This window comes from Hemitrygon akajei, chromosome 24 (genome assembly GCF_048418815.1).
Source record: "Hemitrygon akajei chromosome 24, sHemAka1.3, whole genome shotgun sequence".
In the NCBI taxonomy this organism is placed as follows: Eukaryota; Metazoa; Chordata; class Chondrichthyes; order Myliobatiformes; family Dasyatidae; genus Hemitrygon; species Hemitrygon akajei.
Window position 1 is genome coordinate 8,190,812 of NC_133147.1, and position 273,483 is coordinate 8,464,294.

General features: G+C 45.2%; 6 protein-coding genes across 7 annotated transcripts; 2 read left to right on the forward strand and 4 right to left on the reverse strand.

Moving 5' to 3' along the window:
- The first annotated feature begins 25,220 nt into the window (after positions 1 to 25,220).
- Positions 25,221 to 35,311, forward strand: LOC140715846 (gap junction beta-2 protein-like). Its single transcript, XM_073028289.1, has 2 exons — positions 25,221 to 25,350; positions 31,759 to 35,311. Exon 2 carries the CDS (start codon positions 31,770 to 31,772, stop codon positions 32,508 to 32,510), a length of 741 nt encoding a protein of 246 aa, XP_072884390.1. The 5' UTR covers positions 25,221 to 25,350; positions 31,759 to 31,769; the 3' UTR covers positions 32,511 to 35,311.
- Positions 25,246 to 44,529, forward strand: LOC140715847 (gap junction beta-2 protein-like). The gene is made up of 2 exons (XM_073028290.1): positions 25,246 to 25,350; positions 43,563 to 44,529. Exon 2 carries the CDS (start codon positions 43,574 to 43,576, stop codon positions 44,234 to 44,236), a length of 663 nt encoding a protein of 220 aa, XP_072884391.1. The 5' UTR covers positions 25,246 to 25,350; positions 43,563 to 43,573; the 3' UTR covers positions 44,237 to 44,529.
- A 1,424-nt stretch (positions 44,530 to 45,953) lies between these two features.
- On the reverse strand, positions 45,954 to 56,476 carry fabp10a (fatty acid binding protein 10a, liver basic). The gene is made up of 4 exons (XM_073028291.1): positions 56,319 to 56,476; positions 50,688 to 50,860; positions 47,999 to 48,088; positions 45,954 to 46,061 (listed from the first exon to the last, which is right to left on the reverse strand). The coding sequence occupies exons 1-4, from the start codon at positions 56,383 to 56,385 to the stop codon at positions 46,011 to 46,013; spliced, it is 381 nt and encodes a 126-aa protein (XP_072884392.1). The 5' UTR covers positions 56,386 to 56,476; the 3' UTR covers positions 45,954 to 46,010.
- A 2,564-nt stretch (positions 56,477 to 59,040) lies between these two features.
- On the reverse strand, positions 59,041 to 182,555 carry myom3 (myomesin 3). Its single transcript, XM_073028296.1, has 36 exons — positions 182,436 to 182,555; positions 173,723 to 173,873; positions 170,957 to 171,107; positions 166,167 to 166,324; positions 165,214 to 165,306; positions 160,787 to 160,875; positions 153,729 to 153,773; positions 150,489 to 150,629; positions 148,958 to 149,119; positions 141,991 to 142,132; positions 138,307 to 138,506; positions 136,730 to 136,780; positions 134,268 to 134,395; positions 127,826 to 128,009; positions 126,563 to 126,737; positions 121,807 to 121,928; positions 119,646 to 119,833; positions 116,621 to 116,747; positions 102,778 to 102,956; positions 95,820 to 95,934; positions 95,555 to 95,711; positions 94,692 to 94,798; positions 94,568 to 94,612; positions 87,587 to 87,723; positions 82,778 to 82,922; positions 80,640 to 80,699; positions 76,732 to 76,799; positions 76,511 to 76,621; positions 74,266 to 74,353; positions 72,508 to 72,546; positions 70,316 to 70,421; positions 68,840 to 69,003; positions 66,668 to 66,704; positions 64,668 to 64,690; positions 63,791 to 63,846; positions 59,041 to 61,115 (listed from the first exon to the last, which is right to left on the reverse strand). The coding sequence occupies exons 2-36, from the start codon at positions 173,839 to 173,841 to the stop codon at positions 60,861 to 60,863; spliced, it is 4,167 nt and encodes a 1,388-aa protein (XP_072884397.1). The 5' UTR covers positions 173,842 to 173,873; positions 182,436 to 182,555; the 3' UTR covers positions 59,041 to 60,860.
- Positions 182,556 to 192,087: 9,532 nt separating this feature from the next.
- Positions 192,088 to 220,282, reverse strand: LOC140715849 (interleukin-22 receptor subunit alpha-2-like). Of its 2 annotated transcripts, none has more exons than XM_073028292.1 (7): positions 219,986 to 220,280; positions 217,704 to 217,830; positions 209,868 to 210,040; positions 204,589 to 204,758; positions 202,463 to 202,613; positions 200,029 to 200,153; positions 192,088 to 194,042 (listed from the first exon to the last, which is right to left on the reverse strand). In XM_073028292.1, the coding sequence occupies exons 1-7, from the start codon at positions 220,026 to 220,028 to the stop codon at positions 192,999 to 193,001; spliced, it is 1,833 nt and encodes a 610-aa protein (XP_072884393.1). In that variant the 5' UTR covers positions 220,029 to 220,280; the 3' UTR covers positions 192,088 to 192,998. The 2 variants fall into 2 exon arrangements, with proteins under 2 accessions (XP_072884393.1, XP_072884395.1); XM_073028294.1 differs by lacking the exon at positions 192,088 to 194,042 and adding an exon at positions 197,048 to 197,266 and having other exon boundaries at positions 219,986 to 220,282.
- A 21,144-nt stretch (positions 220,283 to 241,426) lies between these two features.
- On the reverse strand, positions 241,427 to 270,627 carry LOC140715850 (interferon lambda receptor 1-like). Its single transcript, XM_073028295.1, has 7 exons — positions 270,485 to 270,627; positions 263,746 to 263,857; positions 257,463 to 257,638; positions 251,475 to 251,638; positions 247,568 to 247,724; positions 243,585 to 243,718; positions 241,427 to 242,651 (listed from the first exon to the last, which is right to left on the reverse strand). The coding sequence occupies exons 1-7, from the start codon at positions 270,567 to 270,569 to the stop codon at positions 242,112 to 242,114; spliced, it is 1,368 nt and encodes a 455-aa protein (XP_072884396.1). The 5' UTR covers positions 270,570 to 270,627; the 3' UTR covers positions 241,427 to 242,111.
- Between the last annotated feature and the right edge of the window lie 2,856 nt (positions 270,628 to 273,483).

Genomic DNA, 273,483 nt, shown 5'->3' on the forward strand with positions numbered 1-273,483 from the left:
AGCATAGCCTGGGGATCTCTAATGATGGCAGCTGCTTTCCTACGACAGCGTACCATGTATATGTTCTCAATGGTTGGGAGGGTTTTATCCATGATGGGCTGGGCCATATCCTCTACCATTTGTAGGACCTTCAATTCAAAGGCACTGGTATTTCCTTACCAGGCCATGAGGAACATAATACTCTCAAAGCTCCAGCTACAGGAAGGTGCTGGTGGCATGCTGGGGAGTGCGGGCGGGGGTGGGGGTGGGGGTTTATCAGTGCTCTGCCATCACTGAACAAATACAAGATCCTAACAGCAGGACACAAGAATTGTCAGTCTCTTCGGAGTTATTGATTTTTTTCAGCTTCTTATTATCACCCGCTCCCTCTTTGTTTTTCCTTCCCTACACTCTCCATTTGCCCATTATCTACGCATTCCTCCTCCGCGTTCTGCTCCTCACCACCTCTCTTCACCACCACCCTGCCCACTTATCCCATGGTCCCCCATCCTTACACATCTTTAGGAGATTTCTTATGTCACCAAAGACACTAGTAAATTTCTACAGATGTGCCGTGGAGAGCATTCTAACAGGCTGTGTCACTGTCTGGTATGGGGGGATGTGGAGGCTACTGCACAGGATCGAAATAAGCTGCAGAGAGTTGTAAACTTAGTCAGCTCCATCATGGGCACAAGATTCCGTAGTATCCAGGGCATCTTCAAGGAGCGATGCCTCAAAAAGTCAGCATACATCATTAAGGACCCTCCACCACCCAGGACATGCCCTGTTCTTATTGCTACCATCAGGGAGGAGATACAGGAACCTGAAGGTTCACACTTAACAATTCAGGAACAGTTCCTTCCTCTTCATTATCAGATTTTTGAATGGACATTGAACCCATGAACACCACCTCACTACTTTATAATTTCCATTTTTGCACTGCTTATTTGTTATATACTGTAATTCATATATTTTCTATCATTATGGTTTGCATTTATTGCTGCTGCAAAGACAACAAATTTCATGACATATGCCAGTGATATTAAACTTGATTCTGATTTTGGTTCTTCGGCACTTGATCACTTACACCTATCTCTTCTCAGCTTCTTATAGCATTCCCATTCTTTCCACCTGCCCTGCCCATCTTCCCCTCAACTGGATCACCTATCACCCACCAACTCCAGCTCCACATCCTCTCTGCTCCCAATCCTTTTTTATACTGGCTATCCAGTCTTGAGAGAGGATCTTTACCCAAAACATCGACTGTCCATTTCCTTCCATAGTTGCTGCTTCACATCCTGGGTTCCTGCAGCATTCTTCTGTTGCCGAGATCCAAAAGCAGCTTGGTAGGGTGGATGTTGAAGGCTCCTCACCAGAGGACAGCCACATAGGCGATATGGTTTCAAAGTAAGGAGTCAATCACTTCAGCTGAGATGAGCGATCTTTGCAACTTTCCCCTTTTCTGTAATAATTGCCACAGTAAATTAAAAGGACTGGAAAATATTACAGAAAAAGAAAAAAAAACCTAAATCAGTGATAATAAACAAGGTCAGCAGAACATTGTGGGGCAAAGAGCCTGTAGTGTTCTAAGTCTGATTCTCGATATTTTTTTACAACTCTGACTTCTTTCACCCTGTTATTATCAGCCATGCAATTAGTCATCTATGGCCCCATCTCTTAACCCTCACTAAGGTGTTTCCAAAACCTACATTGATCTGTCTGAAGTTCAGAGCCAGCCTGGTAATGTTTCTGTGAAACTTCTTTAGTACTCTAGCTGCATCAAGACAGATCACAGAGCACTCCACCGGGGAGTCATTGTCATAGTCATTGCTATTAGGATGACTCAGCACATCATTGGGACTTAACTACCAGACCTACAGATAATCTTCAACTCTTGATGCCTACGGTGTGCTCGTAACATTAAAGGCCCATCCTACCCTAGACACTTCAATCGCCTGTCATCGGGTGGGACGGGCTGCATCATGATCTGGTATGGAAACACCAATGCTTTGAACGGAAAATCCTACAAGAGTTAGTGGATTCGATCTAGTACATCATGGGCAAAGCCCTCCTAACCACTGAGCACATCTACATGAAATGCTGTCATAGGAAAGCAGCATCCATCATCAGAGATTACCACTACTCAGACCATGTTGTCTTCTCACTGCTGCCATCAGGTAGAAGGTACAGGAGCCTCAGGATTCGCACCACCACGTTCAGGAACAGTTACTACCCCTCAACCATCAGGCTCTTGAACAAAAGGAGATAACTACACTCACTTGCCCATCATTGAAATGTTCCCACAGCCAGAGATCTCATTTCAAGGAATATTTATCTCATCATCTCATGTTCTTATTGTTTATTGCTATTTATTTATATTTGTATTTACACAGTTTGCTGACTTCTGCACTCTGGTTGATCTTTCATTAATCCTGTCATAGTTAACATTCTATAGATTTGCAAAATATGCCCACAGGAAAATGAATCTCAAGGTTGTATATGGTGATATATATGTGTGGTGAACTACATATACCTGTCTGGACTGCTCCTGTGGCTCCTCCCACAGACCCCTGTATAAAGGCGATTGAGGCCTGTGCCCGGTCTCATTCTCCAGGATGTAGTGTTGTTCATTCTTCCAGTCAATAAAAGCCGATATCTCGTTTCTTACGTCTCAGAGTGAGTTATTGATGGTGCATCAATATGTACTTTGATAATAAAATTTACTTTGCACTTTGAGATACAGAGACATCTTAGCCAAGACAGTGAGACTGAAAACAAGCTGCTTCCTGAGAGCTGTTGTGTAGCTGAATAATGCTACACCCCGGCTTACCAATGGCCTTTGAGTGGTATGGACTGTCAAAGTCACTGTTGCATTTAAGTATGGGATTTTAAAAAAATTAAGCTGTACCACATACATTGTAAATACGTAGCACCGTAATCTCATTGTTTTGAGCAATGACAATAAAGCTATTTTCTATTCTAATGTTAAAGGTACTGCTTCATGCTTTTCATCCATGCTCTTTAATCCCATACTTTAGAATTCGTCAAGAACTTCTCACTGAACAAGGTATATTATAATTTAACTTGGAAATTGCAGTATGTGGTAACTACAGTGTATTTTGTTCTGTCTCATGGCAAGATTGAAGTGTTTTATGCAAAAAGCACCAGTGGATAGCGTGTCAGAGTTCATGCCAAATTATTTCACTTGAAGCAAAGAAAGCCTTTCTCTTCCATGCCAGCTTTCCATGATCTCTCCATTTCCCTGAGTACTTTACAGCCAAATGAGTTTATGAAATGTAATTTGGAAAAATGATAACCACTAATTGCCTTTGGCAACTCCCAATTCATTGTGTCTAATTAGCCCATTTACTTTTAGTTTTACTTCTGTAATCCGTGAAAAGGACAAATTTCAGGTTATCTACTGTATCCACACTCTAATATTAAATGTACCTTTGAACCTATGAATCACTCTTGTAACTATAAGATTTTCACACTAAGGCACCCTGAAATAAAATTATTTCTCCTTATAATATTCCTTTAATGAAGTGTGCAAGACTTGAGCCATCTGTACTGCCAAACCCCATTATTTGGCAGCATGACTGGAAGGCTAAATAAATTATTTCAGATGGAATCTCTTTTTGCCCTACTTAATTTTATAGATAAATTAATATGTCTTATTGTAATTTATAGTTATTATTATGTATTGCAAACTACTGTTGCCACAAAACAACAAATTTCATGATATATGCCAGTGACGTTAAGCCTGACGCTGATGCAGCCTCTTGGTGGGACCTCATTCACCCTGCCAGAGAATCTGTGTACCTTATTTCACAAGCAGTGCTGATGAAGGGCCTTAGCCCAAAACATTGACTGTTCATACCCCTCCATAGATGCTGCCTGACCTGCTTAGTTCCTCCAGCATTATGTGTTTTTCTTTTTGATTTTCTTTCACCAACCCTCTGTGAGTTAAAATTAAAATGCATCATTTTTTTGGCTTATCACAACTGTTAAGTATCAGAGTTTTAGAGATTATAGATTTTGAAAATTACGGTTTAAGTTACTATCTATCCACAAGAAAATAGCAAATGATTTCGCTGACTGTTCACTGCCTCATTTCTTATCAGCGTTTTATGTGTTGCTTATCAGCAAATGGAAGTGCTATTAATGTGACTTTGTAATTTGTAGAAAATCTCAGGGGCAACAACACGATGAATTTAAAAACACTTTGCATTAAGGATGAGGTCATATTTGCCTGACAATTAACAAATTTACAGCACAAAAGTGCTGGGAATGATGATTCTAATGTGATTTTTATTTGGCAAGATACTGTTCCAAGTGTTTTTCTTTCACTGATAATAAGACCTCCTTTGGTTTGGGAACTCCATGGACGTTGCATCCTAGTTGTCTGGATAGGCTAGCCTGGACAGTACAATATGGAGAGCAAGCTGTCATCCATGTAGCAAGCAGGCTGCCCCTCTCCACAAATCTGATGTGCACCAGAGGTCCCGACACACTAGACCACTGCTACACTACGATAAGGAATGTTTATCGTTCCTTCCCGAGACTGCATTTTGGCAAGTTGGATCATTTGGCTGTACTCCTACTTTCTGCATACAGACAGAGCCTAAAAAGCAAGGCTGCAGTGATTAACTAGGAGCTTGTCACGGGAGGCTGAGGAACGGTTACAGGATTACGTTGAGTCAGTGGACTGGGCTGTATCCAAGAACTCATCTAAGGACCTGAATAACTACACCAGGGTCATTACAGACTTTATTAAAACAGCTGTGGATGAGTGTGTCCCCACAAAATTGTTCAGGGTTTCTCCCAATCAGAAGCCCTGGATGAACAATGAAATCCAGAAATTGCTGAGAGCCAGATTAGAGGGTGTCAAGTCTGGAGATCAAGAATGGTACAAAAGATGCAGGTGTGATCTCCAGAAAGCCATTTCTTGGGTGAAGTGGAGATTCCAGATTAGACTGAAATCAACGAGGGACAATCGACAGCTGTGACAGGCTTTGAATGCCGTAGCCTCCTTCAAAGCTAATCTTGCAATAGAGCTTCACTTCCAGATGAGCTCAATGCCTTCTTTGCTCGCTTCGACCACCAGAACAGGGATGAACCATCTCCCGATGATCCTTCGTCTCAGTATCTGAGGATGACGTGCGGGCTGCCTTCAAGAGAGTGAAATCAAGGAATCCAGTCTGGCCGAATACTGAAGTCCTGTGTCATCTAGCTGGCTGGTGTATTTATAGTTATCTTCAATCTCTGACTCTGGCAGTGTTTGTTACCCCCCCCCCCCCCCACCAAACCTGCTTCAAGCAGGCTTCAAATATACCGGTACCAGCCCAAGAAGAGTGTGGTAACCTGTCTAGATGACTATCACCCAGTGGTACTTACATCCACAGTGATGAAGTGTTTTGAGAGGCTGGTGTTGAAGCATATCAGCTCCTGTTTGAATGGTGACTTGGATCCGCTCCAATTTGCCTACAAAAGCAATGCGTTTACAGCAGGCGCCATCTCATTGGCTCTTCACACAACCCTGGAACATCTGGACAACAAAGATGCATACATCGGGAATTGTTTTATCAATTACAGTCAGCATTTCACACCATCATCCCCTCAGAAGTAATCAGTAAACTCGAAGACCAGGGCCTCAATACGCCCTTGTGCAATTGGAACCTGGATTTCCTCACTTGTAGACCCCAGTTAGTCCGGATTGGCAAAAACATCTCCTCCACAGCACAGGAGCACCACAGGGATGTGTATCTAGCCCTCGCTCTACTCGCTTTACACCTGTGACTGTGTGGCTAAGTACAGCTCCAACATCATATACAAGGGGGTGATGAATCAGCATACAGGAGGGAGATTGAAAACTTGGCTGAGTTGTGTCATAACAACAATCTCTCACTTGATGTCAATAAGACCAATAAACTGATTGTAGACTTCAGGAGAGGGAAACCAGAGGTCCACGAGCCAGTAATCATCGGATATTCAGACGTGAAGAGAGTTAGTAACTTTAAATTCCTGGGTGTCTCTATCTCAGAGGACCTGCCCTGTAGTCATCATATAAATATTATTGCAAAGAAAGCACAACAACTCCTCTACTTCCTCAGGAGTCTGTGGAGGTTTGGCATGTCATCGAAAACCTTGGCAAACTTCTATTGATGTGTGGTGAAAAGTGCGCTGAGTGGCTGCATCACGGCCTGGAATGGGAACGCTAATGCCTTTGAGCGGAAAATCCTACAAAAAGTAATGGATTTGGTGGGGGGGGGGGGGGGGGGCGGGGAATACCAGAAGTTCAAGAAATTGATGTTCATGCCATCAGGTTGGAGGCCACCCAGACAGAAACATCGATTTCTCGAACTTCCGGTAATGCCCTCTTCACCTTTCCCCATCCCCTTTTCCCTCTGTCACCTTATCTCCTTGCCCACCCATCACCTCCCTCTGGTGCTCGCTCTCTCTCCCCCCACCCTTAAAATCTACTCTTCAGCTTTTTCTCCCCAGTCCTGCTGAAGGGTCTCGGCCCAAAATGTTGACTAAATGTTTTTATCAATGATGCACACTCATGACATTTTGATGAGCATATCTGCCCCATTCAATGTACCACCTCACATTCTGTCACTGGAATGTCTGACGCCCAACTATTTGACTCATCAAAGATGGATCACTGATAGAGAATGTTTTTGGAGCTTCTCAGCATGTAAAATTAGTTGATAAATGTTTCCACTAGTAATTGCAAAATCTGCAAGGACAGCCTTAGCCACATTGCAGTCATCTTGTCATTTCTGCAAATCACTTGTTACATTTTCACGTTATAAACATCCTGGTGAACGTGAGTCCTTTCAGTGAACAATTTCTTACCCAGATTCCAGTCTGTTTCGAAGGTTCATCTTTGACACCAGGCCCCGGTGATAGGATTTTCAAAGTTCAGAATAAATTTATTATCAAAGTACGCGTATGTCACCACATACAGCCCTGAGAATCATTTTCTTGCAGGTGTTCACAGTAAGTACAAAGAAACACAATAGAATCAGTGAAAAACTGCACACAACAATACGGACAAGTAACCAGTATGAAAAAGACAACAAACTGTGCAATATCAAAACGGAAACAAAAACAAACAAATTCTACTAACTGCATAAGCAATAGGGTCAGCAGCTTTAAACACCTCAGTGTTGTCATTTCAGAGGATCTGCCCTGGGTCCAGCACGTAGGTGCCATTATGAAGAAAATTCAGCAACCCCTCGCGTTCCTGAGAAGTTTGCGAACACTTGGCATGCCATCTAAAACTCTGCCAAACTTCCATAGATGTGTGGTGGAGAGTATATGGACAGGTTGCATCACAGCCTGGTATGGACACACCAAAGCCCTTGTACGGGAAATCCTACAAAAAGTAATGTAAACAGCCCAGCTCATCACGGGTAACGCCCTCTCTGCCATTGAGCCCATCTACATGGGGCACTGTCGCAGGAAAGCAGCATCCATCATCAAGGACCCCCATCATACAATCCATGCTCTCTTCTCTCTATTGCTATCAGGAAGATGGTACAGGAACTTAGCACTCACACCACCAGGTTTAGGAACAGTTATTACCCCTTAGCCATCAGGTTCTTGAACCGGAGGTGATAACTTCACTCACCCCATCACTGAACTGGACTCACTTTCAAGGACTCTTTATCTGATGTTCTCGATATTTATTACTTATTTATATATTATTATTTCTCTTTTCTCTTTCTTTTTGTATTTGCATAGTTTGTTGTTTTTTTAACGGCGACTCCTTTGCTGACATCTTTGGAAACAGCGCTATTTCTGTCTTTAATTTCTCTATTTTCCCCTTTCAGGGTTCTTTTGCGACCCTGACCTGGAGTTACACGCTGACTTTGGTTCTTTGCAGGAATGGGACCCGCTCTCGGGGTCTCACGACTGGCGGTTATTCAAGATACCAGGTCAGGTATCGCTAGAAGATTAGCGCGCCTTTGGATTTCCGGAATTTCGTGGCTCTGGAGGTGGGTGGACTCAAGGTCGGTGCCTCTGCCGGGAATCGGTGTGTTGTGGGAGATGGAAGATCGAAAGCAGGCAAGCTGGCTGCTGGCTGTGTGCCCAGAGACTCGAGTTCTTTGGGCACAGAGCTCAGAAAGCGATGCAACGGAATTTTAAAATTATAAATCAGCAAGTTGTTTGTTATGTCTCCCCTCTCGCTGTGAAACAGGGACACATCTTTTTCCCTTATTAGGGAGAGAGAGAGCCTGTGATATGTTGAATATTGGGTGAACGAGTAGTCTTTGGGATACTGCAAGTCTGTGTCTTTGTTGATGCTTTGCTGCACGCTTGAGTGCTCAGTGGGGGGTGCTGGTGCTTTTTTGCTGGTGGGGGAGGGGGGTGTTGCTTTGCTGCTGTTTATGCATGGGAGGGGGGAGCTGGGAGGGGCTTTGGGGTTCTAACATTTAACTGTCATTCATTCTTTGGGGCACTCCTCTGTTTTCGTGGATGGTTGCGAAGAAAAAGTATTTCAGGACGTATCCAACATCAAATGTACCTTTGAAACATTTGAAAGAGGATTTCAGGGTTGTAAGTGGTTTCAGCATGGACTACAGACACAAAATGCTGGTGGAACACAGCAGGCCAGGCAGCATCTATAAGGAGAAGCACTGTCGACGTTTCGGGCCGAGACCCTTCATCAGGACTAGATGGGTCGAGGGGCCTGTTTCTGTGATGACTCTATGAACGTGAGTCCATAGTTTGTGGGAACAGATCAGTGTTGGGGTGAGAGAAGGTATCCTCTTTGGTTCAAGAGCCTGATGGTTGAGGGGTACTACCTGTTCCTAAACATGGTGGCTCCTGTGCAATGTTTTCATCGGTTTTCATTCACCACCCGTTATGCATTCTCACTGCAGGCATTAATTGCACTGGAGCGTGTGAATGGAAAGATAACAAACTATTAAAATGGTCATGAGGGCAACCTTGTGGCAGATCATGAGTTCACAAGAAAGAATCTTTTAAAACTTCTTCTCTGCCCCCTTCCTTTGACTTGGTGCTGATCTTTGTAATTACTCTTGTGTTCTGTCATGTGATGTTTTCCTATGTTAAGGGATTATTTAAAATTAGGCTGTTTTGTCAGAAATTGAGGAACAGGGCTCGTCTTCTGAGGCAGATGTGGAAAGCACAGTATCATGAATAAGCAAACTTTAAAATATTTGACGCTGAGGTTTTTGTTTCACTCTGCCAGAAAGTGGTGGATACAGTCCAGTCAATCCATCTTTCTGAAACCCTTTCCACCTTTGAGCACATTTACGTGGAACGCTGCTACAAGAAAGCAGCATCCATCATCAAGGACCCCCACCATCCAGGCCGTGCTCTCTCCTCACTGTTGCCATCTGGAAAGATGTACAGGTGCCTCAGATCCTACACCACCAGGAGCTTTAGATAACAGTTATTATCCAATAACCATCAGGCTCCTGAACCAACATGGATAACTTCACTCACCACAACTCTGAACTGACTCCACAACCTATGGACTCACTTTCAAGGACTCTACAACTCAAGTTGTCAGTATTATTTATTTTTTTATTTGCACAATTTGTCTTCTTTTGCAGATTGGTCATCAGTCTTTATTTATGAATAGTTTTTCATAAATTCTATTGTATTTCTCTATTTTCCTGTGAATGTCTGCAAGAAATTAAATCTCAGAGTGGTATATGGTAACATATACATACTTTGATAATAAATTTACTTTTTAAATTTGACTTTGAGGAGGAAGTATTGCCATCATCTTCAAGGGCAAGGGACATCTTGAGAAGGTCAGTGTGCCAAGTCAGGGTCCTTAATGATGGATCCTTCCTTCTTGAGGCACCGACTTTTGAAGATGTTCTCAGTGGTGGGAGCATTGTCCCTGCGATGGAACTGACTGAGTTTACAATGCTGAGCAGCCTCCCGCGAGCCTTCCTACTAGGTGGCGATTCAGCCAGCCAGAGTGCTCTTCACCACCCATCTGTAGAAATTTGCTTTGAGTCTTTGGTGACATACTAGATCTCTTCAAACTCATAATGAAGTATAGTCACTGACATGCCTTTTCTGTGATTGCATCAGTGTGTTAGACCTAGGCTAGATTCTCTGAGATGTTGATGTCAAGGAACTTGAAGCTGTTCACCCTTTCCGCTGCTGGCCCTTCAGTGAGGACTGGTTTGTTTTTCTCCCCTTCCCGAAGTCAACAATCAATTCTTTAGTTTGCCGATGTTGAACACGATTGTTTTGGTAACACTCAATCAGCTGATCTATCTCACCCCTGTATGTCTCCCCATTGCCATCTGAAATCTTACCAACAACAATGGTGTCATCAGCAGACTTACAGATGAAGCAACACACACAAAATGCTGCTGGAATGCAGCAGGCCAGGAAGCATCTATAGGAAGAAGTACAGTTGACATTTTGGGCCGAGACTCTTCATCAGGAATTTCCAGCATCTGCAGATTTCCTCATGTTTGCGAGACTTATTGATGATGTTTGTGCTGAGTCTGGCCACATTGTCATGCATTTGCAGAGACTAGAGCAGGCTAAGCACTCGTGCTTGAGGTGTGCCTGTGCCGATTGTCAGCAAGATACGTACTATCTTTGGTCTCGTGTTGGAGAAGTCAAGGATCCAGTTGCAGTGGGATGCTCTGAGGTTTGTTACGTAACCCCGTAACCAGGTAACTTACCAGCAAAGATAGCGGGATCAGCTGAGTCGGATGCTACTATTTTCAAACGTTTTATTTAAAAAGGGGCACAAGCGTATGGTTAATACAAAACATTCAGATCATATACATTGTCAAAACTCAATCTAAAACACCGGTGTAACAATAATCAATCAGAAATAAGCTCTACAGTTGTCTAGGGGTAATACTGAGTCCAATTGAAATATAAAGAGTCACTCAGAAGTTTGCAGGCTTTTCCCTTTTGGGAACCGCTGGGGTTTTCACGTTGTAGAGAGAGAGAGATGATTTAGAAAAGATAAACACTTGCCCGTTGTCTTTACAGAGCAAATCCTTGGAATCAGGGGAGTAGACTTCCCCGTTGTTATTTACAAGCAGTCTTCCGTTGGTTCTAGCCACAGATTCAACATTTGGAATCTAACGCACGTGGCTTCCTTCAAAATGGCTTCCCGCTCCCACGGGAATCGGTACCGTGCTTCCTTGGTGTCTCCTTGGTGCGTCTGAGGGTTTCCCCCCCTCAGACCCTCCTTTATACTTCTTCACGGGATCGCAGGTGTCAATCAAGTTGCAGGTAATGCGATCTCTCTCTCAACCAGCCCACTTTGCCCGAGGGCTTTTCACGTGGTCTCCATGAGACAATAGTCAATGTCGCCTTTATTCTGCTTCTTGGGAGAACGTGGTTTTCCACACGTCTCTCTCTCTCTCTCCCATTTTCCTGTGTCTATTCAGCACGTCTCTTTCTCTCTTGGGTCAGTTGACCCCCCCTCGACTAGGGCTCTTGCGATTCTCACAAAGGAGGGGGCCGAGGGCATAACAGGTTCAACTTTAGAAGCTCGTTGATTAGTACATTGAAACTTTTGATCTTTTATTGCAAACAAAAATCAAGAAATGGAGGAGGCTGGAATTCTTTCCTGAACCATGGTTTCTCCTTTACTGTCAGAGTGATTTCCCAACTGAATCTCACATCTCTGATCTCAGCCCTTTTCCTCATGGATAGAGCAAGCATAAGTGTCCGACTGGCCTTTACCCACAACCCCACCAGCAGGTCATCTTAGAAACTTCTGCCAGCTCCAAACAGATTCCACTAGCAAACACCCTCCTTTGCGATATTTCACAGGGAATACTCCCGTTGCATCTTCCTTGTCGGCTCCTCCAGCCCTGTCAACCTTCTGGCACTTCCCAAACTGTCCTCACCATGCAGAAAAGTCCAGGGACTCAAAACAGTTATTCCGAGTAAAGCAATGGTGTAGTGCATTTGCTGTTCACACTGAGACATCCTTTACTCTGGAGGGACCAAACGCATAATGGACGACCACTTCATAGAACTTAGAAGATAGTCAGTGCAACTCAGAACAGACCCTTCAGTTCATGATGCTGTATAAGACATTAGTGAGGCCTGATTTGGAGTATTGTGATCACCTACCTACAGGAAAGATGTAAATAAGATTGAAAGAAAATCTACAAGGACAGTACGGCCTCAAACAGTTCTAACCACGTCACCAAGTTTGCTGACGTTGCAACAGTGTTTGGCCATGCCAGCGGCAATGATGAAACAACAAACAACACAGCAGCTTGTGGACTGGTGTAAACACAATACTTGAGTCTCACTGTTGACAAGACTGAAGAGATGACTGTGGACTTCAGGAAGGTATAGGCTGCCCACTCCTTACTTCCTATCAATGGTTTCTTCGTGAAAAGAACTAGGACATCGAGCTTACTTGGCATCCACATTTTCGATGATCTCGCCTGGTCCCTTAACACCACAGCAGTGCCTCCACTTCCTGAGGAAACTGAAGTAAGAGAGGCTCCCCACTCCTCCCCACCCCCCATTCTCACCAGATCTTCCAGGAGCACTACCGAGTGTCCTGCCCAGCTACATCACCATCTGGTACGCAAATTGTATCAGATTGTAAAGCCCTGCAACAAATAGAGTGTACTGCTGAAAACATCATTGGGGTCTCTCTTCTAAACTCACTAATTACCACAGTTATATCAACTTGTCACTGTGCTTCCTGTAAAAATGCTGTTCCCTTTTCTCGAACAAGAGAAAATCTGCAGATGGTGGAAATCCGAGCAACACATGCAAAATGCTGGAGGAACTCAGCAGGCCAGGCAGCATCTATGGAAAAAAGCACAGTTGAAGTTTTGGGCCGAAACCTTTTGGCAGGATCCTTTGTCTCCACCACATCCATTCCCAGGAAGAGGCTTTCCTCAAAGGATAGGGTTTCCCTTCATCTGCTCCGATCTGCATCACTTCATTTCCCAGACATTCACACTTGTGACACCTTCCTGCCACCTTAACAGGGACAGAGCTCTTCGTGTCCTTACCCACCACCCCATCAGTCTCCACATTCAACATATCATTCTCCGCAACTTCCACCATCTCCAATGGGATCTACCACATTTTACTTTCCTCCCCAATCTCTGCTTCCTGCAGGGAGTGCATCCCCTCCCGTCCCCTCACTCCTTTGTCCATCCGTCCCTCCCCACTAATCTCCCTCCTGGCACACATTCCTTCAAGCACCAGAAATGCTACTCCTGCCCATTCACCTCCCCTCCCACCTCCATTCATGGCCCCTAATAGTCCTTCTAGGTGAGGCAACACTTCACCTGCAAATCTGTTGGGGTTGTCTATGGTATCCGTCGTTCCTGATGTGGCCTCTTCTGTATAGGTGAGACCTGACGTAAACTGGGGGATCTGTTTGTAAAGCACCTCCACTGCATATGCTAAAATTGGAATTTACAGGTGGCCATTCCTATCCCCTTTCCTGTTTTGATAAGTCAACTAATGGTCTCCTCTTGTGCCACTCTGAGGTAGCCTCCAACCTGAAGGCATGAACATTGATTTTTCCTTCCAGTAATCTTTTCTCATGTCCTTAGCTTTTCTTCTGTTTCCCACTCAGGCCTCTTACCATTTCTCTTCACCTGCTAATCACCTCCCTTGTGCCCCTCCTTCTTCCCTTTCTCCCATGGTCCACTCTCCTCTCCTGTCAGATTCCTTCTTCTCCAGTCCTTTACCTTTCCGACCCATCTGGCTTCACTTATCACCTTCCAGGAAGCCTTCTCCTCCCCCGACCTTTTTATTTTGGCATCTTCCCCCTTCCTTTCCAGTTCTGATGAAGGGTCTTGGCCAGAAACAGCGGCTGTTTAGTCATTTCCATAGATGCTGCCTGACCTGCTGAGTTCCTCCGGCTATTTTTTTTGTGTGTGGCTCTGGATTACAGCATCTTTTGTGTTTATGATTAGTGTCTCTCCTACCCCCCTGCCATTCAGAATCAGAATCAGGTTTAATACAACTGGAGTATGTCAAGGTATATGTTGTTTTGTGGCAACAGTACATTGCAATACATAATAAAAAAATCTAGAAATTACAACAAGAAATTTATATAAAATATTAAGTAAGTAATGCAAAAAGATAGCAAAAAAAGAAAAAAATAGAGGTAATGTACATGGGTTCATTGTCCATTCAGAAATCTATTGGAGGAGGGGAAGATGATATTCCTGAATTGTTGGGTGTGTGTCTTCAACACTTGTACCTCCTCCCTGATGGTGCAGTGGGAAAAGAGCACGTCCCGGGTGATGGTATTCCTTAATGATGGATGCCATCTTTTTGAGACATTGTCTTTTGAAAGTGTCCTTGATGCTTGTAAGACTAGTACGGGTTTCTGCAGATCCAGGACGTGTATCAGAAGGGCTACATATGCCACGTCTCCAGCACATCAAAGACTCCTCTCATCCTTCTCACAATCTCTCCGACCCCCCCCCCCCCCCCCCGCTGTCAGGCAGAAGCTACTGCAGCATTACAACCAGAAATGTCAGGCTGGGCAACCCGCCAACTCATCCCGTACTGGTATCTTTTCATCTTCTGTCGCTGCTGTATCAATAGAACAATACAGCACAGGGACAGGCCATTCTGCCCATGATGATGATATTATACTGTCTTACATAGACATGCACCTTGCACTTTATGTCAACCTGTCAATCTTCAGGCCATTCCACTCAAGGACATGACATCATCATCTTGATGTCATATGGCGACGTGGGTGATCACGGTCTCATGACCATGATTGTTCTTGGCAAATGTTTACTCAGAAGTGGTTCGCCATTGCTGCCTTCTGGGCAGTGTCTTTACAAGACGGGTGACCCCAGCCATTATCAATACTCTTCAGAGATCGTCAGTGGTTGCAAAACCAGCGGCTCATACGACCATCCACCACCTGCCCCCACGGCTTCATGTGACCCTGCTCAAGGGGCTAAGCAGGTTCAGGAGCTGTTATTACCCTTCAGCCATCAGGCTTTTGAGCAAAAAGAATAACTTCACTCAACTTCATTCACCCTCCCCCCCCCCCACCCAACTGAACTGTTCCCACAAGCTATGGACTCACTGTCAAGGATTCAATCTCATATTCTCAATTTTTATTGCTTATTTATTAATTAATGTTATTATTTTGTTGCACAGTTCATTGTCCTTTGCGCATTGGTTGTTTGTCCATCTTGTGTGTGGTTTTACATTGATTCTGTGGTGTTTCTTTGTGTTTATTGTGAATGCCTGCAAGAAGGTAAATCTCAGGGTTGTATATGTTAACATATATGTACTTTGATAATAAATTTACTTTGAACTTTGAACTTTTATTGGTATTCAGGTCATGTTTTTTCTACTTCAGTTTTCTTCATCCCCGATTTTTTGAATTTGTACAAAAATGTTCCCTGTTCTCCCAGGTCAAGGTTTCTGTGCCAAAAGGGGTGTAAGAAATACCTTCCATGTCTGAAATAGCTGAAAATTATTCTTGGTTGTATAGATGAGATACTTTTTCTAAATGCTTTATTGAACCTTATGAATATCTACAGTATATGTCATTTTCTTGTTTAGCAAGTCATGCAGGTCTTATTTGAGTGCAAACCCAGATGGAATGACAGATATTCGGATCAAAGTGTGTCGATGCCATTAATCACAACACATTGCTGGAGGAACTCAGCAGGCCAGGCAGCATCTATGGAAAAAGAGTAAACAGTCGACGTTTCGGGAAGAAAACTTCACCGGTCCTGCCGAAGGATCTCGGCCCGAAACGTCGACTGTACTCTTTCCTGTAGACACTGTCTGGCCTGCTGAGTTCCTACAGCATTGTGTGTGTGTTGCTAGGATTTCCAGTACGTGCAGATTTTCTCTGTTTTGTGATGCAATTCATCCATCCTTTTCATTCATGTGCTCTAAACACATTATCTGCCCACAGCTAGCTTTTATCCGATTTACTTTGATTTTTTATGTATATTATTTAGTTTTTGCCCTCTCTTTCCTGAAAAATAGAACCCCTAACTTATTGGGAGAATTTACTGTGGCTTTTGTTTTTCTGATCATTAAACAAGTTGCTTTTGCTAATTAAATTGACCCTTTTGTGAGGCATTCACCCGAATCATTGGTTAACATAGTGACGCCAGTAAATACTCTGACTTTAAGCAACATAATAACTGTGGGTGTATTGGAATTCAATTGCTATTTACCATCCCCTCTCCAGAATTACACCTTTGTTTAAATCAAAATTGGAGGAGCTTTAACCGTATTTACTGATCTTTGCCATGGCAGCTATAATTCCTAAAAAAATTTAATTTTCCTGGACAGCCGCAATGATGTTCTTTTTCCCCATCAGCATCGATAATTCAAGGATGAGATTTTGGGCTGTGTTTCCTATCTTCTTAAAGATCTCTGTCATGAATCAGAAATCAGTTATCGCAGGTCTGGAGGATATGGATCTAAAAATAGGAGTGGGAGTGGACAACTTCACCCATATTTTTTCTGCCCCATTGACTGGTGTCTCTGTTTCTGCTGAGTTCCTCCAGCACTTTGTGTTTATTGCTCTGGACTTTTTCATGCCTAGGTTTTACTTCTCCACTGCGAAGTCTCTTCGAGGGATGCCTACCCTGAAGAAGGTTAAATCTTCTCTTCGACAGGAGTTCAGTGACACCCCTCTCACTGCTACCCCTCTGTGATCTCTGCTGCCCTTAGACTCTTCAACCTTGTACTCACCCAGACCCACTGCTGCAACCACATATCCTTCGCCGCCATCTTGTTCCGCATGGCTTCCTCTCCAGACCTTGGCTTTTCCACCCACCTGACTTCACTATCACCTTCTAGTTACCCTCCTTCCCCTCTCCCTTTTTATCCTGGCATCTTTCCCCCCTTTTACTGTGCTGAAGAAGTGTCTCAGCCCAAAATGTCAACGGTTTATTCATTTCCACGGATGCTGCCTGGCCTGCTGAGTTCCTCCAGCACGTTGTGGTTGCTGCTTTGGATTTCCAGCATCTGGAGAATTTCCTGTGATCATAATCTTATTTCAACCTCAGCTGCTCTTTCCTGCCTGCTGCCTAAAGCCACAGATGATCTTACAGAAAAAAAACAACCTTATAAGCGTGAAGTAATGTGAAGTGCACCACTTACACCTGCAATGTAAAGCTTGTTTGCACCAGTATCACTTGCATGTAGTAGCAAATAGGTAGCATTCGCTTGCAGGTTGAGACAGTGGTACGGAGGGTAAATGTTACCATTCATTTTGAAGAAGTCTAGCATGTAAAAACAAGGATGTAAAAGCTGAGGCTTTATAAGATATTGGTCAAACCACACTTGGACTACAGTGAGGAGTTCTGAGCTTATCTAAGAAAGGATGTGCTGGCATTGGAGAGGGTTTAGAGGAGGTTCATAAGAATGATTCTGGGAATAAATGGGTTTGATGGTTTTGGGTGTGTTCTCCAGAAGACCATAAGAACTAGGCCATTTGGCCCATTGCATCTGCACCATTTCATCATGGCTGATCCCCAATCCCCCACCTTCTCCCTGTATCCCTTCCTGCCCTGACTAATCGAGAATTTATCAGCCTCTGCCATAAATACACCCAGTGGCTTGACCTCCACAGTCGTCTGTGGCAACCAGCTCCACAGATTCACCACCCTCTGGCTAAAGAAATTCCCCCTCATCTCCATTATAAATGGACGTTCCTCTATTCTGAAGCTGTATCCTCTGGTCTTAGACTCCCCCAGCATAGGAAACATCCTCTCCAAATCTACTGTCAAGACCTTTCAACATTCGATAGATTTCAATGAGATCCCCCCTCATCCTAGTAGGTCTAGGCTCAAAGCTCCTCATGTGATAAGTCTTTCCATCTTGGAATCATTTGAACCTGTGGACCCTCTCCAATGTCAGCACATCCTTTCTTAGATAAGGGGCCCAAAACTTCTCACAATACTCCAAGTGAGACTGCACCAGTAAAAGCCTTAACGTTACATCCTCGCTGTTACAGTATATTCTAGTCCTCTTGAAATGAATGTGAACATTGCATTTGCCTTTCTCACCACCGACTCAATCTGCAAATGAACCTTTAGGGAATCCTGCTCCTCACTGGGGTTTAGAAGAATAAAGGAGGTTCTTATTGAAACTTATCGAATATCGATAGAGTGGATGTGAAGAGGAAGTTTCCTAGAGTGGATGATCTAAGACCAGAGGGCACTACCTCAGTATAGAAGGACGTCCATAGTCTGTGTTCAGAATCAGTTCAGATTTGAGGTGAGTTATAGTTGGTTGTAAAGTCAAAGCAATGCTTGAATGACATATGAAGACATATGAAAATGATTCCTTACGGGATAACTGGCAGCAAGAACTGCAGAGACTGATGGCAGAAGTGAATCCCTAGTCCCTGAGTCAGAGAAGAACTTGCTTTATCGATCTCTGCCAGAGTCACTTCAGTGGGTAATGTCAAGATGTTTGGAAGTTGTGAAATTAACTAAAGAATCTTTTGAAGCTATGAGTGAATCTTTGAGATAATTATGATTAATAAAGTGTAGCTATCATGCAAATTCATGTAAAACCATGGACTTTTGCGCTATCTTTGCGTGCAGTTTTTCATTGATTCTTTCTATCTTCTGTGAATGCCTGCAAGAAAATGGATCTCAGGGTGGTACATGGTGACATATACTGTACATACTTTGACAACAAATTATTTTGACCTTTGAGATTCACTGTTTGGTGTGGTTTATCAGTTGTTTGACGTTAATTGGCACCACCATCAAAATGCAGTAATTCTCTGCATCATTAGTGCACAGAGGCTGCAGAGCTGCACTCGTCCAGCTTCCTCCGAGAGCAGCTGCCAAACCCTCGGAGTGCTGGAAGAACTCAACAGGTCCTGCAGCATCTGTGTGTGGGGGTGTAGGGGAGGGGTTGTAATGGATAGGCAACATTTCAGGTCAAGAACCTTCCTCTGCATTGAAGGATCGTGGACAATTTCATGAAGAGGTAGAGAGGAAGGGGTGGAACAAGAGCTGAAGGTGATAGGCAGACGCGGTATGGGAGACTGGGAATAACGATGGGGAGTGTGGGGTGATAGGTGGAGGCTGAAGATGATGGAACTCCCAAACGTGTGGACAGCAAGTGGAAGTATACGGTGATTAATGGAAAGCATAGGGGGATGTTTGAGCTATGTTTTTTACACAGAGAGTGGTGGGTGTATGGAACTTGTTGCTACATGTTGTGGTAGAGGAAGATACTTTTGAGGCATTTAAGCAACCCTTAGATAGACATATGGATGATGGAAAAATGGAACGCTAAAAAGGAGGGACGGGTTGGATTGGTCTTAGAGTGGTTTAAAAGGTCAACATCATATTGTGGGCAGAATGGCCTGTACTCTGCTGTAGTGTTCTGTGTTTTATATCACCAGATTTTCATCAGCCTAAGTTCTGGACTTCCCTCACAAACAACACTGTGGCAACACTCCTGCCAAAAGACCACAAAGCTTAAAAAAAAGGCTCGCCTCCACCTGTCAGGGAACAATAAATACTATTGACTTGGTAGAGGAGGCTCCAAACAGGTAGGGGTGGGCAGTTTAAAAGTAACACTCGCGGGCTTTCGGCTTCTTCTGGTGGCCCAATTATATTGCGATTGATTAGCAAAGGCAAAATAAAAATAAGGTAGGGACAAGCAGAGTTGTTGGAGTGGGCCGGTGTTGGAGTGGGGAGACCTTGGCTCAATAGGCTTGAGCGAGGTAAGTTTCTAGTAAGTTTCTTCTTCATTCTTCATCTGTTAGTGCATACTCAGCATGGCTCCAGGGGCCATTTCTTTGGGGGTTTTTTTTGTGTGAGACGTGGGAGTTCTGGGAGACCTCCAGCCTCCTGGGTTACCACAGCTGCACAACGTGCACCGAGCTGCAGCTCCTCGGAGAACATCTTAAGGAACTGGAGCTGTAGCTCGATGACCTTCGGCTCATAGGGGAGACTGAGAAAGTTATAGATAGGAGTTACAGGGATGTAGTCAGCCTTGGGCTGCAGGAAGCAGGTAACTGCCAGAAGGGGGAAAGGAAATATACAGCTAGTGCAGAGTACCCATGTGGCTGCCCCCTCTATAATAAGTATAACACTTTGGATACTGCTGAGGAGGAATGGCCTACCAGGGGACAGCTGCAGCACCAAGTCGGACGCTGTGGCTCAGAGGGGAAACGGGGAAAAGAGGACTACAGTGTGAGGAATAACGAGAGATTCTGCAGACATGACAGAGACTTTTGGACGGTATGTTGCCTCGCGGGTGCCAGGGTCAGGGACATCCCAGATTAGGTCCATGGCATTCTAAAGGGGAAGGGGGAGCAGCCAGAAATCTTGGTACGTATTGCAGGAACATCACAGGTAGGAAAATGAAGGAGGTCCTGAAGAGGTCATTTAGGGAGTTAGGTAGAAAGCTGAAAAGCGGAACTCCAGGGTAGTAATCTCTGGATAGCTGCTTGCACCATGCATCAGTGAGAGAAGGTGGGCCAAAAGGCCTAATTCTGTTCCTGTATCTGATAGTGTTATGATCTTACTCGGCAGATGAATGCCCGTGTGAGCAACTGGTTCAGGGGGCAGGGCTTCAGATTTATGGATCATTTGGATCTCTTCTGGGGAAGGTGACAGGTTACACCTGAACCTAAGGGCGTTCAATATCCTTATGGGAAGGTTTTCTAGAGCAGTTTAAACCAATTTGGCAGGGGTATGGGAACCAGAGTGATAGGGCTGTTGATATACAAGCAGATGCAGTGTGTAGTGATGAAACTACAGTCAGTGGGATGAGTTGCAGTGTAACATGGGGCCAAAATTCAAAAGGGTAATGAATGCAGAACTAAAGTGTTATATTTGAATGAGCGCAGTATGCAGAATAAGGCAGTTGATCTTGTAGTGCAGTTAGAGACCGGTGGGTATGACATTGTGGGCATCGCTGACCCATGGCTGAGAGAAGGTCATATTTGGAAGCATAACAGCCAAGCATACACATTGAGGCAGATAGGCAGAGGGGTGGCATGGCTCTGATGGTAAAAAATGAAATCAAATCCTTAAAAGATGTGACATGGGATCGGAAGATATAGAATCCTTGTGGGTAGAGTTAAGAAACTGAAAAGGTAAAAAGACCCGGATGGGAGTTAAACACAGACCTCTGAACAGAAGCTAGGATGTGGGCTACAAATTACGGTGGGAGATAGAAACGTCAAAAGGGCAATGTTACAATAGTCATGGCGGATTTCAATATGCAAGTAGATTGGGAAAATCAGGTTGGTGCTGGATCCCAAGAGCGAGGATATGTAGAATGCCTACGAGATGGCTTTTCAGAGCAGCTTGTGGTTGAGTCCACAAGGGAAAGGCAATTCTGGATTGGGTGTAGTGTAATGAACCAGATTTGATTAGGGAGCTTAAGGTTAAGGAACCTTTAGGAGAGAGTGACCATAATACGAGAGAATTCACCCTGCAATTGGAGAGGGAGAAGCTAAAGTCAGATGTATCAGTGTGTAGTAGGCAGTGTCAATCCCAGGGGATCGTGGGTTTGTGCCCCTGGTGGATTATGTCCTCTCCAGGGAGCAAGCCTGGGAGGGGATTGGAAGAACAGGCTGTTGCCCATGCAACGGGTTCCCCCTTTCTTCGTCACTGATGTCATCCAAGCACCAATACTACTTGGCACCAGTGTCGTCGCAGAGGTTGCCAGAGTGAAGTTGTAAACAGCATCAAGCTGCCTTAGGGACCCCGGCTCCGGATTTCTTCCTCAGGGTTTACTCCCGAAGCCTTTCCCATGGGTGGGTATGGTCGCAAGGCAGTGGAGGTTTAAAAATCAGTTTTCCTTCTCCCAAGTGGGCTGCCATCCAAGGCCAATGAGCCCCACCTGCCCGATATGATAGTGAAGTAAAGGACATTATAGAGGTAAGGGAGAGGAGATGGCCAAAGTTGATTGGAAGGGGACACTAGCAGGGATGATGGCAGAAAAGCAATGGCCAGGGTCTCTGGGAGCAGTTCGGAAGGTGCAGGATAGATACATCCCAAAGAAGAAGAAGCATTCTAAAGGCAGGATGACACAACCGTGGCTGACAAGGGAAGTCAAAGCCAGCGTAAAAGCAAAAGAGAGAGCATATAATAGAGGGGTGTTAGAGAACTGGGAAGGTAACTAAAAAGCCATAAGGAAGGAAAAGATGAAATGTGATGGCAAGCCAGTCAAAAAGAATACCAAATGTTGTTCTCAGATCTACAAAGAGTGAGTAAAAGAGAGGTGAGAGCAGATATCAGACCACTGGCAAATGACATTGGAGAGGTAGTAATGGGGACGAGGATATGGAGGACATACTGAATAAGTACTTTGCATTAGTCTTCACTGTGGAAGACACTAACAATATGCCGGAAGTTCAAGAGTGTCAGGGGGCAGAAATGAGTGTTACTAGGTGTTTGGGAAGCTGAAAGGTCTGAAGGTAGATAAGTCAGCATGATTTCTTAAAGGAAAAATGTGCCTGACAAATCTGTTGGAATTTTTTTTGAACAAGTAACAAGCAGGATAGACAATGAATGTTGTGTACCAGATTTTCAGAAAGCCTTTAACAAGGTGCCACAGATGAGGCTGCTTAACAAGATAAGAGCCCATGATATTATAGGAAAGATACTAGCATGGATAGAAGACTGGCTGATTGGCAGGCGGCAAAGTGTGGGGAAAAAAGGGAGCCTTTTGGGGCTAGTTGCCGGTGACTAGTGGTGTTTCACAGGGGTCTGTGCTGGGGCCAATTGTTTTTATGTTATATGTCAATGATTTGGATGATGGAATTGATGGCTTTGTACCCAAGGTTGCAGATGATAGGTGGAGGGGCAGGTAGTTCTGAGGAAGTAGTGAGGTTACAGGAGGACTTAGACAGATTAGGAGAATGGGCAAAGAAGAAGCAGATGTAATACAATGTTGGGAAATGTACGGTCATGTACTTTGGTAGAAGAAATGAAAGAGTTAACTATTTTCTAAATAGGGTGAAAATTTAAACATCAAGGTGCAAAGGGACTTGGGTTTCCTTGTGCAGAATTCCTTGGTGGCAAGGAAGGCAAATGCAATGTTAACATTTATTTTAAGAGGACTAGAATATAAAAGCAAAGATATAATGCTAAGCCTTTAGAAAACACTGGTGAGGCTTCACATGGAATATTAAGGGCAGTCTTGTGACCCTTGACATTGGAAAGGGTTCAGAGGAGATTCACTAAAATGATACCCAGAATGGAAGGGTTATTGTACCAGCAGCATTTAGGGGCTCTTTGAATTGACTTTATTACTTACATCCTTCATATGCATGAGGAGTAAAAATCTTTACGTTATTTCTCTGTCTAAATGTGCAATGTGCAATTTATAGTAAATTATAATAAATAGTATGTACAACAGGACAGTCAATATAACATAGAATTTAGAAGAATGAGGAGGGAATCTCTTTGAAACCTGTTGAGTGTTGATAGGTCTCAAAAGAGGGGATGTGGAGAGGATGTTTCCTATAGTGAGGGAGTCTAGGACCAGAGGACACAAATAGAGTGGATGTGGAGAGGATGTTTCCTGTAGTAAGGGAGTCTGGGACCAGAGGACACAGGTAGAGTGGATGTGGAGAGGATGTTTCCTGTAGTGAGGGAGTCTAGGACCAGAGGACACAAATAGAGTGGATGTGGAGAGGATGTTTCCTGTAGTAAGGGAGTCTGGGACCAGAGGACACAGACAGAGTGGATGTGGAGAGGATGTTTCCTGTACTGAGGGAGTCTAGGACCAGAGGACACAGACAGAGTGGATGTGGAGAGGATGTTTCCTGTAGTAAGGGAGTATAGGACCAGAGGACACAGACAGAGTGGATGTGGAGAGGATGTTTCCTGTAGTAAGGGAGTCTAGGACCAGAGGACACAGACAGAGTGGATGTGGAGAGGATGTTTCCTGTAGTAAGGGAGTCTGGGACCAGAGGACACAAATAGAGTGGATGTGGAGAGGATGTTTCCTGTAGTAAGGGAGTCTGGGACCAGAGGACACAGACAGAGTGGATGTGGAGAGGATGTTTCCTGTACTGAGGGAGTCTAGGACCAGAGGACACAGACAGAGTGGATGTGGAGAGGATGTTTCCTGTAGTAAGAGAGTCTAGGATCAAGAGTGCACAGCCTCAGAATAGAGGGACGACCATTTAGAATGGAGATAAGGAGGAATTTCTTTATCTGGTTGGAGGGTGGTAAATTTGAGGAGCTTGATGCCACAGGCTATTGCGAATGCCTGGTCATTGGATTTATTTAAGTCGGAAGTTGATAGATTCTAAATTTAGAAGCATAGAAACATAGAAAACCTACTGTACAATTCAGGCCCTTCGGCCCACAAAGTTGTGGCGAACACGTCCCTACCTACCCATAGCCCTCTATTTTACTAAGCTCCATGTACCCATCTAAAAGACCCTATCGTATCCCCCTCCACCACCGTTGCCGGCAGCGCATTCGATGCACTCACCACTCTTTGGGTGAGTGCGTGCGGTTTATGTTGGGTTTATGGGGAGAAGGCAGGAGAATGGGGTTGAGAGGGAAAATGGATCAGCCATGATGAAATAGTGGAGCAGATTTGATCGGTTGAATGGCTAATCCTGCTCCTATGAGAGGGAATCTTATAGAAACATACAAAATTATGGAAGGGATAGATAAGATAGAAATAGAAAAGTTGTTTTCACTGGTAGGTGAGACTAGAACTAGGGTACATTGCCTCAAGATTCAGGGGAGAAGATTTAAGATGGAGATGAGGAGAAACTGTTTCTCCCAGAGAGTGGTGAATCTGTGGAATTCTCTGCCCAGGGAAGCAGTTGAGGCTTCTTCACTAAATATATTTAAGATTCAGTTAGATAGATTTTTACATAGTAGGGGAGTTAAGGGATATGGGAAAAGGTAGGTTTACAGGCAGACCAGCCATGATCTTATTGAATGGCAGGGCAGGCTCGGTGGGCTGGATGGCCTATTCCTGCTCCTATTTCTTATGTTCTTATGGTCTAACCTTGCCTTTGATGCCTAGCTCCCATAGACAACAAAAAAACATTCTTTCAACATTTGTAGTATTGTTTGTGATTGAAAGCCACTCAAAAACTGTTTTCACTACAATTACTATACCCAACCATTATTGCAAACTTAAACTACTAAATGTAAAACGGATTGGTCTCCTTTACATAGTCTGTATGGAACATGTTATAAATGTTTTAAATGTCTTTCTGTACAGCCAGTTTATCCACATTCTTCAGTTTTAGATCTTTGTTTGGTAGCCGCTTCTGTAGCCATGCGTTATACACTGGACAAAGCAGCGGAGACGAGAAACCAGCCTGGGATATTTCCGACAGAGTATCACCTAACGCTGTCTGGAGTACAAAAATTATTCCACATTTTACCGAAGGTAAGCTGAGGTCTCCTTTCCTGCTGTTCGTACTTCGAAATAAATAAAGAGTAGATACATTCGGGGAAGGTGCACTTGGTGACAATGGATTGGCTGTTCAGAATTTAAACAGCCCGGGTTTGTGTCTGCTTTAGTTTAGAAGAGGAAGAAGGGAATTTAAGATCCTGAAGGTTTTAATGGGATGAATGTGTGTTGTTTATTGCTTCCTACAAGATAATCTAGAAGTCACTGTTTAAACACTTGAACACAGCTTAAGGGAATTCTATGAGTATTTGGAACTCTTTGCCTCAAAGTGTGTTGGAAGCAGAGCTTTTGAATAATTGTTAAGCTAGAGGCAGATAACTTCTTGATTAGCAAGGGGGTAAATACTTAAGCAGATGGGGGCAGAGAGTTGAGTTCCACTCAGATTACTATGATGTGGCAGAAAAGGCTTCACAAAAGGAATAGACTGCCCCTGCTTAACTCTATATTTTCATAAGATCATCTGATTACAGAAGGAAATATCCTTCGACCCTCACGACCCTTCTTTAACTGATATCACTAAGGGCATTGTTTCTCTAAAGTCCACACTGTCCCCCACCCCCCCAAAGCTCAAAAACCACAGACATTAACCTCTATTTCCTGCATTCTCACAAAACATTTGGTTGTCCATGTTGACTGTTTATTCCTCTCCATAGATGTTGCCTGACCCGCTGAGTTCCTCCAACGTTTTGTGTGTGTTCCTCTGGATTTCCATCATCTGCAGAATCTCTTGTGTATACAGTTCTTTACTGATTTTTTCTTTGCTTTAATCATCTTTTTAAATGGAGAGGCTATAATTGTTGAGCAGATTGGACAATCGGTGTAAATGTAGGGCAGATTGAGATATAGAAGATTCTGAACAGATAGTCAGAATCAGAATCAGGTCTGTTTTCAGGGACAAATATTGTGAAACTTATTGTTTTGTGGCACTAGTACTGTCAACATTTTTTGTAAATTAAGAACATATTTAAAAATAAGTAAATAATGCAAGAACAGAGCAAAATATTGAGCCAGTGTTCATGGATTCATGGTCCATTTAGAAATCTGATGACAGAGGGGAGGAAACTGCTTGTTCAACATTGAATCTGGATCGTCAGGCTCCTGTACCTCCTGTACCTCCACCCTGATTATAGTAATGCGGAAAGAGCATTTTCCAAATGGAGAGGGTCCTTAATAATGGGTAATTGTGAATATGTGTGTTCAGTATGTAGGATGGATTCAAATAAGCAATTCAGGGGAGAACCCTTTAACAGTTCAGGCTTGAGATGGTACATGCATACTATTGTAATGATGAAGGAAGAAACAAATGTCTTTGGGGGTATAGCTAGTAAAAATAACCATTGTTTCTCAGCTGTTTGATTCATATACTTGAGAAGTCTTCGCAAAGCATTAATCCTTAGTAAGTATTTTGCATCAGTCTTCACAGTGGACAACACTAGCCGTATGCCAGAAATTCAAGATTGTCAGGAGGCAGTAGTGAGTGTAGTTGTTCTTACTAAGGAGAAAGTGCTTGGGAAGCTGAAAGGTCTGAAAGTAAATAAATCACCAGGACGTGAGGAAGGGAAAATTGCAAATACCTCTCTACTCTTCAAGAAGCGAGGGAAGTAGAAGAAAGGAAATTATAGACCAGTTAGCCTGATGTCAGAGGTTGAGAATATGTTGTCCATTATTAAGGATGAGGTTTTGGGGTACTTGGAGGTGTGTGATAAAGCAGGCTAAACTCAGCATGGCTTCCTTAAGGGGACATCTACCTGACAAATCTGTTGGAATTCTTTGAGGAAATAGCAGGCCGGATAGACAAAGGTGAGTCAATGGATGTTGTTTACTTGGATTTTCAGAAGACCTTTGTCAAGGTGCTGTATATGAGGCTGCTTAACAAGAGAAGAGCCCATGGTATTACAGAAAAAAGAATACTAGCATGGATAGATGATTGGCTAATTGGCAGGAGGCAAAGAGTTGGAATAAAAGGGGGCCTATTCAGGTTGGCTGCCGGTGGCAATCGACAGTGGCTGGTACTGAGACCACTTCCCTTCACTTCATATGTCAACAATTTGGATGGTTTTGTGGCCATCTTTGCAGATGATACAAAGATTGGTAAAGGGGAGGTAGTGCTGAGGAAGCAGGGAGTTTGTAGAAGGACAGATTAGGAGAATAGCCAAAGAAGTGGCAGACGGAATACATCGTCAGGAAGTGTATGGTCATGCATTTTGATAGAAGGAAAAAGGAATAGACTATTTTTTAAACGGGGAGAAAGTACAAAAATCAGAGGTACAAAGGGACTTGGGAGTCCTCATGCAGGATCCCTTAAAAGTTAACTTGCAAGTTGAGTCGGTGGTGAGGAAGGCAAATGTAATGTTAGCATTCATTTTGAGAGGGCTAGATTAGAAGAAGGATGCGATACTGAGGCTTTGTAAGGCATTGGTCAGACCACAATTGGAGTATTGTGAGCAGTTTTGGGCCCCTTATCTAAGAACGATGTGCTAGCATCCGGGGGGGTTCATGAGAATAATTCAGAGAATGGAAGGTTTAACGTATGAGGAGAATTTGATGGGTCCATCTGTTCCAAAATCCTCTGAGCACAAACTCCAGACCCTCAAAATATGCCCATTTAGGTTCAGTGTTGAAAGAGGTCTGCATGAATAATCAGAAGGTTAAATGACAAAGCAGTTTTGTCCTGAACTATGCCTTAAGTTACAAGGATACACCTTTAACAATGAGCTTATAGCAGGAACAATTCATCTACGGTCTGCCCCTATATAGTTTCAATGAGGCAGAATCAGAATGGTGCACGCCCATTGAGTGCTTTCATACGCTACAAAGGATCAGTTGGAAATTACATTGTGAGCAGGTTTTATCTTTTGAAAACTGGTTCGCATTTTAATTAATTCTTAATTATGCTGTCTATGTTGTCAGAACCCAGAATGATCCTTAACTTCGCGAGGACATTCTTTAAAATAGAATGCATTGAGACTGAATGGTGTTAGGCTGAAAATCTAAAACAAATCTAAACAAATCAAATTCAAGTTCTATTACCATTCAACCATACAGCCGAACACAGCAGCATTCCTCTGGTGCCAAGGTGCAAAGCATACACAGCACATGAATCAAAATAGTGAGCAACAAAATAACATGGTTACGCAAAAATAAAAAATAAAACGTACATGTATATATCCCAAGTTCCTGAGCGACTCGTCCTGCAGATTGATGGTGCAGTTTTTGGCAACCTAGCCCATCATTCCACCGATTGCACTGGAGAGCAGCACCGACAGGCGAGGCCAGCCCCCAGCCAAGCACCGATGCCACGCTGCACCACCTCTGGTGTCTCCTCTCCTGGAAGCAGTTGCAGGCAAGCTGCTAGCTTGAGGCATATTCCTCGCTACAACCGAGGCAATGCAGCTTTCCCACCATCAGCCGTTCCACCAAACAAGGGTAAGATGGCGGCAGCTTCTTGAAGGCTAACCAAAGGTATTTTTTTCTTTATTAAATGTCTTTTTAATGATTACAAGACAATACTGGACTCTAGGGACTCCAGATACTGCAGGTCTACCCCATCAGTTGATTGGAGTAACTGGACAGGGTGTCGGAGAAGCTGGTCTAGGTGTCAGAGGTGCTGGACTGGGTGCAGACCTTGTGGCTTAAGATAAAGTTAAAGATTAAGCAATGCACACAAAATGGTGGAGGAACTCCGCAAGTCAGGCACCATCTATGGAACTGAATAAACAATTGACATTTCGGGCTGAGACCCTTCTTCAGGAGAAATAAAAGTTATTGCTTTCTTTGTCACATGTGCATCCAAACATACAGTGACAAGCATCGTTTGCAACAACCAATGTGCTGAACGCCAGGCTTCTGTAGCATGCCCACAAGTTACTAACTTGTACATCTTTGGCATACGGGAGGAAACCAGAGCACCCGGAGGAAACACACACAGTCACAGAGAGAACGCTCAAACTCCTTACAGGCAGCAGCAGAAATTGAACCCTGATCTTGCCTCTTAAATTCGATGTGAAGTTGGCAGCTTACTGAACTGTAGCTGTCTGACTGCACAAATGACATTCGTGCACATGCGATGCAGGCTCACACACGGAGATAATTCATTTCGCTAAGGATTTGGGATTTCCTTTAGACTTTTTCTAGCAAAACCCATCATTTTCAGGAACAAAGGACAAGATATTTCATATATAAAAACTAAAACAATTACAGTTTCCCAAAAGCATAGAAGTTAACATTAACTGCAATCTGGCAAATAAGTGACAGAGGTCAAAATTCAAATTATATTTATAATCAAATTACGTATATGCCACTGTATACAACGCTGAGATTCATTTTCTTGCAGGCATTCACAGTAGAACAAAGAAGTACAATAGAATCAATGAAAAATTACATACTAAGACGGACACATAATCAATATGCACCAGAAGTGAACATGAGTAAATACAATAAATAAATAAATAATCCTGAGAACAGGAGTTGTAAAGTCCTTGAAAATGAGTCCATGGGTTGTGGAATCGGTTCAGAGCAAGGAATGCATTAGTTTTGCTTGTAGTTTAACTAACACATTATTACGATATTACTGTATATCACCTTGTATTTTATACGACTTACTTGATGCATATGCAATGTCTCACCAGGACAGTGGGATGTGGTTTGCTTCCCGCTCCCTGTGCCGTTACACTGTATAAAGAGAGAGAGAGAATTTTCATTTTGTTATTTTAGAAAGCATCTTCACTTTACAGAATTTTATTACCGAATGTGCCGAAGACTTTTGCACAGTACTGTACATAAGTGGTGCAAAAAAGAAAGCAAAAATAGTGAGCTAGTGTTGATGGCTTCATCAGAAGCAACGTAACGATCTAATCCATGGATGAGAGGTTTCATCGTCATCATTATGTGCCGTGTCATATGACGTGGCCGATTGTGGCCTTCCCTTGACCATTATTGTTCTTGCCAAGTTTTTCTACAGAAGTGGTTTGCCATTGGCTTCTTCTGGCCAGTGTCTTTACAAGTCGGGTGACCTCAGCCAATATCAATACTCTTCATAGATTGTCTGCTTGGCGTCAGTGGTCACATAACCAGGACTTGTGATGTGCACCAGCTGCTCATACGACCATCCACCACTTCCCCTCATGGCTTCACATGACCCTGAACGGGGGGGCTAAGCAGGTGCTACACCTCGCCCAAGGGTGACCTGCGGGCTAACAGAGAGAAGGAGCTCCTTTGATAGAGATGTATCTTCACCTCCCCACCTAAAAGTTATAACATTGAAAACTACATGCACGTCATAAGTAATACATACAGTACTTACTTATTGTCCGCTATGCCACTGATGTTTAAGGCAGCAGTGAAGGCCCTCCATCTCTGGCAGTGGTCAGGGCTTCCTTCATAGCGTCCTCTCAGTTTTCAATGCTGTCAGTTATACAAGTCCCGGGTGGAGACTCAGGAATACCGTCACACTCAGATGTAGAAGGATTCTTCATTGATGTTTCCGTAAATATTTTGTTTGACCAGTCAGGGTTGTTAGCCCTGAGCTGAACCCCTGACCTGGAGGACCGGTGGATCACTCTTAGTCCGACCTTTAACCTTTGACCTGTCTTGTCTGGGTGACCCTACCAAGAGCCAAAGCATAAAGCCCTGACTCCAGCCAACATTGCTCTCTGGGTCATTGAGGCACGCAAGCCTCCAAACCCTACGTCAAGCTTGTGGTTCTCTTGGAGGATGAGTAATACATGATTCAACAAAACAGCCTGGAGTGTTTTGGAACCATTAAAAACTGCTCCTTTGTCCCAGCTATTGTGCTGCAGTATTGTTACAGCAGTTTTGTTCAGGCAGAATTTTTGAAATGTTTGAGATGTTTGGTTAGTGGCTAAAAGCAATTTCAGGTGGGTGAATGGGAGAAACATGCCTCTTGAAGAACTGATCATTTGTTCTACGGCCTTATTATTGTTATATGCACTGAGGTACGGTGAAAACCTCGGCCTGCATACCATTCACTCAGATCAATCCATTAAACAGTGCTGTGAGGTCGGACTGAGGTAAACCAGTACCAGAGTTCAGAATAATGTGAAACAGTTACAGAGGATTGCAGTGCAGGTCAACAATAAAGTGCAAGTTTGTAACGAGGCAGATCATGAGTCAAGAGTCCATCTTGTTGTACAAGATGTCTGTTTAAGAGTCTGATAACAGTGGGATAGACCCTACCCTTGAGCCTGTAAGTACTTGCTTCCTGGCTTTTGTGTCCTCTACCCAATGGGAGAGAGGAGGAGAGAGAATGTCTGGGGTAGATGGGGTCTTTGATTGTACTGTCTGCTTTAGCGAGGCAGTGAGAAGTGTTGACAGAGTCATTTCTGCATTTGCTGTGATGAAGTAACTGATGCTGTTTAATCCTAGAGTGATCCACAATGGGATGGCATTTCCTCCATTCTCTGCTAAATGGGGTCAACAAGTATTCCACGTCACTGGGGAAGGTGTGGCTCTCGGTCATTTTCATCTTCCGTCTGCTGGTGCTGGTGGTGGCGGCCGAGACCGTGTGGGGAGATGAGCAGAGTGACTTTGTCTGCAACACACAGCAGCCCGGTTGCAGGAACGTGTGCTACGACCGCTTCTTCCCCATCTCCCACATCCGGCTGTGGGTTTTCCAGCTCCTGGCTGTGACCGTCCCGTCATGTCTCATCGGGATGCATGTTTCCCAACGGAGGAAAAACAAGAAAAACATCAAAATCTTTAATCGGAATGCCGATCGGCAAAAAATAAAGATCGATACCTCTCTCCTTTGGACATACCTGGTGAGCCTCGTGTTCAAGATGTTATTTGAAGGCAGCTTTATGTATTTATTCTACTGGATCTACGAAGGATACCAGATGGTTCGACTAGTGAAGTGTAGCGAATATCCGTGCCCTAATACAGTTGACTGCTTCATTTCCAGACCAACCGAGAAAACCATTTTTACCGTGTTTATGCTGGTGACCTCAGCTCTGTGCGTCACGCTGAACGTGGCAGAACTCTTATTTCTGATTGTTCGTTATTGCTTCATGCAATGGAAGCAACAGTGGTTTTCCTCTAAAGAAAGCAAAGAAAAGGATAGGTTATCAGCCACCGTTACTTCCGGTGATAACATCATTATGAACTTGGATATTGATTAGGAGAGCCTCTAGGAACAATCCTCTACGTGTTAGAAAAACGCTTGATTAATGAATTAAGATCTTGTACCACACACATTGTTCCCAAGATGTTATTACGAGAGGAGGGGAGTGTGCAATATAGTGGTTAACCTCTATCTTACACACATCCTATTTATTTTTGCATTGTGTTCCACCCATAACTAATGTAATTTGCTTGTTGTCTCTCAGAATCTGATTATTGTCTTTTGTTAACCTTTTATAGGTCTACAGATATGTCACCAACTATGAAATATATTTCAAAATGGTGATATGTAGAAGTTATTCATATATACATGATAGGATATATGATATATGATCCACTAGCTTCCGCATCCGGCACATAATTTTCCATAACTTCTGCCATCTCCAACGGGATCCCACCACCAAGCAAAACTTTCCCTCACCTGCACCCCCCACTGTCTGCTTTCTGCAGCGATTGCCCCCTACACGACTCCCTTGTCCATTTGCCCCTCCCCACTGATCTGGTGCTTACGGTACTTATCCTCGCAAGTGGAACAAGTGCCACACCTGCCCCTACACCTCCTCCCTCACTACCATTCAGGACCCCAAGCAGTGAGGCGACTCTTCACCTGTGAGTCTGTTAGGGTCATCTACTGTATTCAGTGGCCTCCTGTAAATCGGTGAGACCCGACGTAGACTGGAAGACCACTCCGCTGAGCACTTCTGCTCTGATTACCCGAAAAAGTGAGATCTCCTGGTGGCCACCCATCTCAATTCTATTTTCCATTTCCATTCCGACTTGTCAGTCCATGGACTCCTCTACTGCCGCGATGGGGCCACACTCAGGTTGGAGGGACAACTTTTTATATTCCGTCTGGGGAGCCTCGAACCTGATGGCATGTCTGTTGCGTGCACTATTCCTGATTTGGTCTCTGCATTGGTGAGACATGAAGTAAAACAGGGGAGCTGATTTTCCAAGAACCACTGCTCCATCTGCCACAAGCTGAACTCCTAATAGCCAAACATTTTAATTCCCATTCCCTTTCCAGTTCCATCACGTTGGTCTATGACTGCCTCTTGTGTCAAGAAGAGACCACCCTGATGGTGGAGGAGCAACACCTTATATTCCATCTAAATAGCCTCAGAGCTGTTGACATGAATATCAATTTCTCCTTCCGATAATTAAAAAAAGAGGTCTTTTCCCCTCCCCACTCATTCGCCACTCTGGCCTCCTACCTCTTCGCACCTGCCTGTCACCCCCGCCCCCCCGGGCCCCGTCCTCCTTCCCTTTCTCTTGTGGTCCGCTCTCCTCTCCAGTCAGATTCCTTCCTCTCCAGCCCTTGACCTTTCCCACCCACCTGGCCTCACCCCTCACCTTCCAGCCATCCCCCCATTTAATTCTGGCAACCTTCCCCTTCCTTTCCCATCCTGAAATGTCGACTGTTTACTATTTGCTGTAGATGCTGCCTGGCCCTCTGAGTTCCTCCAGCATTTTGTGTGTGTTGTTCTGGACTTCCAGCACCTGCAGAATCTCTCGTGTCACTAACTAAACGTTGAACTTGTTAATATGTTAAGGTGAGGACAAGTGCAATTTATCCCACTGCATCCCTAGAGCATAAGGAAACAGCTTTTATACACCACAACCACTGGGTTATCACATCCCTTAGAGTTCAAAGTTCAAAGTAAATTTATTATTGAAATACATTTCTGACACCATGTACGATTTTGTTGCCTCCACCGAGGTTCATGACAGTTTCCACAGCTGACGATGACATCAGTGCCTGGAAATCATTGACATGCACCCCCCACCCCCAGATCAGGTCCTATGTGTGTGCACTGTTGTCCACCAGCGAGTTCAGTGTACTGGAATGTGAAAAGCCTATTGTATGCGATGTGATCCCATCTCAGACTGTGCCAGACGGCTCCTGGGAAAAGACATGGCAGCAACAGCCCATGGAGTTTGCTCCGCCATTCCATCATGGCTGATTCATTATCCCTCTCAACCCCATTCTCCCTGTACCCTTTGAAGCCCTGACTAATCAAGAACCTATCAGTCTCCGGCTAAAGCAATTCCTCCTCAGCTTTGCTCTAAATGGACGTCCTTCTGTTCTGAAGCTGTCTTCTGGTCTTAGATTTCCCCACTCCAGGAAACATCCTCTCCACATGCACACTATCCAGGCCTTTCAATATTTTATAGCTTTCAATGAGATCCTTCCTCGTTCTTCTAAACTTGTTGAGCCATCAAACACTGTACACAGCAGCTGTGATCTGTACACACCAGCTGTGTGGTGAAAAAGGCACAACAGCGCCTCTTTCGCCTCAGATGGTTGAGGAAGTTTGGTATGGGCCCCCAAATGCTAAGAATTTTCTACAAGGGCACAATTGAGAGCATCCTGACTGGCTGCATCACTGCCTGGTATGGGCACTGTACCTCCCTTAATCGCAGGACTCTGCAGAGAGTGGTGCGGACAGCCCAGTGCATCTGTAGATGTGAACTTTCCATGATTCAGAACATTTACAAGGACAGGTGTGTAAAAAGGGCCTGTAGGATCATTGGGGACCCAAGCTATCCCAACCACAAACTGTTCCAGTTGCTACCATCCGGGAAATGGTACCGCAGCATAAAAGCCAGGACCAACAGGCTCCGGGACAACTTCTTCCACCAGGCCATCAGACTGATGAACTCACGCTGATTTCAGTGTACTCTGTATTACATTGACTGTTCTATTTATTATAAATTGTTATAAATTACTATGATTGTTCATTGCACATTTAGACGGAGACCTAACATAAAGATTTTTACTTCTCATGTATGTAGAGGATGTAAGAAATAAAGTCAATTCAATTCACTCCTCACTCATTAACCGTTTCATTCCCATGACCATCCTTGTGAAACTCCACTGGACCCTCTCCAGCGCCAGCACACTCTTTCTTAGATAAGGGGCCCAAAGTGCTCTCATTGCTCCAGGAAAGGTCTGACCAATGCCTTATAAAACAGCAGTAACGAAGCCAGCATCTGCCGCGTGGAGTTTGGGGATTGCTCAAGCTCTCTGTATGTTCAGAGATTAATGTTCATAAGTTCATTTCCCATTGGTATTGCTACCATAAGACAATAAAACATAGGAACAGAATTAGGCCATTCAGCCCATCGAGTCTGCTCCACCGTTCCATCATGGCTGACTTCAAGTCAAGTCAAGTCACTTTTATTGTCATTTCGACCATAACTGCTATGTACAGTACATAGTAAAAATGAGACAATGTTTTTCAGGACCATGGTGTTACACGACACAGTACAAAAACTAGACTGAACTATGTAAAAAACAATACAGAGAAAAAAAACAGCTGCACTAGACTACAGACCTACCCAGGACTGCATAAAGTGCACAAAACAGTGCAGGCATTACAATAAATAATAAACAAGACAATAGGGCAGTGAGGTGTCAGTCCAGACTCTGGGTATTGAGGAGTCTGATAGCTTGGGGGAAGAAACTGTTACATAGTCTGGTCGTGAGAGCCCGAATCTTATTATCCTTCTCAACCTCATTCTCCCTGTAACCTTTTGACACCCTTACTAATCAAGAACTTACCAACCTCCACTTTAAATACATTCAATGACTCAGCTTCCATAGCCATCTGTAGCAATGAATTCCACAGATTCACCACTTTCTGGCTAAAGAAATTCCTCATTTCTATTCTAAAAGGATGTCCTTCTGTTCTTAGCTGTGACCTCTGGTCTAGATTCCTTCTCTATGACAAACATACTGGCTGTAAGATTGACAGTTGAGCTACAAAATATACAAGACTTTGGTGGGCAGGCAGGGCTTTGGTGGGAAGACAAGGCTTTGGTGGGAAGACAAGGCTTTGATGGGCAGGCAGGGCTTTGGTGGGAAGACAAGGCTTTGATGGACAGACAGGGCTTTGATGGGCAGACAGGGCTTTGGTGGGAAGACAAGGCTTTGATGGACAGACAGGGCTTTGGTGGGAAGACAAGGCTTTGTTGGGAAGACAAGGCTTTGGTGGGCAGACAAGGCTTTGGTGAGGCTTTGGTGGGAAGACAAGGCTTTGATGGGCAGGCAGGGCTTTGGTGGGAAGACAAGGCTTTGGTGGGAAGACAAGGCTTTGATGGGCAGGCAGGGCTTTGGTGGGAAGACAAGGCTTTGGTGGGAAGACAAGGCTTTAGTGGGAAGACAAGGCTTTGGTGGGAAGACAAGGCTTTGGTGGGAAGACAAGGCTTTGGTGAGAAGACAAGGCTTTGGTGGGCAGACAAGGCTTTGGTGAGAAGACAAGGCTTTGGTGGGAAGACAAGGCTTTGGTGAGAAGACAAGGCTTTGGTGGGAAGACAAGGCTTTGGTGGGAAGACAAGGCTTTGGTGAGAAGACAAGAATTTGGTGGGCAGACAAGGCTTTGGTGAGAAGACAAGGCTTTGGTGGGAAGACAAGGCTTTAGTGAGAAGACAAGGCTTTGGTGGGAAGACAAGGCTTTGGTGGGAAGACAAGGCTTTGATGGACAGATAGGGCTTTGGTGGGAAGACAAGGCTTTGGTGAGAAGACAAGGCTTTGGTGGGAAGACAAGGCTTTGGTGAGAAGACAAGGCTTTGGTGGGAAGACAAGGCTTTGGTGGGAAGACAAGGCTTTGATGGACAGATAGGGCTTTGGTGGGAAGACAAGGCTTTGGTGAGAAGACAAGGCTTTGGTGGGAAGACAAGGCTTTGGTGAGAAGACAAGGCTTTGGTGGGAAGACAAGGCTTTGGTGGGCAGACAAGGCTTTGGTGAGAAGACAAGGCTTTGGTGGGAAGACAAGGCTTTGGTGGGCAGACAAGGCTTTGGTGGGCAGCCAAGGCTTTGGTGGGAAGACAAGGCTTTAGTGGGAAGACAAGGCTTTGGTGAGAAGACAAGGCTTTGGTGGGCAGACAAGGCTTTGGTGAGAAGACAAGGCTTTGGTGGGAAGACAAGGCTTTGGTGAGAAGACAAGGCTTTGGTGGGCAGACAAGGCTTTGGTGAGAAGACAAGGCTTTGGTGGGAAGACAAGGCTTTGGTGGGCAGACAAGGCTTTGATGGGCAGACAAGGCTTTGGTGAGAAGACAAGGCTTTGGTGGAAAGACAAGGCTTTGATGGACAGACAAGACTTTGGAGAGAAGACAAGGCTTTGGTGGGAAGACAAGGCTTTGGTGGGCAGACAAGGCTTTGATGGGCAGACAAGGCTTTGGTGAGAAGACAAGGCTTTGGTGGGAAGACAAGGCTTTGATGGACAGACAGAGCTTTGGTGGGAAGACAAGGCTTTGGTGGGAAGACAAGGCTTTGATGGACAGACAGAGCTTTGGTGAGAAGACAAGGCTTTGGTGGGAAGACAAGGCTTTGGTGAGAAGACAAGGCTTTGGTGGGCAGCCAAGGCTTTGGTGGGCAGACAAGGCTTTGGTGAGAAGACAAGGCTTTGGTGGGAAGACAAGGCTTTGATGGGCAGGCAGGGCTTTGGTGGGAAGACAAGGATTTGATGGGCAGACAAGGCTTTGGTGGGAAGACAAGGCTTTGGTGGGCAGACAAGGCTTTGGTGGGAAGACAAGGCTTTGATGGACAGACAGGGCTTTGGTGGGAAGACAAGGCTTTGATGGACAGACAGGGCTTTGGTGGGAAGACAAGGCTTTGGTGGGAAGACAAGGCTTTGATGGGCAGGCAGGGCTTTGGTGGGAAGACGAGGCTTTGGTGGGCAGACAAGGCTTTGGTGGGAAGACAAGGCTTTGATGGACAGACAGGGCTTTGGTGGGAAGACAAGGCTTTGATGGGAAGACAAGGCTTTGGTGGGCAGGCAGGGCTTTGGTGGGAAGACAAGGCTTTAGTGGGCAGACAGGGCTTTGGTGGGAAGACAAGGCTTTGGTGGGAAGACAAGGCTTTGGTGGGAAGACAAGGCTTTGGTGGACAGACAGGGCTTTGGTGGGAAGACAAGGCTTTGGTGGGAAGACAAGGCTTTGATGGACAGACAAGGCTTTGGTGGGCAGACAAGGCTTTGATGGACAGACAGGGCTTTGGTGGGAAGACAAGGCTTTGGTGGGAAGACAAGGCTTTGATGGACAGACAGGGCTTTGGTGGGAAGACAAGGCTTTGATGGACAGACAGGGCTTTGGTGGGAAGACAAGGTTTTGGTGGGCAGACAAGGCTTTGGTGGGAAGACAAGGCTTTGATGGGCAGACAGGGCTTTGGTGGGAAGACAAGGCTTTGATGGACAGACAGGGCTTTGGTGGGAAGACAAGGCTTTGTTGGGAAGACAAGGCTTTGATGGGCAGGCAGGGCTTTGGTGGGAAGACAAGGCTTTGGTGGGCAGACAAGGCTTTGGTGGGAAGACAAGTCTTTGGTGGGAAGACAAGGCTTTGATGGACAGACAGGGCTTTGGTGGGAAGACAAGGCTTTGATGGACAGACAGGGCTTTGATGGGCAGACAGGGCTTTGGTGGGAAGACAAGGCTTTGATGGACAGACAGGGCTTTGGTGGGAAGACAAGGCTTTGTTGGGAAGACAAGGCTTTGATGGGCAGGCAGGGCTTTGGTGGGAAGACAAGGCTTTGTTGGGAAGACAAGGCTTTGATGGGCAGGCAGGGCTTTGGTGGGAAGACAAGGTTTTGGTGGGCAGACAAGGCTTTGGTGGGAAGACAAGGCTTTGGTGGGAAGACAAGGCTTTGATGGACAGACAGGGCTTTGGTGGGAAGACAAGGCTTTGATGGACAGACAGGGCTTTGGTGGGAAGACAAGGCTTTGGTGGGAAGACAAGGCTTTGATGGGCAGACAAGGCTTTGGTGGGAAGACAATGCTTTGGTGGGCAGACAAGGCTTTGGTGGGAAGACAAGGCTTTGATGGGCAGACAGGGCTTTGGTGGGAAGACAAGGCTTTGATGGACAGACAGGGCTTTGGTGGGAAGACAAGGCTTTGTTGGGAAGACAAGGCTTTGATGGGCAGGCAGGGCTTTGGTGGGAAGACAAGGCTTTGGTGGGCAGACAAGGCTTTGGTGGGAAGACAAGGCTTTGGTGGGAAGACAAGGCTTGGATGGACAGACAGGGCTTTGGTGGGAAGACAAAGCTTTGATGGGAAGACAAGGCTTTGGTGGGCAGACAGGGCTTTGGTGGGAAGACAAGGCTTTAATGGGAAGATAAGGCTTTGGTGGGCAGGCAGGGCTTTGGTGAGAAGACAAGGCTTTGGTGGGAAGACAGGGCTTTGGTGGGAAGACAAGGCTTTGGTGGGCAGACAAGGCTTTGGTGGGAAGTCAAGGCTTTGATGGACAGACAGGGCTTTGGTGGGAAGACAAGGCTTTGATGGACAGACAGGGCTGGTGGGAAGACAGACAAGCTCATGGAATTACAACTTCCATGTGCAGTCAAGACTTCTACACAAGTGAATGTGATCCATTTTCTTCAGCTCCTGAGGTGGTTCTGATTCCTGGATGTCAAGTCCAGAAACTGGTCAACTGGACGGTATGTTAGATGAATGCACAACCATTTTGTCATGCCTGTTTGGTAGGTGGGAGTTTGGTGACTCATTCCACAGGATGTGATCTTATCTCAGACTTCTGTCCATTAAAACAATTACAATATAATCTTGGATTACAATATTGTGTCCGCTGGACTAAACTCTAATAAACTGACTTTACTGGAATTAAACTTCTGCTAATGACCTTGTCTGATCCTGGCAGCTGGAAAACTACAGGAAAGATTGAGAACCTGGTGAGCAAAACCTCTGGTGCGATATCCTGAAAACGGTTTACTGTCTGGCAATATTTGGAACATATTTCTTTCTTTCCTTTCGAATCTTTTTATTATTATTATCCAAAATAACAAGATTACATCGAAGTAGGTGACACAATGTCTCAAAGGAAAAAACATCATCTTAAAGATTGAAAAATATGGTGACACAGATAAAAGAAAAGAAAAAAACCCCTACTAAAGCAAAGCAAAGTGAGAAAAAAAACCCATTCGGTGTTCAACCCCGGAGCCGTGCGTCATACAAAAAGCTTCTAATGATAAACATCAAACCGCCAGCAAAAAAAAATTTACAATTAGATCATGGAGGAAATCTATTAATTAACTCAAATGGTATTAACGAGCAAATGAACCCCACCTTTTCTCAAAATCAAACATAGGTTCAAAGGTTCGACTTCTAATTTTCTCCGAACTAAGACATAACATCACTTGAGAGAACCATTGTGACAGAGTGGGAGCCGACATATCCTTCCACTTCAACAGAATGGCCCGCCTAGCTATCAACATGACAAACGCAATAACATGTTGGTCAGACAACGAAATACCACGGATATTTTGAGGAATTATTCCAGCAACATTTTTCATGTCTCATGATAAAAGCGTTGGTCATTTTGGACTGATATGAGGAGAAATAGTTTTATGCAGAGGGATGAGTTTGAGGCCTAGTGATTGGGGTCCCATCATTGACGAGTCTGGAGTCAAGACCTGGAGTTCAAAGTTTAAAGGAAATTTATTAACTGACTGAATTTATTAAATTTATCATTGAACCATATACAACTCTGAGATACATGTTCTTGCAGGCGTTCACAGTAAATACAAGAAAAACATTAGAATCAATTAAAGACCACACTCAACAGGCCAATGTACAAAAGACAACGAACTGTGCAAATACAAAAAGAAGAAAAAAATGAAATAATAGTAATAAATAAATAAGTAATAAATATTGGGAAGATGAGATGAAGAATCCTTGAAAGTGAGTCCATAGGTTGTGGGCAACACGAGTGAATCTACAGACGCTGGAAATAAATAAAAACACAAAATGCTGGCAGAACTCAGCAGGCCAGACAGCATCTATGGGAGGAGGTAATAACGACGTTTTGGGCCATAGGTTGTGGGAATAGTTTAGTGGTGAGTGAAGTTATCCCCTCTGGTTCAGGAGCCTGACGGATGAGAGGTAATAACTGAACCTGGTGCTGTGGGTCCTGTGGCTCCTGTCTCTCCTTCCCATTGGCAGCAGCGAGAATAGAGAACGTCCAGGATAGAGTGAGTTCTCATTCATCATTATCAGAGAACCCTGAGGTCAATAGAATCCTGCCGGTCAACTGGAAGTCTGGAACTCGAGGCCTGATGTGCAGAGCCCTGAGTCAAAGACTAATGTCTGTGAATCCGTGAGACTGCTGGAGCTGGAGGCCAAAGAACACAGCCTATCCTGGGGATGCAGTCCTGTGTGTGTGGGTGGGTAGGTGGGTGCGAGGAACGGGGCTTGTTTTGCTGTGGTTGTGTTCTGTGTTGATCTACCAAGCATTGTGGGCATGCTACGTTGGCGCCGGAGTGTGTGGTGATATTTGTGGGCTGCTCCCAGGCTGTGGAGGTTGTTAATACAAACACCGCATTTCACTGTATGTTTCAATGAACACGTGGTAAGTAAATGAACCTGCATCTGAATCAGAATCGGAATTTTCTACCAATGGGTACTCAGTATTGTTGATGATATTCAGGAATGGGATTGGTGGAGATTTAGACTCTACACTAATCATAGAGATTGGGTGGGCAAGTGGATCAGTTTGAATATTAGGAATGATCATATTAGATCTTGGGGTTTACAAGGATGTTGCTGGGTCTGGAGGACCTGAGTAATAAAGGAAAGATTAAATAGGTTAGGACTTTATTCCTTGGAACACAGAAGATTGAGAAGAGATGTGACTGAGGTATACAAAATTATGAGGGGTGTGGATAGGGTAAATGCAAGCAGGCTTTTCCCACTGAGCTTGGGCGGAACTACAACCAGAGGTCATGGGTTAAGGGTGAAAGATGAAAAGTTTAGGGGGACATGAGGGGGAGCTTCTTCACTCAGAGGGTGGTGAGAGTATGGGAGGAGCTGCCAGCGCAAGTGGTGCATGTGAGCTCGATTTCAACATTTAAGAGAAGTTTGCATAGGCACATGGATGGTAGTGGTATGGAGGGCTATGGTTTGGATGCAGGTTGATGGGAGTAGGCAGTTTAAATTGTTTGGCATTGACTAGATGGACTGAAGGGCCTGTACTTTCCTATGACAGGCTGAAGGGTTCTTATGATAGCTTCCTGCTCCCACTATATTCATTTCTTCTGATGAAAAGTCTTTGACAAGAAACGTTAACCCTTTTCATTTCCCACAGTTGCTGCCTGACCTGCTCAGTATTTCCAGCCATAATTGATTTTATTTTAGATCTCTAGCTTCTACAGTTTTCTGATTTTCATTTTTATGTCTTTAAAAGTTTAAAAAGATGGGGTGGCATGGCAGTGCAGTGGTTGGTGTAACACTATTACAGTGCCAGCAACCTGGATTCGATACCAACACTGTCTGTAAGGAGTTTGTACATTCTCCCCGTGACCGCGTGGGTTTCCTCCCACAGTCCACAGACGTTCTGGTTATGTGGTTGTAATTGGGTGGCATAGGTTTATTGAACTGGGATTGCCTGTTACCCTGTTGTATCTCTGAAAAAGTTTCTGAACATTAATTTCAACAGAACAAGTGATCTTACAGAAGTATTTTTAATGCCTCTACCTAAACCAATCAAATTACATGAAAAAGCACATCTACGTGAAATACTGTTGTAGGAAATCAGCATCCATCATCAGAGATCCTCACCACCCAGGCCGTGCTCTCTTCTCACTGCTGCCATCAGGTAGAAGGTACAAGAGCCTCAGGACTCACACCACCAGGTTCAAGAACAGTTACTACCCCTCAATCATCAGGCTTCTGAATAAAAGGGGATAGTTACACTCATTCCCCCCATTATTGAAATGTTCCCACAAACAACAATCTCATTTTAAGGACTCATTACCTCATGTTCTCATTATTTACTGCTATTTATTTTTATTTGCGTTTGCACAGTTTGCTGTCTTCTGCACTCTGGTTGATCTTTCACTGATCCTGTGATTGTTATTATGCTATAGATTTATTGACTATGCCCGCAGGAAAAGAAACTCAGGGTTGTATATGGTGATATATATGTAGGTTGATAATAAAATTTACATTGAACTTTGAACTTTTAAATGTCTTCTTCAAATAGTAATTACTATTTCAGTACTAATTGTTATCTGTTATAAAGTGACTGATGCTGTTTATTCCTAGGATAATCCAAAATGGATTGGGACACCCTTCAAAGTTTGCTGGATGAAATGAACAAGTATTCCACGTCACTGGGGAAGGTGTGGCTCTCGGTCATTTTCATCTTCCGTCTGCTGGTGCTGGTGGTGGCGGCCGAGACCGTGTGGGGAGATGAGCAGAGTGACTTTGTCTGCAACACACAGCAGCCCGGTTGCAGGAACGTGTGCTACGACCGCTTCTTCCCCATCTCCCACATCCGGCTGTGGGTTTTCCAGCTCCTGGCTGTGACCATCCCGTCATGTCTCATCGGGATGCATGTTTCCCAATGGAGGAAAAACAAGAAAAACATCAAAATCTTTAATCGGAATGCCGATCGGCAAAAAATAAAGATCGATACCTCTCTCCTTTGGACATACCTGGTGAGCCTCGTGTTCAAGATGTTACTTGAAGGCAGCTTTATGTATTTATTCTACTGGATCTACGAAGGATACCAGATGGTTCGACTAGTGAAGTGTAGCGAATATCCGTGCCCTAATACCGTTGACTGCTTCATTTCCAGACCAACCGAGAAAACCATTTTTACCGTGTTTATGCTGGTGACCTCAGCTCTGTGCGTCGCACTGAACGTGGCAGAACTCTGCTACCTAATTGTAAAATATTGCTTTGTTCAGCTAGAAAATCTTGTTTCCCTGCACTAGAGAACTGTACAAAGGCCTAAAGGTCAAAGAACTACCATTCCTTCCTCAAGCAAAAGGTGATGTTGACTGCTGAGATAGAACTACCGTTTTCCCCATAAAATTTAGCATTTTCTTCAGTGAGATTGTTACATAAAATATGTTTCCCTCATATTTTGATGAATTGAGATTAGATCCAAAATCTGAATTGCTGGTAGACATTTTGCAGCAGCTCGTCATTGGACCCAAGCAAAGTATTTTGCTGTATGTTTTGATGTAGGTATATGTGACAGATAAAGCTAATCTTTAAATCTTCATCTAGTTACTGATGCAGACTCTTTAATTCTAGGTTTATTTATTTTCTTGAACGTCCCCTGATGCCAGTTCAGTGGGATTTAAACTCAAGCCCCTGGACTACTGATGTTGAACTGTGGATGCCAACTGTCTTCTGAAAACTTTGAGACGTTGTTGGCATTAACAATCGATACAACCTAAGGGTGAGCTGCAGGCAGCCCGTAAGTGTCGCCACACATTCCAGCGCCAACGTGGCACATTCACAATGCTTGGCAGGGGAACACAGAAGGCAACAAGCAACAAGCCATCTGCAGTAACAAAAGCCCCGTTCCTCCCTCCCATGCACACGTTCTCCAGTCTCCAGGCTTCAGCCATCAGACTTTAAATACATTGTTTTCATATAAACTTTATAGTTTTGTATAACTTTGGTTAGGTCACCCCTGGGGTTCCGGTCACCCCATTACAGGAATGATGTGGAGGCTGTTGGAGTGGGTGCAGAAGAGGTTTATCAGGATGCTAACTAGGTCAGAGGGCATGAACTATCAGGAAAGTGTGAACAATCTGGAATATCGGAGGCTGAGGGGTGACCTGACAGAGTCATAAGAGGCAGGGATAAGGTAGAAAATCAGAAACTCTGTCCCAGGGATCGTTATGTGTCATGTTGTATGATGTGGGCAGTCATTGTCTTTCCATGACCATGATTGTTCTTGGCAAATTTTTCTACAGAAGTGGCTTGCCATTGCCTTCTTCCGGGCAGTGTCTTTACAAGATGGGTGACCCCAGCCATGATCAATACTCTTCAGAGATTGTCTGCCTGGTGTCAGTGGTCGCATAACCAGGACTTGTGATGTGCACCAGCTGCTCATACGACTGTCCACCACCTGCTCCTGTGGCTTCACGTGACCCTGATCGGGGGCTAAGCGGGTGCTACACCTTGCCCAAGGGTGACCTGCAGGTTAGCAGAAGGAAGGGGCACCTTACACCTTCTTTGGTAGAGACGTATCTCCACCCCATCACTCCAGGTTAGAAGTGTCAAAATCTAGAGAGATTAGCTTAACGGTGAGAGGGGGGCAAGTTTAAAGGGTATGTGTGGGGCAAGTTTTTTTACTGAAGAGTGCTGATTGCTCAAACACACTTCAGGGTTAGTGGTAACAGTGTAAACAAATGCAGTACTGGTCTTTCAGAAGCTTTTAGACAGGCACATGATTATCTGGGGAACGGAGGAAAATGGATTACTGTATGTGCAATCAACAGGGATTAGTTTTTTTGGCATCATCCTCGACACAACATTGTGGGCCAGAGGGTTCTGGGCTGTGGTATGTTATATGTTTAGAGTATCTAACCTTCACTATTGTTCATGAGTCCCATTATTGTCCAGCTTTGTTTCACTTTGTCCAGCCCATTACCGATGTTCTGGGAGCTAAATTATAAACACGTGCACCCAAACTGCAGGATTGGTACTCCTTTTATTTCAGTACATCACAAGTGGCTGCTTCTGCTGTGCTTAAATCCGGTGACTTTTCCTGATCATGGTGACTGTCCCTGCGGTAAGCTTCTGTAAGAGATGTAGGAGCTTAAATGAGTCAAAGTAATGGCAACGCGCCATCTATCAAATAGAACAAAGCCAGAAGGTGACAACAGAAACTGGTTTGAACAAGAAACTGGTTGAAACTGGGCATGACAAGGCACAGAAGACATCATGGTCATCCACTGCGACCGAGGAAGACCCCAATCTTCATACCACTGGACCCAATCTTCAAAGTGAATTGGGAATGTAGTGAATGAGATTATAATCAGATCTAACTTGGAAATTCTCTGACTGGACCACAACCTTGTCATTCACCCCCGCCAACCCCCCCCCCCCCCCCACCCCAATCAGGGTTATGTGAAGCCATAGGGGCAGGTGGTGGATGGTCATATGGTACACATCACAAGTCCTGGTTATGTGACCACTGACACCAGGCAAACAATCTCTGAAGAGAATTGCTAACGGCTGGGGTCACCCATCTTGTAAAGACACTGCCCAGAAGAAGGCAATGACAAACCAGTTCAGCAAAAAAACTTTGCCAAGAACAATCATGATTATGGAAGACCATGATTGCCCACGTCATACAAATATGACATGGCACAAAAAATGATGATGTCATATGACACGGCACATAATGATAATGATGACTGCCAGAGTAGTGTAGATGGCTGGTTGATAGTTGGCATGGATTTAGTAGGCAGACGCTGTCAAACCCATGATCAGCGAGTCCTGGGGCGGAAATACCCAGATGTCTGTGAAGCCTAATGTCTGAATGGAGAGAGTCTGGGACCAAGGAATAGAGGCCGAGCAACTGCCTGTCCTGGGGTAGGAGGCCTGGCTGTGTGTGTGAGTGGGTGGAAAAGAGGCTTCTTTTGCCGTTGTTGTTGGTCATGTTGATCTGCTGAGCACTGTGGACATGCCAGTGTAAGCAGCAACATTGCAAACTGTCCTCAGCACCTCAGTCTGCTCCTCCATTTCATCACGGCTGGTCCGTTTTCCCTCTCAGCCCCAATCTCCTGCCTTCTCTCCATATCCCTTCACACTCTGACTAATAAAGAATCTATCAACCTTAAATATACCCGATAACTTGACCTCCACAGGTATCTGTGGAAACAAATTCCACAGATTCATCACCCTCTGGCCAAAGAAATTCCTCCACATCTCCATTTGACATGGACGTCCCTCTGCCCTGACGCTGTGCCTTCTGTACTAGACTCCCTCACCAAGGGAAACACCCTCTCCACATCCAGTCTATCGAGGCCTTTCAACATTCCTCCCTCAATCTTCTGAACGTCCTTGGGTTGTGTTGGTTGTTAACACAAACAACACATTTCACTCTATGTTTTGATGTGCATGTCATAAATAAATAAATCTGAAGTCATAGAGTCATAGAAAATTTCAGTGCCCTTCAGCCCATCTAGTCCGTGCCAAACCATTTAAACTGCATACTCCCACCAAGGTGCACCTGGACCATAACCCTCCATACCCCTCCCATCCACGTACCTATGCAACCTTCTCTTAAACGTTGAAACTGCGCTCGCATGCACTGCTTGTGCAGGCAGCTCGTTCCACACTCTCTTCAGCACCTTCTGAATGAAGAAGTTTCCCCTCATGTTCCCCTAAACTTTTCACCTTTTGCCCTTGACCCATGACCTCTAGTTGTGGCCCCATCCAATCTCAGTGGAAAAAGCCTACTTGCATTTACCCTCATGATTCTGTGCACCTCTGTCAAATCTGCTCTCAATCTTCTACATTTCAAGGAGTTTTGCTTCTATGCTGTGTTATTCTATGACTATATCTCACATAAGAAGTTTATCCATTGGTCTACTTTAGTGAGAAAGTTCACGTTGTACTGAGCAGAGTGTCAGGGGAAACCCTATGTCCTGCCATGGAGGGGATGCACTCTATGATCTTCGGTGCCATGAACCTCCGCGGTTCTACAATCCCCTGAATTTTGAACTCACCTCAATCATTTCGGATCCCTGCACCTCCTGTATGTGCTGAAAGTTTGGCAGTTTGCACACTAGCTTCCCACCTTCCATCAGAACTGTGCACTGTGCAAGAAAAATCATTGTAAGTGTGTGCAATGCACGCGGTAAGTCCTAACTTGCAGTCAGGAAAGAGCTGAGAGGTGAATGTGTTGTGCCATTTGCAGGTTAGCACAAATCTGTGTTTGTAAACAACATGGGACATCGACAGACCCTCAAGTCTGACCCACTGTTGTTCAGTTAATTCCCCACATACTCTTCAGAGTCTAAACATCTACCGATCCAGGCCTTGAAGAAGTCTAACAATGGAACATTCTTGCCGAGGAGAGTTTGGAAGTTCATAACCCTCTGAACAAAGAAATTTGCCCTGGCTGTTTTAAGCAGCTCACTCCTCATCCTGAACCTGTGACCCTTTGTCACGTTCCTGGAAACCCTTATTCTGGATGGTCCAGAGTGGGGAAACTACCTGTCAGCATCAGATCCTCGCAGAATACATTTCTGTTTGAGGAGAGTGTTGAGTAGGTTACAGTGGGACATCGACAGGATGCAGAGCTGGGCTGAGAAATGACAGAGTTCAACCCAGAAAAGGGTGAAATGATGCGCTTTAAAGGGTTGAATACCAGATTAATGGCAGGATTCTTAGCAGTGTGGAGGGACAGAGAGTCTTAGGCTGCATGTCCATAGATCCCTCAAAGTTGCCGCTCAAGTTGATAGGGTGGTTAAGAAGGTGTATGGTGTGTAGGCCTTCGTTAGTTGAGGAACTGAGTTAAAGAGTTGTGAGGTAATGTTGCAGCTCCTTAAAACACTGTTTACACGAAGGCGAATGCAACGTTGGCATTCATTTCTAGAGGTATAGAATATAAGAGCAGGATGTGATGTTGAGGCTCTGTAAGGCACCTGTGAGCCACACTTGGAGTATTCTGGGCAGTTTTGGTCTCCTTATTTTATATACTGACATTGGAGAGGGTTCAGAGAAGATTCATGAGAATGATTCCAGGAATGAAAGAGTTACTGTATGGAATGTCTGGCAGCTCTTGGGCTGTATTCCCTGGAGTTCAGGAGAATGAGAGGGGATCTCATAGAAACATTCTGAATGTTAAAAGGCCTGAACAGATTAAATACGGTAAAGTTATTTCCCATGGTAGGGGAGTCTAGGACAAAAGGGCACAACTTCAGGATTGCAGGATGTCCATTTAGAAAAGAGATGCAGAGAAATTACTTTAGTCAGAGGGTGGTAAACCTTTGGAACTTGTTGCCATGAGCAGCTGTGGAGGCCAAGTCATTGGGTGTATTTAAGGCAGAGATAGATAGGTTCTTGATTAGCGAGGGTATGGGGAGAAGGCAGGGGAGTGGGGATGACTGGAAGAACTGGATCAGCCCATGATTGAATGGTGGAGCAGACTCGATGGGCTGAATGGCCTACTTCTGCTCCTATATCTTGTGGTCTTATTTTGTGTATGTTTTGCTTGGATTTCCAGCATCTGCTTGGAATATTGTGTTCAGCTCTGGTTGTCACTTTGTTATGCAAAGGATAAGGAAACTTTAGAGAGGAGTTTACAGAGGAGATTTACCAGGATGTTGTCTGGATTAGAGAGCATGTTTTAAGAGGATACGTTGAGTGAGCTAGAGCCTTTCTCTGTGGAGTGAAGGAGGGTGAGAGGTGACATGATAGAGGTCTGTAAGAAGATTAGAGGCATTGGTGGAATGAGCTACCATCACCTTTGTCCCAGGACAGAGTGGCTAATATTTGAAGATGTAGTTTTAAGGTGATTAGAGGAGAGATGAGAGGTAGTTTTTCTACAGAGTGGCGGGTGTATGGAATGCACTGCTATGGGAAATGTTACAGGTAGAAACATTATAGAGTTATAAGAGACTCTTAGATAGACATGTGGATGAAAGAACATGGAGGGGCACGTAGGAAGGAAGAGTTAGAGTGATCTTGGAGTAGATTTAAAGGTCAGCACAACTTTGTGGGCTGAAGGGCCTGCATAGAGGGCAAGCTGGAGCACAGGCAGAGGTTGGTTATGGGGGGCAATGGTGGAAGTAGATGAAATAGCGGTGCTTAAGATGCTGTTACATGGACACAAGAATATGCAGAGATTAGAGCAGGGGTTCCACTGACTCCTTGGTTACTGATGAGGCTCCTCGGGATATGGGTCATGGACAGACAGAATAGAATTTGTTTTGTTTGGTATCATGGTTAGCATAGACATTGAGGGCTGAGCAGCCTGTTCTTGTGCTGTATGGTTCTTCATCCTCCGAGTGAGGAAGCTGAGGTGAAATTACTGGTGCCTGGAAGCTGAGGGTCAGGTTTTCAGAGGCAAGACGTATTCCAGGAAGCAGTCACCCAACTTGCATTTAATAATGTTCTTGATGCACAAATTCCTTGCTTTGTCCACAGATCCCTCAAAACTGCTCCCCAGGTTGAGAGTGTGGTGTGTTGGCTTTCATTAGTCAGAGGATCGAGTTCAAGGGAAGAGAGGTAACTTTGCAGATCTATAAAACCTTGATTAGACCACGCTTGTGTTCAGGTCTGGTCGCCTCATTATAGGAAGGATGTGGAAGCTTTAAAGAGGTTGGAGAGAGGATGCTGCCTAGATTAGAGAGCACATTCCATGAGGATCAGTTACCCATGATAGAACAACTAGGAATCAGATGAAAATACCTTTATCTTTTTGCCATCCATGCTGGTGATATCAGCCTCTTTGCCAATGGTAAACTCATTGGTGACCGACTGATGGGGGGTTTTGGTTGTCACGACAAAGCTGTCCCCAGTTTGTTTGATTTCAATGGTAGGTTTGATATCTTTTCCAATCTTAATCGTGTCTTCTGAAATAGCTGTAAAAATGTACAAGTCAAACTGGAGTGAGATATCGTCGTTACAATCGTAGGTTAAATGTTGATTACGGAATTGAGGGGGTTGGTAGGATGGTGCTGAGGGAAGGGGCTTCAGACCATTCAATCATGATTTTGGAGGAGAAACACCTCATATTTCATCTGGGTAGCCTCCAGCATCGATGGCAGGAACTTCGATCTCTCTAATTTTAAGTAATTTCTCTCCCCCTTTCTCTCTTTTTCCATTCCTCATTCTGGCTTCCCTCTCACCCATTTTCTTCACCTGCTCATCACCTCCTTCTTATGCCAATCTCCTCCCCTTTCTCCCATGGTCCACTGTCTTCTATCGATTTCTTTTTGTTCAACCCTTTATCTTTTCCACCTCTCACCTGCCAGCTTGTTCTTCCCCTTCCACCTCCACCAACTTATTCTGGCTTCTTCCCCTGTCCTTTCCAGTCCTGATGAAGAGCTGGCCCGAAACGTCGACTGTTTGTTCCTGCCCAACCCGCTGAGGTCCCCTCCAGGATGTTGCGTCTGTCGCTTGGATCAGGCAACACTCATTTGTCAAGTGACGCCCGATGTTTACCTACCTTGTTACTTTCTGTTGGGCATCTGTGGAAGGAGCAGATGTGTGCGATAATTAAGAGTTAGGATCAGGCACAGAGCAGTGATAATGGTTCATTGGTGCCCCATCACCACAGTACCCGCCACGTACAAACTGCATTATAGCAATTCACCATGTCTTCCCCATCACCTCTTCCACCAAGGACAAGGGCAGGAGGTGCATAGGACCACCATTAGCATGGACAAGAGGCACAGAAGGTTGGGTCCCACACCACCAGCTTCAGGAACAGTTATTTCCTCCTGAACCAGCATGGATAACATCACTCACTTCAACACTGAACTGATTCTGCAACCTACAGACTCATTTTCAAGGACTCTACAACTCATCTTCTCAGGACTTTCTTATTTGCACAGTTTGTCTCCTTTTGCACATTGTCGCTTGTCAGGCTTTGCCTGCTTATGTAAGGTTTTTCGTAAAATTCTACAGTATTTCATTTTTCCTGTGAATGCCTACAAGAAAATGAATCTCAATGGTACTTCAATAGTAAATTTACTTTGAACTTTGAACCTACAGCCGGTTCCCCACTAGCACTCACATCGTTCTGACTTAGAGATTTGTCACCAGTTCCAAATCCTGGGTTTAAATCTGGGAACTGTGTCCATAAAGTGACTGTGGGAGCACCTTCACCAGTGGTTCAAGGGGAGGCTCGATATCAGATATCAAGGGTAATAAATATATGTTCAGACTGCTTATCCAATCTGTAGCTGGTTCACAAACCGTCTCAGTGAATATTTGATCAGTTCTGTCTGGGGTGTAAGATCATAAGATAATGGAGCAGAATTAGGCCATTTGGCCCATTGAGTCTGCTCCACCATTTTATCAAGGGTAATCCATTTTTTCTCTCAGCCCCAATCTCCTGTCTTCTCCACATGTCCCTTCATGGCCTGACTAATCAAGAATCTATCAACTGGACTTAAATATGCTCAAAGATTTGTCCTCCACAGCTGCCTGTGGCAAGGAATTCCACAGATTCACCACTCTCTGGCTAAAGACTTTACTCCTGATCTCCGTTCTAGATGGATGCCTCTCTGTTCTGAGGCTATGTCCTCTAGTCTTAGACTCCCCCATCATAGGAAGCATCCTCTCCACCTCCACTCTGTTGAGGCCTTTCAACATTTGATAGGTTTCAATGCTTCCCCCCTTATTCTTCTGGATTCCAGTGAGAAGAGGCCCAGAGCCATCAAACGTTCCTCATAAGACAAGCCTTTCGATCCTGGAATCATTTTTGTAAACTCCCTTTGAACCCTCCCCAATGTCAGCACATTCTTTCTTAGATAAGGGGCCCAAAACTGCTCACAATACTCCAAGTGAGGCCTCACCAGTGCCTTATAAAGTCTCAACATTACATCCTTGCTTTGTACTCTAGTCCTAGTATTCAGCTAGTGAACGGTTTGTGTGACATTATTACGGCACAAGCAAACCTGGTTCAATCTCTGTCACTGTCTGTAAAGGGTTTCTACGTTCTCTCTCTGACTGTGTGGGTTTCTTCTGGGAGCTTCAGTTCCCTCCCAAATTCCAAAGATATTATGTATTTAATATTTAAGTAATGGTTTGAATAAATCCCTCCTACCTACATCATGTCCATATCCCTCCATCTTCCTCACATTCATGTGCCTATCCAATAAAGTATTTGCCTCTACCACCGTATCAGGCAGCACATTCCAGGTATCTACGACTTTCTGGGTAAAAAACTTACCCCTCACATCCCCTTTGAACCTACCCCCTCTCACCTTCAATGCATGCCCTCTGGTATTAGATGTTTCAACCCTGGGAAACAGATGCTGTCTGTCCACTCTATCTGTGCCTCTCATAATCTTATAAACCTCTATCAGATCTCCCCTCAGCCTTTGCCGCTCCAGGGAAAATGACACAAGTTTATCCAGCCTCTCGTGATAGCACATCCCCTCTAAACCAGGCAGCGTCCTGGTAAACCTCTTCTGCGCCCTCTCCAAAGACTCAAAAACCTGCCTATAGTGAGGCAACCAGAACTGTATGCAATACTCCAGATGTGGCCTAACCAGAGTTCTGTAAAGTTGCAACATAACCTCTTGACTTTTGAAGTTAATGCCCGACTAATAAAATCAAGCTTTGCATAAGCCTTCTTAGTCACCATAAAGAGCCTACCACGTGGTAAGTGTGCCCCTCACTAAAAGTAAACTCAAAGTTAGACCAGCATTTTGGACTCTGAATCATTATGCAGCCTCCTCTACATTTGCAAGACTTGTTATAAAATGGGGGACTGATCTGTTGAGTGTCTCCGCACCATCTGCCACAAGTGGGACTTCCAGTGTCAAACATTCCACTCCCATTCCAACGTGTTGGTCCACGGTCTCCTCTTTATGCCGAGATGAGGCCACCCTCAGGGTGCAGGAGCAACATCTGGGTAGCCACCAACCTGATGGCATGAACATCGATTTCTCCTTCTGGTAAAATAATTACCCCTTTACCCCCCACTTCCTCTATTCTCTACTCTGACCTCTTCTCACCTGCCTATCACCACCCCTGGGTCCCCACCTCTTTCCCTTTCTCCTATGGTCCACTCTCCTCTCCTATCAAGTTCCTTCCTCTCCAGCCCTTTACCTTTCCCACCCAGCCTGGCTTCACCTATCACCTTCGAGCTATCCTTCTTCCCCTCCTCCCAACCATTTTATTCTGGCGCCTTCCCCCTTCCTTCTCAGTCCTGTTGAAGGGTCTCGGCCCAAAATGTCAACTGTTTATTGATGCTGCCTGAGACTGTTTATCGTCTCCATAGATGCTGTCTGACCTGCTGAGCTCCTCCAGCATTTTGCGTGTGTAAACTTATGTCTCTGACATTCTACCTGAGTGTGGTTCCAAAAGTTCAATACAATCTGACATGCCGTTCACTGCTCAAGATGTTTAGTCTGTCCACCCCCAGTGCCTCATTACAGGGCACGCCATCTAAACAAGCAATGCAAGTACTGAACCTGCTTACTCGCAAACTCCCACTCCAGATATTCCCTCTTCTCTCCCTCCCACTGGGCAGGAGGTACAAAAATCTGAAAGCACGAACCACCAGCTTCTATCCCAGTGTTATCAGACAATTGAATGCTCCCCCAGTACAATAAACTCGACTCTTCACCTCACAATCTACCTTGTTATGGCCTAGCTGCACTGCCCCTTCCCTGTAACTGAAACACTTGACTCTGCATTCTGTTATTGTTTTCCCGTGTACTGCCCCCATGTATCGACGTGGTGAAACGATCGAGGTGGCTGGCGTGCAAAGCAAAGTTTTTCACTGTACTTCGGTATGTACGACAACAATAACCCAATTTACCCGTGAGCTCTTCAGCCAACAGAACAGGAGGCACCATCTATATACCGTATTTTCGTTCCTCATCGATGGGTCAGCAGTGGAAAGGGAGAGCAGGTTCAAGTCCTGGTTGCCAACATCTCTGAAGATCTATCCAGAGCCCAAAGTATTGTAATTACAAAGAAGGCACGCCAGTGGCTATATTTCATTAGGGTTTTGGAGAGATTTGAGACTCTAGCATTATTTCCTCAGGTGTACCACCTAGAACATTCTGTGGAGGCACTGATGCACAGGGTTGGGAAAAGCTACAGAGGGTTTTAAGCTCAGCCAGCTCCATCGTGGGTACCACCGTCTGCACCATCGAGGACTCATCGAAAGACGATGCCTCAGGAAGACAGCATCCATCCTGAAGGACCTCACCAACCGGGACATTCCCTCTTCTCATTACTACCATCAGGAGGAGGTACAGGAGCCTGAAGACCCCTCTTCTCATCCCTACCATCAGGGAGGAGGTACAGGAGCCTGAAGACCTCTCTTCTCGTTACTACCATCAGAGAGGAGGTACAAGAGCCTGAAGACCCCACTTCTCGTTACCACCATCAGGGAGGAGGTACAGGAGCCTGAAGACCCCTCTTCTCATTACTACCATCAGGGAGGAGGGACAGGAGCCTGAAGACCCCTCTTCTCATCCCTACCATCAGGGAGGAGGTACAGGAGCCTGAAGACCTCTCTTCTCGTTACTACCATCAGAGAGGAGGTACAAGAGCCTGAAGACCCCACTTCTCGTTACCACCATCAGGGAGGAGGTACAGGAGCCTGAAGACCCCTCTTCTCATTACTACCATCAGGGAGGAGGGACAGGAGCCTGAAGACCCCTCTTCTCATTACTACCATCAGGGAGGAGGTACAGAAGCCTGAAGACCCTTCTTCTCATTACTACCATCAGGGAGGAGGTACAGGAGCCTGAAGACCCCTCTTCTCATTACTACCATCAGGGAGGAGGTACAGAAGCCTGAAGACCCTTCTTCTCATTATTACCATCAGGGAGGAGGGACAGGAGCCTGAAGACCCCTCTTCCCACTGCTACCATCAGGAAGGAGGGACAGGAGCCTGAAGACCCCTCTTCCCATTACTACCATCAGGGAGGAGGTACAGGAGCCTGAAGACACACACTCATGTTTTCAGGACAGCTTCTTCCCTTCTGCCATCATCAGATTTCTGGACAATGAACCCAGGAACATTACCTCACTATTTTTGTTTTCTATCTTTTGAAAACTTTTTAATTTCTTATTGTAGGTGACGGCATATTTTTGTTTTGCAACGTACTGCTGCCACAAAGCCACAGATGTCAGTGATAATAAACCTGATTCTGCCAAGACACTATAAATCTGGCTTAGCACCACTCTGGACCACCGGCTCAAGGCTCATTAGTGTCAGATAACAATGTCCACGACCATCCCACACACTGCTAGTTAACAGAAGAAATTGACCGAAAGATGCGTCCAGGTTGCTGACTGTACCCAGAATGGAAATCCTTGCTCCTTTCAGTGGTGATTGTCACTTACAGAGAGCTCGCATGAAGTTCTCGATGTTCTCCTGAGAGTAGACCTTCCAAGTTCCAGAAAATGCCATTCTCCCTGCCTCAGCTCACTTGCTACACGTTAGTCAGGAGAGTGTTTCACAACGTAGAGACTGGAGGGTACTGACCAGAATTTATACCCGGCCGTGTGTACGTGCATTCACATTTATTAATAATTTGACCACAGAAATGGTCTGAAGGTTCAAGTCTAATGATTAACTGAAACGTGATCAAAGTCTGTTCTCTGAACAAACATGAGTAGTTCTGGATGTAGTTAACCTAGTATTCAGTCGTATTAATTTAGAGCTGTAAGCTGGCTAACCAGCATCAGAATCTGAGATGTTATCATTGGCGCACGTTGTGAAAGTTGTGCTTTGTGGCAGCAGTGCAGTGTGATATATAACATATTTACTACAAATTACAAAGACAAATATATAAAGAATTAATAAATAGTGCAAAGGAGATTGTGTTTATGTGTTAAATTCAATCCAATTCAAATTTAATTGTCATTCAACCATACATGGATACCCATGAATACAGCCAAACGAGACAGCGTTACTGCGGGGTCAGGGAGCAAAACACAGTACCAACAGTCACACACAGCACAAAGCGCACAACATCACAATCACAGAATAAACGCGCCCCCCCCGAGCACCGCGGCCTGATGCCCAGTCGTCGCACATACAGGATCACAAACCCATACAGGATATCAGTAAAATATAATGATGCAGATTAAGCATGTATATAGTCCAGACTCCTAGCCCCCCTGAGTTCATCTCTCAACCAGTCCCAACGCCCATTTGGTGACACCGCGGCTTCGAGGCCCAGTCCTTATGTATACAAACACAGTGATGCACGGACCGTTCAGAAATCTGCTGGCAGAAGCTGTTCCTAAAACATTGAGTATGTGTCTTCAGGCTCCTGTACCTCCTCCAGGGTCTCAGTCTCTGAAGCTGACGAGCGGGCTGCCCTCAGGAGGGTGAATCCTTGGAAAGCGTCTGGATGGGGCGGGGCACCTGGTCGCGTACTACCAGCTGACCAACTGGCCGGTGTGTTCACCGAGATCTTTAACCTCTCGCTTCGGCAGTGTGTGGACCCACCTGCTTCAAGCACAGCTCCAGAGCCATGTTGAAGCTTGCTCACTGTCATGAGCCAAATCAGAGATGGTGATGAATCGTCATACAGGAGGGAGATTGAAAATCTGGCTGACAGGTGTCATAACAACAACCTCTCGGGCAACGATAGCAAGACAAGGAACTGATTATAGACTTCAGGGGAGGGAAACCAGAGGTCTATGACCCAGTCCTCATCAGAGGACCAGGGGTGGAGAAGGTTAGAAACTTTAAATTCCTGGACGTTACTATTTCAGAGGACCTGTCCTGGAGCCAGCACGCAAGTGCAATTGGGAAGAAGGCACTACACTGCTTCTACTTCCTGAGGAGTCTGTGGAGATTCGGCATGACATCTAAAACCTTGACAAATTTCTACAGGTGTGTGGTGAAGAGTGTACTGACTGGCTGTATCACAGGCTGCTGTGGAAACACCAAAGCCTTTGATTGGAAAACCCCACAAAAAGTAATGGATTCAGCCCAGTACATCATGGAAAAAACCCTCCCATTCACTGAGCATATCTGCAGGAAACACTGTCGTAGGAAAGCAGCATCCATCATCAGAGATCCCCACCACCCAGGACATACTCTCCCCTCAGGTAGAAGGTACAGCAGCCTCAGGACTCGCACCACCACATTCAAGAACAGTTACTACCCCTCAACCATCAGGCTCTTGAACAAAAGGGGATAACTACACTCAACTTCACTTTACCCCATCATTGAACTGTTCCCACAATCAATGATCTCACTTTAAGGACTCTTTATCTCATTATCTCATGTTCTCATTATTTATTGCTATTTATTTATATTTGCATTTGCACAGTTTGTTGTCTTCTGCACTCTGGTTGGTCTTTCACTGATCCTGTAATAGTTACTATTCTATAGATTTGCTGAGTACATCCACAGGAAAATGGATCACAGGGTTGTATATGGTGACATATACGTACTTTGATAATAAATTTACTTTGATTTGCCCTTGATGGCAGTAAGAGGTGGTGGGAGTCCTTAATGATGGATGCCTCCCTTTTGAGGTAGCGCCTTGTGAAGATATCCTGGATGGTGGGGAGGCTAGTGCCCACAATGGAGCTGACTGGTTTTACAACTTTCTGCAGCTTTTTCTGACCCGGTGCAGAGTCCCCATGCCTCCATACCAGACGGTGATACAATTAGTCAGAGTGCTCTCCACCTAAACTTTACTACTCCTGCAAGGTCAATGTCCTAATCCTAGTTATCGGAATTACTGGCCACTGCTTAAAGGATTTGTGGTTCACAGAAATACAAAATTCCCAGTGTCCTTAACTTTTTTAATGGATAGGAGGGAAAGTGGGATTAAAGAATTAGGTGAGAATTTTGTGCTTCATTGTTGAATTTACAGGCTGAGGCAAGAGGTAATTCACCTGGAGCCAGAGCCAAGTTTGCTGTCTGCTGCCAGTATCTCTGCTTGTTTAATCCTAGCTGCACTATCGGTGAATAACTTTAGGAGTCAAATTCCTACTGGTCAGTCACAAAACATTGAAAGGGAAGGTCACTTTCAGCACAGTGAAAGAGTGAACCGGACAGTGGAATATTGTTCTTACTAACATAGAAACAAAAGGAAAATCTTTGCCTTCATATTTAATGTTTCCTTTCATTTTTATCGGCTCTTTAATGATTCAGACTTCCATTAGTTGTGAACCAGGAACAATATAGACAAAGCTCCAGTCAATTGCTCTTCACATCTCTCCATCAGCTCCTGATATTGTGGGAAACTCTTGAAGTGTCAGATAGACCATGCAGTATGAAAGAGAAGCAGATTGTTTGTCTCAGCACTCTAACAGTTTATGCTAACCTCTACATTACTACATTTCAAAATAGCTTAGTATTAAATGTAGCAGATCATGAATTTCCATTTTGAAACAGACAGATTTATTTGATAGAAGTTACTGATTGTTAAAGCAGCCTCTAGAGCAGCTGGTGTAGGTCTAGGGAGTGAACCTTGGTGAGTTTTCACGTCTCGGCAGAGTTATTTTGTACACCTACACATGTCTCTTCCAAACACAGCAGAACCTGTCTCCCATCCTTCCTCAGGGCTGGAATTCCGGTGCAGGTCTGTGTATCCATCCCTTTCTCGACTGCAACCTCTTTCTTCCAACGTCACTTCACTTTCCCGACATCCCAGAGAACAGAGGTGGGGCAGCTGAATGGGCAGTGGATGCAGGGGCTCCCGAGGAGGTAGATATTCTGGCCTCCATTTCCAGGAAGAGTTGACTAGTTGTAACTAGGGGAAGGCAGGTCGTACCACCTGAACACTCAACAGGAGTTTGCCAACAGAACTTCCGTTAGGTGCATTCCCAACAATCCTTAAGATCATAAGATACAGGAGTAGAGTTAGGCCATTTGGCCCATCGAGCCTGATCTGCCATTTCATCATGGTTAATCCAGTTTTCTCTCAGCCCCAATCTCCTTTTTTCCTTGTATTCCTTCATGACCTGACTAATCAAAAACCTGTGAACCTTTGTAACTTGTAGGCCACATCCTTACTTCTGTTTAGGGTCTGTACACAACCCCCATCAGGGTCTTTTTACCCTTGCAGTTCCTTAGCTCTACCCACAAAGATTCAACACCTTCTGATCCTATGTCACCTCTTCCTAATGATTTGATTTCATTTTTTACCAACAGAGCCATGCCACCCCCTCTGCCTTCCTGCCTGTCCTTTTGATATAGCCGGGATATTGAACTCCCGGCTATAATCTTCTTTCAGCCATGATTCAGTGATGCCAACAACATTACATATGCCAATCTCTAACTATGCTACAAGATTATCTACTAAATTCCATATTCTGCGCTTTCAGACCTGTATTCCCCCTTTTTGATTTCGTCCGCCTTGTACATTGCAGCTCATCTTGCAAACTGCAATTTTGCCCTTTCGTCAGGCTCTCCTTGCTAGCAGTCTCACTAACACAGCCTCTGTTTGTACACTAACTGCCCCATCCTCAGCACAATCACTTCATTTCGTATCCCTTCCCCCCCCGCCAAATTAATTTAAACCCTCCCGAACAGCACTAGCATCACCCCACTTCAGGAAGGTATGTAATTAAAGCCAAGTCCATTCAATTACTTTCACTGGTAACAAGTTCCAGATGTTTAGTTTATGCAAGACTCCCTCTCACTCACTACTAATTCTGAAAGCTGACTTCTGCCATCTTAACACATTCTAAAATTTCTTCAAATTAGCTCCTATTCCACTCAAAGCTCTAAGCTATAACTTCTACATTAACTCTACAGTTAAAACATCAACAGCACTACAAACTAAAATATCATCTCCCGGAATTCAAGGCATTTCACAAAACTGGGTCTGAGCTAGAGATTCCTTGCGGTTTCAATGTCCCGCCGTTGCTAATCCTGAAAGCCTGACCTATTTTTCTAACAAACGGCAGCTGCTATTTCTTCTCAGCCTCTCCGCCACATTTGTACACTCCGACCGTGACGGCCGCTGTCTCGGAGCCATGTTTGTTCCTCACTAACAGGCAGTATCTCCCGGAGTCTTGAGAGGTGACCTGCTGGATACTGAAGGTGACGGCAGTCTTTTGGACTGAGATCTGACAGTGTTCACCGGACACCACTTCTTTGTCGTTTTTCAGCCAGGTCACCTCAGGGATAGGGTCTCCCGAAATGGTACAGGACAGGTACAGGGTCTGTAGAACACAACAAGTATTACTTTAGGGTAGTATTGAGCACAATGAGACTATAAACAATCCGAGTAGCTGCACTTTATTGTGTCAATGCAAAAGACTATTACCATCACTATTACTATTTACTATTCACTCAGTGGCCACGTCATTAGATTCCTCTTGTACCTAGTAAAGTGGCCACTGAGTGAATGTTCATGGTCTTCTGCTTCTCCAGCCTATCCACTTCAAGGTTCACCGTGATGTGCGCTCAGAGAAGCTCTTCTGCACACCATTGTCGTAAGGTGGAGTTACTTGTAATACTATCATCTTCCAGTCTGGCCATTCTACTCTGAACTCTCTCATTAACACCCACAGAACTGCCACTCACTGGATATTCTTATTTTGATTTTCACACCATTCTCTGTAAACTCTACAGACGGTTGTGCATGAAAATCCCAGGAGATCAGCAGTTTCTGAAATACTCAAACCACCCCGTCTGGCACCAACAAACATTTCACAGTGAAAGCCACTGAGATCACATTTCTTCCCCATTCTGATGTTTGGTCTGAACAACAGTTGAACCTCTTGACCATGTCTGCATGCTTTTATGCATTGAGTTGCTGCCATGTGATTGGCTGATGAAATATTTGCATTAATGAGCAGGTGTACCTAATAGAGTGGCCACTGAGTGTAAGGGGTTCTGCCATTAATAACTGTACTATTGTACTGCAGGGTGGTGGGGTGGAGACACATTTCTACCAAAGGAGGTGTAAGTTGCTCCTTCCCTCTGCTAGCCTGCAGGTCACCCTTGGACAAGGTGTAGCACCTGCTTAGCCTCCGAGCAGGGTCATGTGAAGCCATGGGAGCAGGTGGTGGATGGTTGTATGAGCTGCTGGTGCAGATCACAAGTCCTGGTTATGTGACCACTGACACCAGGCAGACAATCTCCGAAGAGTATTGATAATGGCTGTGGTCACCCATCTTGTAAAGACACTGGCAGGAGAAGGCAATAGCAAACCACTTCTGTAGAAAATCTTGCCAGAACAACCATGGTCATGGAAAGACCATGATCCCCCACACCATGCAGCATGGCACATAATGATGATGGCATACGACATGGCCCATAATGATGATGATGTCTGAGTGTAAGACTCTTTACTATTGGCAGGATCCCCGCCATTGTTATAAAACTGTTATTATTTTAGTCAGATTATTTCAGCTGTCAGACTTGTGAAGGATTCAGTTGCCACATGTTAAAAATACAATTCAAGTTGAGCAAACACGAAATCAAACACTAAAAGAATGCTCTTCAGTTTCCCTTGTAATTTGGATCAATTCAGATCTCTGAGAATTCCTACACTGCAGCCAATCAAGTAGGGGGCGGGGTGGGGTGGGGGGGGGGGGTGGAACAAGTAAATTAGAACAAGAATGAAATTGATTTGCAATTTAATTTGTATTCAAGTGATTCCTTTTCAAGGTGGCCGGGGGTTCTGTCCGAGTCTGTGATCTTCAACTCTACTCAAACTGTGGTTCTTCACAGCGGCGAGTTCCCATTCTTGGAGCTCATCAGTTGGCTGTGTTTTTGATATCTCCAGAAGCGGCCTGGAAGATGGCACCTTCGGGGTGCGGCCTAGTGTGGCCCTGTGGACCCGGTTTCTCGCCAGTGTCGTGAATCAAAGCGTTGCAGCTGTCAGAGGCCTCTGCACTTGAGTGATCACTCTCTCTCTCTCTCGAAGGCGAGTGAGAGTCTGCTGCCGATCCTCGAGTCAGGGAACTCGGAATAAACACGGCACTACAGACTGCAACATTGAAACAGTGACTGCTTGTCTCCCCTCTCGCTGAGGAGGGGGTGATATCTCTCTCTCCCTTGTTAATGAGAGATCCTGAGGGATGTCGAACTGTTGGGATGAACAGGAGTTTCTGTTGGACTGTAGGCCATGGTCTCTCTCTGGGGCTTTGCTGTTGCTGGCATGGTGGGTGGTGGGAGTGCTAGAATCAGTGGGAAGAGGGGGAGGGTTGATGATGCTTTACTGCTGCTTGTGCATGGGAGGTGGGGAGCTTTGGTGTTCCCAAGTCATTTTTCCTGTCACTCACTCTTTGGGGGTTTTCTTCTGTTTCGTGGATGTCACTGAAGAGTAAGAATTTCAGGTTGCATAGTGTTGACCTGTGGCCAAGTGGATAAGGTGTCGGTCTTGTGATCTGAAGGTCGCTAGTTCGAGCCTTGGCTGAGGCTGCGTGTTGTGTCCTTGAGCAAGGCTCTTAACCACGCATTGCTCTGTGATGTCACCGGTGCCAAGCTGTATGGGTCCTAATGCCCTTCCCTTGGACAACATCGGTGGTGTGGTCTCCCATACAACCCTGCCCAGGCCTGCAACCTGGAGACCTTCCGAGGTGCAAATCCATGGTCTCACGAGATTAACGGATGCCTATTATACTATTATTATACTGTATACATTCTCTGACATTCAATGGACCCACTGAACCATTATTACTGAATAATAAAGCATCAAAATTATGTTTTAATTTATAACTGACATTAGTATTCACAGTCACAAAGCAGGTTTCTGACAGAAAATTAAATCAGTAATGCAACAGGCAGCAGAAAGATAAAGGACAGGAGTGCAGTGTATTTCATGAAAGATTAGCTTTAGCTGTGATAATGCTGATGTTGTCATGTTGATATTTTTTTCATTTTTTACCTTGTTCTCCATGACGTTAACAACATCAGGAAGACCGTGCGACACTTTCGCTCTGTCTGAAGGAAGAAGAATGACACTGTATTTGGGTGTCCAACAGAGTTGCTGAAACAACACGTTGCAACTGATTCATTGCCGGAGTGACATGTTGGGCAGATGGAGAACTGCAACGTACACAGAATGCAGGAGGAACTCAGCAGGTCAGGCAGTGACTATGGAAATGTGTAGATAGTCAATGCTTTTGGTGAGACCCTTTATCAGGACTGGAAAGGGAGGGGGAGCCTGTCTTTGACTATCTGCATGGAAGAATGGTCACCTCACTACAGGAAGAATGTGGCAACTATAGTAAGGGTGCAGAGGAGATTTACAAGGATGTTGCCTGGATTGGAGAGTGCGCCTCATGAGAATAGGTTGAGTGAACTCGGCCTTCTCTCTTTGGAGTGACGGAGGATGAGAGGTGACCTGATAGAGGTGTATAAGATGATGAGAAGCATTGAACGTGTGGATAGCCAGAGGCTTTTTCCCAGGGCTGAAATGGCTAGCATGAGAGGGCACAGTTTTAAGGTGCTTGGAAATAGATACCGAGGAGATGTCAGGGATAAGTTTTTTATGCAGAGTGTGGTGAGTGTGTGGAATGGGCTGCCGACAACGGTGGTGGAGGCGGATACAATAGGGTCTTTTAAGAGACTCCTGGATGGGTACATGGAGCTTGGAAAAATAGAGGGCTATGGGTAACCTGAGGTAATTTCTAAAGTGTACATGTTCGGCCCAGCATTGCGCTGTAGGTTTTCTGTGTTTCTAAGAACAAGTTGTGAATGCAGAGGAAAAGATTACAAACTAACACATCCAGCCCTTTACAATTTACAATTGATTAACTTACTTTTCTCTGCAAATGCTGCTTGTCTGAAAGGCAAATAGAACAACATTAGGACATTCACAGTCATTCTACATTTTAAACTTTCGGGATTAGCTTTTTTTTCAGAAGAATATATCAGTAACATGAGACCACACACACTTTACATTTGCCACAGTTCAGTATCTGATATTCCTTCCTATGGACAACACACACAAAACTCTGGAGGAAATCAGCAGGTCAGGCAGCTTCTGTGGAGGAGATGTTCTGGGCTGAGACCCTTCTGATGTCAACTCAGGTCCTACTCCATAGAGTCACAGCAAAGAAAAAGGACATTTGGCCCATCTAATCCATGCTGAACTATTATTCTGCATAGTACCATCGACCTGCACCTGAGCTATAGCTGTTAATACTATTTTCTAAATGAAGAGAAAATTCAAAAATTCAAGGTGCAAAGTGACTTGGAAGTCTTTGTGCAGGATTCGTAAGGTTAATTTGCAGGTTGAGTCAGTGGTGAGGAAGGGAAATTCGATGTTCGGATTCATATCAAGAGAACTAGATTATAAAAGCAAGGATGTAATGTTGAGGCTTTATAAAGCACTGGTAAGGCTTTACTTGGAGCATCGTGAGCCCCTTATGCAGACGAGGTTCACGAGAATGATTCTGGGAAAGAAAGGGTTACTATATGAGGACCGATGGATGGCTCTGGGACTGTACTTGGTAGAATTCAGAAGAATGAGAGATCTCATTGAAACCCATCGAATGTTGAAAGGGTTCGATAGAGTGGATGCAGATCAGCTGTTTTCTATAGTGGGGGAGTCTAGGACCGGGGGGGGGGGGGGGGCACAGACTCAGAATAGAGGAACATGCATTTAGAATAGAGATGAGGAGGAATTTCTTTAGCCAGAGGATGGTGAATCTGTGGAATTCATTGCCAATTCACTGGCTATATAACAGGCAGAGGTTAATAGGTTCTTGATTAGACCGGGCACGAAGGGATTCGGAGAGAAGGCAGGAGGTTGGGGCTGAGAGGGAAATGGGTCAGACATGATGAAATGGTGGAGCAGACTCGATGGGCCAAATGGCCTAATTCTGTTCCTATATCTTATTGCCTTATAGTCCTCCCATCAGTTAGACATCATAGCTGGCATGGGCAAAGTCAGCTGATAAAACTGGTTTCTTTCTATTTATTTATTGAGATACAGTGTGGAATAGACCTTCTGTCCTTTCGAGACATGCCGCCCAGCAACCCGATTCAATCCTAACGTAATCATGGGACAATTTACAATGACCAATTAACCCACCAACCGATACATGATAACCGATGAGGCATTGATCATGTGGATAGTCGGAGGCTTTTTCCCAGGGCTGAAATGGTTAACACGAGAGGGCACAGTTTTAAGGTACAGGGCGTAGGTACAGAGGAGATGTCAGGGGTAATTTTTTTTACTCAGAGAACAGTGAGTGCGTGGAATGGGCTGCCGACGGATACGATACGGTCTTTTAAGGATCTCCTGGATAAGTACACGGAGCTTGGAAATATAGCTGGCTATTTATAACCTTAGGTAACTTCTAAAGTACGTACATGTTCGGCACAGCATTGTGGGCCGAAGGGCCTGCATTGTTCTGTAGGTTTTCTATGTTTCTACATCTTTGGACTGTGGAAGAAACTGGAGCACCTGGAGGAAACCTGTGTAGTTACAGGGAGAACGTACAAACCCTTTACAGACTGCAGTGGGAATTGAACCCTTGTGGCTGGTAACTGTACCATCCTTGACTTTGAAGAATGAGTCCATGATTCTATGAGTTTTCCAATAAACTATATTCTATCAAATCTCCTTTGTACTTTTATTGCCAAATGGAACACATTAGAACTGCACAAGGTGTATATATTGGCTGGATCTGATTTTACTCGGGTTGGAGGCCTCTGCACAGTTAAGGGGTGTCGGAGACAGTGACTCAGCTGCTCTCAGGCCAATAACCTTGCAGTTCAAATGCATCAGGTAAGCTAGTGAACAGAAACTTACTTCAGTGTTTGGTATTCTGTGATAGCTTCATTTAAAACTGTAAAGAAGAACAACAAAGGGAATGAGAAGACTTGTATTGAACAATAACGGGGCATCAGAATTGGAAGATGACATTCAGCTCCTGAAAGTAGTTCTGGCATTGACCACATCAGATTGAGATTCTGTTATCGATCACATGTACATCCTAACATTCAGCGAAATGTATCGTTAGTGTTAAGAACCAACACAACCAAAGGGTGCGCTGGGGGCAGCCTGCAAGAGTTATCACACATCCCAGAATCAGGTTTACTATCACCAGCGTATGTCATGAAATTTGTTGTCTTTGTGGCAGCAGTACTATACAGTACTTAATAATAGGAACAGAAGCAAGAATTACTGGAAGAATATATATATAAAATAGTAAAATTAAATAAGTAGTGCAAAAACAGAAATAAAAAAGTAGTGAGGTAGTGTTTATGGGTTTAATGTCCATTCTAAAATCAGATAGCAGAGGGGAAGAAGCTGTTCCTGAATTGTTGAGTGTGTGTCTTCAGGCTCCTGTACCTCCTCCCTGATGGTAGCAATGAGAAGAGGGAATGTTCTGGGTGATGGAGGCCCTTAATGATGGATGCCACCTTTCTGAGGCATCGCTCCTTGAAGATGTCCTGGATACTACGGAGGCTAGTGCCCATGATGGAGCTGACTGAGTTTACAATGTTCTGCAGCTTATTTCAATCCTATGCAGTGCCCCTCGCGTCCCCCCATACCAGACAGGTAGAATGCTGTCGATGGATCATCTGTAGAAATTTATTAGTGTTTTAGGTCACATACCAAATCTTCTCAAACCCCTAATGAAATATCGCCACTGTTGTGCCTTCTTTGTATCTGCATTGATACGTTGGGCCCAGGATAAACCCTCAAAGGTATTGCCACACAGGAACTTGAAATTGCTCACACTCTCCGCTTCTGGTCTATGAGGACTGGTGTGTGTTCCCTCGTCCTACCCTTTCTGAAGTCCACAATCAGCTCTTTGGTCTTACTTTCCAGTTCCAACACAGCATGCCCACAATGCTCAGCAGACAGCACAGAAGATAATGGACCCATTCAAACCAGGCACATTTGTGCGCCAGTGAGAGGAATCTCCTCCACCACTTTTTACTTATTCATTGTTGGGTCGATTTATCACACTGCGGAGTTTCATCTTTCATCCTTGGGTGCAACCCTGATGGAATACAAGGTGTTGCTCCACCACCGTGCGGCTGGCCTCATTGTGGCACAAGAGGAGGCCCTGGACCAACACACACAAAATGGGAATGGGATTCGGAATTTAAATATTTGGCCACCTGGTAACCAGATTCAGATTAATTTATTTATCAGATGTACATCGAAACACACAGTGTAATGCATCGTTAGTGTCAACAACCAACACAACCTAGCGGTGTGCTGGGCGCAGCCCACAAGTTCCGCCACACCTTCGGACCTGTCGCCTGGCACCACCAGCTGCTTTCTGCTCCTGTCCCTCAACGTGTCCAATCAGCCAGTCCTCATCGGCAGATCGGAGGTGGAGAGGGTCAGAAACTTTAAATTCCCTGGCGTTATTTTGAAGGACCTGGCCTCGGCCCAGCAGCAAGTGCAATTACGAAGAAAGCATAGCAGTGTCTCCACTTGGTTGGGAGTTTTGTGGAGATTTGGCATTACATCTAAAACTTTAACAGACTTCTATATCTGTGTAGTGGAGAGTTTATTGACTGGCTGCATCACAGCCTGGTATAGAAACACCAATGCCTTGAACGGGAAATCCTACGGTCCAGTCCATCACAGGTAAGGGCCTCCACACCACTGAGCACATCTATATGAAATGTTGTCACAGGAAAGGAGCATCCATCATCAGGGACCCCCACCAGCCAGGACACAGGAGGAGGTAAGGAAACTTCAGGACTCACACCATCAGGTTCAGGAAAAGTTGTTACCCCTCAACCATTAGGTTCTTGAGCCAAAGAGGATAACTTCACCCAACTTCACTTGCCACATCTTTGAAATGTTCCCACAACCAATGGACTCACTTTCAAGGACACTTCAACTCATGTTCTCAGTATTTATTGCTTATCTATTTATTTATTATTATTCCTTTCTTTTTGTTTTGAATATTTGTAGAATGTCCGTATATCAGAGGATACTTGGAAGCACATTTACCTTTCTGTGTTACGTTCAGTTCTCGGATGTGTTTCTGTTTTCCGTCAAATAACTCCAGGGTGTATTTACCCTTATCTGCCTCTGTTGGATTGTAGATCTGTAACCAGACCTGGTGATCATCAGATCCAATCCTCCTCCGGTCTTGAGACTCCAGGCTCTTGTTGCTAAAGAAATGACAGCACTCGAGTCATTTCAGCAGAATATTACTGTCATTGAAATGAAATATTATGGGAAATGGACAGAGCGATCAACCAGCGCCTTTTTCCCAGAGTGGGACGTGATGTGAGAAGCTGGGGGGGGGGGGATAGGTGGAAGAGTTAAAGGGTCAGAGAATGGATCTCAGAGGAGAGGACAATGGACCATGGAAGAACAGGAAGGAGAGGGAGATAATGGGAAGATTATGAGGGCAGTAGAGAAGGCATGAGAGGGCCAAAGAGATTTGGGGGGGGGGTGAAAGCTGAGGGGAGAGGTTACCAGAAGTTAGAGAAATTGATGCTCACTCCATGGGGTTTGAGAGTACCCAAATAGAGGTGTTGCTCCTCCAACCGTAGTTTGGCCTTATCGTGATGTTAGGGGAAGCTATTGACCAACATGTTGGAATGAGAATGGGCAATCAAATTGAAGTGGATGGCCATCAGAAGATTTGGCCTTTTGCAGCAGATACACTGAAGGTGCTTGATGAAGCGGTTCTCCCAAACTATGCTGGGTCTCACCAATGTAGAGGAGACCGCACTGGAAACAGCAGATATGATAGATAACCCCAACAGACCTGCAGGTGAAAGGTCACCTCACCCGGAAGGACTGCTGAGGGCCCCAGATGGTGGTGAGGGAAGAGGTGTAGTTCACGTGCTGATTGCTGGGATAAGTGACAGGAGGGATATCTGTGGGGAGGGACTAGTGGACAAGGGAGACTTGGAGAGTGATGGGAGGGAAGACATGCCTGGTGGTGGGATCCCACTGGAGACGGTGGAGGCTGTAGGGCATGATGTGCTGGACGGGAGGCCCATGGAGTGGTAGGTAACGACAAGGGAACCCTATCCCTGTCATAATGTGGGAGAGTGGTATGAGGGCAGATGTGCAAGAAATGGAGTGATGTGGGTGAGGGCAGCACCGATGGTGGTGGAAGAGATTAAACCATTTTCTGAAAAATATACAGCACCTCAGGTGCTCTGGAATGGGAAGCCTCATCCTGAGAAGGGGTGGGGTGGAGGCAAAGGAAATGAGAGAAGGGAATGGCAGTTTTCCGAGTGATAGGTCAGGAAGAGGTATAGTTGGGACAACTGTGGAAGTAAATGGGTTTGCAAAAGGTATCAGTAGACAGACTGTCTCTGGAGATGGAGACAGAGGGATCAAGAATGGGGAGAGAGGATTCAGAAATGGATCAGGTAAAGTTGAGGATCTGCAGAATCGCTTGTGTATCGGAAGAGGGACATGGACAGTCAAATTGGATGAAATTCACAGAACGTTTTTACTTACTTTAAGTACCAGCTTTTCTTCAGGCAGTCCGCATTCCACGTTAGTAAGGAATAAATCTTTATTCCCTCAGCTGTTGGTTGTATTTTCAATTCTGAAGCTGAATTAGCTGTGGGAGAAAGCAGCGATGATAGAAAGTACTTTTGTCTAAAATTTTCACATCAAAGTGATGCTTCGTGAGGGAACGCCAGCGGCTCAGCTGCACTGGGTCCTAACAGGGACCTCACCGGCAATTATCTAAAGGTGCACCTTGTCCAGCTGGTGGGGATGCTACCTCACAACTCCAGCAACCCTGGTTCAATTCCGACCTCCAGCACTCTCGGTATGGAGTTTGCACGTTCCCCGTTCTCCCCGTCACTGCATGGGAATTTCACCCGGATGTGCCGGATCTCCTCCTCATCCCAAAGTCACGAGGGTTCGTAAGTTAACCGGCTGTTGCAAATTACCTCTCATATAGGTGGGTGGGGGGGCAGGGGAGAACAGATGAAATCTGATCGAGTTTAATATTGCTGGTGCCCATGAAGGAACTGACTACGTTTACAGCTGTCAATCCAGTACAGTAGTTCCCCTCCCCCTACCACCGTACCAGACGGTGATGCAGCCGGATAATGTGAATGGGTGATTGATGGCTAGCATGGAATGAATGGGCCGATGGACCTCCTTTTGTGCCATATGACTCTCTCTATAAAGAAAACCAAACCCATTCTCTGGGGCGTGGGGTAATTGTGGAGCAGAGGTACCAAGCAGCACTAAGCCGATGTTTCTCCAACATCCTTGAAACATATTTGCATTTAATTGTGGGATCTATTGCATATTGATCTACTACATATCGATCTATTGCTTATTAATCTATTGCATGTCGATCTATTTAATATTGATCTATTGGATATTGATCGATTGGATATCGATCGATTGTATATTGATCAATTGGATATCGATCGATTGGATATCGATCGATTGGCATGTCACCAAAGGCTGACAAGTGTCATAGAGGGCATTCTGACTGGTTGCATTACTACCTGTTATGAAGACTCCAATGCATAGGATCGGAAAAAGTTGCAGAGCATTGTAAACTCAGCCAGCTCTAGCATGGGCACTAGCCTCCTCACCATTGAGGACATTTCAAAAGGCAATGCCTCAAAAAGGTGGCATCCATCATGCAAAACGCTCATCACCCAGGACATGGCCTCTTCTCCTTACTACCGTTGGGGAGGAGGTACAGGAACCTGCAGACTCACAGTCAACTTTTTAAGAACAGTTTCCTCCCCTCTGCCACCAGATTTCTGAGCAGTCCATGAACTGGATCCTGAATAATCGTCACTTGCACACCCCAGTCAAGTCAAGTCAAGTCAAGTCACTTTTTATTGTCATTTCGGCCATAACTGCTGGTACAGTACACAGTAGAAACAAAACGTTTATCAGGACTGTGGTGCTACATGAAACAATACAAAAGCTAGACTGAACTACGTAAAACAACACAAGAACTACACTAGACTACAGACCTACCCAGGACTGCATAAAGTGCACAAAACAGTGCAGGTATTACAATAAATAATAAACAAGACAATAGGCACAGTAGAGGGTAGTAAGTTGCTGTCAGTCCAGACTCTGGGTATTGAGGAGTCTGATGGCTTGGGGGAAGAAACTACTGTATTACATAGTCTGGTCATGAGAGCCTGAATGCTTCAGTGCCTTTTCCCAGATGGCAGGAGGGAGAAGAGTTTGCATGAGGGGTGCACGGGGTCCTTCATAATGCTATTTCCTTTGCGGATGCAGCGTGTAGTGTAAATGTCCATGATGGTGGGAAGAGAGACCCCAATGATCTTCTCAGTTTCTCAGTCAGTTCGGATTGGCAACAATATCTCCTCACAATCTCCATCAGCACAGGTCCACCACACTGCAGTATGAAAATCTAGTTGAGAGGTGCCACAACAACCTCTCACTCAATGTCAGCAGGACCAAGGAGTTTCAGAACTCCATCACCTGTTTGTTTCAGTAATCCACAGGGAAGTCTCGGGGAGACCTCCAGGCCCCGATCCTGGTGGAAGATGTCAATCACCGCCACCGGGTGTAGTTAAGGTGAACATTGCAAAACAGAAAGACGAAGATGACATTCTTCATTAATTGTAAACTTCACAATATGATAAAAGGCGCTACTAAAATGCAAGTTTATTTTTTTGTTTCAAATTACTCACCGCTGATTCTGCAGACTTCCCGGAGAACGTTGTCAAGCACTGAAATACATTATTGGCAGAGTTAAAGCAATGATAAACACAAAGTACATTGCAGATGCTGTGGTCAAATCAAGGCGTAGAAACAAGCTGGATGAACTCAGCAGGTCGGGCAGCATCCGTTGAAATGAGCTTGTTTGTACGTCTTAAAGCAATGATGTTGTCGGCACACACGTTAGAATTCAGAAAACTAATCTTATTTATTTGTTTATTTAGAGACACAGCACACTGACAGGCCATTCTGGCTTAACAAGTCTGTGCTGTCTAACTGCACCCATGTGACCTATTAACCTACTAACCCGAATGTCTTTGGAATGTGGGAGGAAACCGGAGCACGTGGAGAAACCCCACTCTGTCGCACTCAGAATGTACATACTCCGTGTGGCATTTTAGCTTACCACACCCAGTGGCCACTTTATTAAGAGCCTCTTGGCTTTTCTGGCTGTCTGCTGGTGACTAGTGGTGTTCCACAAAGTTCTGTGCTGGGGCTGATTCTTTAGACATCAATGATTTGGATGATGGAATTAATGGCTTTGTTGCAAAGTTTGCAGCCAATATGAAGATAGATTGAAGGGCAGGTAGTTTTGAGGAAGCAGAGAGGCTACTGAAAGAGTTAGACAGATTGGGAGAGTGGGCAAAGAAATGGCAGATGGAATACAGTGTTGGGAATTGTAGGATCATGCACTTCGGTAGAAGAAATGAAAGGGTTGACTATCTTCTAAATGGAGAAAAAATACAAAAACTGAGGTGCAAAGGGACTTGGGAGTCCTTGTGCAGGATTCTCTAAACATTAGTTTGCAGGTCTATGGCGAGGAAGGCAAATGCAATGTTAGCATTCATTTCAAGAGGGCTCGAATATAAAAGCAAGGGTGTAATTTTGAGGCTTTATAAAGCACTGGTGAGGCTTCACTTGGAGTATTGGGAGCAGTTTTGCGTTCCTTTATCACAGAAAGGATGTGCTGACATTGGAGAGGGTTCAAAGGAGATTCAAGAAAATGATTCTAGGTTTGAATGGATTGTCATATGAGGAGCGTTTGATGGCTCTAGACCTGTATTCACTAGAATTCAGAAGAATGAGAGGCGACCTAATTGAAACCTGCTGAATGGTGAAAGGCCTTGACAGAGTGGATGTGGAGAGGATGTTTCCTGACGTGGGAGAATCTAAGACCAGAGGACACCGTGTCAGAATAGAGGAGTGTCCTTTTAGAATGGAGATGAGGGATTTCTTTAGCCAGAGAGTGGTGACTCTGTGGAATACTTTGCCACAAGCAACTGTGGAGGCCAAATCTTCGTGTATATTTAAGGCAGAGGTTGATAGATTTTTGATTAGTCAAGGCATGAAGGAATACATGGAGAAGGCAGGAGATTGGGGCTGAGAGGAAAATTGGATCAGCCATGATAAAATGGCGCAGCAGACTCAATGGGCCAAATGGCCTAATTCTGCTCCTATATCTTATGGTCTTAACAGTCTCCTGTCCCAATGGAGTGACATAGTGACTCAAATAGATGAAGGAAATCCTAGAAATTTTCTCAATTAGTTTTTGTTCTTTAAGAGATGTCCCAAATGAAAGTGTCAGGCCTGACTAACCACCGGCCCAATTAAACTGTACATAAAAGCTGCACCACCTCAGCATTAAAAGAATCACAACCTCGGTCTTTACTACCCTCCCTGCAATGAGATATACGTCTCCAAACACATCAGGGCTTTAATTAGAAACGTACCTTGATCGCGCATCTCCAAAACGCTTGAATCCTCTCCCCTGTCATCGGCTACGGTCACTTTGTAAACTCCTTCGTTATTTTGCGTGATCTGGAAAAGAAAGAGCTTTATAAACTGAGGAAGGAAATGCAATGTGGACATCGGAGGGGATTTTCCTCCTCGTGTTCTCTTCATCCGAGGGAGGCTGTACCCCTAATCGAGGGTGTCCAGCCCTGGGGTGGGTGGCACGTTAGTGTAATAGTTGGTGCATGGGTTTGCAGCACCAACAATCACGGTTCAATTCCTGCCACTGTCTTTATGAAGTTTGTACATCCTCCCCGTGGGTCCATCTGTTTCCTCCAGCTTTCAGTGGCTGGTAATGGATTGTATAAAATCCCATCTTCCAGCTACACTGGACACTTTCCAGGTCACGTATTGCTCAAACCAATCCTCTGATGATGCCATAGGATCGGTCCTCCACTCAGTCTTGTCCCACCTGGAAAATGATGCATCATACGCCGGGATGGTCTTCATCGATTTCAGCTGAGTGTTAAACATGATTAGTCCCCAGAGGCTGGCAGGTGAACTGTCCTCGTTGGGACTCAACACCCCTCTCTATACCTGGATCTTGGACTTCTTGATGGAAAGATGCTGGTCAGCCTGAGTTGGCAGCAACATCTCAAGCTCCGTAACGCTGAGCACTGGTGCCCCCCCCCCCCCCCCCAGGGATGTGTGCTCGGCCCACTGCTACTCACGACTGCACGGTCAGATCCAGCTGAAACTGTGGCTGGTCTCGTCGGCAACAAGGAGAGGAGGCGGAGAGGCTTGTCAAATTGTGAGAGAACAATAGGTGGACAAGACTAAAGAGATGATTGTGGACTTTGGGAAGGCACAGGTTGATCACCCTCCACTGCACAACAATCGCTCTGCTGCGGAGAAGTGAAGAGTAAAAGTTCCTTGGTGTGCACATCATGGATGATCTAACCTGGACTCATAACGCTTGACTCTTCCTGACCCTAATCAAGAAGGCACAGCAGCATCTACACGATCTGAGGAGAGTGCATCATGTAAGGCTCCCCACTCCCATTTTAACAACTTTCTACAGGAGCACCGTCAAGAATGTCCTTTCTGGCTCCCTCATTGTGTGGAACGGAAGCTGCAAAGTATCGGAACGCAAGACCCTATGGAGGGCAGGAAATCATCGGGGTCTCCCTCCCCCCTATTTGTGACATTTACCGGAAATGTTGCAGAAAAAGGGCCCAAAGCTTTGTTGAGGATCCCTGCCACCCATCCCATAATCTTGTTCACCCACTACCATCAGGAAGGGGGTACAGGAGCATCAGGACTAGGAGTGTCTGACTGGGTAACAGCTTCTTCCCTCAGGCCCTGTCGCCTCTGAGATCTTGCCACTAGGAGAGCCAGCATTTTATCGACTTCTTCATGGTGATACTTTGATTTACGTGTGGTGTGTAATAGAAGTTTTGTGGGTGCATCCTGGTCCTGAGGAACATTGTTTCATTTGTTTCTACTCAGTACTATGCAAAAGTCTTAGGCACATAAATGTAACCAGGGTGCCCAAGACTTTTGCACACTGCTGTAGTAATTTTATGTACTGCATTGTACTGTTGCCACAAAAAAAAAACAAATTTCATGCTGCGTGTGAATGATGATAAACCTGATTCTGATATGGGTCTCTATTGTGGTCTGAGAGTGGGAAGGGGGCAGGGAGAGGGAAATCATGGTTGGGAAAGGGGGAAGTGAGAGGGGAGGGAGCGGGAAGCACCAGAGAGACATTCTGTAATGATTTATAAACCAATTGTTCAGAATCAAATGACCTTGCCTGGTGTCTCAGGGCTGGGTGTGTCTGCACCCGCACCATCCACCCTCCCCCTGACACTCCTTCTCTGCCACCTGCCCCACACCCCTCTCGTGCACTTCACCTTCACCATTCCCAACATCCTTCGCTCCTGCTAGATTTACAAACTCCCGTTCAGCTCCACGTTGACAAGTGCAGTACCGTGCAAAAGTCTTTGGCACCCTGGCTATAAGCACGTCTCGAAAACTTTCGCACAGTTCTGCGTACGTACAGTCAGATGACAATAAACTTGAACTTGAAGTTAGAGAAATCGACGTTCCTGCTGTCGGTATGTGTACTGTAAATTGAACCAAGTCTAGACACTTCAGGGCAGCGAGTATGGTATACGTTGTTGTAGTGTGTAGACCACAAGCAGAACCAAGGTCTAAAACGCAAGGTTATCTTTTCATTACCTGTGAAATCGAGAGGGAGCTGAGGCCTGTCTTGGGATCGTAAGTGGAACCTGTGAGCGGCTTCCCATCTTTACTCCACTGAATGCCGGTCTGGGTCTTTGTGTTCGTCACCTGTTTAACGTCCAAATCAAACAGAAAGTTTCTCTGAACATCATACCAATCCCTGTTTGATTGTGGTATTTCACCTTCACGCAATTAACTTTTGCAAAGCTGGTTACTACCTTGCAGGTGAAGAGGATGCTGCAGTCTTCTGTCACCTTCCATTCCAAGAATTTTTCAAAGTAAGGTCCTGGAATTTTGGATGAATACTTTTTAAAATTTAAAAGCAATAAAAACAGAATGATGAGACAATTGAGGTGTTGACAATTTTCTGCAGCTGGAGAAAGAGGTGAGGGCAAGAGGCAGGGGAATGGGAGTGGTGTTGAGAGGCAGGGATTCGGCAAAGGGTGGGAGCTGGGGTGGTGTGAGAGGTGGGATATGGTCGATGGGACTAAACAGATCATGGAAGACTACATCACAGAAGCAGACGCTTCTGCCCATCTAGTCCATGCTGAACCAATATTCTGCCTGGTCTTATCAGCCCACACCTAGACCATAGCCCACAATACTCCTCCCATCCACCTACTTAATCAAACAAGCCTTAAGTGTTGAAATGGAACCCACAGCCCTCATTTGTGCTGGCATCTCATCCCACTCTCTCACCTCCCTCTGAGTGAAGAAACTCCCCCTCAGGCAACAGTTCAATAGAACTACCTCACTGGCCAAAGCACGCTTTGGGATATTTCAGAATATGTTTGTGTAGATATCAGGGCCAAAGTGCTTGCACCCCCATTTTCAGAATGATACGGTATATTCTGTTTGGATAAGCATCTCTGAAGGTCAGGATTAAAGTCCTGAGTTCTAGGGAAAGGTTGAATAGTTTAGAATTTTATCCCCTGCAGTGTAGGAGGTTGAGGGGAGATTTGATAGAGGTATACAAAATTATGAGGGGTATAGATTGGGTAAATGCAAGCAGGCTTTTTTCCACTGAGGTTGGAAGATACCATAACTACAGAGGTTATAGGTTAAGGGTGAAAGGTGAAACATGTAAGGGAATCCTGATGAGGAACATCTTCACTCGGAGGGTGACGAGTGTGTGGAATGAGCTGCCAGTGGAAGTGGGGGAAGAGGGCTTGATTTCAACATTTAAGAAAAGTCTGGACAAGTGCATGGATGGGAGGGGTATAGAGGGCTATGGTCCCATTGTGGGTTGATGGGAGTAGGTAGAATAATAGTTCAACACAGACTAGATGGGCTGAAGGGACTGTTTCTGTGCTGTACTGTTCCATGACTCTATGACTCTACAGAGGTCTGTCAAACTCTACCATGACCACAAGGGAAAGTAAAACTTCACCAATTAAATTAATCCAGAATTTTAAAACAATCGGTAATGAAGGCCATGAAAATGATCATCAAACAAACTGCAGGCGCAAGTAATCTAAACATCTCTCTCTCCCCATCCTCTCTCCCCATCTCTCTCTCCCCATCCTCTCTCCCCATTCTTTCTCCTCATCCTCTCTCCCCATCTCTCTCTCCCCATCCTCTCTCCCCATCCTCTCTCCCCATCTCTCTCTCCCCATCCTCTCTCCCCATTCTTTCTCCTCATCCTCTCTCCCCATCCTCTCTCCCCATCTCTCTCTCCCCATCTCTCCCCATCTCTCTCTCCCCATCCTCTCTCCCCATCTCTCTCCCCATCCTCTCTCCCCATCCTCTCTCCCCATCTCTCTCTCCCCATCCTCTCTCCCCATCCTCTCTCCCCATCTCTCTCTCCCCACCCTCTCTCCCCTCTCTCTGCAGGATGGGCGATACGCTTGTCTCTGACAATTTTCCTGACCCTCCCGACCGTCTGCAGATTTTCGAGCCTCTTTCTGAGCTCTGACCTGAAACATTACCTGTGCTCCTCTGCCTACAGATGCTGTGCTGACCTGCTGGTTTCCTACATTATAAACCCCATGGGGTCCAATCCTGTCTGTAGGAAGGGAACCAGTTGATGTCTCTTCATGGGACCCCAGACCCACAATGAGTGTTGGAAGCTCAACTGGCTTTTGACTGGTATAAAGTGGTGACTGTGTGTAACACCCTGCCAGGGTTGGTGGTAGACGCAGATCCACTTGGGGTATTTAAGAGAACCCTTAGATAGGCACACACAGTACTGTGCAAAACGCTGAGCGATATATATATATAGCTAGGGTGCCTAAGACAGTACTGTAGTAATTTTATGTATTGCTCTGTATTACAGTCACAAAAAAAAACAAATTTCATGACATGTGTGAGTGATGACAAACCTGATTCTGATATGTGTCTCTGTTGTGGGCTGAGAGTGGGAAGGGGGCAGGGAGAGGGGAATCAAGACATACAAAAATGCCGGATGAACTCAGCAGGTCGGGCAGCATCCGTTGAAAGAAGCAGTCAACGTTTCGGGTCGAGACCCTTTGTCAGGACTAAAGAAGGACAGGGCAGGGGCCCTATAAAGAAGGTGGGGGGAGGGTGGAAAACCAATCAGAGGAAAGATCAAGGGGTGGGGGAGGGGAAGCAGGGAGGGGATAGGCAGGAGAGGTGAAGAAGGAATCTAAGGGGAAAGCACTATGGGTAGTAGAAGAAGGCAGAGTCATGAGAGGTGATAGGCAGCTAGAAGAGGAGACAGAGTGATGGTGGGATGGGGGAAGGGAGAGGGAGGGAATTACCGGAAGTTGGAGAATTCGATGTTCATACCAAGGGGCTGGAGACTACCCAGATGGTAGATGAGATGTTGTTCCTCCAACCGAAGTTTGGCCTCATCATGGCAGTAGAGGAGGCCATGTATGGACATATCCGAATGGGAATGTGAAGGAGAGTTGAAGTGAGTGGCAACCGGGAGATCCTGTCTGTTTTGGCAGATGGAGTGTAGCTGCTCGACGAAGTGGTCCCCCAATCTGCGTCGTGTCTCGCTGATGTAGAGGAGGCCGCACCGGGAACACCAGATGCAATAGATTACCCCAACAGACTCACAAGTGAAGTGTTGCCTCACCTGGAGGGACTGTTTAGGGCCCTGAATGGTGGTAAGAGATGAGGTGTAGGGACAGGTGTAGCACTTGGGAATCATGGCTGGGAGAAGGGCAAGAGAGAAAGCAGGGAGTAGGAAGCACCAGAGACATTCTGTGATGATCAATAAACCAATTGTTTGGAATCAATTGACCTTGCCTGGTGTCTCAGGGCTGGGGATGTATCTGCACCCTCTCCACCCAACCTCACCCCTGGCACTCCTTCTCTGCCACCGATCCCACACCCTTCCCATGGTACTCCATCCTCGCTATTCCCAACATCCTTGGCTCCTGCCAGATTTACAAACTCGCTCCACGCTCCACATTGACAAATAGAGTACTATGCCCATGTCTTAAGTGCCCTAGCTCTATACATGGTGCCTAAGACTTTTGTACAGTACTATCAATGAGAGACAAATGGAGGGTTATGTAGGAGGGAAGAGTTAAATTGATCTTAGAGTAGGTTAAAAGGTCAGCATAACATCATGGGCTGAGGGGCCTGCACTGTTCTATGCTCCCTTCGCCTCCACCCACTGCCCCAAACAACTCACCGTCCTAGTCACCTCCAAACAAACTCTCTGGGGACTAAGAGAGGGAGAATAAATTCTGACTTTACCAACAGTGCTTCCCGACGCCACTTTCCAGACCCATTACAGACGTTGGCGGAGAAAAGCTGGGTGGAATTCATTGCCATTTCTCAGATCTCCTTGGTGGGAGATCAGAGAGAAGCTGATGTAAAAGGTCTTTTTTCCTAAAGTAAACATCTAGAGTTTGTAAAAAAAATTAGGCTCTGAGGCCAAAGAGCAATTTTGTAAGTCTCTGTTTGTTATTTCTACTGCTTCATTGCCAAGCTAGGCTCGGACTAGAACCATTTAATGAACAATATCCTTCCTTCAGGCACTTGTCTCGGTTAAAGTAGATACAAAATTCTTTTTCGGCACCTCCCACTACGTGAGCTGTAACACACCGCTGCAAATCCGTGACCACACGTCCGCTGGCCTTGCCCAGGTTCTTCACCCTCAGTGTGACCACATACAGATAACATCGGTGGCCTCTGTGGACCTTGTTACCTTGCTTTCTCTTCCACTCATATCTTTGGAAATCACAATGAGATAGGATCTCTCGGAACTCTGAAAGGAAATTGAACAAGACACCCTGATGAATTTTTAAAAGAAGAACTCATGGTATCCGGGTGTTTCAGGAGCAGTTAACGCGGCACTATTACATCGGAGTTTGGAGTTCAATTCTCGTGTTCTCTGTGAGAACTCCTGTACGCTCCTTCCCACGTGTGTGTGGGCTTCCTCCCATGGTCCAAAGACGTACTGGTTAGTAGGTTAATGGGTCATTGTAAATTGTCCTGTGATCAGGTGAGGGTTAAATGGGGGATTGCTGGGAGGCGAGACTCACTGGGCCTGAAGGGCTTATTCCCCTCTGTAACGCCATAAATAAACATTAAAATTAAAATCTTACTTGGATTCAATTGGTTGAGAAGCCGATAATACTCCCCAACACTGGGACCTGAGTATCTGATATACAGGGAAAGATTGAATAGGTTAGGATTTTATTCCCTAGAGTTTCGAGAATGAGGGGAGATTTGATGGAGGGATACAAAACTTCAAGGGGTATAGTCAATTAAATGCAAGCAGGTTGGGTTAGAACTGGAGGTCATGGGCTAAGGTTGAAAGGTGAGATGTTTGAGAGTGTGGAACGAGCTGCAAGCGGAGGTGACGGATGTGGGTTTGATTGCAACATTTAGGAGAAGTATGTGGATGAGAGGGGTATGGAGGCCTGTGGCCCAGGTGCAGGTCAATGGGACTAGGCAGAATGATAGTTCAACATGGACTAGATGGGCTGAAGGACCTGGTTCTGCGTTATGGTGTTCTGTGACTCTGTGATGTCTACCCGTGCATGACACGTACAAGAATGAGGTAGAAATATTCACTTGTTGAGCAGCAGAAAATGAGGTCTGGAAGTTTGTGACCAGTGGTGTTCTGCAGGAATCGATGGTGAGAGCATATGACCTGAATGAAAATGTAGTTAGTAAGTCTGCAGACAACATGAAAATTGGTGCTGCTATGGACAGTGAAGAAGGTCGTCCAATGATACGACAAGATCATTAGATGTTGGAGCAGAATTAGGCCACTCGGCCCGTCATGTCTGCTCCTCCATTTTATCATGGCTGCTTTATAGTGTAGGATATAGATCTGTTGTAGATAATCTGGACGACGAAATTTGGAGAAGTACATTGATTGGAGGATGTTATATTTGGTGTTTTCAAAGCTAATTCAAAGGAAAACAAGAGAGTTGGGAGATAAGTTGTGTACTTCATTTTCCTCATTACCAATGTTATATTTTCTAACTTTAAAACATTGAACTAATTCAGAGGAAGACACAGGAGTCCAGGAATACAGGTCTAACTTTTTGTTTAAGCGAGGCACACACATATCACGTGGTAGCGTCCTGATATATATAATTTATGTACTTCTATACGTAATTATGAATTATTTAAATGAAGAAGAATGTTTATCAACCTGTGTGTGTGTGTGTGTGTGTGTGTGTGTGTGTTTATATATATATCGATCAGGGTCATGTGAAACAATGGGAGCAGGTGGTGGATGGTCATATGAGCAGCTGGTGCACATCACAAGTCCTGGTTATGTGACCACTGATGTCAGGCAGACAATCTCTGAAGAGTATTGATAATGGCTGGGGTCACCCGTCTTGTAAAGACACTGCCCAGAAGAAGGCAATGGCAAACCACTTCTGTAGAAAAATTTGCCAAGGACAATCATGGTCATGGAAAGACCGTGATCGCCCACATCAGTTGACATGGCACATAACAAATGAACGAATGTACCAGAACAGAAGATATAGGAGCTGAATTAGGCCATTCAGCCCATTGTATCTGCTCAGCCATTCCATCATGGCTGATTTATTATCCCTCTTAACCCCATTCTCCTGCCTTCTCCCCATAACCCAGAAGAAGATATCATGGCTGGAAGGACCTGTTTCTGTGTTAGTCTGTTTTATGTTCCTTAAGCCCAGCACGAAGGGGTGGGGAATGGGGATGACAATGAATTGAGCATATGGGACCCAAGGGGAGGAGAGATTATTTCTCTGAGCTAGGGTCACAGCACTGAGTTTTGGTGAATGTGAAGGGACCGTACAGGTAACTGGATGCATGCAATACACGAGTGTTAAAACTTACTGTCTTCAATCAGCACCAGGGTGAACTGGCCTGTGGCTTTCCCATCCCGGAGCTGGGCTGTATAAGAGCCTTGGTCTTTTTCAGTGAAGTTTTGAATGATCATTTCTATAAGGCCGCTGGCTTTATCGAAATTGATTTTGTGAGTCTGTGTGGAAAAGAACTAATTTTACAGGGTGGTATTTTAGCATAGAGGTTAGTGTAACACCATCACAGTGCTGGAGATCAAGGTTTAATTCCCGCCGCTGTCTGTAAGGAGTTTGCACGTTCTCTCTGTATGACTGCGTGGGTTTCCTCTGGGTATTCTGGTTTCCTCCCACCTTCCAAAAGACATCTGGGTTAGCATCAGTGAGTTGTGGGCATGCTATTTTAGTGCCAGAAGCACAGCAACACTTTTCAGAATTCAGAATCATGTTAATATCATCAGCGTATCTTGTGGTTTGTTGTCTTTGTGGCAGCAGTTCATTGCAATACACAGTAACAGAGAAAAGCATGAATTACAGTAAGTATTAAATACCTAAATAAGTAGTGCAAAAATAAAAATAAAAAAGCAGTTTAGTTGTCATTCAACCCTACACTTAAAGGCAGCCAAATGAAATGGCATTCCTCCAGGGCCAAGGTGCGAAACGTAGTTCCAACAGCGCACAGCACAGACAGCATATATAGTTACAATAGCAGAAACAAATACAGTCACAAAACAACATAGCTCTGGCCCATGATGTGCATAGCCTGTAGACTGATGGTGCGTGGATGTTCCTGTTTATTTATACAGTAGGCCTCTCTGGCCCTTTGAGCCCCACCACCCAGTAAACCCCCCCATTTAACCCTAGCCTGATCACAGGTCAATTTACACTGACCAATTAACCTACTAATCCGTACGTCTTTGGACTGTGGGAGGAAACCGGAGAACGACTAATAAAGCCAATCTTTAATTTGATTTATTTTTATTTAGCAATAGAGCACAGAGTTGGCCCTTTTGGTCCTTCGAGCCAAGCTGCACAGCAACCCCCGACAAACCTGATTAACCCTAACCTAATCACAGGACAGTTTACACTGTCCAATTAACCTACCCGGTGCATATTTGGACTGTGGGAGGAAACTGGAGCAGTCAGGGAAAAGCCCCGTATGTCCTACGGAGGACGTACAGATTCCTTACAGATTGTAATCTGAACTCTGAATGCCCCGAGCTGTATGCCCATAATGGGCTGTCAGGGAGGTGGTAGAAGATGAGACAAACCCATGTTCAGTCAGGGAATGGAGTGATTTGGACCATGTGCAGGCTGATTGTGGGAGTTAGATTGGACAAATCTAATGGCCTTTGTCAGGACATCCGGATGAAGAGTCTCAGCCCGAAGCATTGACTGTTTATTCATTTCCACAGATGCTGCCTGACCTGCTGAGTTCCTCCAGCATTTTGCTTGTGTTGCTTATATTTACTGTGTTGTGAACCTTGGTCCAGAGGAATATTGTTTTAGAACATAGAATAGTACAACACAGTACAGGCCCTTCGGCCCACAATGTTGTGCCAACCCTTAAACTCTGCCTCCCATATATCCCCTCACCTTAAATTCCTCCCTATACCTGTCTAATAGTCTCTAAAATTTCACTAGTGTATCTGCCTCCACCACTGACTCAGGCAGTGCATTCCACGCACCAACCACTCTCTGAGTGAAAAACCTTCCTCTAATATCCCCCTTGAACTCCATGTCCTCTTGTATTCAGCAGTGGTGCCCTGGGAAAGAGGCGCTGGCTGTGCACTCTGTCTATTCCTCTTAATATCTTGTTTTATTTAGTGGTGTATGTGTGCATGGCTGAATGATAATAAACTGAACTTTGAACTTAAACTCTTGTAACTGTTGAAATGTTTTGAGCATTTCACCCTCTCTTTCTTTCCCTCTACCTTTCATTCCTCTGGTTGTGCCCAAATTCACCTGGTCAAGTTTAAATGTGCTTGCCTGTCTGTGTGCAGTTACTTTCACAACTCATCCAAGTGATTGCTGAAGGAAGAACCTCCTTGTTTCCCTGCTCCATTCAGGTCCTGAACCACCTCCACCTCTTACTGCCTACCGAAATACTTAAAACCTTCAATGTGCAAGAAGATTAACTGACGGAGGGTATCATTCTCCCCAGAACTGTAGATCTGACAGTGATGGCAGCAGCAGCTCTCAGAATTCACTGTAGATGAACAAAGTAGACAAAGGCTTATTTAGCTAGATGCCTGGTTTAGTGTTTCAGTGTTTATTTTAAAATAATAGTTAATGTGCCCATTCACAATCTGCATCTGATCCTTGAATCTGCCTCTACATTAAAGCCCACCATAGGAAACATCCTCTTAACTCTATGGAGGCCTATGATCTACCATGTTCTCATCTTCTGATACATTTCTGCATGAATTAATACAGTTGTGTCTCGCACCAACCTCTTGATCAAAGGCTTGTAGTCTGTCCTATTCACAACTTCCCCTCAAACTCTCAGGCCAGTTCTGTTTGTAATCAGTTCTGGGTTTTTTTGTGCTGATCTCTTCCCCGTCGCTCCTGTAGCTGCCAGCACACCTGTTAAACACATTACCACCTACCGTGGTATCTGGAGATTCCTTGTATACCACAATCTAATGAGTGAGTGTTGGGTATCTCCCCCACCCACAGCTGAGGACAGTCCCCTACTCACTATCTGTGCTGAACCATACTAGCTAGTAATACATGCTGAGAAACAACCCTGGTTAATTTTCCCTTGCCACCTAGAATATTGTCCTATCGGTAGGTTGTCCTGCCACCTGTTCAAAGTGCAAAGTTTATCAAAGTACATATACTATATACAACCCTGAGATTCAGCCACAGAGCAAAGGAACAATAGAATCCATTAAAACAAATGAAGACCGTCAACAGCAGCGAGACAGGCACAAATCGTGCAAACAATAAAAGTAAGCAGACAGCAAAGTTCGCAAAGCTGATTGCACAGAAGCCTGTCAGTTGCAGGCCACGGCCTCCGTTGGGTGCAGAGATGAGTAAACCTTGCAGAGCGGCAAGCTGAAGTTCAGTACAGAGACGATATGTGCGTTTGATTACACCACCCCCTCCCCAACCTCGATAAACTGGACTGGAGGGATTAGTTACTTGCAGAAACTGTCTCGTGGTGTGAAGGTAACCCATCGTTAGTCTCGAGCTCACCTCCCTGTGAGGAGGATAGAGACTAAAATTCTCACTGCTCTTAAAGGGATCTGGGATGAACAGTTACAGGTTCCAGACTAAATGGAGGGACAAGACCGATAACTTCATATCAGCCATCAATAGATCAGTCACTTTATTCTATATCATAAATTTCTAAATCGAAAGCTCTACGATGCTAATTCAGTGAAATTAAATACAAAATGTCATCAAAGACTCCTGCACGTTCCTACAGATGTACTGTGGAAGCATTCTAAGTTGTTGCATCACCGTCTAGTATTGAGGGGCCACTGCACAGGATTGGGAAAAGAGGGGTGGAAAGGGTTTGCAAACTCAACCAGCTCCAACATGGGGACGAACCTCCCATCACCAAGGACATCTTCAAATGGCAATTCCTCAGAAAGGCAGTTTCTGTTATGAAGAACTCCCATCACCCAGGACATGCCTTCTTCTCATTACTACCATCAGGGAGGAGGTACAGGAGCCTGAAGACCCCACTTCTCATTACTACCATCAGGGAGGAGGTACAGGAGCCTGAAGACCCCTCTTCTCATTACTGCCATCAGGGAGGGGGTACAGGAGCCTGAAGACACACACTCAAAACATTTTAGGAACAGTTTCTTTCTCTCTGCCATCAGATTTCTGAGTGGACAATGAACCCATGAACACTACCTCACTAATTTTGCTCTTTGGTTTGCACTATCTATTTTATTACATAGGGTTATATTGACAGCAGCCACACTCCCGTAAATGCTTTGACAGGCAGGCTAAACCAAGTGAGGGTAGCCCATGGTTTTGTACCCCAGTGAGACAGGGACATGTCTGTCCTAGCATATGAAGTCAGCGCTGCCGGACTGGGTGAAGGGGATTGACAGTGAGATCCAATGGCCAGGAAGGCAGTTCTGAAATGCTCCATGGGGAGCGAAGGGAGTGACAAGGCAGAGAAGACGTCATGGCCATCCACTACAAACAAGGGAGACCCCAGTTTGTGATGCTGGACTTCTGGAACTGCCCCAGTGCAACAGCTTTTCCATTTTAAAAACACAGGTCACCTGTCATCGTCGGACATGATGGGCAACCACCATAGAGTTACATAATATAGACCACACACACAGAGTGTATATTTGTATTGTGAATTGTCATCTATTTTATATATTGCACTGTACTGCTGTCACAAAACAACAAATTTCACAACATACTGCATGTCAGTGATAATTGGGGAGGCATGGTAGCATAGTGGTTAGCACAACACTTTACAATACAGGCAACCCAGGTTCAATTCCCATCACTGCCTGTAAGGAACTTGTACATTCTCCCCCTGACCTTGTCCGATTCCTCCGGATGCTCTGGTTTCCTCCCACAGTCAAAGACGTACTTGTAAATAGGTTAATTGGTTTCATTGTAAATTGTGATTAGTCTTGGGTTAAATAGGTGGCTTGTTGGACGGTGTAGCTTGAAAGGCCTATTCCACACTGTATCTCAATAAATAATAGAAAAATGTGAGTATATAAGTAAACAGACAGAAGGATAGACAGGTAGATAGATAGACAGGTAGACAGACAGACATTTATGCAGGTCTCATTCTGATTCAGGCTCCAACACACTCTGAATGAATTAGAAGAAGGATTTCTGAACAGTAAAGGGTTACCGGTGTACTTGAAACTTCCTTTTCATTGAAGATGAATCGTAACTGTGCGGCAGGAGTCAAACTCTCCACCTGCAGCCAAAGTCGTACAGTTCCCTTCTCAAGCGGTTCCACGACCCAGTCAGTCTTCACATTAATTACTGAAAATAACCCAGCATGTTATGTCAATAATACTTAGTGTGTAATAACTATTTCAGATGACAAGAAGCACCCAAAGACTCCAATTCAGTTACATTACCATTATTTGCATGGGTATATTTACAATCTGTTGGCTACCTGTAATTAGTAGTCAGCTGGTTGTCAGGAAATGGTGGCTGTAATTTCTGGGACATGAACTGAGGAAAGGGAAGCTCGAACATCTTGCATTGACGGGAAAAATTGATGGAAGAAAAAGTCACAGTCGACAGCACAAGGGATGGACAGGCAAAAGTTTTGAAGAGTTTATAGAACGTCTCAGATTAAAGACATGATCACCCACGTCATACAACACGGCACATAACGATGACGGTTGCCTGTAATGTAACTCACAATGTAGGTTTGCAAGTATTTTGGATTTGTATTCAGCACTGAGTCACAGGGAATAATTTCTATAGGTGGACAGAACTCGAGGGAACGCGAACATGGTTGGCTATTGATGACAATTTTCAGATGTAAATTAAAAGTTTAATTTCAAAGTTCTAAGTGCATTTACTATCAAAGTATGATTACATTATTCAAGCTTGAGATTCGTCTCCTAACAGGCAGCCACAAACAAGAAACCCAAAAGAACCCTTTAAAAAAAGATTGACATACACCCAACGCGCAGAGAGAGAGAAAAAACAAAATATGCAAACAATAAAAGTAAGCAAGTAGCATTTAGAACAAAAGTGAGTCCTTGGACACAAAGCCAGGAGCAGCTGCGGCAGGTCACAGTTTCAGATCAGAGAAAAAGCATCAGATCTGAATATTGTTCCTCTTTCCTGTGATACTTGAAAGGAGAAGATCTTAATATTGAGATATAATTAATATCTCTTTCAACTGAATGATGAAAGGGGGACAAAAGTCCCTTGGCTACCCACATTATTTATGGAGAACTGCAAAGTCACATTGGGGGCACTCTGCTAATGTTCTGCACAGGAAACGGCAACATTCAGGAGGTGTAATTTAGTTTGTAGGAATATCACACAAATGGTAGACATTGGGGTATATGGGGTGTCCAGGTGAGGGTAGCCGGTGGGCTTCATACCCTGGTGAGACGAGGGCTCCTAACGTGTGAAGTCAGCTCCGGAGGAATGGACAGATGAGATCAACAGTGAGATTCAACGTCCAACGCTCCGTGAAGATCCAAAGGCATGACGAGGCACAGAAGATGTCATGGTCATCCACTGCGACCAAGGAAGAGCCCAGCTTGTGACACATGCTCGTACCAATGGATTTGAACTCCTGAGGAAGATCGACAGAGTGGAACTGCCCCAGTGGAACTTAAAAACTCTCCTGCACAGGTTTCCTGTCATTGATGGACATGATGGACAACCACCATAAAGTCACAGAGTCACAGAACATTACACAGAAACAGGCCCTTCAGCCCATTTAATCCATGACAAGCAATCAATCTACCTATATCTCAATGTGACAATTTACTATTCACACCTAATAAGGTTAATTAAATCTTCATAATAGACAAAAGTGACCTATTAAATGCATCTTAACAGCTTTTACGAAAATTACCAGGTTAGGAATTAAGATATCTAGGCTACTAGTAGAGAACACTCTCTAATCTTGTATTATGCTCTGTTGCATAACAAAGTAATTACTTAAATAAGGACAGTTTTGGAAGGGAACTGAGATGGTTAGGGTGCTCTTGTATAACTGTCATGGACCATGATTGAGGGTTACACCTGGGTCTGTGGTGCTTTAAGTATGCACAGATCTCAGTAATAAAGATCAAGGAAGTAGTGGTTTATTTACATAGACTGAGTGTGGTAGTGTAACAGCTGGTGTAATGCTCTACAGTGGCACTGATCATCATCGGGATACAGGCCCTGCCGGTGTACATCCTCCAGCATGGGTTTCCCCGAAGTGCTCCGATCTCCTCTTGTTGTAACGTGAACAAAGTCACCAGAGAGACCCTGAAGCTGGTGGAGTTTTATCAACAAAATGAGTCACTCTCAGAGGACAAGACTTGCCTGACTCAATATCGCATGACATTTTATACGCTGAAGATCTCGTTACAAAGGAGTTACTAAGCTTCCTTTGAATTAAATATAATTCCTCACCTCCTTCAGACACCCAAAATGAATTTATCAGCCTCGTCTGGTTTTCAATTAACTGATGTCCACAGCTCTAGGAAAACTATTCACCAGAAATGCATTTTAAATTTAATCTACAATCCACATTCAGGTCTAAAGATTGTTTGCTGAAGTTAATATTTTGCTCTACACGCTAACTCCAGGATACTCTATGACACTTTGCACATTCCAAAGAGGAACAGGCCGTGGGTGTGTTATGTTGGCGCTGGAAGTGTGGTGACACTTGTGGGCTGCCCCCAGTACAGTTTAATGCTGTGTTGGTCATTGACAAAAGCAACGTAATTCATTGTAGGCTTTACTGATCTGATGTTCGTGTGAAAACTAAAGTTAATATTTAAACACAATTCTGTATACATATGGAAATCTACAAGTCTGGGGGTGGGGGGGGATTACACAGGAAGTCCACACTCTCTACAGAATTCTGTATATACATCACACAGCCGTCATCCAATCGAATGCTTCTTGCCCATGTTTGGAAACACTCCGACTCTCCGCTACTGACATCCATGGGGTTAGAGTATGCTCCCACTATGGAAATACAGCCCGGCGTCTCAGGATGGCTTGTTGCCTGGTAGACGCGGACTTCAGAGACCGGAGTGTGAGAGACACTCTTCATCGCTGTCTCAAGAGAACCAGTCTTGCATCGGGGCGCCCACAATGGACCTCTGTCCTTCATTTGCAAATGCAAGCGGGTTGGCATCTGTTTCAGGGGCTGGCTTGACACAGTTTCCACAAGACCAGAAGACACAGGAGCAGAATTAGGCCATTTGGCCCATCGAGTCTGCTCTGTCATTCCATCATGGCTGATTCATTTTCCTCTCAGCCCCAATCTCCTGCCTTACCCTGTATCCCTTCATGTCCTAACTAATCAAGAATCTATCGACCTCTGCATTAAATATATCCAATGACTTGGCCTCCACAGCTGCCTGTGGCAATAAATTTCACAGATTCACCACTCTCTGTCTACAGAAACTCCTCTTCATCTCCATTCTAAATGGATGCCCTTCAATGAGATCCCACCTCATTCTTCTGAATTTCTGAGAGTAGAGGCCTGGAGCCATCAAACACTCTTCATGTGACAAGCCTTTCATTGCCGGAATCACTATCGCGATCCTCCTTTAAACCTTCCCCAACATCAGCACATCCTTTCTTAGATAAGGAGTCTGAAACTGCTCACTGTACTCAGAGTGAGGCCTCACCAGTGCTTTATAAAGCTTTAACATTGCGACCTTGGTTTTATATACAGTTTCAATAAGCCAGTAACAAAATTCCCAGAAGATAATAACAACTCGCAAGCTTGTTGGGAGAAACACCATCGCTTCCTGGCCGAAGTTCTAGGCTGTGACATTTAGTAATGTTGCATTGATAAAGGACAAAATACAGTAAACAGAATGAACTGGCGTGTCTGCAGTTGGAGGTTACTCTGTTTGTGAAACACCCAGAAAGATGATTCGTGATCAGTTCTGGTAATGCTATACTCTGTGAGGTAAAACTCAACTGGCTGACCAGCTATCAGGATCACTGGGATTTAACGTTCCAATTGGCCTAATGGTATATATTAGATCAACACACACAAAATGCTGGAGGAACTCAACATGCCAGGTAGCACCTTTGGAAAAGATTAAACAGTCGACAATTTGTGCAAAGGCACTTCTTCAGGACCCAGTCCTGTTGAAGGATCTCGGCCCAAAACGTCGACAACTTAATCTTTTCCATAGATGCTGCCTGGCATGCTCAATCTCTCCAGCATTTTGTGTGTGTTGTTTGGATTTCCAGCGTCTACAGATTTTCTTGTGTTGTGTTGCTGGCTGGTTGTAGCAGAGCCTGGTACAGAAACACCAATACCCAACAGAAAAGTTTACAGAAAGTGCTGGATACAGCCCAGTCCATCAGAGGGAAAACCCTCCCCACCACTGGGCACATCTACAAGGAGTGTTACCATAAGAAAGCAGCATCCATCATCAAGGACACCCTCCATCCAGGCCAGGCGGTCTTCTCACTACTGCCAACAGGAAGGAAGTACAGGAGCCTTGGGCCCCACACCACCAGGTTCAGAACAGTTACTACCCTACAACCATCAGGCTCCTGAACCAATGTGGATAACTTCACTCACCACAATGAGCCTTAGGCCCCACACCACCAGGTTCAGGAACAGTTATTACCCCACAACCATCGGGCAGGAGGTAGAGGAGCCTTAGGCCCCACACCACCAGGTTCAGAACAGTTATTACCCTATAATCATCAGGCTCCTGAACCATTGTGGATAACTTCACTCATCTCAGTGCTGAACTATCGTCTCACGTTCAAGGACACTGAGACCCATGTTCTCAGTATTATTTATTTGTTTATTTGCACAATTTATCTTCTTTTGCCCATTGGTTGTTTGTCAGTCTTTGTTTATCTATAGTTTTTCATAAATCCTATTGTATTTCTTTATTTTCCTGTAAATGTCTGCAAGAAAATGAATTTCAGGGATCAATATGGTGACATACATTATATATACTTTGATAATACAATTACTTTGAACTTTGGCATTCCTTATCAACACTAGAGTCACTCAGTAAGTTCCAAGTGGTGCCAATAGGTCAACAATTCCATACTTGACCTTCATGCCTACAGGTACCTAACACCCTCAAGTGTCCCTCCTCTGCTCCTGGGGCATTGTTCTATTTCAGGATGAGATATTTTTGACACCTTGTCAGTCAGGCTGGACTGGAAAGGCAACTCTGCCAACATTACCTAGAATGGCTTTGGGCTTCTGACATTTCTGCGAATGGCTCAAGGGTGCACATGCCACCGCACCCACTGAAATTTGCCAATTCCTATTCTGAACATTCCCTAGGATGGCTTTGGGCTTCTGACGTTCCTGGCAAAGTTCAAAGGGCAAAGTTACATCTACGTCACCACATACAACCCTGAGTCTCATTTTCCCGCATTTCCCTGCGGGCATACTCTGCATTCACCGTTGTCTGTCTTCCTCAGTTCTGGGCCTGCACTGAGCTGGGATCATGGATCATCTTGACAACATGGAGGAGCCTGACAGACAGCTGAACACTGAGCTTCCTGTGCTTTTCCTAAAAAGCTTTCTTTATGACCCTATCTACCCATGACTCCACTTCCTATGAATTATGGACCTGTATACCCAGATCCCTTTGTCCTACCACACTCCTCAGTGCCCTACTGTTCACTGTGTAAGACCTACCCTGGTTGGTCCTACCGAAATGCAATGCCTCACACTTGTCTGTATTAAATTCCAATTGCTGTTTTTCAGCCCATTTTTCCAGCCGGTTCAGATCCTGCTGGACAGTTTGATAGCCTTCCTCCCTGTTCAGGACACTCCCAATCTTAGTGTCATTGGAAAATTTGCTGATCCAGGTCACTGCATTTCCATGCACAGGGTAATCCCAGGCAACAGGTCCCCAGCAGGGACAATGTTGGTGAAGACTTTTGTTAAACCTGGTATGCCAATGCACAGAGCCTTCTACAGCCTTTGGCACCATGGGACATTTCATGCCCAGCATGTTGTTTGTGGGAACACACTTACTGGCAAGTAGTTCCCATGGAGACTGCACCCAGAACCACCAACCATAGAACATTACAGCACAGAAACAGGCCTTTTGGCCCTTCTTGGCTGTGCCCAACCATTTTTCTGCCTAGTCCCACTGACCTGCACCTGGGCCATATCCCTCCAAACCCCTCTCATCCATACAGCTGTCCAAGTTTTTCTTAAATGTCAAAAGTGAGCCCACATTCACCACTTCATCTGGCAGCTCATTCCACACTCCCACCACTCTCTGCGTGAAGAAGCCCCCCTAATGTTCCCTTTAAACTTTTCCCCCTTCACCCTTAACCCATGACCTCTGTTTTTTTTCTCCCCTGGCCTCAGTGGAAAAAGCCTGCTTGCATTCACTCTATCTATACTCATCATAATTTTATACACCTCTATCAAATCACCCCTCATTCTCCTACGCTCCAGGGAATAAAGTCCTAACCTATTCAACCTTTCACTGTAACTCGGTTTCTCAAGTCCCGGCAACATCCTTGTAAACTTTCTCTGCACTCTTTCAACCTTATTAATATCCTTCCTGTAATTAGGTGACCAAAACTGCACACAATACTCCAAATTCAGTCTCACCAATGTCTTATACAACCTCACCATTACATTCCAACTCTTATACTCAATACTTTGATTTATAAAGGCCAATGCACCAAAAGCTCTCTTTACAACCCTATCCACTTGTGACGCCACTCTTAGGGAATTATGTATCTGTATTCCCAGATCCCTCTGTTCTACTGCATTCCTCAGTGTCCTACCATTTACCTTGTATGTTTTACCTTGGTTTGACCTTCTCTCCCACCCCCTCTCTCTCCCCTTCTCTCTCTACCCAACCTTTCCTCCTTCCCCCTCTCCCCCTCTCCCTCCTGTCTCTGTGGGAACATTTGGGACAGAAATAGAAACTTTAACACCGTGCATTAGGTGGGTACACAGGTCTGGAAAAACGCACCAGTCTTCCACGGCCTGGTTAACCTGTCCCGGCTGTGGGAGAGGCTGTGGCTCCTACACTGTATGCATCTGCCACTGCAGACCTACAGAAATAGAACGGGAGTTGGTCTTCCTCGAGCTGAGGATGAAAGGAGCACCATTTTGCACTTCAGACCAGATCAGATCGGAAACATTTCAATAATGAAGACTCACGTGGGTGCTTTTTTCGGTGGCTCAGTTCCTTCAGTTTTTGCAGCTCTGAAAGATAATGGTTAGAATTTAAATTCCAATCGGAAATGTTCGGTTTTGTATTTGACGGGGTTGGAGATAGATTTACCTTCATCGGTTAATGTATGACTGGAGGAAGCCCCATCGGTACCAGTTACCACCACAGAGTATGTTCCCAGGTCCTGAGCAGATGGGTCAAGTAGGATGAGTTTAGACCTGGAGGGGGGAGAGAGAGGGGGAGGGGAGGGGGAAGGGAGAAAGGTTGGGTAGAGAGAGAAGGGGAGTGAGAGAGGGGGGGGGTGCGAGAGAGTGGGTGGGAGAGAGGAGTTGGGAGAGAAGGGTTGGTAGAGAGGGGAAGAAGATGGGAGAGAGAGGGAGGGGGAGAGGGGGAGAGAGAGGAGAAAGACAGAAAGAGAGAGAAAGAGGGAGAAAAAATAGAGACGAGGAGAGAGGAGAGGTAGAGAGAGAGAAAAAGACAGGGAGAAAGAAAGAGAGAGGTGAGAGAGAGAGGTTAGAGAGAGGAAGAGATGAGAGGACCTCAGCAGGCCTGACCTGCTGAATTTAATTATGATGGTGTTTACCTTGTTCCAAATATAAGAATCATTTATTTATCACATGTATATCAAAATGTACAGTGAAACGAGTCATTTGCGTTACCAACCATCACAAACTGAAGCTGTGATGGGGGCAGCCCACAAGTGTTGCCACACATTCCAACACAGCATGCCCATGGGCTTCATCACAACAGCAGCAAAACAAGCCCCATTCACCCCCCCACCCATCGCTCACATACACAGACAGGCCTGCAATCCAGGACAGGCTGTCTCCAGGCTTCCAGGCCGACAAACGTCAGGCCTACGACTCTGAGACACGCCGCCCAGGCACCTCAGCTGCTAGAATCACTGACTACGGTCTTTGATCTTCCATCTTACTACTTACTGCCGACAGTTGTAGAATTTGCCGGATGCTTACTTGTCCTCCGAAGTCTCAATCTGCACTCTCTCAGGAGTTTCAATTTCCTGGTAATCTTTGGACCAAATAAACTTTGATGCATCGGCAATTTCTGGGTTCTGGAAAACCAGGAATATATTCCCATCATCGTCCACGCCCGTCTTCATCTCTGTGGTACCTGTGGAAAACAACAGATGCGCCTCAGGCCATGTTTCTTGCCCCGGTGAGAGCAGGGACATCTGGAAATCAGAGGGAATGTTGCAGGTAGTGAGAGAAATCACCAAACCTGGTCTGGTTTCTGCACGGACGGGATCCGACGGCAAAGACGGGGCCCCGGCTCCCATGGAGTTCAGTGCTGACACACGGAAAACGTAAGTTTTGCCTTCTACCAGCTGAGAAATCTTAATGAGATTGAAGAACCACAATTAATTTAAACCTTGGAAACTTTTCTTTCTTTTCCTGCCTCTTCATCTGTTAACTGCTTGGCAGTCACCTGATAACAGGCAGATGGCACAGGTTCAAAGTTCAAAGTTCAAAGTACATTTATTATCGAAGTAAGTATACACCATGAAATACCTATGGTATTTAATTATTTATTGAGATACCGCGTGGAATATCTCCTCGAGCCTTATCACCCAGCAACCCTGATTTAGCCAACCTAGTTACGGACAATTTACCCACCAATCGGTACGTCTGTGGACTGTGGGAGGAAGCCAGATTACCCAAAGGAAACCCACGTGGTGATGGGGAGAGCGTACAAACTCCTTACGGAGAGTGGCGGGAAAGTGGGTGCTATGGCCGCGTAGGGGTTAGCGTGACATTATTACAGTTCGGGGTGCTCTGGAGCTCGGAGTCCAATTCCGATGCCGTTCTGTAAGGAGTGCCTGTACGTCCCTCCCCATGGAGTGCGCGAATTTCCTCGCACAGACATACCGGGTCCGTAATTGGTCATTGTAAGTTGTCCCGTGATTCGGTTAGGGTCCGTTGTGGGGTTCCTGGGGTGGTGTGTCTCGAAGGATCAGAAAGGCCTGCTCCACACTGTATTGCCAAATCTATAAACTACAACCTTGAGATTCAACTTCTTACAGGCAGCCACAAAACAAGGAAACACAATAGAGTCCACGAGATAAAAAACCCCACAGCAAAGACCCAATGAGCAAAGAGAAGAACAAATAGCTCAAACAGTAAACAAAGTAAACAAGTAACATGGAGAACATGGACCACAGAGTCCCTGGACGAGAGAAGTAGGCAGTGCCAGGTCAGGATGAAATTAAAGAAGCTAAAGAAAAGAGACCGCCTGGCCTGAAATTCAGTCTCTTGGCTTCCTGAATATAAGCCAGGTTCTTATGGTCTATGTACATGATAAAAGGGTTCTTGGCCCCCTCGAGCCAGCGATTCGTCTAGAGACAACGCGACCGTGACCACAATCATCTCTCTATTTCATAGTTCACCTCTGCCAGGGATAGCTGACTGGAAAAGAACGCACACAGGTGCAGTTTGTTGTCTGAAGGTGTCCGTTGAGACAACACTGCACCCACTCCGACATCCGAGGCGTTCACCTCCATGATGAAGGGAAGGTCCAGGTTAGTCGCAACCAAAATGGGAGCTGTTGTGAACCGCCGTTTGAGCTCTGTGAAGGTCGCCTCCGCTTCGGTTGTCCGAACAAAAGGACCCGTGGGTCTCTTGGTTAGTGTTGTTAGAGATGCCACTGAGCTGAAGTTTCTGATGAACTTTCGGTAAAAGTTGGCAAATCCCTGGAAGTGTTGAACTTGCTTCACACTGGATGGTTGCGGCCAATCTCCGCCTGCCTGAGTCTTACTAGGGTCCATTTTGAGACTGCAATTAGAGATGATGAAACCCAAAACTGAAATGGCGGTTACATGAAATCCAGACTTCTGCAGCTTGACGAAAAGTCCATGGTTACGAAGCTCCTTTAGGATATTTCTGACGTGAGTGACGTGCTCCTCCGTGGACTTCAGGATGCTGTCCACGTAGACAAAGGCGTGCTTCTGGAGAGCAGCCCAGAGCACATCGTTTACAAAGGCCTGGAAATCTGTTCGCAAGGCCGAAGGGCACTCATAGTGCCCTGTCGGTGCAATGAATGTCATCTTCCACTCATCACCCTCCTTCATGCAAACCGGGTTGTATGCACTGCGAGAACACTCTTGCCCTTTGGGGAATCTTGATGGCAGTGTTTGAGTGGAAAAGGTAATGATTCTTGACTCTACTGCGATTCAGCACTCTATAATCAATGCAAGGCCTCAGGCCTCCATCCTATTTCTGTATGGAAAAACAGCCTGCACTGGCAGGAGAAAGAGGGCCAAATGAACCCATAGCAACAGCCTCCTTTATGTAGTCCTCCGTAGCACGTCTTTCCGGGCCTGAAGGTGCATATAATCGGCCTCATAGAGGACAAGTACTAAGCAGTAAATCCACAACACAGTCGTACGGTCTGTGCGGTGGAGGAGTCGAGGCCTTTCCCTTACTGAAGACCTCTTCCAAATCCTTGTAGATGGAAGGGATTTCTACCGGGTTGAGTGCTGAAATTACCCCCAAACATTCCTCCAAGGATGGCTCCTTAGGTAATTTGGCAGACCCCAGAGTCTGCTGCATAGGTTCACAGAGTCTTCAGTGAAAACAGAGGCAAAATCATAGTCCAAATCCTCATCTGTATCCTCAGACATTGGCAGCGAGTCCTTGTGTTCCTGGGATTAGGCTCCAAGGGTCTCCATTTTGGAGCCTTCCCCTTAGACGGGATCTGGCAACTGGAGCCCTTTGGCTCAGCTGCTAGTTCCAGACTGCTTGGTCACGTCCTTGGTTTGCTCCAGAAAGAGAGATTTAGTTCCAGGGCACCCCTGACTGGACTGGGTCAGGACTCACAAGGGCCTGTTGGCTGGAGCTGGCTTGCCTGGGAGTCTGACCTGAAGGCTCCAGGTCACCCCAAAGAGAAGTCAGCCCTCTCATCAGCTGCTGGTCTTGGGAGAGTCTGGGGGTCGTAACTCCAAGCTGAAAACACAGCTTCTTCCAGCGACTGGACCATGCAGTGATCCTCCCTTCCTTCCCGTTTATGGAAAGGTTATGCTGGGACAGCCGGAGGGTCGGGGTGTGTGAGGAGATTCAGTGAGGTAGAGACTAACGTACTCTGCATGATCCTCGATCCTCATCTACAAGATCAATGTCTGCCCAGAACCAAGCGGACAGCCGTCCGGGACAGTTGCGGGCATGGACTGGCCCAGCTCCTGCAGCGGTACGTTGAGCTGATGGGAGGTCGCCAAGTCCGTGAAATTTCCAGCTGCCCCAGGATCTAAAAAACACATTCACTTCTTGGTGGTTCATACCCGATTAGTCCTCCCAACAGCGGATGGCTTGAAAAGTCTTCCCAACTCCGGACGGTCGGAACTGTTCTCCCGACACCGGACAGTCTGGACAGTCCCCCAACAACGGACAGTCAGAACAGTCTTCCCAACTCCGGACGGTCGGAACTGTCCTCCCGACACCGGACGGTCTGGACAGTCCCCCAACAACGGACAGTCAGAACAGTCTTCCCAACTCCGGACGGTCGGAACTGTCCTCCCGACACCGGACGGTCTGGACAGTCCCCCAACAACGGACAGTCAGAACAGTCTTCCCAACTCCGGACGGTCGGAACTGTCCTCCCGACACCGGACGGTCTGGACAGTCCCCCAACAACGGACAGTCAGAACAGTCTTCCCAACTCCGGACGGTCGGAACTGTCCTCCCGACACCGGACGGTCTGGACAGTCCCCCAACAACGGACAGTCAGAACAGTCTTCCCAACTCCGGACGGTCGGAACTGTCCTCCCGACACCGGACGGTCTGGACAGTCCCCCAACAACGGACAGTCAGAACAGTTCTCCAAACAGCTGCAGCTTTGGCCATTCTACTTCCCCAAAGTAATAGCAGTAACTTCCACACAAACTCTGGATCCTCTCATCCGCAGAGGTTCTTACGCGGCCGATTTGCACGGGCCCAACAGGATCCTGGGCAGGAGGTAGACAGGTCACGGTCTGAGATCAGGGAGTGGGACCGTGAGACACTGAGGCCAGGCTCGGTCTAGCCCTCTTCGATGTCATGATATCGTCCCACTTACACTCTGCAGAGAATTATTGAGACAAATGGATTGGTTGATCAGAACCTTCCAGACCTCTGCTGACTGTCCCAAGGCAAGGGCATGCTTCAGTTCATCTCAGAGTCTGTGACAGTACAGAGTGGCCAAGGCCTCCTTGTTCCAACCACTCTCTTGGGCCAAGGTCCGAAACTTGATAGCAAAGTCAGCTGCTGCCTGCTTGCCCTGTCAAATCTTCATCAGATGGTCCAAGGCTCGTCTGGCTCTGGCAGGGTGATGGAACACCTTCCTCATGGTGGCCGTGAATTCCTCCGAATCCGAGCAAACGTCTAACCTTCTTTCCCAATGCACGGTGGCCCAAGCCAGGGCTCTTCCAGTCAGAAGAGAGATATTGAAAGCCACCTTTCTGCACTGCGAAGGCAACCGGGATGGCTGGAGTTTCAACACTAATAAGCATTGAATGAGGAGGCCACAGCGTGAACGTGGGTCACTCTGGGGTAGGAGGATGTACTGGCTCCACAGAGCAACCGACTGACTCTCCCAAGCGACTCTGGCTTCCCTCAGGGGAAAGCTGACAAACGGCTACCTGGAGGCGCTGTATCTCCAGGCTCCATCTCGAAATCCTCCCACTGTCGCAGGTCACAGCCGGCGAAAGACTCCGATACCCCGCTGGTCCATACTGGCTCGGTCATACTGAGATGAGAGTCCTTGACGAGGATGGTTTGGACCCAGTGACACAGATCCAAACTGGATCGAGAACTGAGCACAGAACAAATGCTAAACGATATCTCTAGCAGGGCTTACAATTGAGCACTGAGTGTCCGTTCTTTAAATACTCAATTCTCAGTGCACAAAACATGATCACCAACCAGTGGGATGGTCCTGAATGTTCCGAAGAGTTGGAACGTCTAAAGCCTGGAAGCAGATGCGGTCAGCTGCGTGTCGTAACAGTGCTCCTTGAGGCTGCTGAACAAATTAAGATCCCATGGTATTCCAGAAAAGATACTGACATGGACAGAGATTGGCTGAATGGCAGGGGACAAAGAGTGGGAATAAAGGGAACCTTTTCTGGTTGGCTGCTGGTGACTAGTGATGTTCCACCGCGATCTGTTTTGAGACCACTTCTTTTCGCATTATATGTCGATGGTTTGGATGACGGAGTTGCTGGCTTTGTGGCCAAGTTTGCAGATGATATGAAGGTAGGTGCAGGGGCAGGTAGTGTTGAGGAAGCAGAGAGCCTACAGAAGGACTTAGACAGATTAGGAGAATGGGCAAAGAAGTGGCAGATGGAATACAGCATTGGGAAGTGTATTATCATGCACTTTGGTAGAAAAAATAAAAGTGTAGACTATTTTCTAAATGGAGAGAAAATTCAAAATCTGAGATGCAAAGGGACTTGGGAGTCATTGTGCAGGATTCCCTAAAGGGTAACTTGCAGGCTGTGTCTGTGGTGAGGAAGGCAAATGTGATGTTTAGCATTCAGCTCAACAAGACAAAAATATAAAAGCAAGGATGTAATGTTGAGACTTTATGAAGCACTGGTTAAGCCTCACTTGGAGTATTGTAATCCTGAAAAAGGATTTGCTGAAACTGGAGAGTTCAAAGGAGGTACACGAAAATTATTCCAGGATTGAAAGGGTTATCATATGAGGAGTGTTTGATGGCTCTGGGCCTCTACTCACTGGAATTCAGAAGAATGAGGGGGGATCTCATTGAAACCTATCGAATGTTGAAAGGCTTCGAGTGGATGTGGAGAGGATGTTTCCGACGGTGGGGGAGCTTAGGACCAGAGGACACAGCCTTAGAATAGAACAGAGGGGTGTCCTTTTAGAATGGAGATGAGGAGGAATTTCTTTATCCAGAGTGAGGAGAATCTGTGGAATTCATTGCCACAGGCAGCCGTGGAGGCCCAGTCATTGGGTATATTTAAGGCAGAGATTGATAGATTCTTGATTAGTCATGGCATGAAGGGTTATGGGGAGAAGGCAGGAGATTGGGGCTGAGAGGGAAATGGATCAGCCATGATGAAAAGTTGGAGCAGACTCGATGGACTAAATGGCCGGATCCCGTTCCTGTATTTTATGGTTTTAACACTTGTGTACTGGGACTGACATTAAACAATCTGGAATCTCCCTCTGTTTTTTCTGTCCTTGCCACCACTGTTCACGTACACAGAGTAACGGAAGGAGACTTTGGAATATACAGGGTTTTTAGAGAACAGCTCTTCTGGAAGTGAGGTGTGGTTAACACCAAAGGGATCAGAAAGTATGATCAAAAGCCAGAGACGGTTGGGAGCCACAGCGGGAAGTTACTGTTTAACTGCCAGTGCAGCGTGGAGCCTCAGCATCTGGCTGAGGGGGGAGACTGGCTTCCTCAGATACCAAAGATACTGTTCTCACCAGGGTGTTGTGGGATCTGAGTTACCCTCCTCTCCCATGAGAAACCGCCCGGACTCAGTCTCCTCTCTCTCGCACACATTGGCTTTTTTATGCCAGTCTTAATAAATTCTATTGTATTTAATTTCCTGTAAATCCCTGCGAAAAAAATAATCTCGAGGTAGAATATGGTAACGTATACAGAATTCGATAATAAATTTCCTTTGAGTTTAAATTCATCTGTACTGGGGTCTGGAGGAGCCATAGAAAAGTACAGTGCAGAAGCAGGCCCTTCGGCCCATCTAATCTATGCTGAAAATGTAATCTGCCTACTCCCATCGACCTGCACTGGAACCATAGCCCTCCATACCCCTACCATCCATGTACCTATCCAAACTTCTCTTAAATGTTGAAATTGAGTTCACATGCACCACTTGTGCTAGCAGCTCGTTCCACACTCTCACCACCCACTGAGTGCAGAAGATTCCCCTCATGTTCCCTTGAAACATTTCACCTTTCACCCTTAACCCATGACTTCTGGTTGTAGTCTCATCCAGCCTCAGTGGAAAATGCTTGCATTTACCCTATCTATACCCCTTATAACTTTGGATACCTCTATCAAATCTCCTCTCAATCTTCTATGTTCCAGGGAATAAAGTTGGACATGAACTCATGCCCCGGTGATGCAGGGAAGCCTACAGAGAGAGTGCAATTCATACTTTTCTCTGACTGAAAATCCATTGCTTGTCATTTTTGTCAGAACTTGCAGAACATTTACAAACCCTCATGTGCGTGTGAGGCGTTGGCATTTTACTTAGGAGTGTCCACTCTTCTCCGTCTGTCTCACACATCTCAACGAGATAGCCCGTTACGCAGTCCTTCCCTGTGTAGAGTGGAGGCTGCCATTTTAGTAACAGGGAGTTGCTGCGAACCTCGAAGAACATCACGTCAAACGGTGGCCCTGCCAGAGGAAACGGGAAACGCTCTGTAAACCTTTGGAGCAACAAATCAGCAGAGCAGAAACAGACAAGTTATGAGGCATGCCATCAGAAAGTCTGCTTGTTACCAACATCGCATGGCCAAAATTACTTCACAAGAATAGTAGGAGAGTCTAGGACCAGAGACACATTCTCAGAACACAAGAATACGCCAGCAGAGGAGAAGGTCCAGAGGATGTTTACTAGAATTATCCTAGGAATGAAAGGGTTAACATGTGAGGAACGTTTGATGGCCTGGGCCTGTAGGCACTCGTTTAGAAGACTAAGGGGAGGAACTCATTGAAACCTACCAAATATTGAAAGGCCTCGATGGTGTGGATGTGGAGAGGATGGTTCCTGTAGTGGGGCAGCCTAGGACAAGAGGGCAGTGTCAGAAAACAAGGATGTCCCTTTAGAACGAAGATAAGGAGGAATTTCTTTGGCCAGAGGGTGGTGAACCTGTGGAACTCACTGCTACAGATGGCTGTGGAGGCCAAGTCTTTGGGTATATTTAAAATGGAGGTTGATAGGCTCTTGATTAGTAGTGGTGCCAAAGATTACAGGAGGAAGGTGGGAGAATAGTGTTGAGGGTTAATAAATCAGCCATGATTGAACGGTGGAGTAGACTGGAAAATGGTCTAATTCTGCTCCGATGTCTCATGGTCTCATTTTCTAAAAATGCAAATAAAAATAAATTATCATCAAGATACATAATGAGATTTAGGGCTGATGGCAAAGGGCTTGGTCCAGGGGTAGATGTTAAGTAACAAATAGAAAGAGAGGGTCAGGGAGGGAGTTCCTGCATTTAGAGCTTTTTAGTATCCAGGACCAAGGCCAACAGCAGCAGAGTGATTATATTTGTTGATAAGCAGGAGTCCAGAATTAGCACGGATTCTTGTTACATCCCAAGCATGACACCTCAGCTCAGTTGATCCTTCAGATCAGAGACGAGTGTGTGTTGTAGTCAGCAGAGTTTGAAATAGATCAGAGTGTTAAAGTGAAATCTGAGCACAAGCTTCATCATGTTGGCCAAAAAGAGCAAAAAACTGTGAACAGGAAAGGAGACAGCCATTTTGTGAGACTGCCCTTGCACACTCCATTTTATGAACTGTTTGATGAACTGATTCTTGCTTTAGGATAACTTTATCAGAGCAATTGGATCTGGACATGATGAGTTTCAGCTAATGACCGCCTAGAACTGAGACCATTCTCAGATGAGTAGCTATTTATTCTGTAAAGTGGCAGGCTTGCCAGAGAGGGAATCTGTAATCTCATTAGACCCATTGTCTGGGTCACCTGGTTTGAACCTGAGCCAAAGAGATGGAATTGCATCATTTGAACTGATGAGGAACACTATCAGAGCTAGGAGCTTCGAATGCAAAGCACAGGCAACTCTCCAGAGACCTGCATCATGGATGTGGGGGACCTCATGGACACGTGGTGATTCAAAGATTGAGAACACATTTATTTTCAAAGAATGTATAAATGATACACCTCGAAATTTGTCTGCTTAGAGGCAACCACAAAGCAAGAAACTTGAACAACCCAATTAAATAAACGACCATAAAACCACTGCTAGAGAATGAGAGAGAACAAAAAAACACACACACACATCGTGCATCCACTCCTCCAAATTGCTCACTCCATCTCCTGCAGTGATATGAATTGTAAATCTGTCTGCAAACCCGGCGGTTCGAACACGCTGTGCCTCACAAAGTCCCAGCAGGGTTCATCTACCGAACCAGCCTCTCTTCCGCCTGCCTCCTCACTGTCTGTGGTAGGAGGTCACCACAATTTGCTTCACGAAAGATGTCGTAAGTAACAATTTTAGTCAATTCTTTTGCCGTATGATTCACCAGTAAGCTGTCCCACATAATTGATAGCACCATCAGAAATCGGGGACCATGAGCGGGAACACAGGGCCAGCATAGATTCCTTTCCCAGGTATTAAATTTCTATTCTTTGACTGTTCGTGGAGGGTCAGCAAAACTTAGCAGGTATTCAGCTGTGTAAATTCACATGTTCTTCCATAGAGACAGAAAGATACTTGTTGGTAATTACAGAGTCTCTTTGTGCCTCCCTGATCATTATTAGTATCAGGTAGATCCTTCTAACAGATAGAACAAGTTTGTTCTCCCTTTCGTATCTGCCCGCATTTCATCAAGAGGATCAAGTACTGAGAGGTGATGAATTTAGTCAAGAAAAGGGAAAATATGTAAAGCTTAGGAAGCTTGAATTAAACAGAGTACTTGAGGATTGTAAAGAAGGGAAAAGCCAGGAGGGGCCATGAAAAGTCCTTGGCAAGTAGAGTTAAAGAGAATCCCAAGGCATTCTACAGATACGTCATTGGTGAATCAGAATGAGAATCGAGTATCTAACATTGTTCCATTATTCAAGAAGGGAGCCAGAGATATTCCTGGAAACTATAGGGAAGCTGCAGGGGAGAATACTTAGGGACAAGATTTATGGGCATTTGGAAAACCATGGCCTAATTAGGGAGCGCCAGCATAGCACTGCGCGGGACAAGTCATGTCTTTCTAACGAGAGATATTTTGATGAGGTTATGAGGGTGATTGCTGGATGGATGTTGTCTACATGGATCTTAGTAAGGACTTTGACAAGGTCCCTTATGGGAGGCTCACCTGGAAGATTAAGATGCATGGGATCTTTGGTGAATTGGCTGTTTGGATTCAGAACTGGCTTGCCTATAGAAGACAGAGGGTAGAGGTGGAAGGGACTTCTTCGAGCTGGAGCTCTGTGGTTAGTGGAGTTCTGTAGGGATCTCTACTGAGACCTCTGCTGTTTGTGATGTATATAAGTGACCTGGATGAAAATGGAGATGGGTGGGTTAGTAAGTTTGCAGATAACAAGTTTGCAAGGTTGGTGGAATTGTGGATAGTGTGGAAGACTGGCAAAGAACAAGCATGATATAGATCAGTTGCAGATCTGGGCAGAGAAATGGCAAATGGAGTTTAACCCAGATAAATGTGAGGTGTTGCACCTTGCTAGGGCAAATGCAAGGAGAAAGTACCCTGTTAAGGGCAAGACCCTTAATAGTGTTGCTGAGCAGAAAGATCTGGGGGTCCAAGTTTACAGATCCTTGAAAGCGGCTACGCAGGTTAATAGGCTGTTTAAGAAGGCTTATGGAATCCTTACCTTTATTAGTTGAAGCATTGAGTTTGAAGGACAGTAAGTTATATTGTATCTGTATAAAACTAGTTAGGCCACATCTGGAGTATTGCGTACATTTCTGGTTGCCCTACTATAGGAGGGATTTTGAGGCATTGGAGAGGGTGCAGAAGAGGTTTACCAGGATGCCCCCAGGTTAGTGGACATGTGCTGTATTGAGAGGTTTGGATAAACTTGGGCTGTTTTCTCTGGAGCACCGGAGGCTGACGGGTGATCTGATCGAGGTTCATAAGATTATGAGAGGCATAGATAGATTAGACAGAGAGTATCTGTTTCCCAGGGTAGAAATGTCTACCACCAGAGGCATGCATTTAAGGTGAGAGGCAGGGCCAGACTAACCTAGTAGCAAAAGTAGCATATGCTACGGGCCCCGCATTTTTGAGGGCCCCACCCGCACTAAATGCTTGCAAGCTGCAGTCCGGTGAAATCGGCATTCTCACCGTATTCTTGTTTAGACAATTCATTTGCACTTAAATAAATGACTTCAGTCATCAGTCTTCTGTTTGACAAAGTACTGTGGATTGAGTTCATAACAATGCATTTCCTAAAGGCTGTGAACCCAGTTTCATTTGTAACAGTGCATCTCTGGGCACCTCTGAGACAAGAATGCTAAATTTACAGGTAGTTGCAAAGACACCATATCTATGCTTTTGGAATATGAATTGTCCTCTATGTTAGCACGTAACATATCAAATAACGTATTATGGATTTTAACCTGCATTCCTAAAGGCCATGAATGCCAGTTCAGGCATACTGGCGCCGGTAGAATGAATTTAATCAAAAGATGTGAAAACTTCAAAGAACTGTCTCATTTTAACTATGAACTGTCCTTTGTGTTTAGCAAATAAATATCAAACCTCAATCACAAGGTGGTTAGACCTGTTTTGCCTGCTGTAACCTTGTTTTGTTGAATAAATTGCACCATCTCAGATTGCAAGACCGTGCAACGGATAGTGAGGTCAGCTGAGAAGGTCATTGGGGTCTCTCTTCCCGCCATTACAGACACTTACACTACATGCTGCATCCGAAAAGGAAACAGCATTATGAAGGACCTATGGTGAACTAGATATACCTGTCTGACTGCTCCTGTGGCTCCTCCCACAGACCCTGCTGACTGCTCCTGTGGCTCCTCCCACAGACCCCTGCTGACAGCTCCTGTGGCTCCTCCCACAGACCCCTGCTGACTGCTCCTGTGGCTCCTCCCACAGACCCCCTGCTGACAGCTCCTGTGGCTCCCCCCACAGACCCCCTGCTGACAGCTCCTGTGGCTCCCCCCACAGACCCCCTGCTGACAGCTCCTGTGGCTCCCCCCACAGACCCACTGCTGACAGCTCCTGTGGCTCCCCCCACAGACCCACTGCTGACTGATCCTGTGGCTCCTCCCACTGACCCCCTGCTGACAGCTCCTGTGGCTCCTCCCACAGACCCCCTGCTGACTGCTCCTGTGGCTCCCCCCACAGACCCCCTGCTGACAGCTCCTGTGGCTCCCCCCACAGACCCACTGCTGACAGCTCCTGTGGCTCCCCCCACAGACCCACTGCTGACTGATCCTGTGGCTCCTCCCACTGACCCCTGCTGACTGCTCCTGTGGCTCCCCCCACAGACCCCCTGCTGACAGCTCCTGTGGCTCCCCCCACAGACCCACTGCTGACAGCTCCTGTGGCTCCCCCCACAGACCCACTGCTGACTGATCCTGTGGCTCCTCCCACAGACCCCTGCTGACAGCTCCTGTGGCTCCTCCCACAGACCCCCTGCTGACTGCTCCTGTGGCTCCTCCCACAGACCCCCTGCTGACAGCTCCTGTGGCTCCTCCCACAGACCCCCTGCTGACAGCTCCTGTGGCTCCCCCCACAGACCCCCTGCTGACAGCTCCTGTGGCTCCCCCCACAGACCCCCTGCTGACAGCTCCTGTGGCTCCCCCCACAGACCCACTGCTGACAGCTCCTGTGGCTCCTCCCACAGACCCACTGCTCCTGTGGCTCCTCCCACAGACCCCCGCTGACTGCTCCTGTGACTCCTCCCACTGACCCCCTGCTGACTGCTCCTGTGGCTCCTCCCACAGACCCCCGCTGACTGCTCCTGTGACTCCTCCCACTGACCCCCTGCTGACTGCTCCTGTGGCTCCTCCCACAGACCCACTGCTCCTGTGGCTCCTCCCACTGACCCCTGCTGACTGATCCTGTGGCTCCTCCCACAGACCCCTGCTGACTGATCCTGTGGCTCCTCCCACTGACCCCTGCTGACTGATCCTGTGGCTCCTCCCACTGACCCCTGCTGACTGCTCCTGTGACTCCTCCCACAGACCCCTGCTGACTGCTCCTGTGGCTCCTCCCACAGACCCACTGCTCCTGTGGCTCCTCCCACAGACCTCTGCTGACTGCTCCTGTGGCTCCTCCCACAGACCCCTGCTGACTGCTCCTGTGGCTCCTCCCACAGACCCACTGCTCCTGTGGCTCCTCCCACAGACCCCTGCTGACTGCTCCTGTGGCTCCTCCCACAGACCCCTGCTGACTGCTCCTGTGGCTCCTCCCACAGACCCCTGCTGACAGCTCCTGTGGCTCCTCCCACAGACCCCTGCTGACTGCTCCTGTGGCTCCTCCCACAGACCCCCTGCTGACTGCCCTGTGGCTCCCCCCACAGACCCCTGCTGACTGCTCCTGTGGCTCCTCCCACAGACCCCCTGCTGACTGAACCTGTGGCTCCTCCCACAGACCCCTGCTGACAGCTCCTGTGGCTCCTCCCACAGACCCCCTGCTGACTCCTCCCACAGACCCACTGCTCCTGTGGCTCCTCCCACAGACCCCTGCTGACAGCTCCTGTGGCTCCCCCCACAGACCCACTGCTGACTCCTCCTGTGGCTCCTCCCACAGACCCACTGCTCCTGTGGCTCCTCCCACAGACCCCTGCTGACTGCTCCTGTGGCTCCTCCCACAGACCCCCTGCTGACAGCTCCTGTGGCTCCCCCCACAGACCCACTGCTGACAGCTCCTGTGGCTCCTCCCACAGACCCACTGCTCCTGTGGCTCCTCCCACAGACCCCCTGCTGACTGCTCCTGTGGCTCCTCCCACAGACCCCCTGCTGACTGCTCCTGTGGCTCCTCCCACAGACCCCCTGCTGACTGCTCCTGTGGCTCCCCCCACAGACCCACTGCTCCTGTGGCTCCCCCCACAGACCCACTGCTGACAGCTCCTGTGGCTCCCCCCACAGACCCCCCGCTGACTGCTCCTGTGGCTCCTCCCACAGACCCACTGCTCCTGTGGCTCCTCCCACAGCCCCCTGCTGACTGCTCCTGTGGCTCCTCCCACAGACCCCTGCTGACAGCTCCTGTGGCTCCTCCCACAGACCCCTGCTGACTGCTCCTGTGGCTCCTCCCACAGACCCCTGCTGACAGCTCCTGTGGCTCCCCCCACAGACCCACTGCTGACTCCTCCTGTGGCTCCTCCCACAGACCCACTGCTCCTGTGGCTCCTCCCACAGACCCCTGCTGACTGCTCCTGTGGCTCCTCCCACAGACCCCCTGCTGACAGCTCCTGTGGCTCCCCCCACAGACCCACTGCTGACAGCTCCTGTGGCTCCTCCCACAGACCCCCTGCTGACTGCTCCTGTGGCTCCTCCCACAGACCCCCTGCTGACTGCTCCTGTGGCTCCTCCCACAGACCCCCTGCTGACTGCTCCTGTGGCTCCCCCCACAGACCCACTGCTCCTGTGGCTCCCCCCACAGACCCACTGCTGACAGCTCCTGTGGCTCCCCCCACAGACCCCCCGCTGACTGCTCCTGTGGCTCCTCCCACAGACCCACTGCTCCTGTGGCTCCTCCCACAGCCCCCTGCTGACTGCTCCTGTGGCTCCTCCCACAGACCCCCCGCTGACTGCTCCTGTGGCTCCTCCCACAGACCCACTGCTCCTGTGGCTCCTCCCACAGACCCCCTGCTGACAGCTCCTGTGGCTCCTCCCACAGACCCCTGCTGACAGCTCCTGTGGCTCCTCCCACAGACCCCTGCTGACTGCTCCTGTGGCTCCTCCCACAGACCCACTGCTCCTGTGGCTCCTCCCACAGACCCCCTGCTGACTGCTCCTGTGGCTCCTCCCACAGACCCCTGCTGACAGCTCCTGTGGCTCCTCCCACAGACCCCTGCTGACTGCTCCTGTGGCTCCCCCCACAGACCCCTGCTGACTGCTCCTGTGGCTCCTCCCACAGACCCCCCGCTGACTGTTCCTGTGGCCCCTCCCACAGACCCCCTGCTGACTGCCCTGTGGCTCCCCCCACAGACCCCCTGCTGACTGCTCCTGTGGCTCCTCCCACAGACCCCCTGCTGACTGCTCCTGTGGCTCCTCCCACAGACCCCCCGCTGACTGTTCCTGTGGCTCCCCCCACAGACCCCCTGCTGACTGCTCCTGTGGCTCCTTCCACAGACCCCCTGCTGACTGCTCCTGTGGCCCCTCCCACAGACCCCCTGCTGACTGCTCCTGTGGCTCCTTCCACAGACCCCCTGCTGACTGCTCCTGTGGCTCCCCCCACAGACCCCCTGCTGACTGCTCCTGTGGCTCCTTCCACAGACCCCCTGCTGACTGTTCCTGTGGCCCCTCCCACAGACCCCCTGCTGACTGCTCCTGTGGCTCCTCCCACTGACCCCCCTGCTGACTGCTCCTGTGGCTCCCCCCACAGACCCCCTGCTGACTGCTCCTGTGGCTCCTCCCACAGACCCCCTGCTGACTCCTCCCACAGACCCCCCTGTTGACTGCTCCTGTGGCTCCTCCCACAGACCCCCTGCTGACTGCTCCTGTGGCTCCCCCCACAGACCCCCTGCTGACTGCTCCTGTGGCTCCTCCCACAGACCCCCCGCTGACTGTTCCTGTGGCCCCTCCCACAGACCCCCTGCTGACTGCTCCTGTGGCTCCTCCCACTGACCCCCCTGCTGACTGCTCCTGTGGCTCCCCCCACAGACCCCCTGCTGACTGCTCCTGTGGCCCCTCCCACAGACCCCTGCTGACTGCTCCTGTGGCTCCTCCCACAGACCCCCTGCTGACTGCTCCTGTGGCTCCTCCCACAGACCCCTGCTGACTGCTCCTGTGGCTCCTCCCACAGACCCCCTGCTGACTGTTCCTGTGGCTCCTCCCACAGACCCTGCTGACTGCTCCTGTGGCCCCTCCCACAGACCCCCTGCTGACTGCTCCTGTGGCTCCTCCCACAGACCCCCTGCTGACTGTTCCTGTGGCTCCTCCCACAGAACCACTGCTGACTGCTCCTGTGGCTCCTCCCACTGACCCCTGCTGACTGCTCCTGTGACTCCTCCCACAGACCCCTGCTGACTGTGGCTCCTCCCCCAGACCCCCTGCTGACTGCTCCTGTGGCTCCTCCCACAGAACCACTGCTGACTGCTCCTGTGGCTCCTCCCACTGACCCCTGCTGACTGCTCCTGTGACTCCTCCCACAGACCCCTGCTGACTGCTCCTGTGGCTCCTCCCACAGACCCCCTGCTGACTGCTCCTGTGGCTCCTCCCACAGACCCCCTGCTGACTGTGGCTCCTCCCACAGACCCCTGTATAAAGGCGACTGTGGGCTGCTGCTCTCCCTCATTTTCCCCAGGTTGTAGTGTTGTTTATTCTTCCAGTCAATAAAAGCCGATATCTTGCTTCCTAAGTCTCAGCGTGAGTTATTGATGGTGCATCAGGACCCCCACGCACCCCTCATACAATCTCTTCTCCCTCCTGCCGTCTGGGAAAAGACAACGAAGCATTCCGGCTCTCACAACCGGATTTCTTCCCCCAAGCTATCAGACTCCTCAATACCCAGAGCCGGGACTGACACCTTACTGCCCTATTGTCCTATTTATTATTTATTGTAATGCCTGTACTGTTTTGTGCACTTTATGCAGTCCTGGATAAGTCTGTAGTCTAGTGTAGTTGTTTTTTCTGTGTTGTTTTTTACGTAGTTCAGTCTAGTTTTTGTACTGCGTCATATAACACCATGGTCCTGAAAAATATAGTCTCATTTTTACTATGTACTGTGCCAGCAGTTATGGTCAAAATGACAATAAAAGTGACTTGACTTGACTTGACTTGACTAAAGAAACTGCCTTGTGCCTACCGGTAACGCAACGCTCTGTGATTTCATCCACAACACAGCAACAACGATCTGGCAACACCGTTGTTTTCATGTAGATAGCAATGAGCAATAGAGCCAGAGGTATTGGATGTCATTATGCTTCTGGAAGTGCAAAATGTAAAGCGAAGGATGAAAAAGAAAGAAAAGACCAACTTGTGATATCAAAAACACGTAAACTGACAGAATATTTTGATGTTCATGGAGATGGTGATGGTGCTATAACAGCTGAAGCTGGAAACATGGGAACAACTAGTACTGGCGCGGCAGAAGGCATGATACAGCAACAGCCAGCATCCATTGAATGCAAAAGAACAAGTACTCTAATGATATTGGTGAATGGCCAAACGATTGTGACCGTGAATATTGGATAACCAAGGAAAGTGATGAATGTCAACATGCTGAGAGTGACTTCTCTTCATCCATGTGATTGTATGACAATAAAAAGATACTTTGGCACTGTCAGAAGTCTTATTTTACATATGTTCATAAACCTACAAACAAGCAACATGCACAAAATTGGTTCTGCTGATCAGAAAGCAAGGGAAGCCTATTCTGTTTCCCATGCGAGGTTATGACTTCAGGATGTTCATCAAAGTTTAGTGAAGAGGTGTTAATGACTAGAAAAATGCAAGCAATCTTTTACGTTGACATGAAGAAAGTTCCTCACATGGACAAGCTTTAATTTCACTGTCGATGCGCAAAAACAAAGCTAAACGTGTCGATTCCCACCTTGTGAAAGAAATGGAGACTGAACAAAAGTATTGGCACACACTTCTAGAGCGAATAATTGAAGTTGTAAAGTTTTTAGCAGAAAAAGGTCTTTCATTTCGTGGTAGTGATGAAACTGTTGGTTCTCCTCATAATGGAAATTACTTGGGGTTGTTAGAATAACTGGGCAAGTTCGACCCTTTTCTGGCAGAGCATATAAATGCTCGTGTAAACCAAGGAAGGGGGCATAAATCATACCCATCTAAAACAACATGTGAGGAATTCATCAATTTGACTGGATCCAGCATACTGGATCACATTATCGGTGAAGTGAAGAAATACAAGTATTATTCTGTTTCATTGGATTCTGCTCCAGATATATCTAATGTGGACCAGCTGTCTTTGACTGTGCGTTATCTTTTGCCGTCTGGACCAGTTGAAAGATTTGTGAAGTTTTTGGATATGGAAGGTCATAGTGCCGAACAGCTCGCTCAAAGTTTACTTGGCTTTTTAAAGGAAAATGACATTGATATAAAAGACTGCTGTGGTCAAAGTTATGACAATGCCAGCAACATGAGTGGCAAGTACAGTGGCTTACAAACACGAATTGAAGAGCTGAATGAGTTTGCGGATTACACTCCATGTTTTGCATATTCACTAAATTTGGTTGCAAAATGTGCTGCTGAATGTTGTCGAGAAGCATTAATGTTCTTTCAATTTGTAAAAAGCCTGTACACATTGTTCTCTGCTTCTGCTTATCGGTGGGATCTCCTTTCTGCTGCATTATCTGGTGGTGGTGGTGCTCGTTCGCCCGTTGTGAAAAGAATGTCAGATACCAGGTGGTCAGCTCATGCAGGTGCAACAAAAACACTTTTACACAGCTTTTCTGTGATAAAACAAGTCTTGGATGACATTTCAAATAACAATGATCAGAAGGCAGAGTGTTGACAACAGGCTCGTGGACTACTTTCAACCATGATGAAGTCGGAAACAGGAATAATGAGCATATTGTGGGATCAAGTATTACAGTGTTTTCAAATGACCAGTGTTTCTTTGCAATCTTCTGGCCAAGACTTGAACACAGTTTGTGCACTCTGTGAACCCTTGCATGGATATATTCAAGCTACGCGGTCTACTTTTTCAGACATTGAGCAAAAAGCCAAGGATCTGACTAAGTGTGAAGATTATCAACAACAACTCGAAGAAAACACAAGCAAAATCACGCATATGATGATTTCAGTGGTTCCAACGCTCTTGATCCACTTGTTGAATCTCAAATGCCCACTTAGAAGTTTAAAAGCCGAACATTTCTTGCCATTATTGACAGCTTGCTTTCTGCCTTGTTAAAAAGGCAGAAAGCTTATCTAAAGGTGAATCACAAGGAAATCTGCAGATGCTGGAAATTCAAACAACAACAACACACAAAATGTTGGTGGAACACAGCAGGCCAGGCAGCATCTATAAGAAGCACTGTCAACGTTTCAGGCCGAGATCCTCCGTCAGGACTAACCGAAAGGAAAGATAGTAAGAGATTTGAAAGTAGTGGGGGGAGGGGGAAATGCGAAATGATAGGAGAAGACCAGAGGGGGTGGGGTGAAGCTAAGAGCTGGAAAGGTGATTGGCGAAAGTTATACAGAGCTGGAGAAGGGAAGGGATCATGGGACGGGAGGCCTCAGGAGAAAGAAAGGAGTGGGGGGAAGCACCAGAGGGAGATGGAGAACAGGCAAACAACTAAATATGTCAGGGATGGGGTAAGAAGGAGAGGAGGGGCATTAATGGAAGTCAATGTTACCTGTGAGTCGGCTGGTGTGGTATACTGAGTCTGGTGCTCCCAGTGTGGCTTTTTATATATTGGTGAGACCCGACACAGACTGGGAGACCATTTCGCTGAACACCTACGCTCGGTCTGCCAGAAAAAGCAGGATCTCCCAGTAGCCACACATTTTAACTCCACGTCCCATTCCCATTCTGATATGTCTATCCATGGCCTCCTCTATTGTCAAAATGAATCCAAACTCTGGTTGGAGAAACAACACCTTATATACCGGCTGGGTAGCCTCCAACCTGATGGCATGAACATTGACTTCTCTAACTTCCATTAATGCCCCTCCTCCCCTTCTTACCCCATCCCTGACATATTTAGTTGTTTGCCTGTTCTCCATCTCCCTCTGGTGCTCCCCCCCGCCTTTCTTTCTCCCGAGGCCTCCCGTCCCATGATCCTTTCCCTTCTCCAGCACTGTATCACTTTCGCCAATCACCTTTCCAGCTCTTAGCTTCATCCCACCCCCTCCGGTCTTCTCCTATCATTTCGCATTTCCCCCTCCCCCTCCTACTTTCAAATCTCTTACTATCTTTCCTTTCGGTTAGTCCTGACGAAGGGTCTCGGCCCGAAACGTCGACAGCGCTTCTCCCTGTAGATGCTGCCTGGCCTGCTGTGTTCCACCAGCATTTTGTGTCTAAAGGTGAATGGTGTTTTTGGATTTCTTCATCAGTTACAGTCGTTTACACCTGAAGAGATTGTAAAGAGGTCATCAAATCTTATTAAATCATATCCGGAAGATCTGGAAGAAAGTCTTGATGAAGAATTTGTGCAGTTTACTGAGCTGTTGAAACTGATCTTGCTTCTCATATTGTTGCCAAACAAGACCTTGCATAGTTACAGCTGTACCGTTTGATAACTGACAATTCTTTTGAGTCATGTTTTCCAAATGTAGAAAATGCCTTGCGCATCTATTTGTCACTCATGGTTACCAACGGCAGTGGAGAACGCTCATTTTCAAAACTGAAAAGGATTAAAAATGAACTGAGGAGCACCATGGGTCAAAACAGATTGAACAATCTCACTCTAATGAGCATCGAACATGAACTTCTGCGTGAAATAGACATTTCCAGTATCATCAACAAATTTGCTCATGCTAAATCTAGAAAAGCTAACTTTTAAATTGTAGTTTTGCCACTTCTGACATTTGAAATTGATACCTACAAGTAAGTTAAACTACTGCTGAAGAGTCAGACATTTGTCGTATTATCTGGCTGTATAGCAAATGAAAAAATTGTATTACTTTACTATGCAAGTAAATAATTTATGTTTTAATACTTATGTACATTTAAAAAAAATTTAGGGCCCCTTTATAACATATGCTACAGGCCCCGCACTAGCTTAATCCGGCCCTGGTGAGAGGGGGTAACTTCAAAGGAGATTTGAGGGGCAAGTTTTGTTTACGGAAAGAGTGGTGGGTGCCTGGAATGTGCAGCCTGGGTGCTGGTAGAGGCAAATACATTAGAGATGTTTAGATAGGTATATGAATGTGAGGGCACTGTGTGGGCAGAAAAGATTAGTTTAGGTGGCCATTTGATTACTAATTTAATTAGTTCAGCACAATATTGTGGGCCGAAGGGCCGGTTTCTGTGCTGTGCTGTTCTACGTTCTGTGTTCTATGGCTTGGCAGTTAGAAACATGAGTCCTCGGAAAGTACAGCACAGAACCAGGCCCTTCAGTCCATCTAGTCCATGCTGAACCATTTAAGCTGCCTAGTCCCATTGACTTGTACCGAAACATTCCTTCCAAGGGCAGTTGAAAGGCGGCTAGTGTTAGCCAAAGAGAGGCAGTAAGTGAGACTACCAAAGAGGGGTGGAAGACTCACCGGGCTGTGGCATGGTCCACAGTTCACATTTAAACTGGTCGCTGACTGCCGATGGCGGTCCCACACCTGCCCAGTTCATGGCAAAGGCACGGAACTCGTAGAAACAGCCTTCTCTTAGGTTCTTCACCTACAAAGCAATGAAACACCAAACGTGAGTTCTGCCTTCGTTCAGGTGGGGGTATCGTTGTGGTGGGAAGTACGGCCCACGGTGCTCTGGACTGAGGACAGAAAGTAACACAGAGATGGAATTGATGTTGGTTTGTTACTGTCACGTGCACCAAGATACAGTGAGAAACCTCTCTTACATACTGTTCACAAGAAACAGAACTAGGAGCCATCTGGCCCGTCGAGCCTGCTCCGCCATTCAATAAGATCATGACTGATCTGGCCATGGACTCATCTCCTGTCTGTCCCCCGGAACAATTAATTACCCTGCCATGCAAAAATCTACCTAACTGTTTCTTCACTGTCATCATTATGTGCCGTGTCTTTTTGACGTGGGCGATCATGGTCTTGACAATAATTGTCCTTGGCAAATTTTTGTTCAGAAGTGGTTAGCCATTGCCTTCTTCTGGGCAGTGTCTTTTACAAGACAGGTGACCACAGCCATTACCAATACTCTTCAGAAATTGTCTGTCTGGCGTCAGTGGTCACATAACCAGGACTTGTGATGTGCACCAGCTGCTCATACGACCACCCACCACCTGCTCCCATGGCTTCATGGAACCCTGATTGGGGGCTAAGCATGTGGGAAGGAGCACTTTACACCTCCTTTACTAAAGACATATCTCCACCACCCCCCCCCCCACTCATATTAGGGACTTTTGAGAGACTCTTAGGCACATAGATTATAGAAAAATGATAGAGGGTTCTATTGCAAACATGCAGAAATCTGCAGATGCTGGAAATTCAAGCAACATACACAAAATGCTGGTGGAACGCAGCAGGCCAGGCAGCATCTATAAGGAGAAGCATTGTCGACGTTTCGGGCCGAGACCCTTCGTCAGGACTTAGGGTTCTATTGAAGGGTTAAATTGGTCATTTTCTATGTTTTATGTTCTATGAAGGAGTGAAAGGACAGTTGAGTGTGGTTGGATGCAAGATACGATTGCAAGCAGGCGAGCATTTAGAGTTCAAAGTTCAAAGTAAATTTATTATCAAAGTACGTATACGTCACCATATACACCCCTGAGATTCATTCTCTTGTGGGCACACTCAATAATTCTGTAGTAGAATAATAACTATAACAGAATCAACGAAAGACCCCAATAACTTGTGTGTTCAACCAGTCTGCAACACTGTGGAAATTTAAAAAGAAGGAAATAATAATAATAAATAAACAAGCAACAAATATTGAGACCATGAGATGAAGAGTCCTTGAAAGTGAGTCCATATATTGTGAGAACCTTTCAGTGCTGAGGCCGGTGAAGATGAAGAAAGTTATCCCCTTTAGTTGAACAGATTGATGGCTGAGGGGTAATAATTGTTCCTGAACCTTGTGGCATGTCCTGAGGCTCCTGTACCTTCTTCCTGATGGCAACATGGAGAAGACAGCATTACCAGGGTGGGGGGGGGGGGGGCAGGTCTCTGATGATAGATGCTGCTTTCCTGCGACAGCACTCCATGTAGATGTGTACAGCGGTGGGGAGGACTTTACCTGTGAAGATCTGGGCGGTATCCACTACTTTTTGGAGGATTTTCCATTCAAGGGCATTGGACTTTATTCCTTGGAATGTTGAAGATTGAGAGGAGGTTTGACAGAAGGATACGGAATTATGAGGAGTGTAGATGGGGTAAATGCAAACAGGCTTCTTCTGAGGTTGGGTGGGACTACAACCGGAGGTCATGGGTTAAGGGTGAAAGGCGAAAAATGTAAGGGAACATGAGGGGTATCTTCTTCACTCAGAGAGTCATGGAACAAGCTGCCAACGCAAATGGTGCATGCAAGCTTGATTTCAACATTTAAGAGAAGTTTGGATAGGTACATGGATGGTAGGGGTACGGAGGGCTATGGTCCTGGTGCAGGTCGATGGGAGCAGGCACTTTAAATGCTTTGGCATGGACTAGATGGGCTGAAGGGCCTGTTTCTGTGATTATGACTCTAGGGTACTTCTATATCAGGCTGTGATGCTCTCCACCACACATCTTTAGAAGTTTGTCCTTGATGATAGATGCTGCTTTCTTACGACAGCGCTTCAAGAAATAATAAGCAAAATACAAAAAAATATCCTTTATGGTCAAAACCCAACAGTAAAGATATTTCTCTGTGGCTGACTGACCAAATTAAACAGTAATACATTGTAGGAAGAGGCGTATAACTTTGACAGAAAGGACACGATCTGGGGTTTGGGAGCACTTAAGACATCAGCAAAGGAAGACCAATTAAACAGCTGGAAGATAGGAGGCGAGAAAAAGAAACAGGCAAGGAATATAAAATATTTATAGGTGTAACAATTTTTATAGATCACAGTAAGGAGCAGAGAGGGCATTTGTGTTCTTTTACGGATGAGTGTGGGATTTGTAATGAGCAAAAAGGAAAAATATTTAGTGTCTTCCTCATGGAAAAAGGAACAAAAAACTACTCCAAATCGCAGATAATGAAAAACTGGAGGAATGTAAGCAATTATACAAAAACAACTACTGATGTAGATGATGAAACTAGAAGCCCTAGGTGCTGATGCGCTAATAACTTTACCATAAAAAAATTAGACCATAAGACTATAAGATATAGGAGCACAATTAGGCCATTCAGCCCATCGAATATGCTCCACTAATCCAGTATGGCTGATCCATTTCCTTCTCAATCTCATCCTCCTGCCTTCTCCCTATAACCTCTGATGCTCTGACTAATCAAGAATCTATCAACCTCTGCCTTAAATACACCCATGACTTCCACACATTCACCACCCTCTGTCTAAAGAAATTCCTCCTCATCACTGTTCTAAATGGACGACCCTCTATTCTGAGGCTAATTGAGAAATCAGTCCAAGAAAACTGTAAATTAAGTGTAAACACGTAGTCTTGCCTTGTAGAATCTGGTCTTTATGGGTTTAATGTTAACTTCATGCCAGTCAGCCAGCGCCGCGTTACAGTAGTCCAGGAAATATCCCAAAACCTCGGGTCCAATCGGGAATTTGGGCTCCTTCCAGGCAATAACCATTTCAGTCCTTCCAGAGCTCAGCTGTGTCAGGCCGTAGGGAGCAGACGGAAGAACTGGGGAGAAAGGTTCATCAGGTTAAAATATTAAAAATCCAAAATCCATCCAGACCGTTTCCCCAGCACGTATAACAGGTTAATGTTTCTCCTCAGATTTCTGTAAAATTTGACCTTATGGTGGTCCTGTCCCTACTACCTCCATGGGCACACAAAATTTTACATTCTGATTACATTTTACATTCTTAGAACATAGAATATGTACAGATAGTACAGCCAGTACTCCTTATTTTAATTGCTATTTTGTGTGAGTTTGATGGGACGGACTGGCTCTACAGCCTGCAGTCAACGAAAGACACATTGCTAAATTGAACTGAACTGTTTCAATGACTTTGCGGTTTGATGTTATATATTCTGTGCATTACTTGCTTGCTTTTTTGCCATTTGCAGGATTTGTTCTCTTTTTTGTGCATCGGGAGTTTGATGTTTTTCTTTGAACGGGTTCCATAATGTTTCTTTGTTTCGCGGTTGTCTGTGGGAAGATGAATGCCAAAGAACAGCTTGTCCACACAAGCTAACAGTAGTTACTAAATGCATCTGCCACAGATTACATTAGTCTGATGTTGGCCCTTCTCAGTCTTAACCGTGCCAAAGCCCATTTTGCCCCACAATCATGGCCAGGAGAGAATTTTCTTCTCCGTCCTCCAAGGGGAAGGCTAAGAGAGAGAAACATTTCCCCATTTTTCATAGCTTCAATCACTCCCTGCCCGTGATAATGGAATCAGTAAGCCAAGTTTTAAGTTGCTACTTTTAAAACCAGTAGGCGGCGATGTTCCTTACAATTTTAGACTTGTCTCTCTCCAGCATTTATCCACATCTTCCGTCTTCATGCTCTCATCCGTACTGTGTCAAACCGTTCGCGTCTTCTGTTAAACAGGTGATATTTTGTAAGATGATTGGAGGAAAGTATAGAGAGATGTCAGAGGACTTTTACACATTGAGTGGTGGGTGTGTGGAATGCACTGCCAGAGGTGGTGGTAGAGCCAAATACATTTGGGACGTTTAAGAGACTCTGAGACAGGCACGTGGACGTAAGCACAATGTTCCATGTTCTACATTGTAGAACAGAAGTCCAAAGTTCTGAAACCACAGATGGCTGAAAACAACATTCCCCAATGCAATAAAATCTATGGATGAAATTCCACAGTGGAACATTCAAAGAGTCTTTGTTCTCCTGTCTGTGAGCATTGTACAGAAGCAGGGTTTATTGCCACTGTCATACATCGTGACAATCACTGTTTTGTGACGGTGGTACACTGCAGGTATAACGAGTTACTATAAGTTCCAGTTTTAAAAAAGTGTCTAAAAGGAAATGGTGACCTGGAAGAGGACCACCTCAGCTGTGCAGCACCATCCTCAAATGTTTTTCAGGGCAGCAATGGAGGTCCTCCATCTCTGTTTGTCCTCAGCCATCTTCTCTACTGTGCCCTGGGTGTGGTTAACAATGGGTTAATCACGAAGCAAGCACTGCCGTCTCTGCCTGTACCTATCACCGCCGTCTGGCCCATGTGGAGGAAGGTAGAGCCCTCGAGCCAGAGTGTTGTGTCTGTCGAGCCTTGTTTTGTGGTTCTGCTGAGCATTGTGGGTAAGCTATGTTGGCGCTGGGATGTGTGGCAACAGTTGTGGGCTGCCCCCAGCACATCCTCAAGTGTGTTGGTTGTTAACACAAACGGCATATTTCACTGTATGTTTCAATGTACACATGGTAAATAAATGACTCTGGATCTGGGTCTGTGAGCAGAATACACAGCAATCCCTGATGTTCCTCAGGCACTGTGATATTGCTCTGAGGCCTTCAATGTCATGTTATTTTCCAAAGCCTATATATGAATCAGGAGGACAGTAGGGAGTGGGGTTCTCAGGGCACCGTGGTTCAGTTTTCCCTGCTGCACAGCCCAATGGCCATTACAGGTGAACTCAAATCTAAGGCAATAATCACCAATGCTGGCAGAAAGGTTTTGTTGAATACTCACAGATGGGATTGTTGACAATGATTGGTGTTGATTCAACGGAGTAGTCACTGAGTCCAGCTGGACTGATGGATTTCACACGGAATACATATTCCTTCCCTGGTATGAGACCATGCACTTTGAAACTGCCAAAAGGAAACGGACACATTTGGAGTGATTCTTTCCAGTTTCATGTGGTCATCATCATCATCATCATCACCATCATCATCATTATCATCGTTGTCATCATCATCATCAACATTATCATCAACATCATCACTACCATCACCATCATTACCATCGTCATTGTCGTCATCAACATCATCATGTGCCCTGTCATATGATGCTCCTTCCATGGCCATGACTGTTCTTCGCAAATTTCTCTACAGAACTGCTTTCAATGGTTAAATTTAATATCAGAGAATGTATACAGAATACAACCTGAAATTCTTACTCTTCACAGACATCCACAAAACAGAAGGAAAACCACAAAAATGAATGACAGAAAATATTAGAACCCCAAGCCTGTCCTAGTCCCACGCACAAGCAGGAGCAAAAGCGTCAACCCCCACCGCCCACCATGCCAGCAATAGCAAAGCCCCCAGAGACCACCATCTAGACTCCATCAAAAACTACAGTCCATCCCAATACTTCGATATCTCACACAGGCTCTCTCTCACTAGTGAAGGAGAGGGAATATTGTTCCTCATTTGCCAATGCTGCCTTCTGGGCAGTGTCTTTACAAGACGGGTGACCCCAGCCATTATCAATTCTCCTCAGAGATTGTCTGTCTGGCGTCAGTGGTCACATAACCAGGACTTGTGATGTTCACCAGCTGCTTGTACGACCGTCCACCACCTGCTCCCATGGCTTCACGTGACCCTTATCGGGGGGTGGGGGGCTAAGCAGGTGCCTCACCTTGCCCAAGGGTGACCTGCAGGCTAGAATGCCTTACACCTCCTTTAGTAGAGACATATCTCCACCCTGTCACCCATGGGTGCATGTGGTGTTAAATGGATACAAATAGATCCTGCATTGACCAATAGTTATATTCGGGTGTATGGGTATCCAGGTAGCACCACTGGTGAAGGGGCTTGTTGCGTCCATTCTGGGACAGCTCACTCACCTTTGGTCTCCATCGGACAGTCAGCTCTCACCCGTGGCTCCAAGTAGCTGTCTGCATGTGACAGCGGCCACACCCCGGTACACCGCTTCGCCAGGCGGGCTAAACCAGGCGAGGGGAGCCAGTGGGTCTCATAGCCTGGTGAGATAGGGTCAAGCCTGTCCTAGCATGCCAGGTCAGCTCCCATGGGCAGGGCGGATGGGATCGCCCGTGAGATCCGACGGCGAAGACACCGGTTCTGCAACGCTCCGTGGAGAGCAAAGGGCACGACAAGGCACAGGAGAAGTCACGGTCATGCACTGCAACCGGGGAAGACCCCAGTTTGTGACAACTACTCGTTCCACTGAACCTGGACTTGCGAGGTTGAGAGAGTGGAACCGTCCCAATGCAGCGAATTTTCCACGATAAAAACTCCCTGTACAAATCTCCCATCCTGGTTGCATTCAACAGAGAGCAATCGCCACACGTTCCTTCCCAGGGACGAGACTAGGCACTATGAGACTGGTGGAGGGAGACAGACACAGTTGTTACGATTCTTTCTAGGAATCAGATGGATAAGAAAAGGTCCCATATTAAGCAATATCTTTATTTTAAAGCACATCTTTACAAAGTTTCACCTCTACTTATAATCCCCCCTGTTCCTTTGGGTCTAAAGCCCACTAAGTGGGCAGAGGGAACCTTTAACCCACTCATTAGAGATCCTTCCAGTCATGGAAATGCTGGCACCCTTAAGGACATGTGGTCATGGGGTGGTAAAGACATATTTTATCACATGAAAACAGGCCCTTCAGCCCATCTGGTCCATCCTGTCTTTCTTGCATTGGGCCACGTCCCTCTAAATCTTCCCTATCCATGTATTTGTCCAAGTATCTTTTAAATGTTGTTAATGAGCTTGCCTTTGGGTGTCAGGCTGGAGATTTGTCTCTAACCAAGGAGGTGTAAGGTACTACCCAGCCTCCGCTAGCCTGCAGGCCAGCCTTGGGCAAGGTGTAGCCCCTCGATCAGGGTCACGTAACGCCATGGGGGCAGGTGGTGGACGGTCGTATGAGCAGCCGATGCACATCATAAGTCCTGGTTATGCGACCACTGACACCAGGCAGACAATCTCTGAAGAGTTTTGATAACAGCTGGAGTCACCCGTCTTGTAAAGACACTGCTCAGAGGAAGGCAATGGCAAACCACTTCTGTGGAAAAATTTGCCAGGAACAATCATGGTCAAAGACCATGTTCACCCATGTCATATGACATGGAACATAATGATGATGTCATACAACATGGCACATAATGATGATGATGAATGTAACTGTCTCAACCATTCCCTCTGGTAGCTCATTCCATACACGCACCACCTTCAGGGTAAAAACTTTGCCCCTCAGGTTTCTGTTAAATCTCTCTCCTCTCACCTTCAGTTCTTGAGTCTCGGACCTTGGAAATAGACTGAGTGCACCCTCTCTGTGCTCCTCATGATATTATACACCTCTGTAAGATCAACTCTCAACCTTTTATGCTCAAGGAAATAGAGGCTTAGCTCTTCAATGTCTCCCTCTGTCTCAGCTCCTCAAGTCATAGCAATATCCTTGTAAAGTGATGCGTGTTTCAAAGTTAAAATCAAGTTTATGGTCATATGCACAAGTACATGTATGCATAAGGCAATGAAAAGCTTAGATAGAGTCACAGAAAAGTACAGCACAAAAACATGCCTTTCAGCCCATCTAATCTGTAACAAGCCATTCAAACTGTCTGCTCCCATTGACCTGCACTGGGACCATAGCCCTCCATACCACTACCATCCATGTACCTATCCAAACTACGCTTAAACATTGAAATCGAGCTCACATGCACCACTTGTGCTGGCTGCTCATTGCGCACCCTCACAACTATCTGAATGACGTTTCCCTTCATGTTCCCCTCAAACTTTTCACCTTTCACCGTTGTGGGATTGAGATTAAGAGCTGAGAGGTATTGTTACAGACATATAGAACCCTGTTCATACACCACTGTGCTCAGTTCTGGTCGCCTCACTACAGGAAGGATGTGGAAGCCATAGACAGGCTGCAGAGGAGATTTACAAGGATGTTGCCTGGATTGGGGAGCATGCCTTATGAGAATAGGTTGAGTGAACTCGGCCTTTTCTCTTTGGAACGACGGAGGATCAGAGGTGACCTGATAGAGGTGTATAAGATGATGAGAGGCATTGATCGTGTGGATAGTCAGAGGCTTTTTCCCCAGGGGTGAAATTGCTAACATGAGAGTGCGCAGTTTTAAAGTGCTTGGAAGTAGGTACAGAGGAGATGTCAGGGGTAAGTTTTTTTTACGCAGAGAGTGGTGAGTGCGTGGAATGGGCTGCTGGCGATGGTGGTGGAGGTAGATACGATAGGGTCTTTTAAGAGACTCCTGGCCAGGTACATGGAGCTCAGAAAAATAGAGGGCTATGGGTAACCCTAGGTAATTTCTAAAGTAAATACATGTTCGGCACAGCATTGTGGGCCGAAGGCCTGTATTGTGCTGTAGGTTTTCTAAGTTTCTATGTTTCTAACCCATGACCTCTAGTTGTAGTCCCAAAACTAAGTGGGAAAAACCTGCTTGCCTTTATCCTACCTATACTCCTCAAAATTTTGTATCCCCCTATCAAATCTCCCCTCAATCTTCTGTGTTACAAGGAATAAAGCCCTACCCTACTCAATCTTTCCTCATAACTCAGATCCTCCAGACCCGGCAACATCCTTGTGAATTCTCTCTGTACTCTTTCAACCTTATTTACATCTTTCCTGTAGGTAGGTGACCAGAACTGCAACCAATACTCCAAATTAGGTCTCATCAATGTCTTATACAACTTCAACATAACATCCCAACTGCTGTACTCAATCCTTTGACTTACGAAGGCCAATGTGTCAAAAGCTTTCATTACGATCCTACCTACCGGTGACACCACTTTCAGTGAATTATGGACCTGTACCCGCTGCAAAATCACAGGAACATGCCATCATATAAGCACCGTTCACAAAAAACTGCAACAATATAGATGAGGTTCACCTTCAATTCTTCCAAACTCCAAAGAACACAGATCAATGTTTTATCCATTTATTGGAGAGGGTCCAGAAGAGGTTCATGAGAATGACCTCAGGAGTGAAAGGTTTAATGTATGAGGAACGTTTGGTGGCTCTGGACCTGTACTATCTGTAGTTTAGAAGAGTAAGAGGGGATCTCACTGAAACCTATTAAATGTTGAAAGGCCCAGACAGAGCGGAGGGGGAGAGGATGTTTTCTTATAGTGGGTGAGTCTTGGACCAGAGGGCATAGACTCGGTCCAGAAGGATGCCCATTTAGAACAGAGATGAGAATGAATTTCTTTAGCCAGAGAGTGACTCTTTGCCACAGACAGCTGTGGAGGCCAAGTCATTGGATATATTTAAAGCAGAGATTGATAGGTTCATGATTAGTCAGGGCATCACAGATTACGGAGAGAAGGCAGGAGAATGGGGCTGAAAGGGATAATAAATCAGCCATGATGGAATGGTGGAACAGACTCGATGGGCCAAATGGACTAATTCTGCTCCTGAGTCTTATGGAGAAACAACACTTTCATCCCATTTACTATCAAACCTTCACGGATTACACTGACCTGGTTTGATTAGACTGAAATAAATTTCTCCTAACCTCTTTGATTTCACAGGCTTGTTATTACAGATTTCCCAGTTGTTGGTCCCAACTTGACAAGCATACACATAGAAACCCATCAGTTCACTTTCATCTTCAGGGCCTTCCCACAGAACGGCCACAGACGTCTTTGTGTCTCGGACAGGTACAATGCTGTGTGGTGGAGATGGAGGAGCTGGACAGCAGAAGAAAGACACAGTTAGTGGTTGTCCAAAGTAGAGCTTCCAGTGGTGACCTGCTGGATCTGGGAGAGACCTTGTTCTACCTCAGTGTGCTGTGTAATGAATTTATTTATTTACTTAGAGATACACCATGGCCTAGGAACACACCTATTTAACCCGGGCCTAATCACAGGACAATTAACCTATGAACCGCTACGTCTTTGGAGTGTGGGAGGAAACCGGAGCACCATGAGCACACGGGAATGCTTAGAGACGGTACTGGAATTGAACCCCAGACTCTGACACCCCGAGCTGTAGTTGGATAAGGAGCTCGCAAGAGTACATGACCTGGAGCCGGAAGTGTTTGGACATTGCATGATTAAAAGCAGAAGCACAGGATGTAGCTGTTGGGTGGAGAAGACCCAAGGAGAGTGACAATTGGGCTCATGCAAGATAAATCTTCATCATGGAAGATGAAGCAGGAATGCAGTTAAGGGATGGAATGGCCTCATGGACATGAAGCTGATGACTACTGGAATCTGTAAACATATAAAAAAAGATCTGTTTTGAGCTGTTAGATTGAAGCTATCTACCAATGACTTGGACAGTAGAGGTAGTCTACCCTTGCAAGTAATAAATGCGCATATAATTTGATCCACTCTGAGTTTGTTTTCATCTATTTAGAAAACCTGGCTGAATGGTACAGACAACTAACACAAAGAACTGTGTAGTGATTTGATTTACATGAACAGTATGTAAGACAAGTTTCTGTTTACACTTTCTCAGTACATGCTGTAACAATCATAACCCAGTTTTTCATTTACTTTGGCTTCACCCTCTAACAACAATGGACTGAACAAGTTCAAGTTCAAGTTTATTGTCACCTGACTGTACAACCAAATGAGACAATGTTCTTCAGGACCACGGTGCAGCCACATGATATATATCACACACAGCACTTAAACCAAAATATTACCATCAATAAGTTAATAAAAGATAACTCAAAATGCATAAAGTGCATAGCACAGGTAGACAGTAAACAGTTCGCTGTCCCAGTGACGAGACCTGGCAACTGATAGCCTCTACGCCTGTGAGACATTACCTGGTGTCTGTCCAAACCGAATGACCGCAGAAGGTCGGGATGGCTCGCTGATGCCGTACTTATTGACGGCACGCACCCTGAAGCAGTATGACGTCGTCTTGTCCAAGTCAGTGACTGCAAATCTCGGGCAGCTCACAGTAATGTCCAGGCTTGCTCGTTGCCAACTGTTGCTTCCAGCCACAGACTAAACAGGAAGAAAGCGGAAAGACTAAACATGAATTGTAATCAGTTATTCACGTACAAAACCGTTGTTACAGATCGACTAATGGTTTTCTGACATGGACTGACTTGGTTCCAGTTGGGTGAGGTTTCCATCCAGTTATGATCATAGGTTCCTCACCCTTCCCAACATCATATCAAAATATTAGCCTACCTCTTCTCTCTTCTTCCATTCTGGCTCCCCTCTAAACCCTTCTCTTCGCCTCACCTGCTCATCACTTCACTCTGGTCCCTCTCCTTCCCTCTCTCCCATGGTTTCCCTCCTCTTCCCTTTCTTCCATGGTCCGCTCTCCTCTCCTATCAGATTCCTTCTTCTTCAACCCTTTACTTCTTCCACCTATCCCCTCCCAGCTTCTTACTTAATCCCTCCTCCTGCATCACTACCCACTTTCCCCCTCACCTACTCTCACCTATCACCTATCAGCTTGTCCTCCTTCCCCCCCTACCCCACACCTTCTTATTCTGGCTGTATCCCCCTTCCTTTCCAGTCCTGTCAAAGGGCCTTGGCCCAAAATGTCGACTGTTTATTCCCCTCCAAAGATACTGCCCGACCTGCTGAGTTTCTCCAGCATTTTGTGTGTGTATATGAACAGGAAGCACTCTGCAGCTTGGATGGATGGCCTTGCACTGGGAAGAGCAGAAAGCCAAGGGTTTTCAGTGAGGGTGGCATCAGGTGGAAGAGGGAGTGGGCAGAAATGTAAGGGAATGGGTGGAAAGGAGAGGGGTATATACTCAGAAGGCAGCAGTACAAGGTAAAGGTGAGTGCACAGGAGATGTGATCGGCCAAAATTGTCTGATCAGCTATGTTCATGGGGGCATAACCTGCCTGCCCCATTTCCTACGATGTGGTAAGTGCTTAATGTCGATATTCAGACTTATTTCTCACATGAGCATTGATATCTATAAGAAACACTGTCGTAGGAAAGCAGCACCTATCACTAGAAATCCCCACCACCCAGGCCACGCTCTCTTCTCACTGCTGCCATCAGGTGGAAGGTACAGGAGCCTCAGGACTCACGCCACCAGAGTCAAAAGCAGTTACTATCCCTCGACCATCAGGCTCTTGATCAAAAGAGGATAACTTCACTTGTCCACAATGATCTCACTTTCAGGAACTCTTTATCTCATTATCTCCTGTTCTCATTATTTATTGCTATTTATTTATATTTGCATTTGTACAGTTTGTTGTCTTCTGCACTCTGGTTGATCTCTCATTGATCCTGTTGGAGTTACTATTCTATAGATTTGCTGAGTATGCCCACAGGAAAATGAATCTCAGAGTTGTATATGGTGACATATGTACTTTGATAATAAAATTTACTTTGAACTTTGAAACATATTACTTTGCATCATTTGCATTAACAACCAACACAACCTAAGCAATGATCCATCTAATTTTTAGTAGTCAGTGTGCTCAAGAATCTTATGTTGTGCAAATTTTTTTCCTGTGACAAAAGTATGTGCGCACTGAATGTACACATGGCCCAGTTTATGTAGGTTTACAAAATATTTGACATAAAACTGCACAGAACAACAACAAAACAACTTACATATTTAAGTCACTCAGATATGTTTTCTCTCCCCTGTCTTTGGCATTTACCCATTCTTTGTAAACTCTATCTAGATTAATAGAACTTCCATCCAATTGATAGCTTTTGATTCTCATTAACATATCCAAATAACATTCACCTAAACGGCTTCTCAGCTTGTTTTTGAGTTGACTCATTAGGCTAAAACCTCGCTCACAGTCTGCACTAGACGCAAGAAAGGTTCTCCCAAAGTCCATCAACTGTGCAAGGTCGCACAACTGTTCATTTCGAAGTACAAATGCCACCATTTGAGCAAAGTTTGAAATCAGTTTGGATTTAATTTTTCCTTGCACGGAAAATTTGAAATCATTAAACTGTCTAACTATTGCAGTATTTTCAGCTAGAAAATCATGATATTTAGACATAAGGCATTAACTTGTTCATGGCCAAATGTGAAGTCACAATCTGCAATTGCAGAGAAATCAAAAGCTGACCATTCTTGTACCTCATCTTCAGGAAACCTTTCATCTAAATGAATACAAAGACAATTTATAAAAGTCAACAGTGAACTTGTATCAACTGTGACATTTTTGGTATAGCAGTTTCTACTATTTTTTTAAGCCATTCAACTTTAAACAAATTTGCAGTTCTTTTGCACATAATACCCTTCGCTTCTTTTGAATTCGACATAGTGAATCAATATTTTTTCCAATAAAAACTTTGTAAGCTATCTACAGGATTTGAAACAGATCTTTGTAAACCTTACGATATGAACACTGTCCGCCAAAGATGGCTGCCGCCGTGACGCGGCTGTACAAACCAGAACAGGAAAGGTGAGGTGACGTAATTACTGATGTGCATTGTGGTGTTTGAAAAACCGACTAACTAGTTAACAGAAACATTTAGCTACAAGATTATTTTCAATAAGTATAATTATTAATTACCACATTATTTCAAGTAACTAACCTTTTGTGTGCACATTAATTTCCTTTGTGCTCTGGTTGAAAAACGTGTGTGGGCGCACATGCACACAGCTTAGAGGAAACATAGAACCTAGGATGTGCTGGGGGCAGCCTGCAAGAGTCGCCACACATTCCAGCGCCAACATAGCTTACCCACAATGCTCGGCAGAACAACATAGGACACAACAAACAACTAAACAACAACAGCAAAACAAGCCCCTTTCCGCCCTCATGTCCTCCCATCCACCCTGCACATAGACAGTCTCCCAACCCCAGCGCTGGCTTCTGGTAGTCTAGCAGATTCGCAGACAGCAGGGCTTTGATTTTCCCAGCAAACTTACAGAGATTAACAAACTTGGGGCTCCGGCCATTTGTAAGGTTACTTGGGGAACTTGTGGCTGTGAAATCCAAGAACTCAACATTCCCGCCCTGGGTGTCTGAGTGAAAGGGAGCAAAGCTTCCATTTCTCTGAACACCTTTCAGAAACTCAAATCATCCCAGAGCAATTTGTGGTCATTGAAGAAGTTTATGAGATGCGGCCTGTTTGAAGCCCTTTGTTAGTCAGGATCGATCATGGATATTGTGTCTGAGCTGTCTATGTGATACGCAGACCAGTACACAAGCCAGGGCAATAGGATATAGAGAGCAAGCTGTGTGCATGTAGCATACCACCCCCACCTCCTGCCCCTCCATGCAGCTGTTAAATCCAAAGCTATGGCGGAGACCGATATAGTTTGGCACCGGTCATGTTGCAGGAGTCCCAGTCAGCGTTGAACTCATTGTAGGACTGCCTTAGGGACTCCAGCTCCAGATTATTCCATGGGGTCTACTCCTGAAGCCTTCCCCATGGGAAAGGATAGCCGCAAAGCAGCGGAGGTTTCAGATCAGAATTTTCCTTCTCCTAGATGGGCTGCCAAACATGGCTGACAAGCCCCGTCTGCCCGAAGTGACTGGCTTTAAGGTTTCAGTAACCTGCCTTTTCTCCTTCTCCTGTCGGTAGAAATGTTTCAGCTGGTATTAGTAGCTAAGCCCCACGTGAAGACCAGGATCTGGACTTGGTTGTCAGAGGCTATATGGGATGCACACTATTGGAAGCATTTAATACGTGAAGAGATCTTATCCCCACAACTATCCCCGGCTATAACAGCCTTAAGGAACCAGCCTAGACTGTAACATAGGAAATGTGATCTCAGTTTCTGCACAGGACCACAGAAAGGACAAAATGATGGTAACATAGAAACATTTAAAAAAACACAATACAGGCCCCTTGGCCCACAAAACTGTGCCGAACATGTACACTTTAGAAATTACCTCAGGTTACCCATAGCCCTCTATTTTTCCAAGCTCCATGTACCCATCCAGGAGTCTCTTAAAAGACCCAATCGTATCCACTTCCACCACCATTACCGGCAGCTCATTCCACGCACTCACCACTCTCTGCGTAAAAAACTTACCCCTGATATCTCCTTCCAAGCACCTTAAGCCTGTTCCCTCTCACGCAGGCCCTGGGACAAAGCCTCTGACTATCACATGATGAACTGTCTTCTGGTGATGTTGGCTGAGGGTTTAGTAGCTGCTTCTCCTGCTTCACAGTGGTGCTCTTCCACCTTTGGGACAGCTGAGAAGGCCAGAGAGACTCACGTGCTCGACCAAATTCGAGGGATATGGGAACCAAGTGAGCCTCACAGCCCTTGAGAGAAGAAAGGCCAACAGGTCCCAGTTGCTGGAATCTGGAGCACCGACAACCAGTCTGCTGGAGAAACTTGCTGGTCGGGCAGCATCTGTGGAAGGGAAAGGAATTGGTCGATGTTTTAGGTCGAACTCCACAATCAGTCCTGATGTGGTGTCTGACCAAAATGTCAACAATTCCTTTCCTCACACTGATGCTGCTCGACCCACTCAGTTCTCACAGAAGATTATTTGTTGCGCCAACATGGACTGCTTGGGTGAATGGAAGGTTTCATTGTTTAACTTAAATGGAGCTTATTGCAAATTTAAGTTAATCAGAACTGGGTCTCACCCTCAACAATTTCTCTTTCAGCTCCTCTCACTTCCTCCAAACAAAAGATGTAGCCCTGGGTCCCAGCCATGCCTTGCTCTCAGTCCATTTACAGTCCATGTTCCAAACCTTCACCAGTAATGCTCCTCAACTCTTTCTACGCTGCTTCAACAACTGCAGTATGGAAAGAGTTGCCTCCATCTTTCACACTGCTTTTGATCCACTCCCCTTTCTCAGTCTGCCTCCATCTCTAGTGATAGACTATCCACTGACATTTTTTACAAACCCACTAACTCTCACAGCCATGTGTAAGAATGTTATTCCCTTCTCTCCATCTCAGTCCCATCCGCTCTCCAGATGTGGCTTTCTATTCCAGGACATCTGAGATATCCTCTTTCTCTCAAAGAACACACTTTCCCTTTCACACCATCAATGCTGGCCCCACCTGCATCTCCACCGTTTCCCAGACATCCACACTGCCCCCAGACTCTCATCACATAACAAGGACAGGGTTCCCCATACCCTAACCTACCACCCCAGAAGCCTTCACACCCAGCACATCATTCTCTATAACTTCCACTAGTCCAATGGATCCTACCACTAAGCACATCTTTCCCTCTCCCCCACCCTCCACTTTCTGCACTCTCTATCTGACTCCCTTGTCCACTCGTTCCTCCCCACCGATCTCCCTCTTGGCAATTATCCCTGCAAGTGGGACAAGTTCTACACCTGCCCCTTCACCTCCTCCCTCACCAACATTCAGTCCTTCCAGGTGAGGTGATGCTTTACCTTTCAATCTGTTTTGGGTCATCTACTGATTCAGTGCTTCCAGTGCAGCCTCCTCCACAACAGTGAGACCTGATGTAGACGGGGGGAGGGATTGATTTGTCGGGGACCGACGCTCAATCTGCTGCAAAACGCGTGATCTCCTGGTGGAGGCCATTTCAATTTGACTTCCCATTCCAACATGTCGGTCCATGGCCTCCTCTACTGCCACGATGAAGCCAAACTCAGGTTGTAGGGACAACACCTTAAACATATTCTGTCTGGCATGAGCAGTGATTTCTCTAACTTCCAGTAATTACTCCCCACTTCCTTTTGTATCTTTTACTATTCATCATTCTGGCTACCCTCTCAGCCTTTCACCTCCCTGTGGTGGCCCTCCTCTTCCCTTTCCGCCATGGTCCACTGTCCTCTCCTATCAGATTCCTTCTTCTTTAGCCCTTTGCCTCTTTGACCAATCACCTCCCAGGTTCTTATTCAACCCCCCCTCCCCCACCAACTTATCTTCCCCCTCACCTGATCTTGCCTGTCACCTGCCAGCTTGTGATCCATACCTCCCCACAACTTCTTATTCTGGCTTCTAACCCCTTCCTTTCCATTCCTGATGAAGGGTCTCAGCCCAAAATGTCAATGGTTTATTCCCCTCCATAGATTCTGCTTGACCTTCTTGCATTTTATGTATCTGGATGGGACTTTGGATTAACATCCTCCTGAAAATGTACCTCTGATCTGTTTAGTCAGATGTGGCCCATTTTAACTTGCACAGGAGATCAGTAACTACTTTTTGGGTCAGATCGGAATTCCCTTCCCACTTCCCGGACAATAAAGAACGTAATGATCACAGCTTTACGCTTGCTGAAATAAGGTTGCCACTAGTCAGGTCAAAACCTTTGAATGATACGTGAACAGGTGTCCAACCTGGCTGCTGGACCACGAGGTTTTGCCTTCACCTTTTCCACGCAGTAAGTCAGGGGTTCTCTCCCTCGAGGGCTTGGCTCCTTCCAGCAAAGAGCCGCGTATGTTTGTCCGACTTCGGAAACCTGGAGGTTGGTTGGAGGCAATGGGATGCGGACATCTCCTGGAGAAGATAAAGGTTCAGTTCTCAGCATTTAATTGAAGTGAACAGGATTCCCCGGGGTCTGACAGAGAACATGCAGAATAGCATTTCCCATGGAGTGTGGAGCCAGTGGTCACAACCTCAAAATAAGCAGTCAGCCATTTGGGTCAGAGGTGAGAGGTAATGACATCACACAAAAGTGATGAGTCATAGGGTCATAGAGCACGGAGAATGCCCCTCGGCCCATCAGGTCCCTGCCAACTAAGAGTGCCCTCTAAGGTAGTCCCATTTGCCATATTGGGCCCATTTCACTCTAAACCAAACTTTACTTATGCCATGGAGCCTCACTATTAACCAAGGAGTTCATGGACCCCAGGTTGGGAACCTTTCCCATTATTGTACCTGTCTATGTTACTAATATCCCTGTCTATGGAATCTCAACCTAGAAGGTCTTAGTCCCTGAGGACATCAAGGCCAAGATGGAGACATTTGAAGATATTACAATGATTAATATTGGCTAATGGGTGACGGGGTGGAGATACATCTCTACCAAAGGAGGTGTAAGGTGCTCCTTCCTTCCGCTAGCTTGCAGGTCACCCTTAGCAAAGTGCAGCACCTACTTAGCCCCATCTCCTCCCCTGATCATGGTCACATGAAGCCATGGGAGCAGGTGGTGGATGGTCGTATGAGCAATTGGTGCAGATCATAAGTCCTGGTTATGTGACCACTGACACCAGGCAGACAATCTCTGAAGAGTATTGATAATGGCTGGGGTGACCTGTCTTGTAAAGTCACTGCCCAGAAGAAGGCAATGGCAAACCACTTCTGTAGAAAAATTTGCTGAGAACAGTCATGGTCACGGAAAGACACGATCGCCTACGTCAGAAGACGTAATAATGATGATGATGGATATATGCCCAGAGCCGCATGAGATCTCTCCCAGAATGCTGGGAAGAAAGGGAGCAATAGTAAGTCTGGTTGGACCTCACTTGGAATATTGTGCTGCGTTTTGGTCACCTCCTTATAGGAAGGAGGTAGAAGCTTTAGCGAGGGTGCACAGGAGATTTACCAGGGCGATGCTTGGATTAGAGAATGTGTCTTATGAGGAAAGGATGAGCAAGTTAGAGCTTCTCTCTTTGGAGTGAAGGAGGATGAAATGTGACCTGATAGACATTTACAAGATGGAAAGAAGCACAGATCAAGTGGACAGCTGGAGACTTTTTCCCCAAGCGTAGATGAGGTGGGGTAATTTTAAGGTGATTAGAGAAAGTACACGTGATTTATCAGATGAAAGTTTTTTTACACAGGGAGAGGTGGGTACCTGGAAACCACTATACCTGCCAGGGGTGGTGGAAGAGGCATTATGGACATTTAAGAAACTCTTAGACAGGCACATGGATGACGAAACATGGAGGGCTGTGCAGGAGGAAAAGGTTAGGTTGATCTTAGAGAAGGTTAAAATGTTGGCATAACATTGTGGGCCGAAAAGCCTGAATGGTGCTTCAATGTTCTATGTTCTAAATAAAATTAATAATGGAGGGAATTAGCTAATTCCATCAAAACACACAAGATTCTGAAGATGCTGGGTGTTAAATGTATTCTGAATGCAGGGTAAATAGCAAATATTTAGTTCAACACGAGCCAACCTTCAGATTTGAATGTGGATGGCTGATTGAATTTAAAATGCCGCTCTGAACAGTGGGCTTCCTGAAGCTGCAGGTTAGGGTCAATCGCAAACCAAGAAACACTGGACTTGGACCTTGGATGCTATCATACGCATGACGGGGCCCAGAGGCAGTGGGGATTAAGATTGATGTTGGGTGTCCGGAGTGAGAGTGCAAAGCAGGGGGTGTTTGAAAATCACATGTAATTCAAAGGAAGCATTGTAGATATATTGTAACTAAAGAATTATCCTGCATTTACCTTTGACCTTTAGCATATAAAAAATATCATTACTATTGGGTCGGGAGGCATCTTCTTTCTAGAGCGTCTCGATGTGATGCCTGTTGAAGAATGAAACACTACTATGTGCGCTGGCTTCAGTGTCTCTCCGGTCGGTGATTTTGTTCACAGTTACAACAGAGGGAATCCAGAGCAACGCGCACAAAATGCTTGTGGAACTCAACAAGTCAGGTAGCATAGAGGAATAAAGAGTGGTCCTTCCGGTCCCGATGGATGGTGTCAGCCCAAAGCATTGACTATCTAATTGCTGTCCGTTGATGCTGCCTGGCCTGCTGAGCTCCTCCGGCATTTTGTGTGTGTAACTCTGTCGAATCCGTCACAAGCAGACAGGGCTGCTTGCTGCTCTGAGAGGGACGACCTCCCCCCCCCATAGCTCTACTGATCGAAGCCTACCTTCAAGTTCGTCTTTGGTAATCACAACCTCACCTCTGTCGGTCTGGATATCTGTGGGTGTGAAATGAGAGAACCTTTCATCAGTGGATACTGGTAAGAAATCACCATTATGAAGGCAGAACGACAATCAGTTAGCAGCATGTCAGTCTCACCCATGCATGTTCCATGACCTGGGTCGGACTTACGGTCCACCCCAACCCTTCACCAGAGCTGCATGCCAGTCAGTCCCTTGCCATGTCTTCTTCTGTGGTACCTGCTGAACCCATGACCACTCTCCGCTGAACGGACAAGGGCAGCAGCTTCTGAGCTACACTGCCGGTCGGACACCATCCTGACCTTGAGATACTTTGTCATCGAGTCTAAACCTTGCAACAGCTGCCAGGAGCACAATGGGCCAGGCCACATCACAGGGATGACAGCAGGTCTAGGAGTGACCAGAAGGATGGGCAATTAACCCAGCAACACCCACATAGAGTCACTAGAGCACTACAGCTCAGAAACAGACCCTTCGGCCCATCTGGACTGTGCCATACTGTTACTCTGCCTAGTTCCATTGACCTACACCTTGACTATAACCCTCCATACCCCTCCCATCCAAAGAATCATAGAACACTCCAGCACTGAGCTAGGTTCTTCAGCCCATCTATTCCATGCTGAACTGCCTACTCCCATCGACCTGCACCTGGACCAAACCCCTCCCATCCATGTACCTACCCAAACTTCCCTTCAATGTTGAAATTGGGCTCATGTGTACCACTTGTGCTGGCAGCTCATTCCAGACTCACCACCCTCTGAGTGAAGAAGTTTCTCCTCATGTTTCCTTTCAACTTTACACAACTTTCACCCTTAACCCATGACCTCTAGTTGCAGTCTCACCCGACCTCAGTGGAAAATGCCTGCTTGCATTTTGTAAGCATCCCCTAGATAAAGAAAGAAATCGCAGGTACAGAGATATCCATGTAAAATCACTCCATTCAGAGATGTCAATAAGATAGCAAAAAACGTCTCGTTTTTACTATGTACCGTACCAGCAGTTATGGTCAAAATGACAATAAAAAGTGACTTGACTTGAGATTGAACGAGTACAGAGAAAATTTATAAGGATGTTGCTGGGACTGGAGGGCCTGAGTTATAAGGAAAGGTTGAATAAGCTAGGACTCTATTTCCTGGAGCGCAGGAGAATGTGAGGAGATTTGATAGAGGTATACAACATAATAAGGTGTATAGAGAAGGTATACAGGCTTTTTCGATTGAGGTTGGGTGGGACTACAACTAGAGGTCATGGGTTAAGGGTGAAAGGTGAAAAGTTTAAGGGGAACATGAGGGGAAACTTCTTCACTCAGAGGGTGGTGAGAGTGTGGAACGAGCTGCCAGCGCAAGTGTGGATGCGGGTTTGATTTCAACATTTAAGAAAAGTTTGGATAAGTTCATGGATGGAGGTCTCCGGTCCAGTTGCTGGTTGATGGGACTAGGCAGGATAATAGTTTGTCACGGACTGAACAAGCTGAAGAGCCTGCTCCTGAACTCTGGTGTTCTATGACCGACAAAACAAGGTTGCTTCTGTCGAAGATACGTACACATTATCCTGGTTGCAGCTGAAGTATCGACCGTGGTCACTGGCTCAGACACACGTGACGGTCTGCTGATGCCTGCGCTGTTGACAGCCCGGACACGGAACTGATACGTTCGGTTTTCCAAGAGACCCAGGACGGGAAACTTGCATAATTTCTCGGGGGTTTCATTGCACGTCAACCACTCGTCACTCCCCACCTCCTTCCTAGAATTATAGATCAAAATACACCAGTCTCCATAGCCGAGAAATTCATTGACATGACTCCAACAGATGTAGAGTGACGCAGATAACAATCTCACTGACATGGCATTGATGAATTGTTGCCTACCATTGGTGACCTCGCGGTTGTACTGATTTTATTTTATTTAGAGATGCAGCACAGTAATAGACCCTTCTGTCCCAATGAACCCACACTGCCCAATTACACTCATCCCACTAACCCGTATGTGCTTGCCGCCTAACCCACACGTGTTTGCCTAGGTGGCTGTGGAGGCCAAGACATTGGGAATACTTAAGGCAGAGGTCGATAGACTCTTGATTGGTCTGGGCATGAAGAGAAGAAGTCAGGAGACTGGGAGTTCCCAGTGGCCACACATTTAATTCAACTTCCTGTTCCCATTCCGACTTGTCAGTCCATGGCCTCCTCTGCTGTCACGATGAGGCCACACTCAGGTAGGAGGAGACCAGTTTCAATGTTTAAGAGAAATTGGGAAAGGTACATGGATGATGGGGGTGTGGAGGGCTATGGTCCCAGTGCAGGTCGATGGGGGTAGGCAGTTTAAGTGGTTCGGCACAGACTAAAAGGGCCAAAGGGCCTGTTTCTGTGCTGTATTTTTCTACAATTTTGCTGAAGGAGCTCAGTGTGTGGAGGGAAATGGACAGTTGATGTTTTGGGTGGAGCCCCTTCATCTGGACTGAAAGGTAAGCAGTTTAGAAAGCCAGCTCATGCTGCAACCCTCGTCTATATTCAGGTTACCTCTCCTGTCTTCCAGTCCTGATGAAGAGTTTCATCCCAAAACCTCACATGTCCTTTTCCCTCGGCAGACGCTGCCTGGCCCAGACCTTCAGCATCTGGAGCAACACACACAAAATGCAGGAGGAACTCAGCAGGTCAGGCAGTGTCTGTAGGGGCCCAGGAATCTCAAAGGGTCAGGTCAAAGTGACTTAGCCCAGAGGTTTGACTGTTTCTTTCTCCTCCACAAATGCTGCTCAACCTGCTTAGTTCCTCCAGCAGATTGTCTGTTGCATTAACCATTTCAATGGCGGTGTCGAATGTGTGACATTACAACATAATGTCTTTAGTGCTACAGTCGGAGATGTGTTTCTTTATCAACACATACAAAATGCTGGAGGAACTCAGCAGGTCAGGCAGCGTCCATGGAAATGGATAAGCCGTCAACATTTTGGGCCAAGGCCCTTCATGAGGAGTGGTAAGGAAGGGAGCAGAAGCCAGAATGAGAAGTTTGGAGGAGTGAGTGCAGTACAAGCTGGCAGATGAGAGGGGAGATTGATTGATTTGTGATTTATTTATTGGTTCACCTATTTATTTATTTGGAGATACTGTGTGGAACCGGCTCTTCTGGCCCATCAAGCCTCGCTGCCCAGCAACCCACCGATCTAACCCCCGCCTAATCACGGGACAATTTACAAGATCACAAGACAAAGGAGCAGAAGTAGGCCAATCGGCCCATCGAGTCCGCTCCACCACTCCACCATGAGCTAAACTATTCTCCCATCTAGTTCCAATTTCTGACTTCTTCCCCATATCCCTTGATACCCTGACTAATTAGATACCTATCAATCTCCTCCTTAAACACTCTCAATGATCAGGCCTCCACAGCTGTATGTGGCAACGAATTCCATAAATCCATGACCCTCTGGCTAAAATAATTCCCCTCATCTCTGTTTTAAATGGGTACCCTCTAATTCTAAGACTGTGGCCTCTTGTCCTGGACTCACCCACCAAGGGAAACAGCCTTTCCACATCTACTCTGTCCAACCCTTTCAACATTCAAAATGCTTCTATTAAATCCCCTCTCAGTCTGCTATACTTCTATACAATGACCAATTAACCTACTAACCGGTACATCTTTGGGCTGTGGAAGGAACTGGAGCACCCAGAGGAAACACACACCGGAAGGGACGAACAAATCTGCTTACAGAGTTCGCCGGAAATGAACTCTGCACTCTGATGCCCTGAGCCGTAACGGCGTTGCACTAACCACTACACTCCCTGGAACTGCAAATAAATTATTACCTTGTCTGAGAAATTTTATATGTGAAAATTTGTTTCTCTGTGATCCGCATGGATATGTTGCTGACTGTAACTCCACCCACAGCACTACGGAGCTCCACCAAGTGCCAGCTCCCAGCCTGGGAGTGCCCCTCGCACAACTGGTCACGTCAATGGCGACCAACCGCAGGGGACCTGAATTCACTATTTGTCACTTAGCTTCCTCACACACCTTCCTCCTGCCAGATCTTCATCTGTTCTGCCAATGAAGTAGGTCCTCTGGTACCTGGTATCCTCTGGTGTGGTGGCACAGTGGCATAGAGGCAAGTGTAATCCTTTACAGAAGCAGTGATCGGGACTCTGTAAAGGGTTTGTACGCTTACCCTGAGGGTTTTCTCCAGGTGCTCCAGTTTCCTCCAACATTCCAGAGACGTTGAAAACACCAATGCCCTTGAATGGAAAATCCTACAAAAAGTAATGGATACAGCCTGGTCCCTTGCGGATAACATCCTCCCCACCACTGAGCATATCGACACAAAATGTCGCAGGAAGGGAGCATCCATCGTCAGGAATCCCACCGCTAGGTTCTCACTGCTGCCATGAGGTGCAGGAGCCTCAGGACCCACAGGACCAGGTTCAGGAACAGTTACCACCCCTCAACCATCAGGCTCTTGAACCACAAGGGATAACTTCACTCAACTTCACTCACCCCATCATTGAAACATTCCCACAACCTATGGACTCACTATCAAAGACTTCATCTCATGTTCTCGGTACGTGTTGTTTATGTATTTATGATTATTATTTCTTTCTTTATGTATTTGCACAGCTTGTTCTCTTCTGCACACTGAGTGAACACCCAAGTTGGTGAGGCCTTTCATTGATTCCATCATGATTATGGGTTTATTGAGTATGTCTGCAAGAAAATGAATCTCAGGGCTGTATCTGGTGACATATACGTACTTTGATAATAAATTTGCTTTGAACTTTGAAATATCCAGAAGCATGGAGACATTGTAGGCTATTTCCAGCAAATCTTTGGACTGTGTTGGTCATTGTTGCAAACGACTCTTGTGTGTTTCGATGCACATGTGACATAGAACATAGAACAACACAGTATAGACCCTTCAGCCTACCATGACGTGCCAGCCTTTTAACCTACTCGTAAAGTAATCTAACCCTTCCCTCCTACATAGCCCTCCATCTAATTTCATCCATGTGATCATCTAAGACACTGGTTCCCAACCCGGGGTCCCTGGACCCTTTGCTTAATGGTATTGGTCCATAGCATAAAAAAGATTGGGAACCCTTGATCTAAGGTTTCCTTAAAAGTTTAAATGCTAATCCTTTTCTTTTTAGACAGGTCCGCTCGGAAAAAGCCGATTTTCCAGGAATAAATGGGGCCATTCACTGCCGCTGGTGGCAACTGGACAGACAGAACTTCCCGTCACTGACCTGTCGATGAAGTAACCGGTCACTGGACTCCTTCCCTCTGCGCTGGGTGGCTCCCAGGTAACAAGCACGTAATCCTTGTTAACGTCCTGACACTCCACGTCCAGAGGAGAGCCGGCTGCTCCAGGTACGGCTGCTGAGGCATCTGTGTGAGCAAGATAGTGCCACGATTGTGAGTTAGTCACACTGCTTATTATCAAAGTGCCTGTATGGAACCATATACCACCTTGAGATTCATTTCCTTTCAGGAAAATAAAGAAATGAAATAGAATTTATGAAAAATTATACATAAATAAAGACTGACAAACAAACAATGTGCAAAAGTAAACACATTCAAAATGCTGGAGGAACTCAGCAGGTCAGTCATCATCTATGGAAGGGAATGAACTGTTGATATTTTGGTCCGAAAGCCTTCATCAGGACTGGAAAGGAAGAATAGAAGCAGAAAATAGAAACTGGATGCCAGAATAGAAAGGTAGGTGGAGGGAAAGGAGGCTAGCTGGAAGGTGAGAGGTGAATCCTGGTGGGTAGGAAGGTAAAGGACTGGAGAGGCAGGAAGGCACAGAGTCGACTGTACTTCCTAAGAAGGTTGGCGTCATTCAATGTCTGTAGTGAGATGCTGAAGATGTTCTATAGGTCAGTTGTGGAGAGCGCCCTCTTCTTTGTGGTGGCGTGTTGGGGAGGAAGCATTAAGAAGAAGGACGCCTCACGTCTTAATAAGCTGGTAAGGAAGGCGGGCTCTGTCGTGGGCAAAGTACTGGAGGGTTTAACATCGGTAGCTGAGCGAAGGGCGCTGAGTAGGCTACGGTCAATTATGGATAACTCTGAACATCCTCTACATAGCACCATCCAGAGACAGAGAAGCAGTTTCAGCGACAGGTTACTATTGATGCAATGCTCCTCAGTCAGGATGAAGAGGTCAATACTCCCCAATGCCATTAGGCTTTACAATTCTACCGCCAGGACTTAAGAACTTTTTAAAAGCTATTATTAATGCTTTTTGAGATAGTGATTTAGATGCATATCATATTTTTTTTTTACTGAGTTAAGTATTGTATGTAATTAGTTTTGCTACAACAAGTGTATGGGACATTGGAAAAAAAGTTGAATTTCCCCATGGGGATGAATAAAGTATCTATCTATCTATCTATCTATCTGATAGGAGATGAGAGTGTGCCATAGGAGAAAGGGAAGGAGGAAGGGACCCTGAAGGAGATGATAGACAGGTGAGATGAAGTCAAAGGTCAGAGTGGGGATAGAAGAAGAGGGGAGGGGGAGGGAATTTCTTTTACTGGATGGAGAAATTGATATTCAAGCCATCAGATTGGAGGCCACCCAGACTGAATATAAGGTGTTGTTTTTCCACCCTGAAGGCAGCTTCATCATAGCAGTAGAGGAGGCCATAGACCGACACGTTGGAATGGGAATTAAAATATTTGGTCACCAGGAAGTTCCACATTTGGCAGGTGGAACGCAGGTGCTCAAAGGAGTGATCTCCCAATTTCTGACAGGTCTCACCAGTGTAGAGGAGGCTACATCAGGAGTACCGGACACAATGTGCAAAAGAAGATAAATTGTGCAAATTAATAAAAAATAAGTAAATAAATAATACTGAGAACTTAAGTTGCAGAGTCCTTCAAAGTGAGTCTGAACATCATGGAGTCAGTTCAGAGTTGAGGTGAGTGAAGTTATCTCCTCTGGTTCAGGAGCCTGATGGTTCCTGAAACTGGTGGTGTGGGACCTAACGCTCCTGTACCCCCCTTCCCAAAGGCAGAAGCAAGAAGACAGCATGGCCTGGATGGTTTGGTCTTGATACTGTGGCAGCGCTCCTCGTAGACGTGATTACAAAGTGTTTATAATTAATCATAATAAGCAGAGAATGATTTTTTTTCTGCTTACTAAGACCATTGTCTGTTATTGAGAGAATCTCATGTCTGCATCTCTACACAAGAAGTATTTGTTAAACTCTCGAACATGCAAGGAGAGGAGAAAAGGCATTTACTCCTGTGGCCAATCCACCTGAAGTGCTCACAGCCATTTTCCTCTTCCCTCTCATCACGGTCCACCTCGGGAAAGCTGGAGGCTTTGCCTTCATTAGCAGGAAGAACAATCTTTGGTGACAATTAATCTGATACCATCAGAATAACGTGAACAGAGCAGAACAGAACTGCACAGGCCATTCAGCCATCATGTTGTGTCAATCTTGATGCTAACTCATACTAAATGTGCTCTGCCTGTGCATCATTCATGTCTCCCCTTAATTAGGTGTCAATATAAACGTCTCTTAAATTCTTCTAAATTACATCAGTACAGCCCAGGAACAGGCCATTCAGCCCACAATGGTGTGCTGAACCAGCTAAAAAGCAAATCAAAAATACCCAAAGAGTAATCTCTCCTACCCATACGATGTCCATATCTCTCCGCCTTCCTTATATCCATGTTCCCCCTCCTCAGCCCTATCACTCTGGTTCCCTACCCCCTGCTAATTTAGTTTAAATCCTCCCCAACTGTTCTAGCAAACCTGCCAGCAAGGATATTGGTTCCCCTCAGATTCAGGGGTAACCCATCCGTTTTGTACAGGTCACACCTTGCCCAGAAGAGATCGCAAAAACTTCCATTGACTTCATCAGATCAGGGCTGTGTTACCACGGCACCCATTACTAACCTCTCTTCAACACATTCCTTTGGCATTCAAGGTCCTTGTCTTCACCCTGACACCACGGCACGCTGCTCATGAACTATTTGACCCTCTCCCATCAGGGAGGGGTCTATGCAGCATCCAGACTCAATAACAGTTACTTTCCCCAAACAATAAGGCTGATTAACCCCTCCACCCACTAACCCACCCCTCCACACTCACAACCACTACTTAAACACGAGGAAATCTGCAGGATACTGGAAATTAAAGCAACACACACAAACTGCTGGTGGAATGCAGCAGGCCAGGCAGCATCTATAGGAAGAAGCACAGTCGACGTTTCGGGCCGAGACCCTTCCTAACTGAAGGAAGAGATAGTAAGAGATTTGAAAGTGGGAGGGGGAGGGGGAAATCTGAAATGATAGGAGAAGACAGGAGGGGGAGAGATGAAGCTAAGAGCTGGAAAGTTGATTGGCAAAAGGGATACAGAGCTGGAGAAGGGAGAGGATCATGGGACAGGAGGCCTAGGGAGAAAGAAAGGGGGAGGGGAGCACCAGAGGGAGATGGAGAGCAGGCAAGGAGTGATTGTGAGAGGGACAGAGAGAGAAAAGAGGAAAATAATAAATAAATAAATTGATAGTTAAGGGATGGGGTAAGAAGGGGAGGAGGGGTATTAATGGAAGTTAGAGAAATCAATGTTCATGCCATCAGGTTGGAGGCTACCCAGACGGAATATAAGGTGTTGTTCCTCCAACCTGAGTGTGGCTTCATCTTGACAATAGACATATCAGAATGGGAATGGGACGTGGAATTAAAATGTGTGGCCACTGGGAGATCCTGCTTCCTTTGACAGACAGAGCGTAGGTGTTCAGCGTTGGGTCTCCCAGTCTGCGTTGGATCTCACCAATATATAGAAGGCCACACCGGGAGTTCCGGACGCAGTATACCACACCAGCAGACTCACAGGTGAAGTGTCGCCTCACCTGGAAGGACTGTCTGGGGCCCTGAATGGTGGTGAGGGAGGAAGTGTAAGGGCAGGTGTAGCACTTGTTCCGCTTACAAGGATAAGTGCCAGGAGGGGGATCGGTGGGAAGGGATGGGGGGGACGAATGGACAAGGGAGTCACGTAGGAGCGATCCCTGTGGAAAGCAGAAAGAGGTGAGGAGGGAAAGATGTGCTTGGTGGTGGGATCCCGTTGGAGGTGGCAGAAGTTACGGAGAATTATATGTTGGACGTCTTCCAGATCCAGCACAGTTTTCATGTCCTTACTGAGGACGTCTGGGTCGCTCACAACTTGGCCTCAGCAGCCACCTGCAATCACACAACAGAACTGTACAAATATAACTGTCATCGTCGGATATGACGGACAACCAATAATCTCATTCTTTATCCTATTGTTTTTTATTGTGTTGCATCATAGAGTCACAGAAGCGGGCCCTTCAGCCCATCTAGTCTTTGCCAACTATTTAAACTGCCTACTCCCATCAACCTGCACTTGGGCCATAGCCCTCCATACCCCTCCCATCCACGTACCTATCCAAACTTCACTTAAACGCTGAAATCAAGCTTGCATGCACCACTTGTGTTGGCAGTTCATTCCACACTCTCACAACCCTCTGAGTGAAGACCATTTCCCCTCATGTTCTCCTTAAACTTTTCATCTTTCAACCTGAACCCGTACCTTTGGTTGTGGTCCCACCCAACTTCAGTGGAAAAAGTCTGCTTGCATTTATCCTGTCTATACTCCCCATAATAAAAAAAGTTGAATTTCCCCATGGGGATGAATAAAGTATCTATCTATCTATCTATCTATCTATCTATCTATCTATCTATCTAATTTTGTATACCTCTATGAAATCTCCTCTCAGTCTTCTATGTTCAAAGGAATCAGATCTGGAGTAACAATGATTTTGTTCTCCTTTACACTTGTGTACAGGAAATGACATTAAACAATCTTCACTTGATTGCCTCGAACATTCAGGTCTTGCTTTCTTCTACGGTGAACGATAAGTGCAGCTTTTGAAGAATATCCTGAAGGGGGAGCTCAATACAAGAGCACTGACAGAGCCCATTTGCTTCGTTACCTGCTGACTTTTAATGATTCATTGTGCTCACTGCTGGATCTAACTCATCCCCAAGTACAATCATCAAGGACCCCACCATCCAGGCCATGATCTCTTCTCGCTACTACCATCGGGCAGGAAGTACAGGATCCTTAGGTCCCACACCACCAGGTTCAGGAACAGTTATTACCCCACAACCATCAGGCTCCTGAACCAGCCTGGATAACTTCACTCATCTCAACTCTGAACTGATTGTACAACCTATAGACTCAATTTCAAGGACTCTGAAACACACGTTCTCAATACTAGAAAGAACGGATTAGAAAGGCTGGCTCTGTTATGGGAGTCAAACTGGACACACTGGAAGCTGTGGTCGAACAAAAGACCCTACGGAAAATCCTGGCAATTCTCACCCTCTGCACGTCACCTTGGCTGAACAGAGGAGCACTTTTAGTAATACAGTAGACCAAGACAAACTGAGCTTCTCCATTCTTACCCTCAGCCATTGGGCTTTATAATGAGTCAACCTACAGTCGGGGAAGTGATGAACCCTCCTGTTAGACAGTTCGTGGTAACTTTTTTTTATTCCTTCTACTTCTCTTCGAATATTTGTATCTGTGCACTTGTAATGCTACTGTGACACTGTAAGTTCCTCTGGTACCAATAAAGTATTTATCTATCTATTTATAATTTGCATAATGCTTTTATTATCGAAGTATGTATACTAGATACAGCCTTGAGATTCATCTTCTTGCAGGCAGCCACAAAGCAAAGAAACACAATAGAGTCCATTAACGAGAAGACTGTCAAACACTCGATGTGCGGAACAGAAATCAAACCGTGCAAACAACAGGTACGCAAATAGCATTTCGAACTGAAGTTCAGGAAAGTGAGTCCAGAGCCATGAAGCCAGTCATAACTGATCCAGGAGCCCGGTGGTTGCAGGCCACAGCCTCAGTAAACCTCACAAGCAGTGAGCTGAACTCCAGCCTGTCCCTCTCCTCCAGCCCTGACACTCTGACCTTTTCAATCTGTTCCAGTGCCTAAATCAGCCATATCTCACTCTCGGACCCAGTCCCTGCCACTACAGTACATTCCCGGGCACTTAGGAGTCTTTAGGAGTTTATCAACATTTTATTGAAAGTCTGATGCTACTGAAACCTGAAGACTGAAGTGTTCTTTATTTGTGTCAATTTTGATATAACTTCAGTAAATTTAAATAAGAAGATTGTATCGCAACCCAAAAAAAAAACTGATCAGTAAATCATCAGAACAACTGAGTGATCACAGGTCACAGGAGTAGAATGAGACCCTTTGGCCCATTGAAACTGCTCAGTAATTCACTCATGGCTGATACTAGCATTGTCAGTCTCTCTCTTTCCTCCTGTAACCCTTAACCCCCTTTACCAGCCAAGAACCCATCAAGCTCGTCCTTAAGCATACCCAATCCCGTGTCCTCCACAGCCGCCTGTGGCAATAAATTCCACAGATTCACCACTCTCTGGCTAAAGAAATTTCCTCTTCATCTGTTTTAAAAGGATGTCCCTTTATTCTGAAGCCGTAACCTCAGATCCTAGACTCTCCTACTAATGGGAACATCCTCTGTCCGTCGACTCTATCCAGGCTTTTCGGTGTCCAATAGGTTTCAATGAGATGCCCCGTCTCATCTTTCTGAAATCCAACAATTACAGGTTGAGGTAGGGCGGATCTACCTGAGGAATAGGCAGCCAACATCGATTGACTATGCAACTGACCTACACAGTCAAGGAGTCCAGAATAAACTCCACAATGTGAACCCACAAAGAACAGAGCACAGACTGGAAATATAGACCATAAGACCATAAGGTATAGCAGCAGAATTAGGCCATTTGGCCCATCGAGTCTGCTCCACCATTTCATCATGGCTGATCCATTTTCCCTCTCAGCCCCAATCTCTTGCCTTCTTCCCGTATCCCTTCATGTCCTGACTAATCAAGAATCTATCAACCTCTGCTTTAAATACACCAAATGACTTGGCCTTCACAGCCACCCATGGCAACGAATTCCACAGATTCACCACCCTCTGGCTCAAGAAATTCCTCCTCCATTCCAAATGGACATTCCTCTATTCTGAGGCTGTGCCCTCTGGTCCTAGATTCCCCCACCATATAACAGCGTAACAGTGGACAGAGTAACCAGGTCAGCATCCCATCAAAGTCTGATAAAGGAGACACATTCTGTGTTTAAAACAGGACATGTTTTTATTTTCAGAGCAGGAGCACATTCTTACCTCTCACAAAGACATATCCACTATGTTCCTTGTAACCTGCTCCTGTGAGGAGGCACATGCTATAGAGACCCTCATCCTCCTTATAGATGTGAGTGAGGGTCAGTGTGGTGGAATATTCCGAGGTCTTAATCTTCACCAAATTAGACTCCTTCACTGGAATTCCTGCAGGTACAATAACGATTAGCGTCAGCATTTGCCACATTGTCTAGCCAACACTGTATATTCACTTCCATTTCAAATGTTATTGCATTTCCTGCTGACAGGCCACATCCCATAACAATTGGCACAGGACTCTTGCTGCAGAAGACAACTCAACGCATGTTATGGATTTCCTTGGTAGCAAGCTAGAATATAAAAGAAAGGACATACTTGGCTAATTGTGAGCAGTTTTGGCTCCTTATCTGAGAAAGGAGGTTCACAAAAATGATTCTGGGATTGAAAGGCTTGTCATATGAGGAGTGTTTGGCTCTGGGCCTGTACTCATCAGAATTCAGAAGAATGAGGGGTGACTTCATTGAAACCTTTCGAATGTTGAAAGGCCTCGATAGAGTGGACATGGAGAGAATGTTTCCTGTGGTGGGGGAGCCTAAGACCAGTGGACACAGCCTCAGAATAGAGAGACATCTGTTTAGAAAGGAAATGAGTAACCTATTATTGTGCAATCTGTTACTTTAATTTCTGGGCAACAATATTTCACATTAAGTTACTTGACTGCTAACTGTTTGCTCCATACTATCAGACTTACCACAGAGCCAGAAGTGGTTACACACTCACTGAACCCTTGTTGACTCAGTATGTATTTGCTGATGAGGCAAAGTGAACAGAAGACAATCTTACAAAGTTGCCAAGGTCATTCACTGGATTAAGCAATTCACACGCTACACTGCGATTTTAAACTTAACTTACTCTGCCGGCATTGGAGAGGGTGTAGAAGAATTTCATGAAAATAATTCTGGGAAAGAAAGAATTAACATATGAGGAGCATTTGAAGGCCCTTGCTGGAATTTAGAAGAATGTTGGGGGGGGGGGGGTGCGAAATCTCATTGAAACCTATTGAATATTGAAAACTCATGATAGAGTGGATGCACAGAGGATGATTCCTAAAGTGGGTGAGTCTAGGACCAGAGGCACCCGAATCAGGTCCACTTAGACAAGAGATGAGGAGGAACTTGAGGGCAGTGAACCTGTAGGATTCATTGCCACTGACAGCTGTGGAGGCCAAGTCATTGGGTATAATTAAAGCAGAGGTTGATAGGTTGATTAGGCCTTGATTAGTCAGGGTGTCGAAGGTTATGAGGAGAAGGCAGGAAAATGGGGTTAGGAGAGATAATTGGTCGGCCATGATGGAATGGCAGAGTGGCCGCGATGGGCCAAATGGCCTAATTCTGCTCCCATGTCTCATAGTCTGAATTAAGGCCCACAGGCAGTCAGCATGACTCAATCCCAGGGAGTGGTAGTGTTAAATATCCTAGTAGGAGTGTGTAATGGAGAAGAAATGCCATATAGAAAGTGAAAAGCCATTAACACCCACCATCATGAAGCCAGCAGATCTCTCTCAGGTGACCCATCAAGGCCGATGAAAAGATGCAGCTCAGGGTTAGAGATCCACCCTCCTTACCGAATGAAGCTCCAAACCCATCAACGATGTCAAAAACTGGCACAGTTGGACTGGCTGGAGGAAAGAGAAAGAAGGGGCGATGTCGGTTTCAATTGGTATACAAAACTGTAGCTGCAAAACCATACAGGACAGTACAGAACCACAAAATGACACAACAGAGGAGGTTGAACCTCTTCTACATGGGTGAGACACCATGCACAATGGGACACCATTTTGTCAAAACCTTTTGCTCTGTTCACCACAAAAGGCAGAAATGGCCACCCATTCCCACTCCCATTCTTTCCGTTAGTCCTGACAAAGGGTCTCGGCCCGAAACGTCAACTGTACTTCTTCCTATAGATGCTGCCTGGCCTGCTGTGTTCCACCAGCATTTTGTGTGGGTTGCTTGAACTTCCAGTATCCGCAGATTTCCTCGTGTTTCCCCACTCCCATTCTGACGTGTCAGTTCATGGCCTCCTTCGCCGTCACAATGAGGCCACACTCAGGGTGGAGGAGCAATGCCTCTTATTCTGTCTGGGTAGCCTCCAACCTGATGGCATGAACATCGATTTCTCCAACATCCGGTAATCTCTCTACCCTCCACCTTACTTCTTTCTCCATTCCCTATTCATGATCGCTGTCACCCCACCTCCTCCCCTGCTCATCACCCCACTCTGGCCACACATTTGACACTGCCCTTGAAGTGGTTAATACAACAGACAATCTGCTGGAGGCATTCAGGGGGATGAGCAACGTCTGTGGGGGAGTGTGGGGGGGGGGTGAGAGGAATTGTCAAACTTTTAGAATAGAGGGATGTCAGAGGTAGTTTTTCACTCAGAGTGGTGGATGCCTGGAATGTGCTGCCTGCTGTGGTGGTAGGGGCAAATACATGAGAGGCTTTTAAGAGACATTTGGATCAGCACATGGATGTGAGGAAGATGGAGGGATATAGATATTGTGCAGGTAGGAAGGATTAGATTTTGTGTTTTTTTTATTTTTTAGCTGGTTCAGCATGACATTGTGGGTCAAAGCTCCTGTACTCTTCGCTGGTCAATGTTCTTTTATCCACAGTGGCGTGAGACAGTGGAACGAACTGCCAGCACAAGTGGTGCATATGAGTTCAGTTTCAATGTTTAAGAGAAGCATGGATGGTAGGCGTATGGAGGGCTGTGGTCCCGGTACAGGTCAATGGGAGTAGGCAGCTTAAATGGTTTCAGCATGGACTAGATGGGCAGAAGGGCCTGTTTCTGTGCTGTACTTTTCTATGACTCTATGACTCTACTGTCCAGGGTGAATTAGACAGCCAATCCAATTCACCAAGAGCATTAAAATGATAGAATTATGGCATCACCAGTGCACAGAAATGTATTCATTTGACCCAAGGTGTAAATGCCAGTGTTTGTGAACATATTACTCTGGCTCACCCCATTCCTCTGCTCTTTTGCTCATTGTACTGATAATCGTTTTCACTCATATTCCCAGTGGACCGTGAATCTTCCAGTCGTACTGGCAATGCATTTCAGCTTGTAACATTTTGTGATTTATTCATCTGCTGGAGCTTGATTTCACACTCACCCATAACTGCGCTTGAGACGGAGATTCAGATTCAGATTTATTTATCACATGCACATCAAAACATTTGGTGTGGTGGGGTGGAGACTGGTCTCTACCAAAGGAGGTGTAAGACCCTCCTTCCCTCCGCTAGCCTGCAGGTCACCCTTGGGCAAGGTGTAGCACCTGCTTAGCCCCCGGATCAGGGTCACATGAAGCCATGGGGGCAGGTGGTGGATGGTCGTACCAGCAGCTGGTGCACATCACAAGTCCTGGTTATGTGACCACGGACGCCAGGCAGACAATCTCTGAAGAGTATTAATAATGGCTGGGGTCACCCGTCTTGTAAAGACACTGCCCAGAAGAAGGCAATGGAAAACCACTTCTGTAGAAAAGGTTGCCAAGAACAATCATGGTCATGGAAAGACAATGATTGCCAATGTCATACGACACGGCACATAATGATAAAGATGATGATGTTGTGGTATTTATTGTCCATTTTTAATTGTCCTTGACCTGACTGGATTGCTTGGAGATTTCACAGGGCAAAAGGCAACATGGTAGCCTAGCAGGTAGCGTAACTCTTTACAGTGCATATGCAACCCGGTTTCATTTTGCCGCTGTCTGTAAAAGGTTGTGCATTTTTCCCCCATGACTGCGTGCATTTTCTCCGGGTGCTCTGCTTTCCTCCCACATTCCAAATACGTACGGGTTACAGGGAGTAAGTTGTAAGCGTGTTATGTTGGCACCACTAGAGAGATTTGCAGGCTGCCCCCAGCACATCCTTGGCCTGTGCTGGCCATTGAGACATTTCACTGTATGTTTCAATGTACATGCAACAAATAAAACTAATCTCTAAATCTACAGATTTGTGTTGCTGGTGTCGTTCAGCTTTTGCCTCTCAAAGTTGAACCCTACGTCCCCATCGTGAGAGGTGGAAACGGGTAAGGCCGATCAACAGGGCTCTGGTGAAGCTGTATCGGCCAATCCCCTGTACAGGGGATACAATGGATTGCAGAAACATTGACGACCTCCAACCGGACCATCGACTTCAGGCGACGATGGAGACGGAAGGTCATCGATGACCTGTGCCCCACTGGGAGCTGAGGGCCAAGTAAGTTAGTAAGTTGTTCACCTTTAGGTTAGCTGATGTTAAATAATGTTCAGATTTTACATTATTACATTAGCTGACATAAAACTGTGAGAAACACAAAGGCAAAATTACAACCATTTCTGGCTAAATCATTATACTCCACTGGTGAAAGGGTTAACAACTCTTGGGTGGGGTGGGGCCTGGCCTAGTAGCATAACAGTTAGCATATCGCTACTGTGGCACTCCTAGCAGACAGAATGGGCTGAATGGCCTAATTCTGCTCCTATGTCTCATTGTAGCACCAGTGACATGGGTTCTATTCCCACCCCTGCCAGTAAGCAGTTTGTCCTCCACATGACCGTGGGGGTTTCCTCTGAATACTCCAGATTCCTCCTACGTTTCAAAGATAGACAAGTTAGTTGGTTAGTTGGTCAGATGAGTTTAATTGGGCCATTGAACCGGAAGGGACTGTTACTGTATCTCTGAATTATAAGTAAATTGTTGCTTGTCTGGAGGCACACATTACTCACCTTCCAGCCCAACAGAGTCACTGCCTGCGTCTGAGCCTTCATGTTCTGTAAAAGATCACAAATCAAAGTGTTGAAGGAAGTTTGGTGAACATGGAGACCCAGCTTAGAACTTCAAAGTAATTTTTTGTTATCAAGCTGCATACTGTATATGTCACCATATACAACCCTGAGATTCATTTTCTTGCAGGCATTCACAAAAGATCAAAGAAATACACTGGATTCTGGCTAGATCAGACACATCGGGACCAGTATTTTTTGGTCCAATTAAGTGGCTGCCCCAGTTAGCCAAAGTTTTATGGAAAGAATTAAAAGGTATAAAAGAGACAAATTACTATTTACCTGACTAATAATGTACGTATTTAAATGAAACACAGCACAAACTAGAACACTACCAATATCTGCACAATACTGTAAAACTGTATATGTTCCCAATAGTTATTAATGGAGAAATTAATCCAGTGTACCCTGCCATGTTCTTTTGACTGACTGTAAATAAACAAAATCAGCACAGACACCGACACAGATAATGGACTGCCTTCATACAACGCTTTCAATGATTGCATCCTACAAATCTTCACTTTCATTGTAACATTCAAGATGATTGTCAATGCCTTCAAATTCTTCATAGTTCCTAACTTGTTGAAGTAGTGAACTTGTTTCGTTTTCAATCCTGGCTGTTCCTGACATCTCTAAGTCTGAATGCTTAAAAATGCAGTGAGGCAAACCAATTCTGAATTGTCTTACTGCTTATTTCTTGGCAACTATCAATGACAAAAATTGCTGCTTTTTGAACACAAAACACGCAGTTGAAGCCATTTTAAAACTATTAGTTTGAAGCACAATGTAGTGTCTATTGGCCACACAAGTGCATGAGACTTACATTAGTTAGAAGCTGCTCAGCAACAGTCTCCTGTCCCAACTAAGTGGTAGAGTGTCCTAAATAAACTAAAGGAACCCCATCAATTTTGTCCATTTGTTTTTATTCTTTAAGAGTGTCCCAAATAAGCATCTACCCTGATTAACTGGTGGCCCAATTATCTGGAATCCACTGTACAATAGATTCAATGAAAAACCGCACACAAAGACTGACAAACAACCAGTGCAAAAGAAGGCCTAGTGTGCAGATAAAAGAAAACAAATAATCATAATAATAATTAAATAGATAGATAAATAATACTGAGAACATGAGTTGTAGAGTCCTTGAAAGTGAGTCCAGAGGTTGAGAAATCAATTCAGTTTTGAAGTGAGTGAAATTATCCACACTGGTTCAAGAGCCTGGTGGTTGAGGCCAGTAAGTGTTCCTGAACCAGGTGGTGTGATTCCTGAGGCTCCTGCACCTCCTGCCCAATGACAGCAATGAGAAGAGAGCTTTGCCTGGATAGTGGAGCTCCACGATGATGGACTTTGCTTTCTTAAGGAAGCAGTCCTTGTAGAGTAGGGGTTCCCAAGCCAGGCACCAATACCATTAAGCAAGGGGTTCGTGGACCCCAGGTTGGGAACACCTGTTGTAGAGAAACTTCTCTGTTATATACTGATAAAATAGACAGCTGTTTCAGATGGACAAATGCAAGGCTGCAGACATTTTCTGCACAGCTATGTGCTCCCCAATGTTTTGCAACTAACTTCCTGTGCAAATGAATTTACACTACAACACCAGGTTCAATTTCACTGCTGTCTGTAAGGAGTTTGTACGTTCTCCCCATGATCGTGTGGGTTTCCTCATCGTGGTAACCTCACTGCAGAGGGCTAAAGAATATCACTTCCTAAGCATTAAGAGCAGAAGACCAAAAGATACAGGAGCCAGAATTAAGTCATTTGGCCCATTGAGCCTCCTCTCCCATTTCATCATGGCTGATCCATTTCCCTCTCAGCTCCTACCTTCTCCCTGTATCCCTTCATGGCCTGACTGATCAAGAATCAATCAACATCTGCCTTAAATATACCCATTGGCCGCCTCCACAGCCGCCCGTGGCAATGAATTCCACAGGTTCACAACTTTGATACTGTAATAACTGTTAGGACGTATTCTGGAGTTATGGAACATATCAGATATTAATTTGGACAGCAACCAGTCTTAATATCTGATTGCGTATTGGACATTGAGTTTAAAATGCAACTCTGAACAAACGTGTTCTTGGAGCTGCAGACTGAGGTTGATTGAAACACTCACCGACCTGGGATGTCTGCATATGCATGAATGCAACTCAGAAACAACGAGGATTAGCATTCACGTTGGGTGTCTGGAGTGTTGGTGTGAAGATCTAGGTGTTTGAAAATTATATATAATTCAAAGAAAGTGCTGTGGTTACATTATAACTATAGAATTGTCCCTCCATTACCTTTGATCTTTAGCATACAAAAATATCATATGATGTTGGATAAGGGAGCCTCTACTTCCAGGAGTATCTCCAGTATGATGTTTGCTTGTTTTGCTGAATAAAGACTTTTATATCCAACAGCTTCTGTGTCTCCCAGTGACTTCATTCACAGTCACAACAATAACTTACAGCTAATATCATTGGACCCTGGCATGGTGCTCGAGGACTGGAAAATTGCAACTCTTTAAGAAAGGAGGAAGGCAGCAGAGAGGAAAGTATAGACCAGTTAGCCTGATCTCAATGATTGGGAAGATGTTGGAATCAATTTTTCAGGGTGAGGTTATGGAGCACTTGATGACACAGGGCAAGATAGGACAAAGTCAGCATGGTTTCCTTAAAGGAAAATTTTACCCGATGAACCTGTTAGAATTCTTTAAGGAAAATACATATAGTATAGATAAAGGGGAAGTAGTGGATGTTGTATATTTGGTCTTTCAGAAGGCCTTTGACAAGGTGGCACACATGCGGTTGCTTATCAAGTTAAGAGCCCTTGGTATTACAGGAAAGCTACTGACATGTTTACAGCATTGGCTGATTGGTAGGAGGCAGCAAGTGGGAATAAAAAGAGCCTTTTCTGGTTGGTTGCCAGTGACTAGTGGTGTTCCGTAGGGGTCAGTGTTGGGACCACTTCTTTTTATGCCGAATGTCAATTCTTTAGATGATGGAATAGGTGGCTTTATTGCCAAGTTTTCAGGTGATATGAAGATTAACGGAGGGGCAGGTAGTTTTTAGGAAACAGGTAGGCTGCAGAAGGACTTAGACAGATTAAGAGAATGGGCAAGAAAGTGGTAAATGAAATACAATGTTGGAAAATGCATGACCATATACTTTGGTGATAGAAATAAATGTGCAGACTATTTTCTCAACAGGGAGAAAATCCAAAAATCTGAGATGCAAAGGGACTTAGGAGTCCTTGTGAAGAACACCCTAAAGGTTAACTTGCAGGTTGAGTCGGTGGTGGGGAAGGCAAGTAGAATGTTTGTATTCATTTCAGGAGGTCTAGAACTCAAGGGCAGGGGTGCGATACTGAGGTTTCATTCTTGAAAAACTCACACTTCCCTCTCTTTGCACACGGACATACACACCCAACCAGGTAAGCCCTTTACCAAGGTTCTGGAGGTGTTCTTCATCATTCCTGCCAGTCTCACTGATGTCATCGCAATAACATTGTGTTCCTGAGGTATCTTGGAGCACTTGGCCAAATTGCTGGAGCTGATGTGATGCCAAAAACGAAATGATTGTTCTGGAACAGTCTCTTGTGAGTGTTACTTGTGAGGAACTTCCTGCTTGACTCCTCAAACTCCATTTGCAGATAGGCTTGTGACAAGTCAATCGTTGAAAACCTCTCCCCACCTGCCAAAGATGCAAAATTGTCTTCTATCCGTGGCAGGGGATGCTGCACAGTACGCAGCACCGGGTTGACGTTCACTTTGAAATTCCCACATATGTGAACTGCTCCGGCCTTCCCTTTCCTGATCACTGGGACAATGGGCGAGGCCCAGTGGCTCCACTCAACCTTGGAGAGAATTGCAGACACCTCTAAGTTCTGAAGGTCAGCATCCACTTTAGGATGCAGTACACAGGGCACTGGACACGCTTTGTGGAATCTCAGTGTTGCTGTTTCATCCAGTTCAATTCTGGCCTACATGCCTTTGAGTTTACCGATCCCCTGCTCAAAACACTTCTCATTAGCGTTAAGCCGCTGTGCCAGTCTCTGGTTAGTGCTACTATTTGGGCTGCTGCTGCCTGTGGATGTCACACTGAGAGCTTTGATCAAGTGCCAGTCTAGTTGGATTTTTCTCAGCCATTCCCATCCGAAAAGTGCTGACCCTCTTCCTTTCAATACATAAAGCTCTAACTGTTGTGTTTGGCCTCCATACATCATATTTACTTTCAGTTTGCCTTTGGGAGACACTTTTTCACCTGTGCAAGCCTTTAGCATTACTAACGGTATCTTCGAAAACAGTCTGTTGCGGTCAGCCTCTGAAATTATAGACAAAGCTGACCCTGTATCCAGCTTCATTTTCAGTTTTACACCAGACACATTTATTGTGATCCATATTATATTGCAATCTGCTTCAGTTCTCGGCACGACTGTTCACTTTTGTCAGACTCTATATTGTCTGTTTTACATTCGCTTTTATGCATTTGCTTATTTTCGAGTTTGAGACCTTTCACTCGGTTTTGCTTTTTGTCTGCCTCGCACACTCTCTCTGTGTGACCTTGTCCTCGCACACTCTCTCTGTGACCTTGGCCTCGCACACTCTCTCTGTGTGACCTTGTCCTCGCACACTCTCTCTGTGACCTTGGCCTCGCACACTCTCTCTGTGTGACCTTGTCCTCGCACACTCTCTCTGTGACCTTGGCCTCGCACACTCTCTCTGTGTGACCTTGTCCTCGCACACTCTCTCTGTGACCTTGGCCTCGCACACTCTCTCTGTGACCTTGGCCTCGCACACTCTCTCTGTGTGACCTTGTCCTCGCACACTCTCTCTGTGACCTTGGCCTCGCACACTCTCTCTGTGACCTTGGCCTCGCACACTCTCTATGTGACCTTGTCCTCGCACACTCTCTCTGTGTGACCTTGGCCTCGCACACTCTCTATGTGTGACCTTGTCCTCGCACACACTCTCTATGTGACCTTGTCCTCGGACACTCTCTGTGTGACCTTGTCCTCGCACACTCTCTCTGTGTGACCTTGTCCTCGCACACTCTCTATGTGACCTTGTCCTCGCACACTCTCTCTCTGTGACCTTGTCCTCGCACACTCTCTCTCTGTGACCTTGTCCTCGCACACTCTTTATGTGACCTTGTCCTCGCACACTCTCTATGTGACCTTGTCCTCGCACACTCTCTCTGTGTGACCTTGGCCTCGCACACTCTCTATGTGACCTTGTCCTCGCACACTCTCTCTGTGTGACCTTGTCCTCGCACACTCTCTCTGTGTGACCTTGTCCGTGATACTTTCTGCAGACTTTTTCTTTGAACCAATGGTCATTTGCATTGTGGGCGAATTTGCCACATTGATAACATCTTTGGCTTTTTGCACCATTTAGTGACCTTTTGTGCATTTCACATTCTAACCTTTTCTGTAGTTCTGATGTAGTCTCTAGTGATACTGCAATGGTCAATGCCTGTTCTGAGGTTAGCAGTTTGTGTCTCTGCAGAATCTTGTGTCTCTAATTGGTCAGGATGTCCCGGTAATTTTCCAGCCGAAGGCATCAGCAGACCGGAATATTATGCAGATTATACACAGCTGCTAACCATCAGAATAATTGGATGAGGTCAAGATTAAAGACCATTTATTGTCATTTATCATTACATGAGTGCAAGGAGAAGGAAGTGATTGTTACTCCGGATCTTAAGCAGCATAAAAAACACAATAAACCTAACAAACACAATAAAATGCACAATAAATAAAAATACATAAGGTTGGTTTACGTACATAGACTGATTATCAGCCTGGAACACATAGGAGCAGAATTAGGCCATTCGGCCCAATGACTCCATCATGGCTGACTTATCCTTCTCAACCTCATTTTCCTCCCTTCTCCCATGATATTTGTTGGCCTGACTAACCAAGAATCTATCAACCTCCATTTTAAATATTCTCATTGACTGGGGGTCCACAACCATCTGTAACAATGAATTTGACAGATTTACCATCCCCTGGTTAAAGAAATTCCTCGCCATCTCTGTTCTAACAGGATGTCCATCCCTTCTGAGGCTGTGCTCTCTGGTCCTAGACTGTCTTACTATTGGAAACATCTTCTCCACATCCACTCAAAGATCAAAAAGTTCAAAGTAAATTTATCATCAAAGTACCTATAGGCCCCATGTCTTATGGTCTTATTATACTTAAGGTGGAAGTTAATCGTTTCCTGATCGGTCAGGGCATCCAAGGATATGGCGAGAAGGTAGGTGTATGGGGTTGAGTGGAATTCAGGATCAGTCATGATGAAATGGTGAAGCAGACTTGATGGGCTGAATGGCCTAATTCTACTCCTATGTCTCATGGTCTTATTAAGGTTGCCATATACAGCCCTGAGATTCATTTTCTTGTAGGCATACTCAAACAGAGTCAATGAAAGATCACACCAATAGGACAGACAACCAGTGTGCTAGGCCCATCAATATTGAATAAGTTTCAATGAGATCCTCTCTCATTTTTCTAAACTCCAGTGAGTACAGGCCCAGAGTCATTAAACGCTCCTCACATGTTAACCCTTTCATTCCCTGAGTAATTCCTGCGAACCGCCTCTGAACTCTTTCCAATGCCAGCACATCTATTCTTACTGAAACTTCTCACAATACTCCAAGCGCAGCCTGACCAATGCCTTATAAAGTCATAAAATTATCGACATAAAAAAGCGGAAGAAGAGAATGAGATAGTGAGGTAGTGTCCATGGGTTCATGGACTGTTCGGAAACCTGTTGGCAGAAGGGAAGAAACTTTTCCTGAAACGTTTGCATAATCAGAATCATGTTTGTTATTGCTAACCTACCTGTTGTGAAGTGCATTGTTCTGCAAAAGCCGGACAGTGCAAAGACATAATATTACCATAAATCATGATAAATTAGCAGGAATAGAAATGCAGTGTTCTGCACAGCACATCAAACTTCTTTGATATGTCGACCGCTCAAAGCTGCCGCACAGTTCAGAGACAAGAGGGAGACTTACTGTTCACAAGGACTGTAGCATAAGACATTGCCTCTCCGTGGGGATTTGTGGCTATTGCGGAATACTCGCCGGAATCCTTTGGGCTGCATCTAGTAATCAGAGAGAGGCCGAGTTATTTCAACATCCCAGCTGGTGTGTAAGAAGAGGAGTAGTGAAGACAGGTACATGACAACGGAGGTGGCAAGCACTATCATCTTACAGTTATCACCAAACCATGCATACCTTCTTCAACCTCGAGATTCATCTCCTTACAGGCAGCCACAAAACACATAAATCTCAAAAGAATCCATTAAAACAAAAGTCCGTCTAAATCTAAACTATCTCGATTCTACCCTGGCATTAGTCCGCTCTGTGATAAATGCAAGAGGGGCGTGGCCTCTCTCATCCATATGTACTGGCTCTGTCCTAGCTTGGAGAAATTCTGGAAAGATGTCTTCACTACACTATCGGGTATTCTGAATCAGCACCTAGAACCTAACCCCTTAATTGCTCTGTTCGGTTTTTGGGGCAAGACAGATTTATGTCTGGGTCCGACCAAATGCCGAATACTATCCTTTGCCTCTCTCCTGGCGAGACGCTTGATCCTCCTTAGATGGAGAGATGTTGCCCCGCCCACTCATGCGCAATAGCTTAACGACATTATGGCCTGCTTGGACCTCGAAAAAATTCATTATTCAGTTCTCAATTCGGACTTAAAGTTCCATAAGATCTGGGGGCCTTTTATCGAGTACTTTCATAACCTTCCTCTTGACTAGGGTTTTTTTTTTCTTTTCAGTCCCTTGCTTTCAGCTCCCTTTTTTTTTTCTGGTAGTAGGCATTATTATCCTCTGTTGCTAAGTGTATTTACAGTCTGGGAGTTTGACTGTCCGGACTTATACTCTCTATATTGTGTGGTGGTTGGTCTGGAATTGCTTTTTTTTCTTGTGTTGTGGGGTTTGGGGAGGACACTAAGCTCACTTGTCTTTAATTTAGGTGCTTTTTTGTTAAATTCTCTTCCTGTGTAGCATATTGTTATTGTATGCTTAACCTTGCTCTGTATTAATGCTCCTCATTGGGATTTGGGGTTTTTAATTTTGCAAAATGTTTTGAAAAACTAATTTAAAAAAAAGTCCGTCAAACACAGAGAGAAAAAAACAGAGCAACCTATCACAGAAATGTTCCCACAACCAGTGGGACTCCTTCAAGAACTCTTCATCTCCTGTTCTCGATATTTATTGCTTATTTGTTTATTATAGTTATTTCCCTGTTTTTGTTTTGCATTTGCACACTTTCGCACACGGCTTGTTCACTCTAGCGGGTGCAGACTTTCGTTGATTCTATTGTATTTCAAGGATTTACTGAGTATGCCCGCAAGGAAATGAATCTCAGGGTTATATTGTGACACTTATGTATCTTGATAATAAGTTTACTTCGAGCTTTGAGGTTTAGTGTTCAATAGATTAGACAACGATTACCAGCACAGGTTACAGAACTGCTGTTAAAGCCCTGGTGACCCAGTTTCAATTCCTGCTGCTGCCTGCACGTTCTCACCACGACCTCATTGGTTTCCTCACACATCCCAGAGACGTACGGGTTAGCGGGTTAATCGGTCACATGGCTGTAATTGAGCGGGGCAGACTCGTTGGGCCGTAAGGGCCCGATACTGCGCTGTATCGCTAAATAAATAAAAAAATTTTAAACTGTAGACTGTCTGATAGTTGGCCTTAGCAACTGGTTAAACAAAGGAATTATTTTATCAGGAGCGCTGCGTACCCAGTGCCATTAGTGTTACCAAGGATCCCACCCATCCATCCAGCATCCCCTTTGACTTTCTACCATCAGGCAGAGATTCCGATGCATAAAAACAAGAATGGTCTGGATGGGAAACAGCCTTTTACATAGGCCATTAGTCTGCTGAACTCCCTGCCACATCGCATGCAATGTGTCACCGGATAATTTGTAGTGTACCCTGTTATGAAGGATGAACAGCTCTGAAGGGCAGAAGGGTGCAGGGTTGCCCATGTCCCCCTCCCCTGGGAGAATTACAAACCGTTACTGTTGCCAGGCTGCTAATGAGAGAGAAAGAGATGGAACAAAACATACTGGGACTGGAACCTTTGCTTCAGACAAGGGCGAGATAACACCGGGGGAGAGAGAACATATTATGACTCCTGTAAGACTCACGGCTCCAGAGAGGGCTGTTTACTTGGTACCATTCTGTTCATTAAAATTCCTCAGTGGACAGACGGAGTGGGCTGGTTTGATGAACACAGCCATTCAAAACTGATTGACACCTGAGACCCTGTGAGTAGGGATAAAAGTGAGGTCTGGGGAGACACCCCTCAGACACACTAGTGAGCACTGCTTAAGTGTTGGAACCCACGAGAAAGTGTGGGGGCATCGGAGACCGAACGAAGGATCGGTCAATTTTAACTCACAGTGTTTATAGCGAGGCCGGTGGGGGCTTGTGTGTGTGTCTACCCTTGCCTGGGTGATGAGTCCACCATAGAAGAACGGTCTAGCTAAAGGACTGAGGGGTCATATCTGAATGGCCACAACAACACATCAACGGATCAAGAAAGTAAAGGAAGGTTTGAATGACAATAGCTGTCACTGTTTGCTCGCTCTCTCTCTCTCTCTCTCTCTCTCTCTCTCTCTCTCTCTCTCTCTCTCTCTCTCTCTCTCTCTCCCTCCAATGGTTACAACAAAAGAATCAACAACTACCTCAGCCTACATGAACTGAACTGAACTTTATACTTTCCCATGATAATTCATTATCCCCTAGACAATGATAGAACTTGTTTATTATTGATTATTATTATACCCACACTTTTAGGTTTAGTATTGCTAACGTGTATTATCTGTGTATTTGCATTGCTGATATTGATTTGTATATTTTTCTAATAAACACTGTTTTGAAAATAGTACCAGACTCCAACGGATGCTTCTATGTTTGCTGGTAAGACATCCAGTTACGGGGTACGTAACAAGTCTACAATATTTAATTTATGCACTTTGCTTTGATTATCTATGCATAGTTCATTTGTAGATTTAACTCTTACTTTCCGAAGTTATTGTGTGTTATGTGTACTACTGTGCTTTACACCCTGGTCCAGAAAAATGTCGTCTTGTTTGACGGTATACGTGTATATAGTTAAATGACAATGAATGTGACTTGCAACACGCAAAATGCTGGAGGAGCTCAGCAGGCCAGGAAGCATCTATGGAAAAGAGCACAGTCAATGTTTCAGGTTGAGACCCTTCACCAGGACCAAAATGTTGACTGTACCCTTTTCCATAGATGCTGCCTGGCCTGCTGAGTTCCTCCAGCATTTCTGAGTGTTGCTTGGATTTCCAGCATTTGCAGATTTTTCCTTGTTTATAAATGTGACTTGATTTGATTTGATTGTAATCTAGCAAACTGGATCATCATCAGCCCCAATGAAGAGTCTCGGCTTGAAACGTGGACTGTTTATTCCTCTCCACAGATGCTCCCGCCTTGCTGAGTTCCTCCAGCATTTTGAGTGTGTTGCCTCCAAAATATGGTCTTGTCAGGATTCATTCTGCATGCAGTGACAAAACCACTTTGGCAATGGTGAGGAGCACAGACAAAATGCTGGAGGCACTCAGCAAGTCAGTCAGCATCCATGGAGGCAAATAAAGAACAACTATTTTGGGTAAGAGCTGATGAAAGGTCAAATAACCAAAGAAACTTTTACTGCCTTTTTGTGATTGTAAGGGAACTTCTACGAGATAAGACATAATTGCTCTGAAGGAATCTACACTTTATTAGGTACTCCTGTACGCCTGCTCATTCATGCAAATATAGAATCAGCCAATCATCTGGCAGCAACTCAATGCATCAAAGCATGCAGACATGGTCAAGAGGTTCAGTTGTTCAGACTAAACATCAGAATGGGGAAGAAATGTGATCTAACTGACTTTGACTGTGGAATGATTGTTGGTGCCAGATGGGGTGGTTTGAGTATCTCAGAAACTGCTGATCTCCTGGGATCTTCCTGTGTCTAAAGGTCACAGAAGATGGTGCGAGAAAGAAAAAAACATCCAGTGAGTGGCAGTTCTGTGGGTGAAAACGCCTTGTTAATGAGAGAGGTCAGAGGAGAATGGCCAGACTGATTCAAGCTGACAGCAACTCAAATAACAACGTGTTACAACGGTAGTGTGCAGAAGAGCATCTCTGAACGGACAACACGTCGAACCTTGAAGTGGATGGGCTGCAGCAGCAGAAGACGATGGACATACACTCACTGACCACTATTCAGTACAGGAGGTATTCATTGAGTGTATTATTCCAACATTCTGTTAAAGGGATCAAGACATAAAGCAGGTTTCACTTGTGAAGGATGGACTTCATGCTTTCTCCATTTTGTCCCACATTTTTGTTTCAGTTACCGTATGTGTGATATGTGGACTCTCAGAAAACTTACCTACTAATCTCAAGTATCTGTAAACCAACTTTGTTCTCAATTGTGTACTTTCCTGGAACATCTTCTGGTTTAATCAGAATTCCATCCTTGTACCTGACGGAAACAATGTCAGATTGAGTTGTCTGTGCTGCTCAGAATATCAAACGACACAGCGTTGAGAGTACACGGTCTGCTAAAGTAGTTCAGTCCCTGAGCGGAGGGGTTGTCTATTTGTGGAGTCTTTAGGTGGCCAAGGAAACCCATCCAGATACACCTGTTCATTCCCTTATGGAGAATGCCTGTGCGTGATTTTGTTAAACGCGGGGAGCTTGATGCACGGGCAGCCTCCACGTGCTCCTTGTCAGATCGGGCAGGGCCTACTGGCATGGAGTGCAAGATGACTGGGGGCCTCCTCACCACAGCATCCTTCCTCTGCCTACACTGCGTCATCTTCCACCAGCTCTGTAGATAAGACCTTAAAACCATAAAGTATAGGAGCAGAATTAGGCCATTTGGCCCATCGGGTCTGCTCTGTCATTTCATCATGGCTGATCCATTTCCCTCTCAGCCCCAGTCTCCTGCCTTCTCCCCGTATCCCTTCATGCCCTGAGTAATCAAGAATCTATCAACCTCTGCCTAAAATATACCCAATGACCCGGCCTCCACAGCCGCCTGTGGCAACAAATTCCACAGATTCACCATCCTCTGGCTAAGGAAATTCCTCCTCATTTCCATTCTAAAAGGACACCCCTCTATTCTGAGGCTGTGTCCCCTGGCCCTAGACTCCCCCACCATAGGAAATACCCACTCTACCGAGGCCTTTCACCATTTGAAAGGTTTCAGTGATATTGTCTGACCTGCTGAGTACTTACACATTCCAAGGATTTACTTTATACTTTGTGTTTGGGATTATACTTTGTGTTTAGATTAAGGAGATGTGTAACCGCTTCAGATTAAATTTCACGTGTTCTTACCATTGCACCTGAGGGGTTGGAGCTCCCTGGACGATACAGGAAAGTGTGACGTTCATCTTCTCCCACACCGTGTGTGCTCTCAGTCCGACTACAATCTCCGGTCGGTGAATGGAAAGCTCTTCGGAATATTTCCTCTCTTCTGCCATTCTTTTCTCGACCTACAACAACACGTCCATAGGCCTCAGGTGTCGGAGACGGTATTCGTGCCAGACGCACAAGGGATGGCAGATACTGGAATCTGGAGATCATGCAATCAGTTATGGGGACTCATCTGTGGGGGGGGGGGGGGGGAGTGGATGGACGGTATTTTGTAATTTGACACCCTATCATGTCTTGGTGCAGGGCTATGGCCCAAGATCGTCTCTGGTCTTCATGGGCAAGGGTCCAATCAATACGATGTGTTGGTCAGACCGCGCCCAGGGTGTGCAGGTCTGGACAACCACACTACAGGAGAGATGTAGCAGCAACAGAAAAGATACGGATATCAATAAGATTGAAAGAATACAGAGAAAATTTACAAAGATGGTGCTGGGATTGGAGGGCCTGAATGAGAAGGAAAGATTGCATAGGCTAGGAGTTTATTCCTTGGAATGTAGAAGACTGAGAGGAGATTTGATAGTGTGGTGGGTGCGTGGTATCCACTGCAGGCGATGGTGGTGGAGGCGGACACTGCAGGGTCTTTTAAGAGCCTCTTAGATACATGGAGCTTAGAAAAGTTGAGGGCTATGCGGTGGGGAAACTCTAGGCATGGCCGGCACAACATTGTGGGCCGAAGGGTCTGTAATGTGCTGTAGATTTCTATCTTCTACAAAAATTATGAAGGGCATAAATAGGTTAAATGCAAGCAGGTTTTATCCATAAGGGTTGGGTGGTACTACAACTAGAGGTCATGGGTTAAGGGGGAAAGGTGAAAAGTTTAAGGGGAACATGAGGGGAAACTTCTTCACTCAGAGGGTGGTGAGAGCGTAGAACGAGCTGCAAGGAGTGGGTGCGAGCTCGCTTTCAATGTTTAAAAGAAGGTTGGACAGGTACATGGATGGGAGGGGTATGGAGGGCCATGGTCTCGGTGCAGGCCAATGAGAGTAGGTAGCCTAAATGGTTTGGCATGGACTAGATGGGCCAAAGAGCCTGTTTCTGTGCTGCACCTTTCTATAGCTCTATGATTCTAGAAGGGATTCACCAGGGTGTTGTCTGATGTTCCTGGTCCAACCATGGTGTGGAGAACTCTCCAATACTCGCAGTTCCTCGGGAAACCAAAGAAATTTGGCATGTTCCTATCGAGTGTTACCAGTTTCAATTGCTGCACCAATCTGATTGTTGTGCGCTGTTCAGCTAGCTCTTCTAATACACAGCAACAAACTACAACTAATTCAGAGAGGATCAAATTATAACCATGTTTATCACTCACAAGGGAAGGTCTAACTCTGTGTGTTAAGTCATTGGAAGTTATCTTTGACCTTGCAGCTCAAAACAAACTATTTTTATACGTTTGCAAAGTCCTGTAATCCATTAGCTTCATGTCTTTGAGGTCTTTCCATCCCAGAATGGTATTCCTTCCTTATCTGCATTTGTCTTTAATCAGTCCATTTGTCTTGTAAGTCTTCATTCTCCCTATGACAGCAGCCTCCTGTTTTTCTCTGTTGTGAAAATGTTCCCTGCTATAACTGAACCCCCTGTGATAAAACACACACACACTTCTTGTAAGCCTCCATCCAGACCAGCAAAGCACTCTGGGATCACACAGGTTCCATTTTGACACATTACATGCTACAAAAGTTATGAGTTCATCAAGAATTCAGGGTTACAGATATATTTCCACAGGATGCGTAAAGGCTTGGTTTGGTAACTACTCTGCCCGTGACCACAGGAAACTGTAGAGAGTTTTGGACACATCACAAAAACCAGCTTCACCTTCATGGTTGCGCTCTCACTGTCTCAGTAAAGCAGCCAACGTAATCAAAGACCACATCTTCTCCCCCCTTCCATCGGGCAGAAAGCACACACACCAGGCTCAAGGGCTGATTCTACCATCGGGGAGAAAGCACACGCACCAGGCTCAAGGGCTGATTCTACCATCGGGGAGAAAGCACACACACCAGGCTCAAGGGCTGATTCTACCATCGGGGAGAAAGCACACGCACCAGGCTCAAGGGCTGATTCTACCATCGGGCAGAAAGCACACACACCAGGCTCAAGGGCTGATTCTACCATCGGGCAGAAAGCACACACACCAGGCTCAAGGGCTGATTCTACCATCGGGGAGAAAGCACACACACCAGGCTCAAGGGCTGATTCTACCATCGGGCAAAAAGCACACACACCAGGCTCAAGGGCTGATTCTACCATCGGGCAGAAAGCACATACACCAGGCTCAAGGGCTGATTCTACCATCGGGCAGAAAGCACACACACCAGGCTCAAGAGCTGATTCTACCATCGGGGAGAAAGCACACACACCAGGCTCAAGGGCTGATTCTACCATCGGGGAGAAAGCACACACACCAGGCTCAAGGGCTGATTCTACCATCGGGCAGAAAGCACACACACCAGGCTCAAGGGCTGATTCTACCATCGGGGAGAAAGCACACACACCAGGCTCAAGGGCTGATTCTACCATCGGGCAGAAAGCACACACACCAGGCTCAAGGGCTGATTCTACCATCGGGCAGAAAGCACACACACCAGGCTCAAGGGCTGATTCTACCATCGGGCAGAAAGCACATACACCAGGCTCAAGGGCTGATTCTACCATCGGGCAGAAAGCACACACACCAGGCTCAAGGGCTGATTCTACCATCGGGCAGAAAGCACACACACCAGGCTCAAGGGCTGATTCTACCATCGGGGAGAAAGCACACACACCAGGCTCAAGGGCTGATTCTACCATCGGGGAGAAAGCACATACACCAGGCTCAAGGGCTGATTCTACCATCGGGGAGAAAGCACACACACCAGGCTCAAGGGCTGATTCTACCATCGGGGAGAAAGCACACACACCAGGCTCAAGGGCTGATTCTACCATCGGGCAGAAAGCACACACACCAGGCTCAAGGGCTGATTCTACCATCGGGGAGAAAGCACACACACCAGGCTCAAGGGCTGATTCTACCATCGGGGAGAAAGCACACACACCAGGCTCAAGGGCTGATTCTACCATCGGGGAGAAAGCACACACACCAGGCTCAAGGGCTGATTCTACCATCGGGCAGAAAGCACACACACCAGGCTCAAGGGCTGATTCTACCATCGGGGAGAAAGCACATACACCAGGCTCAAGGGCTGATTCTACCATCGGGCAGAAAGCACACGCACCAGGCTCAAGGGCTGATTCTACCATCGGGCAGAAAGCACACACACCAGGCTCAAGGGCTGATTCTACCATCGGGCAGAAAGCACATACACCAGGCTCAAGGGCTGATTCTACCCCGCTGTTATAAGGATATTGAAAGGTTCCCATGTACAATAAGATGGACTGTTGCCTTCACATTCTACCTCGTTATGATCTTGCACCTTATAGTTTCCCTGCGCTGCACTTTCCCTTAACTGTAACACTTTACTCTGCATTGTTATTGTTTTACCTTGACCTCCCTCAAGGCACTGTGTAATGATCTGATCTCCATGAACAGTATGCAAGACAAGTTTTATTTGAAAGCTTGTCTTGCATACTGCAAACGGAAGGTACAGGAGCCTCAGGACCCACACCACCAGTTTCAGGAACAGTTACCACCCCTCAGCCATCAGACTCCTGACCCAGAGGGAATAACTTCACTCACCCCATCACAGAACTGTCCCCACAACCAATGGACTCAATTTGAAGGACCCCACATCTCAAGTTCTCGATATTCATTGCTTATTTATTTATTGTTATTATTACTATTTCTTTCTTTTTGTATTTTCACAGTTTGCTGCCTTTTGCACACCTGCTGTCCACTACCATCTTTCATTGATTTTATTACGGTTATTGGATTTACTATTTATGTCTACAGGAAAAAAAATCTCAGGGTTGTATATGGTGACATATGTGTACTTTGGTAATCAAATCGTAGGCACATATATATAGCAGGGTGCCTAAGACTTTTGCACAGTACTGTAATAATTTTATGTATTGCACTGCATTGCTGCCACAAAAACAGAGAACAAATTTCATCACGTGTGTGAGTGATGATCAACCTGATTCCGATATGGGTCTCTATTGTGGACTGAGAGTGGGAAGGGGCAGTGAGAGGGGAGTCACGGTTGGGAAAAGGGGAAGGGAGAGGGGATGGAGTGGGAAGCACCAGAGAGATGTTCTGTAATGATCAATAAACCAATTGTTTGGAATTAAATGCCCTTGCCTGGTGTCTCAGGGCTGGGTTTGTCTGTACCTGTGCCACCCCCCACCCCTGACACCCGATCTCTACTACTTGCTCCACGCCCCTCCTGCAACACTCCTTCCTCAGAGGCCTCTTTATTTGTTACAGGAGGTTCCAAATAAAGTGGTCACTGAGAGAAGTCAGTGATAATAACCTGTTTCTGATTGTGATTCCCTCAAAGAGCCAAATAATCTCCTTCTGCGCCATAACACCTCTGCGATGCCTTGACAACTGTGTAAGGAAATATCAAGAAAAAATCCCTAGGGCCTTCCCCCTTCCCAGTCCTGATGAAGGGTCTTGGCCCGAAACATCGACTGTTTACTCTTTTCCATAGGTGCTGCCTGGCCTGCTGAGCTCCAGAATGTTGTGTGTGTTGCTCTGGATTTCCGGTATCTGCAGAATATCTCATGTTTATGGTCCTTGGAACGGTTTATGTTACCTGACCATGTAGTGCTTTGTGATCAGCCTTCGTTAGCAGGAGTTTCTGAGCCTTATAGTAACTTTTATCCACCTTCTTCATGTCATCTCCAAACAACACCTGCTTTCCCGGCTCCTTCTCCCCTCTTCTCCCACGCCTGCGTTGTTCAGGTCTGCGGGAAGAGAATGCTTGAATTAAGTTTTGCCTTGAAAAGCAATACACAAACGTCATAACATTTAAACTGTTGGAATCTTTCAGCACAACTGGAATTACACAGATGAAGTTTTATTTACAGTGGAGTTTAAGGAGACTGTGCATTCTCCCTCGTGACCGGATGCATTACCGTCTGGAGTGGAGGTACCACGGTACAGGTCCGAGCAAAGCGGTAAACTCTGCCGGCTCCATGACGGGCACTACCCTCGCCACCATCGCGGGCACAATCAAAAGGCGGTGCTCAAGGAGCTGGCATCTATCAGAACATCTCTCCGGTGCTTCCCGCTCCCTCCCCTCTCCCTTCCCCTTTTCCCAACCATGATTCCCCTCTCCCTGTCCCCTTCCCACTCTCAGTCCACAAATAGAGGCCCATATCAGAATCGGGTTTATCATTACTCCCAGATGTCATGAATTTTTTTTTCAGAAACAGCACAGTGCAATATATAAAATTACTACAGTAATTTGCTATATTTGTACTACAGTTATTGTGCAAAAGTCTTAGTTTTTGCCAGAGCTCATGTAGCCAGAGCTACATGCATGAGCCTAAGACTTTTGCACAGTGTTCTAATTTATAGAATATTTTATGTATTGCCCTCCAAGAGGACCACAACCTTGTCGTAGGGTTTGGAGGCTTGCGTGCCTCAATAACCCAGAGAGCTGTGTTGGCTGGAGTCAGGACTTCACGCTTTGGTTCTTGGTAGGGTCACCCATGCCAAACAGGTCAAAGGGTAGAGGTCAGACTAAGAGTGGTCCACCGGTCCTCCAGGTTCTGGGGTCCAGCTCAGGACTAACAACCCTGGCTGGTAAAACAACGTTGTTACGGAATCAGCAATGAAGAGTCCTTCTACATCTGAGTGTGATGGTTTTCCTGAGCCTCCACCCGGGATTTGCACAACGTGACAGTAATAAAAACCATGAGGAAGCTACTGACATGACGAAGGAAGCCTTGAACACCATTAGAGATGGAGGACTCCCATTGGTGCATAGACACCAGTGACATAACAGGACGTAAGTGTGTATTGCACTATACTGCTTTTACAAAAACAACAGATTTCACAACGTGTCAGTGAGTCTGATAACTTTAAATTATCCTGGATTGTGAGTGAGAGAAGCTGAACTTTACCGGGGGTGAGCGGGAGGTGTCCTGTCACTGTAGGAGCAGAGGAGCATCCTACCAGGACAAATGGGATGGTGATCAGGTCACTGTGAATGCATTGCAAGCTTGGCCTTTGTCCTTGCAGTTGGTCTGAACACTCATGGCTGGCTATATTTACCTCCCACCTCTGACACGAGCTGAAATTTCAGATGGTGTTTGCCAAGTCCATTTGCTTTGTCTGATTCTGTCATCTCCCGTTCCCTCTCTGCTCACAGGTGCCCCGTAAGTGCCTCTACTCATCTCAAACACAAACATGAGAGATTCTGCAGATGCTGGAAAACTAGAGGAACACACAATAAACTCTGGAACTCAGCAGGTCAGGCAGCATCCGTGGATGGGTACGAACAGGTTCTGTTTTAGGCCAAGACTTTTCATCAGGACCGGAAAGAAAGGGAGCAAAAGGAAGAGTTAAAAGGTGGGAAGAGGGTGGAGCTCAAGCTGCCAGGTGAGACCAGGTGAGTAGGTGCGGTTGGTCGATGTAGCAAGAAGCTGGGAGGTGACCCCCAAAATAATCGAGAACCTCTCAACCTCTGCTTGGTTCTCACAGCCATCTGTGCCAATGATTTCCACAGATTTGCCACCCTCCGGCTAAAGAAATTCCTCCTCATCTCCGCTCTAAATGGATGTCCCTCGATTCTGAGGCTGTGTCCTCTGGTTCCAGACTCCCCAGCTATTGAAAGCATCCTCTCCACATCCACTCTATCTAGAAAAGCTTTATGCTATATCTCAATACATAGCAGAATCAGAATCCAAAATCAAGTTTAATATCACTGCCATTGGTTGTGAAATGTGTTGTCCTTGTGGGAGCAGTTCAATGCAATACATAACAATAGAAAATAAGAATTACAGTAAGTATGTATATACTGAATACATTAAATAGATAAATTAAGTTAATGTAAACATAGAAATAAAAAAGTAAGAGGAAGTGTTCACGGGTTCAATGTCCATTCAGGAATCCGATGGCAGAGGGGAAGAAGCTGTTCCTGAATCACAAAGTGAGTGTCTTCAGGCTCCTGTATCTCCCCCCAATGGTGGCAATGAGGAGTGGGCATGTCCTGGGTGATGGTGGTCTTTAATGATGGAAGCTGCCTTTCTGAGGCATCGCTTCTTGAGGATGACTTGGATGCTACGGAGGCGAATGCCCATGATGGAGCTGACTGAGTTTTCAGCTTTCTGCAGCTGATTTCAATCCTGTGTAGTGGTCCCCCCACCCCCCGCCATACCAGATGGAGATGCAGCCAGTCAGAATGCTCTCTACAAATTTCTGTAAAAATGTGCACGTGCCTTTGGTGACATACCAAACCTCCTCAAACCTCCAATGAAATATAACTGCTGTTGTGCAGAATATAGAAGAGATTTATTCGTTAACTGCTAATATTTTATGGGGATGAGAACAAAATCTCCCATTCTGGACCCACCTTAGTACGACAGGCCGTGTCTCTGCCGGTCTTGCCTTTACGCCTGAACTTGTCCCGCGAGGTGAACGTTCAAAGCGCTCTGGTCTGCCCTGGTGAAGCAGCAGGAATCTGGTAGCCATGACTCAACACAGTGGCTCGCGTCTGATATTTCCTGGAACAGAGAGGACACCCTGTTTCAAGTTCAAGCCTATTGTCACCTGACTGTCCATATATACAACCAAATGAAACTATGTTCCTCAGTGCTCCTACGAAACATATATCACACGCCGCACATAAACCGAAATATCACCATGAATACATTAATGAAATATAACTCAAAATGCATGGGTAAACATGTAAACAGTTCACTCTCCTAGTGATGAGACCACAGTGTTTCATTAGCCTCACATCCTGAGGGAAAAAGCTGTTCCCCAGTCCTGATGTTCCTTCCTGATGGTAGTAGGTCAAAGAGATTGTGGGATGGGCGGTTGGGATCCTCAACAACACTTCAGGCCCTTCACCTGCAACATGTCACAAATGGGGGTAGGGAGAACCCAGTGGCCCTCTCGGCAATTTTTATTATCCTCTGTACGGTCTCACTGTCGGATACCTGGTCAGTTTGCTGTGTCATTTGGGAGCAGGGCATTTTCAGGTAGTTGCTGCTCTTGTCTTCAACTTGATGTAGTTCACGGAACTGTGAAGCACGGTGTGGAATGGTAGTACTGTTGTCAAAGTGTCAGAGGGCAGGTGAGGGGTGCAGATTTACTCCCCGAGAGGACGTTGCTGAAGCAGATTGGTTTTCACAGCAGAGTATTGAGTACAGGAGCTGGGATGTAATACTGACGTTGTAGAAGACATTGGTGAGGCCTAACTGTGAGTACTGTGCTCAGCCCTGGTCACCTACCTACAGGAAGATATCAATAAAATTTACAAAGCTCTTTCTGGGACTTGAGGACCTGATTTATAGGGAAAGGTTGAGTAAGTTAGGATTTTTCCTAGGAATGTAGAAGATTGAGAGATTTGTTTGAGGTCTGCAAAATCACGAGGGGTATAGATAAGGTAAATGCAAGTAGACTTTTTCCACAGTTCCGTTTTACTTTTCCTTTAAATTCTGCAACAGCGCTCATTAAAGTCAGCAAACTGTTGACCCGATTCAGTCTCTGTCGCTCTCTGCTCTTGGGCCATATCCAAACGCTCTGACATACACTCATCCATATCCTTCCATTCCCTGCATATTCAAGTTTCCTTTCATATTTCTTTCTATTTAGTCAATGGTCTGAATTTATTGGTCCCAGCTGCCAAGGAGGAATTTGAAAAACTCGGATCCTGGTGTCTCTGGTCCTAGTTTAGTAACAAAGCCATTCCAGTTGTTCGTGACGGATAGGAACAGAGAATGGCTTTGTCTCGAGCTCGAATATTACCCAACCCTTGTGCTGACAGTCAGAACAGAATCAGGGTCATTGTCACTCACTATTAGTCATCAAATGTTCTGCTTTGTGTAGCAGTACAGTGCAGGTATAACGAATAGCTGTAAGTCACAAAAATAAAGGAATGAACAAATAAATTACTTACTTATTGAGATATACCCCTCCCGGCCCTTCGAGCCTCGCTGCCCAGCAATCCCCCGATTTAACCCGAGCTTAATCAAGGGACAATTTACAATGACCAATTAACCTACCAACCGGTATGTCTTTGGACTGTGGGAGAAAACCGGAGCACCCGGAGGAAACCCACAAGGTCAAGGGGAGACGTACAGACTCCTTACAGGCAGTGTCGGGAATTGAACCGGGGTCGCTGGTACTATGAAGAGCTGAGCTGACCATTACACCACTGTGCCGGCCCAAATAAGTAAAGTCAAGGCATTGAAAATCCCGTGCTAATTCAATTACCCCAAATTGAACGGAAGTGATAAATACAAAGAGAGTTTAACAATCCCCATGATCCCTGCAGAGCAAAGTGAAAACCAAGAGCTGGTGCAAAGGGAAATAATCCAAAGACTACCCATTCCAAGGAGGTGACACTGAGAAAATACAGTCCACATACTAAATGACAATAAAACCTCGCTTTTTTAAAAAAAAACTACCCCTGGTTGTGACACTGTGTCTCTCTACGCCTTTCCTATTCAATAATTGTTCAAGGGCCTTCAATTATTGTATTCTGTGGTTCTGTAGTTAGCGCCTGTAACCCAGGGTCAGTTCTGTCTCTGTAAGGAGTTTGTATGTTCTCCCTGTGACCGTGCGGGTTTCCTCTGGGTGCTCCGGTTTCCACCCACAGTCCGAAGATTTACAAGTCAGGGTTAGTAAGTTGTGGGTGCTGGAAGCACAGACTGCCCCCAGCATATCTTTGGGTTGTGTTGGCCACTAGCACAAACAAAACATTTCAGAGTGTGAAATGAAAAGAGAAGGTTGATAGCTCGGATTGGCTGTTTGTTTGTAGGGCTGTTCATTTGTAGGGCTGTTTGTTTGTAGGGCTGTTTGTTTGTAGGGCTGTTCATTTGTAGAGCTGTTTGTTTGTAGGACTGTTCGTTTGTAGGGCTGTTTGTTTGTAGGGCTGTTCATTTGTAGGGCTGTTTGTTTGCAGGGCTGTTCGTTTGTAGGACTGTTCGTTTGTAGGACTGTTCATTTGTAGGGCTGTTTGTAGGACTGTTCATTTGTAGGGCTGTTTGTTTGTAGGGCTGTTTGTTTGTAGGGCTGTTTGTTTATAGGGCTGTTTGTTTGTAGGACTGTTTGTTTGTAGGGCTGTTTGTTTGTAGGGCTGTTCATTTGTAGGGCTGTTTGTTTGTAGGACTGTTCGTTTGTAGGGCTGTTTGTTTGTAGGACTGTTCATTTATAGGGCTGTTTGTTTGTAGGACTGTTTGTTTGTAGGGCTGTTTGATTGTAGGACTGTTCGTTTGTAGGGCTGTTTGTTTGTAGGGCTGTTTGTTTGTAGGGCTGTTTGTTTGTAGGACTGTTCATTTATAGGGCTGTTTGTTTGTAGGGCTGTTCGTTTGTAGGGCTCTTTGTTTGTAGGGCTGTTCGTTTGTAGGGCTGTTCATATGTAGGGCTGTTCGTTTGTAGGGCTGTTTGTTTGTAGGGCTGTTCGTTTGTAGGGCTGTTTGTTTGTAGGACTGTTCATTTATAGGGCTGTTCGTTTGTAGGACTGTTCGTTTGTAGGACTGTTCATTTGTAGGGCTGTTTGTAGGACTGTTCATTTGTAGGGCTGTTTATTTGTAGGGCTGTTTGTTTATAGGGCTGTTTGTTTGTAGGACTGTTCGTTTGTAGGGCTGTTTGTTTGTAGGGCTGTTCGTTTGTAGGGCTGTTCGTTTGTAGGGCTGTTCGTTTGTAGGGCTGTTTGTTTGTAGGACTGTTCATTTATAGGGCTGTTTGTTTGTAGGGCTGTTTGTTTGTAGGGCTGTTCATTTGTAGGGCTGTTTGTAGGGCTGTTCGTTTGTAGGCTGTTCGTTTGTAGGGCTGTTTGTTTGTAGGACTGTTCATTTATAGGGCTGTTCGTTTGTAGGACTGTTCGTTTGTAGGACTGTTCATTTGTAGGGCTGTTTGTAGGACTGTTCATTTGTAGGGCTGTTTGTTTGTAGGGCTGTTTGTTTGTAGGGCTGTTTGTTTATAGGGCTGTTTGTTTGTAGGACTGTTCGTTTGTAGGGCTGTTCGTTTGTAGGGCTGTTCGTTTGTAGGGCTGTTTGTTTGTAGGACTGTTCATTTATAGGGCTGTTTGTTTGTAGGGCTGTTCGTTTGTAGGGCTGTTCATTTGTAGGGCTGTTTGTAGGGCTGTTCATTTGTAGGCTGTTCGTTTGTAGGGCTGTTTGTTTGTAGGACTGTTCATTTATAGGGCTGTTCGTTTGTAGGACTGTTCGTTTGTAGGACTGTTCATTTGTAGGGCTGTTTGTAGGACTGTTCATTTGTAGGGCTGTTTGTTTGTAGGGCTGTTTGTTTATAGGGCTGTTTGTTTGTAGGACTGTTTGTTTGTAGGGCTGTTTGTTTGTAGGACTGTTCGTTTGTAGGACTGTTCATTTGTAGGGCTGTTTGTAGGACTGTGCATTTGTAGGGCTGTTTGTTTGTAGGGCTGTTCATTTGTAGGGCTGTTTGTTTGTAGGACTGTTCATTTATAGGGCTGTTTGTTTGTAGGGCTGTTTGTTTGTAGGGCTGTTCATTTGTAGGGCTGTTTGTTTGTAGGACTGTTCGTTTGTAGGGCTGTTTGTTTGTAGGGCTGTTTGTTTGTAGGGCTGTTTGTTTGTAGGGCTGTTCGTTTGTAGGGCTGTTTGTTTGTAGGACTGTTCATTTATAGGGCTGTTTGTTTGTAGGGCTGTTCGTTTGTAGGGCTCTTTGTTTGTAGGACTGTTCGTTTGTAGGGCTGTTCGTTTGTAGGGCTGTTTGTTTGTAGGGCTGTTCGTTTGTAGGGCTGTTTGTTTGTAGGGCTGTTTGTTTGTAGGACTGTTTGTTTGTAGGGCTGTTCGTTTGTAGGGCTGTTCGTTTGTAGGGCTGTTCGTTTGTAGGGCTGTTTGTTTGTAGGACTGTTCATTTATAGGGCTGTTTGTTTGTAGGGCTGTTTGTTTGTAGGACTGTTTGTTTGTAGGGCTGTTTGTTTGTAGGACTGTTCGTTTGTAGGGCTGTTTGTTTGTAGGGCTGTTTGTTTGTAGGGCTGTTCGTTTGTAGGGCTGTTTGTTTGTAGGACTGTTCATTTATAGGGCTGTTTGTTTGTAGGGCTGTTCGTTTGTAGGGCTCTTTGTTTGTAGGGCTGTTCGTTTGTAGGGCTGTTCGTTTGTAGGGCTGTTTGTTTGTAGGGCTGTTCGTTTGTAGGGCTGTTTGTTTGTAGGGCTGTTTGTAGGGCTGTTTGTTTGTAGGCTGTTCGTTTGTAGGGCTGTTTGTTTGTAGGACTGTTCATTTATAGGGCTGTTCGTTTGTAGGACTGTTCATTTGTAGGGCTGTTTGTAGGACTGTTCATTTGTAGGGCTGTTTGTTTGTAGGGCTGTTTGTTTGTAGGGCTGTTTGTTTATAGGGCTGTTTGTTTGTAGGACTGTTCGTTTGTAGGGCTGTTTGTTTGTAGGGCTGTTCGTTTGTAGGGCTGTTTGTTTGTAGGGCTGTTTGTTTATAGGGCTGTTTGTTTGTAGGGCTGTTCGTTTGTAGGGCTGTTCATTTGTAGGGCTGTTTGTAGGGCTGTTCGTTTGTAGGCTGTTCGTTTGTAGGGCTGTTTGTTTGTAGGACTGTTCATTTATAGGGCTGTTCGTTTGTAGGACTGTTCGTTTGTAGGACTGTTCATTTGTAGGGCTGTTTGTAGGACTGTTCATTTGTAGGGCTGTTTGTTTGTAGGGCTGTTTGTTTATAGGGCTGTTTGTTTGTAGGACTGTTTGTTTGTAGGGCTGTTTGTTTGTAGGACTGTTCGTTTGTAGGACTGTTCATTTGTAGGGCTGTTTGTAGGACTGTTCATTTGTAGGGCTGTTTGTTTGTAGGGCTGTTCATTTGTAGGGCTGTTTGTTTGTAGGACTGTTCGTTTATAGGGCTGTTTGTTTGTAGGGCTGTTTGTTTGTAGGGCTGTTCATTTGTAGGGCTGTTTGTTTGTAGGACTGTTCGTTTGTAGGGCTGTTAGTTTGTAGGGCTGTTAGTTTGTAGGGCTGTTCGTTTGTAGGGCTGTTTGTTTATAGGGCTGTTTGTTTGTAAGGCTGTTCATTTGTAGGGCTGTTCGTTTATAGGGCTGTTTGTTTGTAGGACTGTTTGTTTGTAGGGCTGTTCGTTTGTAGGGCTGTTTGTTTGTAGGACTGTTCATTTATAGGGCTGTTTGTTTGTAGGGCTGTTCATTTGTAGGGCTGTTTGTTTGTAGGACTGTTTGTTTGTAGGGCTGTTCGTTTGTAGGGCTGTTTGTTTGTAGGACTGTTCATTTATAGGGCTGTTTGTTTGTAGGGCTGTTCATTTGTAGGGCTGTTTGTTTGTAGGACTGTTCATTTATAGGGCTGTTCGTTTGTAGGGCTGTTCGTTTGTAGGGCTGTTTGTTTGTAGGGCTGTTCGTTTGTAGGGCTGTTCGTTTGTAGGGCTGTTCGTTTGTAGGGCTGTTTGTTTGTAGGACTGTTCATTTATAGGGCTGTTCGTTTGTAGGACTGTTTGTTTGTAGGGCTGTTCGTTTGTAGGGCTGTTCGTTTGTAGGGCTGTTTGTTTGTAGGGCTGTTTGTTTGTAGGACTGTTCATTTATAGGGCTGTTCGTTTGTAGGACTGTTTGTTTGTAGGGCTGTTCGTTTGTAGGGCTGTTTGTTTGTAGGGCTGTTTGTTTGTAGGGCTGTTCGTTTGTAGGGCTGTTTGTTTGTAGGGCTATTTGTTTGTAGGGCTGTTCATTCAGCCTGAGGACCAATTGTACACTGATGGTGTCACCTTGACTGGTGACGAAATGCATGTGTCCCGAACTCCAGGCTCGGCCACAACCGTACAAACAAACATCTCCCAGTAGGCTTCGACGTACCCACTGAGGTTAGGTGGGTCGACAACTAGAGGTCATGGGATAAGGGTGAAAGGTGAACTGTCTAAGGGAACATGAGGGGAAACTTCTTCACTCAGAGGGTGGTGAGAGTGTGGAATGAGCTGCCAGCACAAGTAATGGGTACCATTTAGATTTCAGTGTTTAAGAGAAGTTTGGATAGGTTCATGGATTGGAGGTGTACGGAGTGTTCCAGGGAATAAAGGCCTCAATCATAGAGCCATACAGCAGGCCCTTTGCCCCATCTTTCCCTTGCTGAACCATTTAAACAGCCTTGTCCCATCCCTAGTCCCTAGTCCTAATTTCCAATGTCCCAGTGCAGGTCGATGGGAGTAGGCAGCTTAATTAATTCAGCACGGACTAGGTGGGCAGAGAGGCCTATTTCTGTGCTGTTCTACCCATGACAAATAAAATTTAGTCTCTTCTCTTTACCTTTAGTTTAAATTGTGAGAGAATCGACACCATTCAATACCTCCTCAAACGTATGTTCAGGGGCACAGAGTCCTCGAGCAGATTTGAGAGCCCGTGAGCTGTCCACTCCACATCATGTTGTGACCCACAGCAGCTGAAATCCCAGCCACGGAAAAGAGGACATGGGTGGCGAAATGCCACGAGGTGAACCCTCACCAGTGCCAGAACTATCTGCAGAACTTTGTTCGAGACCATGATCTCAATTCAAATGCATTGCTGGGCTGAGGGGCCGAATTCGGCCCCGACACCCAGTTGCCACTTCATTAGGAACACCTGTACTCCTGCTCGTTAATGCAAATATCCAATCGGCCAATCATATGGCAGCAACTCATAAAAGCATGCCGACATGGTCAAGAGGTTGAGTTTTTGTTCAGACCGAACGTCAGAATGTGGAAGTTAAGGGATCTAGGTGACTGATTGTGGAATGATGCGGTGGTTTGACTATTTCAGAAACTGCTGATCTCTTGGGATTTTCACATACGACTGTCTCTAGAGTTTACAGAGAATGATGTGAAAAAAAATTCAGTGAGCAGCAGTTCCGTGGGTGAAAACGCTTTGTTAAAGAGTGAGGTCGGGGGGAGAATGGCCAAACTGGTTCATGCTGACAGGAAGGCGACAGTAACTAATAATCATACATTACAACAGTGGTGTGCAGAAGAACATGCAACGTATTGGACATTGAAGTGGATGGGCTACAGCAGCAGAAGATCATACCGGGGTTCCATCCCTGTACCTAATAAAGTGGCCACTGAGTGTATGTCAAATGTCAGCTCTGATTAGACGACACAGAGCTGAACTTTGCTGCAGAGAATTCTGCCAACACTTACTGCCTTTGGGGGATGCCATTTCAAAGTAAATTTATTATCAAAATACATAAAGAAGCCCGAGACTCATTTTCTTGCGGGCTTTCACAGTAAATACAAGAAACACACAAAAACAGTGAAAATGCTGACATTGGAGAGGGTTCAAAGGAGGTTCATGACAATGATTCTGAAATTGAAAGGCTTGTCATATGAAGAGTATTTGATGGCTCTGGGCCTCTACTCACTGGAATTTAGAACAATGAGGGGTGTGGGGGGGGGGCTCTCATTAAAGCCATCAAATGTTGAAAAGCTTCGATAATGTGGATGTGGAGAGGATGTTTCCTGTGGAGGGGGAGTCTAGGACCAGAGGGCGCAGCCTCAGAATAAAGGGACGTCCTTTTAGAATGGAGATGAGGAGAGATCCCTTTAGCCAGAGAATGGTGAATCTGTGGAATTCAATGCCGCAGGCGGCTGTGGAGGCCAAGTCATTGGGTATATTAATGGCAGAGGTTGATAGACTCTTGATTAGTCAGGATATGAAGGGATACGGGGAGAAGGCAGGAGATTGGGGCTGAGAGGGAAATGGATCAGCCATGATGAAATGGCAGAGCAGACTCGATGGGCCAAATGGCCTGATTCTGCTCCAAGATCCTATGGATTTATGGTCTAAAAGCCACACACAACAAACACGGACAAACATCCAATCAGCAAAAGACAACAAATTGTACAAGAATAAACTGTAAAGCAAAATACAGTAATAATATCAGATAAATAAGCAATAAATAACACTGAGAACATGGGTTGTAAAGTCCTTGAAAGTGAGTTCGTAGGTTGTGGAATCAGTTCAGAGTTGGAGTGAGTGAAGTTATCCACTCTGGTTCAGGATCCTGATTACAATGTCTAATCCTGAAGGCATTCTCCACTTCAAACTGAACCATTCAGGTTTCAGCTTTAATGAGGAGGCAACCTCTTTATCAGCGTTCCATCTCGAAAAGCAAGGTACTCACCAGTAGCTGGTTAAATTCAGTTGTCAGGAGTCGGAAGGCGGAGGTTATGACGAGAGTGTTCAGTCCGAACGAGAGCCGAAGGACAAATGCGAGCAGCCGCTTCCCAGCTGCTGACAAAAGGAATGACCCACAGTGAAAGGAAATGTTGCTGCTGTTCATTGTGACCTTTCCAGTCCGTTATATTTAGAAACTTAATTAATCACCTCAATAAATATAGAGAATAAGACCTTTGTTCTCTTTTCTTGGTCTTTAACTAACATGGACAGTTATATCAAAACCAATGATCTATGGCTCTGAGTGTTCAGAACCAGAATCAGGTTAATTATCACTGACATAGAAAACGTAGTACAGGCCCGTCGGCCCACAATGTCCTGCCAAACTTTTAACCTACTTTACAGCTCCATTGCGGGTTCAATTCCTGCCACTGCCTGTAAGGACTCGACTTTTAATTTAATGTTTTGAAGTTACAAAACATAACAGACACTCAACTGGAAGTATCCGGGTTGACAGGGTGTTAAGAAGGCTTACAGAACGCTTGTTTTTATTCGTCGAGGCATTGAGTTCCAAAGTCAAGAGGTGACGTTGCAACTTTATAGAACTCTGGTTAGGCGACGCCTGGCCACCCCACTGCAGGCAGGATGTTGGGCGCGGAGGAGTTTACCAGGATGCTGCCTGAGAGACTGGACGCTTTTCTTCCATTGGAATTTCGGTTGTTTTCTTTGGAACAGCGGTGGCTGAGGGGAGACCTGATGGAGGTTTATAGAGAATAAACAGGGAGTATCTTTTTCCCAGGGTTGAAATGTCTCGTACTAGAGGGCATGTGCTTAAGGTGAGAGGGGTAATTTCAAAGGGGGATGTGAGGGGTAAGTTTTTTACTCAGAGACTGGTGAATGCCTGGAATGTGTTGCCTGGTATGGTGGTCGAGGCAAATACATTAGAGGCTCTTAAGAGACGTTTGGATAGGCACATGGATGTGAGGAAGATGGAGAGATATGGACATTGTGTAGGTAGGAGGGGTTAGTGTTTGGGTGTTTCTGATTTGCTTTTTAGCTGGTTCAGCACAACATTGTGGGCTGAATGGCCTGTTCCTGTGCTGTACTCTTCTATTTTCTATGACAATTACAACTTAAACATAAACTAGAGAAGACCCAACTACAACACATTAAAAACCCTGAAGGGCAACAATACAAAATAATTATAATTAATAAAGTACAGGGAATACATAAAAAACAGCAAACTATTCAGAATACCCTACCGATGACCTGAGGTTGTGACGACCATACTCCAAGCTCATTTTATTCCATAGCGCTGCCCAGGCCTCAACTAATCACGATACAAGTGTTAACCTGGTTTGCTCTCACAAAATGCAATACCTCATACAGTACTTATCTGGAATGAAAGACATTCACCAATCCTCAGAATCAGGTTTAATATCACTGGCAAATGTCCTAAAATTTGTTAACTTTTTGGCAACAGCACAACACAGAACCTAATACTATAGAAAAAACTGTGAATTACTGTAAGAATATATATATATAAAGTAGTTAAATAAGTGGTTCAAAAACTGAAATGAAAAAGTAGTGAGGTAGCATTCATGGGTTCAATGTCCATTCAGCAATCAGATGGCAGAGGGGAAGAAGCTGTTCCTGAATCACTGAATGCACACCCTTAAGCTTCCATACCTCCTTCCTGATGGTAACAATGAGTAGAGGGCTTGTCCTGGGTGGTTGGGGGTCTTTAACAATGGACGGCACCTTTCGGAGTCACCACTCCTTGAAGGTGCCCTGGATACTACAGAGGCCAGAGCCCACCATGGAGCTGACTAAGTTTACAACTCTCTGCAGCTTACTACGATCCTGTGCAGTAGCCCCCCCCCCCCCCTTAAAAGACAGTGATGCAACCAGTCAGAATGTGCTCCACAGTACATCTGTAGAGGTTTCTGAGTGTTTAGGTGACAAACCAAATCTCCTCAAACTCTTAATGTCGTGCCTTCTTTGTAGTTGCATCGACATGTTGGGTCTAAGTTAGGTCCTCAAAGATATTGACATCCAGGAGCTTGATATTGCTCACCCTCTCCACTTCTGATCCCTCTACGGGGACTGGAATGTGTTCCCTCGTCTTACCCTTTCTGAGGTCCATAGTCAGCTCTTTGCTGATGCTCATGTTGAGTGCAAAGTTGTTGCTTTGATACCACTCAACTAGTGGTCAGCCCCCATACCTAACTGATCGAGATCCCTCTGTAATTCTTCATAATGTTCTACACTTTCTACACCACCTATTGAAGTACTGTCCACAAGCTTACTAACACACCTCATACCTCTCAAAATTGTTGATCTCTGTTATGAACAGTAACAGTTCCAGCAGCAACACCCCGTCGTTCGCCAGTGGACACAGGCCTCCAGTCTGAGAAACAACCCTGGATCATCATGCCACTACTGAGTCAGACTGCTGTCTCCCATGCGATCTAACCATGAGGCTAACCCTGAATAGTCTGCCATGAGGTCCTGACGAAGGGTCTCGGCCTGAAACGTTGACCATTCATTTCAACGGATGCTGCCCGACCTGCTGAGTTCATCCAGCTTGTTTGTACGAGTTGATTTGACCACAGCATCTGCAATGTACTTTGTGCTTACTTTGTCAAAGGCCTTGCTAAAATCCAGGTGGACAACATCTAGTGCCCTTTCCTCATCTACCCTCTTGGTTACCTCCTAAAAGAGATCTATCAGACATGACTTCCCACAAACAAAGCTGTGCTGTCCCCGATCAGACTCTGTCTCTCCAAATGCTGGCAGATCCAGTCTCTCAGAATTCCCTTCGGCAATTTGCCCACTCCCCTTTGTCAGCTTCCTGGCTTGTTTTTGCTACCTTTAATATCACATTAACCACTCTCTAGTTCCCCGGACCTCGTTAGTGGCCAGATCTGATGCAGATTCTTCTCCTGCTTCCCACAAGTTCTGAGAATTCATCAGGTCAGGTCCTGGGGTTTATCCTCCTTTTTACACTTCAAGGCCTCCGATACCTTCTCTCTTCTAATTCACATGTCTTCCCATCCATGAACAATCCTTCTCGTGTTCAGAGGAGGGAGAACAACACCTTTTGAAGTTCAACATCTTGCTGGGAGTAAAACAAAGTCTGAACCTCTGAAACATCACGCACTTTTGATCCATCCACTGCAAAATTCAGGACCTCCCGGTGGCTACCTATTTCAATTTGCCTTCCCATTCCCATTTCAATTTGCCCGTCCATGGCCTCCTCCAACACCACAATGGGGCCACACTCTGGTTGGAGGAGCAACACCTCATTTGCCATCGGGATGGCACATTGGTCTGCCTTCGGTCGGTGTGGGGTGGTTCAGGAAGATTCCACAGAATCCCCCTTCTACTTCCCCTCATTCTCCTCTCTCCCCTCCTCCTCTCCTCGTTCTCTTTCTCGCCCTGCATCCCCTTCCCCTTCTCCTCTCCTCATCCCTCCTCTCTCTCCTCCTCCCCTGCCCATTCTCCTCCTCACTGTCCTCCCCTTAATCCTCCCTCCTCTCCTCTTCTCCCCTTCTACTCCTCACCTTCCTCCCCTTCCCTCCTCCTCCCCTCCTTTTTCATCCCTTCTTCCTCTCCCTCATTCCTCCACTCTTCCCTCCTCCTCCTCTCTCCTTCTTCTCCTCACCCTCCTCCCTGCCCTTCCTCACCCCTCCTCCCCTCCCTTTTCAACTATGCCTCCATTCAGCGTGGGAACCAGAGAAGATGAACTGATACAAAACTCTGAAGAGTGTCAGCCAAAAGAATCCCAAGGCAAGTGAACGAAACAAGTTTGGGCCAGTCACCATAGAAAGATGACATGATATCTAAGGTAACAGCTTTTGCAATCAATCAATTTGGCCAACTCCACCTTTTTATTCGAATCACGATGGATGTGAACAGACAGGCAGACTCGGTGGCTTGCTGCAGGCAGGTAATAAATGCAGAGTCATCAGTCTGTCAGTAAAACAACACACACAACGTACTGGAGTACCCGTCTTTAAAGATTAGTTTTGTTTGTCGTCACAACATCGAAACATACGGAGAAACGTGGCTTTTACGTCAACGGCCAACACAGTCCGAGGATGTGCCGGGGGCAGCCTGCAAGTGTTGCCGTGCTTCTGGCACCAACATAGCACGCCCACAGCTTACTGACTCTAACCTGTACGTCTGTGGAATGTGGAAGGAAACCTGGAGGGAGAATGTACAGTACAAGCTCCTCACACACAGCAGTGAGAATCGGATCGGGTAGGCCCATTTCTCTGCCTGTTCCTGCCCCACTGTAACTTGTGTCCACAAACCTCGACTCCATTCTATCCCCTTGGTTCAGTCCAGTCCCACCTACACTTCTTATGCTCTCAATTTTCTCAGCTGACTTTCAGTTCCCTGGGCCTGACTGCCTCCTGACGTGGCCTCCTCTGCGTTGGTGAGATCTGTTGTAAATTTGGGGCCGGCTTCATCGAGCACCTCTGCTCCATCTGCTAAAAGAGGAACTTCCTGAAGATTTAAATTCCGATTACCATTCCCATTCCAACGTGTCAGTCCATGACCATTTTTGCCACGAAGAGGCCACCCTCAGGGTGGAAGAGCAACACCGTTTCCATCTGGGCAGCCTGGTGGCATGAATACTGATTCCTCCTTCCAGTTTTTTTCCTTCCCTTCCCTCCCCCCACTCTGGGCTTTGACTTGCGGTAGGGTTACCCATGCCAAACAGATCAAAGCTAGAGGACAGACTAAGAGTGGTCCACCGGTCCTCCAGGTTAACGACCCTGATTGGTCAAAATATAATTGTTATGGAAACAGCAATGAAGAATCCTTCAACATCTGAGTGCGACGATATTGCTGAGTCTCCATCCGGGACTTGCATGACTGACAGTAGTGAAAACCGAGAGGAAGTACTGACATGATGAAGGAAGCCCTGAACACCACCAGAGATGGAGGACCTTCATTTTTGCCCTAAATGCCAGCGGCATAACGGGCAATTGACAATGGCAATTCAAGCTGAGTAATAAATTAAGTTACCAGCCATGAATGCACACATATATCATTTCATACAGTATGTATGCACACACAACCTCTTTGACTAACTCTATATTCCTGTTGTGAGAGGTGGAAATGGGTAAGGCTGGCCAACAGGGCTCTGGCGAAGTTTCACAGGCCAATCCCCTGTACAGGGGGTACAATGGATTGCAGAAACACTGATGAACTCCAACCAGACCATCGACTTTGTGAGAAGAGGCTCATTATCGAGTGAGCGGATGTCACAGCATAGGGAAAGTCATCAGGATCCTGTACAGCTGACGACTTTTTTGTCACTGAAGTTGCTATCTACCTTGTGTGCCTGAATGTGAGAACCATGTACCAGGCAGGAAAGTCCACCATCATAGAGATATTGTTGAAAGGATGAGGATGTCAAAGCCAGGATCAACAAAACCAAAGTTGTTTTCAACATCTTGAAGAAAGTGTGGACAAGTAGAGTTATATCAAGCGAAACCAACATCAGAATCTTCGACTCAGATGTTGAAACAGTGTTCCTAAATGGCCCTGAGACATGGAAAACAATAAAGGAGACACTGCAAAAGCTGCTGGCTTTCAACCATCAGTGCCTGAGAAGAATCCTAATCATCAGATAGACTGACAAAGTAACCAACCGACACCGTGGGGAAACACCAACCAGGAGTCCATAGACACAATCGGAGATAGAGGTGGATTGTCCACACCTCGAGGAATCCAACCAACAACATCACTGGGCAGGTATTGCAATGGAATCCCCAAGGAAAGAGGAAAAATGGGCATCCAAAGAACACATGGAGGAGAGACGTCAAGGCTGAAATTAGACGATGGGGGCTCTCCTGGTCCACCCGTAAGAAACTGGCTCAGAACAGAGGACGGTGGAGACGGAAGGTCATCGATGGTCTGTGCTCCACTGGGAGCTGAGGGCTCAGGAAGAGGAAGTATGCACACACACGTTTATGTGTGTACACTCACACATGCATGAACACACTCACGTGTGTGTACTCACATGCAGATACTTGAACAGAGATAACACAAAAGTACAGGCACAAACACACACACACACACACATGCACACACACACTCACACACGCGCGCACAAACACACACACGCACAAACACACACACACACGCACGCACGCACAGACACACACATACACACTTGCACACTCAAGCATGTGCGCGCGCACACACACACACAAACACACACACACTCACACACGCACAAACACACACACACGCACACACACACACGCACAAACACACACACACACACACACACACACACTTGTGAACACACTGCTCTCTCTGGACTGTCACCCTCTGATTACATTTTCTTTGTCTAAGATAGAACTTCAGAGCAAACGATAATCGTCTTCCAAACGCCTTCTAACTCGAGGGGCTGGATCTGGGAGATGTTTCCTCCTCTTCTATTGGACAGAATCCAGCAGATGACTTGCCTCTGTGGTCCATTCATCACTTAATTTGCCCTTACATGCTAAATTGTTATGGATTTCCTGCTGTGATGTACTCTTTTACAGAGAGTGGTGGGTGTGTGGATCGCCTTGCCAGGGGTGCTGGTAGAGTCAGATATATTAGAGACATTTAAGAGACTCTTAGATTGGTACCTGGATGATAGAAAATGGAGGGCTGTGCAGAAAAGAATGGATGAATTGATCTTGGAGTAGATCAAAAGTGGGCCGAAGGGCCTGTACTGTTCTATGTTTGAAGTACTTTGTCAAGTACTGACAACCCCGTTAAGATGCAGGGAGTTTGGGGATACCCTTGCCTCACCCTCACTGCACCTTTTGTCTCCATCCCAGTCCTGATGAAGGGTCCACCACTGAAACACTAACTTGGCTCCTCTCCCCACAGAGGCTGCCTGACCTGCTGACTATTGCCAGAGTTCCCTCTCTCTATTGTTAGTGACACCTTCTACAAGCAGGTAAATGATCAGTCCTGAGGAAGGGTCTGGGCTTCAAATGTCGACTGTTTATTCATTTCCATGGACGCCGCCTGACCTGCCGAGTTCCTCCAGCATTTTGTGTGTGTTGCTCTGGATTTCCAGCACCTGCAGAATTTTTTTGTGAAATGATTGATGTTGTGTGTCCCATTCTTTGTTGACAGAACACCCTGCAACTACTGTACTTCCTTTAAGTGAAACAAAAAACTCCCTGAAACTTCCTTACCAGAAAGGTAGATGTAGATGCTGTAGGAAAATGATAAAAATATTCTAACATTGTGAGTTGGAAACACCTACACTTTAAAATTCCCTTCCTGGTTTTAACTTGGTTTTCAGGTTTAAGATGGCACTGGTGATCCTCAGTGACAAAACAAAACAAACAACAAAATACTTTATTAATAGCACTTTACCTGGTAAACGATCCCCGCAAACAATAGCCTGTAACATCCCTTGCGGAGTCGAACCGCCTGTGACCCGGCAGTTTTTGTGGTGTGAACTGAAGTCGTTAAGGTGTAGGACGGTTGTGGCGCGGTGAGCCCGGGGGTGGGGAATGAGCCAATGTACGGGCTTTGCTGGAGCGTACTTGGAGGCAATTTGATCTGGCAGAACCGAGGCGAGGCAGAGTCGAGGTGGAGCCCAAGAGTGAGGAAAGATTGGAGGTTTGATCAATTTAAGTGTCGGGCCAAACTGGAAAGGTCAGGTACAGGTCGAATTGAGGCGGGCGGTGGGGTCCAGGCCCCAGATGGTATTGAAGCAATAGAGCCCGGGTCTGTGAGCGAGGAACAACCAGATGTCGGGATGATTTAAGCATCGGGTCAGATTAAAAGATTTGGGTGTTGGGGCCTGAGGAGAGGGAAGGGCCAGTTCAGCTCAGTGCTCCTTGATGTTTGCTCGGCTCTGTGCTGAACTGCGGCTGTGGCCTGCTCCTGCTATAGTGATGCCCAGCTTCACGCCTGTGGTCCCCTGATGTCTGTGATGTACAGAGGCTCCCACTGCAGTGATGACTGGCTTCGTGTTTTTGGAAAACTTCTGTACTGTTCTCTGCTCTATGATTGAGAACATTGGGGAGGAGGTACAGGAGCCTGAAGACACACACTCAGCAAATCAGGAACAGCTTCTTCCCCTTCGCCATCAGATTTCTGAATGGACGCACACACACAAACATTGTCTTGTTATTTTGCTGTCGGCACACTGAGTGCCCTCGTTTCAATGTCTTCCCTCAATGGGTCCCAAACTGAGCTGATGCACTCAGGTTGGTTTCGTGGTGCCTTTCCCGCCATACACAGCAGAATACTCCATTCCTTTAGCAATGGGGATGTGTAAATGTGTATATGTTGTTTACGTCGTGTACTTAAGGGAGATACCTCTGTCTATTTTGCAATATGATTGTAACTCTATCACATTCTTTTCTAGCTGCCGCTCTACCAGGGCCACGCCTATGAAAGGACATTTGCAATATAGAAACATAGAAAAGGTACACCACAATGCAGGCCCTTTGGCCCACAATGCTGTGCCAAACATGTGCTTACTTTGGAAATTACCTAGGGTTACCCATAGCCCTCTATTTTTCTAAGCTCGAGGAGTCTCTTAAAATACCCTATCGTATCTGCCTCCACCACTGTCGCTGGAAGCCCATTCCACGCACTCACCACCCTCTATGTAAAAAACTTTCCCCTGACATCTCCTCTGCACCTGCTTCCAAGCACCTTAAACCTGTGGCTTCTTGTGCTAGCCATTTCAGCCCTGGGAAAAAGCCTCTATCGACACAATCAATGCCCGTCATCATTTGTTCAGGTTTTGGGCGAAAGAAAACAGCAACTGCTGTTGCTCTTTGCAAAAGAGGAAATGGCCTCATCAAAGAGAACAGCAGGCCTCTGGAGCAGATTGAGCCAAAGACTTTACAGTACAGGCCGCTGGAGACAGTCCTGCTGTTGGATAAAGAAAGATTTGCTGGTGTTGACATCAGAGTTTGAATGAAGGGTGGTCACGTAGCTCAGATCTATGCTATCTGTCAATCCATTTCTGATGGCTTACTACCAGATGTACGTAAATGAAGCCTCCAAGAAGGAGATCCAGGACATCCTCACACAGTACAACAGCATTCTGCTGGTCGCTGATCCTCGTCGCTGTGAGGCAAGAAATTCCGTCGACCTGGTGCCCGTGCACACTACCAGAAATCTTACCATTGGGGAGAGGGCTGGGGAGGGGAAGAAAGGATCAGCCGTGATTGAAAGGCGGAGCAGATTCAATGGGCCAAAAGGCCTAATTCTGCTCCTTTGTCTAATGGTCTTCTATTCTAATTCATGTGTAGTTTTAAGTTAACTTTGCTAGTAAATAAAGATGATATGTCCTGATGCCTAATAAATGGAGCTCATAGGCCTTGGTAGCGGAGAGAGAGATCAAGGCTGCCAGGAGATCACACTGGACAAAGTGTAGAAATATTATTGTGATTTCTGGTAGATATCTTTTGACAGTTTTCTTTTCACTCTTCTCACCAATTTTTGTAAGTTTGATTTTTGACACACCTAACAACCACCCTTGCACTGAAGTGCAACCATTTTTCCTTTGGCCGTAGGCCACGTATCTAACACCTACATAGGCAATACATGGAGGATGCAGTCTTTGTGTAGGGAGATGGGCAAGGAGGTTTGTTCAAATGGTTCAATTTAATATCAGAGAATGTTCACAGTATACAATCTGAAATTCTTACTCTTCACAGACATCCACGAAACAGGAAACCCCATAGAATGAACAATAGAAACACCAGAGCCCCAAAGTGCCCCCTTCCTTTCCCAATGCACAAGCAGAAGCAGAAGCATCGACCCTCTCCCCACTTGTGCCAGCAGAAGCACCAATGCCCCCCCACCATGCAAACAAAAGCAAGAGCCCCCCCCACCCAGAGACCAACAAAAGCTACAGTTCACAACCCAGCACTCTGACATGCATATGGGCACATACTTTGATAATAAATGAACGTTCGAACATACCTAGAAGCTAATTATTAAAACTTACCCATTTCACAATTTGTAAAGTACTGATAAACTGTGTTTGATTTTAAAGTCCAATGTTCGATGATCCTTTATGATTCAGAATCAAATGATATACAATGGTTTTCATTTAATTTTCTTGTTATGTACAACCAGGAAAAGCGATTTGAGGAAAAGGAAATATTACTGGAGAGTCATCAAATAGATTGCTTTAGCATCTCGGTGTAACATGAGTGACATCCACTCTCCTCTCCTATCAGATTCCTTCTTCTCCAGCCCTTTACCTTTCCCACCCACCTGGCTTCCTTCATTGATAACAGACCGTAAAATGCATTGGAACCAGGCTACAGGTCATAATAGTTTAGCTTCAACATCAGAATGAAAATTCTCCATTTACCAAGTATCTTTCAAAGTCGCCTTCCTCCTGTTTCAATATATTCCAATCACACAGACCAGGGATAGAGAGTACATCTAGGACAGGGGTTCCCAACCTGGGTTCCATGGACCCCTCAGTTAATGGTAGGGGTCCATGAAATACAAAAAGAGTTGGGAACCCCCGATCTAGGAGAAGAAGTACTTTTTCAGGGATCTAATCGTCCAAGTGAACGCGGACTTCCCAATTTGCAAGAAGGTCACTTGGTTGAGCTACAGTTTCTGTCTGTAAACTCAGTCGCTGCCCTTCCCTCTCGGATGAATTTGAAGTGAGCAGCTGATTCTTGTAGTCTCCTTCCCAGGGAGGCTTTACCTGGGCCGGGGCAGTGAAGTTGTCCAACAGTGAGGGCCCAGGAAAATATCGATCAGTTTGTAAAATATCGGTTAAGGATACGTTCTTTGGTGGGAGTCCATCCATTCCTTCACATTGAATTACATCCTTGTCCTCCAACTGTGACAGTAATATTTGTCTCTTCACTTGTGGCCTGTATTGACACAACAATGGGTTGAGTTCGCTTTCTTCCTTCAGTGAAGACAATATTTCCATGGGCTGCTTCTCCTGCCAGTTGGCCTGATATATGTGTTGCTTGTCATCATGGAATGATGGAAATGGTACTGGTTGTCCATCCAGGAGTTTCGATATCTGCATCTCCATTCCAGGACCAGTGTGCAATATTTTGCCTTCTTTGTTGTACAAAAGGTCTTCTCTCAGTCCTTCCAATGGATTTAATGGTTCCTCTTGTGTGGTGGATACATTTTCACCATTTGCCTCAGTTTTTGGAGATATCACTCGAAGAACTGCCCCATAATTTTCAGCCAGTAGCTGTAGAAAATTTTGGCTTGATGCGTCAGTATCTGACGGACCCTCACTGCTTTGGGGACGATATGGTGAAGAGCATCCATTATCCACTGGTCCAGATGAGAGACCACTTTGAACTTCACAATCACTAGAACTCGGAACGTTTGTCTGCATTTTCCTGGCGTGATCTTGGGGTGCATAGGCGCCCCTCAGCGTGCCCAAGCCAAGTTCTATCAGTTTCAAATTCTCTTCTCTGTCACAGGAATGGCACATTAAAATGCCCACGTCCTCCATATGAACAAAGTGTTCAAGCTGGAAAATATCCTCATGGCAGGAGATCAGATGGATGGTGGGTATCGAATGTAGTGGATGCTGCTCCCTCAAAAGGATTTGCTCCAGATCCTGAAATTAACAGAGACAAGTAAATTATCATTAGTATTAAGAAGACTATTTACTATTGAGACTTTTGAGTTCAAAAGTCAAGAGGTTATGTTGCAACTTTATAAAACTCTGGATAGGCCACATCTGGAGTATTGCATACAGTTTTGATTGCCCCACTTTAGGAGGAATGTTGAGGTTTTGGAGAGGGTGCAGAAGGGTTTACCAGGATGCTGCCTGGTTTAGAGGATACGTGCTCTCAATGGAGGCTGGATAAACTTGGGCCGTTTTCTCTGGAGTGCTGGAGGCTGAGGGAGATCTGCTGGAGGTTTACAAGATTATGAAAGGCATCAATAGAGTAGACGGGGAGTATCTGTTTCCCAGGGTTGAAATCTCTGATACCAGAGGGCATTGAAGGTGAGAGGGTGTAGGTTCAAGGGGAATGTGAGGGGTAAGTATTTTACTCAGAGGGTGGTGGATGCCTGGAATGCACTGCCTGGTGTGGCAGTAGAGGCAAATACATTGGAGGCTTTTAGGAGACGTTTAGATAGGCACATGGATGTGAGGAAGATGAGGGATATGAACATTGTGTAAGTAGGGGGAATTAGTGTTTGGGTGTTTTTGATTTGCTTTTTAGCTGGGTCAGCACAACATTGTGGGCTGAATGGCCTGTTCCTGTGCCGTACTGTTCTATGTTCTATGTATCAGTTCAGAAACCTTACATTCCATATTGGAACATAGAACAGTACGTCACAATACAGGCTCTATGGCCTGCAATGTTCTGCCAAACATTTAACCTATTCCAAAATGAATCTAACCCTTCCCTCCCACATAGCTGTCTATTTTTGTTTCATCCATGCACCTATCTTAAATGTCCCTAATGTATCTGCCTCCACCACCGCCCCCTGGCAGAGCATTTGATGCAAACCTACCTCCGACATCCCTCCTGTACTTTCCTCCAATCACCATAAAATTATGTCCCCTCATATTAGCCAAATCCGCCCTGAATAAGTCTCTGGCTGCTTGTGCCTCCTATCATTTTATACACTCCTATCAAGTCACCTCTCATCCTCCTTCACTCCAAAGAGAAAAGCCCTAGCTTGCTCAACTTTTCCTCACAAGACATACTCTCTAATCCAGGCAGCATCCTGGTAAATCAGCTCAGCTCCCTCTCTAAAGCTTCCACATCCTTTCAATAATGAGGCAACCAGAACTGAACACAATACTGAAGGTGTGGTCTAACCAGAGTTTTACAGAGCTTCAACATTACCTCACAGGCCTTGAGCCCAATCCGACACACCATTTGCCTTCTTAACCACATCAACTTCCACGGCAGCTTTGAGTGATCTATGGATGTGGAAACCCAGGATCCCTCTGCTCCTCCACACTGCCATTAATTCTGTACTCTGCCTTCAAGATTGGCCTTACCACTTCACACACCCTTCCTGGTTGAACTTCTCTGCCTCTTCTCAGCCCAGCTCTGCTCCCCACCGATGTCCTGCTGTCACCGTCGACAGTACCCACCCCATCGACCCTCATGCTGAAGCGTTGGTGATTGCAATCTTTATGTGGTAGCCACGAACTCTGCTCTTCCCACGTTCATTTCACCGTTCCCCCTTGGGTGCCAAGCCACGGAAGCCGGGAGAGGTAGGATGGGTCGGAGGTGCAGGAGCAGCAGGTGAGACAGGAGGAGCAGGTGGGTCAGGAGGGTCAGGAAAGGTAGGGGGCAGGTGGAGCTTGAGGGGAGGTGGGCTGGAGGGACAGGAGGGGCAAGAGGGAAAGCCTGGCAGCTGATCTGCTTTCATTACAGAGGGTTAATGTTGCTCCCCAATCTACAACCGATCTTACATAACTTCAACTAATTCTAAGAAAGTAATTCTACCAAATACCTTGATGATAAGAGGATAATATCTTATATTTTAATGATTTAGACTGGCGATTCCTGCTAAACCAGTCCCTTTAATAGCTAGCTGTTCAAATAGACAACAGCTGCAGCTACGGTTAAGCTGGGCTGTAAAAATAATCGCGTGTGAGTGTTGGGCGCAGCTGCCGGAATGCGAGCGGTTATTATTTGTGGTACAGTCAGTGCAACCAACACCGGGGTTTCCAACTTCCCCCCGTTCTGTATAACGACAAATACTGAGCCCCATCCCATAAAGCTGAGCATTAGTGAACGAGGCTGCATTCAAGGTTGATAAACAGATCACTCTCTTAAAATAGCAAGCCGTGCCAACAGCTCTCTCTGGGATAGCACTGAAACAGTCACCCCATGTCTGAGCTGGACTGTAATTGCATGAATTACAAAAAAAATCTGCTGGTATTGGTGATGAGTCAAATTGTGGGGTGGAACCAGAGCATGGCAGCTAACATAACACCAGGACAGCGCCAGTGATTGGCATCAAGTCCCCCCCGCTGTCTGTAAGGAATTTGTACGTTCTCCCTCTGACTGTGTAGGTTTCCTCTGAGTGATCTGGTTTCCTCCCATATTCCAAAGATATATTGTTATGTTTTGTAACTTCCAAACACGGTCCAAAGAGGTTCGGGTTGGTAGGATAATTGGTCATTGTGGATTGCCCCGTGATTAGGCTGGGGTTAAATCAGGGGTTGCTGGGCAGCGTGGCTCGAATGGCTACTCTGCACTGTATCTCAATGAAATAAAATAATTCAAGTGAAGACACAGGAGTCCGAAATATGAGTTTCCTTCAAGTGAGGCGCGCACATGTGGTAGTGTGGTGAAGTATGCGATGAACATATTTTTACATATAACACTCAATGAATTATTTAAACAAACAAGAATGCTTAATCAAACAATCTATATACAAGAACATTCAAATGTTATTGAAATATTAAATGCACAGCATATATGGTCAGGATTAGGACCAGGAAGTTATGGGTTAGCTATGTTGGCACCAGAATGTGTGGCAAGACTGGCATACTTGGACGTTGCTGGTCGTTCATGCAAATGACGCATGTCACTGCTTGTTTCGATGTTTTGATGCACATGTGACCAGTAAAACTAATCTTTAATCCAGATTTCATTTGACCTGTAATTGCATTAATTACAAAAAATACTGCCCCTATTGGTGACAATTAACACAAATCTTCAATGATCACAAACAGGAGAAAATCTGCAGATGCAGGAAATCCAGAGCAACACACATAGAATGCTGGAGGAACTCAGCAGGCCAGGCAGCGTCTATGGAAAAGAGTAAACAATCGATGTTTCAGGCCAAGGCCCTTCATCAGAACTGGAGAGAAAAAGATGAGGAGTAGGAATAAGAAGGTGGAGTCTTCTGGTAATTTCTTCCTCCCCCCATCTCCTTTTCCATTCCCCATTCTGGGGGGATCCTCCTTAATCCTTCACCTGCCTATCACTTCTCCCTTTTGCCCCTCCTCCTTCCATTTCTCCCATTGGACAAACTCATCATTTATCATATTCCTTCTTCTTCAGCCCTTTACTGATCTGCCTATTGCCTCCCAGCTTTTCACTTCATACCCCTTCCTCCCACTTCAGTTCACCTATCACATGTCAGCATGTCCTCCTTCCCCTTCCCCTTCCTTTCCAGCCTGATGAAGGGTCTCAACCCTTTACTCCTCTCCATAGATGCTGCCTGACCTGCTGAGTTCATTCAGCATTGTGTGTGTGTGTGTGTGTGTGTGTGAGTGAGAGAGAGAGAGACCCTGGATTTCCAGCATTTACAGAATCTCTTGTGTGTGTGTATCATTTATCCAGGAGATGGACAAGTGATCCACTCAAGGGAAATGGTCTGACGGGGAAATAATGGGAAACATTGTTTTCTGCTGGGTGGTGGGTGGAGATACGTTTCTACCAAAGGAGGTGCAAGTCACTCCTTCCCTCCACAAGCCTGCAGGTCACCCTTGGGCAAGATATAGCACCTGCTTAGCACCCCGATCAGGATATGTCCAGAAGCCATGGGGGCAGGTGGTGGACGGTCGTATGAGCAGCTGGTGCAGATCACAAGTCCTGATTATGTGACCCCTGCCACCTGGCAGACAATCTCTGAAGAGTATTGATTGATAACAGCTGGGGTCATCCATCTTGTAAAGACACTGCCCAGAAGAAGACAAATGGCAAACCATTTCTGCAGAAAAATTTGCCAAGACCTGTCATGGTCATGACTCCATGATATGGCACGTCATACGACTGGGCACATAATGATGATGTCATACAGCATGGCACATAATGATGATAATGATGAAGATACAACCTGGGACAAGCAAGAGTGAAACCAGAAAGTGGTTTTCACACAAAGGGGGACATTTGGAACGACCTTCTCCGAAAGGCATTGAAGGTGAAGATAAATGGAGATCTACAGGTTGTGGTGAGAGGTGTTGGGGATATGGAACAGAGGGTGGTCCAGCTGAAATTCAGATGGTTCCTGCTACTAGTGCTCCCGAGAGACCTCTGCTAGGCAGACAAGAACATTGCTCATCATGGTGTGGTATGGAATCAGCAAGGCACCTAACTGCAGGATCCGACAGAGGACAGTAAAAACTGCTGAGAGGGTTACTGAAGTCTCCCTCCCCCAAATTGTGTCACTTACTGAGAGCGCTGTTGACAAAGAGTCCAAAGCATTGTTGAGGATCCCTACCACCCATCCCACAATCTCTTTGACCCACTACCGTCAGGAACATCAGGACTTCGGCTACCAGACTGGGTAACAGCCTCTTCCCTCGGGCTGTGAGACTAATGAACACCCTGCCGCCACAAAGGTCTCTTGTGAAACCTTCCAGGCGCAGATCCATGGTCTCGCGAGACTAACAGATGCCACCACAAAGGTCTCATCACTGGGACAACAGGCTGTTTACTGTTCACCTGTGCTGCACACTAACTGCTCTTTGAATTGTATTTTATTAACGTATTTGTGGTAATTTTGTGTTTTATGTGCTGTGTGCGATAAATGTTTTGTGAGTGCACCGTAGTCCAGAGGAACGTTGTTCTGTTTGATTGTATATACAAAAATAATACTTGCAAATTTCTACAGATGTACCATGGAGAGCATACTGACTGGCTGCATCACCGACTGGGGTGGGGGCTACTACACAGGGTCAAAATAAGCTGCAAAGAGTTGTAAATTCAGTCAGCTCCATCGTGGGCAATAGCCTCCGTAGAATCCCGGACATCTTCAAGGACCGATCCCTCAAAAAGGCAGCGTCCATCATTTAGGACCCCCATTTCCCAGGACATGCCCTCTTCTTATTGTTACCATCAGGGAGGAGGTACAGGAGCCTGAAGACCCCTCTTCTCATTACCACCATCAGGGAGGAGGTACAGGAGTCTGAAGACCCCTCTTCTCATTACTACCATCAGGGAGGAGGGACAGGAGCCTGAAGACCCCTCTTCTCATTACTACCATCAGGGAGGAGGGACAGGAGCCTGAAGACCCCTCTTCTCATTACTACCATCAGGGAGGAGGTACAGGAGCCTGAAGGCCCCTCTTCTCATTACTACCATCAGGGAGGAGGTACAGGAGCCTGAAGACCCCCCTTCTCATTACTACCATCAAGGAGGAGGTACAGGAGCCTGAAGACCCCTCTTCTCATTACTACCATCAGGGAGGAGGTACAGGAGCCTGAAGACCCCTCTTCTCATTACTACCATCAGGGAGGAGGTACAGGAGCCTGAAGACCCCTCTTCTCATTACTACCATCAGGGAGGGGGTACAGGAGCCTGAAGACACACACTCAATGATTCAGGAACAGCTTCTTCCCCTCTGCCATCAGAATTCTGAATGGACATTGAACCTATGAACACTACCTCACTACTTTTTTATTTCTATTTTTACACTACTTATTTAATTTAACTATTTAATATATATACTTCCTGTAATTCAGTTTTTCTCTATTATTAAGTATTGCAATGTACTGCTGCAGCAAAGACAACAAACTTCACAACAGATGCTGGTGATATTAAACCTGATTCTGACTCTGATTGTGATTCTGAAGTTGAACTTGAACTTAATACTGATTATACAGAAGCTGAACATACCAAGGCTCGGGGCAAAGATCGGTGGTGTCTTGTGTAACTGTACGCCATCCAGATAAATGTTCCAACGATGAGTACTACGAGCAAAATCAACGCAGCAGCCGGCAGAATAACCATCAGTGTCCATTCTGTGAAAAAAAAGCAAATTATTTACTCTAAGTGGCTTAAAAGACTTCATAAAAGATTAACTTTATTTGACACATGTACATTGAAATGTAGAGTGAAAGGTATTGTGTGCATCAAATCAAATCAGTGAGGACCATGTTGGGCAGCCTGCAAATGTCACCATACCTGCAGAGCTTGCATACTAACGGCCCGTTACACCACTGTGTTTAGGGCAGCAGTGAATGTCCTCCATCTCTGCCTGTCCTTGTTCACTCAGATGTCGAAGGAGTCTTCATTGATGTTTCTGTAACAATTTTGTTTTACTGAACTATACTGCAGTGACAGGACACCTTTACAACGGGTAGTCAAAACCGCCCAATGCAACAGTGACACCAACTTAGCCACCAACAAGGACATATATACAGAAAGGTGCCAGGAAAGGGCCAGAGACATCATGAAGAATCCCCCACCATCCTGCTATGGACTGTTTGTCACAGTTTCATCAGGGAAGAGGCTACATAGCCATCCACCAGACTCAAAAACAGTTACTTTCCCCAAGCAGTAAGGCTGATCAACACCTCCACACACTAACACACCTCTCCACACCCCCAACCACCACTACTTTAATCATTTCCTGTCAGAGTCACCTTATGTACAGACACTCCTGTGCCTAGCATCACTTTATGGACATTTAATCAATCTGAGTATATAAGCTATCTTATGTATTTATATTTATTTTTTATTAATATTGTGTTTTTTATCTAATTGTGTTTTTTTTGTGTTACGCTGGTTCCGGAGTAACAATTATTTTGTTCTCCTTTACACTTGTGTACAGGAAATTACATTTTGAATCGTGAATATATAACTCTCCAAGAGGCACTGTGGACTGAAGAGTCACTGGGGAGATTGGAGGTATGGAATACCACAGCACTTTGCAGGTCATCAGTAACTTTCTCATGGTGAGGCAGGAGATGCTGATGATTAGTGACATATTTGTCAGCTGCCCTCTCAGAACCAACCCTTCACTGATAATTCCAATTTTAATCATGGATTTGAAAATCCAAGAATTGGAGATGTTGGAATTCTGAAACAAAAGCAGAAAAAGCTGAAAATACTCAGTAGGTCAGGCAGTATCTGTGAAGAGAGAATCAGAGGTAACATTTCAGGTCTGGACCCTTCAGATGCTCTGAGGAAAGATCCCAGACCTAAAGCATTAACTGTCTCACTTTCAACTGATGCTGCCAACCCATTGTATCCAGCAGTCTCTCTAATAGACAATAGACAATAGGTGCAGAAGTAGACCATTCGGCCCTTTGAGCCTGCACCGCCATTTTGAGATCATGGCTGATCATCTACGATCAATACCTGGTTCCTGCCTTGTCCCCATATCCCTTGATTCCCCTATCCATAAGGTACCTATCCAGCTCCTTCTTGAAAGCATCCAGAGAATTGGCCTCCACTGCCTTCCGAGGCAGTGCATTCCAGACCCCCACAACTCTCTGGGAGAAGAAGCTTTTCCTTAACTCTGTCCTAAATGACCTACCCCTTATTCTCAAACCATGCCCTCTGGTACTGGACTCTCCCAGCATCTGGAACATGTTTCCTGCCTCTATCTTGTCCAATCCCTTAATAATCTTATATGTTGCAATCAGATCCCCTCTCAATCTCCTTAATTCCAGCATGTACAAGCCCAGTCTCTCTAACCTCTCTGCGTAAGACAGTCCGGACATCCCAGGAATTAACCTTGTGAATCTACGCTGCACTTCCTCTACAGCCAGGATGTCCTTCCTTAACCCTGGAGACCAAAACTGTACACAGTACTCCAGGTGTGGTCTCACCAGGGCCCTGTACAAATGCAAAAGGATTTCCTTGATCTTATATACCATAAGATATAGGAGCAGAATTAGGCCATTTGGCCCCTCGAGTCTGCTCTGCCATTTCATCATGGCTGATCTATTTCCTTCTCAGCCCCAATCTCCTGCCTTCTTCCCGTATCCCTTCATGCCCTGACTAAACAAGAATCTATCAACCTCTGCCTTAAATATACCCAATGACTTGGCTTCCACAGCCGCCCGTGGCAATGAATTCCACAGATTCACCACCTTCCACTTAAAGAAATTTATGCTCATCTCTGTTCTAAGTGGGTGTCCCTGAATTCTGAGGCTGTGCTCTCTGGTCCCAGACTTCCCTACGTCATGTGGGGGGTCGGCTCATTTGCCGGTTAAAACCACTTCCGCCACATCGGTCATTGATGGCTCGTTTGAAGGATGCAGCCGTTCCTTTCTCACTACAGAAAGGCCAGAAGGTGCCCACACCCCACAAACGTACCCACCTTGCTCAGTCTTGGTGCAGAAGACCACAGTCTGGCTCTTTTTCAAAACAACTCCTTTCTTCAAGAGAAGATTTACACTCCCACAGTATTCGATACTGGGCTCCAAGGGCGTAACTGTGAAATTTCCACTCTTGTTGCTGGCAAAAAATACCTGAAAACAAAATATAATGTGTAATCTCTCAACTAAAATAAATCAGACAGAATCAGATCTATTATCACTAACATGGAATTTGCCTTAAATATACCCAATGAACTTGGCCTCCACAGCTGCCTGCAGCAATGAATTCCACAGATTCACCACCCTCTGCCTAAAGGAATTGCTCCTCATCTCTGTCCTAGAGACTTGCAGGCAGGATGCGAGAAGCAACCTTTTCCCAGCAGGACAACGACTCATCCCATTTGTTAAAGCTGCTGAGAGTGCTGGTTGCATTCGCCAGAGATCTCCTTCAGGACTCCTCTCCACATGCAGAGAGTGGAACATGAGGACAGGTCTCGGCAGACAGCTACAGTTCCCCAGAGGAATCACCACCACATCTCCCCACCGCAGACATTGTACTGTGGTCCAAAGCCACCAAGACAGTCCTCCCCGTTGAGTTACCTATCCCATGGGAAGAAGAAGTGGAGGCTGCCCACGAATGGAAGAGGCTGAAGTACTCAGGCCTGCAGCTGAGTGTAAGGAAGGACAACCAGCATCTCCCATGTGGAGGTAGGATGCCTGGGCTTCGTCAGTGCATCAACGACAAGGTTACTTTGTGATATGGTAGTGACTGGAGCAAGGTTCAGGATGGCCACCAGAGAACTGGCTGAAGAGGCAGAAGAGAGCAGCATTTTGCTGTGGCTGAGGAGGAAGGACAGAAATTGGGGGACTAACTAACCCTACTGGAAGCTGCAAGCGGTGGCAGGGAGATGTCTCTGTCACTGCTCCACCACCAGGAGATATACCAGGGCTAAGGAAGTGAGACATCCCTGACTGATGTTGGAGGTGCGGTAGGCAACAATACTAGACAGGAAACAACATCTTCCTGTAAATCTCATTCTAAAAGAATGGCCTTCTACACTAAGGCTGCGTCCTCTGGTCTTAGACTCCCCCACCATCGGAAACATCCTCTCCACATCCAGTCTATCAAGGCCTTTCAACTTTTGATAGGTTTCAGTGAGATCTCCCCTCATTCTTCTAAATTCCATTGAGTACAGACATGGAGCCATCAAATGGTTCTCATATGAAAAGCCTTTCAATCCCAGAAATCACTTTCACGAACCTCCTTTGAACCGTCTCCAATGTCAGCACACCCGTTCTTGGATAAGGGGCCCAAAACTGCTCACAATACTCCAAGTGAGGCCTCACCAGTGCTTTATGAAGTCTCAACTTGTATAAATACAATCAAAATAAAATTACAACGTATAATTTCTGAATATAAAAATGCAACACAGACAATGAAAATACAAGATGTATAATGAGAATATAGCACACACAATATATCAATGCACCGAGTGCAGGATGTTATGTTGAAGTTGTATAAGACATTGCTGAGGCCTAAGTATTGAGTGCAGTTTTGGTCACCTACCTACGGGAAAGGTGTAAACAAGATTGAAAGAGTACAGAGAAAATTTACAAGGATGTTGCTGGGTCTGGAGGACCTGAGTTATAGGGAAAGATTGAATAGGTTAGGACTTTATTCCTTAGAACATAGAAGGTTGAAAGGAGATTTGATAGAGGAATACACAATTATGAGGGGTGCAGATCCACTGAGGTTGGGTGGGACTACAACTAGAGGTCATGGGTTAAGGGTGAAAGGTGAGAAGTTTAAGCGGAACGTGAGGGGAAATTTCTTCACTCAGAGGGTGGTGAGAGTGTGGAATGAGCTGTCAGTGCAGGTGGTGGGTGTGAGCTTAGTTTTAATGTTTAAGAGAAGTTAGGACAGGCACGTGCATGATAAGGGTATGGATGGCTGTGGTCCCAGTGCAGACAGATTAAAAGGTTTTGGTGTAGGCTAAGGGCCTGCTTCTGTGTTGTACTCTTCTATGACTCTGTATAATGAAACTAAAATCAGAATGTGTAATCTTTCAATCATTTAATTTTACCGAAAGCCATGTTTAAACCTCACAGAAGTGACAGTGTTGCTTACCTTTTGATTTGTTGCTGAATGGACAACCTGCAAGTTGTACTCAACCTCGTGGAAAATTTCTTGAATAGAGCGCGGAATTCCCCCAGCTGGTGGGATGGTTGGTGGTTCTGCCCAGACATTGAAGGATCGAGTGCTGGCTGTGTACTTCACTGCTGGGGCTCCGATTACAGCTGGAAGAGACACAGAGGTGGACAATGTTTAAAACTGGCTGCAGTAATGGAAAGACTCTAGGCACAGTGATTTCGCTGGGGCCGTACATTCAAACTTCTTTAACAAGGCTCCGATTTCTTCCCACGTTCCAAAGGCTAACAGGCATCGTACACTAGAGTCAGATGCACAGCGACCCTTGCGGGCTGCCCGCAGCACACCATTGAACTGTGTTGGTCAAAGTTCAAAGTTCACAGTACATTTACTGTCTAAGTATGTATACTATATACAACTTTGAGATCGGTCTCCCTACAGGCAGCCGCAAAACAAGGAAACCCAGTAGAACCCATTAAAAAAAGGACCATGAAACACCCAGTGTGCAGGAAAAAAGCAATCTGTGCCAACAACAAAAGGAAGCAAACACTTGAAGTTTACGAAAATGAGTCCACAGCCGCGAAGCCAGTCATCACCGCAGCTGATCCAGGAGCCTGTTAGTTGCAGGCTGCAGCCATAGTTCAGCGCAGAGAGGAGCTGAACCACCCCATCCCTCCCTTCTGGCCTCAAAGCCATGATCTGGCCCGGCACCTAAATCGTCCCAACCTTGGATTGTACCTCATTCTTGAACCCAGGCCCTGGCACTTTGTTACACTCTCGGGCCTGGGCCCCGCCGGGCCTGAGAGCAGAGGTTACGGACGGAAACAACACATTTCATTGCATGCTTCGACCTCTTGATGTACCTGTGACAAATACAGCGCATCTTTGTCTTTAATGTTTAATCTTACCCACTACCTCTGTTAGTCACCAACAACTAACACACAACTAGTTTTGGTTAACCAAAGAAGTTTCAGGGTGGATAAAAATGACCAAGGTCTGCCTGACACTCCAACGCAGGGATGCTGCTCTATCATAAAGGATGCACAGCAAAGGATTCCACAGGACTCCCCTGAAGATCAGTACAGCTCGATTCAATCCCTCATGACATTGCTGTAAGATGTCAGGTGTACGTCGCATTGATGTCAATGCCCAATGCAGTGCTGGATGCAGCCCTCAAGCGCCACTGCGCTCCTGGCACCAAAACAGCGTGCCTGCAACTCAGCGACCTGTACCAACACATACAGAATGCTGGAGCAAGTCAGGCAGCGTCTATGGAAATGAACAAACAGTCAGCGTTTCGGTCCAAGACCCTTCTTCGGGACTGGAAAGGAAGGGGGATTACGCCAGAAAAAGGTGGGAGGTGAAGGGTGAAACCTGGTGGCTGGGAAAGGTCAAGGGCTAGAGAGGGAGTAATCTGATAGGAGAGGAGAGTGGACCACAGGTCAGAGTGGGAAATAGGGAAAGAAGGGAGTGTGGAGAGGGCTTTTTTTATAACAGAAGGAGAAATCAATATTGGGGGCTACCCAGATGGAATGTGAGGTGTTCCTCCTCCACCCTGAGGGTGGCCTCTTCCTGGCACAAGAGGAGGCCGTGGACTGACACATTGGAGTGGGAACGGGAATCAGAATTAAAATGTTTGGCCGCCGGAAAGTCCCGCTTGTGGCGGATGGGGCAGAGGTGCTCGACGAAGCCGTCTGACCCTTACGTCTTTGGAAAGTGGGAGGAAACTGGAGCACTTGGAGGAAACCCACGTGGCCACGGGCAGAACATACAAGCTCCTTACAGACAATGGGGGGACTTAACCCATGATCGCTGGCACTGTAAAGTGTTACACTAACCATTGTGCCACTGTGCCTTCATAAAACACACTAGTCGGTCAGGGTCGACCATGGACGTTGTGTCCTAGCTGTCTAGATGCGCAAGCCAGGGCAGTACGATATGGAGAACAAGCTGTTGCCCAGAAGCTGATTAACACCTCTCCACAGAGCTGATTAACCCAAAGGAACGGCAGAGACTGATTCTGTTTTGCACCAGGAGCGTCGCAGGACTTGCCAGTCAGCATTGAACCCAGCGTCTTAGGGTCTCCAGTGCCAGAGTTTTTCTCGAGGTTTACTCGCGAAGCCTTCCCCACTAGAGGGTATGGCCACAAGGCAGCAGAGGTTTGAGATCGGAGTTTTCTTTCCGCTAGCTGAGCTGCCAGTCATGGCTGATGAGCCCCATTTGCTGGCGTAACACAGACCAGAGGCATTCAGGTCTGGAGATGAAGAATGCCTCAAGAGGTGCACGTATGATCTCTGCAAAGCCATCTCTCTGACAAAGTGGAGACTCCAGACTGGACTGGAACCAACAAAGGATGCTCGACACCTGTGGCAAAATTTGAATGCCATACCTCCTAAAAAGCTAAATATTGTGACATAGTGGACAGCAGAGCTTCACTTCCAGATGAGCTCAATGCCTTCTTTGCTCGCTTCGACCACCAGAACAGGGAGGAACCATCTCCCGATGATCCTTCGTCTCAGTATCTGAGGATGACGTGCGGGCTGCCTTCAAGAGAGTGAATCCAAGGAAAGCCTCTGGTCCAGGCAGAGTACCTGGTTGACTACTGAAGACCTGTGCTGACCAACTGGCTGGTATGTTCATGGATATCTTCAACCTCTCACTCCGGTTATACATGGCACCCACCTGCTTCAAGCAGGCTTCAAATATACCGGTGCCCAAGAAGAGCATGGTAACCTGTCTAAATGACTATCACCCAGTGGTACTTACATCCACAGTGATGGAATGTTTTGAGAGGCTGGTGCTGAAGCATATCAACTCCTATCTGAATGGTGACTTGGATCCAATTTGCCTACCAATGCAACAAGTCTACATTGGATCTCGTTAGCTCTTCACACAACCCTGGAACATCTGGACAGTATCTATCATCAGAGATCCTCACCACCCAGGCCATGCTCCCTTCTCACTGCCGCCATCAGGTAGGAGATATGGGTGCCTCAGGACTCACACCACCAGGTTCAAGAATAGTTACAACTCCTCAACCATCAAACCCTTGAACAAAAGGGGATAGCTACACTCACTTAAGGATGCTGTAATATTGTTATTTATTGCTATTTATTTATATCTGCATTTGCACAGTTTGTTTATAGTTACTGTTCTATAGATTTGCTGAGTACGCCCGCAGAAAATGAATTACAGGGTTGTATGCGGTGACATGCTTGTACCCTGATAATAAATTTATTTTGAATTTTGAACTTTGAAACACAACAGCTGCTCATTGTCCCAGTACTATCTGTGTGGCTTTTCTGAAGACAAATGGACCACCACAGTTCCAGCGTTACATTAGTCTCTGCATTTTAAAGTACTTCTCTGACTGTACAGTGCTTTGAAATTATCGGATGCGAAAGGAGCGATGCGAATGCAAATTGCTTTGTTTCTAATAAAGATAGGGTAATAAATACCCCAACTCCAGAATGCCTCCTTATGCTGGCTTCCAGAGGACAACAGGAAACAGAGTCAAAACAGCCAGTTTTATATTTTGGGCGGAGTTGTGCAGATTTAACACGACACGACAGAAAGTCGGTGTCATGGTCCGGATCGGTTCCCCCTTAAATTTAGTTAGGTTGCGTTATGATCCGGACCATTGACACCTTGTTCCCTTCTAATTCCGTTTCACGTGCCCCTTGATCTTGGCAATCAAGGTAATCTACCCTCGACCTGAACCGGCAGTTTATAAGCCCCTGGCTTTAGCCGTTTGGGGCGAGAGTGTTAGGAAGTATTAGCAAGTTGCGGTTGCTACGACAAGCCAGAGTTATCTAGCCCGCATCGGAGTGCCGGCAATTCCCCTTCCTTCGCCAGAGTGGGTCTGGGCAAGGTCAAACTGCCAGGGGTGAGTGGAAATTGGAGTCCTGGCTCGACATTCATGCCCATTGTCCATGTCTACCCCTTGAAGAAGAGTCCCAGCTCGGTGCCTGAGTGGAAGGTGGAGTCCTGGCTCAATGTTCCTGTCCTGTGTTTTGGTGACCATGTTTCTGGCTGTGGTGAATCAAGGTCCTAGTCTCCTAGTCCAGGGTCCATGACGATCCAGGTTCCACGTTCCCGGCTGCGGTGATCCATGGATCCCAGGATCCAAGTCCAAGGTCCGCGGCTGTCCACGTTCCCCTTGTCCAAGTCCAAGGTCCGCGGCTGTCCACGTTCCCCTTGTCCAAGTCATGGCTGCGGCTGTCCACGTTCCCCTTGTCCAAGTCCAAGGTCCGCGGCTGTCCACGTTCCCCTTGTCCAAGTCCAAGGTCCGCGGCTGTCCATGTTCCCCCCGTCCAAGTCATGGCTGCGGCGATCCCAGTTCCTTGTTTCCCAGTCCCAGGTCCACGGAGACACTAGTCCCCTAGTCCGAGGTTCGTGTTCCCCTTTGTCCTCCTTGATTTCCTGTGTAGCGAGTAATGAACACTATTTTATTGAACCTAAGAAAGACGTGTTTGTGTCCTGCGTGTGGGTCCTCTCCCAACACCCTTGTCCCCACCTTGTGACAGTCAGCTGGTAAATCATTGAGCAACTCACAAGCTGTCGGAGGAACTCAGCAGATCAGGCAACATCTGCAGAGGGAAATGGACAGTTGATGTTTTGGGTTGAGAACCTTCGCCAGAGATGAAAGATTAAGGAGGGATAGAAGTGAAGGGGAGGGGTAGATCCAGGTGAGGGGGGGGCAGGTGGAGGAAGGGAGAGTGGGAAGAGTGTCAGAACCGGAGAGGTGCTAGGTGGGAGAGGCATTGGATTGAAGATGATATAACCAGATAGAAGAGTAAGATGCAAAGTGAAAAAAAAAAATATTTTCAAAGTACATGTATGTCGCCGCATACTAGCCCAAGATTCATTTTCTTGTGGGTATATCCAATAACCATCACAGAATCAATAAAAGACCACACCCAACAGAACAGAGAACTGGTGTGCAAAAGACAAATTGTGCAAATAGGAAAAATGAAATAATAAATAAATAAACAAACAAACAATAATTATCAAGAACAGGAGATGAAGAGTCCTTGAAAGTGAGTCCATTGGTTGTGGGAACATTTCAATGATGGGGTGAGTTTCAGCCCTTTGAAGAGTCGGATGGTCAGACAGCACCTACGGAAATGAATAAACAGTCACATTTCGGGCTGAGACCCATCTGCAGAATCTCTTGTGCTTACGATTTTCGTGTGTCAGTATGCAAATGAAACGATCCATTTAAAATCTAATCTATAACGCTGGGAAAGGATACTCACTCTCGGTAAAAGGGTTGAATTGTTCCGACTTGGACCAGGTTGAATTGGCGTCAGTCCCGACTGCCATCACCCTGGCATAGTACAAGTTATCCTCTGTAATCGCATCGGTTAAGTCACAAGAGAGAGTGGAGATGCGGGAACACTCAGGTTTATGCTGCCAAGCATATCCATACCTGAAGAAGGAATTGAGAGTATATTTTATTATTTAGCAATACACCACGACAACAGGCCTTTCTGGCACAACAAGAGCGCACCATTCAGCTCCACCCACGTGAACAGTTAACACTTTGATTTCCTGGGCATCAAAATCTCTGAGAATCTATCCTGGACCCAACATATTGATGCAACTACAAAGAAAGCACGACAGCAGCTAGATTTCACTAGGAATTTGAGTAGATTTGGTATGTCACCACAGACACCTGCAATTTTCTACAGATGTACTACGTAGAGCATTCTAACTGGCTGCATCCGATATTGGGGGTGGGGGGGGGGGGGAGGCACCACGCAGGATTGAAATAAGCTGCAGAGTGTTATAAACTCAGTCAGCTCCATCATGGACACCTGCTTCCCCAGCTGCCAGGGCATCTTCAGGAGCGATGCCTAAAAAAGGTGACTGACGTCCATCAGTAAGGACCCCATCACCCAGGACACGCCCTCTTCTCATTGCTACCAAGGAGAAGGTACAGAAGCCTGAAGGCACACACTCATCAATTCAACAATTCAAGAACAACTTCATTTCCTCTGTCATCTGACTACATTGAACCCATGAACACCACCTCACTATTTTTTAAAATCTTTTTTTGAACTAATTATTTAATTGAATGTTATAAATATATATACATTTAATGTGATTTACATTTTTATTATTATCCATTGCCACGTACTGCTGCCACATAACAACAAATTTCAGGACATGTGCCGGTGATGTTCAGCCTGATTCTGGTTCTGACTCTGAACCTACTAACCAGCACATCTTTGGACCGTGGGAGGAAACCGGAGCACCCAGAGGAAACCCACGTGACGATAGGGAGAATGCACAAACTCCTTACGGACACTGATGGAATGCACCCAGGTCGCTGGTGCGTTAATAGGGTCTTGCTGACTGCTACGTTTCCACCCCGCACAACGTAATAAAAACACAGCATCCAACTCTTGCAGTTTAGGGGCCGAGAGGTAATGTTGCAGCTATGTCAGACCCTGGTCAGATCCCACTTGGAGTACTGTGCTCAGTTCTGGTCGCCTCACTACAGGAAGGATGTGGAAACAATAGAAAGGGTGCAGAGGAGATTTACAAGGATGTTGCCTGGATTGCAGAGCATGCGTTATGAGAACAGGCTGAGTGAACTCGGCCTTTTCTCCTCGGAGTGACAGAGGATGAGAGGTGACCTGATAGAGGTGTATAAGATGATGAGAGGCATTGATCGTGTGGATGGTCAGAGTCTTTTCCCAGGGCTGAAATGGCTAACACGAGAGGGCACGGTTTTAAGGTGCTTGGAAGTAGGTACAGAGGAGATGTCAGGAGAAAGTTTTTTATGCAGAGAGTGGTGAGTGCATGGAATGGGCTGCCAGCAACGCTGGTGGAGGCTGATATGATATGGTCTTTTAAGAGACTCCTGGATAGGTACATGGAGCTTAGAAAAATAAAGGACTATGGGTGACTCTAGGTAATTTCCAAGGTAAAGACATGTTCAGCACAACTTTGTGGGCCAAAGGGCCTGTATTGTGCTGTAGGCTTTCTATGTTCCTAAGTTGCTGAAACATTATTGTGTTTGGCATCTGGGACAGACAGAGGTGATGTTTACGTAGTGCAAGTGTGAACTGCCAGTATTAAAGTCATAGAACACTACATGCCAAACAGCCAACTAGCACCTGGACAATTTAGCCATTATTGCCAAATTCCCTGTCACATTAACACCACGTCACCTGTCCTATCTTACACCAGTCATTCAGTTGCAACGTACAGGTTGAGCATCCCCTATCTGAGATCTTGGGCCAGAAGCATTTCGGATTTCAGACCTTTTCAGATTTTGGATTTTACGATGAGATAGTTTGGGATCGCCGTCATTGTTGAGGCCTAATTTGGAGTATTGTGTGCAATTTTGGTCAACTAGCTACAGGAAAGGTGTACAGAGAAAAGGTTGAAAGAGTAAAGAGAATATTTACAAGGATGTTGCCAGGTCTGGAAGACTTGAGTTACAAGGAAAGATTGAATAGGATAGGACTTCATTCCTTGGAACGTAGATATTGAGAGGAGGTTTGATAGAGGCATGGAAAAGGATCTTGGTGATTGTAGAGATGACTTGCAGCAGACTGAAAAGCTTGAGCATATAGATATTAAGAAAGCGGATGTGCTGAAGCTTTTGGAAAGCATCAAGTTGGATAAGTTGCCAGGACCAGATGAGATGTACCCCAGGTTACTGTGGGAGGCAAGGGAGAAGATTGCTGAGCCTCTGGCAATGATCTTTGCATCATCAATGGGGATGGGAGAGGTTCCAGAGGATTGGAGTTTTGTGGATACTGTTCCTTTATTCAAGAAAGGGAGTAGAGATAGCCCAGGAAATTATAGACTAGTGAGTCTTACCTCAGTGATTGGTAAGTTGATGGAGAAGATCCTGAGAGGCAGGATTTATGAACATTTGGAGAGGTATAATATGATTAGGAGTAGTCAGCATGGCTTTGTCAAGGGCAGGTCGTGCCTTATGAGCCTGAGTGAATTTTTTGAGGATGTGACTAAATACATTGATGAAGGAAGAGTAGCAGATGTAGTGTATATGGATTTCAGAAAGGCATTTGATAAGATACCCCATGTAAGGCTTATTGAGAAAGTAAGGAGGCAAGGGATCCAAGGGGACATTGCTTTGTGGATCCAGAACTGGCTTGCCCACAGAAGAGAAAGTGTGGTTGTAGACGGGTCATATTCTGCATGGAGGTCAGTCACCAGTGGTGTACCTCAGGGATCTGTTCTGGGACCTTTACTCTTCGTGATTTTTATAAATGACCTGGATGAGGAAGTGGAAGGATAGGTTAGTAAGTTTTCTGATGACACAAAGGTTGGTGGTGTTGTGGATAGTGTGGAGGGCTGTCAGAGGTTACAGTGGGACATTGATAGGATGCAAAACTGAGAAGTGGCAGATGGAATTCAACCCAGATAAGTGTGAAGTGGTTCATTTTGGTAGGCCAAATATGATGGTAGAATATAGTATTAATGGCAGTGTGGAGGATCAGAGGGATCTTGGGATCCGAGTCCAAGGATGCTCAAAGCTGCTGCGCAGGTTGACTCTGTGGTTAAGAGGACGTATGGTATATTGGCCTTCATCAATCATGGAATTGAATTTAGGAGCTGAGAGGTAATGTTGCAGCTATATAGGACTCTGATCAGACCCCACTTGGAGTACTGTACTCAGTTCTGGTCATCTCACTACAGGAAGGATGTGGAAGCCATTGAAAGGGTGCAGAGAAGATTTACAAGAATGTTGCCTGGATTGGGGAGCATGCCTTATAAGAACAGGTTGAGTGAAATCGGCCTTATCTCCTTGGAGTGACCGAGGATGAGAGGTGACCTGATAGAAGTGTATAAGATTTTGAGAGGTGTTGATCGTGTGGATAGTCAGATGCATTTTCCCAGGGCAGAAATGGTTGTCACAAGAGGACACAGGTTTAAGGTGCTGGGGAGTAGGTACAGAGGGGATGTCAGGGGTAAGTTTTTTACTCAGAGAGTGGTGAGTGCGTGGAATGGGCTGCCGGCAACGGTGGTGGAGGCGGATACGATAGGGTGTTTTAAGAGACTTTTGGATAGGTACATGGAGCTTAGTAAAATAGAGGGCTATAGGTAAGCCTAGGAATTTCTAAGGTAGGGACATGTTTGGCACAACTTTGTGGGCCAAAGGGCCTGTATTGTGCTGTAGGTTTTCTATGTTTCTACGTTTTGTTGAGCCTTATAAGGCAGTGGCAAAGCCTCATTTGAAGTATTGTGAGCAGTTTTGGGCCCTTTATCTAAGAAGGGATGTGCTGACATTGACGAGGCTTCAAAGGAGGTTCACAAAAATGATTGAAAGACTTATATGAGGAGCATTTGGTGCCTCTGGGCCGCTACTGACTGGAATTCAGAAGAATGAGGGGTGACCTCATTGAAGCCTATTGAACCTTGAAAGGCATCGATGGAGTGCATGTGCAGAGGATGTTTCCTTTGGTAAAGGAGTTGAGGACCAGAGGACGGAGCCTCAGAACAGAGGGACATCCATTTAGAATGGAGATGGAGAGGAATTTCTTTAGCCAGTGAGTGGTGAATCTGGAATTCATTGCCACAGGTGGCTGTGGAAGTCATATCAGTAGGTTTATTTAAAGCAAAGGTTGATAGATTCTTGATTAGTCAGGGTATGAAGGGATATGGGGAGAAGGCGAGAAACTGGGACTGAGAGAGAAATTGATCAGCCACGATGAAATGGCGAAACAGACTCAATGGGCAGATGGCCTAATACTGCTCCTATATTTTATGATCTTATGGTTATATGTGTCTATCTAGACAAACATATTAATGACTAGGCTAGTTCAGAGTCTGATATGAAAAAGAAAAGGTATCTAAGGTATCTACTGGCAACATCTAGTTTCAATTGATGAACAATTTATTTACTCAGCGCTTTGAAGTGAATACAATAAAAACTGTTTGGATTTTGAGGCAAGGTCAACACAAAGTCATCAGTCAATTCACAAATGAAACTGAATGCTGGTATTCCGCAGACTCTACGGGACATTTTGCTGTAATGCTCTCCATTAAGAAAAAAAATAAATACACCTTTTGCAGGGAAATTATTGAATAATTCCATTGATAAGTAAACAATCGGCAGCCGGATTTGGATTGACTTGAGGAAATGAGATGACAGCTTTAAGAAACGTAGGACAAAGAGATATACTTCCTTTTAGGATAATGGCTTTGGGTTACTTCTGAATACGGATGTGTGAACAGAAAGTGCTGGAGAGCTGCCAATCGAGGGACTGAAGCCATTTCACTGCTTAAAACAGATCTAAACAAAACTCAGAAGCTGAGAGCTTAGAGGAATTGAATTTAAAGCAACCAGTGGCAAACATTTGTGGGTGTGTATGTACGTGCACAATACCATCAACTACTAGCACTGCCGGTTGGCATGAGCACCCTGTTTTGAACAGCCATGTCAGGCTCTTTCACTCAACTTCACTTGTGCTGTAGTTGGCATGTTCCCACAAACAGTACGCTCACTTTCAAGGACTCTTCATCTCATGTTCTCAATAATTATTGTTTACTTATTTGTTAACATTATTTCTTTCTTGTTGTATTTGCAGTTTGTTGTCTTTTGCACACTGGTTGAACGCTCAAGTTAGTGCGGTCTTTCATTGATTTTGTTACGGTTATTACTCTATTACAGATTCACTGAGTATGCCCACTAGAAAATGAATCTCAGGGTTGTATATGCTTATTTATCTATTTTTATTATTATTTCTTTTTTTCTCTTGTATTTGCACAGTTTTCTGTCTTCTGCACACTAGTTGAACGTCCAAGTTGGTGGGGTCTTTCATTAATTCTTTTATGGTTATTACAGTATTCTATTTTGGATTTATTGAGTATGTCTGCAAGAAAACGAATCCTAGCACTGTGTCCAGTGACATATATATGCTTTGATAATAAATTTATTTTGAACTTCGTATAGTTGACTGACGTGAAGGACTCGATCTCCTGTTGAAAGATGCCTGACTTGGAACTAAGCACTGCTGACACAAGTGATTCCTCAGGCTCCGGAAATCTTCAGCAACACACACAAAATACCGGAGGAACTCAGCAGGTCGGGCAGCATCTATGGAGGGAAATGAACAGTCTGCATATTGGAGCTCCATGATGGAAGTAGTTGGCACCTTGCTCTTTGCCTTGAATCTGTTGAGGTTTAAGACCCCCCCCCCCCCACTCCCCATTTGTCCTGTAGAGAATCTGGACATTTGTGGGAGGTCTTCAGGTTGTAATGAAAATGGCAAACAGAGTGGAGCAATGATGCACCCTTGTTTGACCCTGGCCTCAGCCTCAAAGGTTTCAGAGCTGCTGTTGCACTCATAAGAGCTGCAGAATCTCGAGGTATTTTTGCGGGCACTTGATTCTGGACAGTACCTGCCAAAGGTCAAATGCTTTTGTAAGGTCTATGAAGGCCATATGAAGTGGGAGATTTTGTTCCTGGGCTTTCTTCTGCAATCGGTGCACTGTAAAAATCATGCTGGATGTTCCCCTGGCTGGACAGAAGCCACACTGAATCTCAGGAAGGCGATCTTCCGCCAGAGCTGAAGGCTGGTCACATAAAATTTGAGCGAGTACCTTTCCTGTTATGGGGGGGGGGGGGGGGGCGGGTGATGCCTCTATAATTTCCACATGCAGCTTTGTCACCCTTTTTGAAGAGTGTGACAATCAGGGCGTCCCTGAGTTCGGCTGGAATCTTCTCCTGGTCCCAGATCTTGATAAGCAGATGATGTAAAAATTCTGTGCCACCTTCCTTGAGGATTTCTGCTGGAATTCCATAAAGCCGGAGGCAAACTGCCTACACCTCTTTGATAGTAGAGGCTTACTCACGTCCTCCTTCACTATCGGAGCGGGTTGATGACTTTAATGTCGATGCTGTTGTTACGATTAAGTAGCTCCTGAAAGTGTTCCTTCCATCGAGAATTGATGGCATCATTGTCCTTCAGCAGCCTTTGTCCATCTTTGGAGTGAAGAGAATTCAGGCCACAGTCGTTTGGGCCATACACTGCCTTAGTGGCAATAAAGAAACCCTGATATCACCAGGGTCAGCAGGTGCTGTGTTTCCGGAGCCTCTCAGTCCACCACTTCCTTTACTCTACGCTGGACGACGGCCTTAGCTTTGGAGTGGGCTTCTCATTTTGCCTTGCAGTTGATGTCCTTCTGCCAGGCACCGAGAGTTTTCCTTTCGCTGTTGATTAGCTCTTCCATTTCATTGTCATTTTCCTGGTCTTGTGTCCAATGATGTTTTTACGTATCACGGATGGTGGTCTTCAGAGTGGCCCAGTGTGCTTCACCGTCCTCGAGATACCTGCTTTGCCGGTCCTTCAGAAAGGGCAGCCCGGAGTTTTTCAGAGAGAGCACAAAACCACCAACCTTTGTGACAGCTGCAAATTTACTAACCCACCCTCCCACTTCCTCATCCAAGACTTTTATAAAAAAACCCTTGATTTTAAAATTCAAGTTGTTCATACCCATCATTGACAGATACTTAACCTCCTTCAACACAACTATCTCTGATGTCTACACTCCAATTCTGATTTCCTGACCATTACTGCATTTGCCAGATCTTTAACCCCTTCCAAAACAACCATTCTCTGAGGTCTACATACCAATTCCGATCTCCTGACCATCATTTCCTCTTGCCAGATCTTTCTCCTCCAAAACAACCATCCTCTGTGGTCCGCACACCAATTCTGATCTCCTGACTAACTCCAAAGTTTGCCCCTCCATTAGCAGTCTTTATTTCAGCAGTCAAGGCTCTATGCTGAGTAATGTCCTCCCTACCTCACTCTCCTTTTAGGTGCTTGTTTTTTAAATACAGCACAGTAACAGGCCCTTCTGATTCAAGGGCCCAATTAACTTATTAACCCACACATGGTTAGTTTGGAATATGGGAGAAAAACGGAGCACCCACAGGAAACCCACACAGTCACAGAGAGAACGTATAAACTCTTTACAGACGGCGGCAGGAACTGAACCAGGGACGGTTTTTCAGCTGCCTTTACAGCTCCCTATCAGCAACATTCGGTGAGGCATCTTAGGATGCTCCTATTATTAAAAGTAGGTTTATGAAAAGGACATACATCTGGTACTCAACAATGTACGTGGAATTTTCAGGCCCTCCAGGTTTCCAGTGGAGCACGTGCTTGAAGTTACTGGAGTTAAACTCCACTTGAATTGGTCCGGGCAGCTCCGTCAGAGCAAAGGAACCTAAAAATGGAAAACAGTTTAAATTACATACAGTTCTGCAGATTTCAATTATCGAAAATTGAAGGGTTTCAGATTGATTCTCCCTCGAGCTCAGTGGTGAATTCTGAGCAGAATGCACGTTTCAAAGTTGCAAAGATCTCAGGTATCATCTTAGTTCTACACCATACCACAACCCCATCGCTTACAACCCACTCCCCACACTCCCACCACCAATTTCCAATCGACCCCGATGCAAGTTTAAATCCAGGCAGGATAGGAAAGGAAGGTCGCAAACATGATAAGGTCTGTGGATGGTGGAAATCCAGAGCAACACATGCAAAATGTTGGAGGAACTCGGCAGGTCAGGCAGTGTCTATGGAGATGAGTAAGCAGTTGACGTTTTGGTCCGAGACCCTTCACCAGGACTGGAAGGAAGGGGTAAAGTCAGAGTAAGAGGGTGGGGGAAGGGAGGAAGAGATACAAGGTGGCAGATGACAGGTGAAAGTGGGAGGGGGAGGGGTGAAGTAAAGAGCTGGGAAATTGACTGGTGAAAGAGATACAGGGCTGGAGAAGGGGGAATCTGACAGGAGAAGCTAGAACACCATGGAAGAAAGGGAAGGGGGAGGAGCACTGGAGGGAGGTGATGGACAGGTAAGGCGATGAGGTGAGAGAGGGAAACAGGAATAGGGAATGGTGAAGGAGTGGGGGACGACCCAGATGGAATATAAGGGTTGCTCCAACCTGAGTGTGGCCTCATCATGGCGGTAGAGGAGGCCTTGCACTGGCATGCAGGGGAATTTGTATGTGAAACATGAAGTACTCTGTATCCAAGGGGGTTCAAATCCAAGCTTCTAGACTGTGGAGGTGATTTCCAAAGACCAATCATTCCAAGATTTACTCTTGTAATTATTAATATTGAAGACATAGAAGATAAGGCAGACCAAGGACCTCACTGAAAACTAAATTTACATCAAGACTTCGACTGATGACAGCGGCAACAAAGATTTACATATTCTTCAACACAAGAGATTCTCAAGATGCTGAAAATTTTGAGTAACACACACAAAATGCTGGAGGAACTCAGCAGGTCAGGCAGTATCTATGGAGGAGAATAAACAGTCGACATTTTGGCCCAAAATCCTTCCACAGTACTTCACTTCAACAGCAATTTAATAAATTGATTCCATATCAATACACTGCTCTGTACAGGAATGATAAGCAGACGCCACATGTATTAGAAACATAGAAAGCCTACAGCACAATACAGGTTCTTCAGCCCACAAAGCTGTGCCAAACATGTCCTCACTATAGAAATTACCCAGGGATACCCATAGCCCTCTATATATTAAAATGTTAATATGTTGTAGTGTTAAAATTGTACAAGGTATTGGTGAGGCCAAATTTGGAGTATTGTGTACAGTTCTGGTTACCGAATTATAGGAAAGATGTCAACAAATTGGAGAGAGTACAGAGGAGATTTACTAGAATGTTACCTAGGTTTCAGCACCTAAGTTACAGAGAAAGGTTGAACAAGTTAGGTCTTTATTCTTTGGAGCATAGAAGGTTGAGGGGGCACTTAACAGAGGTATTTAAAATTATGAGGGGATAGACAGAGTTGACGTGGTTAGACTTTTCCCATTGAGAGTAGGGGAGATTCAAACAAGAGGACATGAGTTGAGAGTTAAGGGGCAAAAGTTTAGGGGTAACACAAGGGGGAACTTCTTTACTCAGAGAGTGGTAGCTGTGTGGAACGAGCTTCCAGTAGAAGTGGTAGAGGCAGGTTCGATTTTGTCATTTAAAAAAAATTGGATAGGTATATGGACAGGAAAGGAATGGAGGGTTATGGGCTGAGTGCAGGTCGGTGGGACTAGGTGAGAGTAAGCGTCTGGCACGGACTAGAAGGGCCGAGATGGCCTGTTTCTGTGCTGTAATTGTTATATGGTTATATTCTTTCATGGAAAGACTGTTCCCTCGTGTTGATCTGCCCTTGAAACTAATTGTTGGCATAAATTTGTAAACCTTGGCTTTTAAATTGATTTTTTTCAGTTGTATCTTTTCACATTGTCGATTTATCGAAAGATTAATAAAACGTGCACAAAATGCACAAGTTAAAGTTAAATAAAAAGATCTAAAACTAAGTAAGAAAATTAAAACTGATCTGTTCCGAAGTACTCACCAACAGAAGCAGTGATTAGAACCAGGATCCAGCACAGCCACATTCTGCAGATTCATTCACTCTCGCTAATATCAGACAAGAATTTCCTTTAAAACTGCAGGTTGAAGGTCATGTCTGCGTGTCAGGCAGCCCCTGGCTTTAGTAGCCAGAGAAAGGAACAAGTCTTCAGCGTTAGTAAAGGTATTCCCGTTTATATCAAGCCACATACGGTTTCCCTGTGAAAGAATGCTCCTCTAAGGGATATGCGCATACGTGATCAGCCAGATTTCCTGGTTAAGGGACAGGAGGTGTGTTTGCAGGATCCTACGTTCCTTTGCCTTATTTAATTACATTCATGAACTTATCTGGACAAAGGTTACTTAGCAATGGCAAGCGTGATTCAGAAAGGTGGGGACAGAGTTATAATTAAAGCGAAAACTTCCTTCTACAAGAACACACCTTGTGCTGAGGAGGTGCTCCTGTTTCTAGGCAACACATTTATTAGTCAAGGCACTGAGTTCAAAAATCAGGAAGTTATGTCGGAGCTTTATAAGACTCCAGTTAGGCCACATCTGGAGTATTGTGTACAGTTCTGGTTGCCCCATTATAGGAAGGATGCTGAGGCATTGGAAAGGGTACAGAAGAGGTTTACTAGGATAGTGCCTTGATTAGAGGGCAAGACCTTGAATGAGAGATTGGAAAAACTTGAGGGAGATCTACTAAAAGTTTACACGACTATGAGAGACATAGATAGACAGACAGTACCTGTTTCCCAGGGTTGAAATGTCTAATACCAGAGGGCATGCATTTAAGGTGAGAGGGGTAATTTCAAAGGAGATATGAGGGGAAGTTTTCTACACAGAGAGTGGTGGGTTCCTGGAATGCACAGGGCAGTAATGAAGGTCCTCCATCTCTGGTGGTGTTCAGGGCTTCCTTCATAACGTCAGTAGCTTCTTCTCGGTTTTCACTACTGTCAGTCATGCAAGTCCCGGGTGGAGACTCAGGAATACCGTCACAATCAGATGTAGAAGGAAGCTTCATTCCTGTTTCCGTAACAGTTTCGTTCTACCAGTCAGGGTTGTTAGCCCTGAGCTGAACCACCAAACCTGGAGGATCGGTGGACCACTCTTAATCTGGCCTCTACCCTTTGACCTGTTTGACATGGGTGACCCAACCCAGAGCCAAAAGATAAAGCCCTGACTCCAGTCAACATTACTCTTTGGGTCATTGAAGTGTGCAAGCCTCCAAACCCTGGCAAGGTTGTGGCCCTTTCAGAGGAAACACGAGGGCAGTACAATGTGGAGAGCAAGCTGCTGCCCATGTAGCAAGCTCCCCTTCTCCATGCATGTGTTGAATCCAAAGGAACAGCAGAGACTGATAAAACTTAATATCAGCAGCATCACAGGAGTTGCCAGTCAACGTTGAACTCAATGTAGGATTGCCTTAGGGAATCCTGTTCCGGATTTTTCCCTCGGGGTTTAGTTCTGAAGCCTTCCCCATGAGCGGATATAGCCGCAAGTCAGCAGAGGTTTGAAATTAGAGTTTTCCTTCTCCTAGATGAGTTGCCAACCAAGGTTGATGAACCCCATCCACCCAAAGCAACTGGTTTTAAGGTGCCAGTAACCTGCCTTTCACCTTTCTCCTGAAATAAGGCATACTTTCGCTGGGCTCTGTAGCTAACCCACTCATGAAGGCCAGGAGCTGGACTGGGTTGTCAGAGGCTATTTGAGATCTACGCCATAGGCATTTAGTGGGTAGTGGGAGCTTATCCCCACCACCGGCCACAGGTTAGGACTGCATTTGTATATATCCTGGCTAGTCCCTCGAGATCAAGGATGACTTGTTTCCACGGCAACCTGTGGATCCTCAGATGGTTCGTGAAGCTAGTGTGGAAACCATGGTCTCTGATGTTGGTGGGGAAGGAGGTGCTTGAGGGGTAGGTGGTGTGCCTGCTAGTCTCCTGTGCGTCCCTGATGAAATGACACGTGCCCTCTTTTACCATTCCTGATGTAATGTTTAAGTTGTGTAAGATGGTGAGACATAGTTTGGAGTACAGTGTGCAGTTTAGGTCACCTACTTACAGAAAAGACGTAATTAAGGTTGAGAGTACAGAGAAAATTTACAAGGATTTTGCTGGGACTGGAGGACCTGAATTATAAGGAAAGATTGAATAGGTTATTCCTTAGAACATAGAAGATTAAGGGGTGATTTGATAGGGGTATACAAAATTATAGATAGGGTAAATGCAAGCAGGCTTGCTATTCCACTGAGTTTGGGTGAGACTACAACTAGAGGTCATGGGTTAAGGGTGAAATGTTTAAAACGAACATGAGGGGAAACTTTTTCACTCAGAGGGTGGTGAGAGTGTGGAATAAGCTGCCAGTACAAGTGATGTATGGGAGCTCGATTTCAATGTTCAATTGAAGTTCGGATTGGTACATGAATGAGAAGGAGGGCTATGGTTCCAAAGCAGGTCGATGGAAGTAGGCAGTTTAACTGGTTTGACATTGATTAGATGGGCTGAAGGGCCTGTTTCTGTGCTGCACTTTTCTATGACTCTCTGATCGCTGCATCCCTACGTCACAGCCTTTGACAAGATGCCACACCTGAGGCTGCTTAACAAGAAAATAGCCTATGGTACTACAGGAAAGATACTAGCACGGACAGAAGATTGGCTGAATTTGTGGATTTGTTGTCAGATGCAGCTGTGGAGGCCAGGTCGTTGGGTGTATTTAAGGCAGAGATTGATAAGTTCTTGATTGGACATGGCATCAAAGGTTACGGGGAGGAGGCCGGGAACTGGGGATGAGGAGGAGAGGAAAAAGGATCAGCCATGATTGAATGGCAGAGCAGACTCAATGGGCCAAATGGCTTAACTCTGCTCCTATGCCTTATGGTCTTAAGAGACAAGAGTAGGAATAAAGAGAAGTCTCTCTGGTTGGCTGCCGGTGTCTAGTGGTGTTCTGGTGAGGTTGGTGTTGGGCCCACTACTTTTCATGTTATATGTTAATGATCTGGTTGATAGAATTGATGGTTTTGTGATCAAGTTGGTGTAACAGTTTCCAGTGCCAGCAACTAACGATCATGGTTCAATTCCCGCCACGGCTTGTAAAGAATTTGTATGTTCTTTCACGTTGGCTTCTTCCCACATTCCAAAGATATACAAGATAGTGTTAGTAAGTTGTGGGTACGCTATGTAGGCACTGGAAGTGTGGTTACGTTTGTGGGCTGCTGCCAGCTCACCCTAGCTGATTTAATTTGATGAAAACCATGCCTTTCACTGTATGTTTCAGTATTTCAATGCATACCTGACTAGTAAAGTAAATCTGTAAACTCTAATCTATCATTAATTAATTAAAAGAAGGATTATTATCTAAAATGACATTGTTTTTCTGACCAGTCTAGATATAGCACAATAACAGGCCCTTCCAGCCCAATGAGCCCAGACTGCCCAATTACAATGAACTCTCGTTGAAGAGAAGATTTAGTCTCTTTCAGGGTAGGCATCCCTCGAAGAGTACTTTCCTTATCTTTAAACTTTTTTTATGTCTTTGAGCACAGTTTCAATCATCTTGTTTTTTTGAATTACTTTGGTCTTTTAAGAGACCCTTAGATAGGTACATGGAACTTAGAAAAATAGGGAGCTATGCAGTAGGGTAATTCTAGGCAGTTCCTAGAAAAGGTTACATGGTCGGCACAACATTGTGGGCCGAAGGGCCTGTAACGTGCTGTAGATTTCTATGTTTCTATAAGGAAGTGAATAAATAAATAAATATGAATCTAAATCTGAATAATCTTGTGGAAGAGATGCTGTATATATTGCTTTCCTGTGCAGTTCCTATCCATAATTTATGCAAACTTCTTTGTCCTTCAGACTGATAACTATCTAGAGCAACAAAGCACAGATTTTGAGACAACCAGCTCTTCATTTAAGTTTCTGCAGAGAAAGTTCAAAATTCAAAAGAGATTTAATATTAAAGTATTTATAGATTATACAACTTTATGATTCATCTGCTTACAGGCTGCCACAAAAGAAGAAACCCAAAAGAACCAGATGAAAAAAAGAGACCAATGCCCAATGTGCAGAGAGTAAAATCACAAATTGTTTGTCTATATAATTATAGATAAAGCGGAAGTGTGAATGGCTCAAAGTACTGAAATATTTGGCAAGTCACGCCCTGATTCTTGATACAAGAGAAGGTGAGTTATAGAACACTATAGCACAGAAACAGGCCCTTCGGTCCATCTAGTCTGTGCTGAACTATTAATCTGCCTAGTCCCATCAACCTTCACTGGGGGCCATAGCTCTCTGAGTCCCATCCAGTTGTGTACCTGTCAAAACTTCTCTTAAATGGTGATATTGAACACACATCCACCACTTCTGCTGGCAGCTTGTTCCACACTCTCAAAGTTCAAAGTTAATTTATTATCAAAGTACAAATATGTCACCATATACAACCCTGAGATTCATTTTCTTGTGGGCATACTCAGCAAGTCTATAGAATAATAACCGTAACCATTAATATTCACTAATCAATGAAAGGCAGCCCAACTAGGGCATTCGACCAAAAGATAGCAAACTGTGCAAACACAAAAAGAAGTAATAATAATAATAAGAAGAAGAAAAAATAAGAAATAAATATTGGGAACATAAGATGAAGAGTCCTTGAAAGTGAGTTCATAGGTTGCGGGATCATTTCAGTGATAGGGCACATGAAGTTGAGTGAAGTTATCCTCTTTGGTTCAAGAGCCTGATGGTTCACCACCTTCTGAGTGAAGAAATTTGCTCTTAGGTTTCCCTTAAACATTTCACCTTTCACCTTTAGCCCATGACTTCTAGTTTCACCCAACCTCGGTGGAAAAAGAATTGCATTTACCTTGTCTATAGTATACCCTTCATAATTTTGTACACCTCTATCAAATCTCCCCTCATTCTCTTACACTCCAGAGAACAAAGTCCTAACCTATTCAACCTTTTTCCTATAATTCAAGTCCTGGCAACATACTTGTAAGTTTTCTCTGCACTCTTTCAATCTTATCTATGCTCCAGGGTAGGGGTTCCCAACTTTTTTATGTCATGGACGCCTATCATTAACAAAGGGATCTCTGGGCACCAGGTTGGGAACCCCTTCTCCAGGGAAATGCTCAAGACAAGAATTGTATGGTTTAGATTTAGTTGTGAACTATTCCTTAGGCCAGGGGTGTCAAACTCATTTTAGGCCACGGGCCGGATTGAGAAAAATGCAGCTTCATGTGGGCCGGATCAGTCGTGCTCCCACAGCTTTCGTTGCCTTCATTTTTTCAGCCTGCTCTCATGTGTCTCAGTCTCTGCTATATCTAAAATTGCTTCACTTTACGAATTTCGTTTTTTGTGAAGCAGATTGCCTAGCAAGCATTCTTTTTATGATTGGTATTAGCTTACAGTCGTAGATTACAAGAAAGTAGGCAACGAGAAAGAAACGATGCTATTTCGGCTAAGATTGTTTTGGGAGCCATACCTTTTCCGTTAATAAACCGTTTGAAATCAAGCATTAGCAAACACAAATGTAGACCTAACCCTAACCTACTAATGTTCAATATTTCCTCTGTAGCAAATTGGAGTCCACTCCTCGGATGAAGATAGCCAGCTGTGCAGTGTCCGTCATATCAGCACTTTCATCCACAGCAAGCGAGTATGCAATAAAGTCTTTGCTTCTTTCAATCAACTGTGTTCTTAAATCAGTGGCTATTTCACAAACGCGATCAGCAACCGTATTTCTACTCAGGCTTACATCTGCTTTTTGTCTGGACACACGACGTCACACACCTTCATCATGCAGCTCTTCAGAAACTCTCCCTCGGTAAAGGGCCGGGCTGGTTTAGCCATCTCTGCTGCCACAATAAAACTAGCCTTTACAGCAGCCTCACTTTGTGTTTTGGCTTTTGTGAACATAGCCTGCTGTGACGCCAGACTTCTTTTCAACTCTCCTACCTTCTGGAGCTTCTGTTTCTTGTCCAGATGCTTGTATTTGTCGTGGTGTTTCGTTTCATAGTGTCGTAAACCTGGTACCTGAATAAACTCAGCATTAGCCATATCATACGCCATAGGCGCTTCGATTACTGGGGCCAGCTTTAATAGTAATTAGATATTATCTCACGGGCCAAAGATAACCGCGGGCCTTGAGTTTGACATATATGCCTTAGGCTATCGGCCACAACACACATCATGGTGGGAACCTTTCAGGTTCATGAACCCTTGGTTAATAGTAAGGATCCATGGCAGAAAAAGAAAGTTGGGAACACCTGTGAAGGACTAAGAGAAGAACAGAGAGCGACTGGATGTTAAATGCACAGTAACAATATACATCTGTATAAATTACCAAATGTGTAGCAACACATGCAAGCAACCCTCTTCCTTCATCCTGTGACCTTTACTTCATTCAACACTCTTGTCTTGTAAGTTGACAGATATTTAGATTGGCAAACCACACTTACAGAAAATATAATTTTCTTTGTATATAATGCTTCAGTTAGGAAAGGGAGACTTCGTGAAATGATGGAGATGCAGTATACTTGGCTTCTTTCAAATCATACTTGTGTCTTGTATGGAGTCTTGGCCTGATACACAAAGCATTGGCTCTGGATGTGTTTATGGAGTCAGTTGTATTGTGCACTATGTGAACATGTAATACAGGATGTGGCTTTGACAGCTACATCCAGTTTCACAGAAAATTAGAACACAGACACATCCTGTCAATTTCTGAGACTGAATACCTTCTCCAGTTGGTTACTGAAGCTTCAGATGGATCATGCTAGGACATTATTAAAGCCAATCCTGTATTTCAGAATCAGGTTTAATATCATTCACATATCTTGTGAAATCCGTTAAGTCTGAAAAGGCAGTACAATGCAATACATAATAATATAGAAAAAACTGTGAATTACAGGAAGTATATATATTTAATAGTTAAATTAAATAGATAGTGCAAAAACAGAAATTAAAAAGTAGGGAGGTAGTGTTCATGGGCTTGATGTCCATTCAGAAATTGGATGGCAGAGGGGAAGAAACTGATCCTGGATTAATGCATGTGTGTCTTCAGGCTCCTGTACCTCCTCCCTGATGGTAGTAATGAGAAGAGGGCCTTCAGGCTCCTGTACCTCCTCCCTGATGGTAGTAATGAGAAGAGGGGTCTTCAGGCTCCTGTACCTCCTCCCTGATGGTAGTAATGAGAAGAGGGGTCTTCAGGCTCCTGTACCTCCTCCTTGATGGTAGTAATGAGAAGAGGGGTCTTCAGGCTCCTGTACCTCCTCCCTGATGGCACCCACGAGGAGAGGGGTCTTCAGGGTCCTGTACCTCCTCCCTGATGGTAGTAATCAGAAGAGGGGTCTTCAGGCTCCTGTACCTCCTCCCTGATGGTTGTAATGAGAAGAGGGGTCTTCAGGCTCCTATACCTCCTCCATGATGGTAGTAATGAGAAGAGGGGTCTTCAGGCTCCTGTACCTCCTCCCTGATGATAGTAATGAGGAGAGGGGTCTTCAGGCTCCTATACCTCCTCCCTGATGGCACCCATGAGGAGAGGGGTCTTCAGGGTCCTGTACCTCCTCCCTGATGGTAGTAATGAGAAGAGGGGTCTTCAGGCTCCTGTACCTCCTCCCTGATGGTTGTAATGAGAAGAGGGGTCTTCAGGCTCCTATACCTCCTCCCTGATGGTAGTAATGAGAAGAGGGGCCTTCAGGCTCCTGTACCTCCTCCCTGATGATAGTAATGAGGAGAGGGGTCTTCAGGCTCCTGTACCTCCTCCCTGATGATACCCATGAGAAGAGGGGTCTTCAGGCTCCTGTACCTCCTCCCTGATGGTTGTAATGAGAAGAGGGGTCTTCAGGCTCCTATACCTCCTCCCCGATGATACCCATGAGAAGAGGGGTCTTCAGGCTCCTGTACCTCCTCCCTGATGATACCCATGAGAAGAGGGTCTTCAGGCTCCTGTCCCTCCTCCCTGATGGTAGTAATGAGAAGAGGGGTCTTCAGGCTCCTGTACCTCCTCCCTGATGGTTGTAATGAGAAGAGGGGTCTTCAGGCTCCTATACCTCCTCCCCGATGATACCCATGAGAAGAGGGGTCTTCAGGCTCCTGTACCTCCTCCCTGATGATACCCATGAGAAAAGGGGTCTTCAGGCTCCTGTACCTCCTCCCTGATGGTTGTAATGAGAAGAGGGGTCTTCAGGCTCCTATACCTCCTCCCCGATGATACCCATGGGAAGAGGGGTCTTCAGGCTCCTATACCTCCTCCCTGATGATACCCATGAGAAGAGGGCATAACCTAGGTGATGGGTGTCTTCAGTGATGGATTCCACCTTTTTGAGACACTGCCTCTCGAAAATATCTTTGATACTACAGAGGCCGGTACAAATGATAGAGATAATGTTCTGATTCTGTGCAGCTCAAATGCAGTAACTCCGCCCCACAACCCCCCACCCCCTGCCTATACTAGATGGTGATGCAGCCCGTCAGAATGCTCTCCATAGTAAATATCTAGAAATTTGGAGTGCCTTAGGTGATACACCCTATCCCTTTTAACCTCCTAATGAAATATAACCTCTGTGTTGCCTTCCTTAGAGAGTATTGATATGTTGGGACCAGTTAGGTCCTCAGATATTAACAACAGGAACTTGAAATTGCTCACTCTCTCCATTTCTGATCTGTCTATGACGATTGGTTTGTGTTCCCTTGTCCTACCCTTTCTGAAGTCCACAATTAGATCTTTGGTCTTACTGAGATTTTGTGCAAGGTTGTTGCTACAACACCACTCAACTAGCTGGTATATCTTGCTCCTGAATGCCCTTTCGTCACCATCTGAGATTCTGCCAATGGTTGTGTCATCAGCAAATTTATAGATGGCAGTTGAGCTGTGCCTAGTCATGGGTATAGCGAAAGTAGAGCAGTGGGCGAGGCACACATCCCTGTAGAGTGCCAGAGCTGACTGTCAGTGAGGTGGAGATATTATTCCAGTTAGGAAGTCACGAATCCAGTTGCAGAGGGAGGTACAGAGGCCCAGGTTCTGTAACTTAATTGATCAGGACTGTGAGAATTATGGCATTAAACAGTAAGCTATAGTAAATAAACGGAGTCCTGATGTAGGGATTTGTATTGTCCAGGTGACCAAAGGCCACGTGGAGAGCCAGTGAGATCACATCTGCTGTAGGCCTAATATAGCTCCTTATTGAGGCAGGAGTTGATTCTAGCCAAAGATTTAAAGACTTCTTTGGGATACAATGTCAAATTCATCACCTCCATGGGGCTAGAGTGACTTTCCCTGTAAACTGCTCCCGTGCTTCTCAATATTTCTGATACGGTGCCGAATACCCATCATAATGTCAAATCTGGGATAAATGAAGCAAGTTGGTATTCCCAGAGATTGTTGCGTAATGCTGAACATAGTACTTGTATATTGATCAACAATGAAATTAACTAGTGTGCAACATCACTGTGATACTGAAGGCCATTGCTATAAGAGGCAAGTCATGGGCTAACATAGGCCTCCATTGGCCGGGGTCGACCATGGATGCTCTGCCTCAGCTGACTAGATACGCAAGTCAGGGCAGTGGAAGCCTTTGCCCATGTAGCAGGCTGCCCCTCTCCACACATCAGATGAATCCAAAGGAATGGCAGGGACCGATATAGTTGGACATCAGGAGATGCCAGTCAGCATTGAACTCAATGTAGGACTACCTTGGGGACACCTGCTCCGGATTTTCCCCTCCGGGATGAGTCCCAAAGCTTTCCCCATTAGCAGGTCTAGCCGCAATTCAGCCAAGGTCTGAGATCAGAGCTTTCCTTCTCCTAGATGAGCTCCCAACCATGGCTTACGAGCCTCACCGGCCTAGCTAACTGGATTAAAGGTGCTGGTGACCCACCTTTGCCCTTCCTCCTGTCAATAGAAATGGCTCCACCAGGCTTAGTCACTAAGACACACGTGAAGCCCAGGAGCTGGACCTGGTTGTCGGAGGCTATTTGAGTCACATGCCATTTGGAGCATTTAATAGATAGTAGGATTTTATCCCCATTACTCCCCCCCCCACCCAACCCCAGGCTTTAGCAACCTTAAGGAACCAAATAAATATACACACAGTATATATAAAACTTAAGGAACCATATGGTTATGAGTAGAGAAATTAAATCCTATTTATAAAGGGTTTAGGGCCGAAAATACAGAAGTCTGAAACACTATACCACCAAGTTCAAGGACATCTTCTATCTAAAAGACCATATGACAAAGAAGCAGAATTAGGCCATTAAGCCCATTGAGTCTACTGCACCATTCCATCATGACTGATCCCAGATCCCACTCTGTCTTCTGACCATGTCCCTTGATGCCCTGACCAATCAGGAAACTATCAATTTTCGCTTTAAATACACCCGCAGACTTGGCCTCCACCACATCTACTGTTCTCGGACTAAAAAATTCCTCCTTACCTCCGTTCTAAAAGGTCACTCCTCAATTTTGAGACTGCACCCTCTAGTTTTGGATACCCCCACCATAGGAAACATTCTCTCCACATTCAACATTCAGTAGGTTTCAATGAGATCCCCTGCATTCTTCTAAATTCCACTGAGTAAAGGCCCAACACTGCCAAACACTCCTCGTATGTTGACACCTTCATTCCTGGAATCATCCTCAAAGAACTCCACTGGACTCTTTCCAATGAGGACACATCATTTCTGAGATAAGGGGCCCAAAATTGTTGACAATACTCCAAGTGCAGCCTGACTAGTGTCTTATAAAGGTCTCAACATTACCTCCTTGCTTTTATATTCTATTGCCCATGAAGGAAATGACATTGCATTTGCCTTCTTTACCACAGACTCAAACTTTAAATAATTCTTCTGGGAGTCTTGCATGAGGTCTCCCAAGTCCCTTTGCACCTGCTATTATAAGAAACTTGAGAAGTCCCCCTAGTACAAAGTACAGATGTACTGTGGAGAACATTTATTTTTTTCTATATTATCATGTATTGCATTGTACTGCTGCCACAGAGTTAACAAATTTCTCGAGATATACCAGTGATATTAAACCTGATTCTGATTCTGACTTTTGACCTTAGAATCTGCCTTGCACTTTATTGTCTGCTTGCATTGCATTTTCTCTAAAACTGTTAAATTTTATTCCTTGGAGCGTAGAAGATTGAGGGGACATTTCACAGAGGTATACAAAATTTTGAAGGGTATAGATAGGGGTAACGGAAGCAGTCTTTTTCCTCTAAGGTTGGGTGGGACTACAACCTCTGGTCATGGGCTAAGGGTGAAGGCAATCAGTTTAAGGTGAACGAGGGTAAACTTCTTCACTCCGAGGGTCATGAGCTGCCAGCGCAAGTGGTGCTTGCAAGCTCGATTTCAGCGTTTAAGAGAAGTTTGGAAAGGTGCATGGATGGGAGGGGTATGGAGGGCTGAGGTTGCAGTGCAGGTCGATAGGAGTAGGCAGCTTAAATGGTTTTGACATGGACTAGAGGGGTTGAAGGGCATGTCTCTGTGCTGAACTCTTATACGACTCTTTTCTGTATCCTTTTATTGCTTTACAACCTCAATAAATGATGCGATGAAATTATCTGTGTAGGCTACATGCAGATGTCTTTATCTTGCTTTATCTTGCTACATTTGACAATAATAAAACCAGACAACCTGTCATGTCCAAATAAGGTAAATATCTCACCAGCAGTTACTTTTATGACCTGCCACTCTCTGGGAGCACTCAACCGTCCTAAAGATTCAGAGGGATATGGTTTTTATAAAAAAACAAACTTCATCAGTAACTTAAACACAATGGCAATAATTATTGTTGGAATGAGTCTTGACGTTGTCGGGTAGGACTGCATTCTTCCTACATCCATGTGCCCCAAAGGTTAATTTGCAGGTTGAGTTGATGAGGAAGGCAAATGCAATGTTATCATTCATTTAGAGAGTAGAATATTAAATGCAAGGATGTAGTGTTGAGGCTTTATAAAGCATCCGTGAGGCCTCACTTGGAGCAGTTCTGGGCCCCTTATCTAAGAAAGGATGTGCTGAAATTGGAGAGGGTTCAGAGGAGGTTAATGAAAATGATTCCGGGGTTGAAAAGCTTGTTGTATGAAGATGGTTCTGGGCCTGTACTGACTGGAATTTATAAGAATGAGGGGGGAATCTCATTGAAACCAATTCAATGTTGAGAGGCCTTGGATAGAGTGGATGTGAAGAAGATGGTTCCTATGGTGGGGGGTGGGGTCTAGGACCAGATAACACAGCCTGAAAATATAGGGACTCTATTTAGAACAGAGATGAGGAGAAATTTCTTTAGCCAGAGGCTGAGGAATCTGGAATCCATTGCCACAGGTGGCTGTGGAGGCCCTGTGCCTGGGTGCATTTAAGGCGGAATTAATAGGTTCTTGATCGATCAGGCATGAAGTGATATGGGGAGAAGGTAGGAGTTTGGGGCTGAGAGAGAAAATGGATCAGCCTTAATAAAATGGCAGAGCAGACTTGATGGGCCAAATGGCCTAATTCTGCTCCTATGTCTTATGGTCTCCTGTAATGAGTATGTGTCAAATCCAACCAAAAGCAGAGGCAGAAAATAATGCTTAGAACATAAGATAGTGCAGATGCTGGGATGTGGAGAACTTACAGGAGGCAAACCCCTCAATAAGAATAGACGTGAAGATGTCAAGTGGTGTACAAGATGATGGGAGTCACAGATCAAGTGGGCAGCCAGCGACTTTTCTCCTGGGGCAAAAGTGGCTAATGGAAAAGGGCATAATTTTAAGGTGATTGGATGAAAGTATAGAGGGGGTGTCAGAGGTAGTTTTGTTTGACAAGGGGTGTTACAGTTACGTGGAAATCACTGCCATGGGTGGTGGTAGAGTCAGATACATTAGGGGCATTTAAGAAACTCTTTGATACACCCATGGGTGTGAGGTCAAGGGAAGGATATGCACATTGTGTATTCATATTAGTCAGCCATTTGATTACTAATTTAATTAGTTTGGCACAAAATTGTAGGCCAAACTAATTGACATGTTCCCACAACCAATGGACTCCCTTCCAAGGACTCTTCATCTCATGTTCTCGGTATTCATTGCTTAATTATTTATTATTATTGTTCTTTCTTTTTGTATTTGCACAGCTTGTTGTCTTTGGTGTTCTGGTTGGTCGTCGAAGTTGGGCAGTCTTTCATTGATTCTGTAATACTTATTATTCTGTAGATTTATTGAGTATGCCCACGGGAAAATGAATCTCAGGGTTGTATATGGTGACATATATGTACTTAGATAATAAAGTTACTTTGAACTTTGAAGGACCTGCTCCTGTGTTATGTTCTATGTTCTTAATAAGCACGTTTTTGGATTTTACAGAAATGTAGAATTATTGTTATACTGTTTAAGGTCTTACCGTCAGGCCAGATTTGTGAAGAGCCATAGTCACCTACAGACCATTATGCTGGTGTTTAGGGCAGCCACAAAGCTCCTACTGTCAGTCATGTGGAGACTCAGGAATATCGTCGCGTACAGGTGTAGAAGGATTCTTCAATGCTGTTTCCATAACAGTTTTCTTTTACCAGTCAGGTTATTAATTCTGAGCTGAATCCCTGAACCATTCTTCGTCTGGCCTCGGCATGGATGACCCTACCAAGAACCCAAGCATAAAAGCCCCGACTCCAGCCAACACAACTCTCTGACTCACTGAGACACACAAACCTCCAAACCCCATGGCAAAGTTGTGGTCCTCTTGGAGGAAAGAAATGTTAAGAGTTCTGATTATTCCAACTTAGAAGTGACCATAGATGTCTGTGTGAAATCAGTGAGTTACACCCCCGTTGGCAGACTGTAACTGGATTCATGCCTCAACCTGCAGTTCAGTCAGGGAGTGGAAACCGGACAGTTGCCTCATGCTTAAGTACCAAATTGCCAGAGGGAAGATAAAAGAGTTCAGAGTCAAAGTCAGGTTTATTATTACTTTCATACAGTACTGTGCAAAAACCTCAGGCACATATATATAGCTTGGGTGCCTAAGACTTTTGTACAGTACTGTAATAATTTTATGTATTGCACTGTACTGCTGCCACAAAAAAACAGATGTCATGACATATGTGAACAATGACAAACCAGATTCTGATATGGGTCTCTATTGTGGTCTGAGAGCGGGAAGGGGGCAGTGAGAGGGGAATCATGGTTGGGAAAAGGGAGAGGGAAGCACCAGAGAGACATTCTGTAATGATCAATAAACCAATTGCTAGGAATGAAATTACTTTGCCTGGTGCGTCCGGGCTGGGTGTGTCTGCACCCACACCACCCACCCCGTGCCCCAGCGCTCCTTCTCTGCCCCCTGTCCCACACCCCTCCCACGGCGATCCACCCTCACCATTCCCAATATCCTTTGGTCCCACCAGATTTACAAACTCGCTCTCCACTCCATATTGACAAATACGGTACTGTATGTCACGAAATGTGATGTTTTGTGGCAGCAGTACAGGGTAATGCATAAAAATGACTAAGTTACAGTAAGAAATATCTGAAAAAATCAATTAGCATAAAGGGAGAGCAAGAAGTGGGGTAGTGTTCATTCAGAAATCTGATGGCAGAAGGGAAGAAGCTGTTTCTAAAAAGTTGAGTGGGTAACTTCAGACTCCTATACCTCCTCCTCGATGGGCAAGAGGGCATGTTCCAGGCAGTGAGGGTCTTTAATGATGGCCGCCTTCTTGAGATACTGCCTGTTGAAGAGGTCTTTGAGGGCAGGGAGTATTGTGTCCATGATGGAACTACAATACCATTTGAGATGCAACCAGTCAGAATGCTCTCCACCATCCATCTTCGGTGACATTCCATATTTTGTCAAACTCCTTGTTTGTAGAGCTGCTGACATGGCTTCCTTGTGACTGTGTTGATGTGTTGGGCCCAGGATAGGTCCCTGGAGATGTTGACAGCCAGGAAATTAAAGCTGCTCATTCTTTCCACCAATGACACCTCAATCAGATCTTTTGCATGTTCCCTTTCCTGAGGTTCACAATCAACTCTTGGTCTGACTGACGAGTGCAAGGCTCTTGCTGTGATACCAGTCAACCAATGGATCTGACGTCGAGGCTTTGTAGGGTGCAGAAAGAGATTTACCAGGATGCTGCCTTGGTAAGAGGGCATCTGCTATAACATTAGAGAGGTCAGACAAACTCGGGTTGTTTCCTCTGGAGGCAAGGCTGAGGGAAGATCTGATTGAGGGTTATACGATTATGAGCTGGAGTCGGTGTTCCCCGCCCCACCCCTATGTTCACTAGGCTGAAGACAAACCATATTGCGCTTGACTATAGATTTCTGCGACATTCCTAGACTCAGGGACTTGGACTATATATATTTTACATGACTGGATTTTACTGATGTAAGTGCTTGCTGTCTTATATAGGCTATACGTGCTTTTTGCTGTGTGTGACAGTCGGTACTGTGTTTCTCACCTTGGTCCCAGGGTAACGCTGCTTTGTTTGACTCTGTTCATGTATGTTTGAATGACAATTGAACTTGAGCTTGAAAGGCATAAATAGAGTAGACAGACATCCTTTTCCCGTGGCTGAAATATCTAATACCAAAGGGCGTGCATTTAAGGTGCTAGGGGCTAATTTCAAAGGAGATGTGAGGGCCAAGTTTTTTTTAATACACCGAGTGGTGTGTGCCTGAAATGCACTGTCTGAGGTGGTGGTAGAAGCAGATACATTAGGGACTTCAAAGCATCTCTTTGACAGGCACAGGAATGTGAGGAAAATGGAACAATATGGGCATTATGTAAGCAGAGGGGATTAGTTTAGTTGTCCGTGTGTTTACTAATTTAATAGGTGCGGCGCAACATTGTGGGTCGAAGGGCCTGATTCTGTGCGGTACTAACTCACTCCTCTACACTTCGACAATTCAGCATTTTCAGATAGACAAGCCTTTCTGCATCTACGAGAAAAGGGCAGTTCTTGAGTTCATTTGGGGCATGAGTTCATTTCTTCCCTTCACCAATGGGGCATAGCATCATTTCTTCCATTCACCAATGGGGTACAGCATCATTTCTTCCCTTCACCAATGGGGTACAGCTTCATTTCTTTCATTCACCAAGGGGGCACAGCTTCATATCTTCCATTCACCAATGGGGTACAGCTTCATTTCTTTCATTCACCAATGGGGTACAGCTTCATATCTTCCATTCACCAATGGGGTACAGCTTCATATCTTCCATTCACCAATGGGGCATGAGTTCATTTCTTTCCATTCACCAATGGGGCATGAGTTCATTTCTTTCCTTCAACAATGGGGCACAGCTTCATTTCTTTCATTCACCAATGGGGTAGAGTTTCATTTCTTCCCTTCACCAATGGAGTATGAGTTCATTTCTTCACCAATGGGGCACAGCTTCATTTCTTCCCTTCACCAATGGAGTATGAGTTCATTTATTTCCTTCAACAATGGGACAAGACTTAATTTCTTCCCTTCGCCAATGGAGCATAGCCTACTGCATTTTTCTAGCATTTACATATCTAGAAACTGTTGTTTTATTTCTGGCACTTTGTGTTATTTTTATGCCCTCATTCATATTGAGTATGCACTTGCTGTATTCTGTACAATTTTGTTGCCCTGCTATAGGAGAGATGTTATTAAACTGGGATGAGTGCAGAGAAGATCTGCAAGGATGTTGACAAGACTTGAAGAACTGAATTATAGGGAGAGACTCGACAGACTAGGCCTTTATTCCTTGGAATGTGGGAAACAGAGATGCTGTTATAGAGGGCACGCCAATCTTCATAGAGGGATCAGAAGTGGACAGAATGAGCAATTTCTTGTTCCTGAGTGTCAATATCACTGAGGATCTAACCTGGGCTTGACATATCGATGCTGCTACAAAGAAACACAACAGTGGCTATGTTTCATTCGGGGTTTGAGGAGATTTGGAATGGTGGATCCCAATTCCCTCAGGATCAATAAAGTATGTCTATCGGACACTAAGATTGATAAACTGACGAATGCTAATGAAAAGCTTGAAAAAAACGTCTCTGCTGTCAAGGAATCTTTGAGGAATCTGGAATTTCAATATCAGACGCTTAAAAAGGGCACTAATAGTATTGGAAGAGAACAGGAGACAGTGAATCAAGTGATTAAAGAACAAGAATTAAAGATATCTACTATGGAAAAGAAAATTGTTGAGGTTTCTTCGGAATTATTAAGAATTAAGAAAACAATTGAGCTGGAAAGCAGAAGTCATAGGATGAATTTACGCATACTGGATTTGTCTGAAAACATGGAAACCAGTGAGCCACTAAAGTTTTTCATGAATATGCTATACTCACTTTTTAGTGAGATACTCGAAGCTCCTCCGATGATTATAGAGCTCACCGAATCCTTCGGTGGAGATGAAACCTTGCCCAGTGATTTTATGTTTGCATTACTTTGCTACTAAAGAAGCAATTCTTCGAGATGCTAGGAAGCGGGGGATGCTAATTTATAATGGAGTAGAGATTCATATAGTTGAAGATTTTGCCCCAGAGGTTTATGCAGAAAGAATTAAATATCAGGAAGTGATGGCTGAACTTAATAAGAACTGTCGTCCCTCTTTGCGTTATCCAGCTCGTTTGATAATTTCCCCCCTAATGCTTGCCCAAAATGGTTTGACTCCCCAGAAGAGAGTAAATGACAATAAACCGGAATTCAATTCAAAGAGGCTTGGAAATTTATAAAGGAGTTTAAGCCTCTCTTGCAAGCAACTTAAACACTTAATCCTTAGCTGGGAGTTCTTTGTAGCTGGGTCGTTGAAACATCAATCTACATTTTATGTCTGCCCAGACATCGTTTTGATGGGCCAAATGGCCTAATTCTGCTCCAATGTCTTATGGTCTCCTGTAACAGATATGTGTCAAATCCAACCAAACGCAGAGGGAGAAAATAATGCTTAAAACATAAGATAGTGCAGTGCTGGAGAATTTACTGGAGGCAAACTTCAGTAGCAGGGGAAGCTAATTTACAATGGAGTAGAGATTCGTATAGTTGAAGATTTTGCCCCAGAGGTTTATTCAGAAAGAATTAAATATCAGGAAGTGATGGCTGAACTTTATAAGAACTGTCGTCGCTCTTTGCGTTATCCAGCTCGTTTGATAATCTCCCCGCCTAATGTTTGCCCAAAACAGTTTGACTCCCCAGAAGAGGCTTGGAAATTTATAAAGGAGTTTAAGCCTGTCTTGCAAGCAACTTAAACACTTAATCCTTGGCTGGGAGTCGTTTGTAGCTGGATCGTTGAAACTTCAATCTACATTTTATGTCTGCCCAGACATCGTTTTGGCTGTTTTATTTTTTCCTTTAGGATTTGTAAGAGTCTAACACTAGTCATAACATATTATTTGGTTGGATCTATCTTTTTTGAATATATGATCAATTTTTATTAAATGAATTTAAGATGGCCGCTGTTAACTATGTTCTAACCTCTGTTAGACATAATATCAAAATACTGGATTTGGAATTTGTTTATTTCTTTATGTATCTGTTGTTGTGTCTTTAGTCAGTGGTGTTAGCGTATAACTTTTTAAAAAAGACTCTGCCTACTGGAGAGACGGGTTTAGGGATTTTGGTTTAGCATGCTGTCCGCCTATTGGATGGTTTTTGGGCTTTAAGGGTACAGGGGTGGGGCTATTAGTTTAGGCTTTTTCGACTGGGCAGTCCTGAGAGGTTTTCCTGTCAATCACGTGATTTTTTCTCTCTAATCGAATCCATAATTTGTTCTTCCCTGCGGGTTTGGTCTGTGCCGGTTCACTAACTTACTTTATAAAGTCTTAAATTAAAGCCTTACTATGGACGTTAATAAAATTAATATAATCTCTTGGAACCTGAATGGCTTGAACCAACCTATTAAGTGTAGAAAGATCTTTAAGAAATGAAAAACACTCCAAGCTGATATTATTTTTGCGCAAGAGGCCCATATCCGTAGGGAGGATGAAAACTGATTTTCTACATTTTGGAGGGACTCTCTGTTTCACTCTTCATCAATAACTAAAGTTAGAGGGGTATCTATTTTTATTAATTTTAAAATCCCTTTCATACATTTTAATACTGTCACTGATTCAATTGAAAGATACTTAATTGTTACTGGTTTGTTATGTGGTCAAAAGGTGGCTTTGGTGTGTGTGTATATGCACCTAATATAGATAGCTCTGAGGTTTTTAAGAGGTTATTTTCTGCGTTACCGAATTTAGATGAATATAAGTTGATCATGGGCGGTGACTTTAACTGTTGTCTCAATCCTTCGATTGATTAGGTCATCAACTAATCCGTGGCTCCCTAATAAGGCTGCGACCTGTATTAATTCTTTTTGACTAGAATACGGTTTGGTTAATATTTGGAGATTTCTCCATCCTAAAGATAAGGATTTTTCTTTTTTTTTCATATGTACATCATAAATATTCAAGAATTGATTATTTTTGTTGATACATGATCGGTGCCTTTTGTTGCTGACTGTGCGTATGACACTATTACATTGTTGGATCATGTGCCCACAAAACTAATACTGAAGTTCCCTGATAAGATATGGAATGCATCTCAGTGGAGATTTAATGCTACACTGCTGCATGATTCAGCATTTGTAAGTTTTATTAAAGAGCAAATTTCTCTATTTTTTGAATTTAATACAACTGAGGGTATGTCAAATTTGGTTATTTGGGATGTGAAGAAATCCTTTCTTAGGGGACAGATAATCTCATATTCAGTAGCTTTAAGAAGGAAATCTAAAGCAGAGCTTTTAGTGATTACTAACAAGTTTAAAGAAATAGATAAAAGTTTACTCAGTAACACCTAGTGAAGGAAAGGCTTCCGTCACTGAGGGTCAACCATGGACGTTGTGTCCTAGCTGTCTACATACACAAGCCAGGGGAATACAATATGGAGAGCAAACTGTTGCCCATGTAGCGAGCTCCCCCTCTCCACGCATCTGATAAACCCAAAGTAACTGCAGAGACCAATTCAGTTTGGATCCAGAGATGTCGCAGGAGTTGCCAATCGGCGTTGAACTCAATGTCGGGACCTTAGCTCTGTAATTTTCCCTCAGGTTTACTCCAAAGCTTTCCTTGTTAGTGGGCATACCTGCAAGATAACTGACGTTGTCCTAGATGAGCAGCCAAGCACAACTGACAGGCCCCAACTACCCGAAGCGACTGGTTTTAAAGTGCCTGTAAATCACCTTTGCCCTTTCTCTCTTATACATATATATCAAATTACCTCTATTCTCCTTTGCTCTAAATGAAATGCTCTAGGTAACTCAACCTTTCCTCATAAACCAAACAGATATCTGGTAAATCACCTCTAACCTCTCTATAGCTTCTACAGTGAAGTGGGACTGAGAGGAGCTAAAGACTACACCAGAGGTTTCTGCAGACCTGGATGACTTCTTCCAGCTCATCTGCGAAACAGGTTATATCCCCTGGTCTCATGTCTCTTCTTTTCCTTTGCAAGGTGGCTGGGGTGCTGTCAGATTCCATGATCTACAGCTGTGCTCAAACTATGTTCTTCACGGGTGGTGGGTTCTCACTCTTCTGAACTCATTCGGGATCTCCAGGAGCGGTTTGGAGGATGCGCGCCTTCGGGGTGCAACCCTGTGGATAACCCAGTTCCTCGCTGATGTCGCTGGCTAAAACATCACAGGAGATCGAAATATCAAGACAGCAGGCGCAGCTGTCGGAGGCCTCTGCACTCGAGCAATCTCTCTCTCTCAACAGTGAGAGAGAGGCTGCTGCTTCTCCAGTTGGGAGAACTCGAATAAGCGATGCTGCAGAAGCAGTGAGCTGTTGGCTTTCCCTATCACTGTAGCAGGAATGATATCTATCTCTCCATTGTAAGGGGGAGAGAGAGAGAGGGAGTGAGAGAGCCAGTCTGAGATGTCAACGTGTTGGGATGGACAGTAATTTTTGATGGACTCTAGATCATGGTCCCTGGGGGTTTGATATTGCATGATGGGCACCGATGCTTTTGCTGGAGCAAGTGGGGAGAGGGCTGATGTGTTTGCTGCTGTTTATGCATGGGGGAGGGCAGGCTTTAGGGTTCTAACATTTTGTTGTTGTTCATTCTTTGGGTTTTTTTCCTTCTGTTTTGTGGATATCTGTGAAGAGTAAACATTTCAGGTTGTATACTGTATACATTCTCTGATATTAAATTGAACCATTGAACCTTCCTATAATGTGGAAAAATGTTACTCTACAGCAGGGGTTCCCAACCTTTTTTATTCCACTGATCCAAACCATCAACTGAGGGGGTCCTTGGAAACTCAGGTTGGGAACCCCTATCCTAAACATGTAGAGTAGGGGTTCCTAACCTGGGGTCCATGGACCCCTTGCTTAATGACATTGGTCCATGGCATAAAAAAGGTTGGGAACTCCTGCTTTAGAAGAATAAATAGCAACATTGACTCTGAATAACCAATCAGGATAATCAACATACATTAGTAATGGCTTAAAGACCAGATTTTCTAGAAATGCACTTTAATTTTTAAAAGTTAAAAAATAGTGTAACACTTGTATGCATAGATTATTTACAAGAATCGAAAATACTGATTTAGGCTCCAGTGTGAACTTCTGCCGGTATTCATGAAATACTGAATAATGTTACGTTGTAACAATGCATTGAATAAAAAACTCCACAGGATTCCAGAAATATAAATCCTGAGCCTCTTCCACCAATCAATGTTTTGACTGATGCAAGGCCTTGCACTCCCTACTCACCCTCGAAATACATGAGTCGTAAAACAACTAAATACTTACAATGAAATGTATCTGAACCGAGCTTGGTTCCAACCTCCTGCCACCTTGCTTATTTTCATATATTTACAAGTTTACAAAGTACTATAGGAACACTTTTGTATTTTCTATAATCTGTGTTTTTTACTCGGGTTTTTTGGTTGCCGTTTGTCTGATTTTTTTTTGCGCATGAGAAGGGGAGCTGTTTCAAGTTTTTCTTTGAATGTTTTCCATGGTTTTTCTTTGTTTCGTGGCTGTCTGTGGGGAAGACAAATCTCAGGGTTGTATACTATTGTAAATGTTCTTTGAATCTCTGAAGGAACCCATTTCCCTACACTCTACGAAGGTGAGTAGGACTAGAAACGAAGTTCATATCATGATTATGTACTGATGGTAACATCATACTCTCCATTTTATATGAGCAGCTGTACAGATGATAAGGGGATATCACTATTGCTGTGTTCATCACAGTGTTGAAGCAGACCAATACTGTCACGGAAGTTTTGGCTGTTGAGCACCTCTGAAGTAATACTGGAAGGCCAATCCTCATCAGTTCGAAGTGTATCATGATTACAGCAGTCAGAGACTTGAGACTGGATGCCCATGGCAACATGACTAGACATAAAAGAGTCACTTGCTTTTTGATATGGTTCTGTATTAGCTGTCTGATGGAAGTCATCGTCCAGGGGTTCGTCGTTGTCAAAGACCATTCCCTCAGGAATCCAGCGATTCTCAGTATAGTCAGAACATTCAATTTCCTCATCGCTCTCACTTGAGCAGTCTACATCATTCAAAACACTGGTTTCAGTTTCTTCCTGCTTAACAGTTCTTTCAAAGGCAGTTTTTTCTTCAATAATTTCTTCACTTTTGTTACAGTCAATAACATTTGGCAAACTGCATTCAACTGAATGATAATCTTCCTCCTGGGTAAAAGCGATGGTCCTTGTGAAATCCTAATAAAAGAAAACTAAATTAGTAATGATGTATGTCTCACGTGTATAAACTAAAGATATCTCCTATGAATTTAATATACATTGGGGTGTATAAGGTGTCCAGGGAGGGGTAGTACTTCTAGCGTAGGCGCTTGTTGTATCTGTTCTGGGAAAGCTCAGTCAATTTGGTCCCCACCGGACACTCGGCTCTCACCTGAGGCTCCAAGTAGCTGTTTGCTTGCGACAGCGGCCACACCCCGGTACACTGCTTCGACAGGCGGTTAAACCGGTAAGATAGGGAGATGCCAGTCCTAGCATGCAAAGTCAGCTCCAGCAAACTGGGCAGATGAGATCTACGGTGAGATCCAAGGGCTAGGAAGGCGGTACTGTAACGCTCATGACAAGGCACATATGTCATGGTCAAGGAAGACCCCAGTTTGCGACGCTTGGTCGTACCACTGGACCCGGACTCCTGAGGTCGAGAGAGTGGAACTGCCCCAGTGCAACAGCTTTTCCACTTTAAAAACTCTCCCGCACAGGTTTCCTATCATCGTTGGATAAGATGGATAAGCACCACATAATTTTATTGGGTCTTGATTTACCATCTACCATTGGTAAATAAGTTTTTTCGGGAACTTGCAGTTAATGAATTAAACAGATACAAACAAAATGCTGGAAGAACTCAGCAGGTCAGGCAGCATCTGCAGAAAAGAGAAAACAGTCGATTTTTCAGGCAGAGGCCCCTCCTCAGGACCAGAAAAAAGTGTCGACTGCTCACTGGTTTCCGAAGATGCTGCCTGACCTGCTGAGTTCCTCCAGCATTTTGTTTGTTGCTCAATACTGGTATTGCAAATTACAGACCTGCTGCTCCTCAAATATATTATGTTCCTTATTAAGAAATGATTTAACTGTATCAAATGAAAGAGACCAAGAATAGTAATTATTTTTACAAACCAAGGCTTCTGGTGTCTTCAGCTTTGACGGAACAGAGATAATTTGTTTCACTTTGACCGTGGTTATAATTATCAAAATTGTGATTGCCAGCAAAAATCCCAACAGAGAGGTGAAAAGCACTTCAGCCTGTAATCCTGAATAGAAATGGTACTGTTAAAATATGTGTAACGTTTCACTTTATTTGTACAGCCGGAGCAGGACAGAAAATAGAATCAGCTAAAAAAGAAACATTGACAGCACCCTGGTGCAGCCTCCTCTACATCAGTGAGACCTGATGTCCAGAAGATTAGGGGATGGCTTCATTGAGCACTTTCTCATGTCATAAAAGATGGGTGTTTCCTATTTTAATTCTACTTTCTATTCTGACATGTCAGTCCATGGCCTCCTCTACTATCATGATGTGTCCACTCTCAGGTTGGAGGAGCAACACCTCATATTCTGTCTGGTGGCTTCCAACCTGGTGGCATGAATAGCGATTTCTCTAACGTCCAGTAATTTCTTTCCCCTCCTCCTTCTCTATTTTTCCATTCCCCATTCTGGCTCCCCTCTTACCCTCTTCCTTCTCCTCACCTCCTCTGGTGCCCATCCTCCCATGGCCCACTCTCCTCTCCTATCAGATTCCTTCTTCAGTCCTTTACCCATTCCACCTATCCCCTCCCAGCTTCTCACCATCCCCACCCCCCATCCACCCACCTTCCTCCTCAGCTATCATCTGCCAGCCTGTACCCCTTCTCCTCCCCCACCTTCTTAATCTGGCTTCTTCCGCCTTCCTTTCCAGTCCTGCTGAAGGTCTCGGCCTGAAACACTGGCTGTCTATTCCCCTCCAAAGATGCTGCATGACCTGTGAGTTCCTCCAGCGTTTTGTGTTTGTAGTCAAAGGCAATGAATGTTTCTGAATATTTGGCATCAGTAACATTCAAATAAACTCAAAAGTAAAATTTAATGCTTTAATGTTCAAACTATTAGAAATGAAGAACAAACACAAAGAACAAGAATACAACAATTTAACAATGCAAGTTAATGAAATCTCACCATATGCCTGACAGACTCAAGTCTAGAGTCATTTAACTAAATACACCTATATAACGTATTTAACCATATAATGTAAATAGAAATGTGACAATGTTCTTCAGAACCAAGGTGTAAAGCACAGTAGTACACATAACACAGTAACTTATGAAAGTAAGAATAAAATCTACAGATGAATCACACATAAGTAAAAAACTAAAGTGCATAAATTAAATATTGTAAGATATAGAACAGATTGACCAGTGACACTTCGAATGCGATGCGGCAGGGAGTTCTGAAGCCTAATGGCCTGAGGGAAGAAACTGTTTCCCATCCTGACCGTTCTTGTCTTTATGCATCAGAGTCTCCTGCCTGATGGTAGAAAGTCAAAGAGGATGCTGGAAGGATGGGTGGGAACCTTAATAATATTAACGGCACTGTGTATGCAGCACTCCTGATAAGTTAGATAATATTAAGGGACTAGGTGAAGTCATCTGTAATTTTAACTCTTAGAAACTTGGTGCACTTAACTCTCTCTGCGGAGGAGCCACGTATTCACAAATTCAGCTGCACCTTCTGAAGTCCACAATGATTTCCTTCAGCACATTCAGACTTAGGTTGTTCTTCTCACACCAGCCTCTCTATACTCCATCTTGTCATCACTGATGAGGCCAACCATTGCCGTGCCATCTGCAAACTTCACCCTGTAACTGCCATTCCTAATACATCTACATGGTTTTCCCAGATACTTCAGCACAAGTGAAATAATGAAATACGCCGCCTGTCCTGGGTTCCATGATCAGTACTGCCGCAGCTGCTTGTAAACCATCTCTCAGAGCAGACAGCAATTTTAGGACTTCATGTTTCTGTGCACATGCCACGGTCAAACAACGGCTTCTCACTTCATCACCCCCGCCCCCACCGACATATCCCCCCTTCACCTCATTTCACCTATCACCTGCAAGCTTCAGGTGTTATGTTCAAGTTGCGTACTGAGGCTTAATTTGGACTATTGTGTGCAGTTGCCGTTTTGGTCACCTACCTGCAGGAAAGGTATACATAGAGTTGAAGGTGTACAGAGAACATTTATAAGGATGTTGCCAGGTCTGGAAGACCAGAATAATAAGGAAAGGTTGAATAGATAAAGACTTTACTCCTTAGAACATAGAAGACTGAGAGGTATGCAAATTATGAGGGATATAGAGAGAGTAAATGCAACCAGGCTTTTTCCACTGAGAAGAGAAAATTTGTAGATGTTTTTACCACTGAGGTTTGGTGGGACTACAACTAGAGGTCATGGATTAAGGTGAAAAGCAAAATGTTTAAAGGGAAGATGAGGGGAAACTTCTTCACTCAGAGGGTCGTTGGTGTGGAACGAGTTTCAGCGCAGGTGGTGCATGCAAGTTTGATTTCAACAGTTAAGAAAAGTTTGGATAGGTACATGGATGGTAGAGGTACGGAGAGCTATGGTCCCAGTGCAGGTCGATGGGAGTAGGCAGGTTAAATGGCTTGGCATGGACTAGATGGGCTGAAGGGCCTGTTTCTGTGCTATATTTTTCTAAGACTCTACGATAGCAAAAACATACAGGTTAACCTGGTATATTGCTGCAGTAGCCAGGCTGTGGGCCACTTGATTATTTTTGGATCACGTTTGTGTATCGTGCAATCATCAATGAATATAGCCACTGGTTCTATCAATTGAGGCAACAAACTTCTCCAAAAATGTACAACAGACAGATTTTCAGAGTTAACTACATTTCCTGTTTTAAGATTATACAGCCCTGGGAGAATACACTCAAACGGACAAGGTGGATATCGGCAGATTTAAAGATTAGCTTTACTTGTCACACTGAAATATCCAGTGAATGGTGTTGTTCACATCAACGGCCAACACAGACCAGGGATGTGCTGGGGGCAAGAGTTACCACACTTCATGCCCACGGCTAATTAACCCCAACCCCTATGTCTCTGGAATGTGGGAGGAAACTGGAGCACTTGGAGGAACCCCACACGGTCATGTGGAGAATTGAGTACATGACCCACGTGGTCATACAGAGAATATATAAGCTCCTCACGGGCAGTGGCAGGAATCGAACCCTAATGCTGGCATGGTAAAGAGTTCTGCTAACTACTATGCTACCATACCGCTCCAGTGTAAATTCTGTAGGAACAAGGTCAAAGCAGGGAGAGAGCCATACAATATACTGATTCTGCACCAAAGTGATAACGGCTGATCCTCTATCTCAACATCAAGGTCCACTCGCCACCCAAACACCTTTATATCTTTTTGTTTCAGGAAATCTTCTCTCTCTTTCTCTCTCTCAAATATATGCAGCGGCTTGGTATCCACAGGCCAGTGATGGGGAAATGCCATCGGTTCACCCTGCTCTGAATGAAGACGTAACGTACGAGGAGAGCTTGATGGCTCTGGACTTGAACTGAGTTCAGAAAAATGAGGGGAAGGGGGCAGCTACAGTTGACATGGAGAAGATTTTGCCAACAGTGTGAGAGTTTCAAACCAGTGGGCACAGCTTCTGAATACAAGGTTGTCCATTTAGAACAGAGATGAGGAGGATATTTTAGCCAGAGGGTGGCAAACCTGTGGAATTCATTGCCACAGACGGTTCTAGAGGCCAAAACAGAAGGCATATTTAAATCAGAGGTTGACAGGTTCTTGATTAGTAAGCACGTCAAAGGTTATGGGGAGAAAGCTGGAGAATGGGGTTAAGAGAGAGAAAAAAAATAACACAGCCATGATCAAATGAAGACATAATGGGCTGAATGGCCTAATCAGCTCCGATATCTTATAGTCTGATTTTCCACCTTTTTTAAATTATCTTCAAACGCACAGATAATAACACAGATGTGGGAACACATTCTTCCCATTGGCTGAAATTTGTAAAAATTGAGGTAAAGAGAACATGAGATGTCACATTACCATAAAAAAAATCTACACACAAATTATGCAAACTTACCTTTGGCTTTCAGTTCAAAACAGACAGGCTCAGAGAAATTGCTTATTTTCATCGTGTTCTTGTATACAGACCGTGCAGACACACAATTGTTGCTGCCTTGCAATTGACTTTTTTCAATTTCTATTACATTCTCAGTTGAGCTTTGTTTAACTGGTAGCTGTTCAAAAATAAAACGTGACGGGGCATCAGTGAAAGTCATGGCGCAAGCAAATATACGGCATGCAAGAAAATTCCTAGAAGCGCAGTTTTCCGCGAACAATTCTGTAAACAGACACATAGACCTCGATCCTATTTATCAGCCAATACGGGCTAAATTCCAGACCACAGTTTGCCACGCAACTGATCAACAATGAGATCCCCTCCCTAGTTCCCAACTGAGTTTCTGTAATGATGACCAGTCAGCTGATTGATAAGTATATGAAGGCCAAGCATTCGGAGAACACATCACAAATTAACAGTGCACCGATGATGACTCCTTGTATGATGATGAAACGTTTGCAAATGGATTGCCAAGATCGCAGAACAACTCAACACAACAAAAATGTGAATACAAATATAGCAGATTTCAAACTCAATAAAATTTGGATTCAAGGCACATGATATTAATGTTAACCAGGTCATCGGTAAGTTAAAGACTCAGTAATAAATTCTCACAATTGACAGATTATGACTTTGACAAAGAAAGCTCGATGCCTATTGATTTCCTTCAGGTAACAAGCTTGGTCCTCTAACTGACTGGCTTGTCTGATTATCAGGAAATGAACTGAACTACCCTGTGGATTTCCAAATGTCATATTCAGAAGTGCATTTGCAGGTTTTGTTGGTTGTTGTAATGTGAACAAAGCCACCGACCGGAGAGACACTGAAGCTAGTGGATATCGAAGTGACTATAGCACCAGGCATCACATTGAGACACTCTTGGAGGAAGAGGCCCCCCCCCCCCCCCCCGACCCAGTATTACATGAAATTTTATATGCTAAAGATCAAAGGTAACAGCAGGACAATTCTATAGTACAAGGTATCTACAATGCTTCCTTTGAATTACATATAGTTTTCATGCATCTTCTTCTTTGCAACCACATTCCAGACACACAAAATGAATGTTAATCAGCATCATCTGGTTTGCAATCAACTCCAGTCCAGAGCTCCAGTTAAAAAACTGAAGATTGGTTGCTAGTGAAATTAATATTTGCTATATACCCTAACTCCAGAATACACCCTAACAGAGGCCAAAGCTCCACTTGTTCCTCCAGGAAAAATATGCATCAAAGCAGAGAAAAAAAAGTCAAAGTGATCAATAGTAACAATACGTCAGTGTAGGTCAATAAACCCTGCAGGACTTTACATAAAATAGGAACTGTACTTGCTGAACTAATTACACTCCCTACAAAGTGTTCCTCACCTAATCACAATGACATATCCATCTATGCCTTCTTTCCTCCCTCAGTTGCCCCACAATCCCATAAATGTATTCATGCTGCACATCCCAGCATCAAATGCCACTTTCTAACCATTCTTTGGGGAAGAAATAGAGGACAAAAATATAAAAACTGCCTTGTAGAAGCATCAATTAACAGCGCTTGGTGGCTACAGATCAAATCAATCATCAGATAAGCTGCGTAAAAATATAAATAATTCTCAAAATTTTGAATAAAATCAGTAAACTACGCATCAAAGCAACCAAATCTATAATGGAAGTTTTTTTTATATACTGTAAGCATGTTTTAAATTGCAACAAAAAAAAGGATGGCATGAAGAATCAAGATTGTTTAAAGATTCAAGTGCAAAGGAGAACAAAATAATTGTTACTCGGGATCTGATACAGCATAAAAAAAGAAACACAATAAATATAAATACTTAAGATAGCTTACAGTACAAACATAGATAGATTGTATGTCCTTAAAGTGATGCTAGGCACAGGAGTGCACTGCCAGGAAATTATAAAGTACTGGTGGTAGGGGGGTTAGTGGGTGGAGGTGTTGATAAGCCATTCTGCTTGGGGAAAGTAACTGTCAGCTCTTCCGGATCTGCTTTAATATAAACGATACAATTCTAAAAATTAAATGGCAGGACCTGGACGGGCCTTGGAGTATGGAGGGGTGCTGGGTATGGGGTGGGGCGGAAGGATGCTGTCATACAGGTGGGGGCACTGGGGTACAGTGGGGAAGCTTGCGTACGGGGGGGGGCTGGGATACTGGAACATATTAGCTACGGGGAAAAGTCAAACAAACCTGGGTCAATTTCTCGGGAAAAGCAGTGGGCGAGGGGAACCTGACAGAAATGTATAAAATGATGGGAAGCACAGATACATTAGATACTCAGAATCTTGCTCCAGGGTGGAAACACCAAATATTTGTCAGCAGAGGTTCTGAAGGCAAGAAGGAGAAAGTTTAAAGCAGATGCGCAAGGCAAATTTGGTTCTTTTTTTTAAACACGAAATGCTTGGAATGCCAGCAGGAATGGCAGCAGATACAAAATAGCAACTCTTAAAAGGCATTTCAACAGACAGAACCAGCAGTAAGTGGAGGGGCACAAGTCATGCACAGTAAGAAGGGATTGTTAGATTAGCATCATAGTCAGTGATAAGACGATGGGCTGAAGAGCCTGTTCCTGTGTTGCACTATTCCATGTTCTCTGTTCGGAGAATTAGGCTTTTCTAGGATTAGGTGAAGAAATATCAACGACATATATGGTGAAATTTGTTGTTTTGTGGTGGCATTTCAGCGCGACACATAAAAATACTATAAATTTGGTCAGTAAGACCAAAGAACTGATTGTGGACTTCAGAAAGGATGAGACGAGGGAACACGAACCAATCCTCATGGAGGGGTCAGAAGTGGAAATGATGAGCAATTCCAAGTTCCTGGTGCTCATATCTCTGAGGATCTATCCTGGACCCAACAGAACAATGCAGCTACAAAGAAGGCACAACAGCGGTGATATTTCATTAGGGGTTTGAGGAGAATTCATATGTCACTGGAGACACTTGTAACTTTCTACCGATATACCACGGAGAGCATTCTTATTGGGCTCATCACTGTCTCGTCTGGTTGGGGGTGGGGGGGGGGGGGGGGGGAATACTGCGTAGCATCAAAGTAAGCTACAGAGAATTAAAAACCAGTCAGCTCAATCATGGCTACTAGCCTCTGTAGTATCCAGGACATCGTCAAGGAGCGATGCCTCAAAAGGGCAGCATCCATCATTAAGGACCTCCATCACCCAGGTCACACCTTGTTTTCATTGCTTCCACCAGGAAGGAGGTACAGAAGCCTGAGGCACAACAATACAGGAACAGCTTCTTCCCCTCTGCCATCCAATTTCTGAATGGACATTGAACCCATGAACACTACCTCACTACTTCTTTAACTATTATATACTGTATTGTACAGCTACCGCAAAGACAATAAATTTCATGACATATACCAGTGATATTAAATCTGATTCTGAAATATATATTAAAGTAGTTAAATTAAATAAGTAGAGCAAAAATAGTGAGCAAATCACAAATAAGAGAGATACTGCAGATGCTGGAAATCCAACGAACACACAAAATGCTGTAGGAACTCAGCAGCAGGCCAGGCAGCATCTATGGAAAAAAAGGTAGTCAACATCTCAGGCCGAGTCCCACCAGCAGGACTGCCGAAGGGTCTCGGCCCAAAACGCCAACTGTTTATTCATTTCCATAGACGCTGCCTGACCTGCTGAGTTCCTCCAGCATTCTGTGTGTGTTCATGGCTTGGTTCATTGCCTGTTCAGAAATCTGACAGCAGAGGTAAAGCTGCCAGAAGACAACATGGAAGCAGATACAATTGTGGCACTTAGCTAGGAAAGGAATGCAGGCAACTGGGATTAGCACATATGAATGGGACCGAACGCTTCTGTGCAGTACAACTCTTTGAATACATACTCTGACAGCTTCATCTGTATTCCAGTATTCCACCTCATAGCTCAAGTTATCAATCAGACAAGCTTTCAACACCTCCTCTTTGCACGCTGCCAACTTAATTTGAAGATGCACCAGTACAGATTCTTCTTTCACAACTACTTTCAGTTGAGGTGCACCGAGTTCCACTTCAAGAGAAACAGAAATTATCGATTATTATTGATATATTTTTAATACATGGCAGTTAACAAGAATATCACAATTCCAGGTTTTTCAACTAAGACAAGACTATTAAATTAAATTGAGCCCTTTAGATGTAATAAACTGAATAAACTTGAGATTAAGCAGAGAAGGCAATACTGTCTGGGTCTCTAGTCATTTTGCATTCCCTGCCACTGGACCCTGACCCCGATCTATCAAGGGCCATGTGGTGGCTGCTCATGCATCAGTCTCCCCACTTTAAACAAAGTCACACACAGGCATTCTCCGTTAAGCGAATAGTCCCTTAGGAGAACATCACATTCATCTGAAGTAATCACATGTACTTTCTTGGTGGTATTAGTGGAGGGCAGTCCACAGAATAAAGGCATTCTACACACTCCCCACCCATTTATTTTCTAAGTGGATTGACCAGAAATTTCTAAATATAGTCAGGGCATCTAACATCCAACTTCAAAATAAAAGTTCATTTTCCATTTACTTTCTGCCTCAAATTAGAGAAATAAGTGATTGGAATTATTGAGAATACTCATCGCTAGTCAATAAATCATGTCACTTACAGTAATCCTTGGTCTCACTCTTCGAAACAAATTTGGAAAGTCAATGGCTCAATTTAATATGATTAGTCAGGGCTTGAAGGGATATGGAGAGATAGCAGGAGACTGGGGCTGAGAGGAAAAATGGATCAGCCATGATGAAATGGCAGAGCACAATCAACGGGGCAAATAGCCTAATTCTGCTTCTATTTCTTTTGGTCTTAATATCAAATAATGTATACCACATATAACCTGAAATCCTGACTCTTCACAGACAACCACAAAACAGAGAAAGAAACCCCAAAGAATAAATGACAGAAAACATTAGAACTCCAAAGCCCCCTCCCACTTGCAGATATTAAACAGGAATCCTGGACCTTTCGACAAATAAGGAATTATGGCAAGAAAGGGCAGCTGATAGGATGTTGTTCATTAAAAAGAGATTTTTAATTCTGAAAACAATGTTTCACCATTAACACTTGATCAGGAATAGTTTTCACAATTAGAATAAATGTTTGATGTTGTAAATGTATCAGAATCTCTCTGGTGTCCTAACTAACTCTTAACAGCAATAGCTTTATTTATTTTCAATGCCTTATGACATCACTATACAGTTACTATCTAATTATTGTTCATGAGTATGCTTTGCAAATATGACTACTATATTTTAAGATTCTTTCATACAGCTGAACAATCACTGTGTCTATCCTAACATCCAGGAATAAAGATCGAACACGTTCTTTTACTAGCGTAGAGGTTACCTGAAAACAAACCAAAATTGCTCAGAGATTAAGCATGGGGATGATGCGCTATCCACAATAACGAATGTCCAAAGTTCAAAAGAGTATGTTCAATCCTTTAGTAAGAAATCAGCAAAAGCAAACGATCATGTAGCAATAAAAAATCTAATGACACTAAAACTTAAGAATAGAACGAAATAAGCAGTCTAATAACAACAGAGGTAGTGTTACGATCAACAAGAAAATGTTAGCCTGTGACCCACTCCCTGGCTCTATCTAGATTAAACTGAGACAAAGGGTTAATGTGTAACTACTAATTCCCTTCTACGCCCCAACCCAAGTGACCAATTACCCATAATAAGCACGCAACACAAATACAATGCAGGCATAGAATAGATACGTGGTTCCTACAACTACGTTCTTAGCTCTTAGGGATAAGATAAGTAAAATTTTCTTCAAGATTCAAGATTATTTAATGTAGTTTCTGGTACACAAGTGTAAGGGAGAACAAGATAATTGTTATTCCAATCCGATTTAGCACAAAAAAAACACAGTAAAGAATAATAAATAAAACCACAATAAATATAAATACACAAAATAGCTTACAAACATAGATTGAGTGCATGTCCCATAAAGTGATGCTGGCCACAGGAGAGTCTGTACATCAGGTGACTCTGATAGGCAATGATAAAGTAGTGGTGGTTGGGGGTATGGAGGGGTGGGTTAGCAGGTGGAGGTGTTGATCAATCTTGCAGCATGGGGAAGGTAACTGTTTTTGAGACTGGTGGTCCTGGCACGGAGGCTATGTACCTCCTCCCTGACAGGAACTGGTGGTGTGGAGGGGTGGGTTAGTGGGTGGAGGTGTTGATCAGTCTTGCAGCTTGGGGAAAGTAACTGTTTTTGAGACTGGTGTTCCTGGCATGGAGGCTACGTACGTGCTCCCTGACAGGAAGGAACTGGTGGTGTGGAGGGGTGGGTTAGTGGGTGGACCACACTGCACCAGACACTCAGCAGTACTTTATTCTGGCTGTTCAGTGCTTTGGAACATTCTGAGGTCATGAAAAGTAGTGTAGAAATTCCTCTTTTTTATTGGAAATTATGTACAAAATAATGTAAAGCTTGGCTCAATAACTCAGTTCCCCCGTTTCCAGAGTCTGTAGCCCCCTCTCTCTATCAGAAAATCACATATGGAACAGCTCACTTTATAAAAGTGGCCCCCTCTCTCTCTCTCGACCGAAAATCACAAGTATACATCTGGAATAGATAATTCTATAAAGGAATGTTAATGGCTATTCCCATTTAGAAGAAAAATCCCAATGAATTTCTATCCTGGATATATTGTGCTGGCAACCACCACTGTTTCTTTGCCGTCAATCCCTTCCCCCCCCCCCCCCCCCCCCCAAACTCCAACACCCAGAGGAATCTGTCTCTTCACAATAATAATCCTGAATTATTCCTGAGAGAGTGGATTGGGTCAAGTTGTTTTATGGGAAGGATGTAATAGAGAAATGGAGGTCATTTAAGGGTGAAATTATGAGGGTACAGAATCTTTTTGTTCCTGTTCGGTTGAAAGGAAAGGTTAAAGGTTTGAAAGCGCCATGGTTTTCAAGGGATATTAGAAACTTGGTTCGAAAAAAGAGGGATGTCTACAATAGATATAGGCAGCATGGAGTAAAGGAATTGCTCGAGGAATATAAAGAATGTAAAAGGAAACTTAAGAAAGAGATTAGAAAAGCTAAAAGAAGTTACGAGTTTGGTTTGGCAAATAAGGTGGAAGTAAATCCGAAAGGCTTCTACAGTTATATTAAAAGCAAGAGGATAGTGAGGGATAAAATTGGTCCCTTAGAGAATCAGGGTGGTCAGCTATGTGTGGAGCCGAGGGAGATGGGAGAGATTTTGAACGATTTCTTCTCTTCGGTATTCACTAAGGAGAAGGATATTGAATGGTGTAAGGTGTGGGAAACAAGTAAGGAAGTTATGGAACCTATGACAATTAAAGAGGTGGAAGTACTGGCGCTTTTAAGAAATTTAAAAGTGGATAAATCTCCGGGTCCTGACCGGATATTCCCCAGGACCTTGAGGGAAGTTTGTGTAGAGATAGCAGGAGCTCTGACGGAGATCTTTCAGATGTCATTAGAAACGGGGATTGTGCCGGAGGATTGGCGTATTGCTCATGTGGTTCCATTGTTTAAAAAGGGTTCTAGAAGTAAGCCTGGCAATTATAGACCTGTCAGTTTGACATCAGTGGTGGGTAAATTAATGGAAAGTATTCTTAGAGATAGTATTTATAATTATCTGGATAGACAGGATCTGATTAGGAGTAGCCAGCATGGATTTGTGCGTGGAAGGTCATGTTTGACAAACCTTATTGAATTTTTTGAAGTAGTTACGAGGAATGTTGACGAGGGTAAGGCAGTGGATGTAGTCTATATGGACTTCAGCAAGGCCTTTGACAAAGTTCCACATGGAAGGTTAGTTAAGAAGGTTCAGTCGTTAGGTATTAATGCTGGAGTAATAAAATGGATTCAACAGTGGCTAGATGGGAGATGCCAGAGAGTAGTGGTGGATAATTGTTTATCGGGATGGAGGCCGGTGACTAGCGGGGTGCCTCAGGGATCTGTTTTGGGCCCAATGTTGTTTGTAATATACATAAATGATCTGGATGATGGGGTGGTAAATTGGATTAGTAAGTATGCTGATGATACTAAGGTAGGAGGTGTTGTGGATAATGAGGTGGGTTTTCAAAGTTTGCAGGGAGATTTATGCCAGTTAGAAGAATGGGCTGAACGTTGGCAGATGGAGTTTAATGCTGAGAAGTGTGAGGTTCTACATTTTGGCAGGAATAATCCAAATAGAACATACAGGGTAAATGGTAGGGCATTGAGGAATGCAGTGGAACAGAGAGATCTAGGAATAACAGTGCATAGTTCCCTGAAGGTGGAGTCTCATGTAGATAGGGTGGTGAAGAAGGCTTTTGGAACGCTGGCCTTTATAAATCAGAGCATTGAGTACAGAAGTTGGGATGTAATGTTAAAATTGTACAAGGCATTGGTAAGGCCAAATTTGGAATATTGTGTACAGTTCTGGTCACGGAATTATAGGAAAGATATCAATAAATTAGAGAGAGTGCAGAGACGATTTACTAGGATGTTACCTGGGTTTCAGCACTTAAGTTACAGAGAAAGGTTGAACAAGTTAGGTCTCTATTCATTGGAGCGTAGAAGGTTGAGGGGGGATTTGATCGAGGTATTTAAAATGTTGAGAGGGATAGAGAGAGTTGACGTGAATAGGCTGTTTCCATTGAGAGTAGGGGAGATTCAAACGAGAGGACATGATTTGAGAGTTAGGGGGCAAAAGTTTAAGGGAAACACGAGGGGGTATTTCTTTACTCAGAGAGTGATAGCTGTGTGGAATGAGCTTCCTGTAGAAGTAGTAGAGGCCAGTTCAGTTGTGTCATTTAAGGTAAAATTGGATAGGTATATGGACAGGAAAGGAGTGGAGGGTTATGGGCTGAGTGCGGGTAGGTGGGACTAGGTGAGATTAAGAGTTCGGCACGGACTAGGAGGGCCGGAATGGCCTGTTTCCGTGCTGTGATTGTTATATGGTTATATGGAATGTTCTGCCACAGACTGCGAATTCTAATTCTGCCTCAAGATACATTAGCTGGGATATGACCCACTGATTAAGCTATAGCACAGTACAGGCCCTTCAGCCCAAAATGTTATACCAACCTTCTAACCTACTCCAAGATTAATCAACCCTTCCCCCCTACACAGCCCTGCATTCTTCTATCATCCATGTGCCTATCTAAGAGTCTCTTAAATGCCCTAAATATATCTGCCTCTACCACCACCCCTGGCAGGGTGCCCCACGCACTCACCACTCTCTGAACTGGATCAGCATCAAGATGCTTGCACTTTTGATCTGGAACCAATTCAGAATTACCAGGACAGCAGTAGTGTAGTGGTTAGCACAACACTTTAAAGTACCGGTGACCTGGGTTGAAACCCTGTCACTGTCTGTAAGGAGTTTGTATGTTCTCCCCGTGACCACGTGGATTTCCTCCGGGTGCTCTGGTTTCCTCCCACAGTGCAAAGACGTACCGGTTGGTAGGTTAATTGGTTATTGTAAATTGGCTAGGGTTAAATTGCGGGTCACTCTACGGGCTGGAAGAGCCTATTCCGTGTTGTATCTCAATAAACAAAAGTTAAATCAATGGAACAGAAAAACAGCATCAGTAATAGTAAAAGTAAACACGGTGACCAAGGAATTTCTTGTGGCTCTGTACCTTCAATAATGTGCCTATTGCTAAACTACCATTTGAAATGGCCTAACAAACCACTGAACTCATGAGTTCTGGCTACTCAAGAAATGTTAGACTTTTCAGCAACACCTATAACTCCCAAATGTTTAGAACCACTCTTGAAATCTTAGCACATTAAAGGTTTAATGTGTTGTCACCAGATAAGCATTGTTAAATTAGAGAAAACTGATAAAATGTGAATAAAACTACATACACTCATTAAACGGATAAAAATATCTGGAGAAGCTCCAGGAAATGGGATGACCAGGCACATTGCTTCCAACTTTGGCTTGATAAAGTCGATAGCAGCTTCTAATAGTACATGTAACATCACAGCCTTCTCCAAGTGGATTGGTGCAATTGGCGAAAGGTTGCCAGACATCATAAGACCTGGAATTATACAGAGATAAACCTTGTAATTTTAAATACAAATTACTATTTGTTTACAATGCTCTACAAATTTAAAGATAACATTTAATCTAAATATTTTTCATGGAGTTTAAATGATTTTTAAGATCTTATTTGTAGATTATTCTAGATTTGATGTTAAATAGAAATTAAATATTTAAGATACTTTAATCTTCTACACACACAAGGAATTTAGACACAATAGCTTGATCCAAAATTATACAAAGAAATAATTAGCTTACACAAACAGATTAAGGAAACTTGGCTTAATATCTTGAAAAAATTACAGAGCGACATTGTTCAGTATTGATCCTGATTCCTTTCCTCATGAACTCTCAATGTAGCTGGACCATCACCGCGTCTATCCTAACTTCCAGGAACAAAAGCCTGTTATGTTCTTTTACCAGTGTAACGGTTTCCTGAAAACAAACCAAAACTGACCCGGAGACTAAGCACGAGTTGGTGTGGGGGGCAGTGGTGACACTGTATGGCAAGGTATCCACAATAATGAAATTCTAAGTCAAAGAAAGTACATTCAATTCTAAGAAACCAGCAAAGACAAACAACCTTGTAACAATAAAGAGCTACTGAAACTAAAACTAGTGACATAACGAAATAAGTGGTCTAATTATAGAATAGCAATCCATCAGCATAAGCAGTCAACAAAAAGTATCACCCTGTGGCCCACTCCCTTGCTCTACCGAGATTAAACTGAACTTAGACAAAGGGTGACACTCATTTGCTTCTACACCCCAACCCATGTATCAAGTTATCCATAATAAACGTGTAACACAAAATACAATACAGATAGAAAATAGATACATGGCTCCTACAACTAGGTTTTTAACTGTTGGGGAATGGGATAAATAAAAAGGACTTTCTTACAACCTTTAATGAACTGTTATTTCTTTATTAACCTTAGGTTTTGTAAGCTCTGCAGATGCTGGAAATTCAGAATAACACACAAAATGCTGGAGGAACTCAGCAGTAGACAGCATCAATAGAAATGAATAAACAGTTGAAGTTTTGGGCCGGGACCCTTCTTCAGGGCTGAGAAGGGGGAAGATGCCAGAATAAAAAGATGGGGGGAGGGATAGAGGTTAGCTAGAAGGTAATAGGTGAAGCCAGGTGAGTGGGAAAAGTCAAGGGCTGGAGAGGAGAGAGGATCATAGGAGAAAGGGAAGGAGGAGACCTGGGGGTGAGAGGAGTTAGAAGTTAGAGTGGAGAATGGGGGTGGGGAGTTTGTTTACTGGAAGAAGAAATCAATATTCATGCTATCCGGTTGGGGGCTATGCAGATGGAATATAAGGAGTTACTCCTCCACCCTGGGGATGGCCTCATCTTGGCACAAGAGAGGGCCATGGACCGATACATTGGAATGGAAATCGGAATTATAATGTTTGGCCACCGGGAAGTCCCACTTGTGGTGGATGGAGCAGAGGTACTCGAACAAAGTGGTCACCCAGCTTAAGACGGGTCTCACCAATGTAGAAGAGGCCGCATCGGGAGCACCGGACACAATAGACGACCCCAGCAGATTAGATAATTAGATTTAGATTTAATAATTACATATTCTGTTAAGGTGAAGAACGTCACCTCAGTTTGTATTTTTGATGATAAATTTAGATAACAGAAAAGTATATATCTGATGGTTAAGAAAGTCACAATGGTAGAAACCTACAGGCAAGGCAGGCAATTCTACAACTTAACCAAACTGTGAGCAGCATGATGGATGCCAAGGAACATAAGAAACAGGAGCAGGAGTAGGCCATCCATCGCATCGAGCCTGCTCCACCATTCAATAAGATCACAGCCGATCTGTCTGTAAACTCAGCTCCATCTACCTGCCTTTTCCTCATAACACCATAATTCCTCTACTATGTAAAAACCTATCTAACTGTATCTTAAATATATTTAGTGAAGAAACCTCAACTGCTTCCCTGGGCAGAGAATTCCACAGGTTCACCACTCTCTGGGAAAAACAGTTTCTCCTCATCTCCATCCTAAATCTTCTCCCCTGAATCTTGAGGCAATGTCCCCTAGTTCTAGTCTCACCCACCAATGGAAACAACTTTCCTACTTCTATCTTATCTACCCCTTCCAAAATTTTGTATGTTTCTATAAGATCCCCTCCCGTTCTTCTGAATTCCAGGGAGTATAGTCCCAGGTAACTCAATCTCTCCTCATAGGTTAACCCCTTCATCCCTGGAATCAACCTGGTGAACCTCCTCTGCACTGCCTCCAAAGCCAGTATATCTTTCCTTAAGTATGGAGACCAGAACTGTACACAGTATTCTACGTGCAGTCTCACAAGTACCCTGTATAGTTTCAGCATGACCTCCCTGCTCTTGAATTCAATCCCTCTAGCAATGAAGGCCAACATTCTGTTTGTCTTCTTAATAACCTGTTGTACCTGCAAGCCAACTTTACTTTCTGCAAATCATGAACTAGCACTCCCAAGTCCCTCTGCACAACAGCATGCTGCAATCTTTCACCATTTAAATAATTTGCTCTTCTATTATTCCTTCCAAAGTGGATGATTTCACTTTTACCAATGTTGTATTCCATCTGCCAGACCTTGCCCCACTCAACCTATCTATATCCCTCTGCAGACTCTCCACATCCTCTGTACAATTTGCTTTTCCGCTCAGTTTAGTGTCATCAGCAAATTTTGCTACACTACACTCAGTCCCCTCTTCCAAATCATCAATGTAAATGGTAAAGAGCTGCGGGCCCACCACCAACCCCTGCAGCACCCCACTCACCACTGACTGCCAACTGGAGAAACACCCATTTATATCAGCTCTCTGCCTTCTTTTGGTTAACCAATCCACTTCCTCCAATTCCATGCATCCGTATCTTATTTATAAGTCTCCTGTGCGGCACCTTATCGAACACCTTCTGGAAATCCAAGTATACGACATTCACCTGTTCCCCTCTATCCACTGCACTCATTAAGTCCTCAAAGAACTCCAGTAAGTTTGTCAAACAGGACCTGCCCTTTCGGAATCCATGTTGCGTCTGTGTAATGGAACCACTCCTTTCTAAATGTTTCACTATTTCTTCCTTAATGACAGTTTCAAGCATTTCCCGACTACAGATGTTAAGCTAACTGGCCTATAGTTGCCCGTCTTTTGCCTCTATCCTTTTTTAAAAAGTGGCGTGACATTTGCTGTCTTCCAATCCGCCGGGACCTGCCCAGTCTAGAGAGTTTTGATAAATGACTACCAACGAGTCTACTATAACCTCTGCCAATTCCCTCAGCACCCTGGGATGCATCCCATTAGGACCAGGGGACTTATCTACCTTCAGGCCATCTAGTTTGCTCATCACTATCTCTTTAGTGACAGTGATTTTATCAAGGTCCTCACCTTCCATTTCATCCATAACATCCTTCTTTGGCATATTAGACGTGTCCTCCACCGTGAAGACCAACACAAAATAGTCGTTCAATGCCTCAGCCATTTCCATATCACCCAATATCAATTTCCCTTTCTCGTCTTCCAAGGGACCTACATTGACTTTAGCCACCCTCTTCCACTTTATATATTTATAAAAACTTTTGCTATCTGTTTTTATATTTTGTGCTAATTTACTTTCATACTCTATCTTCCCTTTCCTTATTTCTTGTTTAGTTGTTCTTTGTTGCTTTTTAAAGTTTTCCCAATCCTCCAGTCTCCCACCATTCTTTATGACTTTGTACTCATGAGCTTTTAGTTTGATACTATCTTTTATTTCCTTAGTTATCCAAGGCTGGCTCTCCCCACACTTACTGTCCTTACTTTTGACTGGAATATACTTTTGTTGAGCACTGTGAAAAATCTCCTTGAAAGTATTCCACTGTACTCAACTGTCCGGACAAATAGCCTGTGCTCCCAATCCACATTAGCCAACTCCTCCCTCATCCCATTGTAGTCTCCCTTGATCAAGCATAATACACTATTGGCACGTGATGAAGACCATGGAGCGGCTGATAATACAGAATCTGAGGCCACAAACCAGGCACGCCCAGGATCCTCTTCAGTTTGCATATAAGGAGAAGGTGGGAGTGGAGGATGCTATCACGTATTTGCTGCACAAATCACTCTCTCACCTAGAGGGGGTCAGTTGTGCTGTGAGGATTACATTCCTTGACTTCTCTAGTGCCTTTAACACCATCCAGCCCAAGATCTTAAGGCACAAACTAACGGAGATGGGAGTAGACTCTCACATGGTGGATTGGATAGTGGACTACTTGACAGATAGACCTCAGTATGTGCAGTTGGGAGACTGTAGGTCTGACACGGTGGTCAGCAGCACAGGGGCGCCGCAGGGAACCGTACTCTCTCCGGTCCTGTTCACCCTGTACACATCAGACTTCTAATATAACTCAGAGTCCTGCCATGTGCAGAAGTTCGCTGATGACACGGCCATAGTGGGGTGTGTCAGGAATGGACAGAAGGAGGAGTATAGGAAACTGATACAGGACTTTGTGATATGGTGCAACTCAAACTACCTGCGTCTCAATATCACCAAGACCAAGGAGATGGTGGTGGACTTTAGGAGATCTAGGCCTCATATGGAGCCAGTGATCATTAATGGAGAATGTGTGGAGCAGGTTAAGACCTACAAGTATCTGGAAGTACAGTTAGACGAGAAGCTTGACTGGACTGCCAACACAGATGCCTTGTGCAGGAAGGCACAGAGTCGAATGTACTTCCTAAGAAGGTTGGCGTCATTCAATGTCTGTAGTGAGATGCTGAAGATGTTCTATAGGTCAGTTGTGGAGAGCGCCCTCTTCTTTGTGGTGGCGTGTTGGGGAGGAAGCATTAAGAAGAGGGACGCCTCACGTCTTAATAAGCTGGTAAGGAAGGCGGGCTCTGTCGTGGGCAAAGTACTGGAGAGTTTAACATCGGTAGCTGAGCGAAGGGCACTGAGTAGGCTACGGTCAATTATGGATAACTCTGAACATCCTCTACATAGCACCATCCAGAGACAGAGAAGCAGTTTCAGTGACAGGTTACTATCGATGCAATGCTCCTCAGACAGGATGAAGAGGTCAATACTCCCCAATGCCATTAGGCTTTACAATTCTACCGCCAGGACTTAAGAACTTTTTAAAAGCTATTATTAATGCTTTTTGAGATGGTGATTTAGATGCATATCATATTTTTTTTTACTGAGTTAAGTATTGTATGTAATTAGTTTTGCTACAACAAGTGTATGGGACATTGGAAAAAAAGTTGAATTTCCCCATGGGGATGAATAAAGTATCTATCTATCTAGTTTTAGATCTATTTCATCCTCCATTTGAATGCGAATTCAATCATACAATGTCACTCTTTCCAAGAGGATCCCTGACTACAAGGAGAACCAAGAGCAGAAAACGAGAGGGTAGTAAGATTATAATCGACACAAGGAGCTTGATAAACATAAAAGGAATGAGGGCACTGGTGACATAGAAGCATGTTTGCCTTTGAGAAGGCAGCTACAGGCCGGTACTACACCTGCTGTTGGCTTAGTGACTTCTACATTTTGCTGATCGATCTCAAATTGGGATGGTGTGTGACTCAGAGCTGAACTTGTAAACATTGCAAGACTTGTGTCTAAGGACCTTGTGTCTTGAGATAGAGGAAATTAGGATTTGTGAAGCACTGTCAAAGAAGCCTTGGCTGATTGCTGCAATGTCTTTTGTTGCAGCCATTCTATACTGATGATTTCAGTCAATGGATGGAAGTATCAACAGAACGGACCTGGAGTTCCCAACGTTTTACATGCCAGGGACCCCTACCACTGATCGAGGGGTCCGTGGACCCCAGGTTGGGAAAACCCTTAAATGGACCTTTGAATGGTGTTGAACCAGGAAAGTGAAAACTGTTCCATATTTTCATGAATTGAGATTTGCAGATAATGGAGACGTGGCAGGGATTAAGGAGGTGAATCTCATCACAGTCTGCTGTTAGCCCTTAACACCACCCCCACCAAACAAGCTCACCTTCACAGTCAACTTCTCTTAATGAAGGGCAATATTGTAAAGGGATAGAATCCCTTGGTTACAGAACAATTTATTGTTGAAACAAATTTTAAAAGCAATCAAAATATGTAATTACTTTATCTCCACTATATAGAAGGTTTCAGGTGTGTGTTCTTCAGGTACCCAGGTCAAAAAAAGGCTGAAGTTCTTGGAAGTCAAGCTCACATTTTGCGGAGCCGGCAGACCACCTGCAAATAACAAGTCAGAAAATAATTTTACCAAGCAGCCAATGTACAACCACAAGGAAGGTGGCTAGCACCTTTACTTTCTTAGGAGGTTAAAGCGGTTCGGCTTGTCACTGAACATCCTACAGATGTACTGTTGAAAACATCTTGACAGGTCAAATCATGGCTTGGTCTGACCATTTGAAAGCATAGGAATGCAAGCAGCTGCAGGAAGAGTGAACTCAACACAGTATATTATGGACACAGCCCTCCCCATCATGAAAAAACATCTATGATGCACAACCTCTAGATTACACCTAGCAAAGATCCCAACCATCTGGGCCATGTCATCTTCTTTGCAGCTACCACTGAGTAGGAGGTATAGAAGCCTGAGATCCCATACTGAGAATGTGGAGAGGTTAAGGGGTACGTGCAGAAGGGGGAACGGGGGAGGGGGGTAAGTGTAGCAAAGTATGCGTACAGGACTGAGGGCGGAGTATGTAATTGAGGAAGTGTAGGAGGACAGAGAACAGGTAATTAAAATAGAGTACCAGACGGACATGGCATACCTATTTCGAGTGTTTTGCTTTTGTCTATACTTATTCCAAGTACTTCGCTTGCGTCTATGCTCATTCCGAGTATTTCGCGCGCTTAACTATGCAATAGCCAAACAATCGATGAATTTGAATCGGTAACCATATTTGAGAATGTAGTGCCCCGTTTTTGGGGATAAGTATGACCTCTGTGAACCGACAAATGGGGAGTTGTCTACCTTACGCCCGAAGTGCGTGTGGCCGCGAACTCCTCTCTGAATAAAAACCGCTTCAGAGGTAATTTTGTGTCTCTGGTGTTTTTCCTCAACTGAGCAGGTTAATAACTTCAATTGAACAATTTGGCGAGCCAGCCAGGAGCCAAACGGCTGGCAGTTCAGGATCCGGTGTAAGAGATCGGCGGGCAGGTACGAGCGGGTAGAGACGGAAGGGCCCTCCCAGAGATTTTTCTTGGTCTCTCTCTCTCCCTCTCTGACTCCCCGTTCTGACCCCTTCGGCTCCGGCTGACCATCCTACGGCCTCCACGGACAAAACGGAGAACCTCAGTTGGGAGACACGGATAACAAGTAAGTGAGGCATAGAGTTTGGGGTTCGAGTCCCCTGGTTTGAAAGTGGGGTTAGAGGCCCTGCATAGAGTTTGGGGTTCGAGTCCCCTGGTTTGAAAGTGGGGTTAGAGTCCCTGCATAGAGTTTGGGGTTCGAGTCCCCTGGTTTGAAAGCGGGGTTCGAGTCCCTGCATAGAGTTTGGGGTTCGAGTCCCCTGGTTTGAAAGTGGGGTTAGAGTCCCTGCATAGAGTTTGGGGTTCGAGTCCCCTGGTTTGAAAGCGGGGTTCGAGTCCCCTGGTTTGGGAAGTGGGGTTAGAGTCCCTGCGTGGAGTTTGGGGTTGGAAGCTCCGGAGCAATACATCTTTAATTTGATTAAGGTCTGGTTCCAACATCTAACTGAAACCACATCCTGACTTAGACTGGCTGTTAAGAGCAGAAATCTGCCACGCTAAGGTCAGGAAACTGAAGTGGATGTGAGAGTAAGTTACCAAAATGGGCCAGACTCGTGTCTCTGGTGTTTTTCCTCAACTGAGCAGGTTAATAATTTCAGGTTGACAATACCACCTGGTTCAAGAACAGCTACTTCTCTTCAAACATTCGGTTCTTGAACCAACCTGGTATAACTCACTAGCTCAAAAAGAAATGCCTTGAAATCTCTGGACTACAGCTGACTTTTCTCCAGGAGGCCCACAACCTCGTTGTTGGGTTTGGAGGCTTGTGTGCCTCAATAACCCGGAGAGCTGTGTTGGCTGGAGTCAGGGCTTTATGCTTTGGCTCTTGGTAGGATCACCCATGCCAAACAGGTCAGAGGGTAAAGGCCAGACTAACAGTGGTCCACTGGTCCGCCAGATTCAGGAGTTCAGCTTAGGGTTAACAACTCTGACTGGCAAAAAAAACTGTTACTGAAACACCAATAAAGAATTCTTCTACATCTGAGTTTGATAGTATTCCCGAGTTTCCATCTGGGACTTGCATGACTGACAGTAGTGAAAGCTGTTAGAAGCTAAGGAAGCCTTCAACACCACCAGAGACGGAGGAACTTCATTGCTGTCCTAAATGCCTCTGATCTAAATAACAATAGACTTTGTAATTTTGGTTCAAGTTGTGATTTTTCTTGAACAATTAAACATACATTTTGCATGTTCAATATATGTTTTCCATAATTGGTGAATCTACAATACTATCTACCTTATGTATCTAGTACATACGACAATAAATTCGGCTAACCGTTCAATTACTATAAAAGAAAATGATTCTAAAACACATAGTTATCATTTTAATAAATATAGTTAAGTTTTATATTAAAAAATAACTTTTTCCAGAGTCAATTTTATATATGATCACCAGACTCAAAAACATAGACATGAGGAAGTCTGCAGATACTGGAAATCCAGAGCAACACACACAAAGTGCTGAAGGAACTCAGCAGGTCAGACAGCATCTATGGAAATGAATAAACAGAAGACATTTCAGTCTGAGTCCCTCTTTCAGGCGGTGAGGCTGATTAACACCTCCCGCCACTAAACTCACACCCTCACACTTAACCACCACTACTTTATCATTTCCTGTCGCAGTCACCAGCTGTACCTAGTGTCACTTTATGGCAATACAAACTATCCTGTGCATTTATATTTATATATTTTTTTGTGTTCTTTATCTTGTTGTGTTTTTTGTGCTGCATCCGCTATGGAGTGACAATTATGTCATTCTCTTTTACACTTGTGTACAGGTAATGACATTAAACAATCTTGAATCTAGAACAGAATTTCACAATGTGCTTTGTTCTTAAACATTCAGCATCATCAGCAAGTGTTGTGAAATCTGTTAAGTGGCAGCAGTACAATGCAATGCATGACAATAAAAACTGTAAATACAGTAAGTACATATATAAAACACCACTGATGTTAAAATGCAAAAACTTTTACACCTACATATGTATTGTTGAAAATCCGGTTATGGAATTCAAACAATATAAAGAAGGGTTTATGTCATTAAGCTGTTTTCAGGACATTCTAAAGGACTTTACACGTAAGAAACTGCCTTCATGTTGCATTGGATATACATTGAACAGTGCAACCTTGCACAACAGTAATTAACTGATGTGGTCATTTTTATTTTCAATTTATTTTAATTTTTTTATTTACAGCACAGAATAGGCCCTTCCATGCCAGTAATCTCCAATTTAACCCTAGCCTAATCACTGGACAATTTACAATGACCAATTAACCAGTCAGATACAATTGAGAGCATCTTGACTGACTGCATCACTGCTTGGTATGGGAATGGTACTTCCCTCAATCGCAGGACTCTGCAGAGAGTGGTGCGGACAGCCCAGCACATCTGTAGATGTGAATTTCCTACTATTCAGGACATTTACAGAGACTCGTGTGTAAAAATAGCCCGTAGGATCATTGGGGATGCAAGTCACCCCAACCACAAACTGTTCCATCTACTACCATCCGGGAAGCGGTACTGCAGCATAAAAGCCAGGACCAACAATTCATGCTGATGCAGCTATTTCTGGAAACTAGAGCACCCAGAGGAAACCCACAGTCACAGGGGCAACGTACAAACTCTTTACAGGCAGTGGCGGGAATTGGAACCCGGGTCGCCTGGACTGTAAAGCGTAGTTCTGACTACAATGCTACCGTGCTGCGCCAGGGAGGCAAAGGACAAATACTGGCTCCTGGATTCTGAGGATCATGTCTTTCAGTTCAGGACAGCCAAAGGATCTTTGACACCGACTTTTAAGAGATTGTGTATAATTGCATAATTCATGCTTTTCTCGTGAATACTGCTGATCTGATGCTCTGTGCCTGTGATGTTGCTGCAGGTTTTTTCACTGCCTCTGTGCACATGAACTTGCAGTTTTATCAGATTAGATTGCTTTTCACTCTTCACGTGAAAGATGTCACCTAACATTACAGCACCGCAGTCTGCTCCACCCACAGTGAACACCATTAACCTTTTTGAAATATGCCTCTTTCTCCACCAACTTCTCCGTGAGTTCTAGAGCAGCCCTCTCCTCGCACCCTTCCCTCCTCTCACTGCCTATAACCCTCATGAGGCAATGCTTTAGTCGACTTCAAGTCATCTAATGACAATGATCTAAATCAATGCCCTTAGATCCATCACCCAGTCTCCAGATCCACCACCGTCTCCAGATCCATCACCGTCTCCAGATCCATCACCCAGACCCCAGATCCATCACCATCTCCAGATGCATCACCCAGACATCAGATCCATCACCCACACACCAGATCCATCACCCAGTCTCCAGATCCATCACCCAGTCTCCAGATCCATCACCCAGACACCAGATCCATCACCCAGTCTCCAGATCCATCACCCAGACCCCAGATCCATCACCCAGTCTCCAGATCCATCACCATCTCCAGATGCATCACCCAGACCCCAGATCCATCACCGTCTCCAGATGCAATAACCAGACATCAGATCCATCACCCAGTCTCCAGATCCATCACCGTCTCCAGATGCATCACCCACACCCCAGATCCATCACCCAGTCTCCAGATCCATCACCGTCTCCAGATCCATCACCCAGTCTCCAGATCCATCACCCAGTCTCCAGATGCATCACCGTCTCAAGATGCATCACCCAGTCTCCAGATCCACCACCCAGTCTCCAGGTCCATCACCGTCTCCAGATGCATCACCCAGACCCCAGATCCATCACCGTCTCCAGATGCATCACCCAGACCCCAGATCCAACACTCAGACCCCAGATCCATCACCCAGTCTCCAGATCCAACACCCAGACCCCAGATACATCAACCAGTCTCCAGATCCATCACCCAGTCTCCAGATCCATCACCGTCTCCAGATGCATCACCCACACCCCAGATCCATCACCCAGTCTCCAGATCCATCACCCAGTCTCCAGATCCATCACCCAGACACCAGATCCATCACCCAGTCTCCAGATCCATCACCCAGACCCCAGATCCATCACCCAGTCTCCAGATCCATCACCATCTCCAGATGCATCACCCAGACCCCAGATCCATCACCGTCTCCAGATGCATCACCATCTCCAGATGCAATAACCAGACATCAGATCCATCACCGTCTCCAGATGCATCACCCAGACCCCAGATCCAACACTCAGACCCCAGATCCATCACCCAGTCTCCAGATCCAACACCCAGACCCCAGATACATCAACCAGTCTCCAGATCCATCACCCAGTCTCCAGATCCATCACCGTCTCCAGATGCATCATCCACACCCCAGATCCATCACCCAGTCTCCAGATCCAACACCCAGACCCCAGATACATCAACCAGTCTCCAGATCCATCACCCAGTCTCCAGATCCATCACCGTCCCCAGATGCATCACCCACACCCCAGATCCATCACCCAGACATCAGATCCATCATCCAGACCCCAGATGCATCACCCAGACCCATCACCCACACCCCAGATCCATCAACCAGTCTCCAGATCCATCACCCAGTCTCCAGATCCATCACCCAGACCCCAGATCCACCACCCAGACCTCAGATCCATCACCGTCTCCAGATGCATCACCCAGACCTCAGATCCATCACCGTCTCAAGATCCACCACCCAGTCTCCAGATCCATCACCCAGTCTCAAGATCCATCACCCAGTCTCCAGATCCATCACCCAGACCCCAGATCCATCACCCAGACCCCAGATCCACCACCCAGACCTCAGATCCATCACTGTCTCCAGATGCATCACCCAAACCTCAGATCCATCACCGTCTCAAGATCCATCACCCAGACATCAGATCCATCACCGTCTCAAGATCCATCACCCAGACCCCAGATCCATCACCCAGACATCAGACCCATCACTGTCTCAAGATCCATCACCCAGACATCAGATCCATCACCCAGTCTCCAGATCCACCACCCAGACATCAGATTCATCACCCAAACATCAGATGCATCACCCAGACCCCGGATCCATCACCCAGACATCAGATCCATCACCCAGACATCAGATCCATCACCATCTCAAGATCCATCACCCAGACATCAGATTCATCACCCAGTCTCCAGATCCACCACCCAGACATCAGATTCATCACCCAGACCCCAGATCCATCATCCAGACATCAGATGCATCACCCAGACCCCAGATCCATCACCCAGACATCAGATGCATCACCCAGACATCAGATGCACCACCCAGTCTCCAGATCCATCACCCAGTCTCCAGATCCATCACCCAGTCTCCAGATCCACCACCCAGACCCCAGATGCATCACCCAGACATCAGATTCATCACCCAGTCTCCAGATCCACCACTCACACCCAGATCCATTACCCAGACCCCAGATGCATCACCCAGACATCAGATTCATCACCCAGTCTCCAGATGCATCACCCAGACCCCAGATCCACCACCCAGACCTCAGATCCACCGTCCGGATCTGAAACCAGCGCCCCGATTCGGGATCCACCCACACAGAGCTCAGTGCCACCCACATCACATCAGGAGCTGGAACGAGCGTCTCCACGTTTGCAGTGAAAGGCCGGAGAGATAAAGGAGAGACACGGTACCGAGCACGTGTTGAGCGAGGAGGCAGCAGTAGATGAGGCCAGCGCCCACACGGGCGTCCGCCACCCCGCTCGTCACCGCCGCCATCCGCCGGACCCCGACGCCATTTCACCGCCGCAGCGAGCAGCCACACAGACGTGATTGCGCAATTACGCACTGACGCCGCGGCCTCCAGGATGGGGGGGTAGGGCATCTCCCAGCTTATTGCGGGGCGGACCCGGTTGACGAGCTGACCTCATGACGCCCTGACTTCCCGGATGAGGGGCATTTCCGTGCTCACTGCGGGGTGAGATGCACTGATTTTCGGTCCTGGGTGCGAGGAAAGGAATTTCCCAAAATCATGGGTGTGACCCGACAGGGATTGAGGGACCAGCTTTGTGGCCAAACATTTTAAATCCAAACTCCATTCCCATTCCGACTTGTCGGTCCATGGTCTCCTCTTCTGCCCCGATGAGACTAAATTCATATTCCACACATTTTAATTCCACGTCCCATTCCGATATGTCTATCCATGGCCTCCTCTATTGTCAAAATGAATCCACACTCAGGTTGGAGGAACAACACCTTATATACCGGCTGGGTAGCCTCCAACCCGATGGCATGAACACTGACTTCTCTAACTTCTGTTAATGCCCCTCCTCCCCTTCTTACCCCATCCCTGACATATTTAGTTGTTTGCCTGTTCTCCATCTCCCTCTGGTGCTCCCCCCCCCCCCCGCCTTTCTTTCTCCCGAGGCCTCCCGTCCCAAGATCCTTTCCCTTCTCCAGCTCCGTATCCCTTTCGCCAATCAACTTTCCAGCTCTTGGCTTCACCCCACCCTCTCCGGTCTACTCCTATCATTTCGCATTTCCCCCTCCCCTCTCTACTTTCAAATCTCTTACTATCTTTCCTTTCAGTTAGTCCTGACGAAGGGTCTCGGCCCGAAACATCGACAGTGCTTCTCCTTATAGATGCTGCCTGGCCTGCTGTGTTCCACCAGCATTTTGTGTGTGTTGTTGTTTGAATTTCCAGCATCTGCAGATTTCCTCATGTTTGCTCTTAAATTCATATTCCAGCTGGCTAGCCTCCAACCTGATCAATGTTCCCTGGTAATGACCAGAGTGCACGGAAGTCTTGTGCTGTGTGATTATTTTGTCCAGTGACAACAATGTTACATACCCCGTAATTGGGTGTCTGACCAGCAAAGATAGAAGTATCCGTTGGAGTCTGGTGGTACTATATTCAAAAGTGTTTATTAGTAAAAATAAGCAAAACAATACCAATAATGCAAATATACATATAACACAAGTTAGCAATAATAAACCTAAAAGTGTAGGAATAATAATAAACAAGCTCTATCGAGGTCTAGAGGTAAATGAATTGTCATAGAAAAGTATAAAGTTCAGTTCATGAGTGCTGAGGTAGGTATGGTTGTTGTGTGGTAATCATTGGAGAGAGAGCGAGCGAGCGAGCAGTAACAGCTGCAGCAAGCAAACCTTCTGTTGCTTTCTGATTCCGTCGTACCGTTGTGGTGGTCATTCAGCTATGACCCCTCCGTCCTTCAGTGGTGGACTCGTCACTCTGGCATGAGTGGACACACACACATGTCTCCACCGGCCCTGCCGTTACACTGAGAGCTATATTGACCGATCTCCTGATTCGGTCTCCGAAGCCCCCACCTTTCTGTGGGTTCACAACATTCAGTCAGTGTCCACTGGTGTGTCTGAAGGGTGTCTCTCCAGACCTGTCTTTTATCCCTACTAACAGGGTCTCAGCTATCCATCAACTCTGAATGACCGTGTCCATCAAATCAGGCCACTCCTGCTGTCTCCTGAGGAATGCTAACAAGCAAAGTAAAGTCCTTGCAGCGAAAGTTAAATAATCCAGGAAGAGTCAAAATACAATAAATCAACAGTCTCTCTCTCCCTCTTATCTGTAGCAAATGTTCGTGCCTGTGTTTCATCTCTCTCTCTCATGAGCAGCATAGCAACAGCAATAGTTCGTGGTTCTCGGGGGGGGGGGGTTGGGAATGGTTAACTCTGCACCCCATTGTCCATCAGGTCTGTTCATCACTCATAACAATATGTGTGCAGTGAATAGTTTATTCAATGAAAACAGTATAAATAGGACCCTAAGATGTAGGAGCAGTATTAGGCCATTCGGCCCATCGGGTCTGCTCCGCTAGTTCTAAAATCCGCAGACAAATCATCGTAAACCCCACGTTGCCAACACCATCCACATCAGAAAATGGAAAAGGAAATGTGATTGTATACAGTCGTGAAATACACTTAACATGCCAACGAGGTAGAGAGTGACAACCTTTTGTGTGCAATTTAAATTCCGTTTTGCGCTAGCAATAAAAGATGTGTGCGCACCTCAGAGGGAACGCTGAACCTGATGGCACGAATATCGATTTCTTACACCACCCCCCATCCCTTCTTTCTTTTTCAAAGTCCCTTTTCGCTCCTCCTCTCACCCCCGGCCCCAGCCTAGTCCATCACAGGTAAAGCACTCCCAACCATTGAGCACATCTACACGAAACGCTGTCGCAGGAAAGCAGCGTCCATCATCAGAGACCCACCCAGGCCAGGCTCTCTTCTCGCTGCTGCCATCAGGTAGAAGGTACTCGCAACTCACACAGCCAGGTTGGAGAACAGTTACAGCCCCTCAACCATCAGGCTCTTGAACAAAAGGGGATAACTACACTCATCTATTGAGAGTTCCCACAACCAGTGATCTCACTTTAAGGACTCTTAATTTCAATATTTCATGTTCTCGTTATTTGCCATTTATTTATATTTGCATTTGCAGTTTGTTGTCTTCTGCACTCTGGTTGATCTTTCACTGATCCTGTTATAGTTACTATTCTATAGATTTGCTGAGTATGTCCACAGGAAAATGAATCTCGGGATTGTATATGGTGACATATATGTACTTTGATGATAAAAAATTACTTTGAACTTTCCCTCCTCCTCACCTGCCAATCACCTCCCTGGTTTTCCTCCTCCTTCCCTCAAGTCT

Bases quoted from the DNA above. Each gene is read 5' to 3' on its own strand.
- fabp10a (XM_073028291.1), bottom strand. From the start codon at position 56,385: ATGGCATTTTCTGGAACTTGGAAGGTCTACTCTCAGGAGAACATCGAG. The intron at 50,861-56,318 runs GTAAGTGACAAT...ACATTTTTACAG, and splicing joins GAACTTCATGCGAGCTCTCT to CTATTTCAGAAGACACGATT. The intron at 48,089-50,687 runs GTATTTTCATCT...TTTCTTGCACAG, and splicing joins TGGATGGCAAAAAGATAAAG to TGCACAGTTCTGATGGAAGG.
- LOC140715847 (XM_073028290.1), top strand. From the start codon at position 43,574: ATGGATTGGGACACCCTTCAAAGTTTGCTGGATGAAATGAACAAGTAT.
- LOC140715849 (XM_073028292.1), bottom strand. From the start codon at position 220,028: ATGTGGCTGTGCTGGATCCTGGTTCTAATCACTGCTTCTGTTG. The intron at 210,041-217,703 runs GTATGTCCTTTT...TTCCTTCTTCAG, and splicing joins TACATTGTTGAGTACCAGAT to GTATGGATATGCTTGGCAGC. The intron at 194,043-200,028 runs GTATGTTCAGCT...TGTTAATTTCAG, and splicing joins GATCTTTGCCCCGAGCCTTG to GATCTGGAGCAAATCCTTTT.
- LOC140715846 (XM_073028289.1), top strand. From the start codon at position 31,770: ATGGGATGGCATTTCCTCCATTCTCTGCTAAATGGGGTCAACAAGTAT.
- LOC140715850 (XM_073028295.1), bottom strand. From the start codon at position 270,569: ATGGCGGCGGTGACGAGCGGGGTGGCGGACGCCCGTGTGGGCGCTGGC. The intron at 263,858-270,484 runs GTACCGTGTCTC...TGTTATTTGCAG, and splicing joins CCTCGCTCAACACGTGCTCG to GTGGTCTGCCGGCTCCGCAA. The intron at 243,719-247,567 runs GTAAGTTTGCAT...ATTTCTATTCAG, and splicing joins TTTTGAACTGAAAGCCAAAG to GATTACAGGCTGAAGTGCTT.
- myom3 (XM_073028296.1), bottom strand. From the start codon at position 173,841: ATGGCTACCAGATTCCTGCTGCTTCACCAGGGCAGACCAGAGCGCTTT. The intron at 165,307-166,166 runs GTAAGAACACGT...TGTTTCCGTCAG, and splicing joins CCAACCCCTCAGGTGCAATG to GTACAAGGATGGAATTCTGA. The intron at 82,923-87,586 runs GTAACCCTTTAC...TTTTCCACACAG, and splicing joins AGGAAGTTTCAAGTACACCG to ACTCACAAAATCAATTTCGA.